Source organism: Peromyscus maniculatus, chromosome X, assembly GCF_049852395.1.
Source record: "Peromyscus maniculatus bairdii isolate BWxNUB_F1_BW_parent chromosome X, HU_Pman_BW_mat_3.1, whole genome shotgun sequence".
Classification (NCBI taxonomy): domain Eukaryota; kingdom Metazoa; phylum Chordata; class Mammalia; order Rodentia; family Cricetidae; genus Peromyscus; species Peromyscus maniculatus.
The window spans coordinates 111384202-111627994 of record NC_134875.1 but is presented as its reverse complement, the minus strand read 5'-3'; the positions used below and the strand labels follow the sequence as shown (position 1 = coordinate 111627994).

General features: G+C 39.0%; 2 protein-coding genes and 2 pseudogenes across 8 annotated transcripts; all 4 read right to left on the bottom strand.

The window, feature by feature from the left end:
- Positions 1–492: 492 nt before the first annotated feature.
- On the bottom strand, positions 493–15681 carry Eif1ax (eukaryotic translation initiation factor 1A X-linked). The gene is made up of 7 exons (XM_006973240.4): positions 15542–15681; positions 10714–10797; positions 9605–9708; positions 8786–8836; positions 5699–5780; positions 4486–4577; positions 493–792 (listed from the first exon to the last, which is right to left on the bottom strand). Exons 1-7 carry the CDS (start codon positions 15555–15557, stop codon positions 787–789), a joined length of 435 nt encoding a protein of 144 aa, XP_006973302.1. The 5' UTR covers positions 15558–15681; the 3' UTR covers positions 493–786.
- Positions 15682–21286: 5605 nt separating this feature from the next.
- Rps6ka3 (ribosomal protein S6 kinase A3) lies at positions 21287–128484 on the bottom strand. 7 transcript variants are annotated; one of them, XM_076561661.1, is made up of 25 exons: positions 128435–128480; positions 107648–107741; positions 106656–106692; positions 100773–100819; positions 99695–99751; positions 77184–77300; positions 71252–71333; positions 63694–63774; positions 63051–63130; positions 62405–62511; positions 56983–57020; positions 56233–56375; positions 55269–55339; positions 48796–48884; positions 48549–48613; positions 48146–48248; positions 47342–47466; positions 44901–45026; positions 42257–42346; positions 40746–40904; positions 37601–37762; positions 36014–36090; positions 34534–34651; positions 26835–26975; positions 21287–26276 (listed from the first exon to the last, which is right to left on the bottom strand). In XM_076561661.1, exons 4-25 carry the CDS (start codon positions 100773–100775, stop codon positions 26154–26156), a joined length of 2157 nt encoding a protein of 718 aa, XP_076417776.1. In that variant the 5' UTR covers positions 100776–100819; positions 106656–106692; positions 107648–107741; positions 128435–128480; the 3' UTR covers positions 21287–26153. The 7 variants fall into 7 exon arrangements, with proteins under 7 accessions (XP_076417776.1, XP_076417775.1, XP_006973303.1 ...); XM_076561660.1 differs by lacking the exon at positions 100773–100819 and having other exon boundaries at positions 128435–128484; XM_006973241.4 differs by lacking the exons at positions 100773–100819; positions 128435–128480 and adding an exon at positions 127979–128066.
- Positions 128485–151844: 23360 nt separating this feature from the next.
- LOC143270946 (non-histone chromosomal protein HMG-17 pseudogene) lies at positions 151845–152655 on the bottom strand (annotated as a pseudogene).
- A 23777-nt stretch (positions 152656–176432) lies between these two features.
- LOC102905114 (tubulin beta-4B chain pseudogene) lies at positions 176433–178183 on the bottom strand (annotated as a pseudogene).
- Positions 178184–243793: the final 65610 nt, after the last annotated feature.

Sequence of the window (243793 nt, the reverse complement as noted above, 5' to 3'; positions counted from 1 at the left end):
TTTCTGTAACTACTGACCTGAATTCAAAATTGGCATTAAAAACCAGTTTCTAAAAACATTTTGGAAGTGCCTTTCCTCCCCCAGTAAGTTGATGACTGCAAAATAAAATCATGAAAAGAACTTATATGTTATCAAAGCTAGTATAAAAATAGCCACAGACTTAAATATGAAAAGCAGACCTATCATTTTTGCCTTTAAATAGATTTCTGCCAGGTGTGGTGGTACATACATATAATCTCAGCACCCAGGAGGCTGAGAAAAGAGGATCATAGTGAGTTTGAGGTCCACTAGGACTATAGTGAACTCCAAGCTAGCTTCAGATACAAAGTTTGACTCTGTCTCAAAATATAACAAAACAAACCAAAAAACAGATTTCTGCCTCCATTTGTATCAAAATCTCTGGGCAACTGGAATATACACAAAGACTGTACAGTCAACAGCTATGCAACAGGAGGGCTTAATCATAGTTTATAATGAGTACAAGGCAAATGGTTTATTCAAAACATCCATTTACTTACTGGAAGGGGTCAAAGTAGGAAAGGCAGTAATGTATTTTTTTTTTCTTACATGATCTTCTTGAGTTTCATTACATCAAATGAACAAAGTGGGCTTAACCTAACAGTTAAGATATTATCAGTTTTGAAAGAAGCGACCTTAGTATTGAATCAAATCTGCCTCAACAAATTACAATCATAGTTGTGAAAACTTTTCCTTAACATCTAGGATCAATTCCAAACTTGCAGGGCAATCTTCAAAAGGACTGGAATGTCAAATGTTGAGTTCACTTTAGATCTGAAAGAAAAAAGAACATTAAGTCAAAGGAAAAAATAATTCTAAAAAATCCTTTCCATGTGTGCAAATTCACGTGTGCCACTGTGGGCGCTGTGTGTGTGTGTGTGTGTGTGTGTGTGTGTGTGTGTTGGGAGGACTGGAGGAAGAGGACCTCAGGTGTTGGTCCTCACTTTCAACCTTGTTTGTTCACCGTTGTAGATGTCAGACTAGCTGGCCTAAGAACTCCAGAGATTCCTGTCTCCACCTCTGACCTTGCCACAAAAGCACTAGGTTTAGAGAAGTTACTGTAGGCAGCTCTATGTGGAGTCTGTGGAGTTGAATGAAGATTCTCTGGCATGCCTGGCAAGCACTTTATCCTGAGCCAATTCAAAAGAAAAGAACTTACATCCTAGCACTCTGTGCATAAGGGAAATGTTGTCATAGGCTATATAGGAAATCAATCCAGTCTGAAGAGAAAATTCCCCAAGTAAGCTTCTCTCTATTGCAGCTCACTTTCAGAAATTCTGACTTCCAAAAAAGTTTATGTGATACATATTATTTTTCTAAAACACACACACACACACACACACACACACACACACACACACACACACACACACAATCTGTGTGTGCAGGTACCCACCAAGATGGCACTGGATTCTCTGGAGCTGGAGTTATAGGCAGTTGTGAGAACCAAACTGAGGTCCTCTGCAGCAGTAGTAAGTGTTCTCAACCACCCAGCCACCTCTGTAGTCTACTGGAATATCTTTGTTGGTGGTGTTTTTCTTCTTTTTAGTTTTGAGACATGGTCACACTCTATCTATATCCCTGGCTGACTTAGAAATCCACCTACCTCTGCCCCCTGAGCGCTAGTATTAAAGGCTTGTGCCACCATGCCTGGCACCTGAGAGCATTCCAAGGTTTCTTTGTGTAGCCCTGGCTATCCTCAAACTCACAAGAGATCCTCCTGGTGCTGGGATTAAAGGTGTGTACCACCATGCGGCACCTGAGAATATATTTAATGAGGTTTGCTGTCTCCTTCCTTTTGCACTACTTATCTGAGATTTTATTTTATATTTTACTTCTTAAACTAAATAAAAAAGACTAGTTTCCGCCCCCCCGCCCTCTCTTTTGGTTTCTTGAGACAGGGTTTCTCTGTGTAACAGCTCTGGCTGTCCTGGAACTTTTGCTCTGTAGACCAGGCTGGCCTTGAACTCACAGAGATCCGCCTGCCTCTGCTTCCCAAGTGCTGGGATTAAAGGCGTGCACCACCACCACCACCACCACCACCACCACCACCACCACCACCACCACCACCACCACCACCTGGCTCTAAGTTTTCTTTATTTGCATGTCTGTGCCTGTGTCTGCACTTATGTATGTGGGTCCAGTGGAGGCCAGAAGATGGTATCAGGTTCCAGGAAGCAGGAGTTGCAGGCAGTTGTGAGCTGCTTCCTTGTGTGGGTACTAGGAACCAAAACCAGGGTCCTCTGCATGAGCAATAAGCATTCTTAACCACCGAGCCATTTCTGCAGCCCTGATTTGAGATTTTCTATTTTAGGAGGAGTAATAGACATGAGGGAACATGACCTCTTTTGAGAACTACTTAAGTATGTCTTCAATCCTTTTCTTTCGATTTGGTTATGGGAGTACAGATAGAACACCTATTAACACTTAGAAAACAGCAGGAGAAATGTCCCCTAAGGGAAAAAGCAGAGTTCTCAGGAACTCACTCTGTAAACCAGGCTGGCCTCGAACTCACAGAGATCCGCCTGGCTCCACCTCCTGAGTGCTGGAATTAAAGGTGTGCACCACTGCTGCCTACCTACAAACTGTCCTCTCATTTAAAGCAAACAAACAAACCCCCCAAGAAATGGCCTGAGGCTCTCTGGAACCCACATGAACTGACCTCTACATGCATGCTCTAGGAGGAGTATGTTTGTCCTTCCATAGAAACACACAGAATGAAGCAATGTTTCAAAATAATGTTCACAACAATGTAAATTCTGGGGTGGAGATGGCTCACTGGTTAAAACTGTCACTGCTATTGTAGTTTTGTTACTGGCACCCACACTGGGTGTATAACAACTACCTTTAACTCCAGCTCCAGAGGATCTGATTCCCTCTTCTGGTCTCCATGCGCACCCAACCCACACATACTACACTTGAGTAAAAAAGCAAAATAAAGATATTTTTAAAGAAGAACAGAAATTCAGCATCACCCTCCCCTTCACAGACCTACTGCTTCCTATTTTTCTTTTCTTTCCCTCTCCTCCTCTCTTTTTGAATTACTCAGGGCCTTGTACATTCTATGGAAGTACTTTACTACTGAGCTACATCATAAAAAAAGGGGGGAAGGGGAGGGAGGAATGCTTTTGGCTAGGCTTAAGATCCCCAAAGAAAACTACATTAAAAATGTTTTATGGGCGGTGGTGGTACATGCCTTTAATCCCAGCACTTGGGAGACAGACCCAGGTGAATCTTTGTGAGTTCAAGTCCAGCCTGGTTTACAAAGTGAGATCCAGGACAGGCTCCAAAAGCTACACAGAGAAACCCTGTCTCAAAAAAACAAGCAAACAAACAAACAAACAAAAAACAAACAAATAAAAAAAAGGTTTTAAGAAAAAAATCACTTTCTATTATGGCGTATCCCTTAAAATGTTATTTATTTTTTGTGCATATCACACCTGTGCCTAGTGCCAGAAGGAGGCATGAAGTCCCCTGGCACTGGAGTTACAGATGGTTATGAGCTAACATGTGTTTTTAAAAATGTATTTAGTGAGGCTGGAGAGATGGCTCAGCGGTTAAGAACACTGGCTGCTCTTCCAGAGAACCAGGGTTTAATTCCCAGTACCCACATGGCAATTCACGGCTATCTGTAACTTCAGCTCCAGGGGACCTGATGCCATCACACAGACATACATGTATGTGGGTGAAACACCAATGTACATAAAATAAAAAGTTATATGTATTTTTTAAAAAGCCCATTTGTTAAATAAAATAAGAATCTTTTAAAAGTATTTAGTTTTACTTTTTCATAAATGTATGTTTGTCAACAGAGGCTAGAAAAGGGTTTCAGAGCCTTTGGAATTGGAGTTACAGGCAGTTATGAGCTGTCTGATGTGTGTTCTGGGAACTACAGTTGGGTCTCTACAAGAATAGTATGCACTCTTAACTGATAAAACATTTCCTCCAGCTCCTAAAACGTTTTTGTTATGGTAGTATTATATTGAAAGCTGGGTGTGGTGCAAGGTATTGCTATGTAGTTCTGGCTGGCCTGGTATTTGCTGGTATTGCAAAACCCAGGCTGACCTCAAACATGCAGCCATCAGCTGGCTTCAGCCTCCCAATTACCAGGATTACAGGTACGTGCTACCACACCTTGCTAACAGTTTGACCTCTAAATAATTCTTATGATTTAACCCACAGCCAAGTCTCAAAATACACTTTGATTTGTATATGTTAATTGGGCTTAGTAATGGTTTTCATTGTGACATTTCATACACGCAAACATTTTGCCTCTACCCAATATTCACCTACCACCCTTCTATCTCTTCACCTTCATCTTCTTCCTCCTCCTGTTCCTCCCACCCCCAAATACATACACTCAAATGTCTTCGATTCCCAGTATTATAGGAATTTAACGGCAAGGGCCAGTGTCTTTGTATGTAACTCATGAACAGAAACCAGAAAAAGCAGGATGTATCTACTTACATCATCAATGTCTTCATCATCATCCCCAATGTCATCAAACTGAATTTCATCATCATCTCCAGGACCAAATGTATCAGTTTCATTGATTTTAGCTTAAAAAAAAAACCATACAAAAGATACTGATAATATAATCAAAATACTGACTTCCAACTATCTACTAATCTTGATATATAGAGCAAAATATTAGAACATTTAGAGTATTTTAATTTTGTTTTTCTCTTTTGTTCACAAGAGTGATTTATCAAGGCAAGTTCTAACGATATTATCTCTGAAGCAATTATACCCTCCCAGCATGCTTTAGAAGTTTGTATACATACTAAAAACTTTATTTCCTATCTCAAAAAAAAGGAAGAAAAGAAAAGAAAAAGGAAAGAGTAGGTTACTTTAGGAGGGAGAAAGATTTGAGGAATCATTAATGGACTTGGGATTAGGGGCAGTTTCAAGTGTCCAGAAAACTTAACTCCTGGTCAAAATGGACCATGCAGAAGCCATCAATCAAACAAACAACAAACACTGAAGAAAAGATCAACTGATTCCTACTCATCATCAATCAGGAAGAAACATTTGGGCAAATCATGAATGAATGAAAAGGAACCAGGCATACTACTCAACCTCCAAATATCTTACTGTTTCCTAGATCAAAATGGCAAGTTTGTAATTCTCAGTAGGGTCTTACTGGTTAAAAAATGTCATGTTTTCATGAGAAAATACTTTTTAAAAAACTTAATTGCTATGTAAAAAATAAGACTTATAAAACAGTATATAAATTACAATTTCCCTCTAATAAGGTTATAGGAGGCTTGTATTTTGAGGAGGAAAACAACCCATACTACTTAATTACTGCCCCTTTACACATATAAGGGACAGACTCTAGAAGGATGTTTTTCAGTAGTGCTAGTCATCCAACCTAAGTCTTGTGCATGCTAAGGTAGCCACTACTCAAAGTGCATGGCCAACTTTTCTTGAAGGTGTTTTCAAATACCACAAGAAATAATTCCTTTGGCTGACACTGTAATTTCTCATTAAATACATTCTTATCAGTAAGAGAATTTTAGTAACTTCTTTCCTGTGGTATCTAGTATGAATTATAAGCAGGTATACTTAACTTTAATCATGTAAACTCACAAATAAATAGGAGCAACAAAATTTCATTATCTAAACACTAGCAGATAACGTAAAACCTATGACAAGTTACTAATAACCCAGTCATTACCATGCTCTGGAAGCTCGCCATACGCCTTGAGACTTCTAGCTTCATCTGCGTTGTATTTTAAAATGACATCGGCTTTGTTATCCTTAAAACAAAGACAAGCCATTTTTTTGATTATATCACTTTTACCTGTTATGCCATACACTACCTTCAAATTGAATTAAAAAAAACTAATCTCAATGTTTTGCTATAAGATCCTCCTCACCTTCCTTAGGTTGAAATCAGAAGCAAGTTTTAGGAACTTAACTGAGCAATGGTTAAAAATTCAGGAAAGATATAGCTCACTTCTGTAATAGCAGAACAGTATCTTTTATATTATTTATAATTATCCTTTAATCAGAAGCACAAATGCCCCCGTGGAACTACAATTTACAGACTGATCAAACACCGCAAGTCAAAGACTAAGACTTTGTATCACAGCCTAAGGAATTTAAAAAATGTGTGTGTACATACACACATGTATGTGTGGGTACCTGTGGAGGCTAGAAGGGGACATCAGATCCCCTGGAACTGGAGTTACAGGTGGATAGGAGCCACTTCATGTGGGTGCTGGGAACCAAACTCTGGTCCTTTGTAAGAGCAGCAAGCATTCTTAACTGCTGAGCCATCTTTCTAGCCCTGATCTAAGGAAATAAATATGCCTTTTCATATATATGTTAAGTACAACTATAATGATTATTAATCTTGTCAATTTGACAGGATTTAGAATCACAACAAAAACAAATCTTTAGGTCTGTCTGCAAGGGAATTTCTACATTAGGTTTATTAAGGTAGGAAGGTTCACCCTAAATGCAGTGCCATTCTATGGGCTGGGGTCCTGGAATGAATAAAAAACTGTAAGGCAAGAATACTAGCCTGGGAGGCAGTGGCGCGCGCCTTTAATCCCAGCACTTAGGAGGTGGAGGCAGAGACAGGCAGATCTCACTTTATAGCCCATGCTGGCCTTGAACTCAGAGATCCACCTGGCTCTGCCTCCTGAGTGCTGGGATTAAAGGCATGCGCCACTACTGCCACCCTGCAATGTATTTCTTAAAAGTATTAGTAGTGTGTGGGAGGGGTGGGGGGGGGGGTACTGGATGCATCTAGAGGTCAGAGGGCAACTTTGTGGAATCCATCCTTTCCTTCCATCCTTGGGTAGGTTCTGAGTTCTAAAATCAGGTCATCAGGCTTATGTAGCTGCCTCACTGGCACCCAATTTGTCTTTGTAATTTCTTTTTTTTTTTTTTTTTTTTGGTTTTTTTTTTTTGGTTTTTCGAGACAGGGTTTCTCTGTGTAGCTTTGCGCCTTTCCTGGGACTCACTTGGTAGCCCAGGCTGGCCTCGAACTCACAGAGATCCGCCTGCCTCTGCCTCCCGAGTGCTGGGATTAAAGGCGTGCGCCACCACCGCCCGGCTTTGTAATTTCTTTTTTAAATGTTATTTCTTCTGTGTATACAAGACACGATGCCTTGAAATGCTTACATTTCCTTATTTGAGAAGAATTTCACTCCTCCGAGGGTGAAAAATGGGTTGCTTCAATTTCAAGGGCACTGTAATCTAAACTAGTACTTTTAAAATTGTGAGAAGTGTACAGAAAGAGGGTGGTGGATAGTAAGAACTTGAACTTTCTTTTCTTAAATTTTCTTTTTCGATTTATTTTTGAGTATGAATGTTTTGCCTAGATATATGTATGTCCACCACATGTGTGCCTGGTGCCCACAGAGGTCAGGAAGCATCAGATCCCTTGGAACTGGAGCTACTGATGTGGTGTTAATACTGAAAATCAAACCCAGATAGATCCTCTGTAAGAGTAAGTGTTCTTCATGGCTAAGCCATCTCTCCAGTCCCAAGAACCTAAATTTCTTCCCAGCTCCCAGAAAACAGTAATGCTTCAATCTCTGGACCACTCTCAAAGTAGCAAAAGAAAGAGAAAAAGGAGGGCCGGGCCGGTGGTGGCGCACGCCTTTAATCCCAGCACTCGGGAGGCAGAGCCAGGCGGATCTCTGTGAGTTCGAGGCCAGCCTGGACTGCCAAGTGAGTTCCAGGAAAAGGCGCAAAGCTACACAGAGAAACCCTGTCTCGAAAAATCAAAAGAGAGAGAAAAGGATCATGGGAGATTAGAGTCAGTGTTAAAACTGTCTGAATTTTAGTGTCCTTTCTAACAATAAGCCTTCCTTCTTCTAGGGTTACTATTAAGATCTAAAAAGAACAAATGACTTATGGATTTGGAGCAGCTTTTCTCAACAAAAGCACTAATGCTAATTCTGAGCTAGATCATCTTTGTTATGGGATGCTGTGCATCAGAGGGTGTTCCATATAACTAGTACTCTACCTACCTACCATATGCTAAGACCCTCACTCAAGTTATGGTAACCAAAGTCTCCAAACATTGCCTCTGACCCTCTGAAGGGTCAAATCACTCACAGAGAACCCTATGGTTTGAAACAAAGATGTCAACACTTTAATCTGAAACACAAAAGTAAAAAGCCGTACAAACAGAAATGTAATAAAAGGGGGCCAGCAATAGTGGTGCATACTTTGTAATTCCAGGATTGGGAGAGAGGGAACACTCAAGGCAATATGCCACCTGTGGGATATAACTGGATTCATTCAGCTGTAAAACCCTACAATAATAGGTACTGGATTTTTAGAGATCTATAAAGTAAAATAAAAAATGGAGAACTAAAAAAAGAACAAAACTACCACATAGTAGTATGATCTATTATAATTTATTTTTATTTTATGTGCATTGGTGTTTTGCCTGCATGTATGTCTGTGTGAGGGAGTTAGATCCCCTGGAACTGGAGTTGCAGACAGTTGTGAGCTGCCATGTGGGTGCTGGGAATTGAACCTGGGTCCTCTGTAAGAGCAGTCAGTGCTCTTAACCACTGAGCCATCTTTCTAGCCCTGTATCATTTATTCTAAAGGGAAAACTTCTCTTTTCTTAGAGACCATTTTACTCTATAAAAACTGTTTAACTCCTTAGACTGGCATCTGGGAACCATACATAATGCCAGGGACACCAAGCATAATGCCTAAAATACAATGGACAGTTAGGAAATGGCTCATCAAGTTCAAGCAAATCAACAACAAATTTCAAAGTAATTTTTACCTGGTAATCTCGGAGGCCCACCAATATGATGTCTGAGGTATTTATCCAAACCTACAAAAGAAAAATCATTGCATAATATATTTTAAATAAAGCAGAATCAAGAAATTTCAGATGATTCACTTAGAAAGAGATGAGTTCCCAAATCACTTGGTTATCTATGAACACAGAAAAATGCTGTAGTTTTCTAAATCTCTTTTACCCACCCAGATGTATACAGCTTTCATGATCGTTTTCCTTGTGAAGGACTGATATCAACAAAATAAAACACACTCTCACCCTGAACCTCGCTCTCACTCAGAGCCGGGATTTCCCAGAACCAAAAGGGCCATTTACCAGCGGGCTTCTTTTAGTTCTCCTTAAAACTGGACTACTTCTCCAGCCCTTTCCCGTTCATAATCTCAAGGTTTTCTAAAGCCAGGGTTACTTGTTTTTCAGAATGTTCCTCAAATTAGATTTGTTGGCTATTTCCTAATGATTCAGACCAGGAATAGAACACAGGCGAGGCAAATGATTCTTCAAATGATGTAATTTGTAAAATGACCACTCTGGTCTTGTACTGGACTGACACAAATATCCTTAGGTCCATAAAATCAGTAGAGGTGGGAGGCTGACTTGTAGCTCAGTGGTAGAGTGTGGTTGTGCTTAATGTTAAGAGGCCCTGGGGTGGGTCCCCCGCAACACACACACACACACACACACACACACACACACACACACACACACACACACACACACACACACACACCCCTGTAGAGGCATTTCCTCTACCCTCAACACTTTCATATTAGAATAAAACAAACGTTCTATCTACACACTTACTTTTTTTCTCAACTTCCCTCTGATGTGGCATAGTCTCTTTACACCATCGAAACACATTGCTTCTAATCGTCCGTTTCCCAACATTTTGATTACCTGAGCATATTCTACATGGATGGGGCAGGGGAGAAAAAAGGTACGAAATATTGCTCACTTTTTTTGATGAAAGCAACTTTGCATGTCCATTGAAGTTTGAAAAGAGCATGTGGCTGCACTGGTTAGGGATAAATATACATAGGGCAAATATAAAATAAATAGAAGGGAGTCAAACACTCGGCTAGTTAATGGCTGAACCAGAAACAACACTTTGTAATATAACAAGCTGGGTCTGTTATTAGATGTTTTAATTATCTACTCGTTTTCAGTAAGGAGACAGACTGACTACTGGCTGCCCTTGTGACCACGCTTTACTTCTAGAGATCAAAGGTACCATGTCCCAGTATGTACACTATACTTCATAAAGCTCACATTCATATCTTGAATGTTTTGTATTCCTTATTTCTCTCTTTAAATCTTTAGAGCAGTCTCATGGAATCAGTATAAGTACTTTAAATGTTAGTGATATCCTTGCTGAATTAGTATAACAGTAATTATCCTCAGAAAGCCAGAATTATCTTTTACTTGGGTAAAATGCCAAATTATTCTCTTTGTTCTAAGAAGGGGTATCACCACATAGCCTTGGTTATCCTGGAACTCAAGAGATTCACATGTCTGTCTCTGCCTCCCGAGTGTTGGGATTAAAGGTGTACATTACCATGCCTGGCCTAAAATGCCAAATTCTTAACCATAATCTTTTAAAAAAGATAATACCCTCATTCTCAGCACTTGGGAGGCAGAGGCAGGCAAATCTCTGTGAGTTCGAGGCCAGCCTGGCTGCAGAGTGATTCCAGGACAGGTACCAAAGCTACACAGAAAAACCCTGTCTCAAAACAAAACAAAAAAAAAACCCAGAAAAAAAAGATAATACCCAATTGTCTGTACAAATAAACAAACACCAACAGAGGCAAGAAGCCAGGACTCTAGTCTTAGTCAGAAAATGTTCAATTCTCAACCCAGGCAAACAAACAAAGAAAAATCTAACAAGAGCCCAGTTTCTCCATCCTCTTTCTTACCTTGCCCATCCTCTTTGAAGACCAGCTCTCGCTTTTCAGATTCATTCTCATTCTTTCCTCTGCGTCTGTTTTTACCTCCTTTTCCTAGTGGGTTGTTAAAAGAAAGAAAAGATGTCAATTATCTGCAAAACATCAAGTGTTAAACCTATATTGTTTAACAGACCTAGAAAAGCATCTTTAGAAGTCAATTAATTTAAAAATTAATCTGGTCAATCATGTTACCATGTTATCCTCTCCACTCCTCATGGAATTTTCTTCGGGGATTTTGCATCTTAAATAACAACCTCATTTTTTTTTATTGAAAATGTTTTTCATATAATATATTCTGACACCCCCCCCCAATCTCCCAGTTCCTCCCCACCTCCTTCCCATCCAGATCCAACCACTTTCTGTCTCTCATGAGAAAATGAACAGGAATCTAAGAAATGAAAATAAAGTAAGACACAATAAATCAAAACCAAACAAATTGGAATATGACAAAACCAAACCAGAAAAAGAGCCAAAGAAAAGCACAAGAAGGGGTTGGGGATTTAGTGCAAGGCCCTGGGTTCGTCCCCAGCTCCGGGGGGGAGGGGGGGGACGGGACGGGACAAACAAACAAAAACAAAAGAAAAAAAGAAAAGCACAAGAAATGCAGACAGACAGACAGACACACACACAGGAATCCCATAAAAACCCACACCCAGAAGCCATACTATACAGCAAAGGAGCTATTAAGTAAGGTATTAAAAAAAAAAGTTCTGACAGATCATGTGATAAAGGAACCCCCAAAGATGGCATTGAGTTCCTTTTGTGTTGGCATCTACTGCTGGGCATGGCACTGGCTCTTAGGAGTGGCTAGATGACCAGTGGCCAATGCTCTTAACTCTGTGACAATGCCTTCCACTTACTTTGTCACAATCACCTTGAATATTAAGTTATTGATTCCCAGTTTATCAGTAAGTTCACTAAAGTTCAGAGATTAAATAACTCACTCAAAATTTTAATCAATGAGCTCGGGACCCCAAGTACAGCCCTAATCCTTCCTTGTCCTACTAGAGCTCTCATATTAGGGCTCCTTTCTGGAGAAAACTGTCACCATAATCTTAACCACATGGGCCTCCACTTGCTTGCTTGCTTTCTTTCTTTCCTTCTTTCTTCTCTCTCTCTCTCTCTTTTTTTTTGAGACAGGGTCTCACACTCTAGCCCAGGCTAGCTTTGAAATCTGGGCAGTCCTCCTGTCTCTGCCTCCTGAATGCTAGGGATTACAAGTGTCAGCCACCACAGTAAGTCCTGATAAATTTTACAAAAACACCTTGCCTTACTCATGCCTGACCCCCTGGTAAAAAGATAGGAGAGAGAAAAATGAAGTTGTTGCCACTGGAATGGAACATACTGATTTCACGATGGTAGAAGACTAGTAATAGTTAAAGATTCTGAACTGTATCCTTTAAAATGTACCATTCCCGAGACAGTTTAAGTTTAAAGGCAAGGTGTTAATTTGCCTCTAGAGCCTCCTTTAAAATTTGTTTAATGTTTATGGGTGTTTGGTGTTCGTGTATGTCTGTCCATCACGGGCATGTCCAGTTCTGAAACAGGCACTGGAAAAGGGCATTGGACACCCAACAAATGGAGTTACAGACAGTTGTAAGCTGCCATGTGGGTGCTGGGAGTTGAACTGAAGACCTCCGGAAGAGCAGCCAGTGCCCTTACTGATGAGCCATCTCTCCAGCCCTACATATTTTAAAGGGTTCACCACACCAAACCTCTCTTACTCTTTTTTTTTTTTGGTTTTTTGAGACAGGGTTTCTCTGTGTAACAGTCCTGACTGTCCTGGAACTCCTCGCTCTGTAGCCCAGGCTGGCCTTGAACTCACTGATGAGATCTGCCTGCCTCTGCCTCCCACATGCTGGGATTAAAGGATTAATGGCGTGCGCTACCACTGCCCGGTTAGCCCTATACACTTTAAGGGTAAGCATATAAATAATGGCACTATACAATGGGATATTATACAGTAATAAAAAAATGTAGTGGTGGCAAATGCCTTTAATCCCAGGCGGATCTCTGTGAGTTTGAAGCCAGGAGCCTGATCTACAGAGTGAGTTCCAGGACAGCTAGGGCTACACAGAGAAACCCTGTCTTGAACTCCCCCATCCCCCACTCCCCCCAAATGAAATGAGCAGATAGGTATAGTGGTGCTTGCCTGTAACCCCAAGCAATACATTCTTCCCCTCTCTATTTTATTGCCACGCAATCAAATCCTCTCCAAATTCTCTTTTGAAAGAATGGAGGCCAGATATGTTGGGGCACAACTTTAACCCTGGCACTTGGTAGGCAGGGGCAGGCCAATCTCTGTACATTTGAGGCCAGCCTGGTCTACATAGTGAGTTTCAGGACAGCCAGGGAGGGCTACACAGTGAGACCCTGTAACAAACAAACAAACAACAGCAATAAAAAAGTAAAGAATGAAATGAGACCAAGCCTGAGTGTATGACAAAACAGTAACAAATAGAATAACCAGTCTTTTCTTTTTAACCCACTTTCTTTTTAAAAGACTATCTAGTTCTTAAGCTCAATCACAATTCTCAAATTCATTCTTTACAGAGGTGTTTCAGAGAAATAGCCCAGGTAGGATCTTTCTTAAAATATACTAGGCTAGTGACTAGATAGGATTTATTGTAGAAGTTCTGTCTCAGTGGGACCAAAGAGGAACCTACTATTCACTTATAGGTGGAGTCACCAGAAGGGAGATGAGTAAGTCCAACAAGTATTTATTGAGCATCTTTTAGGCTAAGTGCTATCAAGCCAATGTGATTATGACTGACACCATTCTCATCCTTTTAGGGCTTACAATTAGTATGGGAACTGGAAATCTTGTCACTAGAATTAAGGTGAGAATAAGACACCTCACCTGTTGAAGTGATTCAGTTGCCATCTCAGAATAAGGAAGTCTACATATAGGAATTTTAAAACTTTGAACATATTATACCTATAATCACACTTTTCTCAGGATAATTAGTAAAAATCCTTGCTACACCAGGTGGTGGTGGCACACACCTTTAATCCCAGCACTCAGGAGGCAGAACCGGGTGAATCTCTGTGAGTTCAAGGCCAGCCTGGTCTACAGTGAGAACCAGGACAGGCACCAAAATTAAAGAGAAATTCTGTCTTGAAAAAAACCAAAAAAAAAAAAAAAAAAGAATAAGAAAAAAATAAAATAAAAAAAAAAACCCTTGCTACACACAAAAAAACTGGCAACCTTGATTTTTTTGCGGCCTTGAAGTGGGGTTGGGGGCGGGGGACAGTGAGTTCAAGGTCAGCCTGGGCCACACAGCAAGACTATCTCAAATCAACTTGTTCACAAAACTGTGACCAAGTACTCCGAGGGCTAATGTGAATAGTGACAGGTATAAAGAGTAATTAGGTAGACTCCCGGAAGCCAACTTTCAAGCATTAAAGAGAACACTAGGAGGCATGGCGCAAGGGAGGTGTCCCAAGGATGAATTATCAAAGACTTCATTTAAAAAATGTGTGTGCGGTGGAGTCCCCAGGTGGGTCAGAAGAGGGCACCGGATCCCCTAGAACTGAAGTTACAAGGCAGTCATGAGCTGCCCCATGTGAGTATGGGAACCTAATTTTTTCTCTTAACCAGGAAGATATCTCTCTGCACAAAGAAAACTTCATTTTTATCTTCTTTGTGTAGTCCAGGCTGTCCTGGAACTCCAGAGATCCTACTGGCCTCTGTCTCCCAAGTGCTGGGATTAAAGGCGTGAGCCACCACCGACTGGCCCAGGGCTGGGTAATGCGTTCCTCTCTTGTAGGAAATACGAGTTTTTCACTATCTTTACTTGCACAATTTTTGAGAAATTATACGGACAATGAGTACGGCAAGCCTGTAATTCCAGCTACCTGGGAAGTTTAAGCAGGAGAATCCCAAGTTCAATGTTAGTCTCGGCTATTGAGTAAGCTCCGGTTCAGCCTGGGGGCAAAGCAAAGCAGTAGGGTCCTGCTAAGGACAGATTTGTTCCTACAAAAAATCTACTATCACAAAATACTGTTAGTATATACAAATGAGAATGACCTTAGGAATGCTGTACTTTTACTTAGAGTAGGCTCTTCAAATTTTGGAGATCCCAAATTAAAGTACCCTCATGACTGATAATTTGAGAACATTTGTTCCCGGGATGGAGGGAACTTCAAAGGTTTTTTATTTTTCCATCAAAACAAATGCATGACCTGAAGCAAAAGTGGAAAACTTGGCTAAAAAGGGTCAAGTGCTCTGGGGTGGGTGGGGGTGAGTTAAGCCCTGTAAAGCCATGGAGTAAAGTGATTCTCTCGAGACAACTTTAAAAATGCTTCGAAGTACTGACCACCGGCTACTCCGGAACGGCATCAACAGTATCAAGTAAGTGTCCATAAAGAAGCCTAGGCAGGAGGTGCCAGATGGGCACGAAAGCCAGCGGGGCATTACCCTTTTTCAAAGTTCAGAGTCGCTCCCAGGGCTTAACTCCCCACGTGCCGGATGCCCAAGAAGCCCGAGGCAGGTGTTCCCACGGGTCCCCTTGGCGCCGCGGTCAGTGTGGCGCGAATCAGGGGCACAAGCCCACATTCTCACACAGGAGGCCCTACAAAAAAAATGGCGTCGGCTCCACCCCAATGTAGCCAAACTGGGAACCCGGAGTAACTTCCTTGCGCCTCTGCCGAGCTCCGAGTAGGACACAGAGAACGTAGCCAGAGGAGAGGCAAGGAAAGATGGCAGGAAGGTCACTGCGGCCTGGGATGACCTCGAGGCCGCGAGCTGGACCAGGGACGCCGGCGGGGAGCGAAGCCGTGGTCCCGGCGTCGTTACCTTTATTCTTGGGCATGGCGGCAAAACCGGGCAGGCGGCGTGTGCGACCGTGCTCCGGAAGGCGGCAGGAGCGGCGGTGACTCCGAGGGACGACGCTGAGAAACGCGCGGGAGGAAGACTATGCGGGAGGCCGAGAAGCGTGCTCGGAAGAGGTTGGTCGCCGGTGCTTCCGAGAGCCGCCTGTGCCCACGCTTGGCAGTGGCAAATGGCGTCGCGGCTGCAGACGGCGCTTCTCCCCGCCCTCCTCCTCCTCCCCCATCTGCGGGGCCGGCCTCCCGCCCTCCCTCAGCCCTACGGCGCAGGCGTGGCCCAGAGGATGCCTTCTGGTGGGAGCCAAGGGAGATGCCTTCTGGGGAGGGGCTCCCTGCCAAGGGAGGGCACGCAGTGGGTGGAGCGAGCGAGGCCCTGAAGTCCAGAAGGGGCTGCCCCGGGGCCCTGCGTCACAGTGGAGGAGTGGAGGGGAAATTGAGGCAGTGCAGGATGTTGGCTTGGCCACCATCTGCTGACTCCTAGCCAAGTGAGTCCCAGCTTGACAGGCTGCTGACTCATAAACCTCATAGTTAGCTGAGTTTTAATATGACTCTTTTACTGGCCCAGGCAGGCTGGAAAGTCTGAGGGGAAAGGGAGAAGGCCTTCTGCCCTCCCTTTCCAAACTTTAATTGAATATTTGGATGGTACAGAAAAAAAATCTGTCCTCCCTAACTTCCTGTAGCCAGGTCTGTTGTTTAGTACCAGCACTTAACAGAATGTCTGCACATGGTAGGTTGCTCAGTCGATATTAGGGACTGAACCTCCTACAATTCACGTTAAAGTTCTAACTCCAAATATCTATGCATATGATTGTATTTGGGGGTAAGATCTTTAAAGAAGTGATTATATTGAAATGAGATCCTTAGACTTGACACCAAGTTAGTATGACTTGGAAAATGACATTAAGCTGGGCATGGTGACACAGGCCTTTAATCCCAGGACTGAGGAGACAGAGGAGGGTAAATATATCAGTTAAAGGCCAGCCTTTACATAGTGAGTCCCTGTCTCAAAAACAAAACAAAACAAAGGCAGTTAGCACCTAGGCATAAAGGAGTACACTTCCCAGCCACTAATCACCTGTAAGCCATGGAGACCTCAGAAGAAATCAGACTTGTCTTTACCTTGATCTTAGAGCTGAAGCCTTCAAAACTGAGTAAAAGCAGTAACCAGGCCTGGTAGTTCACACCTATAATTCTAGCACATGTGAGGCTGAGGAAGGATTGTTGCAAGTTTGGGGAAAAGCTAAGCTACATAGTTCCAGACTGTGGGGGGCCCAAAACAGCTTGACCACACAGCTGCCATGACAGGTTTGCTGGCAGGCAACACCCTGATCCGGGAAAAGCCATAAGCTGACACCACCCAGGGATTCACCAGCATCTAAGGGGAAGAACCTGACATCCCAAACAGTGCAACCATTAAGGTTAGATAAGATTGAGAGATGTCCATGAGCCTAGCACAGACCTATTTCCTCTTTTTACCAAGATAACCCCTAGACAAATGTCAGCCAATCAGGGTCCTGAACCCTGGAAATCCCCTCACCCCAACCTCTGTTATGATTAAAAAAAACCCACCCTGCCCAGGTTTGGGACTCTCTGCTCTCACAGCTGAGTCAGACAGGCAGAGAGACCAAGCTCGAGGTTGAATAAAGGCTCTTTGCTTTTACATATGGGATTTGGTCTCTGTTGTGGTCTTTTGAGGGGGGGGGTCCATCGATCTGGGCATAACACAGACTAGCCTGGGCTATGTATGTAGTGAGACTCTGATTACAAAACAACACAACATTTAAACAAACCATTACCCATTCTCTGGTTCTTTGTTTTGGCATTCACTCTAAGGAATAACTGCATGGCTACTCAGAGCAAATAGCTTCACTTCAAAACAGGCTTATTTAGGCTGGCGAGATGACTCAGTAGGTAAAAGCACTTACCAGGAAAGCCTGGCAACCTGAGTTCAGTTCCTGAAACCCATGTGAGTGTGGAGAGAACCAATGCCACAAAATTGTCTTCTGACCACCATACATACCCCCCCATTCCAGTAATAATATGTAGAAATTTAAAAGTAGGCTTATTTTTTGTCTTTTTTTTTTTTCCGAGGCAGGGTTTCTCTGCAGTTTTGGTGCCTGTCCTGGATCTCGCTCTGTAGACCAGGCTGGCCTGGAACTCACAGAGATCTGCCTGGCTCTGCCTCCTGAGTGCCGGGATTAAAGGCGTGTACTGCCACTGCCGGGCCAAAGTAGGCTTATTTTAAATAATCTTTCTGGAAACATCAGTGTTTTAACATTGTCTCTATAGGGAGGGAGACTAAATGACAGAGAAAAAAGGTATAATCATCTAACAGTACTTCTCTACTGTGGACATTTGGCAGTCTCTGCAGACAGTTCTGGTTATCACAAGTGGAGGAAGGAATCAGTGATATTGATATCTGAATAGAGACTAGAAATGTTAAACATTCTACAGCTCCTGCCCTCAGTGAAGGATTATCCAATGAGAAAACAAGAATAGAACTGAGGCTGAGAAACTCATCAACAGATGTATTTCTCAGAGTGTAATTAAGTGACAGGGGTGCTAGGTAGTGGTGGTGCATGCTCTTTATCCCAGCACTCAGGAGGTAGAGGCAGGTGGATCTCTGTGAATGTGAGATCAGCCCGGTCTACAGAGTGAGTTCCAGAACAGCCACAGCTGTTACACAGAGAAACCCTTTCTAAAACAAACAAAACAGGGGAAGCTGGGCATGCCAGTGCACACCTTTAATCCCAGAACAAAGGGATTAAATTATATGTATATAATATGGCCTTGAACTCATAGATCTTCCAGCTCTGTCTCATGAGTGTTGGGATTAAAGGCATGTGCCATCCTGATCTACATATACCAACATATACAGTGAGACTCGGTCTCAAAAAATGAAAAATGACAGGTGAGTGAAAGTTCTGATTTTCTCTTTTCATTTGTAGTTTTTTGCAACTTACACTTATTTTGAGACAAGGTTGTGTAGCCCTTCCTCCATCTCTATGGTGCTAAGATTGCAGTAATGAACTACAATGTCTGGCTGAAAGTCCAAGTGATTATAAGATTGGGCTCTGGAGTTTATCGAGACAAGTTTAAATGTGATTCTACAAAACTTACTCAGTGATCTTAGATAGTTACATCATCTTTGTAAGCCTCAGTTTTCTCATCACAGAAATTAAGGCAATATGTTAGGAGTTTAGCAATTATGCCTATTACACGAGTAATCAGATCCCAAGTATATAGCTACATGTTTAAAAGTCAAGTACTTGATGTAAAACCGCATAGGAGAAAAACAGTGTTTTTTTTTTTTTTTTTTATTCCTTTAGCAAGGTTCCTACATCTGTTCATCAGAATCACTGAGGAAGAGGTGAAACGTGGACATCTGGCCTGAAATATATAGGCAGAGAAAACAGGAGAGGCAAGAGCCTCATTGCAGCACCTATGCTTGCAATGTTCAAGAAGGACCAAGGCCAGTGTGCTGCTTAGTTTTTGTCAACTTGGCACAAACTAGAGCTGGCTGGGAAAGGAGAATCTTAACTGAGGAATTACCGTCATCAGACTGGCCTGTGGGCATGTTTGTGGGGCATTTTGATTAACAATTGATGTAGGACGAGTCAGCTCACTGTGGGTTATGCCACCTGGGTAGGTGGTTTTGGACTTAGAAGAAAGCAGGCTGAACAAGCTATAGAGAGCAAGTCAGTAAGCAGCATTCTCCCGTGGTCTCAGTTTCAGCTACTGCCCTGACTCCCCACTATGATGACTATGATCAGGACATTTACGCTAAATAAACACTTCCCTCCCCAAGTTGCTTTTGGTCATGGCACTTATCCCAACAGATAACAAACTAGAACAGATGGTATGACAAAGCAAGCCAGGGAGCAGTTTGGGAGGGAGAAGACCAAGATCAGAGATGTAAGGAGACCAGATCATTTTGAACCCTTGGTAGGTTTTAAATACATCATTTTGGCTTGTGTGTTAAGAATGGCTGTATGAGCGAGGCGGTGGTGGTGCACAGATTTAATCCCAGCACTTGGGAAGCAGAGGAAGGTGGATCTCAGCGAGTTCAAGGCCAAGCTGGTTGACAAAGCGAGTTCCAGGACAGCAAGGGCTGTTACACAGAGAAACCCTGTCTCAAAAAACAAAACACAAAAACAAACAAAAAGAATGGCTGTATGAGACAAAGGAAGAAATAGAATCATGTGGACATCTGTGATTGTCCAAGCAAGACAGCTGTGGTGGGTTCAAGCAGGATAGCTTTTTTGGGCATGATGACATATTCTAAAACTAAGCTGTCATTATGGCCATGCAACTCTGTAAATATGCTGAAAACAGTGGATTGTAAATTTTAAATGTGTAAGTTTTATGGTACATGAATTGTATCTCAATAAAAACATTTTGAAAAGAAATGGCAGCTGAGTGTAGCGGTACATTCCTATAATCCCAGCACTTCAGAAGCAGAGGCAGGATGACTGCCGCAAGTTTGGGGACATAATAGTCTACATACTCAGTTGCAAAGTCACCGAGTGAAATCCTGTTTCTAAAATCCCAATCCAAACTAAACCAAAACACCTCTAACTCTCCCCAACAAACATTTTTATTTAAAAATAACGGGAGAATGGATTTCAATAAGAAAAACGATGGACAAATACTATAAGGATTTAAGTGCAATTAGAAAACAGAAACTTGCCGGGCGTGGTGGTGCACGCCTTTAATCCCAGCACTTGGGAGGCAGAGGCAGGTGGATCTCTGTGAGTTCGGGGCCAGCCTGGGCTACCAAGTGAGCTCCAGGAAAGGCGCAAAGCTACACAGAGAAACCCTGTCTCAAAAAAACAAAAAAAAAAACAAAAACAAAAAACAAAACAGAAACTTGGGCTGGAGAGATGGCTCAGAAGTTAAGAACACTGGCTGTTCTTCCAGAGGTCCTGAGTTCAATTCCCAGCACCCACATGGTGGCTCACAACCATCTGTAATGAGATCTGGTGCCTTCTTCTGGCCTGCAGAGATACATGCAAACAGAACACTGTATACATAATAAATAAATCTTTAAAAAAAAACCAGAAACTTGCAGTGCCATTTGCATAACTGAATGGTTTCATACAACATCCAGAAATGTATAGATAGAATTAACCAAACCTCAAATACTGGAGGTTTTTTTTTTTTTGGTTTTTCGAGACAGGGTTCCTCTGTGTAGCTTTGCACCTTTCCTGGAACTCACTTGGTAGCCCAGGCTGGCCTCGAACTCACAGAGATCTGCCTGGCTCTGCCTCCTGAGTGCTGGGATTAAAGGCGTGCGCCACCACCGCCCGGCCAAATACTGGAGTTTTGCTCAGTAGGTACAGAACAAAAGCAAGGATGTAAGAAAATTCAGGATGCCTCCGAAAAAGAAGTTTGAGTGATCACCTCTGAGGTTACAAGGTTCACTCTGGATAGCAAAGGAAATCCAAAGGAGAACTAAGGTAACAAAGGAGAAGGGCAGTTTTGGACTTCTCCATGAAGATTATTTCATTTGTGCCCGGCCTGATAGTTGGGAAGATGTTTGGCTCACATGAGTCTAAGATGATGCATAGAAAAATTATTTTGTACTTATTAAATTAGAAATAGTCCTGTTTTAAATTCTACCAATATAATTTCATAAATATAATTTGGAGAGAAATATTTATATTATAAAGGTCTAATTATATAACTAAAATAATCTGATAAAAAGAACATACATGGTTTACTTGAAACTTTATTATATAAATTTCCATTTCTTTTAAAGATTACAAAACCTGTTCTTTGACAGGAATACAAGCAATATTGTTCCAGGATTATTCATGGATACATTGGAAAGAGCTTAGATTACACATTAATAGTATGATTTGCAAACTTCCCAGATTGAACTCTTAAGTAAAACAACTTAAAATACTCAGTGAAATCTGATCCTTACAAGCAGTTCCTAACTATGGCAGCAGTGCCAAGCATCTATGCGATTTATCCACCAATAAACGGTACAACACATTAGAACCCTTGATATGGTACCTTGCTTGAGCTTCTGGCATGCCTTACTAGAGATAAACTAGTACAAAGTAAGATCATATATAACAGTAGAAAAATATTTGTGATTTTTTTTTCTTTTTTAAAAACTGCTTAAGTAGATACCCACCCCATTCCCACCCATGGCCAAGAATGCAAAATAATTACATCTTTTAGGTGTATACCTTCCCTTTTTATTTAGGGAAAAAGTTAAGATAAACTAATACATGTATATGATTTTGAGTTATACACTCATCACTCATAATCATTAAGTATGCTAATGAATGGCAATACTTTGAAACCTTTTTTAAATTAAAAAACAAAGCTTTATATGGTAAACTACACTTACAGAAACACAACCCAAGTCTTTATCCTCATGCCCTTGCTTTGTACTTAAAAGTTCTACTTTAAATACTTGTTTGAAAAACTCAGTATACAGTTCATCCAGTACGATAGTAATATAGGAATAAAGATGTTCACTTTCATTGGACATTGAACTAATCTACTTAGAGAGAACTATTATAGTGACTCTCTTCTCAAATACATTTCCATATACTGTACTTAAATGGTATGTGCTAGAAGACATTTTCTTGAGGTTCATATATCTGGACTTAAATCTCTAAGTTTTCCTTTCCACTAATATCTAGTCCAAACATCATAGGCCTTGCTAGTTGCTCTGGGCAAAGTCATGATATTTCAACAGTTTATCATGCAGTTCAAGGTATACGGCAAAACAATGAGGAAAGTGCCTTAGAGGTAGGAAAGTAGGCTCTCATCCCGACCCTTGCTATGCCCATTAAGAACAGGTAAAAGACTGACACAAAAGTGGCCAATCTGAGACCTATAATGACACCAGGTTCAAGAAAATTAAGTTGACTTAATGACTAGAATTTTTTGAGAACTGTCACTTTGGAACCAGTTACAAGTCACTTGGCAACACAGAATATAGCAGTGTCAAAAACACACAAAGCACACTGTAGACACAAATTCTTCTTGGCCATCCATATTTGGGCATTATCACTGTGTAGATTCTTCAGTGGAAAAAGTGGTTAAGTGTGGCTCTGTAGAATACCACAGTCTCAAGAAACTGAATTCATTCCTTCATTAATTGGTCTCCACCAATGGTCACTTGGGGGAGATCAGCAAAATGTAAGCAACCTGGGGTTGAAAAGAGGACTATTTTCATTAATTGAAATAAAAACACTGAATTAAGTCAACTTCTCTGTGAATTAAATAAGGCTCAAAGTATACATCCAGTTTAGTCACATGGAGTTGGATCTTGCAGAGGGACAGATACAGAGTTAGACTGGACCCTCCTGGTTTAAGCACCAAGATCAGCCATGGAATCCATTGTTTTTGTGAGTCACAGAAAATAGACCTTTTTTGATCCTTTATGTTCCAGAGCTGAGTACTTTCACAAGTCTCAAATTCTCATCACCACACTAAGAACTTATAAAATACAGAAAAACCTGAAATATTGTAGGTAATTCATAAAAGCCAGGGACTGGAGACTATCGAAGTCATGTTGAGATACGTGAATTACTGGCCTCCACAGTGAATAAGAACAGCTATTCCAAGGTCCCGAAGTCTAGAAAGCCTTTGGCTAACTATCATCCCAGGATGAGTCTACTCTGGTCCTTTTCCTATCAAATACATGCCTTCTCTTGAAGCCTCTGCACCTAATCTCTGTTCCAATCCTTCTTGGACTGAGGGTATGGGCACAGCTTTAAGGACACCCCCACTTCTCTTGATGTCTTCTGATCCCAACAGAAGCCATGTCTAAAGAACAGATGGAAAATGGTTGATCCTCCCAACCTGTTCTTTGGAGAGCAATGCATGTGAAATGTGGAAACTACCACACATACCCTACATCCTCTCTCTAGACACTCAGAACTTACTCTTCTGTATGCCAGCTTCACAGCATCTTGACTTTGGGTCTTGCCAAAATTATTTTTAGAGTTTTGGAGTTGCTTGTTAAAAACAGATTTACATTACATCTGTTAAATTCAAGGCATTGATGCACTTAGAAGATACCTTTTTAAACAGGAGCTGAAATGTTTCATAAAAAGCAAAACAAAACAAAAAAATAACAAAAAAACTTACCTTAATTTAATATCATCACTTGAAAGGGAAGATGCAAAACATCATATTTTAATTCATAGTTTCCAGTATATGCTTGGCTATGTTAAACACATTTCTATTGTTTGGGATGTTATTTTGCATCATAAACCAAGAGATGTCTGTAAAAAGAGTCCTGTCAGTTTAGTTCCTTTTTTCAGTGAAACATAAAAGCAGGGCTGACAACTCTGGGATAAGCCAAAACTGTCAGCAATGGGTGAAAGGCAGAAGACTTCAGGAGCCTTAATCCCATAAGTACGGTGGCCTATAGGAAATAGACTTTATGAAACAAATGGAAAGGCTAACCCAGCACAAGCACTACATTGTCGGCCATGTTTGCCCTAAGACAATGTGAACACTAGAGCCACAGATGAAGTAATTTATGCTCCTAACCTGTTTTGTCAGTAGGAAGCCTTCAGTTTTGCGAATCTATAACCTTCATTTCTCCAATAAAACTAGCAGTTTGACTAGATAAGGAAGGCAATTCTTAAAGGAAATAAATTTGGCATCATAATATAGTACAGAACTGCCCTAAAAATACATAATTTTGACTTTAGCTCCTTTTGGTGATAATGTGAAAAAAGGCAGCATGGTGCTATGTGGAAAAACTAAATGAGAGACAGGATAAATGGCAGAATCTGACACACTGAATAGAAGAGGGGGCAAAGGCTTTCCTGCCAGGCAATGGAAAGCAACTTTGAATAGTCAGCATCCATATACTCAAGCACTTCAGTAGCTGGTATGTAGAACTTCGGGCATCCTCCTAATGTGTACTTTTCATTTAGAAGATCAACTTACATGATTTCTATGCAATCATCATTTCATGTTGTTTGGGCAAAGGTGGCGTTGGAGATTTTCTCTTTCTCTTTAATAGCAGAGAAGATAAGGAATGACATGTGTCTTTTATGAACTGCAAAAAACACACTCTTGGGCTAGTACTCTTAAGTGAGAAGATTTCTGATGTACACGGCTCAGTAAGTGACTCACATCTACCGGGGCACATTTCTGATGAGGTAAGTTAAATCACTTTTTTCTTTGCTCATGTTTTTTACATCACATATGAATGTACACTGGGTAGTGGGACAAAGATATGGGTAATGATGAGTATAGAAGTTTCTTTTGCCAAATAAAACTGGAACCAGCAAGTTAGAAGTAGATCCTGAAGAACTTGAAGCAGAGCCGGGGCCATTAGGAAAACTGGTCACTACTGAAGTCAAAGGAAACATCATATGGCTACAAAGCATCAGCAGGGATTCAGAAAACAGTGCTGAGCAGTCATTGAGCCTGCCTCAGCTATGACTTCAGGTTAGAACAGATACTGTTTGCCCAAGAATAGTTTATTCTCTAGAATAATAAAGTTTAAATCCAATTTCATATGGAGGCCTGTGGCCTTTATTACATTCAAATTAGTGTTTAATATAGAATACCTATTTAAACATGAAATATCCATGTAAGGCTTTAATTACCAATTGCTAAATTTTCCTTTTCCAATTTCTTTAATATGATTCTTTTAAAGGCCTTTGATGTACGTTGGCAAGATTTCAAATGATACGCCAAATACTAAGTATGAGCACTATGTAAGGTTAAAAGTTCAAGGATTACTTCCTTAATTAAGGAAAGGAAACCCTAAGAAATCACAAAGTATATGGATTAACTTCATAGGTGTATTCTTGATTTCATGCCACACACACAACAACTTTCTCTACCATTAACAGCTCTTTAGGTTAGTCTGACAGAGCACCTGACTTGAAGAAACAAATGAACAAACCAGTGAAACAGATGGAGGAAGATATGTACAATTTGAAAGAATTACATTCAACAGCTGTTCAATCAGTCTGGCCATCTTTAAGGTTCCCCAACAATACTGTTAATCCAGGTGAACTATTTATCCAGATTTAATAGTCAATTGATTAATAGACTCCAAGTTAAACAAGGCATGTATACATTAAAGAAATCAGTACAGAAATGTACTGTATATGAACTGTTTACAAAAACATACAAAATGTTGGATGGCACAAGGGATACAGTGCTAATATAAACGGATTGTTTAAGCTAAGTGCTTAACATAAACTGTCCATCCCTATAACTAACAAAAGAATATTTAGGGGACATGAAATATTTCCTATAAAAATAATGCTATATGGTGTAGAGTACTTTTATTCAGTGTATTTTAGGTGGTATTCATGTGTTCATTATTTTTCGTGTTGATTCAGTGATTATATCTTCATCATGTTTCCATTTTCATTTCGAAGCTCCAGGAAAATCTAACTTGCTAAGAATCAATTAAAGCGAGAAGAGATGAAAGCAGGAACAGCAGGAGCAGCAGCATTATGGGTACCAGCTGGGACAGTGTGTGCTTGCAGGTGTCTCTCAGGTATGTGCTACCTGTCGCCAGAACTTGTGCTATCAGCTTACATCATGGTACCAAGTATCTCACTGAGGTCACTTCACAGGGCTGTTGAGGTGATTTTTTTAATACCCCTCCGCTGAGCAAGAGTAGAGCGGCCTACTGGTTCCAAAACTGGTGACTGATTGCGATTTAAAGCAGAGTATGTAGCTGCCATGGCACCCTGAGAAAAGCAAAGAAAGATTACAACAAAAATGACATGTATACAAATATGAAATAAACGTCCCCCTCCCCTGGGATTTTCATAATGTAAATGATATAGATCTTTATCAGCCTCGTAATGAGAATAACCTGTGGTCAATTTTTCAGACTATAACTAAAACTGAGGCTAATGTGAGAGGTTGAAATTTTGTATGAGAAAGGACAGGGAGGGGCTCAAATACAGCAGTCCTCATTTTTCTTAGGATCACTTGTCTTTATAACCCTGTAATATGAGAGGCTGTAAACCAGGATCTTTCATTTAGAAAAATTCATAGATTCTATCTCTACTGATAGTGAACACTTATGTACACAGAATGACAAAAATGCAAAAGTTTCCCTTAAACTAACTTAATTACTGACATTCTGATATGCCTTGTGTCACCATGCCCTCAAAGAACTTGTAAACGAGATGAAAGGGAAAGTTGCTTGGGGCATGGAGACAGGTTTCCTGGAGGCTCAGCTGGCTATGTCTATCCTGGAGGCCAGACAGAAAGCAATGACTGGATATAGGGCTGTTCACCTTTACAAGATGTGGTGCATCCTGTCTGTTTAGTTGGTATTGTGGCAATTGGTCCCAATGGACAATCCAAGGATGTCTGAGCACAAGAGCAGCAGTCAGTCTCTGATGAGGATCTACATGAAGCATCTTTGATACCAGGTCCTATCATCAGGTGAAGGAGAAGAATAAGACAAGGTTAATTCTTTGTTTCTCTCTTATTTCTATGATGCTTGACATTGTCAGCATTCTTGTTCAGCTTTTATTATGATGATGCTCGATTTCCTGGTTGCAGTCCTTTTGTCACAGAGCAAATTTTAGGATAAGTTTGTGAGAAAAACACGCCAATCTCTCCCCTCTCTTCCCCGAGTACCACAGTTTTGTTATGGTGCAAAGGATCAGTTTACTCTAGCTTTTCTTAGCTTTGTTCTAATTCTAGAGGGTTAGAATATTCAGAGTTCTGGCCTTACAAAGCTTTAGTTCAGTGAAGAAGAGTCAAAGAATCAGTTATAAAGCAAGGTAAAGTCTCTGATGGGATTAACAAGTACCAAGAGCAGCTAGAAGAACATAGATACCTGACCTGAACTGGGAGATGTCTTCAAAAATGTCACTTTTGACTGTTACTTTTCTTTGAGATAGAGTGTTTCCATGTACCCCCCAATTAGCCTGGTACTCTCTGGTAGCTCAGTCTAGTCTAGTCTCAAACTTGTGGCAATCCTCCTGTCTCGGTCTCCTGAGTGCTGGTAAAAAGTGACTCTTAAGAGCAGTAGTTCTCAACCTTTCTAATGCTCTGACTCTTTAATATAGTTCTTCATGTTGTGGTAACCTCAAACTGTAAAATTATTTTCATTGCTACTTCAATGAATTATTTTCATTGTTACTTTAAAATTTCATAATTTTGCTACTGTTATGAATCATAATGTAAATATCTGATATGCAACTCCAAAGGGGTCATGACCCACAGGTTGAGAACCAATGATTAAAAGGAAAGTAAGACCTCAAGGATAGGCAAGAGCTGGACTTGAAGAGGCATGGAGGCAGGCGGTGGTGGCACGCGCCTTTAATCCCAGCACTCGGGAGGTAGAGGCAGGTGGATCTCGGTGAGTTCGAGGCCAGCCTGGTCTACAGAGTAAGTTCCAGGACAGGCTCCAAAGCTACACAGAGAAACCATGTCTCAAAAAAATCACAAACAAACAGGCGAAAGGTATGGAAAAAGCAGAACATCTCAGGTAGACAAAAAGGAGTAGATCTGGAGGAAATCCCTAGGGTACAAGAGAACATGTCTTTGGTGGTTTGAATGAGAATGGTCCCCATAGGCTCCTATGTTTCAATACTTGGACCCCAGTTGGTGAAACTGCTTGCTAAGGATTAGGAGGTGTGCTCTTGTTGGAGGAAGTGTATCACTGCTTGTGGATTAAGATGTGAGCTGCTGTTCCTGCCATCATGCCTTTGCTCCATCATGGACTCTAACCCTCTGAAACTGCAAGCCTAATTAAACACTTTTGAAATTGCCTTGGTCATGGTCATGGTAATGGGGCTTTATCACAGCAATAGGAAGTAACTAATACAATGTCACAACTGAGGAACTGACAAGAATACAATGTGGCTACGGTAGAAATTTGCTGTCAAGAAGAACATGGCAGCCAGTAAAGTGGAAGAGATTGAGAATAGACAGATGAGGAAGGTCTTTGCAAGCCATATTAACAAATATGGACTTATTCTAGAACAATAAAGCACAAAAGCAAGATGATAAGGTAGTCAAGTTTGAAATTTAGATAGATGATACTCCTTAAGTCTGGGGGAAAATAGATTGGAGGGGCAAAAGCCTGGAGATTTAGGGTTTTTTTTTTTTGTTTGTTTAAAGACGTCTCACTTATCCCAGGCAGGCTTCAAACTCACTAAGTAACCACACCTTGAATACATAATCTTCCTGCCTTAGCTTCTCAAGTGCTAAGATTTTAGGAATGCACCATCACTCCTAAGTAGAAAAAAAATTTCTTGCTAGAACCTGGTGGCTGACTAGCTATTGGGAACTAGGCAGTTGCTATTCTAGCTACTCTTCTGCTTTAGACACTTGCAGTCTCTCTTGGTTATTATTAACAGCTAAGAACAGGACTAAGATACTGAACAGAATTGGAAATAAAGAGTGGGCCAGGAACAGTGGCACATGCCTGTAGTTCTAGCCTCTTGGGAGGTTGAAAGAGGATTCATTAAAGCCAGGGGTTTTGGGATAGCCTGGGCAACACTTTGTGACACTCTATAAAAAAAAAGTATAAATAAAAGATAGGTTAAAAAAATCAAACTAAAAAATGACCTTTCCTATCAAATTCCGAAAATGAGCCAAAGTGCTAAAAGTAAATGTTGTAAAACTTCCAGAGACAAAACAAAACTCAATTGTAATTTTAATAGCATCTCTGTGTTTGACTGGGCCAAGTCATTTCAAACTTATCTTTCTTTTACTGCTAACCCTTCAATGGCTACTCACTTTGCCTGCACTCCCTCCCTCCCTCGAAGTTCTGGGGAAGGCCTTACACATATTAGGCAAGAGCTCAACCACTGAGCTATATACTCCCCTGCCCCAGGCCTAGCTTTCTCTTTAAATGGTAGCATTTCGTTGAATCCCTTCCTTGGTTCTTCTATCAATATGCTCTAATAATCTCATTCTTAATCATTACTTTAGCTACTATAGATGGTCAACTCCTTCAAACTCCACCATAGACTTCTAAGACCTACAGCCATAGGGCCAGTTGCCTAATGGCCAAACATCTTATAATTATATAAGCATTTTAAATTCATTATGCCGAAATCTTCAACTACTGCCAATCTCAAAGCTTCTTACATATCCAAACACTTGGTGAAAGGCACTCTCTTACATTTGCCTGAGGTAGCATTGTGGACTGCATGCTTGATAGATGCTTCTTACTTATTTATGTTCAATAAACTATGAAGTCTGCTCTGCCTTCTAAATTTTCCTTTCATTTGTCTCAGATTGCAACTGCTATAATTTTGGTCTTCACCTTTCATGATTTGAAATGTATAAAACCTTACAAGTAATACCCCTAATCTTGGGTCAGTGAGCAGTGAGCAAAACAATGCAAGCCAGTTAACAGAGCCCTTTGCGAGTAAACACTCACTAAAGGACAGCTGTGGTCCTGTTCTCTTCCCATAGCCATTATGTAACCCAAACGACTGACAATGTTCAACACAGGCAACTTGTTCTTGAACGGATACATCTATACTGACATAATCCTCTTTTCCATTTTGTAGGTCATGATAGTATTACATGATGTTTACAATCAGGAGTCTTAACTATATACAGGAGCAAAAGTTACTGTAATTGCATGGAATTTATAAGACAGGCTGAGTTACAGATAATTTTTTGTTCTATATTTGTGTCTCTATCCTCATCTTTCACTAAAAGAGCATTCTGGAGTGCAAATGAATGCAAAGGACTAGAGATAACTTTAACTAGTTTTAACTGATGAGAAAAAGCACGTGATGTGTAGGTTCTGGTACTCTGGTTATGGGTAACATTTCTTCATGTGATCTTGACAGTTTGTGGCAGACTCCATGGATGAAAATGACTGTGCCATGCAGTGCAAAATGGAAAATCTGATCACTACACACAGCTTAGTAGTTTTCTTTTTGTTCTTCTGAGATGGTTTCTCTATGTAGCCCTGGCTGTCCTGGAATTCTCTCTGGAGACAAGGCTGGCCTCAAACTCAGAGATATGCCTGCCTCTCAAGTGCCGGGATTAAAAGTATGTGCACTACCACACTCAGCTAGCTTGGTAGTTTTCTTTTTTTAAACTCTCCACCCAGAGTAAGCCAATAATCCCAAGTATGAGGCACACAGCTATTTACAATTCAGTTCATCAAGCAGCTTTGCTTGTGCATGCTGTAGGAGTCATATCAAATGACCAGTCTGGAGGCACTTGCTGTTCTCATGCTCCCATCACCACCTAACTGGCACGCACTGAGCTCCCTCAGCATGAGATAGAATACAACTTTTTATAGCCTCCTCAGCTGCCTGGAAAGCTCTCCCACTGCTTTCTTGTCCAGTATCATCTGTAATCTTCTTTAGCACAAAAACTGCACTAATACAGTCAATCTTGTACTGCACATTTTGTGCTGTCTCTTTGCCAGACTGTGAGTTCTCTGAGATCAAGAATTCTATCTTTGTCATACCTTTTCTCTTCAGACTTTCCATTTATTAAGCATATCTAGGTGCTCAATAAGGAGAATTAGGAAGGAAACAGGTACCCCAAAAAATAAAGTATCAGCTTTGACAAATTTTACTGTTAGAAAAAGACAGGCTAAGATTGTTTTTTATTTTTGGTGCTGGGGCTCACCCAGGGCCCCATGGCTGCTGAGCACATGCTCCACTGCTGAGCTACACACTTAGTCTCACATGTTAATTTTAAACACAGTTAAAAAGCCACATATCTAAACATCAATTCAACTGGCTAATTGAACTTCCTGCTCTATATCTAAAGGAACCTATGAACTTTTTGGATGTACTCTATTTACAATCACTTCAACTCGAGCTTCCATTTCGAAGGAAAGTCAGTGAGCATTTTTACCAATGTTTCTTCAGTCTGCTGTGGATATCGCTCTATATAAATAAAACACTGATGGCCAGTGACCAGACAGGAAGTATAGGTGGGACAAGGAGAGAGGAGAATTGGGGAAACAGGAAGAAGGGGGGAGAGACACTGCAGCCACCGCCAGGACAAGCAACTTGTAAAGACGCCGGTAAGCCACCAGCCACGTGGCAAGGTATAGATTTATAGAAATGGGTTAATTTAAGATAAAAGAATAGTTAGCAAGAAGCCTGCCACGGCCATACAGTTTTTAAATAATATAAGCGTCTGAGTGATTATTTTATACGTGGATTGTGGGACTGCGGGGGCTTGATGGAGCCTGGAGAGAAGCCCTCCAGCAACATCAGTCTCTTTTGTATTTCTCTCATGTGACCTGGAAAAGTTTACTCCTTTAAAGAAAAAGAACTTTCTCTGATTGAAGTGAAAGCAGTGTTAGTCTAAGAATGGCATCTCTAGAGGCAAGGCTTTCTGAATGGTTTCCAGCAAGCAGGTTATTATGAATTGTGACAGCGATGAGACCCTGTTGTTAACAAATCAAAATGAGGGCACAGTACAGTTCTTTTAGGGAACAAGTACTCTGCAGTGAGAGTTGCAAGTGCTCACATGGACCTGGTGTGCAACTAGAGGCAAGTTTGTACTAAAACTCTAGTCCTTGCCTTTGTTCTGTGAAATGGGGCTATTACCATCTATTTTACAAGGTTCTTATGAGATCAAGTGCAGTGTGAGGCACACAGTAGATGGACAAGTTTTCAAGATTTCCATTATTATTATTCATCATGCTTGTAAAGACAAAGATTATAATGTAGACAGACAATAAGGCCAAACCAATATCCTTTAGGAAAGAAACATGATAAACAGTCCTTTTTGGAGTTTAAGATGTTTGGTAATATCACTTCAACATGCTACTTTATAAACAAAAACTTCTGTTAGTGTTTCTTCTCATCATGGATCATGACAAATATTTTTTTTTCAAAAGCTTGTAATAGAAGCTAGGGAAATAGTTCAGTCAGTACAGTGCTTGATACAAACTAGAGTCACCTGGGAAGAGGAAATTTTTTTCTTTTCTTTTGTTTTTTGGTTTTTTCAGACAGAGTTTGTCTGTGTAACAGTCCTGGCTGTCCTGGAACTTGCTCTGTAGACGGGGCTGGCCTCAAACAGAGATTGGCTTGCCTCTACCTCCTAAATGCTGGTTAAGATTAAAGGCATGCACCACCACCACCTGGCTGTAAGAGGGAACCTTAACTAAGGATTTGCCTCCATTAGATTGGCCTGTAGGCCTGTCTATGGAACAATATTTTTTTTAAGATTTACTTATTTTATGTGTATGAATGTTTTGCCTGCATGTATGTATGTATGTATACCACATGAATACCTTGGGCCTCTAGAGGTCAGGAGAATGCACTGTGTCTCTTGTAACTGGAATCATAGATGGTTGTGAGCCAGCATGTGGATGCTGGGAGCTGAACCCAGGTATTTTACAAGAGCAACAAAGTGCTCTCAAACACTGATCCATCTCTCCAGCCCCCACACTTCTTGATTAATGATTGGTGTGGGAGGGCCCAGCGTATTGTAGGTAGTGCCATCCCTGGACAGGTGGTCCTGGATTATATAAGAAAGCAGGTTGGGCGGTGGTGGTGCATGCCTTTAATCCCACCCAGCACTCGGGAGGCAGAGGCAGGTGAATCTCGGTGAGTTCGAGGCCAGCCTGGGCTACAAAGCAAGTTCCAGGAAAGGCACAAAGCTACACACAGAAACCCTGTCTCAAAAGAAAAAACAAAAAACTCCTCCCCCAAAAAACAAAAAAGTATAAGAAAGCAGGTTGAGCAAGCCAGTAAGTAGCATTCCTCCATGAATTCTGCCTCAGTTTTTTTTTTTTTTTCCGAGACAGGGTTTCTCTGTGTAGTTTTTGGTGCTTGTCCTGGATCTTGCTCTGTAGACTTGGCTGGCCTCAAACTTGCAGAGATCCACCTGGCTGTTTCCTGAGTGCTGGGATTAAAGGCATGTGCCACCACCACTCAGCCCCCTGCTTCAGTTTTTGACTCAACTTCCTTCCATGGTTTCCCTCAGTGATGGACTGTGGTCAGAAAATGTTAAGTCAAATACTCTTGCCTCTCCAAGTTGATTTGGTCATACTGTTTATCACAGCAATAGAAAATAAACTAGAACACTGTACAAGCATTAGGACCTGAGTTTGATTCCCCAGTACCCAAAGAAAAAGTTGAGCACTGCTGCACACATTGTAATCTCAGAGTTGGGGAGACCGAGGCAGGCAGATCTCTGAGGCTCAGTGTAGCCTAATTAGTGAGCCCTAGATCCCTAAGAGAACCCATCTCAAAGCAAGCAAGTAAGCAAGCAATCAAACAACACCCCTCAACTCAAGTTGCATGGCCACCCGAAATTTGCCTTTGTACTTCACATCCTTTTGCACATATCCATCTGCTCACTGAAAACATTTACACATATCAAACACCTTATTCCCCTGTCAAAAAGCCTATAATATGGCTGAGGGTAGAATGTGTACTTAGCATATATGATGTCCTGGGCTCAATTCCTAGTCCCAATAACAAAACAAAGTGAAATAGCCATGTAATTAGAAGTCTGATTTTTTTTTTGTCAGCTTAAGGGCTCATACCTGAATCTACTGATATTTTAACTATTGTCTGGGCTCTGTGGCCCCCCTGCTGCTCCCCTGGGGGCCTCCCCCATGTTGGGGGGAGGATTTCAGGTCTGCTGGCATTGGCTCAGCCTCAGCTGCCAAATGTACGATTTAAGTAAGTCTTTATCATTCTATTTACCAATACAAACTCGGGAGCCAGACGTTGCAGTAAAAACTTGCTAGATCAGAGAAACAGAAAAGCAACCAGCTGACCTTCCTTTTTGGCCAGAGATCCAGCAAGAGAAGCATCACTCCATTCGTCCCAAACCCAACAGACCAGGAATCTCTAAGTCCCTCCTTCCTCCTTCCTGTGCGTCTCTCTGTCTTCCGGGCTCCCCTGTCTTCTCTATGGCTAATTTCTGTCTAGTCTCTGGCTCTGCCCCCTGAGCCAAGGTTAATTTTATTTACATAGTCTTGGAGTTTCACAGTGTGATTAAATATCCCGCAATAAAAGTCACACATACCTTTGCTGTATCTGAAACGGAATTCCAGTAACCACCACTGAGTGAGAATTTTCCGCTACCTATCCGTGCCAATATTTCCTCTGGAGTATCATCAGGACCATTTGCAAATGGAGTGTAACTAGATTATAATAAAGTCAAAATGTCAATGCATAAAATTTCTCTTATAGTTAATAATGTTTACATTTATTTATAGTTTCTAAAAGTATTCTGAGTAGTTCAATTAATGTAATACTTTATTGGAGTCTATCAAAGTAAATAAAAGATAGTAAAATGAAGCTCCATGGGCCAAATAAGAGGTTATATTAATTACACTTTGTGGTAGTTTGAATGAAAATGGCTTCATAGGCTCATAGGGATTGGCACTATTGGGAGGTGTGGCATTGTTGGAGTAGGTGTGGCCTTATTGGAGGAGGTGAGTCACTGGGGGTGGGCTTTGAGGTCTCAGAAGCTCAAACCTGGCCTAGTGTGATTTCATTCTTTTTCTGTTGCCTATGGATCAAGATGTAGAACTCTCAGCTCCTTCTCCAGCACCATGTCTGCCTGCATGCCACCATGTTTCCCATCACGACAATAATGGACTGAACCTCTGAACTGTAAGCCAGCCCCAATTAAATGCTTTCCATTATAAAAGTTGCAGGGCTGGGGATTTAGCTCAGTGGTAGAATGCTTGCCTACCAAGTGCAAGGCCCTGGGTTCGGTCCTCAGCTCCGGGGGAAAAAAATAAAAGATGCTGTGGTCATGGTGTCTCTTCACAGCAATAGAAACTCTAAGTAAGTTAGACTTAATATATATTATATGTATTTTAAGTTATGACACAGTCTAAGATAATATATTAAAACAGCATGTTTATTACATAATCAGAATAAAAGTATGAAAAAATAATTTAACACCATAAGACATTAAAAACACAGCTAAAGCCAGGTATTGTGGTACCCCTTTAATCCCAGCACTAGAGAGGCAGAAGCAAGCATGTCTCTGAGTCTGACACCAGCCTAATATACATAACGAGTCCCAGGCTAGCCAGGACAACACAGTGGGACCAAGTCTCAAACCCCCCCCCAAACCAAAAACAAAACAAAAAAAAAGGAAAGCTAATTAAAAAAAGAATACAGTTGCCAGGTGTGTGTGTGTGTGTGTGTGTGTGTGTGTGTGTGTGTGTGTGTGTATGTATGTATGTATGTATGTATGTGTACACGCCTTTAATCTCAGCACTTGGGGGGCAGAGGCAGGCAGATCTCTGTGAGGTCAAGGCCAGCCTGCTCTACAGAGCGAGTTCCAGGACAGGCTCCAAAGTTACACAGAAAAACTCCGCCTCAAAAAACAAATGAACAAAAAAGGATACAGCTATAAATATGATATAATTATACTACTACATATATTAGTATGAGAAACATGGAAAGATGTTACAATATAGGGATTTAAAAAGCCTACATAATTTAGATAAAATATTGATGAATAAATGCTTATGGTACACACTTACCCAGTAAGCATTGTATAAAGGAGGACACCAAGACTCCATATATCACAGGCAGCATCATAACCTTGTCGTTTCAAAACCTAGAAAAAGTAAAAGATGATTATTAACACACTAATACATTTAAAAATTTATATATTTCTGCATATGCCAGCTTGTCTGTATGTGCACCACAAAGGCCAGGAGAGGAGTCTGATCCTATGGAACTGGAGTTACAAATGATTGTTAGCTGCTGATCCTTTGCAAGAGCAGCAAATGCTCTTAACTGAAGTCATCTTTCCAGCTTCTCCACACTAGTGTTTTTTAGATATATTTAGATATTGAATGGAATTGTATTTTCCAAATCAACACACCAAGCTTGTAGGCGCTCACAGACTCTGGACTGACAGCTGTGGAGCCTACACGGGACTAAACTAGGCCCTCTGCATGTGGGAGACAGTTGTGTAGCTTGGTCTGTTTGAGGAGCCCCTGGCAGTGGGACCAGGATCCATCCCTGGTGTATGAGCTGGCTTTTTGGAGCCCATTCTCTATGGAGAGATACCTTGCTCAGCCTTGATGTAGTGGGGAGGGGCTTGGTCCTGCCTCAATTGAATGTACCAGGCTTTGTTGACCCCCCATGGGAGGCCTTACCCTTTCTGAGGAGTGGATGTGGGGGTGGGTACAGGAGGAATGAGAGGCGGGAGAGAGGGGGGGATGACCGGGAGGAGGGGTGGGAGAGGGAACTGTGGTTGGTATGCAAAAATGAATAAAAATATTTTTAAAAAAGGAAACAACAAAAACCAAGTAAGACCATGCAGTAATCAAATTAGAACATTCTGCTTATATACATTTATGTATATTATGTTAAATTCATATATACATTTATGAATTTAACACTGGTATTTGACTATTTATTATGTACTGCTGTGGGTACAGAGAGGGATACAGGACAAATCAAAGGTAATTTCTTTTACATATTTCTTCTTGAGACATAACCTCACTATGTAGACCAGGCTGGCCTAGAACTCATAGAATTCCACCTGTGGAGCTGGGGATCAAATTCAGGGTTTCCTGTAGGTTAGGAAAGCACTCTATCACTGAGGTATAATTTGAGCTCCAATAACTCTTGATATAGGGAGAGAGTTAGCTAGTTTGTATTGGACCTTCAAGTATGATGGCTGTAGGCAAAGAGAAGAGGCAGAGGACAGTCAAAAATAGAAGCAAAAGACAAAGCTGTGTGTGGTGGCTCACATCTGCAATCTGAGAACTTGGGAGGCTGAGGTGGATCACTGCAAGTTCAAGGCCAGGCTGGTACAGAATTGAGACCCTGTCTCAGAACAAAACAAGAGGACAGAACAGTGCTAATGATAGGCAAAGGAGTAACAAGTAGCTAGAACTTCAGGAAGAGGATACTAGAGAAACAGAAGAATTCAGATTTTTCTCCTGTAGGCAACCTGATGTCATTGAAGCATTAAACGGAAATAAAGGGCTGGCATTTTATTTCAATGATCAGTTCAGTGATTCTTCAATTAAACAATAATTAACTATCTATATTACAGATATAAATGAGTTCTTAAATATACCTAAATACAGCAAGCACACTCTCACAATTACCTCTGGTGCAACAAAATTTGCAGTATAACAAGGAGTCATGAGAAGACCATTTTCCGCTCTCAGCTGTTTTGCAAAGCCAAAATCACAAATTCGAATAGATTCTGGATTACCAGATTCATCCACATAAAGAATGTTGCTAGGCTTCAAGTCTCTGTGAACCACCTAGTTGAAATAAAAATTAGAGATTTATGTTAACACAATACATTTCCCCACTGAAATTTCTTTATTCTCGTACTGCCAAACAATGCACCTAACAAGCTGATGAGTGCATAATGCTGTTAATGTAAGTGTAGTGGTCTAACAGTGACTAACCTGGGCATAAGGAGGAGGAAGAAACAATGTTAGTTACCTTTTCCCTCTCGTTCAATTGTGTAACTGGGTAAAGGAGAAATGCAAATAGCAACTATATCTATCTCCAGGTAATTCATTCACTTCATAATAGTTATCCAGTCTCTACCACGTGCCAGTGTATTATATAAAGAGCTGCAGATACTGTGTAAGTAAGTCCCATAAGATCCTGGCTGTTTCATGCTAGGCACTTGCTACATAGTGGAAAGGAATATAACAGACAGGTTCACATAAGGCATTTTAAAGTATGAGACAGTTTTGAGAGGAAATAAATTGTGACCTAAGACCTAAAGTAGACACTTAAAACAAGCCATGAAAACTGTGAGATAAAGCTATTCTAAAGTGAGTGAATGGTATATATCAAGATAGGAAAACAATAAATACACACACAGGCATGCTATTTAAGAGTAAAAACCAACTAATTTAAAAAACTCAAATCGAAACCCCCTAAATTCATTTATTTGATGTACAAATCAAGATGTCACATAAACAAAATCATTCTCTTTTTAAAAAGTTTAGATTTGATTCCTTTTTCAATCACCAAGTCCAAGTCTATATTTTAATCACCTTAGTTATAGTTCCTAACATCCAGGACATTAATTGTATTTTCCTAATTAACTGGTAAGACACAGGGAAAAGAACACAGAAGACTTAGATAACCGTAAAGCTATCAGTTCTTCAGCAAATATTGTCTTCTACCAATTTCAAGGTACAGTACTAGGCAAATCTTGACTACCCCACGACCGGAGAGCTCTAAATCTAACACATTCCACTTCTTAGCTTTTAAAGGCAAAACAAACAAACAAACAAAACCACCAAATGAACAAACAACCAAGATGAGACCACTGCACCGAAATGAACTCCTTAAGAAGTTATCTCTCTCTCTCTCTCTCTCTCTCTCTCTCTCTCTCTCTCTCTCTCTCTCTCTCTCTCACACACACACACACACACACACACACACACACACACACACACACACACACGAGCTAGAGATTGGCTTAGTTGGTAAAGTGCTTGCCTTGAAAGCTCAAGGACCTGAGCTCAATCCCCAGAAACTATATAAATGTGCCAGGCACGGTAGTAAGTGTTTGTAATCCCACGGCTAGGAAGGCAGACAGGATGGAGCTTATCGGCTGTCAGTTGAGCCTAATTGGTGAACTTCAGGCCAGTGAGAGACACCCTGATCCAAAAGAGATATATGGTGTTCCTGAGGATGACAGCAACGTTGTCCTCCATGATCCATACACATGTGCGCGCGCGCGCACGCGCACACACACACACACACACACCAAGAACACACACAAATACTTAAAAAACCTTTGACCTATACCATAAATGCATTTTTTTTTTTTTTTGGTTTTTCGAGACAGGGTCTCTCTGTGTAGCTTTGCGCCTTTCCTGGAACTCACTTGGTAGCCCAGGCTGGCCTCGAACTCACAGAGATCCACCTGGCTCTGCCTCCCGAGTGCTGGGATTAAAGGTGTGCGCCACCACCGCCCGGCCTATGCATTTTTATTAATTAAAAATGTTAATAAGAAAACTTTCTCCCTACGATATTTTTTCCTCCTCTATCTTCCTTCTCTTTATTTTTTCCTTTCTCCTTTCTTCCAAAGACTTCATTCTTTTAAAAATAATTAGTTTTTTTTCTTTCTTTTTTAAAAAATCATTTAGTAAAATCTGTATGCAGGAGAAAACAATGAGATCTTTCACTAGGTGACAAACTGGCTTTACTCGTGTATGTGGATAGAAACCACCATTCTTTTTTTCTGCTTATAATTTTTTTCCTGTTATTTTTTTTTATTTTACAATAGTATTCAGTTCTACATAACAGCCACAGATTCCCTTATTCTCCCCCTTCCTAACCCCCTCCCCACCCCCCATTCCCACCACCTCCAGATCAAGGCCACCCCGAGGACTGAGATTGACCTGATAGACTCAGTCCAGGCAGGTCCAGTCCCCTCCTCCCACCAGAAACCCCATCCAAGGACTGAGAAATCTGGATGCAGACATCTACGGCTAGGCCTCGGGTGGAGCGCTGGGAGTCTAATTAGTGAGAAAGAGGAGGGTTTATATGAGCGAGAATTGTTGAAACCAAGGTTGGATAAAGCACAGGGACAAATAACCAAATGAATGGAAACACATGAACTATGAACCAATGGCTGAGGGGCCCCCAACTGGATCAGGCCCTCTGAATAGGTGAGACAGTTGATTGGCTTTATCTGTTTGGGAGGCATCCAGGCAGTGGGACAGGGTCCTGGGTTCGCTGCATGAGATAGCTGTTTGAAACCTGGAACTTATACAGGGACGCTTGGCTCAATCTGCTTATAATTTTAAGTGGGCCTGGTTTTCAAGGATACAGAGTGCTAATGTTTTACAGATCCAAAGATCTTATCAACTTTTTCTTAGAAAGCATAACAACTCAATATAAGCATGCTAAGATTTCAAAGTACTTCAGGCTTAATTAAAAAGGTTTGTGTAAAGGAAAAGTGGTAGAATAATGAAGCGCATTACAGCTTTCTGCTACTTTTATATTTTTAATTTTAGCTTGAGTATTAAGAAAAAAGGATGTTGCCGGGCGGTGGTGGTGCATGCCTTTAATCCCAGCACTCGGGAGGCAGAGCCAGGTGGATCTCTGTGAGTTCGAGGCCAGCCTGGGCTACCAAGTGAGTTCCAGGAAAGGCGCAAAACTACACAGAGAAACCCTGTCTCGAAAAACCAAAAGAAAAAAAGAAAAAAAAAAGAAAAAAGGATGTGCATACAAGTATGTGTATGCATAAATTATGTTCAAAAGACTTACCCCTTGTGCATGAAGATACTCAACAGTTTTGGTTATAGTAAACAGGACAGCACTGGCCTCTCGCTCTGAGAAAAACTTCTGTCTAAGAATTTTATCCAGCAATTCGCCTCCTTTCATAAGTTCTGTTACTACATACACATATTTTCCATCATCATATACCTGTAAAATTTAAAATAACATAAAAATTATTTGAAGCTTTATGTCTCTAAATCACTACTCAAACATACTAAAGATAAGTGAATATATTAAAAGAAATAAAATTGCATATTCAAGAAAAATTTACTTGTGAAAAACCAATACAGGATTTTTGGAGATTGTGTAAATGAATCATTTACAGTGAACAGCTTCACATTTAATGTGACTTAGCCAACACTCTTTATCTAAGACAAATTATTCTGAGAAAACAAGAGTTTTGACAGTATCTAAAGAGATAGCCTTTGAGTCTATGTGAGCACCAACAGCAAGAGAAAGCTGACTACTTACTTGGGAAGTGGATATTTCATCAATACTCAGTTATAACAAAAGCCACAGAAGACAGAGGTATCAGGACATCCCAGGTAAAGAATACCTCACTTGTCCTGGGGTGGTAATGGTCAGAAAAGGCTTCCTGGGAGGAAGCAGCCTATAGCAAAGTCTTAGTTGTGGTAGTCAACCAGGTAAAGAAGGGAAATGATATTCCTACTTAAGGATTCACACATTCAAAAGCACTTGGGAGAAAATGAGGCACACGTGCTTTAAAAAGTCTACATCCCAAATAAAGCATGGCCAGAACACAGGGTGTGTAAAAAGTATGAAAACTGCTCCAGAGGAAGGCAGGTGGGAGCACAGTTTAGGGAGCCTTCAGAAAGACTAATCAATCTTGAATATTAGTAAGTTCAAATTCACATAATATAAGCAATAATGTTAAAATCGTTTTTTAAACAAAAGTAGAAAATGAATTATAGATTTTTTTTTTGCTTTTTGTCTTTTTTTTTTTTTTTTGGAGCTGAGGACTGAACCCAGGGCCTTGTGCTTGCTAGGCAAGCGTTCTACCACTGAGCTAAATCCCCAGCCCCAAATTATAGATTTTAAAGTTTTATTATTAATTTCTTAAAAATCAATCCTCTTCCTCCAATATATTCCCTTCTAATCCCCTGTCCCTGTCCTGCTGGTCCCCTCCTTCCTACTACTACAAGTCCCTTCTTAGGATTTCATGGCCACTTCCCAAACTTCCCTTAAGGTATCTTTATCTCCTTTCATGGTCACCTTTCTTGTTTCATAACCTACACCCCCACTTGTGTACACACACACATACAAAATCTAGGATCTTTATATAAGAAGAACTGTGCAGTTTCTGTCATTCAAAGTCTGGGATACTTTGCTTACGATAATTTCCCCTTTCATCCATTCAATGTTACTTTCTAAGCTGACTATTTGGAAGTAGTCTTTGTGTACCATGTAATATTTGAAAAATATCCCAAATATGAGTTTGACAATTGCTTCAAGTTATCTTTGCTAAAGAATCTACTTACATCCTTTAGAGTAATGATGTTTGGATGCTGTCCATAACGAAGAAGAATTTCAATCTCTTCTGTTGGATCTCTCTTGCTTTTATCAATAATCTAAAAGGCGAGATATTTGTCATAAAATTTTATGAACATGAACCTTAAATGTTTATAGTTACAGACCTTAGGTATCCTCACTATATACTAGGCAGTTGTAGTTATCTACTTAGCCAGATTGTTTCATTAGAAAGCTAGTCTCCATATAGATGGCTAGATAAGGCTAACCATGCCACACATTCCTACTAGGTCATGCCAAGGAAACTTGGTAGTAAAGTTGGGACTCACTAAAAACTCAAAAGCAGCAAGAAAAGTTACCACATCGTTTTTTTTTTTTTCACCATTGAATTTCTCAAAAATTTGAGAATTCAACTTCTAATCCCCTGTCAATACAGATAACTAAGAGATAGATATGTCTGCAATACCACCATTAGCACCTGCTTAATTGAATGAAATTTCCTTTTTTTTTCAAGACAGGGTTTCTCTGTGTAGCCTTGGCTGTTCTGGAACTACCTACCACTGTAGACCAGGCTGGCCTTGAACTCAAGAGATCCACCTGCCTCTGCCTCTAGAGTGCTGGGATTAAAGGCATGTGCTACCACCACCCAGCTGATTTACTTCTTTTAATTATTTTAATAGTCTATTACATTAGCTGTAAGCTACTTACAAAAATTAAGTAAACAACCTTATTCTTGAAACTAAGTAGAAAGCTCTGTATAAAACCACCCCATGAATATTACTTGACTACATTTGACTATAATAAAACTCTTTAAAATATTAACACAGACTTTTAACTCTTTTATGTTAGTTGCTTAAATTTTTTTCTGAATGTTTTAGTATGTTCAAGTACTATACACATCTATGGTGTTAGAATCTCCAGAATTGGAGTTACAGATGATTGTGTACTCCCACCTGGGTTCTAGGATTCAAACCTGGGTCTGCTGGAAGAGCAGTAAATGCTTTCTCTTTTAAATGACTTTATTTTATGTGTGTGTACCACATGTGTGTAGGAGTCCTCAGAGATCAGAAGTGGGTGTTGGATCCCCTGGAACTGGAGTTACATACTACTGTGAGCCACCATGTGGGTGCTGGGAAACAAACCAGTAAGAACAGTATGTGCTCTTAACCCCTAAGCCATCCCTCCATCTCTAAGTACTATATTTTGTAAAGACAATTTGTGCTTTGTTTTATGAGAAAGGGTCTCATGGACTCCACACTGGCCTCAAACTCACTATTTAGCTGAGGATGAAATCCCCCTGATTTCTCCTGCCTCCATTCCCAAATGCTGCAATGACAGGCATGCGCTACCACACTTGGCTCAATTCTGGCTTTTGAGTCATTCAAAGAGTAGTCTGAAACAAATTTTGTGGTCTTTATGTTCAATTTTATTTTTATCAGTTTTAGTTTTTAATTTTTTTTTAAGGCAGATTCTCATTTTGTAGCCCATATCGGTCTCAAAGTTACCATGTAGCTAGCTCAGGCTGGCCTCACAGTGGCAGTAATCTTTATAAAATGGGACCTTAGGATATGTTTGATGTGTTTATGCATGCAAGACACATTCCTAAATTGCCTATCAAGTATACCATTCCCCTTTTCTCCTTGCATGTTAGTAATCTGAAACTTCTATTCACTTTAGATTTCAATAAGAACAGTGTACAGCAGAACAGCATGTTAAATCCAATTCTTTGGTTCATCATTGTATCTGATAGAAAGCCTCATGAACACTCATGTCTCTTTAAAGCAATTATATCCAGTTTTACATAGTAATAATAATTTGCTACTCTTTCCCCAACTAAACGTGAACTATTTATACTTATAAACTACTACTATGAAGATTCAAGGTCAGTTGGAAGCTTTGGCATTACTTGAATTACTTGAAGTGGGAAAGGATCGATTACTTACATTATAGTGAAAAGGCAAAGAATTTGAATATAATGTTTGTTCATTAATAGCTTGAGGTTTAAAATTCAAACTTTATCACAAAACTATATACTTAGGTTTTGGCTTGGATACTTCTGTCTTAAGATATCATATTAAATTAAACTTACTAATGATAAGAAATGATCATGGTTCTTTAATTCTTTTAATGGTTCAAAGATTCATTTTAAATATAAAGAAATATAAATATAAACATTTTCACCAGATATAATGTAAACTTTGAACACAGTTTTGGGGAATTCCCTGATACTCTGATCATAAAGTAGGGACTATTTGGAGTACAGGGAATCCTATTAAAAATCATGCTGTATAAACTGGCACTTCTCTGGCTTAACTGGCTATATAGCCATTTTACTGTTCATTTCAGCAGAATGGGAATCCATGATTCCAGATTAAGATCTTTGAAGATCACTAACTCAGATACTTAAATTTACCTTCAATTTATTTTATAACAAAAGGCACTTTGCTAAAGAGAAGAACGTAGTTTTTTAGGGAGAGTCTTCCCATACTGGCTAGGTTAACTTCTAACTCATGATTCTCCTGCCTCAGCCTCCTGAGTGAATTGCAGAAGTGCTACTGCACATGCACCTGGGTTGAAGAGTATAATTTTTAACTCATACTGATATATATGACTAAGAACTGCTAAGAGTTGTATTTTAAATCTAAAAATATTTACCTTCACTGCAAACTCCATGTTTGTGGCTTTATGTATACATCTCTTACAAACGGAGTATGAGCCAACGCCAATATCCTCTTTTACTTCATATCCATCAGTAAATTGAATACTGTTCCTGTGTAATTGCTACAAACAAAATCATAGATTGATATAAGAGTTCTGTAATGTCTCTAACGCATTTTATAAACAAGGAATATTTTACTGAGCATGTATTGTTGATGTTATTCACTAATACAAATATTAATAATAAAAATGAGTAAAAATATTATTCATAGCATGTGAAATAGGCCCCTTGAATGTGCTTATATTTAACAAGAGAAATATGTAGCACATAAAAAACAGAAATAATTGGTAGTCCACCTATACCCTTATCTTTGATATATCCTCTTTTGTTTTCATTTTTTGGAGACTATCATACAATATATTCTGATCATATTCTTTTCTCCCCCCAAACTCCTACCAGACACACCACCCAACTTCATGTTCTTTCTCTCTCTTAAAAAATAAACCAAAACCAAAGAAAACAAAACAAATAATCAGGAACACACACACACACACACACACACCCTCCATGGAATCTGATTTGTGTTGGCCAACTACTCCTGAGCATAATGTCTGTCCTAGAGTGTAGTTGACATACTCAGTGTTACTCCATTGAAAAAAACAAACTTTCCTTTTTCAGCAGGTATGAGTTTCAAATAGGTTCTTGGCTAGGGGTGGAACTTTGTGTCTACTTCCTTTTTTACATGCTAGGATTTTGTTTGGCTTGAGCTTGTACTTCTAATATAAATACATATATTATATATATAGATATATGTGTATATATGTATGTAATTTATGCATATGTTATATGTATGTTATATTTGTGGGGTGCCCACAGAAGCCAGAAGAGAGGGTTGGGTCCCTTGGAGCTGCAGTTACAGATAGATGGTTGTGAATTGCCTAATGTGGACGATGGCACTTAAACTCAAGTCCTCTGGAAGAATGTACAGTTGTTTTAATATCTCTAGCCTCTTTCATTCCCCAAACACCTACAGGCTTTTAGAAGTACCTTTAAAAATGAATACAAGTTTGAGACCTCTGGCACTTAAGAAAACCTTTAGGAGGATTCAGAATCAGAAATCTGGATTGTTTCTCTCATTTTCATCTCTCAGTAGCTATGACGCCCTTTCTTCACCTTCAAGTCATAACATATATGTTTGGCTAAAGAAAGCTATTAATTTAATTTAATGAATTAAAAAATTTAAATGTATTTTTAGTTTTCTACACAGTAATTGCACACGTTTCTGATGTATATTATATTTCAATATATGTATACAATGATCACACAGGGTAAATTAAAATTATCTTCCCACAATGTTATGACAAAAAAGGGAATCTCAGAGTTTCACCTCCTTTAACAGTCTTTACCAGTTTAGTTTTCTGTTGTGAACACTGCTGTTCCCACATACATGTACTTAGAAACCAGCTTCTAAAGTCCTTGACCTACTTTTTCCCCCCAAATCTGATAATCAGGTCATATAAAGGGGTAAAGGTACAGTGCTAGATAATTTTTTTTGTTAACTTGACACCAACTGAGAAAATGCCTCCATTAGATTGGTTTGTGGGTATGTCTGTGGGACATTTTCCTGATTAATGGTTGATATGGGAGGGTACAGCCCATTGTGAGCAATGCCATCCTGAGTAGGTGGTCCTGGGTTGTGTAAAAAAGCAGAGTGAGCAAGCCAGCAAACTGTGTTCTTCCAGGCTTCTGCTTCAGTCCTGCCTATAGTTCCTGCCTCGAGTTTATTTACTGCTTGTTTTTTATAAATAAAGTTTTACTGGAACCCAACAATGTACTTTGTACATGAATTATCTATGTCTGTATTTTTGCTATTTTTATTATTTTTTACTTGATCTTGCTAAGCAGCCAAGGCTTGTCTTAGTCTAACTCTGAGCGCCCGCCCCCCCCAACACTGAAATCGATCCTTCTGCTGCAGCCTCCTGAACATTGTTGTACAAGTGGCACCACGGCTACTTTTTTGCAACAACAGCAGTGTTGAGTAACTGTGAGAATAGTTAACAAAGCCTCAGATGTTTGTTTTCTTCCTTTTTATAAAATCTGCTAAGTTATGAACTTGCAGACCTGAATCTATTACTGCTGACCTGACAGAGGCAAGTAAGCCTAATAAACATTTTGAGATATAGAAGAGGGGGTCAACAAAATAGTGAGTGATGTTTACCTCAATTCTCTTAGAATTATACTTTCAAATCACATATAGGATTTTGGTTCATGAAATCATTGCAATGCTATATGAAAGAAATTTCTCTGATGTAAATGATCTAAAATGTTAACGTATTTTATATGTTCACTTAAAGTCAGCACATAAAATTTAACCTTACTATTCACATACTAAAATACATCAACATTTCAAATTCTAAATTATTGAGACACTACTTACCTGAACAATTGAATGCACACCAACTGTCTGCATAGCTTGGCTTTCATCATCTGAGGTAATAGCAACAAAACTAAACCCCCGAAAAAGCTGATGTGCATTAGCACTAGGTGGAATGCCAGGTGAATCTAAAAAGAAAGAGGAATTACTAAAATGAGTCTTTGGAAAGTATTTAAGGGAAAACCAGTTGAAATTTTGAATTTTCTCTTATACTGCAACCATCAGCCTACTAATCTACTCTGTTTGTTTTTTGGTTTTTCAAGACAGGGTTTCTCTGTGTAGTTTTGGTGCTAGTCCTGGATCTCTACTGTAGACCAGGCTGGCCTTGAACTCAACAGAGATCCGCCTGGCTCTGCCTCTCAAGTGCTGGGATTAAAGGCATGCGCCACCACTGCCTAGCACTAATCTACTCTTAGAGCCTAGAAAATAGTTAATGTCTGAAGAACATAATAAATCAATGAATTATTGGCTTAATGGTATTTGAAATTAGTGTCATCCCATTCATTTTCTAAGAACAAGGGAAATTTTCTTGATCTGTGCTGTCCAATATAGTAAGCAACCACATATAGTTACTGAGTATTTAAAATGTGTCTAAACTGTAATTAAATTCAATCAGCCACATGTGATTATCATACTAGATATCATGGTCCTACATGATGATCTACTAATAATATGGCTCCTCATTTTTATTGGGGGGGGAATGCAAGGGTCATATAAAGCAAATTTAGGAGATTCAAGGAAAAGATTTTCTGATTGAACCAGAAAGAGATAGCCATTGTCTTATTAGTTTTCCTGTTTTCTCTTTACCTTTGGGAGTTTTTGCAGTAAACTCAGGATCAAAATAAAATGTATCTTCAGGCCTGCCAGTTGCAGGCTTAAAAGGTGGGTGAATTTCTCTTCTATAAAGTTTCTGTTGGAAACAAGAAAGACTTAGACATGGGTTAGGTTAATTTTTTTTTTCCAGACACGGTTTCACTGTGTAGTCCTGGCTGTTCTGGATCTTTCCCTGTAGGCCAGGCGTTTCTGAACTCACAGAGATCCACCTTCCTCTGTCTCCTCTGGGATTAAAGGTGTGTGCCAACACCGCCCACAGGTTAATTTTTAAAAACAGTTCAAACTTTTCTTTTTCTTTTTTTTAAAGTAGTTGAGTACCCAGAGCCTTGGAAATGCTCCCTTAATTCCCTCAAGTGTGTCTTTAGTCTGTACTTACATTCCAGTCTATTGTTGAGAAAAATGAATGTCTTTTAATTTCTTCAACTCCATCTGGTCCAGCACCTATTGGAAATTGATTGGTTAACAGTTTTATTTCGAGGACAAACATGTACAATCGTTCACAGATTTTGCTTTGAATATTTGTGTGAATATATAATAACCCCACTACAAAAAAATAAACATTAACCTTCCACTGGAAAAAAATACAAACTCATGAAGGAAACTAATTAATTTAAAGTCTTTACCTAATCTGTTTGCAGGATTCCGTTTGAAAAGCATTCGTAAAAGACTCTGGGCTTCAGGACTCAGAAACTGTGGCATCCCAAGCTTGGCTCTAAATATAAATCCATGTAACAACATTTAACTTTTGGAGGCATTTTTCATCTTCAAACATTAAACTTTTTATTTTGAAATATGTTTAGATTCATACTAAGTTATGAAAAATAATAGCGATCATTCCACAATTCTTACAATGGCAGTATCTTATAGAACTATAATGGAATATAAAACTGACTGAAATAATCTACTGATATCATTCAGATGGCTCCAGGTTTATTTGCACTTATGTGTTTGTATAGTTTTATGCAATGCCCTCATGTACATGAGTAATCTCCTATATGGATGTACTAGTTCATTTATTTATTGAATTCTGAATGATACCTGAATTGTGTTCAGTTTGGATAATTATGAATAAAGCTGCTACAAACATACATGTACAGGTTTTTGAGTAAGCATTATAAAAATCAGTACTATGAGAATAAGGCCTTCTGAGCCTTGGTTATGGCTATTACTCTTTTGCCCATTCGTGCATCTTTATAAGCAAAGGGATTGGAAACCCTTGGGTTTTCAAACTATAGCCCTAGAACCCTTTTCCAAATGGACTTTAAGAAATCTAATACTGAAAAGAGAATATGTGTGCTTTATATACCACTCTCCTGTGTTTCAATTCCTTTAACAGCCCTCTAATGAAGGGAAACTGATGGGAAAGGAGTTGATGGAACATTGGAGATCCTATGGCATACGAGCTGAAAACCACAAGGCTGGATGACCTTATGGTCTATTTCAGCTAGTGTATTAGTGCATTCTTTTCCCCAACCTAAAGAAACCAAAGATCCTGTAAGTATGACAATAACAATAGATCTAGAGAAAACAGCTAGCATAGAATTTCCTATTTCAGAAATAGATCTTCTATTTATTACTTATTGAGTTGTTAGTGAATTGGTATGTGCCAGATATTGCTTAGTGCTCTGGCTACAGGTAGTATCCCCCCTTCAGCCTATTAAAGATTAATATAGATAACCATAGTATATTAAGTGATGAATCCAATGCTGGGAATGGTGGTGCACATCTGTAATCAAAGCACTAGGGATACTAAGGCAGGAGGATCTCAAGTTTTAGGTCAGCCTAGATTATACAGTGAAATCCAGTCTCACAAAACCAAACACAAAACACAAAACCAACCGATTAACCAAGAGACAGACCTAGAAAGGCATTTGCAAAGAATGCTAAGGGAGCAGTAGTGGGTATCTAATTTATCACAGAACATGGTCAAGGACCTTCAAACAATGTTTTTTTTTAATTTTTAAAAATTTTATGTGTGAATATTTTGACTGCATGCATGTCTCCACCATGTGCATTTAGTGCCCAAGGACAGGCAGAAGAGGGTATTGGGTCCCTGGAACTAGAGTTACAAATGGTTGTACACTGCTATTTGGGTGTTAGGAATTAGATATGGGTCCTCTGCAAGAACAAGTGCTATTAGTCAGCTGAGTCATTTTTCTAGCCCTCCTTCAAATGAATTTAAAGGTTGAATTTAGATTGAAGTTACTCATTGGGTTAGTACTGCCCAAAATGTTACTAAATAACATTATCCCCCCCCCCTCAGATACTTGGGGACAACAATAAAGACTGTTCTATGATCCAGTGAGCTTGTGGACTGTGATTTATTGCAGCCTTCATGCTGAAGACATAAAATAAAGTATACTATATATAAAAGGCTAATAAATCTAGAGTAAATAATTTTTTAATATTTATTAAATTTTTAAATTTATTTTCTAAATATTTATCTCTAGCATCCCCCTTTGAGAAGATAACTATTTGTTATAGAATTAGGCCTCTTTTGAGAAAACTGGAAAAGCACTGTTGTAATTCAGTAATGGGGGTATAGCAGAAGTCTTGAAACAGTAGTCTAGCATGACCAGATTTATTTTCAAGATAACTCCAGAGAACAATCTAGAATGGAAAGAGATGGTAGGCACTATACTAGAAGTGTGGCTCAACAGTGTTGGAGAGATCATCCCATTGCTTGAACACTGTGAGCAATGCATTGCAGAGGAATGGCTAGAACAATTAAATAGTTCTAAAATAAAATCAGAATACTTGGATATGAAAGAAGGAGGAAGACATGTTTCTGACTTGGAAAATAGGATATATAGAAATGTTTATTGGGGGTATACAGATAAGAAAAGAACTGTGGTGGTATTGTGTTCCCCAAAATATTGTGCACTCTAATAAACTTATCAGAGACAGAACAGCCACTAGATACAAAGGCTAGAAAATGGTGGCACTCACACCTTTAATCCTAGCACTCCAGAGGTAGAAATCCCTCTGGATTTCTGTGAGTTCAAGGACACATTGGAAACAGCCAGACATGGTGACACACCCCTTTAATCTCAGAAAGCAAGCCTTTAATCCCAGGGAGTGATGGTAGAAGGCAGAAAGATATAAAAGGCATGAGGACCAGGAACTAGAAGCATTTGCCTGGTTAAGCATTTGGCCTGGTTAAGCCTTCAGGCTTTTGAGCAGCAATTCAGCTGAGACCCATTTTGGATGAGGACTCAGAAACCTCAGCTGGTCTTGTTTCCTCAGACTGGAGGCTTCTGTCCAGATACGTTTATTAGGCTACACAATATTTTGGGGAACACAATACCACCACAAAGAACAGCAAGTAGGAACTTATTTTAAAGATGTGAAGTCATGCTTACTATAAAATCACATGGGTAAGTTAGAGTATAGGTCTTTTGCCTAGTATACTGATGTAAGAAGACTCTGAAGGTTAAAAAAACTGTTGAGATTAGTTATAGGAAAGACTGAAGTAGGTTGGGTAACAGAATCCAGAGAGGGAAGAAAGGGAGAAAATACATCAGAGATGGAAAGAGAAGATCATTTGAGAGGTGGTTAAAAAAGAAGTATTTTGAACATTAAAGATAATAAAAATAGGCTGGGAGGACAGTTCAGTGGTAGGGCATGTGCTAACATATACCAGACCCTAGGTTCAATTCCAGCATCAGGAAACAAAACAAAACAAAACAACAACAACAAAAAACAAAGAAAAATATAAATGGTTGAATCACACTGATTATTTGATGAAGGAAAAGTTCATTGTTCCAGAAAATACCAGCTAAAAATTGAGGAAAGAAAGACAGCAATAGAAGAATCATCTCTTTGAATCTTTAATATATATATATATTATACACACACATACACACACACACACACACACACACACACACACACACACACACACACACACACACACATTGGATTTTTGAGACAGGGTTTCTCTGTGTAGCTTTGGAGCCTGTCCCGGATCTCGCTCTGTAGACCAGGCTGGACTCGAACTCACAAAGATTCGCCTGGCTCTGCCTTCCGAGTGCTGGGATTAAAGGTGTGCGCCACCACCATCCAGCTAAAATATTTTTTTAAGGTAATGATTATTAACAGATTAAACCCTTAGACAACATTTGACAGGAAATGTCATGGGCTCAGATGGAATGATAGTGAGACAATCATCTACTCTAAGCCATCTGACTCAATGAAATAGGGAGTATGCAGTATAAGCCATCAAATACTACTACCAAGAAGTTGAAACAATTGAGTATGGTAGCACACACCCTTAGTCCTATATATTTAGAGGCTGAGGTAGGAGGATTGAAAGTTTGAGGCTAATCTAGGATATGCACATTGTTTCAGATCAGTCTTGACTACACAGTAAGACTGTCACAAAATTACAAAACCAAATCAAATATCATCACAAAAACAAGAATTTAAGCAAAAAACAGGATAGCGGAATAAATTACTAGTGGAATAAATTATTAAGTTATTAGCACAGTTCTAGGAGTAGACTAATTGTTATGTAACTAAGGTACCAAAAAAATCACAGAACTGGTTTTAAATCCATTCAATTATCAATGACAATTTGCCTGGAAAACTTCCATGCCAACTGACCATTAAGTGTTATCTCTGAAAATTAGCAGATCAGGAACAGCCTCATTCAACTAAAGACACCAGAAGTGCCAACTTATTGACAGTAATTATACTCATATGTGATGCCAACCTACTTCTGGATGTGTAAAAACCTGTTATTACTTGAATCCTACCACTCCCTAAAACTCTATATAAGAACAGCTGGGTTCAGTGGCACACGCTTTTACACCCTGCACTCAGGAGGCCAAAGAAAGAGAATAAAACATGTGATCCAGTCTGAGCTACATAGTGAGATACTATCTTAAAATAACAGACACAGTCAGGTGGATCTCTGAGCTTAAGGCCAGACTGTTCTATAGAACTAGTTTCAGGACAGCAAGGGCTACACGGAGAAACCATCTTGAAAAACAAACAAGCAAACAACCCAACCCCCAAACACACCAAAACCAAAACAATACAAAACGAAATCATACCAAAAGAACATGGTTAGAGAGGTAAGACAAGTAGATGGAGAGTAGGAAATAACTAAGAAGACAGAGAGACACAGAGAGAGGGGTGTGTGTGTGTGTGTGTGTGTGTGTGTGTGTGTGTGTGTGTGTGTGTGTGTGTGTGTAGTAGCCAACAGTGTCAAACGCTCCTTGGAGAAATTTTCCTTATTTCTCTCTTGTAAAATAACTCCTGCTCTTTCTTTTATACTTAAGTATACACTAAGATATTATCCCACAACAGCTGAAATTATCGTATTTATTTAAGCATTAATGATATACTTCCCCCACTAGAACATAAGGACCGTGAGACACTGAAGGTCTTCTCAGTATTCTTCATATTGAATTCAAGGATTATAGCAAGAACTCTATTACTTGTTGAATGAATCATATGAATGAACAATAGGATTACCTTTCTGCCAACCTGTCATGATTTAGCAACTAGAAGGCCATTGACAAATGGAGAGCAGTTTTAGTGAACAAATAGGTTGTGGAGTAAAAGAAGTTGAAAAACAATAACAAAAAGCACAGACTACATTTAAAGAGACTTTGTGTTGCGAAAGGATGAAAGAAGATAATGCAGTAACTGTAAAGGAAAGCCAGGTCAAAGAAAGGGCTTGGCTTTTTTTTTTTAAATACTAGAAAGCATTAGCTGAAATTAGGGGATGGGCAATTAAGGTTTGATAGTGAGAGTTCAATGAACATTCATTCATGTAATATGTATTTTTTAACCTTTTTATTGTGCAGAATAACATGCCCCAAAGCCATCCAAACAAACAAATGCTCACCTAAAGTACACAGCTCAATATATAGATGTCTGGCCAAGATCGATAGCATTGCCAGAAACTTCCATCCAACATAATAATTTTTTCTTATTTTGTTATGGTGATATTTTATCTGTACTGAAATGTGATTTTATTTGTATGTTAATAAATAAGTTGCCCGGGGATCAGAGCTATTAGAGCCATAGCAGAAGCTGGGCAGTGGTGGTGCATGCCTTTAATCCCAGCACTTGGGAGGCAGAGCTAGGCAAATCTCTGTGTTCAAGGATAAAGCCAGCATTGGAGACACAATTAATTGGAGACACCTTTAATCTCAATACCAACCATAGAAGACCTGGAGGTCTGTATAGATGGGCAGTGATGAGGAGGTCATGTGGTTGTGTTTACAACCAATGAGAAGGCAGAATAGAAAGTCAATAAAAAGGTCAAACACACAGAAAGTAGGTCTCTTGCGGAGGACAGCAGTGGCAGTAAGGTTTTTAGCTCTTTGCTTTTGCTCTGACCTCTTTGGCTTTTTAACTTTGCTATTGGCTCTGTGTTTCTTATTTAACAAGACGGTTACATCTACATTTTGTCTCCACTTTTATCATCTGAATATAGACCTTAAAATATGCTTTAGTTTTACTAGTTTGTAAACTTTATCAATAGACTCACAGAATCAGTTCTTTTGGGTCTAAGCTTTATATATTTAACTTCCTTGTAAGACATATAAATTCTTGCATGGAATTGTGACATGCCCATTTTCTTTGATATACAGCATATTGTGTTCATATAAAGGCCTGGACCTGTTTTTGTATGGCTACTTAGTCAAAACTTGTTTTAGTCAGGCATGGTGGTAAATGCCTGTATCTTAGTACTGAGGAGGATAAGGCTGAAGAATCGTGAGTTCATGACCGGCCTGGGTTACACAGTGAGATTTTATCTCAAAATACAAACAAAAACAATTGTTTTATATTTGCATAGTATTGGATTAAGAAATACAATAAAGAGCAATGTAATGAAGACTCAACTGTATGAAAATACCATTATCATAAATGCACTCTATTGTTACTGATACAATTTTCACTATTATCAATAACATTTTGAACACCTTTGCACTTATTTCTCACGTACCCTGACATATAAACGATAAATGCATGCCTAGGAGTGGGATAAACAGAGAAAAGCATATATACATGATTTGTCTTTAGTTTGAAGCATTTATTTTGACATCTCACCAAAACGTGTTCATTTGGGAATACTTACTTAAGAATCATAGTCATTGTTTCTTTACGATCTTTTCCTTGGAAAGGTAGTGTACCAGTGAGCATTTCAAACTACAGAAAGGTAAAACAGAGGTATTAGCCAATAAATATAAAGTTCCAAGGCCAGAAGGTTAAAAGCAAAAATCATCATCTTAATTATGACTAAATCTTCTAAAATTACTACCTATAGAAAGTCATTTCCCCCTTTTCTCTTGTTTAAAACAGCATCAAATCATTCTATTATAGTGTTTCTTAATATGCAAGTTGTACTATAATACATTAGTTTTTAAAATAAACATTTTTGTTTCTGTTATATTTACTACTGAATCTCTTGATAATTCATAAGACATAAATAACCAAACTATACAATTCTGAAGAAATCAATCATATTTTAAATGGTATTTTTAAAGTGTAAATATGTGATTAGTCTAACAGACTGCCATTTTCCTACTAAGCTTTTTAAAGGGTTATTACCAAGAGAATTCTCTAAGAGGCTTTTGCAAAGAATAAACACTATTAATGCTTTTGGGCTTGTCTAGCCCAATGACACCATAATACAATGCTGTCATTTATAAATTCACACTTGAGAACTGCCAAATCAAATTAACAAGTGACACCCCCAAACTCTCACTCTCCTAATGTTTTAGATAAGTTTATGATTTTGGGTTGGGCTGTATTCACACATATTTTAGAGTATAAGCAGCTCATGGACTGCAAGTCAAACACATAACGTAGAAAAACAAAAGAAAATATATTTTGGCCTTTACAAATTAGGATGAGATAGAACCAACCAATAGGTTTTCTAGTCCTACCCTTCAGGCAATCATTTTATTTGGTTACTCAGTATTAATAATAGAAAATATTGAAAATCAAAGTACTAGCTTTTCTCTCATATGCCCTGCCAAGTCTCATTTGAGAAAAAAAAAAAGAACTTCCACATGTAAAAATCAGAAGTCAAGCCTTACCATCAACACACCGAAAGACCACCAGTCAGCACTCTGAGTATGACCTCTACGATTGACTACTTCTGGAGCCATATATTCCACAGTTCCACAAAAAGAATAAGCCTTCTTCTCATGGTCAATAGACTCCTTACTTAGGCCAAAATCTGACAAAATAAATATTGAATTAATAAATATCCAAAATATTTTACATAAATTTTAAACTCTGAATTCCAATACATATTTATAATAAGAAATATTAACCTAAAATATTAACAAGTACTCAATTTTTTTTATCATAATCAACCTTAAAAGAAATAAAGGAGTGTAGATGTAACCAATCGTATTATTAAAATAAGAAACACAGAGCCAAGGTAAAAGAGAAAAGCCGAGAGGTCAGAGTTCAGAGATAAAATCTTACCTCCTGCAGTGCTCCTAGCTTCCCCGAGAGAGGGAGGTACTTTCTGTGTCCCTGTTTAAATAATCTTTCTGTTCTGCCTTCTCATTGGTTGTAAACCCAACCACATGACTGCCTCATCACTGCCTGTAAGTACCGCCCTCCAGGTCTTAAAGGCGTATGTCTCCAATACTGGCTGTATCCCTGAACACACAGAAATCTACCTAGCTCTTCTAACCACCACGCTCTTACTATGGCTCTAATAGCTCTGACCCCAGGGCAACTTTATTTATTAACATAAAATTAAAATAACATTTCAGTACAAATAAAATATCACCACAAAGGAGAGAATATTTTAATACAATAAAGACTTTTACCAGTTAACTTGATGTGACCTTCTTCATCAAGAAGTATGCTGAAAGAAAAAAAACAGAAAAATGTCTTTAAACCATTCTACATGGAGATATACAGAAGCTAAAACTGCAATTACTCAGCCATCAGCTGACCACATTTACTCTAAAGGGTTACTTTAGGCCATGAGTAATGATGAAGAAAACAATTAAACAAGCTCTATTTTTCTGAAGTGCTCACCCTACTGCTCTTCTATTGAGAGGACCTGTGTAAATCTTGTCCATACATACTAGACAGATGAAGTACATATTCAATCTAAATTCTCTTTTTTTTTGAGACAGGATTACAGTTGAACTCAAGGCCTTCTTCCTGTTTCAGGCTTCCAAGTGCTCAGAATGTAGGTGTGTGCCACTCTACCTGGCTCCTCTGGGTAATTATAATCTCAAAAATAAAAGAAATATTAAAAATAAATCTAAAAAATATTTGTAGAATGAATAAAATCAGTTTACAGAGGGTTTAAAAGGCATTCCCAATAATCCTTGCTTCTTCTTGGGGAAAGGGATGTATAAAGGCACAGAGGAGAATATATGGGTATTTAGTGAGTTCTTTGAGTCATCATGCAGAACATCTGGAAAAGGACACTCAAGTATCTAGTCTGTACAAAGAATGTTTTTGGTCTTTCCTTCCTTTTCTCTTTCATATATTATATCTGACCACAGTTTCCCCTCCCTCCTCTCCTTCCATCCTTCCCCTCAACTCCACTCTTCCTTCTTTCCCTTCAGAAAAGGGCAGGCCTCCCAGGGATATCAACTGAACACAGAATAACAAGTTCCAGTAAGACTAGGTATATCCCCTCATATTAAGGCTGAATGGGGCAACCCAGGTGGAGGAAAAGGGTCCCAAAAGCAGATAAAAGGGTCAGAGATAGCCCCCACTCCCACTGTTAGGACTCCCCCCAAGAACATCAAACTACATAACCCTAACATATATGCAGAGGACATAGGTCAGACTCATACAGGCTCCCTGATTGTCGGTTCAGTCTCTGTGAGCCTCTAGGAGCCTAGGTTAGTTGATTCTGTGCACCGTTGTTTTGTGGTATCTTAACCCCTCTGACTCCTACAATCCTTACTTGCCCTCTTATGCTATGCCTAATGTTTGGCTGTGGGTCTCTGCATCTTTGAGCAGATAACTTTTGTGGGGGATAATGCCAAATTATGGAGTCACAGGAAGGATTAAATACTAAGCTATAAACTCATACTTGTATTTTGGGAAAGCCATGCTAGTATATTAACTTGAAAAATCAAATAAAATAAACTATCCTAAAATATAGGCATTTTCTTACGTTTAATATGAACTAAAAGCAAATCAAATTTATTATAATAAAATTTTACTTGAACAAAAAAATTAACGTTTTAATTATTTATTTTTGAGATTTTAATTATATCACTTCCTCCTTATCTTTGCTCCCTAACCCCAAATCTCCCATATACCCATAAACCCCTCTTTCAAATTCACAGCCTCTTTTTTCATTAATTGTTACTGCATGCATATATGTATATATGTATACATTCCTAATATGTCTTCAGTCTCTATGTTACTCATATACATATTTTCAGATCATTTGGCTTTGGATAACCAATTGGTGTGCTCTTCTCTGGAGAAGACTATCTCTCCTACTGTCCAGATTCCTTAGTTTCCTATAGTTCTTTGTGCAGGGTTGAGGTCTCTTGGGCTTTCTCCTGTCCAAGTTAGTAACCAACTTTCTTAATGGAGCATTCTAAACATAATTACACTGATGTTTAGCACACTGAGAATAATTTAGAAGGGACATATTTTTCAAGTCATTTTTATAACACACTACTTATTAGGAAAAATTCATTTAATTATACTTATTTATAAAGCAGTCCAGTATATTTAGGAAACATAAAAACACTAATAAAGACCAGTGAGGTAGCTCGGTGGGTAAAAGTGCTTTCCATACAAGCCTGATTGTCTTAAAGTTTCATGCCTGGAACCTACAGTGGAAGGAGAGAACTGAGTCCTAAATGCAGTTGTCTTCTGATCTCTATACAAGTGTAGAACATGCATGCGTATACACTTACTTACACACACACACACACACGGTGAGAGTGAGAGTGAGAGTGAGAGTGAGAGTGAGAGAGAGAGAGAGAGAGAGAGAGAGAGAGAGAGAGAGAGAGAGAGAGAGAGAGAGAGAGAGACACTACTAAAGACACTAATTGGATGGTGGAAATATGGCCCTTTCTATCTAATAAATAGAAGACAGTTCTGAAAACAAAACAAATCTCAATCCTCAAGTTATTTTTAGCAATTTAGAAAGTTAAGAAAAGAAAATCTGGATAAAAAAATGAATTGCTTATATTTTCCAGACCAAATGTATTTTTTGTTTGTTTGTTTTCAAGACAGGGTTTCTCTGTGTAGCTTTGGTACCTGTCTTGGATCTCATTCTGTAGACCAGGCTGGCCTCGAACTCAGAGATCCAACTGGCTCTGCCTTCCAAGTGCTGGGATTAAAGGCCTGTGTCACCACCGCCTGGCCCAAATGTATTTTTTTAAAAAGAATTTTTTGAGAATAATATTAGTATACAAAACAAATCAATGTCTAAAGATAACAATGCTCATATTTGCCTTTGAAAGGAATATTAATGTTTTCAGCTATTAATGAATATTATAAACATTGTATTGTAACACAATTTTAGTTTTTTTATAATCTAGAAAGCTGATAGTAGTGACATAAGTCTTTAATCCCAGCACTTGGGAGGCAGAGGCAAGCAGATCTCAATAATCTTCTGGGAAATAAAAAACAAACTATATGAAAAATATAGCCGGGTGGTGGTGGCACATGCCTTTAATCCCAGCACTAGGGAGGCAGAGCCAGGCAAATCTCTGTGAGTTCGAGGCCAGCCTGGTCTACAGAGTGAGATCCAGGACAATCACCAAAACTACACAGAGAAAACCTGTCTCACAAAAAACAAACAAACAAAAAAAAAACACCAAACAAATAAACAAACAAAAAACCCGAAAAACATACATAAAATGTAAAAAGCATGATAATTTCTAAATGATCCTTTATAGGTTTTCATAGGATCATGCCCTTTATTTTCTGTCACAATACATAATTATAACATCTTGAACTAAGTAATATTCAAAATAACTCAGTAAAATTCAGGTGTGGTGGCATACAGGTACAATAGAACACCTCGGAAGTAGAAGCAGGAGGATTAAGAGTTCAGGCCCAGGGGCTAGAGAGATGGCTCAGCAGTGAAGAGCATTGGCAACTCTTCCAGAAGTCCTAAGTTCAATTCCCAGCACCCACATGGTGGCTCAGCCATCTATAATGGGATCTGATACCCTCTTCTGGCATGCAAGTGTACATGCAGATAGAACACAATATACATAAAACAAATAAATCCTAAAAAAGAAAATAAAAAAAAAATTAATAAAAAAAGAGTTCAGGCCCAGTTTTGGCTACCTAGTTAGTTCAAGGCTAGCCTGAGCTATGTAAGACTTTAAAAAAAAACCCCAAAATCCCAAAGGCCAAGCAGTAACAAAAAATTGGTAATGGTGATTGCTTTATATACTGAGAAGCAATAAATTGTATGGTTTATTTTTTTTTCAAATTTTTTGATTTATTATTATTTTATGTATATGGATATTTTGCCTGCATGTATGTATGTGCACCATGTACATGCCATGCCTGGTGCCCATGGAGACTAGAAGAGGCCACTGGATCCCCTGGAACTGGAGTTACAGATGGTTGTGAGCCTCCATGTGGGTGTTGGGAATCAAACCCAGGTCCTCTAGAAGAGCAACAAGTGCTGTTAACCATTGAGCTAACTCTTAAGCCAAACATGCTTTATTTTTTTAGATGAGTCTTGGCTATGTTGTTCAGGCAGGTCAAGTGATATTCTCACTTTAGCTTTCTGTGTAGTAGGTCTATAGGCATGTACACCTACTATAGACATGTGGATCTCATCACAATAAAACTGTTTAAAAATATTCTTTATAGACCAAGGCTTCTGTTTATATCCTTGGAAAAAGAAAAAACAACTCCTGTGTGCATATTATATGAAATATCAGCTTCTTGATAAATGTCACTGTAAGAGCTGTGGAAAATCTGCCCATTATATTTAAAAATTGAAATTTTAAGAATAAATTTTCTTTATTTTTTTTTGAGACAGGGTCTATGTAGTCCTGCCTGTCCTAGAGCTTGCTATATAGACCAAGCTGGCCTTAGAGATCCACCTAGCTCTGTCTCCCAAGTGCTGGGAATAAAGGTGTGTGTCACCAAGGCTGGCTAAGAAGAAATTTTCAATAAACAGTATTTTGGAGAAAGGGTTAGCTCTACACCATTCTTAATAGAGCTAAGTAAAAGAAAAAAAACTACAATTAGAAGAAAAATATCATCATGACATTGGGAAAAACTCTTCTACCAATAAGTCTTTGAAGAAATTACAAAAGATTAGTTGGCCCAATGAGACAAAAAAATGTGTGTGATTTTTAAGGAAAAGATTTGTAATATATGTGAAATGATTAAAGTTCTCTTTTTCCCCCTTTTTGTGATAGGAGTCTCAATACATTGCCTCGATTGGCCTCAGATCTGTGCTCAAGTAATCCTCCTACCTAAGTTTGTCCAAGAGATATGACTACATACATGAATGCTCAACTGTTTCTGGATAAATAGCTAGAATACTTAGTTTGGGGCTGGCAACAGGGCTCAGTGGGTAAAGATACTTGTTGCCAACCTGAGTTCAATCCCCAGGACATGCATGGTAGAAGGGGAACACTGACTGCTATGGGTTGTCCTCTGATTTGCAATATACACCATGGTGTGTGTGCACACCCATACAAAAAAAAAGAATTGAAGATAATTTAAAATGTTTTAATTTGTAAAGTTCTCTTTTAAATCAATGGGAAAAATGATATTCCAAAAGAAAAATGAATCAAGGTCATGAATAGAACGCCCCCCCTCCCCCCCCCCCGCAATACAACTTCCCAACCAATAGATTTTAACCTTATTTAAAAAAAAAATCAAAGAATGTAAATGAAAAACAAGAAAGCCAGGGTAGTAGTGCACACCTTTAAACCCAGCACTCAGGATACAGAAGCAGGTGGATCTGTGAGTTTGAGGCCAGTCTGGTCTATAGAGTGAGTTCCAGGACAGACAGGGAAACATAGGGAGACCCTGTCTCAAAACAAACAAACAAACAAACAAACAAACTAACTAACTAACTAACTAACTAACTAAATGAAAACAGGTTAATAGTGTTGTTTAGCAAAGATTTTACAAGTGTAAAATCATTTAGTATTAGCAGACATGTGAAGCACAGTACTATAAGGAAGTGCTGTGGAGATTACTAAGTCAGTACATTTTATGACTTCATGTATAGCTGTATCACACTGAATTCAATGTAATAGCATGGCTCCTTACTTTTCTGGTTTTAAGTCTCTATAGATTATTCCCAGGCTATGCAGATGGTCTAAAGCAAGTGCAAGTTCAGCCAAGTAGAATTTGACATCCTCTTCTGTGAACATCACCTACAACAAAATAATATTCCCAACTTTATTTTCTTTTTATGTCTATGACTTTTATATGAAATTCCACCTAAGACTTTAAATATTCAATTTGTAAGTATGTTAATCAGATATAGATTTAGTTACAATTTACTCATGAAAGAAATGTGCAAAATGATCTAATCAGTCAAGTATAATCACTTGCTAAATGTTAACTACGCCCTGTCGCAGAAATGGTTTTTAGCATATTAACATTTTAGAAATGGAAAATGATTTTGAGAATAAATGCTGAATTGACAATATCAATTATTAAGGACATTTATTGATACATTATCAATTCCAAAAAAACTATGAAAGCAGTAGGGTTAAGCCAACTTCTCCAAATAAAGCGCTGCTTTCAGTATAAATTCGAAAGATAGAAAAATAATATTTTTTGACTCAGTTTCTTGAATGAAAGAATTCTGTGTTATAAGAAAGTATGATACATGCAACATTGAAATAACAAAGCTTTAATTAAAATAGGATGAGTAGAAATAAATTAAAAATAGACATTAATTATATACCTCTTTGGATAAGCGTGTAAACAAATCTCCTCCCCTGAGAAAATCCAAAATAAGATACAACTTCCCTTCAGTTTGAAAAGCTGAATGAAGAAACAAAATTTCTGTTTAGACCATTGTAGTTTATTTTTTAGGCTTATATTAAGTCAATTCATTTATAAATGTTATTTTTAGCAAATAAGTGATATCAGAAATCTAATCTCTTAGTTTCCATGAGGAAATGTCAAATACAGTGTGTATTATCAGGGAACAAAATTTTCTACAGACACGAGTTCCCTCAAGAATGCTATCATTCTAAATGTGACCAGTAAGAAAAACTCACACCAGAAAGATTTAACTATGAATTATGATACAAAGCTATGTCACAGGGGTGAATTTGTTAATTTAATAACATAGTACAAGGATTCTATGTTATTTACACACTGAGAAATAGCACTTGGCTTTCAGAGAAAAGGAAAGGTAGGTGACAGAAGTTTTAGGATGCTGATATTGGGCCTCTTTCTTGTATTCAGCTTGGACTAACACATAAGGACTATAAAATGGTATCACAGTGTTACGTAGCTCTATATATTTTAGTGTACCTGAATACACTTGGAGTGAGGGAATGGAGGTAAAGGGATAAGGTGAGAGGTGGTTTAAAACTTACCATAATGCAATTTGACAATGAAAGGATGATTGACTTCTACCAAGATATCACGCTCCATTTTTGTCCGAACACGGTCTCGAACTACAGAGGATTGAACACATGATACAATGCAAGTATTTTCAAAGGTAATATTAAAACAAATTATTTTTATATTGCATTTTAAATTAGATTTTGCTTATGTGCATAAAACATGAATTTTTATTGCTGTTGAATTTTTTTAAATCTATAAAAATAACTTTTAATACGTTACATAATCAAAGGCAACTATGTATTTATAAACTCTATGCTCTAAGTTAAAATATGTAAAATATATTAGGTATTGGGTTTAGGAGCATTTTAGTTGAAGTTGTGGAAAATGGCAAAAAGCATGTCAGTTTTTAAAAAACAAGGCATTTCATGAAACATTAAAACAATAACCTGAAATAGATTTCAGTACTTTTACTAACCCTGTCACGTCAATAAATGTTCACAAAGTATCTGTAAGATGTGGCAGACTTGGTAAAGGATAGATATATCTCAATTGGTCTATTTTGAGGGAAGGAGAAAAGAGGAGGGGTAGATTGGAAATGTTGTACAGCTGAAAGAGCCAAAGGTTTGTTTTGCTTTTTTTTTTAAGTTAAAAAGGTACTGATTCTAATTTGTATAATCATGAGTAAATTACTTACTTAAACTCTGTGGAACCTCCGTTACTTTTCAGGTATAAAATTGGGTAATCCTACTATACCTTTGAAGAATTTGTGATTACTTGGATAAAGCCTGTGTGTAAGAGTGTAAGAGGTATTCAAGTAATGGACTATTATTATATTGAAAAGCAGTAGTGTGCATATGCCTAATGGGCATTTTTTTTTTTTTTTTGGTTTTTCGAGACAGGGTTTCTCTGTGTAGCTTTGCACCTTTCCTGGAACTCACTTTGTAGACCAGGCTGGCCTCGAACTCACAGAGATCTGCCTGGCTCTGCCTCCTGAGTACTGGGATTAAAGGCGTGTGCCACCACCGCCCGGCACATGCCTAATGGGCATTTTATTACCAGTGGTAAGTATTACTGGAGTTCAGAGAAAGGCAAGATCAGTTTTACTTGTATGGGAAGACTAGAAGTCTAGAAGAAGAAGCAGGGTTAGGTTATGAGCTCTAAGACTCTTCCAGTGGGATTTTCCAGTAGGATGGAAAAGACATGTTCTAAAAGAGACCAAGTATGGAGTATCAACACCTGAACAGACATGGAAGCATAAATAATAACTTGGAAGGAGCCATATCAATGTGGAAACAGAGGTTCACTATAGGGGAGATGGCATATAGAGGATCCAGATTCATGACAAGTTGAAATGCTGGGAAGAATTTGGGTTTGTAGTAAAACTTTTTTTTCTAGAAAACATTTCCTGAGCAAAGCCTATAATGCTAGGCACTAGAGCTGGAAGTACATCCAAAGGCTTTGAATATAGAAGGGATGAGAACTAAGTAAATGATCAGAAAACATTCTGAAAGCCAGGTGTTGTGGCATGTGTCTGCAATCACAGCATTTTGGAGGTGGAAGCAGGAGCTTTCACTGTTCAAAGCTATTCTCAGCTATGTGGTGAGCTTGAGACCAGCCTGGGTTACACCAGACTCTGTCTCAAAAAGCCAAACTGAACCAAAACAACAAAAACATTTAATGTTTATGTTAGTGATTAGGTCAAAAAGAAAGATGGAGTATGTGTGTGAGAAACTTGAGTTGGTTTTATTTTCTTTTTTTTTTTTTTTTTTTTTTTTTTTGGTTTTTTTTGAGACAGGGTTTCTCTGCGTAGCTTTGCGCCTTTCCTGGAGCTCACTTGGTAGCCCAGGATGGCCTCGAACTCACAGAGATCCGCCTGGCTCTGCCTCCCGAGTGCTGGGATTAAAGGCGTGCGCCACCACCGCCCAGCTGGTTTTATTTTCAATTCAAGGGAACCACAGATATTTAAAACATAGAAATAAGACCTTTGGGAAACAAACTCCAGTGAGAGATGGCTCACTGGGCAAAAAGGTACTGCTAAGCCTGATGACCTGACTTTGATCACTGAGGCCCATGGTGGAGGAAGAGAACGAACGCTAGTAAGTCATCCTCTGAATATGAGTGAGGAAGAAGAAATGCTATTTGTGTTTCCAAGAATGTATATAGAAAATTGTTTTATGTATTGATGTATAAAGTCTTTTAGGCTGACAGACCACCCTAGTAGGACAAAAATTCTCCATTAAATTGATCTAATGTCGTTAACTTCTAGTTGACAGCACTCAGTGTATTACTAAGAACTTTGAAGTGGAAAGACTTTTGGGTAAACATAGGTGTTCTGTTAATTATTTCTAAAACCCCACTAAAATGCTATTAATAGAAAAATGATAGTAGGAAGCTTTTATCTGCAAGGGCTATCTATGGTTTTAGGACTCTTTATGGGCACCTAAAACCACTGAAATACTAACCCTGCAGACACGTTCCTATGAAAAATATAATGTCCACATTACACACAGTAAGAAATAAAATAAAAACATGAAAAAATAATGAAAGTTCTTTGGCCAGGTGGTGGTGGCACACGCCTTTAATCCCAGCATTTGGAAGGCAGAGACAGGCAGATCTCTGTGAGTTCGAGGCCAGCCTGGGCTACAGAGCGAGTTCCAGGACAGGTAGTTGTGTAGTTCCAAAGCTACACAGAGAAATCCTATCTCGAAAAAAAGACAGAAAGGATAAAAATAGTAAAACTTAGAGAATCATCCAGGGAAACCTATTTGTGACCTAGAACTGTAAACCTGATCAAGTCATAAATTCAGTAAGGGGGCAGATATACCTTCAGACACAAATTTTACCATGCAGTTCCCTTTCTACAGTAGTTACTAGGAGATACACACAAGCCAATCTAGAAGGTACACTGAGTAAAAGGTAGGAAAAAAATCCAGAAAAAGGAAATATAGCAAAGATATGAAGGACACCTGTTCCAATGTATTATTTCACTCAGTTGCGATCAATTTTTTAAAAGAAATTTATTTAATTTTATTGTATGTGAATTGGTGTGAAGGTGTTAGATCCCCTGCAACTGGAGTTACAGACAGTTGTGAGCTACCAGGTGGGTGCTGGGAACTGAACCAGGGTCCTCTGAAAGAGCAGTCAGTGCTCTTAGCCACTGAGCCATCTCTCTAGCTCCAATGATCAATTTTTATAAAGCAGAAATAATGAAAACATTGCTGGGCAGACGTAGACATGAAAACTATGTGGGTGGCAGCATAAAGCAACTAAATCCGAAAATCTTCCATGCTGGAAAATAAACAGATTATGGCTCCAAATGAAAACAACCAAAGGATTGCAAAGATGAGTGTGGAATGTGAAAGTGAATGTGAGAAGCAGCAAGTCAGTGACTCTGGAAGGCTCAAGAATTAGGACAGGCCTAGAGATGTGGTAAATGTACAGCTGCCTAGCTGGGCGGTTGTGGCACACACCTTTAATCCCAGCACTGGGAGGCAGAGGAAGGCGGATCTTTGTGAGTTCGAGGCCAGCCTGTTCTACAGAATGAGATCCAGGACAGGCACCAACGCTACAAAGAGAAAAACCCTGTCTCGAAAAACAAAAACACAAACAAACAAAAAAGTACAGCTGCCTTACATGACAAAACTTTGATAAAAATAAAATCCATATTTAAGAACACACCCAAAATTATCTAAAGTCTATAATTCTATAACTCTGTTTGCACACACATTTTAGAATTTCCTTCCATAGCTTGTATCTATATAATTTTATGTACTTGTAATAGCCCAATGTGTTATATTTTTCAGTTATGTTTTCATTAATTTCTATAATCATATTAAAAACATTAATTTTCATTTCATGTGTATGAGTAGTTTGCATGTGTGACTGTTACCATATTCATGCAGTTCCTGTGGAGGCCAGAAGAGGGCAATCGAATCCCTGAAACTACAGTTACAGACAGTAAAGCCTTGTGGATACTGGGATTGAACCTGGATCCTCTGAAAAGCAGCAAGTGCTCAACATTTTGTTTAATCTTATCTTATATTAAGTATGATACCATGATTTCCCAAACATTCCTTTTTAATATCTATGCAATTTTTATCATATTATTGTGTTTGTGAATATTTTCAAGTGTAGGAACTCATTCTGTAAGGCTATTTCCTCAGGTTAATTCAGCAGCATTAATGACAACTTTGTGCTTAATTCAAAACTGCTATGCTGTCATCATATGAAATAACATTATTATTTGGTGTACATTTCTTGTTTAAAATGTATATTATTTAATATAAATTTCTATTTTATGGAATTCATCATTTCTTCATTTTTTTCATTTTCACTGACCCCCATCCATTCACTCCTCGGAGAGTAAGGCCTCCCGTGGGGAGTCAACAAAGTCTGGCATACCAAGTTGAGGCAGAACCAAGCCCCTCCCCTCTGCATCAAGGCTGAGCAAGGTGTCCCTCCATAGGGAATGGGCTCCCGTTTTATTTTATTGTTTTGGATATGTATGGGCCTTTTGCCTGCATGTGTATCTGTGTATCACTTATGTGTGATTAGTGCCCACAAAGGCCAGAAGAGGGCAGTAGATTCTGGGACTGAAGTTGTGAGCCACCACTGTAGATACTGGGAATTGAACCTGGGCCCTCTGGAAGAGCAGCCAGTGCAATTAACCACTGAACCATCTCTCCAGTCCCCACTCAAAAGATTTATCTTCCTAAGTAAACTTTATTCAAAGTCCTTTACATAAGGTTGTAATAATATGCCTTATCAACTCCTACCTACACCATTATTTTTACATTTATTAATTGGAATTCTACTGCAAAGAAGAGATTTCCTTTCTTCTTCATTAATTTATGGATTACCTACAGATTCTTATTTAATACAAATTTAATAAATTTAATAAACTAATAATACTAATTATTGCAGTGGACAAACCACTCCAGAGACAACTCCGGATGTCTATTTCCTTTTCTGTGTGCAAGTGTGTATATACATGTGTGTGTGTGTTGTATGCGTGTGTGTGTGTGTGTGTGTGTGTGCGCATGCTTATGCATGTCTGTAGGCCAAAGGAGGATGTCAGGTATCCTGCTCTACCATTCCCTGCCTTATTACCTTGAGATAAGATCTCTCTTAACCTAGAGCTAGCTAACTCCAGATATCCTTGTCTTTGCCTCAAACAGTCCGAGGTTACAGGCATACACGTGGCTACACTGGGCTTTTGTGTGGGTGCTGGGTTCCCAACTTGGGTCCTTACACTTTCTAAGCAAGTGCTTAGAAAATTAACCCATCTCTTCAGTACCCCAACTTCTTACATTAATACAATATTTGAGGCATACATTTTTCTGTTCCCTATTTAAACTATTTTTACATTGTATGAAAGGTTAACTTTAAAAATATTTATGTGCACAGCAAAATTTTGCATGTATGTCTGGTATCATGTGTGCCTGATAGCTGAGGAGACCAGAAAAGGGCACTGGATTCCCTAGGAGTGGAGTTACAGATGCTTGTGAGTCACCATGTGGGTGGTGGGAATAGAACCCAGATCCTCTCAAGAGTAGCCACTGGTCTTAATCATTGAGTCCTCCCTGCCTCACCTCAAAGTTTTTATTGTCAATTTGCTTGTTGAAATTTGCAAATCTCCTTCTGAGGTTTTTTGACATTAAAAAAAATTATGAAATTCAGAAAGGATAGTTTGTTATGGTGTTAAGACTCAAGAGAAGACTAAACTAGTTGTTTTTCAAGTAGCTAAACTTGTGAAATCTTTATTTCATTTCCCATTGTTCTATTTATTGGTTTTAGCAGGAAGAACAGCAGGTACTCAATACTTGTGACAGATATAATGAAATTTAATATATATTTTAGTATTTTGTTATGCTGATTTATGTTTACATTGCTTTCTCCAAATTATCGCTGCTTTTTTTGGTTGTTGTTGTTTTAATAATTAATCTTTTGTTTAAAGGTTTGTTTATTATGTATACAGTGTTCTGTCTGCATGTGTGCCTGCCTGCCAGATGGTCTCGAGCCACCATGTGGTTGCTGGAAATTGAACTCAGGACCTCTGGAAGAACAGCCAGTGCCCTTAACCTCTGAGCCATCTCTCCAGCCCAATTATCACTGCTTTAAACAAGCTTTAATATTAGAGCTATTATTTTCTCATTTTTCTTTAAGGTATGTTTTTCAGGCAAAATTTTTTTCATTTTGGTAAGTTTTAAGAATTCAACTGGAGCCGGGCGGTGGTGGCGCATGCCTTTAATCCCAGCACTCGGGAGGCAGAGGCAGGTGGATCTCAGTGAGTTCGAGGCCAGCCTGGTCTACAGAGTGAGTTCCAGGACAGGCTCCAAAGCTACACAAAGAAACCCTGTCTCAAAAAACCAAAAAAAAAAAAGTATTCAACTGGAATCTGGATGTTCAGCTAATGAATCTGAAAGATAAAAGAGTGCAGGATCAACAGCTTTATCTCATAGGAATTGGATATTTATTTCCTTTTTTAGTATATTAAGTTTCCACTTTTGTAATTTCCCTAAGATCTTATATACAACATAAATCTTGTTAAATATAAGAGAATAAGAAACTTCTCTTGCTTTTGTGAACCAACTGTCAGAGTTCCATCTTTGTGATTTCCTAACATGGGATTCAGGAGTATAAAATTTAAAAAGACAGGTGCTGAAAAACTTTAGCTCACCAATTCTAGCAAGAATCAAGTAAGTGTTAATGCCACAGAAGTAAAGACTATATAGGATAGAAAATGTATTCAGGAAAAGGAGCAAGAAATTGAAAGCAAAGGAGGATGTTTTGTAGAACATGAAATCAAGTGTTAATGCCACAGAAGTAAAGACTATATAGGATAGAAAATGTATTCAGGAAAAGGAGCAAGAATTGAAAGCAAAGGAGGATATTTTGTAGAACATGGTGAAATTTCTTGGCATGATGATAATATCCACACTGAATGACTGGGAACACTGGAAATAATAAATGATAAATACAAATATTCTCTTAAATATTTAATGCTTTACAAATTACATGTAAATTTAAGAGAAACAAACCTGGGAATCAATACCTAAACTATCTAGAATCTAAAGATGTAGCAAAATAAGCAATATTATTAAATAAAAGGAAAGTTTAAGTATTTTAAAAACTATGTATAGATCCTCTAAATGTCTTTTTACCTATCAGACTCAAATTCTACATTATGTTTTTGTAAATCACAGACCCAGAAACGTGTTTGGAGACCAGAAGTCAAGATGACAAAATCCTAAAGAATTAAAGCTCTTTTGCATCTATATGATTAGTACATTTTCCAAAATATTCAAATAATTTGAAGATGAGTCAAACCCAGTTTTAATCTTCTCAACTTTTGCTTGCTTAAAGCCCAAGACAAATTGATAATCCTTCTTTTCTAACATGTTAAGTCCTCTTCTCAAGTCATATGACTCTTAGCCTAGTAGGAAAGTCACTGGAAGTCAGTCTAAATTTAAAGCTGTTAACAGGAGCAAATTCAGAATCTAAGTGGCCTCAGGGTCACGTAAGCTTCATGGCGACCTTTTGGTTTGTTTAGACTACATAAACATGGCAAATAGCAGCAGCACTCACCTTTCAGTGTGGCCTTCTTTAATACCTTCATGGCATAAAGCTGTCTAGCATCAGAGCCTGAGATTTTTTTAACTAAGAAAACCTATGTTGAAATGACAGAAAATAAATGTTACAAAGAATCACAAAAATATTCCTTTGTTACAACAATACCCATTATATTTACAAATATATTCTAATATATTATAAATGCATTTTCTCCAAAATATTATTGGTTGTTAATAGAAGTTATAAACAATAGTTATAGATTGACATTTCAATATAGGTGAAAGGTACTGTTTTTCATTTCATTGTTTGCCAGTTCCAAAGGAGCATATAGTATATAGAATAAGACAGAAGTCTTTCAACTATGAATATAGCAACTAGAGAATAGCCCCACGCATTCAACGTATACCACAGGAGATGGTGACTGTGTTTTATTGAAACAAAATTCTTCTGAGTCCCTCAATTGTTCTGGGTGTTGGGCGTGTAACCTGGGTTCTCATTCACACTAGGCAAACACTTTACTATTAAGCTATACAGGCCTAGTCCCATACCACAATTCCTTTTTTCCATTAGGTTTTTTTTTTAAATCAGATTTACCTTCTCCATTATTTTCTTGTCATCTTCCCCTTCCTAACTAGTCTTCCTTCTATTTTCATGTCTGTTTTTATGGTGACCAACGAGCTTAATTGTGTTGCTTATAGGAGCATGGACATCTAACTAGTGGCTATACCACTGAAGAAAATGTCCCTCCCTTCCTGAGCAACCATCAACTGTCTATGAATCCTCAGGGAGGGGGGTGGACCCTTCTGAGTCGCCCCCATCAAAATTCTTACACCGGGGCTTCTTGTGACAAACTTCTGTTGACACATTTACTTACAGATGAAGGGTCTTTTCTGTGTATGAAAAGTATACACAAATCTATCTCACTGTTAGGGAGAGTAATTTAAAAAAACTGCTAATGAAGAATCCTAGACATCAATATTTAATGACACTACCTCTTCACCTTTTACTAGCAAATCAGCATATATATCAAAGTATAAAGACTATTATTTAGCATCTTCAATTTTCATATATTTGGGGATTCTTTAAAGAGTGTGGGGTTTAGGTAAAATAAATTAAGATGTGCTTTAAATAACTCATAATTGTGCTATAATATGGCTGATACAAATACTTATCAATACATCATATTAATTTTGACTATTTCATTCTTGACCTTTGCCACCCAGACTTAAAGACACCTGCTAAATAGCCCTGAGAAGGGCGTTGGGTGTCCTGCGCTATCACTCTCCACTTCATTCCTCAGAGATATACCCCTCACTGAACTTGGAGCTACTCTGCTAGCCAACAAGCCCTAGCAACTTTCCTGTCTCTGCTCCTCACAGTGCTGAGGTCACAGGTGCCCACGGCCACATTTGGCTTTTTACATAGGTGCTTTGGATTTGAACTTAGGTGCTCTTACTTGGCAAGTCATCTCTCTAGCTTCTGGGCATGTATTTTTTTTTTTTTTTTTTTGGTTTTTCGAGACAGGGTTTCTCTGTGTAGCTTTGCGCCTTTTCCTGGAACTCACTTGGTAGTCCAGGCTGGCCTCGAACTCACAGAGATCCGCCTGCTTCTGCCTCCCGAGTGCTGGGATTAAAGGCGTGCGCCACCACCGCCCGGCCTGGGCATGTATTTTAACCTATTTCTTTTACCTATTCTTTTCAATCAAACAGTGTCCCCCACTTTTTTGTTTTGTTCTTGTTTTTTGAGACTGGGTCATACTCTGTATAGCCCAGGCTGCCCTGGAACTCAACTATAATTTGCATGCCTCAGCTCCTAACTGCTGGGAATTAGAGATGTAAGCCACCATTCCTTGGTGGAAATCAGTGTTCTTGAGCTGCTATGGGTGGGAAGAAGATTTAAGTTTAGGGTCAGCTTTCAATTATCTGACTTTTACATTGTGTGATTAGCACAAAAATCTCCAAATAATTCATCAACTGATTCTCAGGCAAGGCAGAATTTTATTGTTTTGAGAAGTGGTACAAAACTAAGGGGTAATGGAATCAAATGAAAAGCATCACATCTCACATTGACCCCCAGAGGCAGGATGTGCTCTCCCATAATTGTGTTCTCACTGCCAGCATTAAGCCCCACCCAGTAGCTCTTTTAGTCAATTATGGGGAGCTGACTTAGAAGGAGAAAAGCATTTTTAATAAGTGTGGTTCTAAGGTGGACTACTGTTAAATGTTAAAGGCAGTCAGATATTAGTAATAATTATAATGAACAGAAATAAATTCTAATTGGGTAGAGGTAATTAGAGATTGCCCCATCAATGTCTTTATTCTGTTGCAAAGGGGAAATTTGTAGGGCTTCTAAACTTGTTTCAGTTCTTTGAAAGCACCCTCTTAATGACTTTCAGCACTTCTTAACTTTTACAGTACCTTCAGAAACATTTGCAATGCAGCATCATGACAATGTGAAGAGACAAGTCTAAACAATGCCAGTTTTATAGCTGCGCAAATCAGGGCTTAGAGAAATCAAACAATTTGCCTGGCATCATAGTAGGACAAGATCCGGATCATATACTCAGTTCTGGGGCCCTACTCATGGCATTCTTTAACTGTTTGCTTAAGCTAGTGAGCTGCTAAGCTTAGTGACAGCAGCAGGAGTCCTCACTTGCTCACACAGCTATTCTAGGCTCTGACAGGTCATCCCTGTTTCTTTGGTTTACACTGGCCTTTAAGGATGAGTAAGAAAGAAGACACCCTATTTTAATGTTTGCTATTTATAGTGAGGCACTTAAAGTACTTTTAAAGAAATAAAGGGAGAAGCATTCAAATTCCTTGAAACTATTGTGTTCCTTGAGATCTAATGTATAAAAATAAACTCCTCTATTTGGGTTTGTTGAAGAGTAGGTAATACAGTTAATACCAGATGTGTTTGGCCTTGTATCATTTAATTTCACTGCTATCCTATGAGGTCAGCACTATGACTCTAATATTTTTCAAAATTGTATGCTAGGCACCATGCTACTCATGGAACCTCTAGTCTACTAAGCGAGATAGTCAGTAAGTAATTTTACAAATGAGTAACTGCAACGGTAGTGAGTGCCACAAAGTAAAGGTATATACTGTTCCTAGGCTGCATAACTAAGGAGTGTGACAAGTAGGGTGGCAGGAAAGTCTCTGAGATCACAGGCATAAGAAGAGTTAACCAGCTGAAGACAGCTTAGGACCAAAAAAAGGCCAATGGGGTCAGAACACAGTGGTGGATAACATTTAAGCTGATGTTTTAGAGGAGGCTGAAGAGTCAGACTCAGGGCTCCTCTGCAATTTTAAGAATTTGTCCTTATCATAAAACAAAGGGAGGCAGCTGAGGAGTTAATATAACACCAGTTCATACTGGTTCTCATGTACACAAGTGAGGTTAAGAAAAGAAATTGGGAAGATACTCTTATAAGACTCTTTCAACAGAGCAGGGAATGACAGTGGCAATGCAGGATAGGATTTCTATGATTTCAAAACTATTTACTAAATCAACAGGATTCGGTGATGGGTCACACTGGCTGGGGGTGCTATGTGACATGGTGGGGGTTAGAGTGTGGAAAAGAAGAGAGGAGCAAGCAGACATGAAAATGATTGTTTCTGGCTTGTTTAACTGGATACTATTCATAGTGACAGAGAAAAATGAAATAGTATAGATTTGGGGGTGCTAAATATTGTGTTTGGTCTGAGATACACCAAGCACAAAATAAAATGCCTTTGAGACAAATGGGGGTGAAGAGTAGCCACAGAAAGAGTTCAGAGGTCAGAGAAAAAACAGATTGGAAATATGAACTGTGATGTCAGCAGCATGTAAATTACAATTAATATAGGGACATAGAGAAAATCAATTAGTGAGGAGCACAAGATGGCAGTTTAGAATCAAACCTCAAGGAACTTCCATATTTAATGACATGCTAGAATAGGGAAACAGAGCTCTAAGAGATTAAATAACATAGTGATAAGTAGAAAAAAAATGAGTTCAGTCTGGCTGACCTTGGGTTGAAACTTATTTTATTTTGGGGGTTGGGGAGTTAAACTTAAAACCATCTTGCTCTGCTGGCTCTTGAGTCTATATTTGGATTAAAAGTATGCTCTATGTTTAAAAGTGGTTAAACAACCAAAACAGATTATCTGTATTAGCAACGAGTTGTTAAACAGCCCCACTAAAATGCACACGAGAGATCCACTGATGCCGTTTTGATGCTTACAGAGCGTGGCACCTTCCACTGTTTTCTTATGGGGGGTGATAAGGAATTACTACTGCACTGTCAAAGTTGCATGAAATCTCAGAATCTTGTTCTTGTTGAGAATCTATCTCGAAAAATCAAGTAGTAGCAGCTTGAGAAGTGGAAAGCAGAAGGACTGTTGGGAGTGTGAGGCTAGTGTGGGCTAGAGGGAGACCCTGTCTTAAAACAACAGTAACTACAACAATAAGAGAACAAAACGAAGAGAGTGTATGAAGGGGATAGCTTGTGATTTTTAATCATTTCAGAAGCACGAGAGCTGAGAATACAGCTTAGCAATAGTGTGCTCGTTCAACAAGCCCTGACACCCTAAGCCTAACCTCCCCATTGCAGACACAAAACAAAGTAAAACAAACTACCTATCCATACACCCACCCTAGGAGCATGACAAGAAATGACAGTCTTAAAGATAAAAAAAAAAATGAGTATGAACACTGTCAATTTACTAAGGTTTCTACTGCAGTTCTGAAATTCTATTCTTTTCATACATACTAATAGCAAAAATATAAAAAGAGAAAATATTGCTGGTAGAAAGACTGGTAGCATTTCATAAAATACCTCTTTTCCAATGTGATAAAACATCCATGAATTATTAAGAGTCAGCTCTTTTTGAGACAGGTTCTCATTCTAGTCTAGGTTGGCCTAGGCTGGCTTCAAACTTATGGCAATCACCCTGTTTTATCCTCTCAATTGCTGGGATTACAAGCCCAAGACATTAACTCCTTTTAAATCTGCAGATCTTTTAAATTTGTATTCAGTTCCCTTTAACGTTTCTCCTTTTTTTTTTTTTAAAGACAGTCTCTCTATGTAGTCCTGCCTATTCTGGAACTCACTCTGTAGACCAGGCTGGCCTTGAACTCATGAAGATCTCCCTGCCTCTGCATCCTGAGTGCTGGGACTAAAGGCATGTGGCACTATGCCAAGCCTCCTTGCAACTTTTTAATCTAAACCTTATGGTTTAGGATACATACATATATTTTATTATTTATAAAAATATTTATTTTTATTTTTTTTATTTACATGTATCTATGTCTGTCTATAGATGTGAATGTGCCCACAGAGGCAAGAAAAGTGTGCCAGAACTCTTGAAGCTAGTCGAGAGTTACAGCTGGTTGTGAGCTGCCCAATGTGGGTGCTGGGAACCAAACTCTTCTGAAAGAGCAACAGGCATTCTTAAAAAATGAATCATCTATCCAGCCTCATCTATGTATATTTTAATGGATATTACTATACATAGTTATGGGGTATAATACAACAATTTGATAAATATATGTAATGAATAATAACCGTATCTGAGGAATTAGTATTTATGTATCTTTAAACATGTATAGCCAGTTGTGGTGGTACATGCCTATAATCCTAGTTAGTACTCAGGAGACTGAGGCAGGAGGGTTGTGTAACCTGCCTCATAGTAAGATCCAATGCCCCAAAAGATGTTAACTTTCCTTGTGCTAAGAAGCTCCAAACTTCTCTGCTAGTTCTTGATAAAATATGTAATAAGTTGTTGTTAGCTATAGTCATGCTGCTGTGCCATAGAACATTAGATTCTATTCCTTCTATGTATCTAATTTTGGTATCCATTATCTAGCCTCCCTCTATTCCAAGCTTTGTGTGATTAGTATTCTATTTTCTATGTTTACCGAATTTCTATAAACTTTGCTTAGAGCATACAATATGACTTACCTTTCCAAATGATCCCTGCCCTAATACTTTCAAAAGCTCAAACTGGGAAGGATCTGCCTTTTCATGTCCTTCCTTCACATGATGTGTGATTGCAATTTCTTTGATACTGCCTTCTTCCTGTTGAAATAAATATAAAGAGACAAAACACATTGTTAGCCATAATCAAATAATCTTAACTTACTATAGCATATTAGAAATGCTCAAATTAATATACAAAACTACTCTTGACTGACTCATCAAGTAAATAGAAAACACACATCAAGTAAATATACTTTCTAGCTAAATGTTAGAGAATGTTAAGCCATATTAGCTTCTATATAACATCAGCACTAATTATTTCCAAATCTTTATTCTTTCTATCAGAAATAATCAGAATAGTTTTGAGGGGGGAAAGCATGTGAGAATATCTGAAAATAGCAGATTAGAGTACTATACTGTGTCTGGCATGTGACTATAGCAGGTGGAACAAACGCTATATATTAAAGCACTATTTGTTGGGGAGAGGGACTGAAAACTGTTCTAGGGTAAACACATGGTTCCATCCTTAACACAGCTGTCTAAGAAAGCATACTGAAGAGGAGCAGGAAAAAGCAGAGTGAAGTTTTATGTTTGAAATATGTAAGTTACTTCCCATTCTCAAAGGAGATAAAGGGCTATTAACGCTAAAAACCGAAGTCAGAAAAGATTTAATATTTGGATAGAGGGATTAAACATGGGAGGAAAAGGCTGTTTTACACAATAAATACAATGAAAAATCTTCGGGCCAAGAAAGGATGTTTTGAGATAGTGTCTTATTATGTAGATGAGGCTGGCCTCCAACTTTTCCCAAGTGCTGGGATTATAGGCATGCAACACCACATTCATCTTAAGGAAGGATCTTCAAAGCCTACAGTAGATACTAGAAAATATATAATGTGTACATAGGATTTCAATTACCTATTTGTATTGAGATGAGCAGATTAATCAAGACAATACTGTAGTTATAGACAAAAACAACAACAATAAAACAAAATTTAGTAAAACCAGAGGTACAAGCCTGTTAAATAAACACTGTCATTTCTACTTTGTTAACTATGAATGCTAGTTTTTCTAGATGCATAAGTACTGGTAGAAGAATCTAAAAATGTTATACAAATACTTTTGGTTTTGGAGCTAGGTTTCACTGTGTAATCCAGGCTGGCCATGATCCTCCATGATCCTCCTGATCCTCAGACTCCAGAGCACTAAGATTATAAGCATGTACCACCATACCTGGTTAGCATTTTCTCATATGCCCTTAAAGGCTGGGAATAAGCTCAGTGGTAGAATACTTGTTTAACATGTGGGAGGCCCCAGGTTGGTACTATAAAACTAACCAACCAACAAACTACCAAACAAGAATTATAGTGTACAGAGATTTCTCAAAAAAGATACAATATACCCTAAACTAGTTTCTGGAAATGGGCAGTAAAAAGAAAAAGAATCTCCAGGTAGAAGATATAAAGGAATATACCATTTTAGTTTCCAAAGCAGATGTGATATGTTGTTCACAGGCTAGCCTACTACTTCAGCAACTTACTCAGTTTGGAGTCTTTTAGAATTTTAACAACAATAACAAAAAATTTCCCCCAATATTGTCATGAATTTTATAATTTCACAAGCATTATTCCCTTAATTTGCTTGACAACCCTTTATGTGAAATATTAGAGTAGAACTAAGCATCAACTGAGTCTTGAACACATTTCTCTCTGAATGAGACTGAGCAGTTACAGTAAGAAAATCAGGAAGCAAACTACCAAATTGAACAATCTTTCTGAAGAATAATGCATATGGAAGAGTGATAAATAAGATTTAGATGAAAATCCAGCAAATACTTATTATCTATCTTGTATAAAACATGCATTAGGTGCTTTTTCACCTGATATCTTGTATTTACATTTGGTGACAAACCTTTGATTTTTTATTAATGTTTTTGAGGGCTGAGGATAATACAGAATAAATTCCCAGATCAGACACAAGCATTTCAGAATTCTAATGTGTTCCCCCAAATCCATTCACCATGAGAAATTGAACAGATCTTTTCAAGGCAAAATGCTTTGAACAATCTTCAGTCTAAAGTTTAAAGAGATTAAATGAGAGCTAAAGAGCATAGCCAGTATGGTCCAGACTCAGCATTCAATTCTAACATCCACACAAGTCCCATACAGTTAAAATACTCTAAAGCTGGTGGATGTTCTTGGTGGTTTCCCACACAAGAACAATGACAGGAACCTACAGATTTTATGCCCCTAGGCTTTTTGTGGTCTTTGTTTTTGACACAGGGTATCACTATTAGTTTAAGCTGGCCTTGAACTTCTAGTAAATCTCTTTGCCTCAGCCTCCTAATTTCTGCAATTACAGGTATGAGCCACTATGCTTGGCTGTAACTAGTCGTCTATCTCTTGCTTCAGTTACCTCAGTAGCACATACTTAGCAATAAAATTATCACAGAACCAATATTTGTATGCTTATTGGTTTATAAATTATATACACATAAAAGAAGTTCTCTTGCTTCTCCACACACAAAGCATCACCACATTGTATTTTAAAGACTAATGGACTGCAAACTTGACTCATGGAGCCAAGTTCACTGGCTGGATTCTAGCATGTACAATTTATGTTCTTAAATCATATGACCATATACTCTGCAATAGTCTACATTTTATCATTTCTTTTTCTTGGGTAAGTGGGATGCAATTCAGTTCAGCTACAATATTTCTGCATCTTGTAGTCTACAGCAAATACCTGCTGTGATGCCTTTCATAAGGATGCAACATAAGCAAGGAGGAACAGCTCCTGAATCAAGCATTCAGTAGATTGTAGCAAGCAAAGGGGATCAAGGTTTACTGTTACAAGTGCAGGCTACAATCAGGGAATGGGAATCAAAATAAATACCCGTTTCTATTCTTATGTTTGATGACTACCCTTTCTTTCCTCTCATGTCAATTAAGCCACTAAAAATGCAGGCTCTCTTTGATCTTTTCACTCAATAAATATATACTAAAACACCAGCTAGATATCAAACGCAGTGTTTAGAAGACCTTTCATCCTTTCTTCTTCCATTCCAATGGCATCATGCATATATAATCCTTTAATCTTTCATGTAGAAAACTGAAGTGGGTATGGTATGCATAATACCTCATCTTGTCTATGTCTAGTTCATCTTTCTTGATACATTTTCTGAAAAGTATTCAGCTCCAGTTATATGACCAGATTACTCAAACACCTCTCCAAGCTCTCCCAAATTCTTCATGTAGTGCTTCATGCTGGCATTTGAGGCCCTTTGCAATATGGCTTCAACCTACTTCTTTATTATATAATAGTCTTTTGCCAGCCTGAAATATTTTTCAATTTTTAAGAATTTAGTATGTATATGTGTGACTTTCTGCATGTGAATGAGCAAGTGTGTAGGTGTCCATGGAGTTTCCTAGAGCTAAAAGATTACATAGAAGAAAATGATTTTTTTTAACTTCCTAAGACAAGTATTGCTATTAGCACAGGCTGGTCTCAAATTTACAATTCTTCTACCTCAGCCTTCAGAGTGCTTACAAGTATATTGATATACCCTGCTGGAAGAAAATTTTCTGAACTGCATAAATCTGTAAATGTATTTATTTTGTCTTCATATTTGTAAAGTTTGGCTTGATATCAAATTTGGTGTCATTTGTCCATTGCCTTCTAGCAACTGTGTTGCTTACAAGATGGGTGACACTAACCTAGATAAATTTAGCAGATCACCTTTTAAAATCATTTTATTTTACATACAATATATTTTGGTCACATATGCCCCCCTCCAATTTCTTCCAGCTCTTCCCCACTTCCCATCTGCCAAAGTTCATGTTCTTTCTCTAGCTCAAAACAAAACAAAAATAACAACAACAAAAAAAAACAAACCACACCAAACCAACATAAAAAAAATGGAGTTTATTTTGTGTTGGCCAACTATTCCTGGGCATGAGGCCTGCCCTGGAGTATGGTTGATGTACCCAGTGACATTCCATTGGAGACAATTGATTTTCCCTTTCCCAGCAGGTGTCTACTATGAATAGCTTCTTGGTTAGGGATGGGAGTTGTGTCTACTTCCTCTTCTCTGTGCTGTTTGTTTTTAATTTATGTGTATAAGCATTTTCTTTGTATACATGTCTGTGCACCATGTGCATGCCTGGTGCCCATGGCGGCTAGAAGAGGGTGTGGGATCCCACAAAACTGGAGATACAGATGTCTGTGAGATGCCACGTGGGTACTAGGAATTGAACCTGAATCCTCTGGAAGCACAGCCAGTACTCATAACTACCGAGTCATCTCTCCATCCTTAGATGTTCTTTTAAAAATATATTTAACATATTTTTGCAGTGTGTGTGTGTGTGTGTGTGTGTGTGTGTGTGTGTGTGTGTGTGTGTGTGTGATGTGCGACAAAGTGCGGGGCAGAGGACAACTTTATAAAGTAAGTTATCTCCTTCTACTATGTGGCTCTTGTGACTGAACTCAGGTAGCCAGGATTGGCAGCAAATGCCCTTACCCACTGAGGCATCTTGCTGGCCTTTATTATTTACTACTTATAGTTTTTTGAGACAGGGTCTCACTATATAACCTTGGCTGACTTTATTTTCTTGAAACTCCATACTAATGAAGAGTCTGCTTTCTCTGAGAGTACTAAGTGCTTAGATAATTTTATAATCTATGAATTCTTTATCTCTATGGGGAACTCTAATATTTAGTAATTTCCTTCCAATCCTTTTTCAGGGCTTCTATTTTTGCAACTCCCCTTTGGGTTAGATTTGGAATTATATATATTTAATCTCTTATGTCTTTACTTTCTGAGAAATTTTCTTGACTATCTTCCCATTTTTATATTAATTTCTTTTGAGAAAGAGTCTCACTATGTAACTCTGGCTGTCCTAGAATTCACCCTGTAGACTGGGCTGTCCTCAAACTCACAGAGATCTGCCTGCCTCTGCTGGGATTAAAGGTATGCACCACCACTGCCTGGGTTAAATTTTTTTAAAGTCTCATTTTGTAGCCCAAGCAGACCTTGATCTTGAACCAATCCTCCTATATGAGCCTCCCAGTGCTGGGATTACAGCTGTGCACTATCACATCTAGCTTGATGTGGTAGGCCTATCCTAGTGTTCGTTGTTTTAAGTAATAAATGAGTACTTTTGTCACCACAAAATATTCTTATGTTGTGCACCTGAAACAGTTATAAATTCTCCAGTGTGTGTGTGTGTGTGTGTGTGTGTGTGTGTGTGTGTGTGTGTGTGTGTGTTTAACAAAGTCTGTTTATTTGTTAAGCAAATGTTTTATTTTTATGACAGGCAAAATGGGCTAGCAATGAAATCTACAACACAATTCTATGTCGTTCTTTTAAACTTCCCTGACATTTGTCATCTATAGCTTAAGGGTACTGAAGACCTCATACTAGTATTAAAAGTTACCAGGTTCATTCTTAGTCTTTAAAGCTCACTCTTAAAGTGGGAAGAAAGGTTAATTTAATATTTCCTTTCTAAGGCAGGCAGGGTGGTCAACGCCTTTAATCTCAGCAGTAGGAGGCAGAGACAGACAGATCTACAAAGCAAGTATACAAAGCCTGGTCTACAAAGCAAGTTCCAGGACAGGCAGGGCTATACAGGGAAGCCCTGTCTCAAAAAAATTCCTTTTCAAGCCATGAGAGGAAAATGTAACCTTGACCTAAAAATACTAAAGAAAAGGTACTTACATTAATGCTGTCTTTTTGAGTTATTAAAAACCTAATATTATTCCATGCTAACACTAAGAACACAAACTGGGTGATATTAACTGATTTTAAGGAATGATTCAATGTTTGGCATTATGCCCTACCTTGTATACATAATTTCCTTTTTCCTCCCCTCCCTTGAGTCAGGAAATCTGTTCTTGAGGCATTTATATTTTCCAAATTGTTTTGAACGCCAGAAAACATTTTTAAAACTCAAAGAAAAATATTGAAATGCTCCTTGATACAAGACCATAAAAAATATTTCTTAACTATGGACCTATTTCTTGGTGTAATATACAAAACACCTTACAAATGAAATATACATAGCTTATCCCTTAAAGGTACTGTAGACTAAAGTCACTGGGCAATCACTTCCTACAGACATTACTATAACACTATAATTATTTATTTGAAAAGGCTTCTTTAACTTTTGTTTTTAATATGATTTAGACTTCTATAAATTATTTGGTATGGCAAAAAATTAGGATGGTTATCCAAGCCATGGTAAGAAACAATATTTTAATTTATTTTAGAAGACAATTTGATTAGATTCAATTTATTTCACTTGCTAATGAAATAAATCAGTACAACATATTTACTTAACAAAATTATTTAAGAGAATATCATGAGACAACTTCTATGTTTAAAAGAAAGAGTATTGCTAGTTCTCCAGACCAACATTTTCTACACTTCACTCACCCCAACCCCCGCCCAGAATCCCAATTAGCAAATTTAACTCTCTTTAAAGAGAGCAATATAGAACAATTCTCATGGCAACACACCAAGTTAATTTTGGCAGGATTTTATATTAAATATAATGCAAATTATCATCTACTAAACCCACTGTGACAAAAATAATTCTCTGAAAACTGTGCCTGTACTGAGTCAGGTTAAATCACTTGCTTACAGTTACTTAAATGTAGAGCCGCTTGAAACTCTTGAGTTTTTACAGGAACCAGTTTCAACAAAACCCCGACTAAGTGTTTGACTACTTAAAATAATCTTCTCTTATATGCCAAAATATTACTTACATAACAATAAGCTCCTAATTTTAGTTAAGTTTGCAATTCTGTTCATAACTAGTTTAATTCTGAGAGTCAGTCATTTGTTTTATTATATAAAATTATAAATACAAGCATGATAAAATTACTCTAGCACAAATAATCGAATATAAAAATAAGTTAACAAAATGAAGAGTTGAAATGTCTAATTCAACCAAATAGCTTACGTTTAGTAAGTAAAAATGTTTCGTTCAAAACTTACTCTGAATTTTTTAAAGTTCCTTAAAAGAACCTATAAAATTAAATGGCGAGCATAATTATAGTTCATTCTGAATAAAACATCTTATTTTTAAAAGAAGTTGAACAAAGCTTACCTGTATAGAGCGAACACGAAAAGACAAAAATTTAAACATGGCTACGAACCCATGCTGCTGATAAAGAATTCCTGATGGTAAAACTTAAGTTAGAAAGAGGAGGCCAAGCCCTGCAAAGTCTGCTCCTACCAGCTGTTCCGGCAATTAGAAAATTTCCTGTCAGGCGGGTCCTGAAAATGCTAGAAAAAGAGGCTGGACAGTTTTCCTGTGGTAAAAGAAAGGAGAAACCTGCCTACAGAGGCTCTCTTGTAGCTGATAGGTAGGGAGGCCAGAACAGGAAACTGCAACAGATTTGCTGATAACCAAATCCTGTTGAAGTGTTTTTTTTCTCCTGATTCCCAGCAGTCCTAACAATTTTTACAACCAGTAAAACGAATGCCATTTTAGAATCCTGAGAAACGGCAGTATTTCTTAACTATGACTCTTAAAAGCAAGTGAAACTAGTCACTGCCTTTACAATAATAAAAGTTGCTGATGCACAAGTGGGAATTTAGCCTCTGTATTGTTTATACCCATATACAAGACATGGCCTCAAGATGACTTTCAAGATATATATAGCCATGCCATGGGTGTTCCCTGTCAGTAAGGAAGAGTTTCATAACTATGCTTAGAAAACAAAGGCTACATGCAAAACACAACAAAACAAAAACAACAACCTTTTAGACTAAAGGATAAATTCTTTCCATCACAAATGAATAGAAATGGAACTTACATGTTAAAGGCAAGGCTCTAGTAACTAAAATTCAATTCTCAGCTGATAAAATCTAAATTAAAAAGTCCAACCTCTGGGTTTATTAGTGAGCAAAAACATATTTCCAAGAAACTAAGCTGGAAAGGAAGGCAGAGCCTAGCTTCCATATCAGCCCTTCCTCATTTCACTTACTGGCATTTTCGCATTGGAAAATATTTTTAAATTATGCCAATACTCAGAATCATTGTAAGTGGCACTTAAAATAACCAAAGGATCAGCAGATACATGATGTGATCTAATGTAAATTTAATATATGTGGATCCAAGAAAAACCTCAAGTGCTAATCTACATAGCTTACAAAATTTAATAAAATCACTGAAAGTTCAAACCCAAAGAGACTCTGAAAACATCCAGAATATGGGCCTTAGGGTGTAGCTCAGTGATCATGTTGTGTAGCATGTATAGAGCCCGAGGCTTCAATCCTCAGGACATGGAAAGTGGGGAGGAGGAGGAGCAGTAAGAATAAGCTAACTTTCTGGATGAAGAGACTATGGCAGAGCTAGGCACATTTTTGGCGACAGAGTTCTCTAGAGTTGGGGCTCAGCTAAGCACTTATCGATTGAGCTATAATATAGTGCCCATTATGTGCTAAATAAAAAGCTAGGGTTCTTCTTGCTACATCAAATTTTCATGGCAAGGGCATCATGTAAATGGAGAATAATTTTTAAAAAATGCTACATCACCAAACACATTAGAATCAACTAAAATAAATGTCTACCATAGATCTTTGACTTATATACTCAGATGACTGCACACTTGTCTTAGTTAAAAACAGATGACTCTGTTTTTCAGTAAGGAAAGCACTTATAAGCTTTTCATAAAATTCTCCCTCTCTCATGAATCACTTGAGTCTTAAGAAGCTCCAACAGGGCAGCAAATTAGGACATCCACCTAACGTACTACTGTAGTCTGAACATGAGGTACTTCATCAGACTATACATTCACAGTTACATAGAACTAATTTTTTTTTTTTTTGGTTTTTCGAGACAGGGTTTCTCTGTGTAGTTTTGGTGCCTGTCCTGGATCTCGCTCTGTAGCTCAGGCTGGCCTCAAACTCACAGAGATCCGCATGGCTCTGCCTCCCGAGTGCTGGGATTAAAGGTGTATGCCACCACCGCCCAGCCTAGAACTAATTCTTTTAAGTAGTGGTATATTATCAGGAGTATTGTTTTCCTGTTTGCATTTTTTTTCCTTTGAAGTCCTTTGTCTTTACAGTAGGCAAAATAATCCTAAAGCACATATCATAGCCAGGTGAGGTGGCACAGGCTTATAATTCCAACACCAGGGAGGCAGAGGTTAGAGGATCTGGAGTTTGAGGCCAGCCTGACACACAAATAAAGGCTTTATTTATTCACAGCTTCATACTTTATCCTAGCTATGGGAAAAACAACCACCACAACCCAGAAACACAAACCCAAACATAAATTAAAATAGGTTATGACCCTACCCAAAACTCTTCACTGGCTTCCAATTATAAAACAAAATTAAATTCCTCCATCGATGGAGTTTAAAGTAAGCTATACCAAATGCTACTTTGATCTTGACTTTGTGGCTATAGCCACTAAAATACTTAGACATAAACATTTAGTTAACTTATCTAAATAGGTTTCTTAATATTGACCTATACTTGTATTTGGGGGGAAATTATCTTAATGTAATTTTGAACTTAATATATAGATGTTTTACTAGGATATTTGCACTTGTGTTCATGTTAAATTATCACGCTATTTTTTTCTGTACTACTTTTCATTTTCATGGCCATAATTTTGTAAAACAAAATAGATGCTAATAAATTTTTATGGTCTGCACTGTGAATGTGAGTGTGTGAGTGTGTGTGTGTGTGTATGTGTGTGTGTGTGTGTGTGTGTGTGTGTGTGCATATGGTATATGTACACATGCTTTATGCTCATTTACTAATGATTTAAATTATTTTTACTATTTATTTCTGAATAATATAGTTTAGATTTCTCTTTAAATATAGTTCAGAACAAATTAATATAGTATTATATTTAGTAGTATTTTTTAGCATACCCAGAAATGCAAAGAAAGACTAGTATAGTAATAAACCCTGTCACTGAACTTTAACAATATCCCTCTTTTTTGTTTTTTCTTTTTCTTTTTAAAGATTTATTTATTTATTTATTTATTGTACATGAGTGTTCTATCTGCATGTATACCTGCATGCCAGAAGAGGGCATCAGATTCCATTATTCAGATTCCATTATGGATGGTTGTGAGCCACCATGTGGCTGAGAACTGAACTTAGTTAGGCCCTCCAGTGCTCTTTACTGCTAAGCCATTTTTCCAATCCCTCTTGTTTTGTTTTTTAAACAGGAGTTTCATGTAGCCAGACTGGCCCTCAAGCTCAGGATGTGGCTGAGGATGACGTTGAACTTCTGCTCCTCTTTCCTTGACTTGCAGAGTGCTGGGATTACAGTTCTGCACCATCACACCTGGTTTTATGTGGTGTGATAGAACCTAGAGTTTCCTGTATGCTAGGCAAGTGTTCTATAAACTGAGCTACATCTTCAGGGCAGCTTTAAGAATTCTTGCATAATAATAATAATATATGTTTCATATATTCACTTCCCCTTTCATGTAATTATTTTTAAATAACCCCGAATCTCCTTCCTATCTGTGGTTATATAGTTTTGCTTTCCTAGTGTTGTACATTTGCATCCCCTCACTATCTATTTCATTGACTGAATTTATATTGAATTCCCTCCTCTTGGTTTTTATTGGTCTACTTTTTTTCTTTGTTAAGTGAATATAGAGCTGCTTTTATTTCAATTATCCCATTTGCTCATGCTCTCTTGCAGGTATAGCTGTAACAATAATATTTAAGATAGTACTATATCTTAGCCAATATCATTTACATGGAATTATCTCAGATAATTGTTACCACTTAACTCATTTTTAAGTTCAATTATCTGCACTACAGATTGCTGTGGGATGGTCTTTCTGTATGTTGTGAATATGTGGTGCTTTCATTGGTTGATAAATAAAGCCACTTTGGCCTATGGCAAGGTAGGATAGAGACAGGCAGGAAATCCAAGCAGAGATACAAGAGAAGGGCAGAGTCTGGGAGACGCCAGACAGCTGCCCAAGAACAACATGCCAGCAGACTGGTAATGCCATGGCCACGTGGCAATAGTTAGAGTAATAGAAATGGGTTAATTTAGATGTAAGAGCTAGCTAGTAATAGGCTTGAGCCATCTGCGAAACATAAGTAACATTAAACCTCTGAATGGTTATTTGGGAACTGGCAGGTGGGACAGGTGGGAGAGAATTCTGTTTACAACAGACAAAGGGGCTGAGGCTTAGAGGGAACATTCAATAACCTGCTGCTCAAGTCTATACAGTTTGAATATGGAACTGATGGGATGTTGGTGGCAGCATAATAAAGCAATTCAATGGAGAATGGAGAATATATGTGAACTAACTAGCACAGTGGTTCTCAACATTTAATATAGTTCCTCATGTTGTGGTGATCCCCAACCATAAAATTATTTCATTGTTACTTCATAACTGCAATTTTGCTACTGTTATGAATCATAATGTAAATATCCATTATACAGCATACCTGATATGCGACCCCTGTGAACGTGTTGTTCAAACCCCCAAAAGGGTCAAGACCAACAGGTTGAGAACCACCAAACCAGTAGCTCACTTAGGTAAAAACAAACAAAATCAGCAAGTTGCTAAACTTTCTGATAAGACTCTGAAGGAAGATAGCTCAATAGAAGGTCCAAGGCAGAACCATAAACACAGTTAAGCCCAATTATTAACCATCTTCATGATCCTGTAACTGGGGATGCAGCTCAGTTGGTGGAGTGTTTGCTTAGTATGCATGAAGCCCTGGGGTTGATCATTAGCCAGGCATAAACCAGGCATTGTAGTACACACCTGAAATCATAGTACTTTTGGAGGTGGAGGCAGAAGGGTAAGATGCTAAAAGTTATCTTCCACAATATAGGAAATTTGAGGCCAACCTGGAATATTTGCAGTTGTCTTAAAACACACACACACACACACACACACAACCCCCCACAAAAAACCCAACTAAATTTGTATGCTAACCACGTAAAATCATCATGTTCTTAACTGATTTGTTTAGAATATATTTTTGTATAGCAATACAAGTTTTTCAGATAGTTAAGGGTTTGGTATCTAATGTTTTCCTCAAAGTATAAGAGTTTTAGTGCACATTCATCCATAATTGCTACTATAAGATGATAAGGTTTTGAAATCAGAGACAGGATACAAGGTTTATAAAGATGATTGACTTGATCTAAATGGTAGTGGACTCCTGGTTCACTGTGAGGACTTACTTCTAAGGGCTGTCTAGATGGAAAGTAAGGACACTATGTTCTACTTGTCCTTCCCATGGGCCAGAAAAGAGAGGGGAAGCAGCATCAGTGTCCCGGCTAGGAACTTATCATCTCTCTCTTTGTCTACATAGTTTTTTCTGTTTACTCTCAAGGTCTTAGTCATGCTTGTATGAAATAGTTAACTTAAAATATTCATTTAGATAAAGGGGCCATAGCTTTTCATATGTCAGTATTTCAGTTTGACTCAGTCAACCATTCATGCTTGAATATCACTCAGTTAAGTTACTTGCTTTCCTTCCAAATATGGACAGCATCACTCAACCTGAAAGAATGGATACTGTTTTGTGATGAATACACCAGAGCAGAGAAGTAACTTTAAATCAGAGGAGGCATTGTACCATAGGCAAGCCATACCAGTGGTAAGCTGTGATAAAAGGAAAAGTAGTTTTGTTTAAATTCTGGTGAAGAGGCGTTTTAAGGTATAGAAAAAAGGGTCTCTAGAAGTAAAACAAAACAAAAACACCCTGAAAGAATGCCAAAAACCAGCAAAGAGAAGCCTTGTAAGTTTGGGTACACATATTCTATTTAATGCTACCACACTGTGCTAATTATAATCCTATTTATCTCAGAAGTATTTTTCCCTAAGTGGCATTTATTTAGATCAACTAGAGGATTTTATCCCAAGCTCTGAGTACTGAACTACACTTCTCAGTCAATGAGTTAGAATGACAGACAATAATTGATGAAATTAGTCAATAAGTGTTATTGTACCACACCATGCATTTTCCTGCCAATGAGTACTCAACTGTACTTTTCTGTTTTGAGTAGCACATTGCCTATTGTCTACTTCGTTTAAGATTCTTTCTGTAGCTCATTTTGTGCTTTAACCAGGGCTGCTAAGAGTGTGCTGAACTCATGGCTTTGAGTGTTATTTGGGATGCTCAAATTCAAGTTTTAAGACAGATTGAGGGAGCCTAAATGAGCAAGTGAAATACCCTGAAAGGAATTATGCACACCATTGCAGTCTCATGGTTACAGAATGAGCAGCAGTATCTAAAATAATGGTAGAAGTGGAAGATAGAAACTACTGCTAACTGCTAATGCCCCAATGTGACTTCTAGAAATCTAAAAAGAACAGGTTATTTGCTGCCTGTGTACTACTGCCTGTGTCCTTCATAAAGGAACCTGAAATATGCAAGGTCCCAGGGTTCAATCCTAAGCATGGCAAAAAAAAGAGCTTCAGAATATTTTCAAATGCCTAATAAATGGGGTATTTTGGGAACGGGACCCAAGTCTAAACATAGAAATCATGTAAGTTTCATATTCACTTTATATATACAGCCAGAAGCTAATTTTATCCAGTATTTTTCATGAGTCTGAATCTTTACTACAATCTGTCATATCTGTACAGGTATGGAATTTTTGACTTGTACCATTATGTCCATACTTTAAAAAGTTCTGGATTTTGGAGTACTTTGGATATATTAGTTTTAACCAGCTTATTTTGCTTAACAATTATATGCATAACTCTAAGAGCTATGGAGACTGGATTAATAAATGCTGTTTTGTAGCAATTCATGTATGTATGGTTATTGAAAATACATGACAGAAGGGAGGTTGGTGCAGTGGTGCACAACTCTGGTCCTAGCTACTCATTTGGGAGGCTGAGTCAGGAGAAAAGCTCGAGCCCAGGAGTTTGAAGCTGGTTGGCAGAGAGTATTATTCTGTGTCTTATTTTATTTATAAATGAGTGAATGAATGGCAGATGGGATGGAAGGGACAAAGGACTAAATTAAGGGAAAGTGAACTCATTTCATAATTTGCCCGAGGCCAGGCCTACTTTCAGCAAAACAAACAAACAAACAAACAAACAAACACTGGCTACAACTCTATTCCTTAGGAACATACTTCACCTCTGGCAAACAACATAAGAAAACAGGAGCAGCCTTTAGAAGGAGTAAGATGGGAAAATTAATACTTACTAGGCTCTTACTTTGTGCTAGGCATTACTTCTCTCCTTTGATTCTCAATCCTTAGAAGGACATTTGAATACTATTACAAGAACTATTAAGAGAATCAATTCCCTACTAAACAGAAAGCTGCTTTATATTATTCTTTAATGACCATCTTGGCAGTCAAGACTTGCCAATTCTTCAGCACAGATCATGAAGACCATGGAGTTCTATCTCTGTTATGAAGGCAGTTTCTCGTTTAAGTCCCACAGGAATGAAAGATAAAGTAACCCATTCTTACCACCAGAGGAGACAAAATAAAAGATACTGGCTGGAGTTAAGTTGTGAGATAAATGAATTATGCATAAATATGAATTTGATAAAGCAACATATCCGGAGGAGATGCTATCATTTGATCTTTTGGTGATGAGCAATTTATTTTAAATTGGGCAAATTTCTTAATATGTTATGAGATGAACAGAGGAAATAAAGAACTTTAGGTGAGTAAAGACAGTTAATGCTTTACTCTTTAGGAAGAATAATAGCATTAAAACTTAGAAGACAGAAGAGGATCTAAGACATGGCTGGGAAGCAGACTCCAGGAAAAACATCAAATAGAATAGAGGAATTAATGAGGAAATGGAATCTTTATCACAAATAGAATGATATGCTTAAGATACACACTGGGGCTACCTCTGTGTTAGATAGAAGGCCTGAGTGGAGATGTTTTGTATTCAGAAGAACCTAGGCTCTTCTTTAGGGGTATTGTCTTAGACAAATGGATTTAACCATCACACTTCTCACCTTCCCTCCCTTGTCTTTTGTTTACACCATTTTCCCCTGAAAAAATTCATCACCAAATTGACATTTACTTTCAAAATCCTGTATCTACTCTTCAACACTCATTTTTCATATTCTATAATTTACATTTTAAAATATTACATGATACAGCTACTTTAAAGTTGCTTAAAATTTTTATTAAAAGTTAAAGGGTCAAAAATTGCTGCCAGGCTTATAACAAAAAAGCAGCATTATTGGTACCCTTTCAGCTTTCTTCATCATTCCCTCTGATTTTTTTTGCCAGTCTTACTCAAGCTCAGGCTGGCCTGGTACTCCTTATGTAGACCATGCTTACCTTGAACTTGTCGCAACCTTCCTGCTTCAGTGTTGGGATGAAGGGGATAAGCCACTGTGTTTGGCTTTCCTGACATGTCATCTAATGCTATCAATTCCTGACATCATTAGACATCCTATTTTATAACTTAGCAATCATAACATTAATTTCAATAAAACTGTTATTTACTCTTTATAACTACTGTGATTTTGTAGAAACTTAATTTCCTAGTATGCTAGCTGCATTTTTTTTTGTTTTTGTTTTTTCCTTAAGATTGCATTATGGTGGCTTTGTTTTAAAACTTACTTTCCTTGTATCTATCTCAAATTCTTTCTGCTTTGCAACAGCTTCTCAAGTGAACTTTCAACACTCAGACCTATTGGAGAATTCATCCCTTTTATACCATTGACGGCTTCCCTATCCTCTCTGTGGGCAGCATTCCTGGAACTGTGTGTCTCAGTTTGGATTTAGTATTCTTTAAGCCTACTGAATAAAAGAGCTTTCTGAAGATTCATTTATTTACTATGATTAGAAGGTCCCTTCTTCAGCAGGATTGTAGTACTGGATACTTTGTGTCCTGAGTACCATGTCTCTTTTTCTTCATCAACAACTCTCTAGAAACTTCCTCCCACAGGTAATATCTGAAAATATATTGTCTGAAAATAATTTTCACTATGTATTTTAAAGACATTGTTCTTTCTCTTCTATCATATAAGAGGAATCTCACAACCAGCCTGTATATGATTTTTTAAAATCTCTTTAAAAAGTTCTTAAAAATGGGGCAGAGTGTTATATATCTATAATCCTAGTTATATGAGACGCTGGCCAAATCAAAACAAACAAAAGGGGGGGCTATCTTTATTCCTGTGGTTTTAGTATTTCATAAAAATGACTATTTTTGGTTGTGAGCCTAGCCTTTAACGGCTGAGCCATCTCTCCAGCGCCTTTAATCCCAGCACTCGGGAGGCAGAGGCAGGTGGATCTCTGTGAGTTCGAGGCCAGCCTGGGCTACCAAGTGAATTCCAGGAAAGGCACCAAAGCTACACAGAGAAACCCTGTCTCGAAAAACCAAAAAAAAAAAAAAATGACTATTTTTGAGATCAGGCCCTTTTGGTCTTTCTTCTACTAGTAGTCTTTTGGTAGGTAGGGCTTTTTAATCCAGAGATTCATCCTTACTTGGGGGGAAATGGTACTATCATAGTCTACCTAATATAAGAAAATGAGCATCATTATATGAGTATGAAAGAAAAATAAGGCAATTAAAATCATTCAATTGGTTATAGCTAACATTCTGATTTCAGAGATTAAAAGGTGAAAATATGTTTCTAATGGTGTTTCTTCTTCTATTTCTTTCATTTTTATTCATTTGACTAAGGGTGGAACCTTTTACACAAGGAGTTAGTTCCAGCTACTCAGGAGGCTGAGACAGGGGAATTGCATAAACACAGGAGTTCAAAGTCAGCCCTAGGTTACCCTATATCAAAAGGAGGCACTGAATAGCATGGGGCCTCGTCATTTGGGGCCTAGTCAGCTGGCGTGCTTTATTGCAGGTTGCCATGTTTTTAGCTCTATGCCACAACTCCACTTCCCACCGTACCTGGAGTTTCTCTTCTTTATTTATTTTGAGCTTCCAGGGCTGTAAACAAGGCTTGCTTCATGTTGGAGGATCCCTCTAAAATCACTTATATTCTGTAACTTCCTATTGTTAGGTTTCCATCTGCCTTTCAATAATATGTCTTGTGATTCAAATTATAGAAGTCTTCTGATTAAAAAAAAAACAACCCAAGTTTCTGTTTCTTACTTTCCTAATACTTTTGGGTGATAATTTCCCCTAGGAGAAGAGGACCAAGGCAGCTTTGTTATGCCTTTAAAATGAAGAGTCTCTCTTAGACTCTTTTATACCTCTAACAACACAGCAGAGTACTTAGCATCTAACAGACATGAAGAATTCAGCTCATCAATGAATCAAGTGGTTTAGATACAGACTAAGCGCTGTAAGTAGAAGGCCCCCAAATGCGAGGACTCACTCAAATAAGGGAAGTGCCTATTTCATTTATCAAAGAGCAGTTCACAGGTAAGAAGATAGTGCAGGGTGAAGAGCTGTCATTAGAACACCAGGTCATTAAGACACAGATAAAATTTAACCCATGCATATAGAGAATTAACAAACACTTACTGACACCAGTTGGGTACTATTAAACAGCGAATAGGCCATATTTGGCCACTACTTCAGGAAGTTTACACTTTAATAGAGAATATGGACAAGTAAATAAATAATGGGATTTGGTGTGGTATTTGCATTAAGATAAGCAGACTACTATGGCTGGACAAAGGAAAATGCTTAAGTAAAAATGGAAGTCAATGTGTTAGTTGTGTCAGGAAAATGCCTCAGCTAAAATGATACCTAATCCTGAACCTCAGAGATGATTAGATTAAAAGGAAGGGGGTGGGCAGTTAAGAACCATGGGAGAAGAAATACCTGTGGAAGTGAAGAAGCAAAAGAGAAGCTGACATATTAGAATGGGTGGACTCTGAGTAGAAGACAGAGTAGTGTGGCCAGAGAGGATGTGAAGACAAGTGGGGAAAGACCTTGTTTATTATTATATAGGATACTATAGGTCATATTGCAGAGTTTAGCTCTTATTTAAAGGAAGCACAAAACTATTGAGAGGCTTTAAGCAGAAGAGTAAAATAAACTCATTCCTCTGTAACTCATATAGTATAACTATTTGTTTGACTTCTGAAAAATTAACTTTTGCAACATGTTAAAAAAAAGCCAATAGAAACATGTAACTAGGCAGGCATGATGGTACATGTCTATAATTCCACAACTTGGGAGGTGAAGGCAAGAGGATGAGGAATTCAAGGAGATTCTTATCTACCCAGAGAGACTGAGGCCAGCCTGGGCTACATTTAACCCTGTCTCAAAGCCACTCCTCTATCAAAGAAGAGAAACACATATACACATATTAGCAATAACTCGATGGAAGACATAACAAAAATATCCCATTTACAATAATGCTGTGGGACGGTCTGTATGTCAAATTGCTCTGATTGGTCAATAAATAAAACACTGATTGGCCAGTGGCCAGGCAGGAAGTAGGTGGGACAAGGAGAGGAGAATTCTGGGAAGCGGAAGGCTGAGGCGGAGAGACACTGCAGCCACCGCCAGGAGAAGCAGCATGTAAAGACGCCGGGAAGCCACCAACCACGTGGCAAGGTATAGATTTATAGAAATGGGTTAATTTAAGATATAAGAACAGTTAACAAGAAGCCTGCCACGGCCATACAGTTTATAAGTGATATAAGCGTCTGAGTGATTATTTTATAAGTGGATTGTGGGACTGCGGGGCTTGGGGAACCTGGAGAGAAGCTCTCCAGCAACACAATAACAAAAATTGAAACAAGGTATGGTAGCCTTCTAATATTAGTACTTGAAGCTGAGGCAAGAGAATTACCAGTTTGAGACCATTCTAGGCTACATAGTAAGTTCCTGACTAGCTTCAGAGGGGAAAAAAACAATAAAAAGAATTACAAATACCCATAAATTGCTTGGTGGTGGTGGCACATACCTTTAATCCCAGCACTTGGGAAGCAGAGGTAGGCAGATCTCTGTGAATTCAAGGTTAGCATGGTCTACAAAGAGTTCTAGGACAGCCAGGGCTACAAAGAGAAACTCTGCCTTGAAAAACCAAAACCAACCAACCAACCAAACAACCACCAAAACAAACAAATAAAAAACAAAACCAAAAAAACCCCATAAATTATCTTACTTATACACTTAGTGTATAAAAACTGTATGCAAAAAGCCATAAAATTGTCGGGTAGTGGTGGCACACACCTTTAATCCCAGCACTCAGGAGGCAGAGGCAGGTGGATCTCTGTGAGTTTGAGGCCAACTTGGTTTACAGAGCTAGTTCCAGGATAGCCAAGACTACATTAAAAACCCCTTTCTCGAAAAACAAAACAAACAAAAAGAAGCCATAAAATTTGAGAAAAGATACACAAGAATATTGAAATAAGTGAATATGCTGAAATGTGAAGACTAAATTTTTTAAAATAACTTTTATCATGTTAGCCTATAAACTTGACACAATTCTAATTAAAAAGTCCCAATACATTCTTTAGGAGTAACTGACAAACTAAATGTAATATTACTGGAAAATTAAATGCATAAGACTTTGATTTTTAAAAAGAAAAGGTCTTGACTTGCACATACTTAAAAATATGGTAAAAAACACAATGGTTGGAAAAGTATGTACACCAAAATACTTGTAGTTAAATTGTATCCTTCAAATAGACATGTTCAAGTTCAAGCTTTGTTACCTATGAATATGGCCATATTTTAAAGTAGTATCTTTGTAAAAGCAATATAAATTAGGTTATATTGTATAAGACAGCCCCAAATCCTATGGCCAGCATTCTTATGAGGAAGGAATTTTGGACAGAGACACAGGCAGCAATAACACCATGTAATTGTGGTGATATTATGTTCCCCAAAATATTGTGCACCCTAATGAACAGAACAGCCACTAGATATAGAGGCCAGAAAATGGTGGCACACATGCCTTTAATCCTATCACTTGGGAGGCACAGATCCATCCGGATCTCTCTGAGTTTAAAGCCACACTGGAAACAGCCAGGCATGGTGATTCACACCTTCACACCTTTAATCCCAAGAAGTGAGCCTTTAATCCCAGGAATTGATGGCAGAAAGCAGAAGGGTATTTAAGGCGCAAGGATGAGGAACTAGAAGCTAGTTAAGCTTTCAGGCTTTTGAATAGCAGTTTAGCTGAGATTCATTTGGATGAGGACTCAGAGGCTTCCAGTCTGAGAAAAGAGGATCAGCTGAGAAGTTGGCAAGGTGAGGTTAGCTGTGGCCTGTTCTGCCTCTGTGATCTTCCAGCATTCACCCCAATACCTACCTCCAGGTTTGTTTTTATTAATAAGAACTTTTAAGATTCATGCTATAATAAGAACTTTTAAGATTCATGCTACATGTAATGGCTGAGATTGATATTGAAATATGTCTACATAACAATGTTTAGGCTACTGGCACTCCAGAAGCTGGAAGAGGCAAGGAAAGATCCTACTTTGGAGCTTCCAGGGATAGGTATTGCGGAAACTTTGACATCAGACTTTTGACTGCTCAAACTGAGGGGATAAATTTCAATTATTTTAAGCCTCGCAGTTTGTGTGCTATTTTGCTATGCCAACCCTCAGAAACTTATATAGTATGTAAAAGACAAATTAAATAAGATAAAAGAGATATCTTAAATGAATGCGTAAAGAATGGATTTTATTTATTGAATAAATAGGGATTAGGACAACAGGCTATCTATTTGGTAAGTAAAGTAAAATATAAACATCATACCACAAATTAAAATACCAAGTGGATGATAGATTTAAATGCAATAACAGAAAAATATAAAACAAACCAGCAATACAACAAAAATACAAAGATTACTAGGTCAAAATATAAGAGTTTGTTTTAATAACAGGGATAGGTATTCTCACCAAAACAAGGTGGGCTAATTTAAAAATAAAAACGTGTACATCTAATGCAAGGCATAAAAATCAATGTTTAAAAAACTGTATAAAATATTTGGAAGATTGATAATAGACATGGGATTAAAGTCCAGAATATATTCAGAGACATACAAATAAAAAAGGAAATGAATTACCCAAAAGAAGTTCATGCTAAACATAAAAAAATGAAGACTAATAATATGCAGATACTTAATCTAATAATCAAATGAGATGCAAACTAAAATGAGAAAGTATTAAATATTTAAAGTGGCTCCTAAAGACTGTTTTCTGATAACACTCCACTGTGGGACAGGAAATGGTCAAACAGGTACTCTCATATGCCGAAACTTTATCAGCAGTTTTGGAAGATTAATTGGTAATATCTATTGAAATTTAAATATTCATACCTTGTGGCTCAATGTAACCTTTTCTGTAGTCTATTGAAATATAAGTTTATAAAAATAGTGGAAAAATTACATTAAATAAAAGATAAACACAGAATAGAATAGCATGTAACCATTGTAAAAAGATGTAACCATTTAAAAAAGAGCTAATATCTGTGTATGTTATGAAAAGATGTTCAAGACATGCCAGTGAAGAGAGCGAGTTGCAAAATAACTGTCATATGTATAGAATAGCAAAATTATAGCTGAGCTGCTGACAATGGACAGCTGTCCCAGGGAGATGGGAACAGCTTACTAATTTATTTATACATATTTAATAAGTACTTCATGTGTGCCTTGTTCTAGGTGCTAGGGATTCAATATTGAGTAACAATTAAAAAAGGAGGAAATGGTAAATAATCCACTTTCTATGTTAAGTATTTCTTTAAAGAATGACCATAATAGGTATGTACATATAAATGAAGACACACACACACACACACAGAGAGAGAGAGAGAGAGAGAGAGAGAGAGAGAGAGAGAGAGAGAGAGAGAGAGAGAGAGAGAGAGAGAAACAAGAAACAGTCTTATTACTAACCTAGCTGGTATCAGACATGTGATTCTTTTGCCTCAATTTCCTGAGAGTTTATTACAGACCTGTGCCACCAGACCCAGTTTTGTCATTCTTTTAAAACAAATCGTTTTTTTCTTTTTCCAAGACAGGGTTTCTCTGTGTAGTTTTGGTGCCTGTCCTGGATCTTGCTCTGTAAACCAGGCTGCCCTTGGAACTCACAGAGATCCACCTGCCTCTGCCTCCTGAGTGCTGGGATTAAAGGCGTGCACCACCGCCCCGCACAAATCTTAAACAGTAGTTAGAAAGGTCATTGGCATATTGTTGTGTGATATTTTGTTTGCATTCTGACACTCCTGAGACTGATAATAAAGTTTGTTTTGAATCAGAGGGCGGAGCTAGCTACTAGATGACCAAAATTAACTATAGAGGTTTTGGAGAATTGAGAACAGATAGACACAGAAAGTAGTAAGGCAGAGCTGAGAGAGTCTTGGCCCTTTTGGATGGAGGAACAAAAGAGATAGAAAGTCACTGGTCGCTTCTCTGTCCCTTCTCTGATTCTTACCTCAATATCTGACTCCCAAAGTTTTATTGATAAAATAAATAAACGTATCAACATATTTTAGTTAAACTAATGTGAAAGCATCAACGAGTGCCTTATATTATAAAATGATTGCTTTGCTTAGTTTAAAATTAAGAATAATTTTACAACATCTGGTTTGTCTCTGTCCTTTGTGATACGTATTTTACTTACAGTTTGTGGATTAATCTCCTCCTCTCCCATAGGTTCATCCATAATTTGCTGTCCATTCTGTGAAAAGTACAGCAAGTAGAAAGTTATCAAAAAAGATTTCACATCAAAATTGTATGAAGACAGACAAAAAGAAAATAAACCAACAAAACTACCAACCCATCATCTAGAATATTTTCATCCCTAAAGAGTTTCTGTGAAACAGAACCACCATCTAAAAATGCAGTGACAACTTTTGCAACAAGTTGTGTTTCAGATGTTCATAGGTAATTTAATTATTTTAAACTAACTGAGCATTTTTCCATGGAACTAATAAACGATGACTACCTTTCCAGGTGAGCTCTCATGCTTCATAAGTAAATGCATTATAAATGGTCTTAGTCAAGCCTCACCTAACATCATTTATAATACTTTGTAAAGCAAAACATATTCTAAACTCCAATGCCATTAATAATTAATCAGGAAAACTGATTAATTATTGTGGAGAAAACTAAGCTCAATCTCCACATCAAAGTAAGTTCCATATGGACTGAACATTTAAATGCCAAAAATAAAACTAAGTAAGTATTAGAATATGGGTGAGTAATCGTTACAAGAATATAAATCATAAAGAGAAAAGTGACATTTCCATCCATAAAAGTTATTCTACCAGACACAAAGGATTACAAATGACAAACTGATTACAAAAAACTAAAGCAACATGACAAATAGTTGGTATCCTTGATACATAAAGATCTTTGTTTTACAAACCTGTAAGAAAAAACGATGAACCTCAACAGAAATGAGCAATAAGGGAAAAAAGAATTCAGCCTTAGTGCCAGTCATAAAAACGCATTTAACCCAAAGATAGCTTTTGCCTTCCAAATCAGTAATAGCTTCCAAAAACCTGAAACTAACACTCAATGGGCATGGGGAAAATTTTGGGTTACTGGTAGAGAAAGTGTAAATCAGCATTCTTTCAGGAGGACAATTTGAGTCTATTAAAAACAAACAAATACCACACATAAAATTTTAGTTTCCCATCCATTCTACTTCTTTTAAAATAGACAAGTGTACAAAGATGTATATACAAGATGCTCACCATAATTATTTTTTCCAAAAAGAACTCCAAATTGGAAACCTAAATTCCTAACAATAGAAAACTAGTTAAATATAGTATGATACATCCATATAACGGAATACTATGTGGTCATTAAAATGATAAAGATGTAAATTTATTGACATGGAAAGACAGTCACATATAATAAGTGAAAAAGCAGTTTACAAAACGATATGGATTATAACAAACCCATTTTAAACAAATATATACATGTGTTAATGTATATATTTGTATGGGAAAACACTCTGGAAGGATATACATCAAAATGTTAACAGTGGCTATCTCCAAATGGCAGAATTTCAGATGACTTAAACTTTTATTTTGCTTATTTGAATTTTATAATGTATCTATAGTATCTACAACATATAATAGGTTTTATTTGTGTAATTGAAAAATGAAACAGTAGGGAGTGGTGACCCATGTCTCTAGTCCCAGAACTTGGGATCTTGAGGCAGGTCTGTAAATTTGAGGCAAGCCCACATCTCAAAGAAACAAAAACAAAACTTAAAACAATGGAACTTAGGAATATTATTATTCATAATAATTCATCTGTTATTCCCTCAGTGGACAAAAGCCCTCTAAAGCTCCTTGCTGATTCAACAAAAGTACCAGGATCTAAATTAACCATTTTTAGAGCATTATAAATGGGGAAATAATAAAAGGCAGCCCACAATACCACATAAGGCAGATTCTCTGAATTTAAATCCCTGTCTCTCTGCTCTCCCCAGCTCTATTTATCATTCATTCATTCATTCTTCATTTGTTCATTTATTCATGCTATGTTCTAGGTGCTGACCTGGAGATAAAGGCAAACATGTCTTCCATCCTAAAATCTTTGTTTACTGACAAAGGGCACCTACACGCCTAGGTTAGAGGCTGTCTATACAATAACACAAAGGACAAAACTGGTGCCAAGATGCAGGAAAGTGGGGGTGGGGAGCATATGTAAAATAAAATCTTAATTTCCTGACACACTTTCAGAGGCTACAATACCCCCATTTCTGTGGTAACGGCATCCAAACTATCTTCAAGACATGCCTTTCTTCTAAAAGGTGTAACCTTTTATTTGACAGACTTCTGATTTTTTTTAATACAATCTAGGGACCCCAAGGAAACCTTAAATTAGTTCTTAAGAATACTGAGTTGGAGGCAAGTGTGTAGATTCAAAATCTCATTCTCACACTAGCAATGATGAAGCCTTGGGCAAGTTATTTAAACCAAATAAGATCTAGTTTCTGTTACACAGAAAGTAACAATTTAGAGAGTATTATTCAGAGGATTGCGAAGATGAAAGATAAATACATGAAAACCTAATCTGAGTATTTGGCATTTAGTAAATCATCAGATTAGTTATTTTTTATAATGTCCAGATGCAATCATCTCATCTATGGCTGGCCACCCTGCTATCTTTCCTGTAACTGCTCTCTTAGTGAATGCTACCATCTCATTATATTTACCTTTCTCTAGTATTTGGATTTTAGAACTCTTAGTCTAACTGGAGGTACATTTATATTTTCCTTGGGAACAGAATTTCAGAACCGCCAGTTCCTTGTAAGTTTCTTTTCTTTCTTTCTTTCTTTCTTTCTTTCTTTCTTTCTTTCTTTCTTTCTTTCTTTCTTTCTTTCTTTCTTTCTTTCTTTCTTTCTTTCTTTCTTTCTTTCTTTCTCTCTTTCTCTCTTTCTCTCTTTCTCTCTCTCTCTCTCTCTCTCCCTCTCTCCCTCCCCCTCTCTCTCCCCTCCCCCTCTCTCTCCCCTCCCCTCCCCTCCCCTCCCCCCCCCCCTCTCTCTCTCTCTCTTTGGTTTTTCGAGACAGGGTTTCTCTGTGTACCTTTGTGCCTTTCCTGGAACTCACTTGGAAGCCCAGGCTGGCCTCAAACTCACAGAGATCCGCCTGGCTCTGCCTCCCAGAGAGCTGGGATTAAAGGCGTGCACCACCACCACCCGGCTGGTTCCTTGTAAGTTTCAATGCATGCAAAACAGCCATCACACTTTTTCACTTTTAAAGCCAGCTGGTACAACAGGAATAGCACTGAACTTGGCATTGATAGACCAGCGGTACTGACATAGAGACCTGGCACTCAGAAGTCTTATGATTTGGGGAAATTGGACTTTCTCTGAACCTATAATTTTCTCTGTTCAAATAGGGATTATTTGCCCTGTCTACTCAAAAGATTATTATTCAGCTCAAAATTGAGAGGATTCATAAGAAAGCACTTTGTTAACTGTACCAATGTAAAGTACTATTAAGATGAAATAGCTTCATAAGGAAAAAATGAGACAACATAAAATCCTGTTGATAATCAGTAAGACATCTCAAAAATCTTCTGTTTCAACTGCATATTGCATATAATCTATTTAGATTCTTTCCACCCTGTTTTTACCTATGTTCAAATGCTATCAGGATAAGAATGTAGGCTTGCCGGTGGTGGTGGCACACGCCTTTAATCCCAGCACTGGGAGGCAGAGCCAGGTGGATCTCTGTGAGCTCGAGGCCAGCCTGGTCTACAGAGCCTGGTCTACAGAGCGAGATCCAGGATAGGCATGGGGCAGGGTGAATGTAGGCCCACTACTAGACTGCCTCTGAAAAAATACTGTCTGCTAAACACAATTACTCATTGTACAGTAATTTTCCTAACTCACAAATTCGACTTTAAGAAGATACTAATAAATGAAGACTAATTTGCCTTTAGATTACCTGCAAAGCCATAGGAAGTAAATCTACATCCATGCTTATAATGTGCCCAAGTCTTATCTTTTATAGATAACTCAAGTTTCTCCAAATATTTAAGACAGATGAGACTTATGATACTATTTGCTGAGCATATTCTTGATTCATTTTAAAGAGTAGTATATTAAAACACATGCAATCAACATTCCAACTCTGGTTTTAAAAATGCAGAAACGTGGGTGATATACCTCCCTTTCCTAGATAATACACTTTCATTGATGCTGTTCACATTTGCAAAATGTTGGATATGCCTCAACATACTAAGTTTTCTGTTGATTCAATCCCTGTCTTTTTTTTTTAAATAGTTATTATTATTATTTTTTTTTTTTTGGTGTTTTGAGACAGGGTTTCTCTGTGTAGCTTTGCGCCTTTCCTGGGACTCACTTGGTAGTCCAGGCTGGCCTCGAACTCACAGAGATCCACCTGGCTCTGCCTCCCGAGTGCTGGGATTAAAGGCGTGCGCCACCACCGCCCGGCAAATAGTTATTTTTATTAGTTATATGTATCTGTATCTCTGTGTGTGGGTATGAGTAGGTACATGCAGGTGCCAATGGAGGCCAGAGGTGTTGTATCCCCTGGAATTACAGACAGTTGTGAGCTACCTAACATGGGTACTGGGAACTGAACTTGGGTTCTCTGCAAGAAAAAGTCCTCTTAACTGATCTAGTTCTCTAGTCCCAACATTTATTTAGCTTGCTTTTGGTGGTGGTGGTTATATGTGCCATAGTGTGTGTATGAAGGTTAGAGGCAACCTGAGGAAATGGATTCACACCTTCTACTATGTGGATCCTAGGGATTGAACTAAGGTCATCAAGCTTCCAAGCTACCTTTATGTGAAGAACCATCTAGAGCCCATTCCCACTTTTTTACTTACAGTATAATTTATTGCACCAGCAATATGTTGGGGCATACCCAAGATAATGCATCTTTCATCTTGAACCTGTTGTTACTTATTCCCACAGAAAAAGCCTTACTTAAAAATTTTGATTCAACTTTTCCCACCTATAATCTTATTGGTACAGTTTCTATTTGTTGGAACAAAAAACCTGTAAACTACTTCACTATTTTCAGCTTCATGTCACTCACAAATTTTGACAATACATATCTTTTCTGAAATATTTAGCTAATAACCATTGAAAATAAACATTCTAAGAAACAACTGAAGTGAAACATGATCCCAAAGGTATCCCATTCTCTAGTGTAGGCAAATAATCCACATCTTGCTAAATTTAGGGAAGATTCAACTTTGAACTTCATTATTAAAGTAGGGAAATAGGAAAGCCAACGTTGTCCTATATACCAACTTTACAAACCTTTTTCTCTACTAAAAAAAATCTGTTTCAATGAACCTTTGGTATCATTCATCAAAATAAGGATCGAAGCATGATTAGAAATGAATGCACTGTTATGTTTGCAGTTAAGTTTATTTCCCCTTTGAAAACTGACCTTTGGCTATCACTACAGACTAGGATAAACAGATGACCAGTCTGACTCAATGCAGTACTTAATATAGTTTCTAAACCTAGAGGAACAGGGTCTACTAAACAAGAAAACAGATTTCTTTAATTTTAAGACAAATACAAAAGTGTGCACTGAAGTTGGTCAGTACCACTTTTAAATCCTGGCCATGTCCCATACTGGTACAGTTACCTGAACTTTGGGTAAGCTAATTGAAAATTAAGCTGCAGTTTATCCACTTGTAAGATGTATAATAGAATATACATAATATGTATAATATAATATAATACCAATCTTGCAGGATATTGAATTACAAGGGTCCATCACAGGACAGTGAATGTTATATGTTTTCTCTTTTGCCTCAAATGATCAGGAAAGGTTTGCATTTCTGCAGATAATTTCTAAAGATGTTATGCCGTAAAGAATAGGAGAGATGTCTTTCTCACCACTCACAGCAGTCAATTTCCTGCCAAGCAGGATAGAAGAAATCATTCATATGTGTGCTATTTTTCTGTACAATGTGGTTGAAGAATAAGTATGAAAAATAGTTTTAAAGTGAGGCAAATGTATTTTTCCTCTCTCATCCTACCAAAATGCCTGCCAGCCAAAAACAAAACAAAAAACAAACAAACAAACAAACAAAAAACCCACAGAGCTTGGCAGATTGTACATATGCAAATACGATGTGAAATATTGGAAAAGGTTAGGAAATGCTAATCATGCTTTACTTTGTTACTTTGAAATGTGTAAAAAGTCACAAATTTGATTAACCTACAATATGGGTCTGATCAGAACAAATCAGATAAAGGAGACTGTTTGCTTCAGTTTCAGCAGGAGTTGTTTTCAAAACAACTTTCAATGTTATATACAGGGATCAGTAAAGACTGTCTTTGAGGTGTGATGGGCAATTCAATCAGTAATTCTAAACTGAAGTTTCAATACCTCTAAAGTATTCCAAAGCATTTTAAGGGAAATGCTGGTATGTTACAAATAAGACTACTTTCTTAAGAATGTTTCACTCTCAGCAACCCTACTATGGAGATTATTGTGTTGCAATACCTGTTATACCATATATTCCCAGGGGTATTGCCTGGTCTTTGGAAAAAATATAAGGTAAGTTTTAAAAAATTCTTTGACTTTCTAACAGGAGATCATCTGGAAGAAGTGTATGAGGACTAAGAAGTGGTCTGTGATGGCTGAAATTTAACCTTTACCTTTGTGGGACATACCAACTACTTACACTCTCTTACCTAGAAGTGAAATGTACCTAAGAACACTGGGAGAAAAGGATTACTCATAGAGAATAACGTCTAAAGTAATAGGAAAGGAAGAAGAAAAGGGTCTGAAGCCACAGCATATTAATACAGAGACCCAAGTTGCAGGAAGGAGCAAGGACCACACTTAAGAAAACAACAGCCCAAAACAAAACACCCTCACATTTCCACAAGTATATCTGCCTTCCAAACTCCCTGATCCTAGCAGTGGTTTTCCTGTTGAAAGTGTATGTAGCAGAAGTTTCATCATAAAGGTGCTGTACATGAGGCAGCAGAAACCTCTTTCCAACTGTGGTCAAGATACCATTGTATTGTTCAGAATCCAAAGAAGCTTCTATGCAATCACATTGAAACAATAAGAAACAAGCATTTTATAGTCTTAATAAGGAATGTATATAATCCTTACCAATGTGACAGGATTAAGAATCAGCTCCTCATTTATCCTAAGGAAATATCAGAGATGTGCATAAAGACTTATGTACAGTGATATTCATTATACTTTAAAATAGAAAACAATCTAAATGACCAACAGGGGACTGATTAAATAAATCACAATACATCTATTCATATGTAGGAACACTATGCAATGGTTAAAATCAGGGCCTAATGAAAAATTAATGATGCAAAATATGCCTGCAATATATTACATTTAAGAGGATATAAAGCTGTAAGTATGATCCCAATTCTGTACCCTCCCTCCCAACATGGGAGCATGTAACTAGCAAAACATAAAATCTTATCAGCGGTTACCTGGGCCATAGGATTTTCTTCGTGGTACTGTCTTTTCAAAATTATATGCATTTATTATGTATTTTTAAAGAGAAAAGGCAATAAATGTAATTAGAAAAATTGGTTTATCTTCTTGTTACAGTGCTGTTATGCCTGCTTTATTGGCTCTCTTGCTACCAAAAATTTGCTAGTACCCAGGACTGCTCTATTTTCTAGACTAGGTAGGTATGACCTCTGGCTTGTATCTCTACTTTTAAGTTTATGAGGGTCCTTTCTTAAGTTTTTAATTTAGTTTTTTTTCCCTTGGTCCTGTAGTTGTGGCCTCAGAAAATAAGGTTTAGGCCTAGATCCACCTCATGTTTTTTGAAGTGTACCCTTAAGGGAAATTCTGTTTATGAAACAAGTTATGTTGGGAATAAAGAAATGAAAACACAGTAGCGAAAATTAAGTCTGTATTGTGAATAGCAAATATCAGAACACACACTGCAGAAAACAGAATCCATGCCACAAAGGACAAACTTGAGTAAATGAAAAAAAAAGAAAGAAAGGATTTAAAAACTATGGAAGACAGACAGAAATAATCTATGAATAACAAATGTTCCTAAGAAAAAACAGAGCAGATTAATCAATCAAAAGTATAAGAAAACTTTCCAGTTCTGAAAAAAATACCTGAGACTGCAGACTGAGAAGGTTCAACAGAGATCATCAACACCAAGACATGTCCTGGCAAATGTTTTTAAATTTCAAGGATAAAGATATAATCCTATAAGCATACAAGCAGAAAAAATAGGTTATTTCAAAGGCACTAAAATCAAATTGACCTCAGATTTTTCCTCACAACAAAATGCCAGAAGACGATGAAGTAATGACCTACAGAGAGTTAAAAGGAAACAGTTAAGATCTAAGGATTTCATACCTCACCCTAGTTTTTTAAGTTCAAAGGTCATAGAAAATTATTCTTACATCTGCAAAGTCTTATAAAATGTCACCATCTTGGTAAAATCTTTTAAAAATAAACTCTTCAAAGGCACACTCTAGAAAACCATCAGGAGAATAAAGAGCTCAAGAATATGAGAAGAAATAACGTCTATAGACACCAAGTTAATATCCAGGAATAATTGACTAATTTAACCCTACTAAAGGATAATGTAGAAAAATGAATAATTATTGCTATAAGTATATAAACAGTGTAAAAGAAAAATTATTTTATAGAGTTGAAATTTATAACCTTGGACTAAATTAATATAGACTCAAAAGAGGTAGGAGGAGAAGAAAAAATTAATTCTCCATCCTTCCTAAAAGTATATTTAACAACCATTATTTTTAGTTTGTATCTGTTAAGTTTCAGATACTTTGGAAAACCACACAATAATAAAAAATAGATATTACAGTCTGAACCACTAAAGAATGTGCTATGTGGCTGATACATCCGATTTGATAGTCCTTTATGCAGACATCATATTCAACCCTAAGAATATGAGGTAAATATTAATTACTTGTATTTCACAGCTGAGGAAACCAAAGTTTGGCAAATAAATTAGTGAACGGCAGAAACAGGACTCAAACCCAGGTCTTTTCAGCTCAGTAAGTCTTTCTTCTATCCTTCACAATTGTCTCAAAGAAAGCATTCCATATGGCAGAAGAAAAAATTCTCAAGGGAGTAACAAAATGGCAAGCAATCATTTTGCAGGTGGTATAAGAAGTGTCTAATTAAAACAAAGTGACTAGTATTTGATGCTCTTGTAGCCTTTTGTTTGAACTGCTAGAGGCAGTATCCAGGACCTCACACAAGCTAGACAAATATTCTACCACTAGGCTGTATCTGTAGTTCTCTTCTGTTTGGAGACAGGGTCACAATAAGTTGCCAGGCCTGGACTTGAACCCATTCTACAGCTTGGGCAAGCTTTGTACTTCAATCCTCCTTATTTACACTGGAGCTGACTCATCTAGGATTAGCTTCAGAATTATTCACTGGAGATGGGGCAAGGAAGTATGTGTAGGGTAGTGTGTGGGAGGGGAAGCAGTAGGGATAAAATAGCAGGTCATGAATTGGTAACTTTTGAGACTTTAATTTTAGAAAACCATATAGAAGAAAACATGCAACTAACTTTTTCAGTTCTGGGAATTGAACCCAGGCCTTCATTCATGTTAAGCAAATGTTTTAACACTTAACTATGTCATCTCCAAGCTCTTCATTGTATAATTAATGTATACTTTAAAAAAAAAAACTGGAAGCAAGTGTTTGTAATATTAATACTAAACATAAAATCTAACACAAAGAACCTTTAAGGTGGTCACAAAGGTCATCTGGACTAAAGATACCAGTACCGAATGCATAGTAATAATGGTTACTATCAATTACTGAGCTCTTGACCACTAGGCAAATACTGAGTGTTATTATCTCTGATGATTCTACCAATTTCAAGAGACATTGTCACCAATTTTACAAATAAAAAAATTAAGCCTAGATGGATTTGTCAATATTTTTTGGTATAGTCTCAGCAAAATGCCTGGCACATAGTACATGCTCAATAAATACTTGGTGAACACATGAAAAAGTACAATAACCTGTCCAAAGATAAAAGTAGGAACCACATTAGACTCAAATCTAAATATAATCCTGTTCTTTAATCACAAATAATATTTTACTAATGCTCCATTATAGCAAGAGTACAGATATATAATTCCTTTTGTGTATATTTATTTTCCAGGTTTTCTATAATTAGCATGTGCTATTTTTTTAGATACAAAATTAATCAAACAGTGTGTAAAAGTACTGAACATTTATCCATAGACTAAACAAACCACAACACAAAAGCACATGTATTAGGACTATAACATGAAATAAATGGAAACAAGGGAGATATGAAAACTTTAACACATGACTATTAACTAACATAAAAAGAGAATTGGGACAAATTGTTTTAATTTATACTAGGATAGGTAAATACTATATTTTAGAATAAAATAAAATATAAAAAGATTAAGGATTCAAGTACCTATTAAAAACTGTGTTCTAAGCCATAAAATAAATTTAAAAATATTTAATATTTTTTATTTTGTAATTATTTTCTATATAAGCTGGAGTTACAGGAGATTATGAGCACACTAACAATGTGTTCTGGGAACTGAACTGGGGTCCTCTGAGCTGTATCTAGCCTCTAAAATTCCTTTTTATTTTGTATGTGTGCATGCGTGCGTGTGTGCATGCATGTGCATGTGTATGTGTGTATGCACATGCCAAGCATATGCATGGAGGTCAAAGGACAACTGTGGGAACTCAATTTCTCCTTCCATATGTTACATATTCTATAATTTATTTGCAATTATTAATAAATCATGAGGTATGATGTTATGTATAGTAGAGATGAAGGGAGGTTGAAAGTACTTTGTTCAAGATCACAGCTACTAGGATTATCCTAGTAATAAAGTAAGTAAGTAAAATAAGTGAAGCAAAATCAAAATGCAAAGTACCCATTAAGTGCACTTAGAAATACTGCTATAACACTGTTAGAATTGACATCCAGGCATGCTTTATTTATTTTTTTGCATAATACAAAATTTTATATCAAAAGTGGGGAAAACCAGAGTTCTTTTATATAACATGTTCTGAAAATAATCACTTTGTAAACATTAAAAAATAATGTAAACATAATTCTAATAAGGGCATGGTTCATTTTTCTAACAGTTCATTGGCTGAATACATTTCAAATCATATTATCACCTAAGAAGAGTTTCTATAGTCTATTCTCAATAGGGCCATGAAAAAATGGAAAATAACATAAAACTAGATAAAGTAAGGAATCAAAAGTATACATGATTTGCTGTCCATTTCTAAAAACCAGCGTGATCTTGGAAAAGGTACTTAGCTACAATCCTCAGAGTTCTATGGAACTTTGGTCAGTTTAGATTTGAGAGTCTGCCACTGTGGGTAAGCCCCTAAGTCTGAGAGCTCCCTCAGCTTGAAAATGTTATAATCCTTTGATTTTAAAAATTAAGCTTTAGATTGATTATTTTTAAGATTTTTTGTTTTGTATCACACTTGAGGAAGTTACCAATTCTGTGCTTATAGCTATTTTATATTTTCTAAGAGTAATTCTTCAATCTGTATCCAGAATAGCTTAATCTGTATCTATCAGTAGTGCACTTGCTCCCTATTGTAAAGAAGGATAATGCCAAAGAGTGGATGGAACAGCTGCTGTCACCTAAAAGAAAAATAAAATATGGGTTTCCTTTACAGATTAAGGACTCTAATGCAATCTTATAATTTCCACAATCCAATCTTACAGTATTTTACTAGCAGAGAAACTGGTGTAGTGCCAACTTTTTAAATAACTCCTATGTAGATTCCTAATTCTATTTCTGTCTCCCAAGCCCTACTTCTTTTTAATAGACGGCATGTTTCCAATCCCTGCACAATGACCAGAATTAGTTAAATTTTATGTTAACTTACAGTAGTAAGTAGACTGCTTACCTAGTATTTGTGAGGCCCTGCATTCAGTTTATAGTAACACAAACACAATACAAAATAAAATAAAATATTTGGACTTCCTCCACACAGAAACAAAATCAGATTTTTCAGAAGCTCCATGGATTAGTTTTTTTTTTTTTAAATGGGCATCTTGGATGATTCCTGTGATTATACAACTCTGGGAAAACAGTGTAGTAAAAAAGATCACGAGTTGTGATTTTTGCCACATCAAGTTTCAAAACCTGGCTTGCCCTTTATTACAGGTGTCTTTGGACAAGTGATTTACCTCAGTTTTCCAATCCAGAGTTACTCAATCCACCAGAAGCTGTGATAAATTCAGTCTAGACAACCTTACGGGATATTCAGTAAATTTCAACTTCTCTTTTCCTGTGTTTACTTTTTAGGGCAAATATCATATGAGGAGCTTTAAAGGAGTTCCCTGTCCTAAGCATCCTCTCCCGTTTTCAGAGCTAAAAACCCAAAATTAAATAATCTATGTATTGTTTGGGTTGAGTTAATTCAGGTTTATTTAGTTGGTTTCCAGACACTCAAATGAGAAATACCATCATGTTGGCTTCAAAGGCCAGACATTTATTTTGGTGTGATTATGAAAAAAATTACCTGGACCTCTATTTTTACATTTACTATATGATCATTAGATTTTTAAAAAACATTTTCTTAAAAATCACTTTATTTTGTAGTCTTACCCCAAAAGTACCCCCACACACAACTGAATTAATCTAGAATTCATTTTTCAAACAAATTCATATTTTTTCAAAATTCATTTAAAAATGAATTTACATTGCTTTTAAAAAAAGGTGACATCTTTTTCTGCTTGATTTCAGTTGAGATGCTTAAGGCCAGAGCTCTTCCCCAGTATTTGATTTTTCCAGTATTTGCTTTTGAATTTTTTTGGAGACAGGGATTCTTTGTGTAGCCTTGGTTGTCCTGGAACTCACTCTATAGACCAGGGTGGCCTTGAACTCACAGAGATCTGCCTGCCTCTGCCTCTTGAGCGCTGGGATTAAAGGCATGTGCTACCACCACTACCCAGAAGACTTTTTTTGCTATATGCCAAGCATTTTGTTTGTTTGTTTGTTTGAGACAGGGTTTCTCTGTGTAGCTTTGCGCCTTTCCTGGAACTCACTCTGTAGCCCAGGCTGGCCTCGAACTCACAGAGATCCGCCTGGCTCTGCCAAGCATTTTAACCAATCCAATTTAATATACTCTGGCAGACAATCCCATGTTGAGGTACAGTGTGAGGGTAGCTCGATTTATTCTCTGGAGACTACCAAGACTACCCAAGCAATAGTGGAACAATGTCTCAAATGCTCTTGCAGATGTATTCAGCTATATGCTTGGTTCCAGAGAGTGAACTACCAACTTCTAAACACCTCCATGCCTAATGGTTAGGACTGTGAGTTCACCTTTCTTCTGGGCTCTTGGGAAGCAAGGTAAGAACCAAAAGCCTATCTTCTCAAAGAGTTCCTCAAGGAGAGTTAAGCAAAGGGAGGAACACAAGACGAAGTGGATGGCTAATCGGTCTCACCCTCTGCCAGATCCAGTGGAGGCTCAGCTGTCTGCTAAGGCCCACTGACATTAGCAGGGATGAGAAACAGTTGAGTACTCTTGCCTCCAGCTATCTTCTTCTGCCTGGTTGATTCTGGGGGAAGGTAGAAGCTTAGTGTAAACTATCCCAGCCTTTAACTACTTTAAGTCTTACTATCTGGGGTTTGTGGTGGAGGCTCAACTTACTGCTGACAGTACACTGAGAAGAATCAACTGCCTTTTACAAGGGTAGGAATGGGGAAAAACCAGCCTCCTGAACAGTCTGCAAGTCACCCAGCAGAGGGAACCAAAGCACTGTCCACTTTGTTTTTTACCGGAAGAGCAGAACACTGCCACTTGTTCCCTATTCCTGTCAGTATTAGGGTAGATTAGAATGAGAACTGGCAAGGTTTAGTCTTACTCAACTGCCCTTTCCCCAACTGTTTGGCTAAAGAGGATGGAGCTTTCTTTGAGCTTTTTGTGCCTTTAGCATCTTGTCTGTGATATATGGGGAAACAGTAAGAAAACCCAGAGACCACATTACTTGTGTTCCTTTTAGGATCCTCAGGCAATTTGCCTTCTTTTCCATTGCTCCACTGTTTTTGGTCCTATTTGTTGAGTTTCAGTTGGAAGGAAAAGTCCTGGGAGCTATAGGGTTCCTCCATATCTTGGCATAACCAGAAACTTCTCCCAAGTGATATTTATATTAAAAATGACATTTGTTTTCTAGTTTTCACATCATCATTAAACCTCTACTATGTAAAGCTGTTACATTGTAAGATTATAATTTTCCTCTAAATATCCAATTACATCTGTTTGTATTCCTGATCAATTTAGCTTGTTTTATGCTATTTTGGTTGTCTGTCCAGACAAATCGGGTATTTTTAGACTATATAAACCAAAGGAAAGAATTCTACTTACTTCATTATCACCTAGTACACACACTAAAGGGAGCCAAGAGGAAAAGAACATTTTAAAACTAATTTGCACATTCTTTTTATTGATCCAAGGCATATCTTATTTTTAACTTGCCTATACTATTTCTCTCTGTAAGCAATCTCCCCTTTTACCGATACCAACATCCACTGTTATAGTTATTCTCTTGAATTATACCAATTGCTAGCAGGAACTTGAAGGAAAGAAGGCAAGTAAAGACAGAGAGGTAACTGAGATGGATTCTTTTTGCTGTGGTTGTTTTTGTTTCCCAAGACAGGGTTTCTCTGTGTAACAGCTCTGGCTGTCCCAGAACTTGCTCTGTAGTCCAGGCTGACCTTGAACTCACAGAGATCCACCTGCCTCTGCCTCTGCCTCTCAAGTGCTGGGATTAAAGGCAGTGCCACAACTGCCTGTCTGAGAAGGATTCTTAAAAAGAATTCCTTTAATACACTTAACTTTGGAGATTTTTTTTAGACTATTTCTGATTATCAACGTATTTCTATATTTTTGCTTAAAAAATCTGAGTTTCCAAGACCTAGGGGGCTATTCCCTGCCTTCACCCTCAAGAGTACTTTCTGAAGTATCTGTAGCTTTCTATAACCAGTCTATAGCTCTATGTTGTGTTCTTCAAGGAATTCTGCTCCTGCTTAGATAAAATGTACTAGGTGATGAGGTAACCTAAAGCATGCTCATAGAACCTAGGCCTTTATGAATCCAATTGAAAACCCACTGTTCTAGGGAAAGTTTTGGAGAATATAGACATATAGGGCACTTTCTTTTTCTCTAGAGAAAAAAAAAACATTTAAATGTCTAAATCAGTAACAAGCACAGAAATTAGGACAAAAAGCAAATGGAACAATCCTTAATATCATTAGTTACTAGGAAATACAAATCAAAACAAGGAGATACTTTATACTGACTACAGACAGTTTCAGTAAAGAAATGTAACACATGTTGGGGAAAACGTAGAGAAATACTATTAAGGGCAATGGAACATGGTGAAAATGAGTTGTAAGAGAGTTTGGCAATTCCTCAAAAATGTTAACCATAGATCACGTAACTCCAACTTTACTTCTAATACATAAAATAATTGAAAATACATACTCGCACAAAAACTTGACTCAAACATTGATACCATTATTCCTAATAATCAAAAGGTAGAAGTTTGAAATAAGTCAAATTCCATCAGCTGATGAGTAAAAAAAATGTGGCATACTCATACAATGTGGGGGAAAGATGGAAGCACTGATACATTCTACACAACATGGATGATCCTTGAAAACATCATGATAAGACAACATATACAAAGGCCATTTATTGTAGGATCTAATAGGTAACTATAAAGACAGAAAATAGATCAGTGGTTGCCAGCAAGTGTGGGGAAATGTGACTGTTAATGAGTAGGGCATTTCTTCTTGGAGTAATGGTAATGTTCTAGAATCAGACAAGTAATGGATGCACAATTTTGTGACTATAGTAAGAGCGAGTCACTGTGTTGATTAGTTTTTTGTCAACTAGATACAAACCAGAGTTAACTGGGAAGAGGGGACCTCAATTGAGGAATTATTTCTATCAGATTGTCTGTGGGCATGTCTAAGAGGGTATTTTCTTGATTCATGACTGATGTGGGAGGGTCCAGCTCACTGTGGACTGGGCCACCCCTGGGTAGATGGTCCTGGGTTGTATAAGCAAACAAGCTGAGAAGCCATGGAGAGCAAGTCAGTAAGCAGTGTTCCTCTATCTGCTTCAGCTCTTGACTGAGTTTCTGCCTCAACTTCCCTCAATGATCCAGATTTCCCTCAATTATCAAGATGTGTAAGCCAAATAAACTGGTTCTTCCCCAAGTTGGTTTCAGTCAATGTTTTATTACACGTTGTTTATAAGGGTAAATCTTATAGTAAATCTATAATTTCTATCTCAAAAATTAAGGCCACTTGACTTATTTAAAAGTTTAATAAAAGAATTCACTGATTGTATAACTTTAAATTTTTCCTTTTCTTATGCTACAGCAACATAACTTTATTTTTTCAAGTGTTAAGGGTTTTTTTTTTTTGTTGTTGTTGTTGCTTTTTAGTTGAAGCAGATCCTACTTCCTGGTACTTTAAAAGAGTATCTTATTGGCCTTTTTTTTCCCTGAAAGGAGCAATCAAATATCAATAGGTAATGATTTATTAAAAACTGCAAGTAGCAAGCCACATTTACTCAAATTCCTACCGAGGGGCTTCTATAAGGACAGCTGGTAAATAATGTTTAGATAGCCTCCTTCTTCCTCACCTCAAATACAAGATACTTTGTTTCAATGGTAACATAGCTGTTTATAAATCTGAATGTATTTTCCCATATAATGTGAAATGTTTTTACTCAGGCTAGTTTAATTTTTTTTTTTTTTTTTTTCGAGACAGGGTTTCTCTGTGTAGCTTTGCGCCTCTCCTGGGACTCACTTGGTAGTCCAGGCTGGCCTCGAACTCACAGAGATCCACCTGGCTCTGCCTCCCGAGTGCTGGGATTAAAGGCGTGCGCCACCACCGCCTGGCTAGCAGTATTAATTTTTATTGACTTCCCTGACTACATAGACATTGTTTCTATTATGAACAGCATTCCTAATTTATGCCAGGATCATATCCTCCATCGACCTCATTGAGAGGACTTCACATACATGAGAAGGTGCCTATCTTTCTAAGTCATTAACCTCCTTACATTCTCACAAATACAGCCACTTATGCAAACCATTTGGATACTTTCTGCATTATAGATGATTTCATCTAGATGGCATTACTCATCTGGATGTTTTCAATTCAAGCATGCCAACTCAGTTGAAAGTCAATGCAATCTGCAATCTGTGAAACTTGGGTTTGAATCTTTGCTCCTGTTAACTAGCTATGCAATCTTATGAGCAGTTTCTTTCCCTCTGGGCTTCAACTTCCCCAGATAAGAATAACAATATCCCTCATTCCAGTTCAAACACACCAAGTACCCAATCCAAAGGGCACTTGGTAGATGTGAGTGTCCATTCATTTAGGAGAAAGAGAGTAGTGACCTTGACACACTATTTGATTGCAGGTAGCGCTGTTACCAAGTTGTTTCTTTACCCTCAGGACTGGCTGAATTTTCCAAATTTACAAAATAAAGTTGAGGAAAATTGATTTTAGTATTCTGACAAAGCAAACAAAGTAAAAATTAACAAATAGAAGAGAAAAATGTTTGAATTTTTACATAGTGGCTCTTTAAATTATTCTATTTAAGACAGTTTTAAAATAATTACCTTTAAATTATGAATGTAGTGGATAGAAAAATGAATTTTAGTGAAATGGGATGTTCTGAATGGGTCTCAGTTCTGTGTGTTTGTGTGCGAGTGTCTGTGTGAGAGACAGAGTCTCTGTACATAGTCCTGACTGTCCTGGAACTCACTATGTCCATCAAGCTGGCCTCAAACTCACAGCAATCTGACTGCCTCTACCTTCCAAGGGCTGGGATTAAAGGTGTGCCACAACATCTGGCTAGGTCTCAGTTTTCTTACATAGAATAGGGCTAAATTGTTCTTAGTTCCAAAATTCTATACTAAATTAAAATAAAAGTTTCAAGTTCTAAGACACTTAAGCCCACTTTTAGTTTTAAGTAGCACAGTAGAATGTAGAGAATATAAATTACCATGCAGCATTTTTTCATTCAATAATATAGAATATAATGGTTATTTTCTGCCCTATTTTATTTAATACTTCTGTCCACAGCTTAGTCCACAAGAGGAAGCTTATAATTTTTACATTTTGATAGCTAAATATTCTCACTGCTTCAACAGGAAATGACATCAGCAAAACTACTAAAGAGAATGGTGAATTGGGAACATACATCACTTAAGGAGGCTTATAAAAAATCATCAGGATAGGGAAGAAATAATTGAATAATTGTGAAAAACGTGTATCAAATATATTTTTATTTAGAAAAATGCCTTAGTCTCTGTTCATTTCAAAACACAAATAAGAAGGAGAACAGGAAACTGAACACTGAACTAGAAGGAAAAGGGGAGTTCTATTCATACAAATCCTTATAACCTATGACTGCATTGGTCTATATAGTAGACAATAAACACAGGTGACTATTTAAACTAAACTGAAAATTCAGGGCTTGGAGGTAGCTTAGTGACAGGGCAATTCCCTAGCATATGTGAAGCCCCGTGTTCCATCCCTAGAATTGTTCTTCAGCTACACCAACTGTATTTCAAGTGCTTAATAATCCACCATTAATACTATATTGAATGGTACTGAGCTACAAGTTTTAATTTTATAAAATGATTTGTTTTTTTATTTATATGAGCATGGGAGGTTGCAAGTGCATATAGATGCCCACATAAGCCAGAAGAGGGCGACAGATCCCCTGAAGTTGGAGTTACAGGTGGTTAAGTCCAATGAAGGACATGGGTGCTAGACACTAAAGTCCAGTCCCCTGGAAGAACAGTAGCAGGCATTCTTAACTGCTCAGCCATCTCCCCAGACCCCTCTCAGTTTTAAAAAATTAATTTATGCTCGTGTGTGTGTACAATGTGTATGTATGCATGTGCATGTGAGAAGAGTGTGGGTATGTATAAGCCAAAGTGCACATGTGGAGATCAGAGGACAATCTCTAAAGGTCCTCCCCCCCTTCTACCTTATTTGAGGCTAGGTCTCTGTTGTTTCTCCTCTGCACAAGCCAGGCCATCTGGCCCTTGAGTTTCAGGGGATTGTTTCTCTCTCTGCCTTCTACCTCCCAGTAGCAGTGGTGGAAATACATACAAATGCTCACGCTACAAATCTGGCTTTTGCATGAATGAGTTCTGCAAATTCAAACTCAGGTCTTCATGTTTATATGGTAACTGTTTTTATCCACCAAACCATATCCCCGGATCCATTTTTTTCTCCAGTTGAGATGAAGTCTCACATAGCTTAGACTGGTCTTAAACTTGATACATGTAGTCCAGGATGACCTTAAACCTCGTCCTCAAGTCTTCATTTCCCATGAACTAGTATTACATGTATGTATCACTATATCCAGCTAGCAGTTCTTTTAAAAGTAAATCTTCATTATTTTATACTGTTTTCAGAATAAAAAATAAAAACAGCCACCTCTGTTCCCAAATGTGAAGAAATAAATAACATTCTAATGTTGAGGATTTTACTGTGGGTTTTAATAAGAAGATCTTTAGAACAAAGATTTTTTTCCCTGGAGCTGAGGACTGAACCCAGGGCCTTAGAAAGCACTCTACCACTGAGCTAAATCCCCAAGCCTAGAACAAAGATTTCTGTCCCAACCATTGCATGTAAGATGCAGTTCAATTTATTAGTGACAAAATGGTCTTTTGCTTCAGGCTATCATTTGATACTTGCTTCTAACACATATTATATGACTGAACTAAGTTTCCTACAACAAGCTTTGTGAACCAAAGGATTAGAGTTAAGCACACAGAAAACTAGATGACCAGATCAGATTTAAAGATCATCCTATGTAAGATGATGATATAAAAATTAATTTATATAGTCAACAAAACAGTCAACACCTAAGTGTGTATGAGACTGTATTAGCTAAGATGAAGAAATTTTCTCTAACTTACTTTGCCTGTAACACTACTTCTATTATTGGAGAAGAACGAAGAAATATAAAAGTGTTTTTGGATTGATACCTAAGTGTAGAATATCTAATATTTGGGAAACCAGCAAAATCTCCCAAGAACAAAACTGGACCCATTGTATGAAAACCTGATTACATGTAGGGAGATAGGCTAGGTTTCTACTTTGTAGCTGACATCTTTAAGAGAAGGCAACGAGCCATTTGTTATGGTATGCCAAAACATAAAATTACCATTTACTATTAGGTAGTATGTCCAGTAAATACCTGATCCTCTAGATATGTCTACACTTGTACATTCCATAGATAACTATGTGCTATCTATAAATGATGTCAAGTTGCAGTATCAAAAGTTGGACACCCCTGCTCTACATAATGGACAGAGTCTAACAGAAGGTTGAAGATGTCCTTTTCCATTTGTAGTGGGTAGCCATTTCAGCTTTGACCTGGAAGTACTACCCCCATTGAGGCTTCGGTAACTGTCACGCCTACAAGGCGGGGTCCTCTCGAGATCCGGATACACCCTCTTGGTTCCTGGACACTGGAGGTTGACCGAGTCGAGTTCTCCAGAGAACACGGCCGGACTGCACTACACCTTTCCCAGACCCTGTAACCTATCCCTTCACTTGGAAGTTACCCCACAAAATAAACCTCCCTTTTAACTACGTGGAGTTGCCTTAATAATTTCACCAATATACATTATTTGGTGAATTTAAAAAATGAAATCAAAATATTCCCATGTAAAAATGGCTCCATCATATTAACTCTAGTTTTCTACCCTCTACTAACTGTAAGTTAGAAGCAGTTAATTAAAAAAAAAAGAGAGAGAATGTGAGGTGGCAGAAAGATTAACAGAAGAATAAAGTGGCACATAGTAAAAAACAAACAAAAAAACCCACCTATTTGTTTTTTAAAGTTGAACATGGTAGTGCACAAATATAATCCCAGCACTTGGAAAACTGAGGCTAGAGGATCAGCAGTTTTAGGCTACTCTGAGCAACACAGCAAATTTGAGGCCAGCCTGGACTACACTGAGATCTTATCTGAAAATAAAAAGAAAAAAAATTAAAAACCGTGAATACCTGACAAAAGTTAGAGGAAGTTAACATAGGGGTAATTTAGTAAAGTCTTGATATTAAAGAACTATATAACTAAGGATTATCAAAAATCAAATCAAAACCTTTAATTTTAAAAAGGTTTATTAAAAATTTGTGTTTATAACATTTATTTGCTGTGAGTGGGGCACAATCAAGTTATAGTGCTCATGTGCCATGGCATACCCATGTGTGGAGATCAGAGGACAATTTATGTGAGTTGGAGATATATGTGTGTGTGTGTGTGTATGTGTATATATATATATCCTTCTGCTATGTAGGCCCCAGGATTAAATTCAGGTCATTAGGCTTGGTGAGTAAGCATCTTTACCCACTGAGACATCTTATATTTAAATTTTAGTTCACTACTGAGTTGGAAATTTATTGTACAACTTAGAAAGATTTTAATTACAAGTGAAATGAAATTTTTCTTGACAAAGTCAAAAGCTTCAGTATAGTCAATTAAAAATAGGAGCTCTTCTACAGGCAATAATGAAGGTACTGAACTTTCTGAAACTGTTCTGTAAAACACTTGTGTTGTTTAAGATTCCAATAGGTGGGTCATGAAAACAGGACCCTGACATCAAGTCTCAAATACAATTTTTGTTGTTTTGCTTATTTGTTTTATAAACATAGGATCTCACTATATACCCCTGGCTCAAATACTGTTTTGCAGTTTCACTGTGTACAACATCTTAAACATTCTCAGAAATTATGCAGTAAAGATACTGGTTAATCTCATTTAACTCCACATTTTTTAAACTTACTGATGTCATGTGCTCTTATTTTTTAGAGGGGGAAGTTGATTGCTGGGTCACATATATCCTTTAATAACAATTCCAGAGTCTCTGGAGACTTTAAGAGTGTCTCTAGAGTTTTCTCTGTAAAATACTCTATAGTACTTAAAGTTTTTAAAATACCAACACCTCACAACAGACAAAATCCAAAGGCTTACATTTCTAGACAGGAAATCCTATTTATCCATGGTCTGTTCAATAACCAAATAAATATACTTACAATAATGGGAAGGGAGACATACTATATTAATTTCCCTAATAAAATAAACAAGAACTGATTAAGCCTAAATCATGAAAATGTATATACCTTGTTTTGATATATTTTAAAAAATCAAAATTCTATCTATTGATGCTATATATTGACTAATCATTTCTTCACAAATACATTATCTTCAAGAGATCAATGTACAGGCCATCCTGTATTTCACTGATAATAAGACAGCATCATGCATAAGGTCTACTATCATTTTATTTATCTCTAAGAAAAAAAAACTGGCATGCCAGTTTATAACACACCTTCTGGTTTCAACAGTTTTAAAAAGGGAATACTCTTTTCTGTCCTCCTTTTCCTTACATGTCCTTCATGATGCTCTTTATTGGTTTGTATTTAAAGATAATATTTGCAAAGAACAACACAAAAAGGACAAGACTGAAGAGATTTCTGTTTATCTTACCTTTATAGGTATATTCAGATATTACAATGATTCTGTTTAAAATGATCAATCAAATAAACAATTTGACCTGCTTTACTTAATTCTGGAAGAAAATATCCAAGAAGACAGTTCTTTGAGCAAGTCATTTATAAGTATTATTTAATAAACACAAATCAGAGTATACAATTATTTTACACACATTATCATTTTATTTAATTCTCATCACAACTCTGAAGTCAATATTTTTATACTTATTTTTGAAGATTCAAGAATAGACACAGCAAAAAACCTTGATATGGTTAGAAAGTTATTCAGAGGCAAGGCCAAGACTCAAAACACAGGATTTTATAGCTCCAATTTTAAAAAAAAAAAAAAAAAAAAAAAACACTTTGGCAGGAAGCAAATGATCTCACAAAGTTCCTTCTAAATTTCAAGGTGATAAAGCTGAAACTCTTAACTATAAATAATAACTAATTAATTCACTTAGAGTAGATCAAATGTACTAAATGATCATCATATGCTCATGAGCATATTTTCTTCTATACTTGTTTTATAATATGTACAGTGTATCTGTGGAATGTACTTATTTAGCTGAATCTAGACACATTTTACTTAGCAAGATTTACTGTTTTTATTTTTCTTTGTGTTTATGATTTTTGCTATTAAACTGATATATCAGACTATCTGAGTAGCTGATGTTTGTTCCAAATTCATAATACACTGTATTAAATCTAAACAACACACTGGTGGGTATGAGGATGTGTTAATACTATGTATTAAAACTTAATCACTTAATTTTTGTATGATATTAATTCAGAGAATACAATGTAAATACACATACACAGGTACACACACACACACACTTGTGCTGGTGTATTTCAAGGCTTAAAATGCATTTTTCACCAAAATACCTTAAAAATTGAACACTATTATACTTATGCATCATTAGAGAGACAAGCAAATGTTATTATCCTTCATTACAATCTCAGCCACTGGGCCTAAAGTATCCAATGTGTAATGAGTGAATTAGGCCACTCTGACTTTACCCATCATTTATAGCCTGGCACACTATACATGTTCTCGAGCATGGAAGGATAGAATAAATCTTGTTAACTGTGACAATGATAAGAATTTTTTAGTGGATGATAATAAAGGAAAACTTTAAGAATAATTCTTCAATTCAGACTTCTAGATAAATAATTTACTACACTTCTATTTATTTTACAACTTACCAAGTCAAATCCTTGTTTTAGGAGTGCACATCTAAATTATGTCATTTTCTTATGTAAAATTAGCATATATTTATTGTGATTTCCAAAATTGTAGTAAAGAAAAGGCCAAGTGTGCCTATACTTGCTTCTTTGAATAAACACTTTTCTCTCTTTATCTTAAAGTTCAAAGGAACATGGGAAGTTTCACATTTTGGATACACTCTAACACAGGATACGGCTGCCAAAATAAAGCAGGTTTCTAGAGTTTAAAAAAAAACACATTGTCCTGTATCAGAATCACTGAAAACAATGAAATATTCAGTAATGTGTCACAGTTACTTGACAGCTGACAAAAGTAGTATGTGTCCTCACCTCAGATCTTCACTTGGGGGAAATAAAAAAAAAAACCTGAAAAGTGGTAAAAATGAAACAGGAAATAGAAAAGAACTTAATAAAACATTTGTTCAAAGTCAATCATAGATGAATAAAACACTTTCTGAACAGATTAAATTTAAGAAATCTATATAATACATATTAGAAGCACTGTAGACACCCTATGCTGTTTTTTTGTTTGTTTGTTTGTTTTTGTTTGTTTGAGACAGGGTTTCTCTGTGTAGCTTTAGCGCCTTTCCTGGAACTTACTCTGTAGACCAGGCTGGCCTCAAACTCACAGAGATCCGCCTGGCTCTGCCTCCCAAGTGCTAGGATTAAAGGTGTGCGCCACCACCACCTGCTACCTATGCTTTATTATAATAAGGGTTACTGTATAATTTTTGAGGTTAAAAATGGCTGCATGTTCACTAAATCTACAATACAAAGTTCTTATTTTTTGTTATCAAATATAGTATTTTTCAATGCCTGTTAGGTACTTGTTACTTAAAGAAAGTCAAGGTGGCTATTTTTATGCAACACATTGTATAAAAACATTGTTCATATTATATACAATACATTGCATTGTGAGTATTTTTTAAAGAGCAAAAATAACCTTCATTTTATTACTTTTACATTGTTTTCTATTTAGATTAGCATTTATCCCAATTCTAGTGCAACTAAGGAAGATCATATACTTTAAGTTAGGCTGGTCATCTAGTGATATTTGCCTCTGACAGCAGTGGCAATGGATTTGTAGAAGAACCACAATTCCTTGATATCTACTCCCTAAACAGTCAAATATCAAATAAAAAAGTACTTGCAACTTAAAGTAATCCTTTAAGAACTTCTGAATATCTACTACGGAAGTGATTTTGATTTTTTTATCTTCTAATAATCTGACTTTGCTTACATAGTACTTCATTATCCTAAATTTGCCTTAAACATTTGGCCTACTTCTAGCCTATCATGCTATGACCCATGTTTGAGTTCAACCACAAGGGGTTTTTGTTTTGCACACCACGAAACTTGTGTGAGGTCTTAAAGCAGGAAGGCTGGTGTGAAGGAATGAAGAAACTGTTTTTAGAGGCATACAGGTCTTCTAAAATTGTTCATAGTTCAATGAGGAATTAAAATAAGAACATAGATTAAGAATCATAAGCACCCTATTCCTGACTTTCATAATTCACTTAGCAGACATTTATTGAGTTCATAATATGTATGTGCCAGGCATTGTGTTAATTGCTGAGAATTCAGTAAAATAAAAAAGAGTTTGTTTTCAAGAGCTCAGTCTATCTAGTGATGACACCATAAATGTAATCCTATACAGACCAACCTTAAAATCTTTTAGCATGGAGAGGAAATTTCTGATGCATTTGCTCAAGCAAATATTTCTTTAGAAACCCTAATATTTCTCTGGTAAAATACAATTATTCCAGGATGTGAGTCTACTGGGGAGGAGATGGCATAATAATGGGTATCAATATTAGCTCTTTATGAAAACTCTCAACTCTTCTCTCACTGGTTTCAGTATTTTAAAATCATATCAGAACTATTTTACTTGCAATAGCTTAACAACCAAAGGAAATAGAGTATCTAAAGGCAGTGTGTTGAAGTCTACTTTTAATAAATCTAGGCAACTTGGACATATTTTATGCTAGAATAGTAAAAAAAAAATTTAGAAATTACAATTTGTGGAATCTTATCCACCAGGCTTTGGAAAACATGACACTAATACATGCATGTGTGCACACGCAAGCACACCCATACACCCACATATATAAACATTATGTATATTAATTAATATATATTACATATATTGATGCTTTTACAAATCAGATCTTATATTTGCTTATGAAGAATACATGATCTGTAACTATTAGCCTTGACTCTTTATGCCTTGACTCTTTCTATAAATGATTTGAAGCATCTATTCTAAAATAAAGCAAAGCACACAAATTGTATCTACCTGGCTTCAAATTATGGCTCTGCCATTCACTATTTATAATCTTTGTGCTCTTAACTACTGAATTTAGTTTCTTAATCTGTAACAATGGATACCACAATCCTCTCTGCTGGGTTACAGGAAGGATAAAATGAAACAGCAAATATACCACAATATCTTTGCATATAGTAGACGCTAAATAAGTAAGCTTGTATTTTCTTTATCTAATGCATACTATACAGAAAAAAGATAAAGTAGAATTTTAAATGATTTCTACCTGCATATTGACACATGCCAAGGAAAAAAATGTGGATTACAATTTAACAACCAAAGGAAACAAACTACCTAAAGGCAGTTTGTTGAGGTATATCTTTAACAGATCATTTTTAATGCATCAGTGGATTCATTTTGAAACGTAATTGTTATTGTGTGTATTTAAAAAGCAGGCTCATATCTGGGCATGGAGGCATATGCCTTAACCACAGAGCTTGGGAGGCAGAGGCAAGCAGATCTCTGTAAGACCAAGGCCAGCCTGGTCTACATAGTGAGTTTCAGGCCAGCCTGGGCTGTCTCCAAAATACTAAGAAAAAAAACCCCACTAAATTAAAAAGCAGAGTCTAAGCATATATAATGTCTTCGACAGGTGTAGTACTTTGGGAACATTTTAACCACCTTGATAGCTGTATTTTTAAATGCAATTTTTTTTCTGAACAAAAAAAATGAAGAGGCTCCCTTGCCATACGGTTTTTCACAGTATCCATTCAAATGGCGATTAAATATTCTAAATTTAACTGTTATTAAAGATTTACGGAATCATATTGGCTCTCAAATTTAAATGAAATTCCTGTAATTCTGCCAGTCTTAAAAACACCATTTCTTTTTCCCCCCACTGGCCTTTCCTTTAAAAAATATGGCAATATTTTTTAAATAGATATTTAAATATCTATGTCTTTTATATTTTCGAGAAGCATTTAGATATTAAAGGCATTATCTAGTAGCAAAATATATTAAGTACGGACTCATATGCTTTATTACAACTCTTTCTGCATTTAGGAAGATCAAGTAAATATTTTTATATGGCAATGGAGTGACTAGGGAGAAAAACCTGAAAAACGATTTGAAAGGATTCCTGTCCTCCTCCCCTTCCCCCTCCCGGAGAATATAAGTGTCCCGCATCTCACACCAAACTGAGCCTGAGTTTTACTGACGTAACCAGTAACCCTATCCACCTCTCATACTGCGGAGGCCGGCAGGGGCAGCGGCTGCCGCCAAGTACACCACTCATCAGAGCCTGCCCGATTCCACCCCCGCGTTTCAGTCATGCTTTCCAGAAATGGGGTCACTCGCTCAGTAACTATTACACACACCCAGCCTATCATCCTGTAATCCCCTAAAGTCCGCTGTGAGGACAGAAGGCAGCGAAAAGTCAAGAAAGAAGAATCACAGACGCGCCACCATCAGGAACTGATTTTCCACTCTGGAGAGGAGCGCTGATACCCTGGAATGGATCTTGTCTGTATTATTTTCTCAGATCTCGAGTTGATTCTGGGACAGAGGCGGCTGCGAAATGCTCAGTGCTGGGATGTGTCCGCAGAAATTCTGTTTTGCCTTGTTTGGGTATATTGTTTGGGCTTTTTGACACTGGGGTGGGTATCTCAGGGATGGTCACCAGATTCCGGGCGAGGAAAACCAGATAGCCCTTTACAACAACCGCTGATCATGAATTTCACCCTCTCACCTCCACCGACAGGAAACAAAGTTATACTCGGGGTCTTACAACTCAGTGACCTCAAAAACCGAGGAGTAGGGGATCGGAGGCGTCCCGTTTTTCTTTCGCAGCAGCAGAAAGCGCTGCGGCAGATAGGGAGTACCCCTCAGTCCTGTACCCCTTACTCAAAATCCTCATGGCTCACCACCCTGCCCTGCGTGCGCCCGTCTCTCTGCAGTAACCCCCTCCCTCGGCCAGACTCAAGACTTGGATCCAGGGTGAACCGAACCCATTACCCCAAAGTCGCTAAGAATCCGGAGAAGCCCCCGGAGCCCGCAGGGCCAAACTTCCCAACTCCCCGCCGGCTCCCGCTCTGCCTCCTGCTTCCCCCACGCAAAGTTGATTAAAACCGGCTTCTTGCAAAGGCTCAGCGCCCACTCCAAACCCCACGCGCCGCCACACCGGCAGCCCCCTCCCAAAAAAAAATGCTAAGGAGAGGTGAGGGAGGGAGGAATAGACAGATGGGCAAACCCCAACGACCCAAAGCAGAATCCCGCACCCGGGACAAGATGTGAGCCGGAGAAGATGGTCGAAGGGCAGCCCCAGGGAAGAGAGCTAATCGGCGGGGGCGTGGGGAAGGGGCGCGCCTGCCCCGCCGTCCGGCTGCACTCACCTCAGCGCTGTCGGAAGGGCTCTCCACAGCCATCTTCTGCCACGGGTCCGCCAGCTGCGCCAGCGGCATCTTCCCCCCCTCCCCGGCCCGCCGCCTTCACCACCTCCTCCCTCCCCACCCGCCCCACCGCCGGCCCGGCTCCTTCGCCGCTCGAGCGCAAGGCAGAGTCGGGAAGCAGCAGCAGAGCAGCGGCGGCTCCCGAGAGCAAGCTCGACGCCGACACTGACCGCCCGACCGCCCAGCGCCTGGCCACAGCTGCCCGCACTCGGAGTGAGAGCCTCGCGCCGCCGCCAGGCACCAGGGCTCGCCCCTTTCTTCCTCTCCTCCTTCCGCCGCCCGGACTACGGCTCCGCCCCCCACCTCCCCTCCCCGCCGGTTCCCGCGCCCGCTCCCAGTAGAACAGCGACCGCCGCGCGCTCCCCCACTTCCGCTCACAACATGGCGTCTAAGCGATACCTGTCTCTCAGAGCGAGGCTGGGCGGCCACCACCACCACCGCGCGCACCCAGGGGCGTGGCTAGTGCAGGACACGCCCTTGGGCCCCGCTACGCTCGGCTCCTCCCCTTTCCCACCCCCTCCCCTCCTCCTCCTCCTCCTCCTCCTCCTCCTTCTCCCCAGCCTCAGCTTCGGGGCCTCGCCTACTTTCAGGAAGGGCGAGCCCAAGAGATTTGGGGGCGTTGGCGGGAGTTGGGGGGTGGGGTGGGGGAGAAATGGGCAATGCAGGAAGGACGAGAGGCTGGGTGACTTTAACTGCCACGAGTCCAAGCAGGTTGGAGGCTCGTTGAGACTGGGGGAGCAGAGTGGTTGCGCTCAGCTGGAGAAGCTAGGCAGGGCGCTGGGGGCGCAGTCCCGTGCTAGCAGCCCGGGGCGGAGGCGGGAGATGTCTTTTCGGCCTTTCTCCTCCAGGGGTGCGCGTGGGCGCGCCTAGGCTATGGGCACGTCCCCTCCTGGCCCAAGACTCCCTCTTCGGGGTCACATGCTGAGTATTCACCTGACCCCTTTCCTCCGGCTTGTACAGGGACTAGAGAGGCTTCGTGCCAGGGAGTCAGCTGCATGTAGGTTCAACTCCCAGTTTGATTCAAAGCTTTTAAAGTTGATTCTTGTGTTAAATTGTTAGTATTTGGGATTTTTTTTTGTCCGATCCTACTTCCTCCCCAATAACCCTTCCCAAGTGCGTAGAGCCCTCGAATTTCAGCCCAGACTGTCACACCCCTCCCTTGCTACCTAAATCTTCAAAGAAGAGAAAACAGAGGTTCCTTAAGGTTGCCCTCCTTGGCAGAGATTAAGGAGTTAGTAAAAATATCTTGTAGGCAGGAGCCCGGGGCTCCTGCTCCTCCGTTGACTTTAAATAAAAGATTAGGTTTTTTTTTTTTTTTTAAATCAAGCTGGTCGTAGGCGGAGGAGAAAGGGAGGGGAAGGTTGTGACTCCTCCTCCTGCCCAAGAAGAGGAAGCCCTGGGTTAAGGGAACCCAATCCCCAGTAGGCATCGGAGCCGCAGAATTCTAAGAGTTTGAGAATTAAGGCCTGGACGCTCAGAGTGGGTTCCAGGAAGGTTCAATACTGGGTTTGTCGCGCCTGCTGCTTAGGCGCGCTGTGTGCCTGGGTAGAAAAGTGTGAAAGTCGCTGGGCTGAGTGGAAAGCTACTGCAGCCTCTGGCTAATCGCCCTGCATCGGGAAGGGGGAAAAAAAAAGCCCAGGGAAATCTCAGGCCAGCTTGATTTCTTCAATCCCTGAGGCCTGGAGGGAGGCATCTCTAACCTCCCACGCTTGGCTACCACAGCGCGTCCCCCCGCTGCGCTCTCCCTGCTCGCCTTTTAACAGTTTCCTTTAATCATCCTGGGGATCCAGACACCTGGAGAGTTCTCGCCTCCCTCCCTTGGGCAGGTGTGAGAATGACCTTAGAGATCCACGCCCAGCTGGCCAGGTCTGTGATGTGTGAGCGAGGATTCTTGCCTGGCCCGCCAGAGACAGGTGTTGGGCTCTTTTGGCTGCCATCTGCAGTGTGCCCCTCCAGGCCTGGGAACCTCATCTGATGAAAGCTCCAACTGTTTAGGGAAGGCAGCCGGAAATTCTTGCTGAGAGCTCTCTCCCTCAGCCTTGGACTCTGGGACAGCTCACGTTGATCAACAACTAGGCAGGCTCTGAGTAATCTGGAGGAGAGGGAGACACATGGAGACGCTTGTCACCATATTTGATTCGGGTGCTGCAAATCCAACCAGGACCCCAACTCAGGTTAGTTGGCAGCACCTTCTTGATGTAAAAACATGCTCACAGAAGTTTGAAGATAGGGAATTATGTATTATTTTGCACTTATACGCAGAATGCCTAAATTATGTGCCCAAACACTGTCTGGCATTAATTACTCCCATAAAAACCATATTTTAAAAAAGCATTTTGAGCCAACAAGAGGCTTTAGTGTGTAAAGACACTTGGTGGCTAAGCCTGATGACCTGAGTTTGACCCCCAAGACAAAAATGGTGGAAGGAAAGAACTGCCTCCTGTGATCTCCCAAACTGGTGTGCACATGTGCACACACCTGCATAATAAGTCAAAGCAACAAAAAATAAAAACAAAGCATGTTGTTTGCGATTTTCAAGACCAACTTTTACTGATTTCTGTTTATCTTGAAAACCAACCAGGGTAACTTATTTCAATCTTATGTTTTGCAGCCCTCTGGATTGACCTTGGGGCCTCCTACAGGGTAGGAAAACACTGCCACTGAATTATATCCCCAAGCCTTGTTTGTTTGTTTGTTTGTTTGTTTGTTTGTTTGCTTTGTTTTGAGTCAAGGTCTCAGTCTCTCCATGAAGTTTAAATCTTGTTATTCTCCTGTCTCAGACTACCAAATAGCCAGGATTATAGGCCAGTGCCATCGGGCCCTGCCTGTAATAACTTTTAAACTGGAGTAATGTAAGCGGTGGTTAATTGCGGGAATTGAACGTTAAATTGACTGCTACTACTGGGTTTAAACACTACTACCACAGATGTCTTCTTGCACATAGGATCAACTTAAACTGTGGACTGATGTAGAAAAATGAAATTCTACCTGTTTTTTTTTTTTTTTTGCCTCCAAGGAAAAGAAAATGATGGGGGAGTGTTTTCCCCTTTTATTTATTTTATTAGATCCAAGAGTAGTGCAACCATCCTCTTTGCTTGGGTAACTTGGGGAAAATCAGCTAAGAGTACAGGATTCGCGCCACCCCCATACACTTTTATTTATTTGCTTTTCATTAGGGTAAATCCTGAAGGGCTACACCATTACACATACTCTGTGTCCAATGGCCTTAGCAGGAGGGTTGCTTTGGAATGTGGAATTTGGCATGAATCATGCCACTGTTTCCATGGGCTGGGGTTATGTTTCTCCAGATTACTCTGACTTTATTCAGTTTGCCTCCAGGAGTCACTTTTTTTTTTTAATACACTGAATAGAATTCAGTTTCATCTGGGGCACAAACACCTTCAATTTTAAGAAGAGCCATGTGTTCTCTTTGTTTCTGGAGACCTCGCTTACAGCCAGCAAAAATGGCCTTGCATCACAGCCTTTGAGACATATTTATATTTCAGAAGTCCTGTTTCCAGCAGGCACCAAGATAGAGGGAACAGCGAGAGGACAGGATTTTGAAAAAAATAGTTGATGCTGCCCTGAACGATTACTTTTGTTTTCCTAACGAAGAACTCTAAGTCCTGCTATTCAAAGAGGTGCCTCCTACCTCCAAACCTGCAAAGATGGCAAGCTATTGAGCCTTAAGAAAGGTATGCTGGTCCAAATTGAAATGCATAGTATCAGCTGGGTGTGGTGTCTAATGTCTTCAACACCAGCACTTCGGAGGCAGAAGCAGGCAGATCTCTGAGTTCCAGAGTTCCACACCAGCCTGGTCTACAAAGTGAGTTCCAAGGCAGCCAGAACTAGACAGAGAAACCCTGTCTTTAAAAAAAAAAGATGCTCTGGTGTGCTGTATCTTAAGAAAAGACTATAAAGTATCTCATCAATATTTTGGTATTGACTGTATGTATATTGAAATGATACTATGACTCTCTTGTGTTAAATACAATTTCATTATATTAAGTTCACTTTTGATTTGCCTTGTGACAGAATCTCACTACCTCTCCCGGGCTGGCCTCAAACTTGTGATCCTCCTGCTTTTGTTTCCTGAGTACTGGGATTATAGGTGTGCACCACTCCAACACCTGGCGTTTGATTTTACCTTTTGAAACCTGTAAACTAGTTCATTTCTTGTTAAGCTTCACACTATGGTTCTATAGGGCAGCACTGCTCTAGAATTATCTTTTAACATTGAGCCTTTTGTGAATGCCTACAGGTCCTAACCTTAAAGTCATAGCTCCAGGCTCTGCACCCCCACCCACCCACCCCCCACCCCCACCCCCCTGTACAAAATCAGCAGAAAGGGTTGATTCATTTATTTCCTAATCTCCCTACCCTATGTCTCCAGAACCAAAACACTGGGAAGTTATTACTTGAAACAGCAGCCGAGGAAATGGCAAACCTCAGTAGAAAATCTGAACTAGGGTTTCAAGAAATGATTCCTAATGTATGACAGGACAGCTAGCTTCAACCTCCTCTGCCCCCAACCATTTCCTGCTATAATTATAACCTTTGTGTACAAGTTTAAATGGGCACTCATTTGACAAAATAACATTTGTCAAAATATGGAGTTCCCTCAGTCTGGAAAAGTTGCGACATGACTAACTGTGGCTCATGGTGGGCTCTCCGTCTCACCCACTTTCAAAAGTCACAGTTCTATACATATAGACATGACACTAACATAGAAAACTCACAAAGCAAATCACTGTCACCTCCAGGAAAAGGCTTTCCCTTTTATAGTATATGAAGTAAATCTGTTTTCACAAAAAGAAATGGCAAGCAAACAGTAGACATGTTCTTCTTTACAGAAGGAATGATATGATTTAGGCTCATATCTTATATCACACAACACAAGAGTAACAAAATGCATGGTAGTGTATTTTTCATGTATATGATTTTCCTTGAGACTTCTGAGATTAAAAAAAAAAATTACCAAGTCCGGGTATGGTGGCGCACACCTTTAGTCCAAGCACTCCAGAAGCAGAGGCAGGTGAATCTCTCTGATTTTGAGGCCAGCCTGGTCTACATAGGGAGCTTAGGCCAGCCAGGGTTACATAGTGAGACTCTGTGTCAAATGAAAAAATACCATGATACAAGCCTTTAAGAAAGAACAATAAAGAGCTATTTGAATGTTTTATTTGAGAAAATTCAAATATTTGGAAATATAAACATTTTCTTTAGGTTCCTCTCCAGATAGAAAGCTCAATGACATGATGAAAGAAGACATTAATAAAATCTATAAGGAACAAGGGTAAAGGCATTCTACAATACAGCTACATGAAATGCTTCCTTTTGAAAACTGTCTTTATTTGTGTATGTTCACACAGGCATACATGTGTGGATGTCAGAGGACAGCCTCAGGGGTTTGTGGGTCCTCACCTTTCACCTTGTTTGAGGAAGAGTCTCTTCTTTGTTCTTCACAATTTGTGTGTGCCAGTCTAGCTGGTCTGTGGGCTTCCCTAAGTTCTTGGAATTCAAACACAGGTCCTCACACTTGTACAGTGAGTGTGTACCCATGGAGCCATCTTTCCGGCCCATGGAACATTTGCTTCAGCATTATTTCCACAAGGGGAGGATGGGGTCACGATAAGAGTATATCCAAGTTTCATATTTGTTTATCTCTCTGCGCTTCAATTTTGTTTAGAACAGGAATTGGCATATAAGAGTTGCTCAGTGGGTATTTGCAAAATAAGCTTTGATTTCCTTGTCTGAAATAAGAATAACAGTACTCATCTCATTGGATGGTTGGGGAGATTAAATGGGAATCATGTCTAGAAAGCATTAAGTACATCGTCATTAGAAAGCCTTCAATAAATGGAGCTTTTGTTAAACATTTCAGAAAGGGAGTATTCTCGAGTACATAATGTGACTCTTGAAAGTTATTGGTTTCCATTTGTTGAGAGAGCACTTTATTGTAGTACTATCTATTTCTTTAGGACATTCATAACACACACACACACACACACACACACACACACACACACACACACAAAGGTACTGTGAGTAACTTCCTGTGGAATTCAAATAAAAGAGAATGTAGGGTAACTGGCTGTTTTGTGTTTCAAGCTACATGTGTTGAAATGCAAATGATTACAGGTCAGTTGCCTCATGGGCTATGATCAAACCCTGTTTATAGAATGCTCAAAAGAAATTAACAAATGTCTGATTCAAAGTTAACAGTACCTGACTCATACTTATGGAGGGAACACAGGAGGAAGAGGGAAATATGGAGTCTGTGTCAGGCATGCTTTAATGTTTTCTTTTATTGGTTTCCAAAATGTTTAATCCTTGGAGGTGTCATTCTGTTTTAGAGTCGTTTGAAGGGAAAGAATTATGAGGCTTTGAGACTTGACAAGGAACTGAGAAGCCATTCTTGGAGCATTAATAAGCTACTGTTCTTTTTCAGTTTTTTGACTAGAGCAGAAAAGACCCTCGAAATGTTCTTGTCTATAAACATTAATTCATAAGAGGGAGATAATACATTCAAATTTCATTTTCAAACCAATATTAAAAATGGCTGTGTTAACATTAAGCAAAAATCATAGCATAATGCATTCCTTCAGAGGCCAGCCTTTCTGCTTTATAACTATCAATTTAGTGTGCTTGGTTAGAACAGTGGTTCTCATTTTTTTTTTTCAGTTCACAAACCATTTTGAAGCAAAACCCCTAGGACCACCGGTTCCTATTCATCATCATGAAAAGAAAAAAAAAGGAAATTTTAAAAAATGAAAAGAAAAAGAAACGCCTAAACATTATGAAACTATTGTTTTAGAATGTGGCTGCTATTGTGGTTATTTTAAAGTTTGTGTTTGTTCTCTGGAATGTAGATTTAAGTTTGAAATTAGGAAGATAACTTTAAGAAAAACTCTGGGATTTTTTTTTTTATTTGGATTTAAACTCATCCCATAACCGGCGCTCAACTGGAAGTGACACCATGGAATTAAATGGAACTCTATTCTGTGGCTACTTACCAAATTCTAAATCTCTGTGCTTGGGAAATATGCAACTTGAATCACAAACTTGTGTAAGTGAGGCAGTGTTAAATGAAGTCTGTTGCTGGAAAAACTGGTGATTTATTTAATTATGCCATTTACGAAGGAAGTATATTTTCATCATGTAACACATTGATTATGATTTCAGTAACTTATTTATTATATGGATAGGGGTAAGAAAAAATACATTGAGGGTATAGATTCCCCAAAAATATTCTTTAAAGACCTGAATATAACAAAATGGCTTATTAAGTAAGGGGTGAAACTATAGGTTAAATAGCTTTATTTGAAAATGTAATTAATACCACTTAATAAAACTGTGTACATTTAAATTGTTTATGTTTGTGCAAGAATTATTGTGAAATGATATTTAGAGAAACTGAAAATATTTTACTATTTCCAAAGAGCAATATATAATATTTTTTGATGGCTGGTGATATATATCAGTGGGAGAGAGAGAGAGAGAGAGAGAGAGAGAGAGAGAGAGAGAGAGAGAGAGAGAGAGAGAGAGATAACAAACGAACCCAGGTATTTTGAAAGCGTAATAATGAAAAACTTTTCTGTAGGTCTTTAGACACTGTTAAGGGTTGAATTGTGCTACCCGACAGAAAGATACTCAGTTCCTAACCTCGACTACTTTAAAATATGACCTTATTTGGTAACACTGTCTTTCCAGGTGTAATGAATCAAAACGAGGTCATACTTTAATAGGGTAGGCCCCTAATCCAATATAACTGGTGTTCTTTTAAGAAGGTTGCTCTGTGAACAAAGATACGGGGTGGGGGAATGCTTTGGAACAAAGGAAGGTTGAAATGGTGCACCTGCCAGTCAAGGGATGTCAAGGGTGGTTAACAAAGCAGCAGAAGCTAAGGAGGGGCTAAAAAGGGTTTTCTACAGGTTTCAGAGGGAGTTAGGTTCTGTGGGCTACCCTAATCGCACACTTCTAGTTTCTACAACTGTAAGATAATCCCTCCTCCCCTCCCCCTCTTCCCTCCTCTCTGTCTCTGTCTCTGTCTCTCTTTTTTCCTTTTCATTTGTGCTTAGCCAAGGCTAGGCTAGGCCAGCCTTCACTGGCCTTAGGCTCATCATCCTTCAGCCTCAGTCTCCTGAATGGAGGGTGGGCAGGGGATGGAATTCTTTTTTCTTTTCTTTTTGAGGTTATAATATAATGGCATCATTTCCTCCTCTTTCTTCCCTTCAAACCCTCTCATGTATCCCTCCTTGCTCTCTTTCAAATTCATGGCTTCATTTTTTTCATTAACTGTTGTTATATACACATATATATTATTAAATATAACATTCTAGTCTGTATAATGTTACTTTTATGTATGTTTTCAGGGTTGACTATTAAAGCTAGCCAGGTGGTGGTACTTTATTATTTATTATTATTTATTAATCAGCCCTACCTGATTAATACAATCATGAAGATAATTTTTGCTTATATACTTGCAAAATATCTTTACTTCCGAGCGTATTACATCTATAACTTAAGATTTCTCAAATAGCATGTTTATCTCTGCAAGCAACAGGGAAAAATAACAATAGAGAGGAATTTGCAATACATTTTAAAATGGATTAAGAATATAGCCTCAATTCTATTTTTTCAGGTTAAAGACTTAATAACAACACAATCCTGACTCTTCTTTATAGGTCTCTGGAATCTGGAAAATGTTACAAGAAAAACTTCTCCCTCATATGGTATAGCACTATTATTAGAGCAATTTAAAATTCAATCTTTCCTTCTATAGGAAGGGTTAAGTTTTTGGATGGGTTAAGTTTTTCATTTAAATATTTTTCTTTTCTTCCTCAATTTCTAGAGTTTTGTTGTATCAGCATTGACTTAGTTTAACAAGTTAGAAATGGAGAGGTCAGGATGAGTATGTGTGTTTCGGCTGTGTAAGGAAAGAAAGGAAGCGAGGGAGGTGTGTGGGAGGTAGTCTTCATCATACCATCCAACCCTTGTCCTTCTCTCATTCATCTTCCATTCAGGCAGCATCACACAACTAGACTGTAGTTCTACCTTCGAACCTTCTAATCTACTTGTTCTCTTCTCTCTCTCTCTCTCTCTCTCTCTCTCTCTCTCTCTCTCTCTCTCTCTCTCTCTCCCTCTTCCTCCCTCCCTCCCTCCCCTCCCTTCCTCCCCTTTTCCCTCTCTCTCTCTCTGTCACTGTTTCTGAAGGTTAGGCCTTCACTATCACTGGTCTGCTTTTCAAAACATTTTTCACTAGCTCTGACCTATAGCCAAAGGATGCATTCTTAGTGAAAACCTCATCTAATTCCTTAAAATCCACAATGCTTTTCCATAAATCAAGATCTTAAAATATCTAGTATTTTCGCATAGACAGATTTTAGAGAAAGGAGAAAAGAATGTGCGTCTGGCTTTGGAGTTTCCACCAGATATTATAAATCTGGAAAATAGGATAGATGGTGTGAACCCTAGCCTGAAGAGATGAAGGCCAGATGAGCTGGCCTCCATTTAACTCCTGTAAGCAAAAGATAAATTTTGGAGCCCTTTATCTCACAGTGATGGCTTCCATTAGTTTCAGACATAGCAAAAATGTTTGTTTCCTTTGATTTTTCATTTCTTTTCCTTTCCCCCAAATATAGGTCATGTATAAAGTCTGTCTTTTTAATATTTTATTTTTGTAACAAAAATATGTCATACAAAATTTACCACCTTATTCATTTTAGTGCACAGTTCAGTAGTCTTAAGTCATTCACATTGCTGCACAAATAATCTCTAGAACATTTTTTCTAATCTTGCAAAGCTTGAAACTCTATACCCAGTAGACAACAGTCCCCATTTTCCCCTTACTTTGGGCCCTGTTTGCTATCATGTAACTTTCTGTCTCTGGAAATTTGTCTACTTTAGATACCTTATGTAACAAATACATTATTTGCCTTTTCTTTTGAGATTGGTTTATTTCACTTAGCAATCTTTCAAGATTGGTTTATTTCACTTAGCACTGTGCCCTCGAGGTTCATTCACGTTGCGGCATGTGACAGAATTTCCTTCTTTTAAGGTTGAATAGTATTCCATTTCATGTTATAACATCACACACACACACACACACACACACAGAGTTTCTGTCCTTAATTCGTTACACAGAGTTCCTAAAACTCTTGTAATTTTGTCAGTGGTAATAAGGTGACTTTGGGTGGGCTCTGAATATGATTAGAAGCTTGGAGCTTTCATCCCTGTCATGCTCCAGGGAGAAGAAAGGGATGGGAGATTGAGTTAATAACTAATCATGCCTATATGATGAAGCAGACATTAAAATTTCCTAAGCTGTGGGGTTTGGAGAGTTTCCAGGTTGATGAACACATCTCCATGCCAGGAGGCTAGTGCATCCAAATTTCACAGGGATAGAAGCTCCTGCAGTCAAGGCCCCTCTGAATCTTTTCCTAAGGACTTTTTAATTTGGATATTTATCTACATCCTTGTAATATTCTTTTGAGATATACTATCTTATTAACTTTTGATATTTCATTCATGCATGCAATGCACTTTAATAATATTTACCCCTACTACTTCCCCTGACTCCTCCAATATCTAACCCCCATCCCCTCCTGACTGTGTGTGTGTGTGTGTGTGTGTGTGTGTGTGTGTGTGTGTGTGTTTTACAGCCTACTGATTCCAATTTGTGCTGCTCATAGACTCATGGGTCTGGGACCATCCACTGGAACATGGTTGACTATCAGGGGCCACACCCTTAAAGACAACAAACTCTCCTTCCCTCAGAAGCTATCAACTTGTCCACTTAGGAGGAAGAGATGTAATAGAAATGTCCCATTTGTACTTGAGCATTCTACAGATGCTCATTCTCTGCACTTTGACCAGTTGTAATTTGTAATATTGTTTATGATAGACTGTTTATTTTATTTATTCATCCATCAATGAGAAAATGGGTTGCTTCTTTTGGTTATCATGAGTAATGTTCTATGAACATGAATATGCAAATCCATGATTATATGGTAGATTGCAATTCACAAACTAAGCTTGAATCCATGTGTTGTGTAACTGTCTCCCCAGATATTAAAACATTCCATTCTGCAGGGGAGCTCCTTAAGCAGAGAGGTAAACAACTAAAAAATAGTTTCAAGAACTCCCTGAAACTGACCAGATTCACTAGTCCCCTCCCTGCCAGAATGAACAATAAAAAGCTGAGCTTCAAAGAAGACTCTCAGAGGAGAAAAGTTGCAAAGAAGATTCTGAGACCAGAGCAGCTGCCTGGAAGAAGTAGAGACCAGCTGAGCTGCCTGGAAGAGGTTTAGACCAACTGAGGCACCTGCTAAGGACACTCTCTATCGTGTTAGCCGCCTGCAGGCTGTGCAGTGTGCTCCAGGTTCCCAGCTTTGTGAGCTATCGCCCATGCTGAGGTGGACTCTGGTGATGCAGCTGTCTTTGAGTTATTTCTGATCCTGTAAATGACCCCTCACCTATATTCTTGTAAGTCACCCCAATAAAACTCATTGTTCCACCAACTTGGACTTTGGTAGTATCAGTCCTTGTTCAGTTGTTCATTCGCTAACTGGGGTGAGTAGACATGTGTGTTGCATATCCCTAGGAAAAGTTTGGTCACACGACACCATGCCACTTCACAGCATGACTTTTCAGTTTGTTCCATCAAGGTGGAGATGATTTTCTGCTATGTGAGCCTGGGGCAACCTGATGACTACTTTTAGCCAATAGAATGTGATGTATGCAATGTGGTACTGGTTTCAAGTCTGAGCCCCATTAATACTGCACCTTTCTTTGCTTCCTTTTTCAGAGTCAGAAATAGTCAGGGAAGAAAGAGCACATGAAGTAGAGACAAGACGTGTTAGATGTTGCTCAAAAATAGTGAGAGCGTGCAGCCAAGGTCTAGATAGCTAACTGCAGAGGCATGATGGATCTACAAGGGAGCTAAATGAATATCCAGCTGAATTTAGCCCAAATTCCCATTTTATGAAATTTTAGACCAAATAAATGGCTGTTTTTTTTTAAAGATAGGATCTCACTATGTAGTCCAAGTTAGCCTCAAACTCACAATCTTCCAGTCTCTGCTAGGATTATAGGCATGCACTGCCTCTTCTGGCTGGTTGTTGCTTTAAGCACATGGTAATTGTATTCCTTTCTTTTCCTGAATACTCTGACAAAAGCACCTTAAGGGAGAAATGGTTTATCCTTGCTCATAATTCAAGGGTATGGTCCATCAAGACAGGTAAGCAAGGTGGCAGGAGCTTGAAAAACCTGGTGACATTGTATCCATAAGCAGAAACAGAGAGCAATAAGCACACACCACTGCTTGGTTCCTTTTCTCCATTTATACAACACAGGGTTCCCTGCCCAGGGAATGGTCTCCCAGGCAGTTAAGATGGGTCTTTCCACATTAAGTAACATAATCAAGATAATCCCCAGAGGCATGCCTAGACATTCTAGATCTTGTCAAGTTGACAACACAAAGCATCATAGTACTTGACAACTAATGCACATAACTTAGCATTTAAATACCCATATTCTACTTTGCAAACCTAACTTCCAAAGGACTTCAGTAATCTCTTCTATATTGACAGACTCCAAATTATTTTCCTCAGGCTTCACTTCTGACCTTTTGCACAACTCCATCTTGTATTTGGGACTCACGTTGGATACTCCAGCTGAATATCATGTTAACATTTGAAATCAAATATTTCCCAACATGAATTTCTCATCCTATATCCAAGTTATGTCTTCCACAAAGTATCTTTTTGCTAATTAATAGCTTCTTTACTGTTCTCCTATCTCTGGCCTTTGTTTACTTAAATTCATCTCATCTACTGACTTAAATGATTCATTCTCCTAAAGTGTGCAATGATGAGTTGACTACTCAGCTCTATACACTATAAGTGCGTTTCCTTTTGGATGTTTATTGCAACATTTTCTCCATTGGTTATTATTTCTCTTGAGCATGAGTCATGTTTTACTATCCATGTATCTAATGATTATGAATTATGTCCTACATGTTGTAAATGACATGCCTAGGGAGTATGAATTAAGTTTTCATCTTTTTTGTTTGTTTTTATAGGCAAGGGACTGAGCTGAACTCAGATTCCAAATGGGGAAGCAGCTGGAAGTTTTAGCCCAAATCTGTAAGTCTGAGCTGGTTTTCTTGTAATCTGCCATGTACATGTGTTTTCAGTATCAACCAGAGATTTAGGCAAAGTTAAACACAGAATTTAAAACACCTGGAATCTGGATATTTTCTTTAAGAGAGTTCTACTTTTCTCTCTAAACTGCTTTCTGGTTCTTCAGTAAATAATGTTAGTTATATCTACCTTGTTTGGTGAAGGCCAGAACTTCTCTCTAAGCAAAAAGCTAATGAACATGGGAAACTCAAAGAGAGCTGTATTCTCCTTCAAGCATTTACCCATTCAGCACTTGGCAGTTTTTATTTGTTCTCCAGTGCCTTTAGTAAGATTAAAAATTGGTTTCAGACTCAGTTCTTCATAAGGGGCAGGCCACTGAGAGTTTGAGTATGCTCCAGTGAATGTATGAACAAATTGTACTTGTTTTTTTTTCTTAATTTTTTAGGTGGGGAGTACAAGGGAGGGGGCAGACATAGAAGTACTGGGAAATGAGTGTGATCAGGGTACATGATGTGAAATTCCCAAACAATAAAAATGTTATGTTGGAAAAATTGATTTATATTTATAGTTATTATAAAGAGAGTGGTGGTCATATGTGTGTACTAGTCATATATCATCAGAAGTAGAAACCCTCTGCAAATTAAAAACCTTCCATTATCTCCTCATGCTTATGCTCTCCTACTTATGCTAAGCTCGTCTTTAACTTAGCCTTTGTTCACTATGTTCTTCTTTACAGTTAGATGCTGTTCATATCTCTGTCTATCAAAATATTATCCATCTTTCAAACATCCAAGCTCTCTTGTCCCACTGTAGCAATGTTTTCTCCCTATTGGTCTTATACAAGTCCATGGATTTAAATATTATTTATTATATGACAGTGATTCACAAATTGGCATCCTCAAAACTGTTTTACAGATTCAGAGAAATCCCATTCAGAATTCTTCACAGACCCAGAAAACACAACCTTGATATTTGTATGGAAGCACAAACAATCCTGAGCAGCCATAACAATTGTAGGCACAAGGAACAACGCTGGAAGTATCACAACACTTGATCTCAAATTATATTGTAGAGCTATAGTAACAAAGCCAGCAGGCAACTGGTGCAAGAACAAACACATAGATCAGTGAAATATAATAAAAAGCAGAAATAAATCCACATTGTCACAGTCACCAATGTTTTGACAAAGGTGTTGTCATGCAGTGATTTCCTAGAAGTTGAAACATTCCACTTGAACAGGCTCTACAAGACTCAGAAAATTCTAAAAGGAGACTCATTAAGATTCAAGAAATAAACAACTCAAAAGTTTCAAGAATTTCCTAAAACTCAGCAGAAGGACGTGAAACCTCTCTCCCCAAGTTTAAATAATGTGGAGACCCCCAGGGTTCCAGTTTTCACCCCATGCTGGGGTGAGCTTTTGGTGATGTAGTTGCATTTGAGTTGTCGACACTCCTGTAAGTAATCCCTTGCCTATATACCTTTTTATTGTTGGAAAATTTCATACATGCATATAATGCGTTTGGATTAAATCCACCCCACATCCATACCTCTCCAATTCTCCCTCTATTTCTTCTACCACTATTCATTCCCAATTTCAGGTGTTTTTTTTTCCAGTCCACTTAGTTCACTTAGAGCTGCCAGCATGTGCATGAGTGCAGGGGCCATCTACTAGAGCATTGATAGTCTCTCAGGGGCAGCATTCCTGGAGAAAATTGACCCCCCCTTTCCTAGCAACCATCAGTTGCTATTAGCTCCTTAAGTAGGGATGGGAATTTGTGGTCCCCTTCCCAATCTATGCTGGATTTTGTCTACTTCGATCTTGCATAGGTCTTATATATGCAGTCATAGCTGCTGTGAGTGCATGTGTGCAATAGCTCTGTCATGTCTGTAAAACATTGGTTCACTGCAGTCACCTACTACTTCTGGCTCTTGCAATCATTCTGCCCTCTCTCTCATGACAATTCCTGAACCTTTGGAGGAAGAAGTGTGATATAGATGTCCCATCTAGTTCTAGCACTCCATAATCTCTTATTCTCTGCAAATTGACCACTTACGGGTCTCTTTGTTAATCGCCATCTACTGCAAAAAAAAAAGTTTCTCTGATGAGGATTAAGAGATGCACTAATCTATGGGTATAAATGTAGGTACTTAGGACACAGTTTAATACTGCATCCACATAGCAGAGTAATAATAGTACGTTCTCACCTAGGACCTATGACTTACCCATCCAAGGGTTCTTTGACACTATAATGGTGCCAGGCATGGCATGAATTCTGTCTTGTGAAATAGGTCTTAATTTTATGCGGAAAGTGGTTGGTTCCTCCCATAACATTTGTGGCACTATTGTACATGGGCATATCTTGCCAGGCTACTTGTTATTGTAGTTTGCAGGGTTCACAGCTATGTAAGACTACTGGTTACTTTACTCCCCCAGTAGCATGCAAAATGCCTTCCAGCACCATGAAAGCTAGCCAATAGGGATGAAGTTATAACTTAAGCATGTGGTATTTTCAAGAATAGAGTCTTATCCTCAAATTATGTAGCATAATGAAGAACAATAGCAATAGTCTACAATGTTGGGGGTGTCTATGAGGCCCCACTTTCTAAAAACTCTGAAAGAGGTAACCTCCTGGTACTAGGCTTTTTTAATTTTTATTCTTTTCTTTTTTAAATGTTTGGTGTCTAGTAGTGGCATTGTTGCCCCATTGTTGGGTAAACACATGTAAATTCTTTTATGTATGTGCATATTTTAGGAAGATTTTATAGTAGTAAGTTTCCACATGACATTTTCAAAGGTCTTTCATATAGTTATTTCCTTCACATATTCCCTTTTCAACCTTGCCCTCCCATCTCTCATCCCACTTAACCCTTCCTAGTTCATTATTTCTTCTCCTCACTCCATACTAACTCTGCTCTGTCTCTTTTCCCTTAAAATACACCCCATAGCTCCTTACTAGTTTCCTGATTTTTATGGGTACCCCAATTTAAGCACACATATCCAAAGGTTCATAGCTAGCATCTGCATATGAGAGAGAACATATGGCATTTGTTTTTCTGACCACTTCATATATACACATTTAAATAATCCAGAAAACCTCATTGGTTCAATAAGTTGGATTTGGGTGTTGTTACTTAGGTCTGTTGTTTGATTCTAGGGTAATTATATGTTTGTTCACATCTTGTAGTTTGTTTTTGCTCTTTACTCTTTTTGGGGGCCTGCCATCCAGCTCCCAAATAAATCACACATGGAGGCTTATTTTTACTTATAAATGCCTGGCCTTAGCTTGGCTTCTTTCTTGCCAGCTTTCCTTAACTTAAATTATCCCGTCTATCTTTTGCCTCTGGACTTTTCCTGTTCTCTTACTTCTGTAAATCTTACTCTTGCTCTGTGGCTTGCTGTGTTGCTGGGTGGCTGGCCCCTGATGTCCTTCTCCTTCTCTGGCTTCTTCTAGACCTCTTCTCCTTCCAGATTTCTTCTTCTATATATTCTTTCTGCCTGCCAGCCCTGCCTATCTTTTCTCTTTCCTGCCTTGCTATTGGCCATTCAGCTCTTTGTTAGTCCATTAGTTGTTTCAGACAGGAACAGTAACACAGCTTCACAGAGTTAAACAAATGCAACATAAACAAAAGTAACACACCTTAAAATTATATTCAACAACAACATCTCTCTAGGAATAGTGTCACACAACAGGTGTCAAAAACATACACTAGAGAAAAATCAGCATCTTCAACAAACAGTGCTAAGAAAACTGGGTATCCATGTATATATGAATGATTCTAGATCCTTATCTCTTCCCTTGCACAAAATAGTTTCAAAATGGATCAGAGAACTAAATAGTAAGACCTGAAACTGTAAAACTGTTGGGGAAAAACATTTAACAACATAGGCAATATAAGAAATATTAGCAAGAATTGACACATGGGATTGCATGCAATTTTAAAATCTTCATAGTAACAGAAACATTAGAGTGAAGAGATTACAGAGTGAGGGAAAATCTTAGACAGCTATATATCTGATAGGGAATTAATATCTATAATATAGAGAGAGATAAAAATTAAACACCAAAAACTGAATCATACATTCAGTAAATGGCTAAATATGTTGAACTGACAGTTCTCAAAAGAAGGAACAAATATGGTATATATGAAAAATGTCCACCATCCTTAACTATAAGAGAAATGCAAATTAAAATTGCCTTGAGACTCAATCTCACTATTCAGAATGGCCATCATCAAAAAACAAATGACAACAAATGTTGGTGAGGATGTAGGAAAAGAGAAACACTGTATGGAGGTTACTCAAAGAAATAAAAATTTTACTTCCATATGACCCAGGTGTACAACTCCTGGAATATACATAAAGGACTCTAACTCAACAGCACATACCTGCACATCTATGCTTATTGTTGCACTATTCACAATAGTCAATATAGCCATCCTTGGTGTACATCAATGGATGAATAGATACAGAAAATGTGGGGGATACATATACAATGGTACTTTATTCATATGTAAAGAAAAACGGAATTACATCATTTTCAAGAAAATGGATGGATCCTATTAAAAGAAATAATCCAGCCTCACAAAACAAAAATATTACCTATTTTTCTCACATGCAGAATATAGATTTCAATGTACACACATACTTTATTAGTTACTTTTTGTTGCTGTGATTAAATATCATAACCAAAAGCAACTTATGAAAGAAAGTGTTTATTTTGACTTATAATTCTAAGGGAAGAGTCTATAATAGTGGAAGGAGGCACCGCAGCAGGAGATCAGGAAACTGAGAGATCACAATACCGAGCAGAGTGAACTGGAAGTGAGACAAAGCTCTAAACTCCCAAAGCTCCTCTCAGTAAGCATTCCTTGCTAGAAAAAAAAAACCCACATCAAACACCAGTATTCACTTTCCACCAAGCCTTTATTGTAGCTCACTCCTATAAATACAATCTTACATTTATTTATTTATTTATTTATTTATTTATTTATTTATTTATTTATTTATTTATTTATTCAGACAGGGTTTCTCTGTGTAATTTTGGTGCCTGTCCTGGATCTCACTCTGTAGACTAGGCTGGCCTCGAACTCACAGAGAACCACCTGCCTCTGCCTTCCGAGTGCTGAGATTAAAGGCGTGTGCCACCACTGCCAGGCAATCTTACTCTTTTTAAGCTGTATGTCCATGTTTGTCATGGTTTAAATATAAAATGTCTCCTGTAGCCTCATGTCAATTGGGAGCTTGGTTGACTGGATATTGACTTTGGGGAAAGTGATTGGGTCCTGACAGCTCTGACCTAATCAATGGATTAATCCAACAATGGTTTCATAATGCAGTGGCATTATTGGGAGATTGTGAAAAAAATAGGAGGTTGGCCTCATGTGTAGTCACTTTTACTTTACTTTCTGGTTGTTGTGACATCAATTGCTCTTCTCTACCATGCTCTCCTGTCATCATGGTGGACTGAACTCTCTGAAACTGAACTAAACAAAGATTTCCTCTCTTCAAGTTGTTTATGTCATGTATGTGGTCACAGCTATATGAAAGTAACTTCTACGGTGTCTCTTGTATCATTTACCACTCTGACTTCATGTTATAAGCTTGTGTGTATATTTTATTTTCTCAAACTAACTATGGAATCAGAAGGCATAGAGTAGCTGCCTAATTCACTTGAATATTCTCTACATGACCTACTACACGGCTTCACTCAAAACCATGCTGATAGATATTGAGTGAATGAATAAGTAACCAAGTCAATATTTATTTCCATTTAAGAGAATTAATACTAACATTAAGACAGTGCCAACAATGAATGGTCTTAGTTAGGTCATTGCTAAATTCCTTTGGAAGTAATGCAACATAATTCATTCACTTAAGCCTATATTATAAAATGTTCTTTAAGTGGTTATTAAAGTTTTAGTGCTTAATTAGAAATGTTGGAAACTACTGAAGTATTCCAACTGAGGTGAATTTCAATAACACTGCTTAAAATGTTCATGCAACTCATAGATATAGTATCATAAAAAAACATGCCAATGAATTCTCACTAATTCAAAAGCAGAGTTCCTTGGGTATCTTCTAGATAATGGACAGGTAGCAATTTGGGGGACATATTTATAAATTTTGAATGCTGATTTATATAAAAATCTATGTAAACATAATGGAAAGTTTTCATTTTAATTACACAAAACTTAGATCTCATAATCTCATCTTTTTCCTTGGCTTCATTTTATTTCTTCTTCCTATTTTTCCAGCCCTTGCTACTGAACTATGCTCTTTCCTGGTACTTTTTAAAGCTTGTTCCAACTCAGAATCTAAACTTACTGCCCAGATCCATTAAAGTCACAACAGCTTTACCTTAGAGAGAAATACGCTTTAAAGATTTTTTTTCACGTAATAGAACTTTTCTACATTTTAATGCTATGCTTTGCTCGTCATTTTTGGTTCTTTGAACTTTATGAACTCTGTATAGCTAGCTTTAGTAATTTAGAGTGAGGCTTATTTATGTGGGGTGATTGCTTATTAGATATTCTCTGCTTTTGTATTTTGTATATATCTTGTGGTGGTTTGAATTCAATTAATTGAAAAGCACATTACCAAGGCAAAATATATGATGAAAAAAATCCTATGTTATCAAGGTAAATTAAGTGCAAAGAAAAGTTTCTTATTATCTTGACCTGAAAAAGACATTACTCATAAGTGACATTGTGGAAGAAAGTATTAAATAATTCAAGACCATTGATGTCATCGTTATCTGCCCAAATACACTTGACTGAAGAGGAATAACCTTTTCTCTCTCTCTGTTATTTTGTAGAAAAGATTTTCTCCATTTCATACAAAACCTCAACTCTATTCATCATTTTATCTTAGAGGTTAAGCTTTTAGAGAAGTGCACAAAAGCTAATGTAAAATCAAGCAAAAGTATCACTCTTTTGTATTATACTAGGTAAGATTTCTCCACTGTTCTTTTTTTTGAACTGCAAGAGAGCTGAATACCCATCTAGAAGTAGCTAAAGAATGAAGGGCATTCATGTTTTTAATACAACAAGAGCACAAGGGAATAGGGAGTTCGAAAGATTAATTCGTTGATGACATTGTCATTGAGATCCTCCTTTACATCTGTTTATTTATTTGCATGTGTTTGTTTGCGGTGCAGATGCACCCACACATGCACACGCACATGGAGGTCAGAGGACATCCTGTGGGAGTCAGCATGGCCCTTCCACCACATGGGCTCAAGGGAGGACTCGGATCCCATAGTTTTGACCCACAATTCTCAGAGAATTGGTTGGGACTTCTGGCTTATCTGTTATGGTCGTGAGATGTTCACAGAATTTCAGCTTTCATATGTAGACAAAATAGTGGCTTGAGTGGGAATATGGACCTTTCTCCTCACAGATCTATTCTTTGTTTTCAGGGTCTTTGCATACACTATTTACAGTTTGTGCTTGGCAGTTTGTCCTTCAGATGTGATAGACTTCATTTCCTACAGGCGAGCAAAGGTCACTTTACTAAGAATAACAACTATCACCTCCATTGTATTTTGTCACTTTGCTTTCTTTTTTGATACAGGAACTCATTATATATTCTAGGCTGGCCTTGAACTTATGACCCTCCTGTCTCACCCCCCCAACCCAGAGTGCTGGGATTATAGGCATTTACTACCATACCTGACATCATCCATTATTCTTTATTCTCCCCCTTGCTTTAATTTTTATGGCACTTAACATCAGTGTGTATGTGTGTGTATGTGTGTGTGTGTGTGTGTGTGTGTGTGTGTGTGTGTGTACATGTGCCACTATAGACTTGAAGACAACTTGCAGCAGTTGGTTCTCTCTTTTCCATCATGTGGGTTCTGTCTTGTTTGAATCTTAGATGGTCTTTTAATAATAATAATAATAATAATAATAATAATAATAATAATAATATTAATAAACAGAGCCAGCTGAAAGATCAGAGAAGCAGAACAGTCAGCTGCTAGTTCTTACCTCTAGGAAATTCTCAGCCTAAAGAGAGTGAGCTCCTGTTTCCTCACACTTTATATACCGTTCTCTGCCCAGACATCACATCCGGGATTAAAGGCATGTGTGCTTCCCAGTATTGGGATCAAAGGTGTGTGCCAACACTGCCTGGCTCTGTTTCCAGTGTGGCCTTGAACTCATAGAGATCCAAACGGATCTCTGTCTCCCAAGTGCTGGGATTAAAGGTGTATGCCACCACTGCCTGGTCTCTATGTCTAATCTAGTGGTTAACTCTGTCCTCTAATCCCCAGGCAAGTTTATTAGAGTACACAATATATCACTACAGTTCTGGGAATTAAACTCAATTTGTTAGAGTTGGCAGCAAAAGCCTTTACCCACTGAGCCCTTTCACTGGCCTCCCTGTACACTGCAGTTGGAAAAATGTCCATCCCAAATTAAGATTACACTTTCTATTTTCATTTGAAACTATGTGGTCAACAGGATATTGACAGAAATCATGGCTATCAGTTTTCAGGACTTTGCTATAAGACACTTAGTGTGTGAATTTTACTTCTTATGTTATTTGGTTTTTGCATTTCTTGTCTAAAGCATGGAAGTGATGAGTGGCTCTCTAACCACTATTTTAGACTATGAAGATAAAGGTTACATTGCTTACTTCCATTTTTTTAAATAATTTTTTTAATGTACAGTGGTGTTTTGCTTGCATGTATGTCTGTGTGAGGGGGTCAGATCTTGGAGTTACAGACTGTTGTGAGTTGCCATGTGGGTGCTGGGAACTGAACTGGGGTCCTCTGGAGAGCAGATGATGCTCTTAACTGCTGAGTCATCTCTCCAGCCCCACTTCTCATTTTGTTTTTGTTTTTTTTCTAGACAGGGTTTCTCTGTGTAGCTTTAGTGCCTGTCCTGAATCTCACTCTGTAGACCAGGCTGGCCTCGAACTCACAGAGATCCACCTGCCTCTGCCTCCCAAGTGCTGGGATTAAAGGCGTGTGCCACTGCTGCCCAGCGCTCATTTTTTTTTATGTGAAAAAAAGAAATAAATTTTTATCTTGTTAAGCTACAAGTATTTGGGTCCATTTTATTTGCTACCAAATAAATCTAATTCTAACTGATAAACAGAAATAAGATTTTAGAATGTTACAGTTGGAGGGTGGCTCAGGTCATGTGCATAGGTCATAAACCAAGGGCACAAAAAGAGAATGTGGGTAAAGTCAGATCCAAAATACAGTTTGCTTATATCTCTTTTTCCTACTCTATACTCTATGTGTGTATGTATGAATTATGTATGTATATACGTGTGTGTGTGTGTGTGTGTGTGTGTGTGTGTGTGTGTGTGTGTGTATTTCAAAACAGTTTGGAACCTGATTCCTGTTTTCACATTGACTTTGTTCACAATATTATAGGAGTTACAAGTAGATAATCTTTTAGTGAGTAGACTCAAATATTTGTTGAAAGTTTTTGTTTATTAATATCTCTTGATTCTTTAAATGCATACTTAAATCTGCTCCTCCATTTTTGTGATGTAATTAGAACATTAAATTGAATCAATACATCTGGATTGTAAGATAATTCTTCATCAATTGATATAGGCATATACAGTATGATCTAATATAACTTGAAAATTCTTTAGGCATAGATATAGGTTGATAAGAACAAAAGTAGCTATTTCTTATGTACCACATTTATTAATCACTCATGTGATCTGAATAATACTGGATAGATAGGGTGGCCATAACTGCAGTTTTTGCAAGTTATTACCTCATAAAGAAGCTCAGGAGAGGATATTAAGAAAAACATCAACTATTAAATATATTAATAGTAATCATTAGGCAAGGGAAGGAGCTTCTCTTATGAGCTTTCTTAGTCTCCAATGAAGTGTTATTCTAATTATTCTTTATCAATAAAAATTCAGGAGTCAGTATCTGGGTAAGAACCTGAAGGATCAGAGAAACAGAGAAGCCACTAGTCTTCTCCTACCTGCTCTGTTCCTTCCTCCAAAAGGGCCAAGATCCCTCTCCACCCACCTTATTACTTCCTGTCCTATCTGTCTACAGTCCTCCAAATCCTCTGTGGTTAACAGACTAGCTCTGCCCTCTGACTCCAAGCAAGCTTTATTTATCAGAACACAATCAAAATATTACACAACATTACACATCCAATAGTTTATGTTTCATTTCTTTCATTATTTTAAAATGTATTTTATTTTGAGATAGGCCATTGTTATGTAGCCTAGGTTGCCTCAAACTTGCTACATTGTGTTTCATTTCTTTTTTCATGCTGAACCTATCCAGCTTTATTAATGATACATTTTATAAACCATCAGGGTGTTTAAGGAAGGACATGGGGTAATGATCATTAACGGTATGCAAGAGTTTCCAAATTCCCTTCTTATAAAGGCTACCAAGGTCTGAAAGCCATTATGAAATCCAATTTTGGAGTGAGAGTTGACCTTTCACCTAAGGATGTTGTTTAACAACATTCCACAAAGCCAACCCTGGCTTTTAGGAAATGAAATTAAAATGGTAGACTTTTCAGCCTGAAGAGCCAAAGTCTTCCTGGAACTAGTTCTGTAGACCAGGCTGGCCTCGAACTCACAGAGGTCTGCCTGCTTCTGCCTCCCAAGTGCAGCACATACCAACACCGCCTAGTGAGCAAAAGCCTTTCAGAAAAGGATCCACTGCTCTTTTGAGGAACACCAACTCGATGATGTCACTGCAAGGCACAGTTCACTCAACATACTGGTCAAACCAATTTTAGGGGATTAGATCCCAGCGGGACTCTGGTTTTAAGAGAGTTAAGTCTATGTTGATGATGGAGAGGGAGTAAAATGAACTTAAAGTTTTCTCATGTCTCTAGGTATTTTTGTGCCAAGGGGCCCAGGTGTGTGAATACCAGGAAATCCCTCCTGAAGCCAAGATCAGCCATTCAAGATTAGCAGGGAAGATATTTTCTCATTAATTCAGCTTGGGAGACATTTTGTTAGTGACACATACCCCTGTACCCCCAAACAGTGAAATGTTCTGTGTGCTAACAACATAACTGTTTTAAAAAGCAAAACAAAATCCTGCATTTTCTAAAACTTGATAAAAAAAATAGTGTTTTAAATTGTACAGTCAATAGAAGTACACAGTTATTAAAAAATTGTGTGCACTTGGCAGCTCTCTGTGCCTGGTCAGTTTGGGCATCTCTACTTTCTTCAGGATTGCTCCCCTCCTTGCTAACATCAGCTTCTGTCTTTTGCTCTCTGGGCATCTCCTCTCCCTTGTTTGCAGGGGCATTGTTCGGCTTAGGCTCCGGCTTTGAGGATCCGGTTCAGCTGACCCCCTTGCAGATCTTCTCTGTGGCTTGTCCTTTGCTTTGGCCTTGCCTCCTTTAGCATACCCTTCATCCTTTCTTTGGGGCATGGTGGTAGCAGGGCAAGAGTGGTAGGCCCCAAATGCAGAGACACAGCAGTGCACAGTTTTGGTAGGTTGAGGGGTCTTTCTGGCTTCTTCTTCATGCTGCTCAAACTATCAAGGTCAGACATTAATTAACGATCACGCAGGTAATGTGCTAGCTAGTTTTATGACAACTTGACACAAGCTAAAGTCATCTGAAAGGAGGGAGCCTCAATTAAGAAAATGCTTCCTGTAGGGCATTTTCTTAATTAGTGATTGATGAGGGAGGGCCTAGCCCCTTGTGAGTGGTGCCACCCCTGGGCTGGTGGTCCTGGGGTCTATAAGAAAGCAGACTGGGCAAGCCACGAAGAACAAGTCAGTAAGCAGCACCCCTCCATGACCTCTGCATCAGCTCCTGAGTTCAGAAGCATCATACAGATAATGATGATGCTTTTCTAAGCAAAGGCATGAATTGATGCCTCTCATTATAGTAAACAGAATGGTAATATAAAACTAGGAAAATATTTATACCCTATAGGGAGATTAACTATGAGATCTCTGGTATGACAAAGCTGCTGGTTTGGACTCAATTATCTTATAACTAGTGGGAATCTTATTTGTGTTTATCTCATAAAGTCTTTAGGAAAAGTTAGATATGAGACGAAGTGAGGCATAGTGACTCATGCTTGTAATCCCAGCACTTGAGAGGCTGAAATAGGATTGTCCATTTAAAGCTAGTTTGTGCTCCATAGTGATATCCTGATGCAAAAAAAAAAATCAGGAAACACTGAAGAGAGTATATATGTTCTCTTATGTGGGTTCTCGGGAGAGTGTTTAAGAACATAAGCTTCAGTAAGGCAGAAGTTTATAAACATGAGAAATTTTACAGATTTCTGAAAATTCCCATGAGCATTTGATGGAATGTATTGACGTCCTAAGAAACTAACTCTACAAAAGACAGCACAAAGACTGGGCTGTCTGCTTACTTTTTTCTATCTGATAACTGCCTTTTCAGCCACTTGGTGATCATGAGGATGACAATGTTTGTCCAGCCATTCCTGCTGCGTCAAGTCAGGTAGCAGGTACATGGTCACTTGGCCCAAGTCAAGCCATTCAGAGTCTGGACCTAAGATATCTTAGAGATGGAAAGAAAAGCTAGGGCCATTTTCTCCCCAGAGGCTTGAAAAGTGGAACATAAAAGCCAGAAGCAGCTGTGAGGGCAGAGAAAGAAAGCTCTCCTTTCCTTGCCTATTGCTGGGTTCATGGCTGAACACCCTGTGACAAAGGACAGAGGGACTAGAGAAAAGCATACACGTTGATTTAATGTAAGTTTCATGTGATCCGGGAACCTCCGTAAGGACGTGACACCCAAAGAAATGGCTAAACCTGTGTATTCTCATGCTAGGTTTAATGGACAAGTGGGTTTTCATGAAGGAGATGATTGGATGAAAAATTATGATCTAATAATAATCTTGAAGGAGAAGCTTAACAAGACCTGTTTTCCAAGAGTCTTGTCCTTGTGCTTTTTTGGGGGTGGGGTGGGGCCAGGGTCTTTCTATGTAATCCAGGCTGGCATGGAACTCACAGTATAGCCCAGGGTGGCCTCTATCCTCTTGCCTCTGCCTCCTGAGTATGGGATTACATGCTTCCTGCCTCTGTGCTTGTCTTTTAGGGATAAGAGCTCCTTATAGGTAAGTGGAGGGTACCTCTTCTTGTTTTTCAAAACAGGGTTTTTCTGTGTAACAGTCTTGGCTATCTTGTAACTCACTCTGTAGACCAGGCTGGCCTTGAATTCACAGAGATATGCCTGCCTCTGCCTCCCAAGTACCAGATTAAAGGCATTTGCTACCACACCTGGCTGAGGGCACCTCTTTAATGAGGGTTTATGGCTTACTTCAGAGGAAGGTAACTGAGTACTTCCGAGATTTTATGACCTGCTTAAGAAGAGAGAGGCGTAGTAAGGTCAGAAAGTGTCCTTCCTGCTTCTGTGGTTTTCTTGAATGCCAAGGTGCCTTTTTTGGGAGCAGTTGTGTCTTGAACCCTATCATTATTTATATTTTCTGTCACATGGAGGAAGCCAGTTGCAGTAGAAAGAAAAAAGCCAAAGAGGAGAGAGTGTCAACCTCCTATTCTATCTCCTATTCTAGTAGCTTGTTTCTTTTTTGAGGTAAGGTATATTTATGTAACCCAGGCTGGTCTTGAACTTATGATATCAAGTGAGTCTCATGCTTCAACCTTCTGAGTAGATGGGAATGCAGTCATGCATGTCAGCTTGCTGCTGTAGTAGTTTGTTTGTTTTTTTGGTTTTTTGAAACAGGGTTTCTCTGTATAGCTTTGTGCCTTTCCTGGAACTCACTCTGTAGTCCAGGATGGCCTTGAACTCACAGAGTTCTGCCTGCCTCTGCCTCCCAGGTGCTGGGATTAAAGGCGTGCGCCACCATTGCCCGGCTGCTGTAGTAGTTTTAAGACTAAGCCAGTCATATATATGACGATTTTGTTGTTACTGTCATTGTTGAAATCCTTATTTTGGAATCCCGATAAAGTTAGATCTCAGTTTTTCTTGAAAGAAATAGAAAGAATACTGTTGACATAACAGGACATATGTGAGATGCCCTTGCACTATAAGTTGGTTTACCAGGGACTAAGAACTTCTCTTTGTATTAGTGTAGTGACTCATGGTCAGGACAGGATGTAGTTCAATGATAGGAGTGTATGTCTATTATTTGAGAAGCACTGGGTTCAGTCCCCAGCACTAAAATAAAAAAGTTCTCTTGATCAAATGGGTTTAACTGATTCAGTATATATTGTCTTCTAACTGAAGCTAGTTCAACTTGTCTCCTGTTTGTGAAAAGTCTGCTATCAGGTTGGATTTATCTATATGTATTAAACAAACTGTTTTATTACAAGTGTTCTACAATTCAGACTTCCCTGTAATATTTGTCAAGATATTTAAAAAGTTTTAAGTGCTTTTAACATTAGTGTATTGATTTTCCTTTTGAATATGCCATGAGAGAGAAAAGAAACAACAGCAAATTAGTTTATTTCCTCCTGCTCTGGGAAGCAATCAAGTCTCAGAAAACCATAAAACAAAATTTATAGGTGTCCTGCTTGTGAAGCAGAATGAAACTTTTATTTATTTATAGAGGGGTATAGACTTTTCTAGTGACTTGAACCGGAAAGTCTTCTCTCCAAGGCACTCCCTTCCCGGTATACCTAGAAACTCTTTTGTTTATTAGGAGATCATGCTGATGAGGATGGAATTACCCAGAACAGAAATTGGCTTTTGTTAAGCAATACAGTATTGAGCTTTGAAAGAACCCAATCTACTACTCATCCAGAAGAAAAAATTGTCAGTTGGAAAATTCTAGATATTCTTCTCACTGGATTGACATCTGTTTCCAGGCTGCCTTTTCTGCTTCCAGGGTTTGGAAGTCTTGGATTTTATTAACCTTTACTTTAAATAAAAACTACCACTGTGGCAGGAATTAGCAGGCAATAGGAACAGTGGTAGAAAGCAGTGTGATCTTCTGAGAAACAAAATAACATATGTAGCCAGAGAAGCAGCATGGATAAGATTATATATAGTTCCATATTCATTAGTTATCTCTTGCTGCGTAACAAATTACCTCAAAATTAGCACTTTGTAGTAACAAAAAATGCCTATTATCTTTGTCTGTGGATCAGGAGTTTTCAGTCCTTTAGGAAGATCTGCTTCTTGATCTGAGGTTGGTGTCAAGATGTCAGCTAGAGTAGTGGCCATCTGAGGACTTGGCCTAAAGGACCCACTTCTAGGATGGTTTGCTCTTAAGAACACTGCCATGGATACTTGTGAGTTCACAAGTCTGATGCTGGTGTCCACTTAATGTTTGCAGGAAAACCTTGAAGTATGTTCAGAAGCCACTTTGACTATATTTCCTGCAATTTTATCTTAATTTTGAAAGACAGGTTTTGAATATGAGCCTATATAAATGTCAGACCTTGGCTACAAATATCACAGCCCATGAACATTTCTGCAATGTTGTCTTTGGGGACTCACCTAGTTATAAAAGAGGAGGAAACACAACAGTATTTATATGACTTGGAGGACAGTAAGAAAGGAAGCGGGTAGGTTTCAAAAATGAGATCTGACCAAACAGAAAGACACTGTAAATCTTGGGGAAGGGGACAATTTTTGAAATGTGATTCTTTCTAAATTAATATATTAATATATTCATTCAATTAATCCTATTTGTAATGCCAATAGTCAACATATCTTTTTTAAGAAACTGAATGAAAGTTCTACTTTTCCTTGAGTGGTAGAATGTTCAAGAAAAGTCAAAATAAAAAAAAAACAGAAATAGAAGGGATGATGTCTGTGTTATTAATTTATTTTTTTTTAAGGCAAGAACTCCCCACGTAACCCAGACTGGCCTTGACTCGTGACAATTCTTCAACCCTAGTCTTCTAAGTGCTGGGATTATAGGCCTGTTCTGCCACACCCAAATCAGAAGGACAATGTGTTTTCTCATATTAATGAACAAATTTTAAAGCCCAATCATACCGTGATTAAATAAAACTAGGCTGATAGTTCAACAGAACAGAACAGAGTCTGGAAGAAGACTAAAATGTGTTTAAGAATTTAATACATGACAAAGAATCCTGGGAGGGACATGAATCTTTGAGAACAATATAAGAAAATAAAAGAAAAGAGAGATGTGTGGAAGAAAGACAGACTATTAAATATACGGGGCAGACCTCAGTGTCCTGTGCATTTGAAGTTAGATAAGAATCACCTGCATATCAAAGGAAGCAATCAACTGAGTAAGACATATGACAGAGGGTTAATGTCCAGAAACTACAAAGAACCAAGGGAATTTAGCAAAATAAAGAAAGCAAGTAATCCAATTAAAAATGTCAAATGACCTGAATAGACATTCTTTAAAAGCAGAAATACAACTGCCCAATAAAAATTTGAAAAAGTGCTCAATAATGTTAGCTATTAGGGAAATGCAAATCCAAACTGTAAGGAGATGCTATCTCACCCAAGTTAGAGTAGCTATTACCCCACAGCAAAAACAAAAGCCTGTGAGCATGTGGTGAAATTGCATATTGTTTGTGGGCATACAAACTAGTACACTATCTATGGAAAACAGTATGGCGAGTGCTCACAAATGTAAAAGTACACCTAACACATAATCTAGCTATACAACCAGTGTGTGTTTCTCTTAGTGTGTATGTACATATTTGCCTGTGTATGTGTGTGTCTAAAGGACATAAAGTTAGCATTAAAAAAAGATCCCTGAAGATTCCTGTTTGTTTCAGTGCTATTCACAATAGCCAAGATCAGTCTAGGTGTTTGCCAGAAGAATAGATAAAGAAAATAAATGTGTTTTATAGTCATAATGGAACATTACTCAGCCATAAAGTAGAATGAAATCATGTCATTTACAGGAAAATGGGTGGAAATGGACATCATGTTAAGAAAAATAAATCAGATAGAAAGTTGTATCACTTGGTTCTCAAATGTGGAAACAAGAAAAACAGTTGATTTGGAAAGTATAATAGTGATTACCAGGCACTGGAAAGTGTACAGGGGGTGGATGAGTGTAGAACAAAGGTGGCTGGATATGATCAGTGTCCTCAGTATGCATTATGTGGAAATATTGCATGGAATCCCATTAATATAGACATTTAACATGTAAAAATCCATTTCACACTTGGATCTTAGCTTCAAATCTTTAATGTTAAGTGTTTAACATGCAGCCCCTAGAGGAGCCAGGAAACTACAAAGGGATCAGTGGGAGAATGCTTCAAGGGAAGGGAACTAGTAGAACATACGTGTTCTGAAGATAGAGATGGAGAATACAGAGGTGATATGAAGTTAGAGAGGAACAATAATGGGATGGAAAGGTGCAACTGGGATGAGGAGGTGAGGGGGTAGGGAGGGGATATTAACCAAAGTGAAGGACCTTTGGAAACACCATATGAAAAACTATATACGCTAAAAACAGTTGGGAGATATATCATGTAGCTGGAAAAATGCTGTTCCTAGAAGCCATTGTTTATAAAATAAAAATCCTAGTGCCTGGAGTAGGCTATCTTGTTAATAGTTGTTGGTAAGGGATCCTCAGAGGCCCCCAATATAATAGAGGCTATTGTTATTCCTCTCAGTTGCCCACCAGAACTAGATGGTAAGACCATGTTGCCAAAGACAACATACATCTTGATTACAAGATATAGAGGAAGCAAGCTGGAATTCAGTTGGAAGCTTTCTTCTTAAGTGGGTAGCTTTCATGATGTTAATAGTGCTGTGCAGATTACTTGGGGGAGATAAGGCACCAGTGGTGTTTCCCAGCTATGAATCCTGTGAACTGTAGTTTGAAATTTCCAGGCGAGACATGCCTGTTGGTGCAGTAGTGGCACAACTGTTACAGGGATTACTAACTGCTCTCTGACTGGATCTGAGGACTCCATAGGAGGAATACATGCTTGGAATTGTAAACTCAGTCAAAAACCCATGGCTGGGAAAGAGCACAAGGCCATAGGAGGAACTCAACATTGTTTTTTAGCTAAACTGACTCAGCGACAAACTGCACTTTGAATACTAATGTTTCTACCCATTAAGGATGCAACTCTCATCCTTGATCAGAGACGTTTCCCTTTGCAGTGAATGGCAGTGAATGTAGAAATTCATGGCTACTCAAGAAGGTAAGAATGAACGTCCTGAAAACAGGACATTTACATAATATCCTCTAAGGCTCAGGGAACACTGTGGAAGAGGGAATGGAAAGAATGTAAGAGCCAGAAGACAGGGAGAGGGCTGGGAAATGCTATATTCAGGACATGACACAACCATTGCAAACATGATCTCACAGCAACTGCAGTTGCTTGCATTAGGCCTGCACAAGACTGGACCTGTCAACAGCCAATCATGTATCTGGAGGGGCTCGTGGCACACTTTCCCTCCTTGGTGAACCATTGGCAGGCAGGCAGTTTGAGGGAGGGACAGTCATTTGTATACTAAACTGTGAGTTTATCAAAAGACTTTAGTGGATAGTTCTAAACTCATGGCCACACAGACAGTCCTGGTTAAAACCCATGGGTCACAAAACAAAACAAAACAAAACAAAATAAAACAAAACAAAACAAAACAAAACAAAACAAAACAAAACAAAACAAAACAAAACAAAACAAAACAAAACAAAACAAAACAAAACAGCATGAAGGTGGAAAGGGGATGTGTGGGGAAGACCGGTCAATGACAAGTGTAGAAGGGAGATGAAAGAGTGTATTGGGGGGGGGGGAGTAAAACAGAATGCACTAAATCCGTTAGTGAAATTGTTAAAGAATAATCAATTAAATGCAAAATGTTTCTAAAATCTCCAAAGCTCCCACCTCAAGGAAAATAAAAAAGTTACGATCATGCCTTGTTTATTGTAGATAAAAATAACTTTAAGATGGATTAAATGCTTAAATATAATAAACACAACAAAACATCTTGCTAGAAGCCTGGGTAGATTAGATCTTCTTAACCAAAACTGGGCTGAGATAACTTGATTTATAAAAACATAAAAGTCTATAAAGTCAATGGACAAACAGTATATTTGGAAAACATTAGCAACAGTAGATAAATAAAATGTCTTGAAAAGCCTCTATAACTCAATCTAAAAATGGGCAAAAGATTTAGAGTCAATTATTTCAAAACTCACTCTTGAAAAAAGTTTACTAACCTAAAATTTGAAGAGACAAATGCTTTTACTGGACAGATGGAAAATATTTTAAAATCTAGATCAGCTTATACTTTGTGTGTTTCAATGGTGCTCTTTGTAGAATAGGTAGTTGGAAAATAAATATAAAAAACAGTGCAATCACATGTCTTAAGCTTTCTATATTTCTATTTTATACATGTAATTTCTCTGAAAACAGAAAAATGGGACAAATACAAAATCCAGATGTTCAACAACACAGGAAAAGATACTCTTAGCAAAGGGAAATAGAAAATAGAATAAGATATTGTCCACAAAATAGGTTTAAAATTTAAAAGGCCCTATTACAGTTATTGCTGATCAGATACAGAGAAAAGGGCACTCTCATTCATTGCTGTAGGAAATTTGATCTACCATAGCCCTTGCAAGACAATTTGGCAGCATCTATTAAAACTAAAAATATCCATGCCACTTGACCCAGTCATCTCTTTTAATTAACAAATGTGAATGCGTATGTGGAAACACACACACACACACACACACACACACACACACACACACACACACAGAGAGAGAGAGAGAGAGAGAGAGAGAGAGAGAGAGAGAGAGAAGAGAGAGAGAGAGAGAGAGAGAAGCACTTGTATTGGTAGAACATGGTTACCAAAGGAAATACCCATTAATAGGGGATGGTTGAATAAATTATGACACATACCCCCAATTAGAATATTGGTTAGTCAGCTAAAAAAATGATTGATAGGTATACTAGTGTACTTGAAACTTCCAGATGGTGTTTTGGAATAAGAAAGGCAAGGTGCAGAAAGAATGTTTAATATAATCTTATCTTTCCTAAACAATGACCAAAATAACTCCTTTTATGTGTATATGTAGAGATGTATGCGTGTGTGTGTGTGTGTGTGTGTGTGTGTGTGTGTGTGTGTGTGTGTGTAAAATTATATTAACTTGGAGCAAATAAGCATGGGTAGAAACTGAATTGCTATCATGATTTATTGGCAAGAGGGGAGATATAGGGGAGGGGATGCAAAGGAATGGGGAGTAAAGCCAAGCTGAGCAGGAAAAAAAGACTGCACCAAAAATCCGAATGTATAAGGACACAATCACACTTATCAAAATGTATTTGAGGGTAGAAATGTATTAAAGAAAATAATAGATGAGAATATCAGATTTTTTTTTTTTTTAGAAAAAGAGTCTGTCTTTTTAAGCTCAGGGCATAATTTGAAAGTATTCTTTTTAAGGCAAATTCCTACTATGAAATTCTTTTCATTTTTTCTTGCCCTTTTCTCTTTTACTATAATCCAAAGACCAGAAAAAGTGGTAATGCAGAAGTTCTGACGAAGTTATGGTGATCATAAATCTTCCCTAAGGAAAGAGAATTACATTTTCCAGTGTGCTCTGCAATTTTCCACAGAGATGCCCTTTAGCAGAGAACAACAGATTCATATTTCCATTGTACTTTTTACCATACCCATCTTTGTGATAAAATAAATATTTAAATTAATTAGTCAAATTATTTAATGTCCTATTTACTCTCTGTCAGTTATGGTCTTGCCTGGAAACAGACGTTGAACTCAAACTGTGTAGCTGGGAGGGTTTGACAGAGGGACTGCCTACAAAAGCATCAGCAGGGAGAAAGGAAACTGGCAAGGCACAGTGCACTGCCCTGGATAGTAATAGAAGGGTTGCCTCATCCCTAGGTCTGGAGGAACAAAGGGAGAGTGTATTACAGGGACACAACAGCTTAGAGTACTGTATGGCAGCAGCCGTGGCCTTTACCAGAGGGATGCTGCAAGTTTGAAGTAATCCTGTGGAGACAGAGCCAAAGGAATCATTACCCCAGCCTCCTGTTCCTACTGCTCTCTTTATCTGCTGATGCCTCTCTTGTTCTTGGAACCTACCCAGAAGCCAGAGATCAAGGGAGGCCGTTCATGCCATCCATACAGGTCAGCAGGAGCCCAGAACTGGGGATAGAGGTGAAGAGTGGATCTGAAGAGGCAAAGATGCCCACCACTCTTTAATAACCAATTTCTTCAGAAAATTTTATAGTTGATGAGGATGGATCATAACATTTAATCTATGGCTTAAATTAACCACAGAACTTGACCTTATGCTTGGGAAAATTCACCCAAAATTGGAAAAAGTTTAGTGTGAAGCTATATAATACCCACTATCATGTAACTTAATGAAATTAGATAGATGCTACCCAACACATAGGAGAGAACGTCTCAAATTTGCGACATACACCAAATAAACTCTAGTAGGAATTGAGAAGGAAAGTAAGGAAAGAAAATCTTTTGTTTTTCCAAGGGGAAAAAAACAGCTAAGGGAGGAGAAGATGATGTTCACAATATAAATCCACTGTAAAAGGTTTGTCTAAAGTTTGTATGTTCAAATGTATTGACTGCACATGCAGGTCAAGATCACTTGTGCAGGACTTATAATTACCTTGGTCCTGGTTCTCCACTACTAGTTTTATGTCTGGTAAGTCATTTCCCTCTGGACTTGTTTCATCTTGTGCATAACCAAAAGATAAATCTAAAGCATTCCAACCTTTCCATCAGTTCTACATTGTTTGAGGCTATTATTTTGCCCAATCAGAAAACTATTTGAATGCTTGGTTTTGCAGTGTTGCCCAGGCTGGCTTTGAATTTGTAAGGTCCAAACATTCCTCCCCTTAAACTACCTGACATTAGAATTTAGCAGGCTAGTTCCAATCAAGGTGGTATATACCTATAATCCCAGCAGTAGAGAAACTGAGGCAAGAGAATCTTGAGTTTGATTGAGGCCAGCCTTGGCTACATAGCAAGACTGTTTCAAAGAAACAATTTCAGAAGGCAACTAAGGGACAATAAACCCTATGTTCAGTGAATACCAAGTTGAAAGTATATCTATAATATTGTTAGGGGACAATATCAGTGGATAACAACAATGTAGGGTTTTAGGAAGAAGCAGTAAAAAATGATACTTAATATGCTGTCAGCATCTCATGTTGTAGCTGAAATCATTTAAAGATTCATCTGCATCCTTTTTCTTGTAGTGTCAGATGGAAGCCCAAAAGAACAAAACTTAGTGAAAATCCCCCCCCCCCCTGCCGCCCTTACTCTTTCTCACTCTCATGACTAGGGGAAAATACAAATATTTTGGTGACAGTTATTGCTATCTAGAATGTTATCTTAATTTAAGAGAAACATTGATTTGGACCTATTTGGTTAACTCACATCAACAATTAGAAGATATGACAGGGACTTTAAATAAATAAAGGAGAAATGGAAGAAATTTAAAATTAGTGAAGATATACATATCATTATTTAGATATGTAAAATCCCTGGATACAGAAGCATCTCTAAAAATTACAGGAAGCCAGTATTCTGTGATGGCCAATACTATATGAAGGAAAATATTCTGTGGTGTAATATGGCATAGGCCATTACTCAGGTTTTTGTTCTTCCTTTACATGTCTGTCATCTGTGAGGTTCTCTACAGTCTTCAACAATTCAGGTGAATTCTATAAAGGCATTTTCATTTCCCACCCCAACCCAGAAGCCTAAAGGATCAAGATATCCAAGCACTGCTCTTCCAGAACTAGCTAGCCCCATTCTCTCAAGGGTGATTTACCTTTTATTTGAATTTATTTGTTTGTGTGTGTATATGTGTGTGTGTGTGTACACGTACATATGCATACATCAGTGGAGTCTCACACTGTTAGACAATATTTCTGGTCATGCTTTGGCTTTTATTTAAAAACATAAATTAGAAAAGAATCTCCCAGGACTCTGTCTTTATCACTGCCCAACACAATTCATTTTACTAGTGTAGAAGTGCCCTGACTTGAACTTAAGCAACACAGAGTGAGCAGTAAGTGTGAATGATCACATTATCTTTCACCCTGATTGTGCTTTATTACTCAATAATCCATCCTTACATAAAGGGTAGGCAAGCCATCCAAGGAATGATTAGCGTATCAGACTAGAAAGGGGGCATTTTCACCTTCTTCTCTGTATATCTGCACATAATTTTTATTTCAATCCCCTTTTGTTATTTTTGTAAACAAATTTGGGTAGCAAATAAAGGAATGCACACATAAGTGAAATTATAAACAACTTTATCTTTGAGGAAAATGCATGATAATGGAAACATTACTGTTGATAATTCAGCTATTTGTGTTTATAACTCGACGACATCCAGTACTAGAAAGCTCCCTGACATTTAACTGTATTAGTTCAGGCCTCTTTGCTCTCCCCCCAAAATTCCTTAAGATAAAGAGACACATAGGTTTGAGAAAAATTTAGATAACAGTAGCAGAGGTGGGGGCAGGAGGAAGAGTAGCTCAAGGGTAGTGTGCATGCTCAGTAAGGCCCTGGTTTCAACCCCCATCACCAGTACAAAACAAGGTGAAGTTTAAATAACAGTAGTAGACTTCACAACAAAGGTATAACCAAAGCTTATCTACTGGAATGCTGGGTTGTTCTTAATTTAATTTTGTTTGTTTATATTTTGCTGATATTTCTATACAAGAATATAGGATAATAATTAAGGCATCGCTGAGGAAATGAACATAATTATTGATTTGCAGTTTTATTTATAGAGAAGCCATTAGTAAGATGCATTTATGTCTAGAGTTTATTTTTGTCTTTATTAGGAAGTAACTGCATGAAATTAATACTGTCACAAATGGATTATTTACCTAACTTGTTTACAGAAACTCTAAGTTCATTATGGACCTGGACCTAAAGGGTAGTATTTTTCCTAAGTGTAGCAGTTTAAGGCCAGTTTTAAAAAGATCTTATCTTCCTGCAAGAACTGAGCCTCTGGGCTCCACGCTTCCATTTTTTACCCCTGTAAAAGCAATATGTTTATATTACAAAGTAATTTTAGTAATCCATTTATTATTTATAATTTTTAAAATATTGTATTTTCATGAGAGTTTATAGTGATTTTTCTCTTGTAACTTTATCCAGACTCTTAAGATTCATGCAAAATAGCTTGACTTCTCTGTAGCCTGAGAATTTTTTTAAAGGGCTGGTAAGACATTTGTAATAAGTAGAGTGCATCTACTGTGACCACTTTGACTTATTGAGGACATTTATTAAAGGTCAGGGAGATGCTGCTTCTAGACGTCATTGGAATGAATGCTAATTTGAAATTCAAAAGGATAACACATCCTCTCTGCATCTTTTCCACCTCCTTTAACCTGTCCTCACTTTTGACTGTAAAAACAATACTGTAGTATCTACATGTTTAGTTTAGAAAGGAAATCAAATTCCTAATACTGCTACTATCATTTCTGCTTATTAACACCTCTTTGCCCACACACATTTATATTTCTAAATGTATTAGAAATCATAATATATAAAAATACTGTATTCATTTTTATTTAATTTTAATTGCCATGTGAAACATGGAAAATGTTTGTATCTATAGGGTACTATATGATATTCTGACATAGGGATATGTTGCATGATGTTTAAATAAAGGTGAACATGTTTATCATCTCAAACATTTGTTATTTCTTTTCAGTGAAAACATTTAAAATCCTTTCTTCTAGGTTTTAGAAATGTACAATGTGCTATAATTATCTATAGTTAATCCTACTGTGAAATAGCACAACATTTTATCTTGGTTATGATTCTATCTAACTATAACTTCCTAGCCATTGGGGTGCATTTTTAATGTTTGGTTTTATTTTTAAAATACAAATAAAGGGTTGGAGAGATGGATCAGTGGTTAAGAACACTTACTGTTTTTGCAGGCGACCTGGGTTTGGTTCCCAGCATCCAACCCACATGGTGGCTCACAGCTGCCTGTAACTCTTCTCTGATCTCTGTGGACACTGCACATGTGAAGTGTGCATACACACATACAGGGAAAATATTCATATGCATAAAATACAAATAAAAATTTCCTGTATTTTTCATGTACAGCATGGTTTTGACACATATATATTGATGAATGGATAAATTGAGCTTCTTGCCATTTGTAGTACCACATAGATTTATCATTTTTGTGGTGCTAATACACAAATCTATTCTCTCAGCATTTTTCAAGAATGCAATATATTGCTGACTATATTCACCATTCTCTACAATCCGTCTTTTGAACCTACATGTCTTACCTAAGTGAAATTTGTATTTTGCTTTCTATTGTCAACTCTATGCTGAGAAGTAATCTGAAATTTCTATAAGGAAAGTGCAAAATAGACAACTGTGTCCCCCTAGCTGGAGAAAGAAGGGGGGAAGGGAGAGGATTGTGTGAATTTTAGGCATTTCAAAAGTGGTGTAACATTTACCTTGCATTTTCCTTTTTTTTTTAAGGCGTCTTTTTATATTTATTTATTTATTTATTTATTTATTTATTTATTTATTTATTTATTTATTTATTTATTTATTTATATGCCTCCCCCCTCTGTGTGTCTGTATACCTGTGGAAGCCAGCAAACAACCTGAAGGAATCTGTTTTGTCCTTTCCTATGTGGGTCCCAGGGAACAAACCCAGGTAACTGGGTTAGTTGGCAAGCAGCTTTATCCAATGAGCCATATTACCAGCCCTTACATTGCATTTTCTTAACCAGAGATTTGAACCCAACCATGTTGGCTTGGAAAAGGATATGAAATGTAATTAAACTCAAATTTGTGAATGGAAGTAGAGCAGCACTTTATTTCTGCCAGATTGCTAGTTAAATGCCATGGAAGACTTTCATATTTAATTTTAGCCATGTAAAGAATGTGCAATAGTTGGTAGGCAAGAGTTTTAGCCAGGAAAAAAAAGGGTGTATTTTTAGCTCATTTTTGCTACCTCTCTCAATTATCCTGTGATGTAGCTCAAGTGCAGCTATGGAGCCATTCCTTGATTTGCTCCCGAGCCGAGACGGTGCCAGGAGAAAGGAGATGGAACTTGAAGGTGGTGACAGAAGAATGGTGGACGTGGCGTGCCGCGTGGTTCTCAGCAGAAGAGGGAAGGAGATGGAAGCAGATGAATGCTGACTGACATAGATGAAGTTGGGGATGTCAAGGGGTTGGAGCTCCATGGCATAAGAACAGACGTCATAGTGGAAAGTAGAGCAAGAGAGCTGAAAGAATGGAGGCTGTGTTCATCAGTTTTATTGAAAGTGAAAATCTAAAATGCAAGTCACTTGGCCTATTTAAAAAGCTTTATTTTCGGAAATAAATTTTGGTTTTGAGAAAGTTTTTTTTTTTTTGGATAGGGTTTCATGCTTTCCAGGCTGGCCTCGAACTTTGTAAGTGACTGAAGATGACCTTGATTTTCTGAACTTTTTGTTTCTCTTTTCCATTATGGGTGTACACCACTATACCCAGTTTATTCAGCACAGGGGATCAAACTCAGGGCTTCATGCATGCTAGGTGAGCACTCTGCCAACTAAGCTATAGCCTCAGTCCAGGTATTAATATTTTTTTCAGTTTTCATGCTGTGAGGTACTAATTCAAATAAAATACTGTTCATCAAATCACTCATGCATTAGTTCAGTAAATATCTTACTTTGCCCCTCCTATGTGCCAGACACTGTTCTGGAGGTTGTAAAGGCAGCAGTTATATAAGCAGAAAATTTTCTAATGGGGGAGTCAGGCACTTAATAAATTAAGCAACAAGTTGTAATAAGATAGAAGTGGACCAGGCTTGGTGGCACAGGTCTTTAGTACCAGTACTCAGGATGCAGAGGCAGGTGAATCTCTATGAGGCTGAGGTTAGCCTGGTCTACATAAAGAGTTCTAGACCAGCAAAGGCCTACATAGAGAATAGTAATAATAAAAACCTAAAAAAAAAATGACAGCGAAGTCCTAGAGGCATGAGGGCTATGGTTAGAGAACTGAAGTGAGGAGAGGACATTGTAAACAATAGAATAGCTGGTCCAAAATCCCTGAGAGGGAAACAGCCTGACCTGAGCAACCCTAACATTTGGGAGGTACCGTGCAAGAGTACAGGTAGACACCCATATTGTCTACATTTACATGTTTGAACTTATAACAATTAGGTAGCTTACTTTGACTAAAGTACTTCCATTTTTGGAAAACTACATCTGATTTATAATTCTTGGCCTCCTTAGGGTCATGACTGCATCACAACTTGGACTCCTAGATCCTAGTCCTATTTCAAGGTCAGTTTTCTTTTTTTTCCACTCTGAAGTTGTCACAGCACCAAGAGGGGTCTTACACAATGATGCTGAACACCTGATCTGAATGCCCAAGTTCTGTCCACGTAGACCCAAACATTTTTTTTCCTGATGGCTTCTTGGTGTTGGGATGTACACCTTCCAAGAGACAGTCTGCTCTTGGAAAGATGGAGCAGACAAAGGTGCCCAGGTTGGCCCTGGAAGGAAGCCATTGGTCATTTGGACAGCATATTCTGGGGTCCTGGATAGGCACAGCCAATGAGGTACCAGTTTCTGTAGGGCTGGGGGGGGGGGCAACAGAACAAGTCCCTTGAAATCACGTAACTCAGAACAGCAGCCCATTAGCCAGAATGTAAGTGGTCCACTTTTGTTGTCATGTTTGAGAAGAACAGGGAAGCTATTCTGATACCCTCAGGATTTGAACTGTGACCTCAGGATTTGAACTGTGATGATGGAGGAGATATAGTGTTTCCAATCCATGGAGGGTCTAAAAAAGGAAAGGAAGGAAGAAAAGGAAACCAGAATGTATGGAGCATCTGTGCTAAGCCTGGCTGTGTGAAATCCACTCTTGCTTGTGTGAGCTAATTTAATCTTCCAAATAACCCTAGGAAGTGGGCTTTTGCACTTTCCTGTGTAAGGTTAAGAAAATAAACTCCAGGGGGTCACTTCCTTGCCCAGAGTCACATAGCCAGTGATCTAGGAAACAGAAGCTCAAATCCAGAATTTAGGCTATTTCTAAAACCCATATTCTCCCTATTATAGCACAGTGCTTTTAAAAGAGTCTCAAAGAAAGACTTCATTTTTAATGAGCATGAAGAACACTACAGAAAGTAAGCCCTTACACTATTCAAGAGAGGAAAGTAATTACAGGAGTCCTTAGTGCAGAGATTCAGGAGGATTCCCCAAGCTCTTGTGAGCCCATGAAGATACTTCATGAGTTTATGGGTGTTAGGAAGCTTTAAGAATTGAAATAAGCTGGGCATGCTGGCACATGCCTTTAATCCAACACTCAGGAGGCAGAGGTAGGCAGATTTCTGTGAGTCTAAGGCTAGCCTGGTCTACATAGTGAGTTCCAGGACAAACAGGGCTGCATAGTGAGACCCTGCATCAACAAACAACAACAAAAATTATAGAGATAACGTTTATATATTATGAAATGGACAGTTTGAAGAGTTTTGTTTTGTAAATGCAAACACCTGTTTAACCACCCCACCAATCAAGATATTTTTTCAATCAAGATAGGCTCCTCACTCCAGAAATTTCTCTGTACCTCATTCTCAGGCAATCTCTTTCCATAACAGGCAACCTCTTTCCGTAACAGGCAACCACTGTTCTGGTTTGTATCACTCTGGGTTTGTTTTGCATGGTTTAGAATTTAATGTAAATAGAACTGCCCTTTTGTATCTGGATTCTTTGGCTCAGCATGTTTTTTTTTTTTAATTTATCCATATTGTTATATAAAAGAATACATCTCTCTTTTATTTTATTGCTAAATAGTACTCCATTATATAAATAATTTACAATGTGTTTATTCCTTCACCAATTGATGGGCATTTGGGCTCTTTCTTATTTGTGATTATTATGAATAAAGCTGGTATAAAAATTTCTTCTTTGTACTGAGGATCGAACCTAATGCCTGTGCTTGCTAGGCAAGTACTCTATCAGTTAATAACATCCCTACCAAAACATTCTTGCATATGTCTTATTTGTAAATGTATGTATTCGTTTTGATTAGGTCTATACCTCAGAAGGTGTGGTTGCTGTTGGTTTAACTTTTTAATAAGCTACCAAAATTTCTCAAAGTGTTTTATATCAGTTTATACTCCCACAAGTAACCTATGAGTTTCAGTTGCTATGCTTATTTTAAATTAATTTAATTAGTAAAATTATTTAAAATTTGAAATACTTTAAAATTATAAAGAAAAACTGGTGTTAATAACTGATAGTCATATATCACCTACTCACATTTTACATGTTAACAGTTTCCTGTGTTTGTGTCAGATCTTAAGTAAAATATTACATATACACTTCACATATACTTGGAGATTGGCTCCCCCATCTCCTTCCTTTTCTTCTTCCCTGGAAGTCAGCATCATCCTGAAGTTGGTCTGTATTCTTCCCACATCTGTCTATTTTTAAATCTACAGCACAGCATATAAACCTCCTTCAATATTTTACTCCGTCTTACAAAGATGACATAGTTTCCTTTGAAAGTCTGGGTACATCTTGGTAAATAAATTAACTTAATCCTTCACACATTTTCCTACTTAATAATTATTCCCGATTATTTTTAATGTATATTAATTAGATTGTTTAGATATGCAATTAATAGAAAATGGGGAATTTGATTTTTTATTTTAAAAGGCAGTTTATGTAGCAAATGAAAACCTGCCCAACAGGGTTGGCAAAATGGCTCAGTGGGTAGTGGTGATTGCCATCAAGCCTGACAACCCAATTCTATTGGCTCCACATGGAGAGAGAATCAACTCCACAAAATTGTCCTCTTACCTCCACAGGTGTGCTATGGCATGTACACACACACACACACACACACACACACACACACACACAAAACACACACACACACACACACACAAAACACACACACACACACACACACACACACACACACACACACACACACACAGAGGTTAATGAAAGAAACAAAACCCCTTCCTTCAAAGATTGGACTCTTTAAGGGAACGTCATGAGAAAGTTCTTGGAATTGTGCTGGCGGAAACTACAATGTTAACACAAACCTCTCATATTGTGGGGAAAGAAACTGAGCTAGTTGTGACTTGCTGGGTTTTTACAGCTGATGAATTTCAGGCCAGTACCAAAATCAGATCTTCTAGAATTCTCTTGATCACACCATGCAGCTTCCATGCCACTGAGGGTGATCAAAGATGGAGAAGAAAGAAAGGAGAGAGGAAAATGTGATGTGGAGGCAGGAGGAAGGAAAAACTTCATCAAAACAAGACAGAAATGTGTTATTTTAAGGAAGAGGTTTGCCCTTCATATGAATGATTCTTGGATTTTGGTGTATATTTTTGGTAGCAGTATGCGGTGAGTCACTAACAAAGAGCTTAAGACAGATGAGTTAACATAAATGGACCAAAATAAGCTGTGGTCTCTAGGCTGAGCAGCTGTTGGACAAACCTGCCAATATTTTTTATTTCCCAGAGACACTTGCAGTGGATTAAAATGAGCAAGTGGCAAGAGCTTCATTAGAAATTCTATACCTTTCAGTACCCTGTGCCTAAGACATGGCTATCCAGGGCAAGGGGAAGAAGTCCCAGCTATTTGCTGGAGTTCTGCTTTGGGGAAGAGGGTAGGCAGCAGGGTGTGCTGCTGGAGGAACAATGGAAAGAAGCACAGGAGAGAGACAGTGCTTAGGTTTGCAGCCTGACTGTGCTATTAGCTGTGGTAACCACGGGGACTTTGTCAGGCTTCTCGTGGCTCTGTGTTCCATCTTCTCAAGTGGGGGCGGTGGAGGGCTGGCTTGAATGACTTCCAAGAACACTTCCAGTTTAAAAAAAATAAGTCCCCGTCTGCATTTATTGACTGCTTAATTTCATCACGTTAAAACAAGAAACCAAAAAAACCCAAACATTTTGGATTGTTTCTGCACTAGCCCTATTTTTCAGATCATAAAACCTGAGGCCTAAGGGAAGAGAAGAGATCTGCCTGAGTCATAGCCTCAGACTCAAGCTTGAGGCTGTCTGGGTTACCTGGATTCTTAACTACCTTTTGCACTGCCCAGTCTCCCTTAGCAAGAAATTACAAATACCTTTCCTTCCCAGCCCTTTCACTACAGCTTTCTATCTGTTTGAAATCGCTATGCTTCAAAGCACTGCAGTGGATTTTCAGTTCCTAATTGAAGTCCCTCGCTGCGTCCATACACCACACTGTCAGTGAATGGCGTTAAAGCTAGTAAATCAAATTCAGGACACATACCTCACGCAAGACAGAAATAGTGTTGAGCAGAGCGCAGCGGGGCCGCTTGATTCATAGGATCTTCATCAGCTTGAATATTTTGTACATTCTCTCCACTGGACACTCTGTACCCAATGTTCCTGCTGATGTCAGTGGCAGAGATGTCTTATGAGGAGACACCCTGTTTGAAGAGCCATTTCAGTAACCTCTTCTATCCTGATTTAATATGATATGGCCATGGCAACAGTGGTGATAGTGGTGGCTCCTTTGTTCCCTTTCATAAATGATGCACCGCCACTCTTCCAGTGAAGACATCAGATAGAGGGAGAACATTCTCCTCTACAAGATGAACTAAGGGGTTGAGTGATCTCCATCTAACTCGTGTTTGAGATGCCTTGTCAGATGTGTGACTGATAACCTGTTTCTAAAGTCTGAAGGGGTTATTTAGGAGGGAAAGCATACTTGGCATAATCTTTCTTTTTCATCTCTTCTCTTTTCTTTACAGTACTGGGAACTGAACCCAGGACACTGTGCATGCTATGTGTTCTCCAGCTTTCCACAGTCCTTTCTTTTGTGTCTACACTGAAATGAGGACAAAAGAACCTTTGATATCTGCATAGACATGAGAACCAAAACAATATCTAATAATGTAAAGCAAAATCAATGTCGCTTATATTACATACTTACGTATTTTGATGTTTTATAGTACAGAAACTTAGAGATGAAAAGGGAAGAGACAATATACTAAAGCTTAAAACTACTCTTTTGAGGTATGATTGATGTACAAAAATATATTCAGCATCATCTCAAAAGGCAAATGTTAAAGTACGGTAGATTTCACTAATGATTTTAGTCTTTCATCTTTTCCTGTAGTTACATCCTATGTCATGTGACCCTGACATTTCATTCACTAAACTGGAAGAGTCTGTTTCCTTTAATGTAGGCTGGTGTTATGATTTATTTTTGGTAATAGAATGGAGGTAGAAATGTTGGTTGGGCCAGTTTTGATCTTAGGCTTCATAAGTCCTTGCATTCCCTTGTTATTTTTCTGTCTTTGCCTGAGAACCTACTAGACGATGCAACAAGATCAGGGTTGATTTCCTTAGATGCAGCTGAGCTGCAGCTGACTATAAGGTGTATGAATTCAGCTGGAATCAGAAGCATGGCCCATTTTAGTTCAGGATAAATTTCCATCCCACAGACTTTTAAATAAATGCTTATTGTTTAAAGACATTGAATTTTAGGATGTTTTCTTACATTGAGTTATGTGACAACTGGTAACTGGTGTGGAAAGTAAGAGTTTAGTTGTCAAAAAAAAAATCCAAAAATGGAGCCATGGCTAGCTCAGTTGATAGCTTGCTTAGCAAGCATGAAGTCCTGGGTTTGATCCCTAGTACTTCAAAGGCCAGGTATGTTTACACACACCTGTAATCTTAGTACTGGGGTGGTGAAGGTAGGGGGATCAGAAGTATAAGGTCATCCCTGGCTACATAGCAAGTTTGAAGTAAGCCTGGAATACATGGGGCTTAGTCTTAAACTCAATGAACAACATTCAGGAAATGAAAGGAATTGAGAGGATTGTAGGAAGTAGCAAGAATCAAATGGTGGTTTAAATGCATTTTGAAGTCTTTCCAAATCAGCACAGTTATACTAGTAGTTATTCTGTAGGTATGAATGGAGTGAATCTTAGTGATAAAACACTATGCTAGGTTAAATGCCCAGTGAGATGGAGCTTAAGAAAAACCAGAGCCAACGATGGACCTGGTCCTGAAAGACTGGTCATGGGAATGAAGGTGAGTGGAGATGGGTGAGTTCAACAAGATAGTTGTAGAGCTCAGCATCCAAAAGATGACCAGTGAAAATAGAATAAAGTGGAAGTCTGTGAGAAGAGGAAGACACTGAATCTCAGTCATGAGACTATATTAGATGCATCAATTCTGGAAAATTAAGACCTCCATCTTCAATCTGCCAGGAGAAATCCTCAACCAATGACATTGAGACTTGTTACATAAATACCTGATCTTTCTTGGCTCTTGGGTAGGAAAATTCTGAGGTGTGTATTTTATACCTTTCCCATTATTTCCCTACAGAGTTAGGTTGCAGGCACCTGTTGTGGCAGCTGGTTCTGTAACACTCCTTCTATTTGCTATCTGCACTTTTTCATATACTCCAGGGTCTTTAGAATCTTCCTTTCTGTGTCTTAAATGAGCTGTTACTTCTTATCCAGGAGTCTTTATGATTTTATCCATTACCTGAAATGATCTTCCCTTCACACAAGCAAGGCCAGATTCTTCTTGTCATTTAATTCTTAAATTTCACTTATTATTTTAAATTTTGTTGTTTTTGAGAGGCTCCCACAATGTAGCTCAGGCTTGCTTCAGTTTCTATGTACCCTAGGCTTGCCTGAACTTGTAATAATCTTAGAATTCAAGAGGACAAGACAGAAAACTTCACCTTGTATGGTTTTCCTGATCACTACATCTAAAGTAGCCTTATTATTTTACCTTATTTCTCCAAATCTCATTTTCGCTATCAGATATTTGTCACATTTGCTTATTTTCATACTTTGCTGGTGAGAATGTGTTGGCATTGCCCCTCCAGGAAAGTTGTTGGACAGTGCCTGGTAAAGCCACTTATGACTCAGCAATTCCATACCAAGGTATATATTCAAGAGGTATGAGTGCTGTGTACATTAAGAACAATCTGCAAGAATGTTTACTGCAGCTGTATTTGTAATAGCTAAAACCTGGAACCAAACCAAATATCTATCAGTAAGAGAATAGATTAATAAATGGTGAAATAGTCAATAGACTATCCCATAATGTAACTCCATACGCAGTAAAAAGAACAAACTATAAACAAAATACAACTATATGGGTGCATATCATAGAAATGATGAATAAAAGAAACCAGGCACAAAAGAATATAACATATCATATAATTCCATTTTGGCAAAATTCAAACAGGTAAAACTCATCTATGGTGATAGAAGTTGGAATAGTGGTTGCTTCTGGGCAAAAGGATATTTACTGGGTAGGGGTCTGTAGTGCTGGAAATCCTTTGTCTTGATGTGGGTAGTGATGACATGAATAGATACATATGTAGAAAGTCATTAGGGTATACATTTAAGATTTATGCACACTCTATATCTGTGTTACATGAATTAAAAAAATAAAATGTATAGTAGGCTGGGTATGTGTCTTAGTTGGTACAGTGCTTTACCTGTAGTAGAATATTTTAAGGTGTGTTACTTTTGTTTATGTTGCATTTGTTTAACTCTGTGAAGCAGTGTTACTGTGCCTGTCTGAAACACATGATGGTCTAATAAAGAACTGGCCAATAGCAAGGCAGGAGAAAGGGTAGGTGGAGCTGCCAGGCAGAAAGTATATAGAGGAGAAAACTAGGAGCCAGAGCAGGAGGAGGATATCAGGGGCCAGCCACCCAGCTACACAGCAAGCCACAGAGTAAGAGTTAGACTGATAGAAGTAAGAGAACAGGAAAAGCCCAGAGGCAAAGGACAGCCAGGATGAATTAAGAAAAGCTGGCTAGAAACTAAGTCAAGCTAAGGCTGGACATTCACAAGTAAGAATAAGCTTCTGTATGTGATTTATTTGGGAGCTGGGTGGCAGCCCCGCCCCAAAGAGTAAAAAACCAACAATTCCCTCCCTGCATAATACACTGGATTCAATACCCAGCATGGCAGACACTGGGTCTTGTGGGGCATGCCTACAATCTGAGCACCTGGGAAATGAAACCAGTAGTATCAGAAGACCAAGGTCATCCTAATATGAGTTTAAGGCTAGACTAGGATACACAAAATCCTGTCTCAAATAACAGTAATAATTACTTAGACATGGTGGCATATGCTTTAGTCCCAGCAAAGGCAGGTAGATCTTTTTGAGTTCAAGGTCAGCCTGGTCTACAAAGCAAGTTCCAGACCAGCCAGGACTATATAGTAAGGGCCTGTCTCAAAAACAAGAAACAAACTAATGATAATTTTGAAGAAGATATGGTTTTGTGAGAGCCAAGGAAAATTTCTGGTTTAGAGTATATCATCACCAGTACTTATTGACTGAACCAATGCATACATGTGTATTTGTATTTTCTTCAAAAATTTAAACCAAAACTAAATTTTTTTTCACTATGATTTGCTTTAATCGTGGTATCTGTACAAGTGATGTCAGGACAGAACAGCAAATGCACAGTGGACATGGCTAGCAGATAAGCTGTGAATGAAGAATGTTCACACTGCTCCCATGCTTTAGCTGCGTAAGACAGCTCTAGGCCACCTCCTCCTCAGCCTCCTCCTCAAACTCGCCCTCCTCCTCAGCTGTAGCATCCTGGTACTGCTGGTACTCGGACACCAGGTCATCCATGTTGCTCTCAGCCTCGGTGAACTCCATCTCATCCATGCCCTGACCCGTGTACCAGTGCAGGAAGGCCTTGCGTCGGAACATGGCTGTGAACTGCTCTGATATGTGTTTGAACTGCTCCTGAATGGCGGTGCTGTTGCCGATGAAGGTGGCGGACATTTTTAGGCCCCGAGGTGGAATGCCACAGATAGCTGTTTTCACATTATTAGGGATCCACTCAACAAAGGAGCTGCTGTTCTTGTTTTGGACGTTAAGCATCTGTTCATTCACCTCCTTCATAGACATGTGGCCCCAGAACATGGCAACCACTGTCAAGTAGAGCCCATGGCGGGGATCACAGGCAGCCATCATGTTCTTGGCATCAAACATCTGCTGGGTGAGCTCAGGAACTGTCAGGGCATGGTACTGCTACCTACCTCGGCTGGTCAAGGGGGCAAAGCCAGGCATGAAGAAGTGCAGGCGAGGGAAGGGCACCATTTTTACAGTCAGCTTCCGCAGGTCAGTATTTAGCTGGCCAGGGAATAGCAGGCAAGTGGTTACCTCACTCATGGTGGCGGCCACTAGATGGTTCAGGTCGCCATAAGTGGGTGTGGTCGGCTTTAGGGTTCTGAAACAGATGTCATAGAGTGCTTCATTATCAACGTAATAGGTCTCATCTGCGTTTTCAACAAGCTGGTGTACTGAAAGGGTGGCATTGTAGGGCTCAACCACTGTGTCCGACGACCTTAGGAGAAGGTACCACACTGAAGGTGTTCATGATTCTGTCCAGATACTCCTCCAGGATCTTGCTGATAAGAAGGGTACCCGTCCCAGACCCAGTCCCCCCACGCAGGGAGTGGGTCAGCTGGAAGCCCTGCAGGCAGTCTCAGCTTTCTTCCTTACAACGTCCAACACCGAGTCAAACAGCTCTGCGCCTTCTGTGTAGTGCCCCTTGGCCAAATTGTTCCCAGCCCCACTCAAACCGAAGACGAAGTTATCAGGTCTGAAGAGCTGCCCGAAGGGCCCTGAGTGCACCGAGTCCATGGTGCCTGGCTCCAAGTCTAGGAGCATGGCACAGGGAACATACTTGCCACTGGTGGCCTCGTTGTAGTACACGTTGATAAGCTCCAGCTGGAGGTCGCTATCTCCGTGGTACGTGCTGGTAGGATCAATGCCATGCTCATCACCTCCCAGAACTTGGCGCCAATCTGGTTGACGCACTATCCAGCCTGCAGGTGCACGATCTTCCTACTGTCCAGCCTGCAGGTGCACGATCTCCCTCAGGGCGGTGGCGACTGTGGAGCAGCTGCAGAGGAGGAACAAGCTGGGAGGAGCAGGCGCACAGAGTGCTTAAAACTAAAAAAAAAAATTTGGCTATCTATTCCACGTGCTGTGTACTTTAGAAGAATGGAAGGCAAATCTGCCTATCAAGACATACACAGCAGATTATATAAAACATGGTATTAATATTATAAAGACAGATGCTGAGCAAAGTGCTAGCAGAGCTAAAAAGAGAGATGACTGCACTTTGAGGAAGTGAGATTTGATCTGGCCCAGGAAATATTTCTGCAGGTATGGCTGGGTAGGAGAAACACAAAGAACAAGATGAGCATGAATGTCAGGGAACAAAGCCTCAGAAACAGGAAGTCCAGGGTACATCGAAGCCATGGAGAAATGGGAGGTGGCTGAAGTCAGTGGGGGAGGATAATGGAAGAGAGAGAGATCTGCCAAAACAAGTTAAGACCTACTCAGACAGGGTCTGGACAACTTAGCAAGAAATTTGGTCTTTAGAGATGAAGTATAAAAGAAGTGTACTTTTATTCATATCTATCTATCTATCTATCTATCTATCTATCTATCTATCTATCTATCTATCTATCTATCTATCTATCTATCTGACCCAGGATTGAATTTAGAGCTTTGCATATGCTAGGAAGTATTCTACAGCTGGATTACCTCTCAAACCTCTTAATACTTTTTATTTTGAGTCAGGGTCTCACTAAGTTCCTTGGGCTGGCCTCTAACTCATTCTATAGCCAGGGAAGCCTCAGACATGAGTTCTTCCTGCCTCATTGCCCCAAGGAGCTGGGATTATAGGCACGCACTATCATGCCTGGCTAAGAAGAATAATTTAAAGAAGCAATTTTTTATCATTCCTTAATCAGAATAAAAATGTTAACTTGTAGAAATATGTGAAAGTTAGTGTCTACAAAGGGTACAGAGCTAATAAAATCAGCACTATTGATTTTATATGTGAACTCTGAGATACTAATCCACATACATCAAATTAACCATTTCGTACTTTACAACTCAGTAATCTCATGAGTTTGTACAATTACCACCAACAATTCTAATACATTTTTATCACCCCCTAAAGGAACAAAGTGCCTATTATCAGTCATTCTCCATTATTTGTCCCTCAAACCACCAGTGTATTTTATGTCTCTTTGGGTTTTCCTAGAGCTATCTTACCGTACAAACATACAGGCATACATAATACATATGTATATGGAAAAGAGAGAGACAGAGAGACTGAGTGAGTGGGGGAGAACTTAGTAATTGATTAGAAATACGGAGTGAAAAAAATAGCTGAGGTAAAAAGAAGGAACAAAACATGTACAATTTATATGTGTGTTATATAATTTACAGATAATATATGTCAATATATCTTCAGGCACTTACTCAGTGTCTACTTTGTGCCAGAAAACATTCTAGCAGCTGAGATGAATCGAGCATGCATGATGAATTATATCTGCCTATATGCATGCATGTGTGTGTGTGCCTCTGAGCATGAGGCCAGAGGAGAATATAGGGTGTTCTGTTCTATTGTTCTCTAGCTTATTCCCTCAAGATAGGATCTCTCACTGAACCTGGAGCTAGGGTGGCAGTCATCAAGCCCCAGTGATCTTCCAGTCTTTGTCCCCCATAGCTCTAGGGTTATAAACATTTGTGACGATACCTGTCATTTTACACGGCTTCTGAGGACTTGAATTCAAGACCTCCTGCTTGCATAGCAAACACTCTTACCCACTGAACCATTTCCCTAGCTCAGCTCTTACTCTTGTATTTGAAGAGCAGACAGAGAGGAAACCACTTAGAGAGTTTGCTGAGCACTCCAGCAAATAAGGGGGACAAGGTAAGACAACAGTAAGGAACTGAATATACTGGTAAGATGCCAAGCTTGTGTAGCTTGAAAGATATAGGTGAAAGAGACTTAATTAGAAAGAGTTGAAAAGTCTGTTTAGAACAGATGAGGGAAATCTTGAATAGAAATGTGTATTTGGGTGGTATTTATGTAGAAATAATAGTTGTCACCTTACAAATGGATGAGATTGTCAAGGGAGATACAAACTGTACGAGATCTTCAGCAGAGTTGATGAATGTAAGCTTAGCCCTCACTATACCAACACCCATGCTTGCCACAGCTAATTGACCATGTAGTCTTAGAATTCTTGTCAATTCGTGACTTTAGGCAATTATTACCAATAACTCCACTTACCATTTCTGGATTCTTTTCAAAGACTAGGTGTGGTGATCAGGAGCAATTGTGGACTTCCAATGGAGTAAGCTGCTTGGTGATCAGGTGCAGGATGAACACACAACAAGGTAGGGAAAGGACTCAGAGAGGGAGAAGAGTATTTTGCAAAGACGGAAATACTAACATCTGGCTAATGACTAAGGCGAGGACACAGAGAGCCAATAAAATTTGAACGGGGAGACTATTGATTATCTTCTGAGAAAAGGTTTCACTGGAATGATCTTAAGTGAGATGACGAAGGTTTGAGAAGGGGAGGTGTTCCCAATGCCCTGTTACAGGCTGCCTTGAGCTCTTCTGGGCACCTCTTTTATTTCGAGGACACAACCCAATGTTATTCCTTTAGGCTGTAATCTGGTGTTCTAAGGAGAATTTTTATCAGTGTCATCTTTGGTGGAGGAGAGAGGCCTGAAGTTACTGGTAGATATTCACTGTAGCAGAACCGACTGTGGTCCCTTTTACCTTTTACAGACCTTCAACATTCACTATTTAGTATACAACACTTGCTTTACCTCATTCTGGGGCCACTGGAGCATGCTCAACCTGCTTGCTAGAGGTGCTAGAGAGTGAATTTCCCAGGGGTCAGCCCTCAAACCATGAAGGACAGGAGTTGGAGGACAAATAGCTCAGTGTCTCCATTTCTCAGGCAAACAACAGATGGCTTGTTTTACATACTGACTCGATTTCTTTTCCTGTTGATGTAACAGAATGTCCTGACAAACACAACTGAAGGGAGCAAGGGTTTATTTCAGCTTACAGTTCCAGGAGCATGTGGTTTATAATGGCAGGGAAGCTGTGGTAGGGAGAGAGAGAGCAAAGTGGCAGAAGTCAGAGGCTGGCTTGTTACATTGTATCCACCCTCCGGAAGCAGCGAGTGGGGAAGGGATGTATGCTGCTCACTTCTCATTTTCCTTTTATATTGTCCAGGATACCAGTTAGGGAATGGTGCCCCCCACAGTAGGCACATCTTCTTACCTCAATTAATTAGGATCAAGTCAATCCTCCACAGGCTGACAACATAACTGAAAACAGCCATGTGTTAAAGGCAAGGCTTATGATAACTAATTCAAATTCATTAAACTTAGCTGGTGAGATGGCTCAGCAGGTAAAGGTACTTGCCACTAATCCTGGCAACAACCTGAGTTCTGTCCCCGAGACCCACATGATAGAAAGAGGGAACCAACTCCTCCAAATTGTATCTACAAGCTACCCACGCACACCCTGCTGTGGTACAGGCTCACCTACACATACATACACGTATATACACACATACACGTGCACAAACACACAAAGTGAAATAAAATAATCAAATGTACAAACTTGTGAGCAATATGATAGTTCTGTTTTCAAATGTAGCACGAGGGAGAGGTGTCCAAATACCGGAGTGTTCTTGCACAATCATTAGCAACCAGCCTTTTATCTGTGTTGTCTAGAAACAGAAGAAAAAGGGCTCAGAACTTCTGAGAGATTGCTGACCTCTGGCCTTTCCAAAGTCCAAACTCCTTAATCTGGCATTTCCAGGTGTCTTCAATTGACCCCGAGCAACATTCTTCCCCTGATCTTTGACACCACTCCCTTGCGAAACCTTTGGAATGATGCTGCTTGTGACAGGATGTGTTTTCCCTCCTTGCCACTCAGCTTTTTCTGTCCACTTTGCTGTTGGTGACTTTTCTTTTTCTGTGCCTTTCTAGATGAAAGGGCTCTCTCATATTCGGCCTCCCCTGTAACTCTCAGAAATAACATTTTGCCCCTTTCCTTTTGTGGCTACTACCCTCTTGATGATCAGGACTTTATGTGTTTAAGTCTTCTCTTCTGAACTAGAAAGAAGCCATTTAGACAAAAATTAGGCCTATTTGTCCCTTTAGCTCTTGTACCTTTTAGTATAGCACAAAGAACATGGTTACTAAAGATATATACATATATGTGTGTGTGTGTGTGTGGGTAAATATATATACATATATATACATGTATATGATAAGTAGGCAATTGGGTATTGAACTCAAATATCACAAACGTAATGTCTTGCTCAGGTATAATAAAAAACAAACCTTTCATTTGGACTTACCATCAGACTTGTAGAAGAGCTGCAAGAATTAAAAAAAAGTAACACTGGCCGGGTGTTGGTGGCGCACGCCTTTAATCCCAGCACTCGGAAGGCAGAGGCAGGCAGATCTCTATGAGTTCGAGGCCAGCTTGGTCTACAAAGCAAGTTCCAGGAAAGGCGCAAAGCTACACAAAGAAACGCTGTCTCGAAAAAACAAAAACAACAACAACAACAAAAAAAAGTAACACCTGTAATTTCAACAGTTGGGAAGCTGAGGCAGGAGAATTGTAGGCTTGAGATTAGTCTGGGTTTCCTAGTGAGTTCCAGGCCAGCCTAGGATATGGGGCCTCTGTTTCAGAAAGCAGGAAAAATAGTAGAAAGGGCATCTGCATAGTTTACTAGGTTTTAGCTACACTCAATGACTGTAAATATTTTATCTAATTTTATTTCTAAATAATCCATCCATCCATTCATCCATCAATTTACCTACCTATTTATCTACCATTTCTCTCCCAGTATCTTCCCAAATTATATAAGAGTAAGTTACTAATACTATGATTCTTTACTCTTAAATATTTTAGCATGAGTTTTACAAATGTAGGGATTTTAAAACCCAACAATAGTAGAATTATCAACCCCTATCAGCTAAATATTGATATAAACACATTTATATGGTCCTTATATCACTTTTGTCAGTTGATCTGATAATGTCCTTTATGACAGCATTTTCCTCCAACATAGAATTGAGTAGTAGGTCAGTTATCACACTTAATTATGTCTTTTCAGTCTCCTTAAATCTAAATAAAACACTTCAAACACCTTTCATTGTCTTTTATAACATTGTTCTGTTTCATATTAACTTCCAAGTTCTCTCTCTTTTAAATTTGCTTACTTTTATTTTATGTGCATTAGTGTTTTGCCTGCATGTGTGTCTATGTGAGAGTGTCAGATCTTGGAGTTACAGTTTTTTGTTTTTTTTTTTTGTTTTTTTTTTTTTAGTTACCATTTTTTAGCTGCCATATGGGTGCTGAGATTTGAACCAGGGTCCTTTGGGAGAGCAGTCAGTGCCCTTAACTGCTGAGCCATCTTTCCAGCCCCCAAGCTCTCTCTTTTTAAAAAAGAGATTAGAACTTTAAAAAAACTCTCCTGGGTGTGGTAGGCTGTTTTATGTGAGGTATTTACTTACATACGGATGGATATGGAGTTTCTGAGTAATGTCATAATCATTTCCAGTGCAAGACTCTAAACTTGAACCCCCTTTTACTCTTGTTCTGAAGGCTTAGTCATTAATGACAGTATTTTAATGCTGTGGCACAGGAACCTCTGTTTTATTTTATTCCCAATATCTTTCTCCTTAGTTAAGTGGAGCTAGAGTGGAAGAGGAAATCACAAATCTCTTTCTCCTCTCGCTTCTGCTGGCTTGCAGGCTGCAGGGGAAGAAAAGTCAATAGAGGAAGTGAGAGAGTAAACTGAGAAGTTGAAATCAAAGTGGTGGGCTGCTGAGTCTCGGCTGTGGTATGGCTCTGAAGTCAAAGCATTTTTACAGACAGCATTCGACCATAGTTAAATAAAATCCCCATGCTATAGGGAAGGAAGGCATTAGTAATTTCCGTTGACTATGAGTGGAAACAGAGACACTGACAGGCTCAATGACTCTCATACTTTGAATCTGAGACACAATGAGGAATAATAGAAGTTGAATTGATAAAGGAGTGGCTCCACTCAGGATATTTGAGTCTTTGTGTTACTCTTGTTGCCAAATTATTCTGCAATTAAGCAAGTCATGTCACCCTCAAGCCTTGGTATCAGGGTTTGGAGTGGACTCATTTTACTCTGTGTCCTTCAGTGGGTCTACAATTCACTGGTAACATATTCCAGTATAACTTAGATGTGTATTTATGAGCACTGGGCTAGCTGCTGCAGATGCAATGATGAGTAGAGCCTAGTCTTTGTTCTCAGGGATCTTCCAGCATATTGGTGGGGAGCAGGCATTTGACCAAAGAATTTCAATTCAAGGTGATAAGAATCAAGTTCAAGTACAAAGGCAAAAGAGATCGTAAACAACTATGTATGTGCGTGCTTGTGGGGGGGGGGAGGATGTGCCATTGCACATTCATAGAGGAAGTGACAGTGGTTGTTGAACTGAGGCTTGAAGTGGGTACAGGGCAGTCAGACAAGTGCTGCATGGATGTTTGCAAAAGCAATGTACTTTTAATCTGCTGAATACAATGTACCAGAGATAAAGTCCCAGTTATGAGACTAGAAAGAGGATGATTTTGCCAAGCAGAGAAGAATTTGAGGCTGAGAATGAAGGATGGAATGAGACTTACGGAGATCAATGTAGATAAAAGGTAGGACTGTAGTTAAAAGACTGAGAGGATGGGGAGAGAAAGCAGCAGAGAGACTGGAGACTTATTTAGGATGAAGCCCTGAGAAAGCTTACTAGTTGATTGTGGCAGCATGTAGAAAAAGGGCACAAGAATTCCACACTTCTGATTTGCTAGTTGACTGTACTGTGGTGCTATTTATTGCAAATGGAAGTCCCTAAGGAGGGGCTGGATTGGAGGAGGCATAATGAGTTCATTCCAGTCTATGTTGGCCTTGAAGTATATGTAGGACATTGTACAAATTGACTTGAAACTCAAGAAAGAAACATAGGATGGAGACATATTTAGTGGTTAAAGGTTTCAGCAGTGGCACCCGGGGAGAGTGAAACTTTAGAAAGGATTGTGGCCAAGAAGGAAGAACACGACTTTACTTGCTATTAGATCCTGATTCTTATTTGATGAGCTCTTGCTAGCTGTATGGTATTAGCCAAATAACTTCTAATCTGCCCCCCCGACACCATGTTAACTTCAACTTGTGGACTTGTGAATTTGAAATGTAAACAAAATCCAACTGATGGAAGCTCTAAGACAAACAAGAAAAGCACCCTGGGAAATACCAGGGAGAGCCATTTGCTAAGTTCCCACCACCTTTCTTGCCATATTAGTTAGTTATGAGTTGCTAGTTATTATTGATATGAATGGAATAAAAGGCTTGCACAATTCATCAGCATTTTCTGGGCTGTCACCACTCTGAAGTATCTGTCAGTATGAATGCTAAAGAGTGTTTTAATTAGTTGGAGACAGGACTGAAATAAAATGGAGGGTCTCAGACTCTGAACCATACTTATGTTAATCACTGAGGCTCCTATTGGCCTGATATTTACCTTCCAACAGACCAGAGACCTGGCCATTGGTAAAAGTGGGTGGAGAAGAGGAAACAGAACTGTGTGTTGAAGAGTTTGTGAAACCACGAGGGCCTTGGTCTTTTGATCACTGCTTATCTTCTCTGCTAACCTTGCAATAGGGAAGTCTGAAAGTAACTCTGCCATTGGTGGTGTGATCTCAACTCCCAGAATTCATGTCTGTATCTCCCAAGGTTACCGTCCTTGAGAGGGCCCTCACTGCTCATTTCTTCACTGGGTAGGTCAGACATTCAGAATGGAAGAAGACAGCAGAATTTATCAGATAAGACAATGGCTGGCTCAAGCTAGTTCTTACTGAGTGAGGGACCAGGAAAGATTCTAGTCTGAAGACAAGTATGAGCAAGATGACAAGTCAGCTTTTACTTCTATTTTCTCTCAAATTAGCTAATAAGTCATGCAAACCATATAAATAAGGCTACAGAGATCTAGACAGACACAGGTCCCATGACTTCTCCAACTTTTCTTAGTGGTATTGGCAGTCTGAAAACAACAGGATGTCTCCTAAGACAAATGAGCCTAGAATAGTGGGTCTATTTTAAATTTCATAACCAATCAAATAAGGCAGTGATCTGGTACATAACATCTTGTCACTCAGGGTTAAAGCACAGATTTGATCTTAAATTCTTACCAGGGACACTGTGGGGCAATTGCCTGTTATCTGTACCTATACTGTGTGTTGCAAGAATTTCCTATTTATGGGGCCGGTGAGATGGCTCAGTGTTTACCCTTATTGAACAAGCCTGGTGATCTGAATTTGATCCCCAGAATCTACTGTGGAAGGAGACATACACTCCCAAAAGCTCTCTTTTACCTCCCCATGTATCCCCTCTTTCTCACACCATATATACACATGCACGATGATAAATACAACAATAGTGGAATTTTCCATTTGTGTTTATGCTGAAGGCTTGACCTTTACCTACAGCACAGTTAATGTTACATTTTCTTTCTTCCCTCCATTACTGACCTTCTCCACTCCCAGATTTCTTTGGTTTTTCCAATGTTACTTTTCTGTTTAATGATCCTCTCCAGGACACCATGGTTACATTTGGTTGTCATGTCTCTTTAGGCTTAGCTATGACAGTCTCTTATATTTTTCTTAGTTTTGGTAACCAGGTCATTGAAAGTGTGCCTGTCTGGTATTTTTGTAGGATACCCTTTTATTGGAATTTGTCTGATGCTTTTCATATGATTGGACTGAAGTTATGTTTTGGAGTGGAAGACCACAGAAGCAAAATGTTTTTCTATCACATCATGTCAAGTGTACATGTACCATTTCCAAATTCTCATTCCCTCCTTTGGTCTCTGTTTATTCCTTGCACTTTTCTAAGCCAGGCAGTATTCTAGGAAGAGGATAGTGTCTAACTAGACATTAGGTCAACTCTGTTTTGGTATTTAGTGGACTAAGATGCCTTCCAACTCTAGGAAAGGATGATGACAGCCATTTATTGACCATTTGCAGCTCCTGTTAGGTACAGTGTGAGGGATGGCTATGAAAAATAGGAGGGAATGTGAGTGAGAACTGAAGTAGCAGGTCATATCAAAGCTAAGGGTCCCAGGAAAGTGCACTCTTAGCCCCCAGCGTCACATTTCCAAGCCCAGCTCATGGCCAACTTTTGGCTAATCGACATCTGAGCAGTAACTATTTTTAGATCACTCACTATATGTTCTGCTGCTCAGTGTTATGTGATCATGTAATGAAATCCATGCCCTAGTGCATTAACTAATCTTTTGAAGAAAAAAAAAACCAAACCTTTCAATAGCATCTCCTTGGCTTTCCCCTTCACAAAGAGCTGACAAAAAGCTCCTAGACTTGAGTGCTAAATGTTGAACCATTAAGAATGCTGGTGAAAGCTATGAAGTCATCAAGTATTGACCTGACAGAACATTTAGCACCATCTGATTTCTCCATCTTGACATAAACATGAAACGGACCTTACATGCCAATGAATCACTTTTCCTATTTAAGTTCACAGGGTTTTTCTAAAATAGCTCCCTTGGTACAAAATAGAAATTCAGCTCAGAGATTATAATGGTGAATAGTAGGTTCAAGTCTTATATTTTTATTATAAGAAAAAAGAGGGCTTATTAAAACTAGAATCTTTTTGGTGTGGGTTGGGATAATAAGATAGAGGTGACTTTCTTAGTCATAGAGCCTTTAGGAAGTCAGAAATTCAACAAAATTATATTACATTTTCTTTGTGCTCTATGTCCAACTTGCTCATAATATAGATGGCAGCCCTGTTCAGATATTTTGGTTTATTTGGTGGAGCAGATGATGTCAGGGTACCACTGGTGTTTCTTCAGCCCTCACCATTTCAAACAACTCAGTCTATCTCTAATGTATATATGTGTTTTTGCCAGACAGCTTTGATTTTGCAGATCAGAAGGATCAAGGAATTAATGTCATCCAAGTGTGGCTTCACCGAGTAACTGGGAACTGGTATTCAAACACACCACTCTCTTTCCTATTCAGTGGCATAGTTCTGACATATGTGTACTCTATCTTTCCTAAAGTTCCTGGTGGGATTGAGCTCCAGCTGCCAACAGCAGTATCTGACTTGCACATACACCCTTTTTGTCTGTCTTCTCTTCTGTCTCTCATTTCCTTAGTGTTTTCTGGGATTCTCTCAAAAGACTTTCTGTAATCAAATCCTTGTTTGCTTAGACAACTGCTCTGGGGTGAACTCCATACTCTGCACTTTTAACAAACATCCTAGGACAATTAATGTAAATGGCATAATACTATGACATTGTTTAGAACATTTGCTCTTAAATTTTTATGATTATTAAATATAATGCTATTAGTAATTTTATTTATTGGACCAACATTTTCCAGGGTCTTTGTATTTCCCTCAAATCTTCTGGCTAATTCTTCCAGGGTTCAAGCTGAAGTGGGGTAGAAAGGCAGATTGGGTTTCCAAGTTAGATCTCTCTGGGAAATCAGAGTGTGCCAAGGGAACTAGGAGACAAAGAAAAGGAAACTAACCCTAACCTTGACTGATCTGTTCCAAGTGAGTTTCATGTGTTGGGAGAGAAAAGGATAGGAATGAAATAGGACTGTCATGTGTTCTGTTAGCAGAGTGGCTGGAAGTCTTGAGCTGAAATAAAGTTGGAGAGGATTTTGTATAGTAATTATTTGGTATAATGAGGTCTGTCCAGGCTCATCTGTCAGTACTTGATGGTCTTTTGTGGGCTAGGGGTATATACCACCCCTTAAAACAGACTAAATGAGATTGTGGGTCCCATACATTGCTGTGTTTGTGCTCCAAATTGAAGGTGTTGGCTATTATGAGACCACTTTGAGAAAGTCATAGGGAACAAAGAACAATGTTGAACAAACTTTTACCTTTTGGAGGGAGTTGATTATTCTATTTTTATTGCATACCAATTGCCTTTCTAGATTCAATCTTTAATGATCTTGAAATGACCCTTAAACACACCCTCAAAATGCCCAGGAGGCAGCAGAAATTGATCTACTTACCTGTCATTTGTCTTGAATCTAATCTGAAGTGTCATCTTGATTTGGAAACTGATTTTTCTTTTATAAATATTTAAAAAAATTTTTGAGATTATAATATAATTACATTATTTCTCCCTTCCCTTTCCTCTCTGCAAACCCTCAATTGCCCCCCTTTGCTCTGTATTCAAATTCATGGTCTCATATTCTTTAATTGTTGTTGCACAGACACATATATTCCTAAATATATGAATACAAAATGCTCAGTCTGTATAATATTACTTATATGCGTATGTTTTCAGGGTTGACCATTTGGAATTGGAGCACCAATTGGCGTGCTCTTCCTTAAAGAAGACTATTTCTCTTGCTCTCAGCATTCTTTAGTTGCCTGTAGTTCTTTGTGTAGGGCTGAGGCCTCCTGGGCTTTCCCATGTCCAGTGTTAACACATTTATTGGTGTCATCCTTGCTTAGGTCATTTTAGGCAGCCATGTTGGTGAGACTTTAGGAGTTTATCTTCTGACATTTCTATGAGACATGATTTCATAGCCAACTTCCTGTTCCCCTGGCTTTAACAATCTTTTTACCTCCCCTTATGCAATGATCCTTGAGTCTTGGGTATGGGAATTGTATTATATTTGTATCTGTTGGGACAGGGCTCCACAAGTCTGTACTGTGATTGGTTGTAGTTTTATGTAATGGTATTCATCTGTTGCAAAGAAAAGGTTTCTTGGTGTGAGTGAGAGCTATACCTTTCTGCAGATATAAGGATGAGTATTTAGTATTTAGTATTTATTGGTTAAAATATTAAGGCAACCCACATAGTTAAAAGGGAGGTTTATTTTATGGGGTAACTTACAAGTGAAGGGATAGGTAACAGGGTCTGGGAAAGGTGTAGCGCAGTCCGGCGGTGTTCTCTGGAGAACTCTGGTTGGTCAACCTCCATCGTCCAGGGTCCAGGAACCAAGAGACCTGGCCCATCAGGATCTCGGGGCTTCAGTGTTCTTTCTCGGCCCCACCCTGTAGGTGTGACAGTTACCAAAGCCTCAATGGGGGTTGGAACTTCCAGATCAAAGCTGGAATGGCTACCCACTACAAGTATTAGTTAGGGATTATGCTGGTTCAGTCAAGTATTGGTGGTTGTAGTTTCTCCTCCAAGGTCCATGACTTTACTAGCCCCAGGTAATTGGCTAAATTTCCAGTTCCAGGCATGATTTTCTGTTTAGTGGGAAAGGCCAATTAAAGAGTTGTTGGTTATCACCAAAGTACACATGCCACTACTGTACCTTTACAGTTATTGTGCCATGCTGGTCATTGGTGTGGTTCATAGGTATCATAGCTGGGTAGTACTGTTAGTTGCTTCCCTTTCTTGGAAGCTTGCAAGGCACCTTCAGGTACCATCAAATCTAGTCATCCAGGATGAGGCTTTTAGGTCAGATCCAGCTCGAGTCCTCTGGGCTCTGTCTGAAGTGCATGATGTCTTCTTCAGCAACAGGGACTTACCTTATATCTCTGGGAGGCAACCAAGGGCAATAAAAGAGCTTATTTAATGAGGTAGCTCAGACCCAGAAAGACATGCTCTCTCTTATTTGAGGTTCATAGCTCCAAATCTTCAGATAGGAGTATATAACTGTGGAAACCAGGAAGATAAAAAGGGACTGTTTTGCAGTGGGGATGGGTGGGTGGGATGATAGAGAGGGGACTAGCAGGGTACAAATGAAGGGGGAAATGGAAAAAAAATAAGGGGCTCTAATTAGGGAAGGGGATGAAGATAAGTATAGAAGTTGGGTAAAACAACAGTAAGGATAGCTGAAAGATCCATAAAGAATTATACTATTAACTAACTACCTGAAATACCTACAATACACGCACATCTGCATTGCCTATATAGTTTAAATGAAAATTTCTTATCTGGGCTGACAATGCTCCCCCCTCCCCACCGTAAGAACCATTGATTATTCTAACTAAAATAGCACTAGGCATGAGAGGCTCTCTTTTGAGTTGTTGGTCTGGATTGTCCAAGAGGCTCCAAAAACATTATTTTTTAAAAATCTTAATAGTTTTGCATGTGGTGGTGTGTGTGTGTGCGTGTGCCTGTGCCTGTGCCTGAAGCTGATGTCAAGTATCTTCCTAGATCACTCTATTAATTGAGATAGTCTCTCCCTGAACTCTGGGTTTGCCAATTCTGGATAGTCTAGCTAGCTAGTTTGCCCTGGAACTCCCTGACTCTGCTTCCTGAGTGCCAAGATTACAGCTGTCTACTATGCCTGCCTGGCTTTGCTAGTTTTTCCATGGATTTTGTGCATCCGAATTTCCATCTTAATACTTGTGCAACAAAAGTTTATCCACTGCACCATCTTCCTAACCCAAGATGCTGCCATTTTTATTTGTCTTTCCCTGAGCTTTCTGCTCTGGGACTTCTGCCTAATAGATTATCAGGTAACTTTCACCATTGGAACCAGCTGGACAGGACCTGGGACATTAGGTTATAGATCAATAGTTATATGCTTTAGGATTAATCTATGGACCACTCATAGTATTTAGCTGAGCCACACTGAACCCTACCATGTTGCTCCAAGATTTTAGAGTACTTTGCAGTTAAGCATGTGTGATTGAGAAAAAAAAAAGCTTTAACAAGTAACATTCACAAATGTAAGCTCCACCAAAGGATCTCTGTATATTTTTCCATTATTTTTCCCCCAAACCCCTTTAAGAGTGCCAGGCACAGTAGGCATTCAATCAAACTTTGTTGAATAGAAAAATTATATGATGTTGACAAGGAAGAAAAGAAATATGGCATGTCTCATACAGAGCTTTTCAATTAGTTGAGATATGTATGCATTATGAATGGAAAGGGTACTAGACATAACTGTTTAATGAAAAGTCTCAGCTCAGTGGGAGAGAAACACGCACATCTTTTATTTAGCTTCGATCCCTGCTCCCAGCTGTGCTCTGTCTTATTGCCATTCGTGTTTTCTTAATAACATTTTTGAGCAGATTCCATAACTTTCTGGTCATTTTTGATTATTAGGAGTCCAGTTCAGTTAAAAAGTTTTCAGTCTTAACTTTGATCTCACTCTCATTTTCTCTCATGCCCAAACCCAAGGCTTAGTTGAATCAGAGTGGCCTGGTCTAGTTCTGAAGTACTTCCAGTGCCTTTTTCAGGCCATAGCTCATCAGGCTCACCAACAGATTCATCCATTTTTCATTGGTGTTTCCCAAACCCTTTGAAGAGTGTCTGGTACAGTAGGCGTTCAATCAGACTTTGTTGTGGAGTGATGAGGGAAGAAAAGGGACAGAGGTCTCTATATTTAATGGGCTGCTGTCACTTTCTTACTCAATTGTTGCAGCTTTGGTACACACTGCCAGGCCTCTGTGCTCTCTGGTGGCAGCCCCTCCAAATGTTAGCTTTCTTGTGAGGCATGTGATAAATCCCTTAGGGCTTGTGATAAGTTCCTTTCATTGTTCTGCAAGATAGAAACTGTCTTCAGGTTAATACTAAGATGTCATTTACCTTTTCCAGTATGCTGGTATTTTCAGTGATAGTGCAAAAGTAGTGATGGGTCAAACCGCCAGAACCTCCGAAGTGGCCCCAAATAGTACTCCTTGTCCTGGTAGTCTCGTTGCAACAAATCAAACGGGAGTAGACTCCAATTCTGATGAAGAATGCCCTTAGTGAAACAGCAGAAATGACTAAATGTACTAAATATTGACCTTTGACAATATGCCTTTGACTGTTTTGTGTAGAACAAAATGAGATGAATACATGAGGCACCTTCTTTGTATATTGGAATATAATTGTTGTCTCCAAAAGATCTATTTGGGTGTTTGATTTGCAAGCTGAAATGCTATTTATTTTCATGAAATATCACTTTCATTTAAAAAACATCCCTGACTAATCAACTCTGGTTATTTAGACTTGGCAGCTACTTTCTTGCAAATGAGCGGAATAAGGCTTACCACTTCAAGGAAAACAATGGACAGCATTTGTTGTCAGTGATAAAATTTGAGCTTTCAAGAAAAAATTAAAAATTCACAAGACTCATCTCCACTACTATGCATTTAAAAGTGTTCCAGGACTGACAAACTTTCCCAGGGAGCTGAGTGGTAAGATTAACAGTGGCATTAACAAATGCCACATTTTAAAATTGTATAATGAAATCTGTCAACATGTGGAACATCTGCACAGAATCCATTTTTTTAAAGTTACTAATGTTACAAAATCATGTGAAAAGTGCATTCATGGTGCACGATTGGCCAGTTGATTTTTCATATCACGGGGTGTGGAAAGTGCACCACTATGGTTTCAGATTCCACATTGCAACAAACTTTTAACAAACGGGGTTCTCGGTGTAACAGAATATTTATATCACCAAAAGGTTGTTAAAAACAGCCCTCTGAGCCGGGCGGTGGTGGCGCACGCCTTTAATCCCAGCACTCGGGAGGCAGAGCCAGGCGGATCTCTGTGAGTTCGAGGCCAGCCTGGGCTACCAAGTGAGCTCCAGGAAAGGCGCAAAGCTACGCAGAGAAACCCTGTCTCGAAAAACCAAAAAAAAAAAAAAAAAAAAAAAAACAGCCCTCTGTGTGTGCATGGTGTGTGTGTGTGTGTGTGTGTGTGTGTGTGTGTGCGCGCGCGCGTGTGTGTGTGTGTGTGTGTGTGCGCGCGCGCGCGCGCATTCACATGTGGAGGCCAGTGGAAGATATGGGGATGTCTCCCTCTGTTACTATCACTTTCTCCATTTTTCTTTGAGACAGTATCTCTCACTCAACCTGAAACTCTCCATTTCAGCTAGTGCTAGCCAGTGAGGCCCTGAGAACCACCTGTCTCTGCCCTTCATCAGTGTGGCTACAGACACCCACAATGCCTGACTTTTAAATGGTTGCTGGGGATCTGAACCTAGCCACTTCACTTTACCCTCTGAATGATTTATCCAGCCCATACTCCTTTTTGTAATTATATACCTGCAAGAGGTTAAATCTTCAATAAAACCATTATATTGGAAAGGATTGAATGCAGAAGCAGAAGTAAGAATCTCACTATCTTCTAAGTTAGAAATTTGCAAAAACTATTACAAGGCCACTCACTGATTTTTTTTTTTTTTTGGTTTGGAAAACAATTATTTTTCATAAAATGTTACTTACATAACATATATGGTTTCATTGTTATTTTAAATGAATTCATCAGTACATAAACATCAAATTTTATTTAATTTCAAAAATAGTAAATAGCAACAGCTGTAATCCACATAAGCAAAAGGTGTTTGTTATCATCTGTACAAATGTAAGGATACAAAATGTTGTTGAGAAAACAGTGCTTTATAATTAATGACTCAGAGATTTGCTGTTTTGTGGTGTTTTACACCAGTAAAACCTGAATCATCTGGGATCTTATTAGAAATGTAGAAGCTCCTCTAGTCCCACGATTTCAGACATGCACTTTAATAAGGTCCTCAGGCAATTCAGAGGAAGAATAAAGGTTGGGAAACACTGTTATCCCCCTGTCCACCCTATAGGTCCTGATGGGGGAGATCAGGCTTGGATTGCCTTTTCTTCCCTCTCCCTCAGTTACCATTATTCTATGTGTGCGTGAAGCCTCTGCTTTGTTCTAGTGGTCATAATTGTTCAAGCCCAAGGACCTTCTTTCTTATTAATGCCTCTTTGGCCTGAGGACGTCTTCACTCTTACCTTACCAAACTGGTAAGCAGGCCTGGCCACTGCTACCTCCCTTTCCTGTCATGTGAAGTTGGGCTGTTTCAGCGTCTGTCTTGCTCTCCCCTGTTATATACCCCTGTTATATAAGCAGACGCTATCTTTTATGGTCACAGAATACTCCAAATCCTGCAGCGCTCACTAATCATTCTCTGATATTTTCATGAAGGAGCATGTGAGGATTCTGTCTCTCAGTGTGAGCAGCTAGCTGGAAAGGGGGGGCCTGCATCTTCTTTCTCTTATTTTCTTTCCTTTCTCCTCACCCTACTTTGTTTATTCTTGTTTTGCAACAGCCTTATTGAGATGTTATTCTCATACCAGGAGCTTTCCCACTTCAAGTATGCAATTCAGTAGCTTTTACTACAGTCATGAAGTTGTGCAAATTTCTCAAGAAGAAACCATGACAAAGAAGAAACCATGACAAGGTGTCGAGGAGCACTCCAGTAACCCCAGCACATGGAAGACAGAGGCAGGAGAATTGTGAGTTTGAGGCCAGCTTGTACTACATATTGAGACTCTGTCTTAAACCCTCCCAAATCAAACCACAACACAACAAAGATAACAATAAGAAAGAACCCTGTGCTGCTTAGCTATCATCCACCCCCTTCTCTTGCAACCAATCCTAGGTCTCCTAGCTTCAGCTGTCCAATGGGCCCAGTCCAGAGTATCTGTGGGAGTTTCAACTGAGGGACTGTCTAGGTCACATTGGTCCGTGAGTGTATATTCTTGATTGCTAATTGATGTAGGTGGTCCAGCTACAGTGGGCAGTGCTACCCCTGGACAAAAGGTCCTGGGTTATAGAAGAATGCTGGCTGATCAGGAGCCAGAGCAAGCCAGTCAGTAGCATTCCTTCATGGTTCCTGCCTCTACTCCTGCTTGAGTCCCTGTCCTGACTACCCTTAGTGATGTATTGTGACTTGGAAGCATAAGTCAAATAAACCTTCTTCTCCCTAAATTGATTTTGGTCATGGTGGTTATCAACTAGGACATGTAGATACTAAAACAGCACACCCTGAGACACAGTACAGTGCTTTCAAAGTTCATCCATGATGTAGCATGTATCGAGTTTTCACTCTTATTCCACTGTGCAGTAGAATGTATTTTATTCATTCATTTGTTGGTGGACATTTGAGTTGTTTCTACTTTTGTTGTGGTGCTAGGGACAGAATCTAAGGCCTTACTCATTCCGGTGAAGTGTTCTGTGACTGAACTACATCCTCAGCCCTTGGCTTCTACATTTTTGCTGTTATGAATAAAAAGCTGCTGTGAATATTCACACACATGTTTTGATGTGAACATATGGTTTCAGTTATCTTGGGTATATACCCAGGGATGAAATTGCTGCATCCTATAGTAAGTCTTTGACCTTTTCAGGAACCGTTAGACTGTTTTCTGAAGCAGCTGCTCCATTTGAGGCTCTACCATTTGCGATTGCTTGTTTTTCTGATTGTAGCAATACTTTGTGGAGTGATAGCTCATGGTGGTTTTGCAGTCCACCCTTATGGCAGACCTTGCTCAAGGGTGTAGAAAGGGAGGCACTCCAAATTCTTTTTCATGAGTTGGGGGATGTAACATGAATCTTAAAAGATCTTATTAATAAAAAACCCAGAGCCAGATATTGGGGTGAAAGCTGAAAGATCAGAGAAGCAGAGCAGCCAGCCACAAGTTCTTACCTCTATGAAATCCCCAGTCTCAAGAGAGAGACTTCCTGTTTACTCATGCCTTATATACCTTTCTGTGCTCTGCCATCTTCCTTCCTTCCTAGTGGTGGAATTAAAGGCACGTGCTACCACACTTGGCTCTATTCCCAGTGTGGCCTTGAACTCACAGAGATCCAAATGGATCTCTGCCTCCTAAATGATAGGATTAATAGTGTGTGCTACCACTGCCTTGTTTAATATAGTGGTTGGCTTTGTCCTCTGATCCCCAGGCTAGCTTCATTGGGGTACACAATATATCACCACACACACCCTTCCAAGGAGATAAATAAACATATAATAAAAAATTAAACAAAAACCATTAATGAAGACAAAACAAAACTTTCCTTAAAGTGCTTACCTTGTACTCTCCTTCCTTTTGTGTTGTGGGCATCAGTGACCATGGGCTTCCACATGCCCTGCTCAAGGTCAAGGAGTCTGCCATTTTCCCACCTTCCACTCAAAGGCAAACTTCTCAGGGCTCTTCCTACTAGGATGCAGGGAGGACCTCATAGCTTCATGACTTGAGGGTGTTCTCTGCAAGCCAGTTGTCTCTGTCATTTCCAGAATTTTGGAAGTTGCTTACAAAGCACTTCCTGTTTACCTAAGTAATATTATATCCTTCTGGGGTCTTTGATATAGTTGAAGACTAAATAATTATAATTATACCTTTCTGTGGTTATGATAAAGGATAAATTAGATATGAAACCTTTGACTCACAAATATAGGATAGAGAGAATATTTTCTTTAATTTTGCCAAATACAAATAGACTAGGTATTATAACTGTAATTCCTGCTTGATAACTGTTCTATTATGTGTAATTTTACTATGTTAAAGTTAAAAACTTCCTTTTTGATTAGACAGAAAAGGGGAAGTGCTGTGGGATGTCTTTTGGTATGTTGTGAATATGTGTTGCTCTGATTGGTTGATAAATAAAGCTATTTTGGCCTTTGGCAAGGCAGCTTAGAGGCAGATGGAAAATCCAAGGAGAGAGACAGGAAAGAGAAAGACAGAGTCTGGGTAGAGACATACCAGCAGACCAGTAAAGCAATGGAACACATAGCAAAACATAGATTAATAGAAATGGGTTAATTTAAGATACAAGAGCTAGCTAGGAAGAGGCCTGCCGTAGGCCATACAGTTTGTAAATAATATTAAGCTTCTGAGTGATTATTTTATAAGCAGCTGTGGGACTGTGGGGCCAGGCGGGAGCAGAGAAAACTTTTGACAACAGGGGGATGGAGTTTCCTGCTTAAGCCAATATGCCATGTATGAAGATGGATTACTTTACAGTTCCTACACCTCCTACTCCAGAATTCAGTTTAGAGATTGGTGGGAATTATGCCTCCTTAGCCCTGGGTATGACAAATGAAAGGGGTGGAACTGTTTGTGAGATGTCTGATTTCAGTTGTTCACATCTCTTTCTTGTGTGTGTGTGTGTGTGTGTGTGTGTGTGTGTGTGTGTGTGTGTGTGTGTGTGTGTACATGCTTATGTTTGCATGCTGGTGTATGTAGAGGCCAGAGGTTGGTGTTAGATGACTCCCTAACAAGTCTCTACCATGTTTTTTGAGACAGGGCCACTCAATAAAGCTGAAATTCAGCAATTTGGCTAAGCTGGTTGGCCAGCAATCCCCAAAGATCCTCTTGTTTCTTTCTTCCCGGTCCTAAGTACACACTGAGCCATCTCCCCAGTGCCCTCAAGGCTCTCTACAGTGCAGAGCTACATGTGGCTTCTCTATACTCTGTTTTAGGCCCAAAGTCTCACTCTACATTTTCTAATTATTAAAGAACAAATAGAAACCTGTAAAACTGTAATCAGAATGACTTTAACCACAAAAGAATCAAGGTTTGATGAACAAAAAGCTAAGTTTTTCAATTTATTTTTGCTCCCTATCAACAAGGATGAGATTAGCCTGACTGTTTGGTCCTAATAGTGTCCTGCCAGTGGCAGTTGAAGCAGTACAGAAAGGTCAGAATGCATTTGGCTAAGAGGACTTGAAGCTAGAGATAAGTGGGGTGATCATAAGAGAGCCACAAACTGCTATAAATGGATTTATGTCTTTTGACACCGAAAAATGACAAACGGAGAGAATTTAGACAAAGACTGGAAAATGTCCTCATTTCCCCAAAGCTGTAACCTCAAGCTGGAAATTGAATTCTCTCAAAATTTTAGAATGAATTATTAAATGGAGGGAGCTTATAGGCCTTTGGAAACGGAAGAGGGTTTGATGGCTCAGTGTGGAGTCACTACATCATTTCTACATGAACACAGTGCCATCCTGGCATGCTAGAGACCTTTTCTGGCACCAAGACTCTACAACTTTTTAGTCATGCTTATCACAATCTACTTCCTGGGGCCCTAAAATGGGACTTTATACACTTCTTTTTCTTGTAAACAAAGAGGAAGGGGGAAGAATCGGCTTCTTGAAAAGATGGAGAATTATTGACTGATGATAAACAATGGAGGATGTGTGTATGGCTGGACAATCCTATTCAGAGAGTGCTAATTTAGGGTTAAACCAGAAGATATGTAGCGATAATGGTAATGATGATAATTATAGAGATGGTCATAACACCAGTGGGTGCTTTTGAGTTCTTCCTATGTGCCAGATATTGCTAGAAATCCATTACACCCACACACATACCCACAACCCCCCCCATGCTGATCTATTTAATCCATACAGTTCCTCTACAAAGGTGGAAAATATTGTTATGGCCAGTCTCCATATGTAGAAAGTGAGCAATTGTATTGTTGATCTAAGGCCATACAGCAAATAAAAAAGCTGGCACTTGAACTCAGAACTTCCTCTCTTTACACGTCTATACAGTCATTCATATGCTAGAGAAGAGCTTTGAGATCTGACTGGAGAAACACGAGCTTGAGGAAACTGTCTTTTCTTTTTTCTCAGGGGGTCACCTCTTGGTTTTGTGCTTCTATAAGGACTGGGGTGTGAGGGGGCTGATGGGGGATGCAGCTCTTGAGGCTCAGCTTTGCAATTTGTTCCTCTTTCCCCAGCCTAGGAAATTCTTGTGTTCCATGGGAAGATAACACTGAGGTGCTGGGAAAACTGGAATTGTGGGATCAGAACAAGTAGGCACATATGGATTTTGGCTCTCAAAGAGTTCTTTTTGCCCCCTTTGTATTAAGAGATTTTCTATTCGTTTTACATATCAACCACAGATTCCCTTGTCCTTCCTCCTCCCACCCCCCCAGCCTTCTCCCCCAACCCACCCCCCATTCCCACCTCCTCCAAGGCAAGGTCTCCCCTGGGCAGACAACCCAGCCTGGTAGATTCAGTTGAGGCAGGTCCAGTCCCCTCCTCCCTGCACCAAGGCTGAGCAAAGTGTCTCAGCATAGGCACTAGGTTCCAAAAAGCCAGCTCATGCACTAAGGACAGTTCCTGGTCTCACTGCCTGGGGGCCCCCTAAACAGTTCAAGCTCATCAACTGTCTCACTTATCCAGAGGGCCTGGTCCAGTACCATGGGGTCTCCTCAGCTATTGGTTCACAGTTCATGTGTCTCCACTAGTTTGGCTAGTTGTCTCTGTACTTTTTCCAATCATGGTCTTGATATCTCTTGCCTCATATGATCCCTCCTCTCTCTCATTGATTGGGCTCCTGGAGCTTCGCCTGGGGCTTAACCATGGATCTCTGCATCTGCTTCCATCAGTCACTGGATGAGGGTTCTATCATGACAGTTAGGGTATTCGGCCATCAGATTACCACAGTAGTCAGCTCAGGCACCCTCTCGACCATTGCCAGTAGTCAATAGTGGAGTCATCTTTGTGGACTCCTGGGGACCTCTTTAGCATGCTACTTCTTCTTATTCCCATGGTGTCTTCATTTATTGTGGTATCTCTTGTTCTCCCTCTCTGTTCCTGATCCAGCTGGGACCTCCTGCTCCCCTAAGCTCTCTTTCCCCCGACCCTTGCCCTCCATTACTCCCCTCACTCCCAGTTTGCTCATGTAGATCTCATCCATTTCTCTGTTGCTGTGCCATCCCTGTGTCTTTCCTAGGGTCCTCTTTACTAGGTAGCCTCCCTGGAGCTGTGAGTTGCAGTCTGGTTATCCTCTGTTTTACATCTAGTATCCACTTATGAGGGAGTACATACCATGCTCTTTTCTTAAAATGTATCTCAACTTGTAGAGTGAAATGTTGTGAGTCCTGTTTGAAGGATATGAAGTATTGGCCTGCAGTTGGGAATATTTTAGGGTCTTTGAGTTCCTGAATTCCACCTAGAAAGGCCCCATTGCACTAGTGCCTGGGTAGGCTGTGTGGGGACTACTTTTTCTCTGCTGCCTCCTTACTTTCCCCCCTTTGTATGTGTGTGCATGTGTGTATTCATGTTCATGGTGTGTGTGTGTGTGTGTGTGTGTGTGTGTGTGTGTGTGTGTGTGTGTGTATTGTACAGGCTGGTTACCATATCCACTGAGCTTTGATGTGGGCTCTGGACAGTTAATTTCCAGCCCAAATGCTTGCACAGTAAATGTTTTACCTGCTGAACCATCTTTTCAGCATTCCTTCTTTTAAAATCAGAACGTTTCAGATTTTAATATTCATTGAACATCCCAGGATCTTGTTAAAATGCAGATTCTGATCTCGTAGGTCTGAGAAGGAGCCAGAGAGTTCACATTTTTAACAAGCTCTCAGTGGATGCTGATAGCTGTGGTCCATGGATCCACTTCAAGTCGGCATGCCATTCTGTATCACCCTTCAGAGCTGCTGAGGCCACTGTTAACTCACAAATGCTTAGCAGCACCTAATTTGATCTTGGAATGTTTCCTCTTTTTAGAATAGATGTGCCTTATAAGTATAGATATAGAAAGCATTATAAAGTACAAGGCATGCTCAGGTGGGCTTGGGAGAAAGGGCATTTTATTTGTAACTCAAAGAAAGATTTGATTGACTTTCTGAGTTTAGTTGTCTGACAGTTCAAAGAAAACAGGAAATAGTTGAAGAATCAAAATATTGCTATTGCATAGATGGTCAATACAGAACTTCATTTTTATGATAAAGATGGAAAAACCATCATGCAGAAATCACCACTTACATGATGACTCACTGTTGAGGAAAACCTACACAGATGATGTCATCAACTATTGTCAAGGTGTATTTATGACAAGCTCCTTTATCACCAATACCGTTGTCTTCATGTGCGGCTTGGGAAGGGGTTTTGCTGTTGTTTTGTTTTGTTTAGCTTTAATCAACATAGTCTATTCCTTTGGCTTCTCTGTTATTCTTTGTTTTTACCTATAAATATTTATGACATAGGATCTAAGTTTGGTTTTTCATAATTTTTTTTCATCAGAAAAGTTGTAAATGTTTTTCCAAATTTTGCAGAACTATCATTTTTTTTTCTCATCTAAAATGGGCCAGAGGACTTCATTACTTCCCAAGAAAAAGGAAAATTGAGTAGGACTTTTAAGCATTTTAAATCCAGCAGAAATGCAGCTGAAATGAAGTCCCATGAAGATTGATGGAGGAGGAAAGGACACAGCATCAAGATAAAGCACAAGTCTATTTATCCTCCATTTCTAGATTGCTTTTTAACCAAACCCATTTCACCTATTCTGTTATCATTATTTCTCTGCAGTAGTGGAGATCAAGCTCATAGCCTTGCATATGCTAGGCAAGCATTCTACCATTGAACTAAGTACCTTTAGCCTAGTGGTTCTCAACCTTCCTAATGTTGAGACCCTTTAAAACAGTTCCTTACATTGTAGTGACCCACCTCCCCTGCCGCAACCATAAAATTATTTCATCACTACTTCATAACAGTAATTTGGCTACTGCTATGAATTGTAATATAAATGTCTGATATGCAGGATGTCTTATATGTGACCCCCATGGAGGTCGTGATCCACTGGTTGAGAACTACTGTAAGTCCATTTTAGGGTGAGGGTAGGAGGTGAATTTGGAGTATAGAGCCATAGTGTTTGAAACACTCTCTTCTTGAGTTTGATTTTATTTATTTTTAAATTCATAATTAGTGTGCAAGGGTATCGACATATGTCTGAGGTTTCATTAATCTAGTTGATTTGGGTTTCCTATAATTGTCCTAATGAGTTCACACCTGGATATCAATTATAGATGCAGGAAATTAGCAACATATAAAAACAGCAAAATCCAAGACCCAGATGCAATAGTTACCCCGACAAGCTCTGTTATTTTTTAATATCCCCTTTGCCTTATGAAACTGATTTCTGCTCTGGTGTAGAGATTTCTGTAAAAGGTCAGTTCTGATACTGGAAGGGAACATTTAATAAAAAATCGTATGTAAAAAGATAATGCAGAGATTACATCAAGTAATAACCTTTACTCTCTGACATAACCAGCCATTACCCAGAATATTGAAATGCGAGGCTATTGTGTGTTGAGTCATATTTAGAGAATTAATGTGAGCTGTAATATGGAATATTACAATGCAAAAACAATGTGTTCTATTTAGAGAATTAGTATCATCCATGGAAGAACTTTCTATATTATTTATGTTTGCAAAAGCCCCTATTTCATTCAAGGCAATGCATTTTTTTTTTTTTTTTACCAATTGTTCATACTGTTGGTTAAACTATTGAATTTTAAAATATATCTCATTTATGTTCAGCTGTGTCATCTTTTATTTTAGAAGAAAAGATAAATGGGGCAATACAAGTTTGGTTTGTAATGTTAATTGTTTGTGTATGTCTACTTTGTAATAAGTTATTATGAAACAGGATTAATAATCTAGAATGCAATTAACATTCAAGGGACAATGATAACTATAGGAAGAAGTAATAGGCATCAATGTTATGTGTCATCTTAAGAATTTTGGTATTTTGTGGGATGACAGGTGATAGTACATACTTAATTGTGTTGTTATCATTATGTAAAAGGTAGTTTATGACAATGCATGACCCCAGGCCTCCTCCTTAGGTCTGATTGCTCCAAGATTTTTCTTGCTTCAGTTTTTCCAGTCATTCATTCTTCCTTCATAGAGTCATGTCTGGCCCTTCCCCATGGAGATCCAGAGCCTTGCCTGAATCTCAAATTAGTTATAGTAGTTACCAGAATGTGCTTTGGCAGCAGATGCTGCTGGGTTTGACTTCAGCTCAGCTACTTCCTAGGTATGTGCTTTATACCTGGCATAATAGTACTTCATTATCAGGGTGGGTGTGCAAATCAAATACGTGTTTGTAGGTGTGCAGTAGACTTACATTCAACCCTACCTCCGTTTCTTCCTACTCAGCACAGTCAAGTATACTCTTCCCATCTTTTACCCAGAGTTTCCATCAGTGGGTGAAGCATAATCAGAACCTTGAAATGACTGTCACAAAAACCCTGTAATTAGGCCTTTGGTGGACACTGTGAGTAGTGCCAGAAGCTGCAAATTTCAGAAACTAGATAGTGAGTTCTGCCAAGGAAGGCACTGTGCACAGTTCATCCCAAACATGATCCCAGTATCTGACACATAGCAGGAATTGAGTAAATGTTGATGGAATAAATGCACTGTTACCTTCTGCCACCAGGGTTCCTGGATTGAGCTAGAGGAGGGATAAGTGAAGAAATTTCAATAGTGTAAATACAGACTTTTGGGGTAATTTATCTCATGTCTTAGGGTTTTTATTGCTTTAAAGAGACACCATGACCACAGCAACACTTTTTAATCTATCTTACTATCTGTCTATCTATCTATCTATCTATCTATCTATCTATCTATCTATCTATCTATCTATCTATTATTCACAGTATGGTTTATTTCAGTGAAAATGAAGATAATCTAAATATCCAATAAACAGGAACCAAGTAAATAAATTATGGCTATTAGTATAGTTAAATATTCAGTAATTAAAAATAAGGTAAGAGCATGATCAATGTATATAATATAAAAGTGTTTAAAACATATATTTCAAACATGTACAAACAGCATGCTTAAATTAGCATGTGACCCAAATGTCTGCACTCTTAATGGTTCATAAAATACCCTAAGATCATGTTTTTTAAGTTTAAGTAAGAGTCCATCTCACATTATATGGATAATCCAATTTTCTACTCAATACCTCAAGGATTATCAAGAGACTGACATTTTTCTCTTCCTATAAGCTTTTCAGTTTTGGGTCTTATGTTCTGAAACAGCTTATTTTTATTGTCTATGTGCAATGTTTCTATCTTCATTGCCTAGTACAGACCCATGCAGACTCTGTGATTGTAGCTTCAGTCTGTGAGTCCCTGTGGACCATTCTTAGTTGATTCTATGAGCCATGTTCTCCTGGTGTTCTTGACCCCTCTGGCTTCTTCAATTCTTCCTCCCCTGCTGTGGGACATCTTTCTGTATGCTGTGAATATATGTGAATATGTGTTTCTCTGATTGGTTGATAGATGAAGCTGCATTGGCCTATGGCAGGGCAGGATGGAGCCAGGTGGGAAAATCCAAGAGGGAAAGTGAAAGAAGAAAGGAGAATAAGGAGAGACACCAAACTACCATCCAAGGAGCAACATGTAATGGAGCAACATGTGATGGAACACAGGTAAAGCCATGGATCACATGGTGATACATAGATTAATAGTTATGGGTTGGGTTAAGTTGTAAGAGCTAGCTAGCAGGAAGCCCGAGCCATAGGCCATGTAATGTGAAATTAATATTAAGGCTCTGAGTGATTATTTTATAGGCAGCTGTGGGACCAGAGAAACTTCCAGCTACACTCCCCCCTCTTCCTTGGGGGTTCCCTGAGCTACACCTAATATTTGACTGTGGGTCTGCATCTACTCTAAACCACAGCAACTCTTATAAAGGAAATATTTAATTGGGGATGGCTTACAGTCCAGAGGTTTAGACCATTATCATCATGACAGGAAGCATGGAGGTACTCAGGCAGACACGGTGTTAGAGAAGGAGCCAAGAGTTCTACATCTGGATAGACAGGCAAGAGAGAGTATGCCAGTGGGCCTGGTTTGAGTACTTGGAAACCTCAAAGCCCACCCCCAGTGACACACTTCCTCCAATAAGGCCACACTTACTCTAACAAGGCCTAGGGGTTGCATTTTTATTCAAACCACCACATCGCCAGGATTCAAAGTATTTCATTTGTGAATTATCTTCACAGTTTAAATGTGCTTTTGCATTTACTGTTAAATTTCAGAAAAGATTTTGCTCCAATTTTTCCTCAGCAGAGCCTTGTAGTAATTTTCTTAATATGAATATAAGCTTGGCTCTATCTTTTAGGTCTGACCAACTAACTTCAGAATGAAATGTTCCCAGTGCTCCTTTGATCCTTTCTTCTTTGTCATCATCTTCTGTCTCTTTTTAGGTATAGAGCTATGCAGACATTCAGACATGCATTTCTGTTTTCTGTTTATTTTAAATATAAAATTTAAGTGTATTTTTAGAGTTTCATTCATGTATACAATATATGTTGAGTGCATCCATTTCTCCACCCCCTCCAACTCCTCCAGAAACATCTCCCATGTTATCCTTCCAATTTCTTGTCCTCTTTGTGTGTGAGTGTTTTGCCTACATGTATGTCTGTACCCTGTGAATGCCTGGCACCCATGAAGGCTAGAAGAGGGTGTTGGATTCCCTGGACCTGCAGTTATAGATGGTTGGAAGCCACCATGTGGGTGCTGGGAATTGAACCCAGGACCTCTATAAGAGTAACCTGTTCTCTTAACTGCTAAATCATGCCTCCACCCCCACTCCCCACTTTGTAACTCACAGAGTCCAGTTAGTACTACCTGTATGTGCATGGGTATAAACACATCCATTGGAGCATGAGGAAGCTACCAGAGTCTACAGACCTGAAGAAAAATGACTTCCTTTTCCCCAGCAATTATCCATTTTCAAGAGCTCTTCAGCTAGGGCTGGGGCTTTGTGAACCAATCCCCTATCCATACTGGAATATTGATTGTCTTGATCTTGTGCAGGTAACCATAGCTTCTGAGTTTGTCAGAGCAATGGCCCTGTCATGTCCAGAAGACACAGTTTCACAACATTCTCCCCCAAATCCCTGGCCCTTAAAATTTTTCTGCCACCTCCTCTGCAATGTTCCTGAGTCTTAGGAGGGAGTACGTGATATAGATGTCTCACTTAAGACTGAGCACTCCATACTCACTTATTTTTTTCACATTGAGTAGTTGCAACTCTCTACAAACAGTTGTCCACTGTAAAAAGAAGTGCTTTTGGGTGAAATTTTATGTTTATTTAGGACAATAATGTTTACTTAACAAAATAATGGTGGTAGGTTCTCCCCTAGGACTAAGAGGTTCACCGCTGTGGATTCTTGTCTGCTCTCTGTTAATGCTGCGATCTCTACCTCAAATATGCCTTCATTTACCTACTTTAAGATTGCCATTCACCCTCAGGCATTAGCTCAAAGTTATTCTTGCTCATGAAAGCATTTGTTGCCCTTGCAGGCTAGAGTCCTTCAGAAACTAGCTCACTGTGGGTGGACTGCTACCAGAGTTAGAGGACAACTTTCAAGAATTGGTTTTCTCCTTCCACCATGTGGGTCCAGGGGATGGAACTCAGGTCCTCGTGGTTAGTGGCAGGTGACTTTACCCACTGAGCAATCTTGCCAGCCCCTTATAATAATTTAAATGGCTGTTGTTTTGAGCTTCTATGTGTGAAATGATTTGTTACTCAGTAGTACATAATCATAATATTTTGATGTAAATATTTGAATATAAGTAGTTTTTTAGGGAAGGGGTCTCAGAAAGTATTAGTTGAGGTATGAGAAAATGAGACAATAGAGGGTATATTGATAAGCAAGCTGTCACTTTGGACAACTTGGATTAAGGTGTGCTGGGACCTTTCAGCACTATGTACAACTAACCTTAGAGGTGTCTGGCCCACCATGAGATGGAGAAGATGGGTTATATACCTACTGATCTTCTCTCATCTTTGTACTGGATTGTTGCTGTGACTTTTCTGGGTTTTCTGGTTTATATGCAAGCTGAGATAGAGACTCAGAGGTACTCACAGTAGGAAGCTGCCATTGCACGAGAGAGTTGAGATGTAAGGTATATGGGAGAATGATGAATTCTGACAGGACAGTGTACACTGGTTGCAGTGTACATCCAGTTGAAGCTCCTGTTGTGGGATATTCTGTATGGCAAATGTGTTGCTCTTATTGGTTAATAAATAAAACACTGATTGGCCAGTAGCCAGACAGGAAGTGTAGGCAGGACTAACAGAGAGGAGAATTGAGAGAACAGGAGGCAGAGGGAGAGACTGCAGCTACCGCCAGGACAAGGAAGATGTAAGGTACCAGTAAGCCATGAGCCACGTGGCAAAATATAGATTAATAGAAATGGGCTGAATATAAGAGTAAGAGCTAGACAATGATAGGCCTGAACGAATGGCCAAGCAGTTTAAATAATATAAGCATCTGTATGTTTATTTTATAAGTGGGCTAAGGGACTGCCGAGAATTGGTGGGACCCAGAGAGAAAACTCTCAAGCTACAAGCTCCCTTCTTTTGGTTCCTCCCTTGTTTACTAATATAACATCCCATGCAGATTTATATTATAGTATTTGTTACCATCTGTATTTAGTAATTTTTCCTACTATATAATCTAGACCATGGTATTCTCTGTAGCAGGGGCTATATTTTACTAATCTCTTATCCACCAGAGCTCATCCTAATATATGGCATAGAGTATAAGACAGCAAATACTACTGGGGTGCATCCTTTTGTTTCCTTATAGCAACCTCAAGATATAGGTAGGTCAAAGCAGCTACAGGCCTCTGATGTTTTATCCATAATTCTAAAACTGAAAAATATTCTGAAAAACATTATTTCATGAAGTTTGTGTCAAAAATCATTTAGTGGCAGAACCTATTCTGGATTATTCTGGTGTCCTTTTTCTAAGCTTACATTGTGGCTCATGTTTGTGATAGAAACAACAATGTCTTATTGGCCATGGAAATATGAAGATCTAAGTTTTAATCCTTGGAACCCATATAATGCTAGATGCTGTAGTTCATGACTAATCCTAGCACTCTTGAGAGGAGATGAGAGGTGGAGACAGGAGAATCTCCAGAAGCCTGTAGGCCAGCTAGTCTGGCTTGCATGGTAGATGAGAGAGACCTTGTCTCAAACGAGGTGGAAGATAAGAAGCAACACCCAAGGTTATTCTCTGACCCCCACAGACATGCTGTGGTACACAGATGCCTTATGAACATACATAGACATGCATACATACACAGGTACATAAGCATACAAATAAACACAAGATTTTAAAAGAAGACAACATTAGTATTCTTGATTATTGGGTACCTCACAGACACTCCCAAAAGTGTGTAGAGAAGACAGTATGCATCCTATTTTGAGAACTCATGTTTTTCTAACTGCTGGCACAGTGCTTATTTCATTTGACTTTCTTGGAAGTAGTGAGAAAACTGACAGAATAAGGTCCACCCCACCCGCATTGGCCATGTGATCAATAGCAAAGGCTTGACTGTTCAGAGTGATTCTCCAACATTGTGGCCAGAAGCAGCTCAGGCAAGAGCTTTATCTGAGAGTCACCCATCATCTTCAACCTCAATGCTTGCTGATGGGTGTGCCTAGCTTTCCTGTTTGTGCTATGGGACTAGCTTCTGGGCCACAGGACCAGGGACTGGCCAATCTGATTGCCTCTTGGGAAATCTGAATCAGGACACAGAGACCCCAGCTTGGCCAGTGTTGGTCATGTAAAGCTGTATCTAGAAGGCTTTTTCTCATAAGGCAGAGACAGCTAGTCTCAAAAGTAGGATTGGTCATGACATTTACATACAAATAATTGGAGTAAGAGCCCTTGTGACCTCTGAGAACAACCTACAGGTTGTTTAATTTCTTGTGCTTGTTGCCATTGAGTTCTGAGAGATCTCCATTTCCTTGAGCTAATTTGGGTCTATTTCTATTCCTTTCATCAATTTCTGTTTATTGAGATGAATGCTAGAGCACTCTAGGTAGGCCAAAGGGGGTTGTCGGTAGTACTTCTTTTCTACTAGATGTTGAGTCCTCTGCTCTGTTCTAGTGGATTGTAGGCTAGTCGACACTATTCTTCTTTAATTTGGTTGATCCTATGATGTTCCAGTTTACTCTATTCTACTGTAGTCCACTGTATTCCAGTCTGCCCTACTCTAGTCCACTCTATTTTCTGCTCAATATTGTGGAGCTCTGTGTGGATTGCATCTGGGCTCAGGGTGGAAAAAAAAACATTTGAATTTTGCTCTTATATTAGTCAGAGTTCTCTAAAGGAAAAGAACTGATAGAATGAAATATATATATAAGATTTATTAGAGTGGCTTACAGGCTGTGGTCTGAGTAGTCCAACATGGCTGTGTCTTGCAGAAAAAGGCCAAGAATCTGGTAGTCATTCAGCCCACGAGACTGGATGCATGAGACTGGATGTCTCAGTAGTCCCAGTTTAGTGCTGAAGTCCCAGGAAGGTCCCAGAGAGCTGCCAGTGTTCAGTTTTGAGTCCATGCTGGAATTCTGAAGAAGTAAGTCCTAACAGCAGCAAAGGAATGACTCAGGATAGATGAAAATGCCAGTGAGAGCAAGCAGGCAGAAAGCACAAGCTTCCTTCTGCCATGTCCTTTTATGTGGGCTACCACCAGAAGGAATGACCCAGATTAGGGTGGACCTTCTGACCTGAAATGACCCAGATTTAGGGTGGGTCTTCCACTTCCAATAATCCAACAAAGAAAATCCCTCACAGGTGTGCCCAGCTGCTTGGGTTTTAGCTAATTCCACATATGGTCAAGTTAGCCATCATACATGTGTTCCAGAAAGAGGCGATTCATGCAGTTAAAGCTCCATGTGCTCCCCTCTAATTGTCCTTAGGGACTATAGAGAAATTTATTTTCCTAAAAAAGTATCTAGACCCATGGTTCTCAACCTTCCTAATGCCATGACTCTTTAATACAGTTCCTCATGTTGTGGTGACCGCCAACCATATAATTATTCCATGGCTACTTCATAACTGTAATTTTGCTACTATTATGAATCATAAGGTAAATATCTTTGGAAATAGACATTTGCCAACAGAGGTCATGACCCATAGGTTGAGAACCACTGGTCTAGATTGTAATTGATAGGCTACTAGAAAAAGATGATGGGGAAGAGGGCTATGAAATAAGCATGCCATGGCCAGTGCATTCATCAAATCACTGCAGCTGTGGTTGTCTGCACAGGGCCTGCACATGACATTCAGTCATGGCTGGAGGAGGCATTCCCGGAGTCTGGCACCTCCCTGGAGCACTATCAGCAGAGCATGGCTGCTGGGGAAAGGGGAGTTAATGTCTATAGTAATATAGGCACGGCTCCAGTGCATAGTTGCACTCAAATGCCTGTGCAGTTGGCACTGATTAAATGCACTGGGTTTCAAAATCAAAACCAGACAAAAGAAAAAGCTATACTAGTGGGAGGGGGACTTGGTGGTAGGTGTGGGGAAGGGTGATGGGAGGATAGGGTGGTGTGACCAAAATGTATTGTATACATGTATGAAATTGTCCATGATAAATTAATTTAAAAACAGTAAGAGGTTTGTTTTAGGAGCAGTCTTAAAATCTAGGACCATTTGCTGATATTGTTCTAATCATGCTAATAAAAATGGGTCACACTTGCAAATGATGTAACATGAAGGAAGATGCTTCTTTGAGATGCGGTTATTGCTAGAAAATTGGCAGCCTAAATTATTAAATTTCTCCAAAGTGAAGTTAGAAAGTTTACAAAGTCTGAAGTTTTGTAGAAAGCTACCAAACATATATTTTGCTATTTTTAACTAAAATGATCCTGGGTTCTGATGCAGATATAGGCGTTCATTCATAACTGTTGTGAATGATAGACAATAAAATAATTAGAAACATTTTGTCAACAAAATTCATTTAACAGATAAATTCCAATTAGTTATGGGATCATAATACCAAATGGAAATGTGAAGCTCTGTAAGCAAAAAGGTACAGGGAAAAAGAGATATGTGAATCATCTGTCTACAGAGTAGGAAGAAGGCTTAGGAGCAGTTAATTTTAGGATTGATCTAGAAGTTAGTAGTTAAGGTGGTAAAAATGGAAGCACTTGTTTGAAGCCAGGAAAATGTTTTTTTTTTTTGAGTAGAACATAATACATGCTGCGAATCTTTACCTTGAAGTCAAGTTGGAAGGAGGGTACAACACACATGATGCCTTAGTTTCGGTTTCTGTAGAAGCAGACTCAGACATAGACCTGCGTGCAAACATTGTATGTGGGAGGTGATCAGGAAGCGTGGATGTGGAAGTAGGAGGCAAGAATGAGAAGGAAAGAAAGCCTTTCAAAAGGGAATTCAAGAATAAGATACTGCCATGACCAAATGAGGCTCAAATCATCTGCAGAAGAATAGAAGATAGTATAGAATATGCTTTATATTCTACCACTAAGTCCAAGGACCTGAGGAGTTATCCCTTAATTTGTTCCTGTTATTGGTCAAGGACTGTTTCTGGGTCTAGAAATAACCACAAATCTAAAGACTAAGAGGGCTCCAGGTGTCAGAGAAAGTCCCAGGTAGACATGTAGCAGTGCTTGTAGTTGAAAATAACTGGGCTACTAGAGGAATAGTAAATTCCAAGAGGATATAAGCAAGGTTCAGATAGCATCCTCTGCATGTATACATGATGGTACAGAGATGGTACAGGTAGAACCAAGCAGATATAAATTTCAATGATAGAAGACCCAGTAAATTCAGACAAATGATTAAGAACCACAGAATATAGTTTCTGTGTAGAAGACAACAGATGAGCAACCAGAGAGGTAATTGTCAGAGTACTGGGTTAGGTGGCAATAATTTTGAATAGGAGTTACTAGACCTCTTCCTATATGTTTCCTCACGCATTAAAAAAGAGATGGCATCTGTCCATAGAGCAAGAAATAACCATAGAAAGCTCCCACAACCTTTGGGAAACTGAAGAACTGTTAGAAGGAATGAGATGGTGAGGGACAAATTAGTGTAGCAGGAATCTTATCAGTTCTTATTAATAAAATCAAACCCGGAGCCAGGTATTGGGGTCAATGCTGGTAGATCAGAGAGACATAACAAGCCACAGCTACTTCACCTCGCTGTATCCTCAGCTGGTCTTGTTTTCTCAGACTGGAAGCCTCTGAGTCCTCATCCAGAATGGGTCTCAGCTGAATTGCTGCTCAAAAGCCTGAATGCTTAACCAGCCAAATGCTTAACCAGCTAAATGCTGCTAGTTTCTGGTCCTCACGCCTTATATACCTTTCTGCTTTCTACCACCACTCCCTGGGATTAAAGGCTCACTGTCTGGGATTAAAGGCGTGATGAGTCACCATGCCTGGCTGTATCCTTGAACACAAGGATTTCTGCCTCTGGAATGCTAGGATTAAAGGCGTGTGCTACCACTGCCTATCCTTTATGTTTAATATTGTGGCGGCTCTGTCTCTGACCCCAGATAAGTTTATTAGCACGCACAATATTTGGGGGAATACAATACAACAAATTAGGATGAATTTTTAATTCTAAATATTTTTTTTATGTGTTCAGCTAAGGAGCTTCAGATGGCATCTACAAATGTGAATACCAGTGTCAGGTGAGCAACTGAATTTGAACACTGAGTTACAAACATCTGGCTGGTATAATGAACTTGTGTGCAGAATCCAGAAGCTGTTTATGGCAGCAAGGTTCTAATTATTACTATTGTTACTGAGACCAGCAAAACCACTGTGTATGGCACTGTTTGATAGGTAACACTAGTCACCTAGGAGAATAGTGCTAAGGTAAAATGGGAGATGAAGTATTCAGATTCTAAAATCAAGCCAACAAAGAACAAAACAGGATTTGAGCCTTAAAATGAGTGAATGCAATTCATCTATGAGTAACTTTCATGTAAATTATCCAAATTCATCACCTAATTACACTTTTTTCTTTTTCACATGTATGCATGTGTGTATGTATGCATGTGTGCATGTGTATGTGTTCATGTATGTGAACATGTGTCCATGTCAAGGCCAGATGTCAACCAAAAGTATACCCATCTGGCTAGGCTTGCTGACTAGCAAGCCCCAGGGATTCTCCTGACTCTACCTCCTAGTGCTGGGTTATAGTCTTGTACCAGCTTTTAAATTATTATTATTTTACTGTGGGTGCTGGGGATCTGGATTCAGGTCCTCATGCTCATGATATAAACACTTTACTGACTGAAAATTCTCCCCAGCCTACCAATTTCATTTTTTTTAAACAAGGCAACTACTAAGCATGAGCTCTTCCATTAAGTATAGGTCAGGCTTTGGGTCCCCACAGGAGATATACAGGTTGAGCTAATCAGTCACACTTCCCTAGAAAATAATCTTTGAAGTGGCTCTTGCCAAATGTAACTGCTCCTGGTGTGGGAGTAAACTGTCACAAAGGGAAAATAATAGTGTTGCCTTGACATCTTGGGGATGGCTGCCACTTTTGCCAGGACTTCTAATGTCCTTCGCCTCAAGAGGTTTTTAAGAATGGTATAATTTCCAGTGAATACTGTTTAATGGAAGGCCTTTTGTGAGAGTTTCGAAAAACATAAAGGCTTGACTTGCTGGTTCAGCCCATACACTGGGATTTTCCAAATGTGGTGCAATAGTACTATTAAGAAAGCCAGTGAATGAACTAATAAGGGAGGATGTTGCCTGAGATAACAGAGGGAAGGCAGTAACAGTTTTATTAGAGTCAAATAAGATAAAAATATCATAGTGGACCCATCTTGGAAGCCCACAGTTCTTGGAACAGGAAGGGCAGAGCTTGTATTTTCTAAATAACCTCTTTAAATAGAATTTTCCTCCACTTTGGCAGACCCTTTCCTTGCCTTATGCAAAAGTGTTTTACACTTTCCTCTCTATTTGCCTGTGTTGTTTTCCCACAATTTACTAGTTTTCTCCTAGTTGTTAAAGTCCCATTGACACTCTGCTTGTTTTTGAACAGATAAGAAGAAGACAGTAACATTTGCCAAGTGATGATACCACCATCCATTGTAATCAAAAACCGGAACTCTGGGCATCTACGCTGAGCTTATGAGAAACAAGGGCTTCCAACAACACAATTTTATTTGGCTCAAAACCAGCTTTGTGTTCTTTAGCATCGCCTATATGCCTCCTAGAGCATAGAAACAGAAGTGTTGATTTCCTCAGGTTTCCTACAACCAATTCTAGCTTATTTTACGGTTTTTCCTCCTCTGCTCTCCCAGCTGTATACCTCTAAGAATGCCTGATCGAAGCAAGCCCACTTAGAGTCTTCATGTCTGGTCCTTCTATAAGTATGAGAATGGACCCCCATGGCATACTTTCGTATCTGTTAGTTTAGTCATTGCCTCACATCATTGGAGACGTTTCCTCTGAGGTCACCTTTTCGTCACGCTGAAGAACTTATCATTTCCCCAAAGATCTTTGCTATCTGTTCCTTCTTTTATTTCTGAGTGTTCTCTCTGCACATGTGTGAAATTCTTTGAGACCCCTCTCTTTCGTTTATTTGGCTAAGCAATATGATCTGAAGTTTGGGAGAAAACAGTTACTGTGGCTACAGTGAGACTATTATGTGCTGGCTGCACTCTCTGGAGATTTGATGTTGGAATTTTCAGTTATTAAAACTGTGTGAGGCTTTATCCTTCATCTGACCTCTACTTCCCTACCCAGTCTCGTCTAGTGCCTCAGTCCCCTTAGCTCTCTATTCTCCAGCTTCCTGAATTGTCTCCAGAGTCCTGAGTTTGCCTCTGTTTCTCAGTTCTGTTGTAAACAGTAGAACTCACTTAGGGTAGGTTAGCCACTGTTAGACATCAACTCCAATGTCGGCATAGCTTTCACAGAAACTCACACATCACACCCACGAAGCCTGTCCAAGTCTGTGTGTGTTGCTATAACAGAAAAACCCGAGACTATGCAATTTCTTAATTGTTGAAACTAGGTAATTAGTTAAAAAAAAAACAAAAAACAAAAACCCAAAATTTATTTTCTCACAGTTCTGGGAGTTGGCAAGCCCAAGATCAACAAGCAAGCATCAGGTGAGAACCCGCTTGCTGTATTGTTCTGTGTCCGAAGGTAGACGGGAAACAAAACAATGTTTTCACATGACAAAAGAATGAAAGTCAGCAATCCACTTGTACAAGGCTCTGTCACAGCCATGTGGAAGGTCACCTGTGAATATGGAAGACACCCATTTCAAGGCTGTGGTATAGTCTGAATGTGCCCCCCCAAGTTCATATGTTGACAAGCCAATTTTCCATTGCACTATAGTTGTTCAGGTTGCAGATAGGTTTCCTCTTGAGGCTTTGTATATGCATTCAGCTGGCAGATGTGACAGAGGTGATGGGATGATGCTTGGGAAGCTTTTATGCGCTGGACTTGGGAATGGGGCATTGTTTCCACTGTTCTGCATTGTCCAAACTTAGATATGTGTAATGGCCAACTATAAGGAGACTTCTTCTCTGGGAAGAAGTTGGGAGGTTAACTAGCTTGCCACAGCTGGTAGTCAGATCCGTGGTAATTTATTATAGAATGTTTGGCGGCAGGGGCTGTAGAAATGGCTCAGTGGCTTAGAGTGCTGTCTGCTCTTTCAGAGGGCCCAAGTTCAATTCCAAGCACTTACATGGTGGCACACAGCCATCTGTAAGCCCAGCCCCAGATACCAGGCATGTGCATAGTGTACAGACACATATGTAGTCAAAATATACATGAACATAAAACCAATCAATAAATAAAAACTTCAAAGAATGTTTGGTGGCTTGGAAAACATTCATAGGCTAGAGGAGCTGTTTTGGAGGTTCTATGTTAAGAAAAATACCCAAGTGACATCACTGGACTCCTCCAATGGAGGCTTTCATCTTCCTGCTTCCTGGGTAACATACCATAGCCTCATACTGTGTTAAAGCTGTGCTCAATGTCGTGATACAGCTGGCACCGTTTGATAATAACTTTTTGGTATGCTCTACCACCCTCAGCAGCACAATGATTCTTCGTAAGGCATGCTTTCTCACCCTGATCTGTTCCGAGTCCAAGTCTCCTGTGGGTGGCTACATCTGGTGGCCAAGCACTGGACAAACCCTTGTGCTCATACTGTGAGAGGGAATAATGTGAGTGTCCCTCTCTGGGACATGGAAAACTAATGTGGGAATCCTCCAAATTTATGAAACTTAACCAAGAATTACTGGGCAGAAAAAAGTGCCCCAATTTGAGTGCTCTTGAAAACAGCCTCCAAAATAGGAAGCTGGTAGTTTAATTGGAAGACAGTCCCAAGAAACAGCATGAGGAAACCATGGGGAAACAACTGAATGTGTTTTATGGAACAAAATCACTTGGGTCTCAGTGCCTCAGGTACCCTTTGAGGGACTACCCAGAATGTACCTCAGGAATGTCTCCCCAGTTTGGGAGACATAAGGGTATTTAACTCTCATTATTGCTGAAAATTTTCTCTAAGATGGTAACTATAACCCTGTGCCCCCAAGCCCTAGTCTTTTTTTAATTGTAGACTGTTCTACATAAGCAACAATCTTAGGAGCCTTGGAAGTAGTCCTGAGGCAAAAAGCAAAACAAAGCATTAAAAAAAAGCAAGGATGTGGAAGGTCATAAGATAGAGCACAAGTTGCTTTTAGTCTGCATGGTATTTGTCAGCACATCTGTGATGTAACTAGAGGGGGCTTCCTCCTTCTTTGTGTTAATTCTATACTGCATTAGCTAATAAAAGTGCAGCCACAGTCATACTACCCATCCATATGACATTCAAAGTCCTCAAGGCCTGGCTCCACAAACCTTTTTAGGGTTCCTTCCCTACAGTGTTTAGGATATTAAAGCACAGCTTGGTTCTCCTAGAATTTGATCACCTTTCCAAAGCAAGCTAGAAGGGCAGCACTACTGCTGAAATTTGATCACTATGTGGGTGTCAGGGAGAAAAATCTGACATGCAGATATCAATCTGACATTGAATCTCCAAGAGACCACTCAGAAGGCCATTTCCCCGACTCCCTTTCTCTGAAAGAATGGCTGAATGCTGGATAACCTAAGTGGGGAAAGGCTTAATGAAAAGCTTTTGGTAGCTCACAATGTGTCTCTGGGAAAGCAGGAACTTGCTAAAAATTATTGTCCGTTGTGACCTTCCTGCTTCCAGTGAACACTGAAAGCCACATCTTGTCTCACCACATTAATGGAATTGGACAGTGGATGCTGCCACTTCAGTCATAGTTTCCCAGTGGCTGCCACTGCTGTTGCTGCTACTGGGATCACCAAGATGGATCCTCCATTCTCTGTGCTTCTTTGTTTTGTTATTTCCTAATTCTAGTCTAGGAAGAATGCATGCATCTGTTGGAGTAATCTCAGACTGGCAAGGAATGTGAAATAGTAAGTACAATAAGACATTATCCACCTTGGGGCATCTTTTCCCCATTGCCAAACTTCTCACTCTCAAAAAATAAATTACCTAACTTTGTCTACATAATACCGGATGATCTCTAAGGCCCCTCTTTCCTTCAGAGAGTCTGTGATTTGGTAATTTTCTATAGATAACTACTTTTTCAGTGGGGGATTTATTCTCTGGGGCAAGGCTATTACAAAAAAAGGACATCTTTTTTGGCTCATTTACTTCTCAATTTTATGCTACCAATTTTTATCTCAGACTAGAATGGAAGGGCAGAATCCACATTTCTTCAGAGCAGCAGACTGCGTTAACTTAGTGCCTGAGTATTTCAAGACAGCCAAAGGGCTATGTCAAAGATATTTAGTTGTTTTTGCTTCCATAATTATACTGGTTTTAGCAAGGTGGGTGTGATCTCTCAGGCATTCTATTACAGTTGGGAATATGAAACTGCCTTTCAAAATTGCTAAAAACGCCTCAGTGAATCTGAAGTATGGTAATACTAATCCTAGCTTGACATAAATGCCAGCTTTGTGGCTGCACACTCCATAAAAAGTGTATTTTAGCCTGAAGAAAATGCCAGTGTTTAGATAGCTTTGACTTTATTTTGTCTCTCTTTTTCTGAAATAATCACAATTAATTTTGACACACTTAGTTAGATTATTTTGAAACCCTAAATGCTTTGTTAGAGTGGATGAACTTGGAACTGAAGTAAAATTTTAATAATCAGTTGAAGAATTCTTTAAAATCTAGGGATCCATAATATATGCTAATATTTTAAAGACATCTAGAAATCTCGAAGTAAAGAAACATGCTTACGTTTATATCATGATTCTTAAATTTGACCATGAAACTTGCCTTTTATCATTAGTTTTTATAAATACTTGTTGACATAGGACATAGAGAGATGAGGTTTCTGTGTGGTTTGGAAAACATATTTATCATAAACTCTTACCTATTAAAAATATCCTTTGCCAGTCACAAGGTTGCCCAGCCTTTGTTTGATGGTTACTTTGACAAATTCAAAGGTGGCAGGAAAAATATGAAAGCAGGGCTGGAGAGATGGCACAATTGGTAAAAGTGTTCATGGTGCAAGTGTGAAGACCTTAGTTCAAATCCCCAGAATGCATGTAAAATTTGGACATGTGCAGTGTGAGCTTCTAGGATCTCAGTGCTCATCTGGGGAGATGAGAGGCAGAGAGTGACAAAACAACAGATCCTGATTCAACAAAGTGGAAGATAAAGACCTACGTCAGAGGCTCTCCTCAGTGGCATGGCATGCACGCACCTGGATTCATTCATGCACATATACACAGTGTATATATATACACACACACACACACATAGTACACACACAGAACAAAAGTGAAAACAAGAAATGCCAGGAAAGCAAGGGGAGGATTAATTGAGAAGGAGAAAGAAGTCATCAGGAATGGAAAGGGTAGGAGAAAGGATGCTGGGCTGTATGAAAATACATGGTACACATGTATGAAACTGTCCAAAAGAAACAAAAGATAAAAGATAAAATTGAAAATCTGAGGGAAAAAAATCCCAGAGCGAGTAACACAGTGATCACAATTATGCCATTAGGACCTTCAAAGATTAATTTAACTTAAACTATTAAGTCACAAAGATATAATTGGTGAGTTAAAACACAAAGGTGGTGTTTTAAAAGTGTGGCATTCTTTAAACTCTTACAGTCAAACATTATTCGTGGATTTTGGAGGAAATTCTGAATTATTGAAAACTGTTCTCAAAGTGTCATCACATATTCTTTGGCTTTAATTTGCCTTTGGTATTCCTATTGTGCTGCCTTTCATTGTGGTTGTTACATAGCCATCATGTGCTATTTTATGTTTCTGTGCCTAAATGGAAACTTGCCATTTGAATAGAGAGAGACTTTTCACAGCTTTGTACTCATAGAATGACATTCAAATCACTCATCACATTTGGAAATGGAAGGTGTGAGGCTAGTTTCATGCCTTTGCCTTGGCACTGACCCCTCTTGTGATGCTTAGTTTTGATTGTCAACTTGACTGCATCTGAAACTAACTAAAACCCAAATGGCTGGGCATACCTGTGAGGGAGGGTTTTTTCTTCTTTCTTCTTTTAACTTTCTTTTTATTTATTCTTTGTGTCTTCCAAGTCATGTCTCCCGGTTCCACACATTTCCCGTGCCCCCCCTCCCCAAGAATAAAAAAAAAAATTAAGAGAAAAAAGGAAAAAAAAGGGAGAAAGGGAAAATCTCACCATGGAAGCTGCAGTGTGACCCAGTGAGTCACGCGGTAAACCCTTTTATCCACACATTTTTACATGTAGGCATTCATCACAAAGAATCACTGGTCTGGTTCAAGGCCCCTGGTCCTTGCTACACTATTAACACTGGGCCCTCACTGGGACTCTCCCTGGACATCCTGTTGCTGCCCTGTGTCATGGAGATCCTGCAGCCCTGGGTCCACAGGACTGAACCCCCCATTACCCCAAGCTCCAGCAGATCACAGATGGGATGGATGTTGGGGTGGGCCAATACATAACCCTGGTTCTGGGCCTGGGTAGTTGCAGGGTTGGTCAGCCCGCCAGCTCTCCCCCTGTCTTCACCACCAAGATGAGCTCTGCTGCATTGCCCCAGCTAGTTCACCCCTAGTTCACCTCATTGCATCAATGAGCAAGGGGTGGGGGTCAGTTCTCCAGCTTTTATGTTCTCAGGGTCAGTTCTCCCACACTTACACCTTCAGGGCCAGCTCTACTGTGTTGCCCGGGTGAGGTATAAGGGTCAATCTCCCAAGTGCTGCAGCTGATGAGGGGCAAGAACAGCTCTCCTGTTCTTAGGACCTCAGGGTCAGCTCTCCCCCCTGCCTCAGGAGTTGATGGGCAGGGGTGGGGGAGGGGGCATCTCTCCATCCCCTAGGCTGCCACATGACAGATGAGTAATGGGGACAGCTCTCCCATGCTCACAACTTCGGGGCTGGCTTGCCCACACCTCTGCCAACAGGGTCGGCTCTACTGTGCTGCCCAGGCGAGGTGCAGGGCCCACTTTTCTGAGTGCTGCAGCTGGTTAGGAAGAGGGTCAGCTCCCTCGTCTGTCACAGATGGCAGGGCCAAGTGGGGAGAGGACATTTCCCCCTTGCCCTCACCACCACGTGGCAGACAAGGGGTGTGTGGCTAGCTGTCCCACTCTCACACACTCAGGGATATCGCACCTGTACCTCTGTCGACAGGCTCATCTCTACTGTGCTGCCCAGGGGAGGAACAGGGCCTGCCTTCCTGAGTGCTGTAGATGGTAAGAGGAAGGGTCAGCTCCCTCCTCTGTCGCAGGCGGTGAAGGGAGAGGGGTGGAGGGCAGGGTTTTTTTCTTAATTAAATTATTTGAAGCGTGAAGAACCACGTCTAATCCAGATCTTTGAGGTGGGAAGATCCATCTTCAATTTGGGCCACACCTTCTGCTGGCAGGCAATATAAAGGACAAGGGAGAAGGAAGCTTGCTCTCTTTGCCTGCTTGTTCTCACTTTCACTGGCATTAGAGCCTACTTCTTTGGGATTCTGGCATATACTGAAGACCAGCTGAGACATCCAGCCTCGTGGACTGAACAACTACTGGATTCTTGGACTTTCCATTCATAAGTGGCCATTGTTGGACTAGCTGGACCACACAGTCTGTAAACTATTCTAATAAATCCCTCCCTCTCTATCTCTATATATGTATGTGCGTGGTCATACACACATACATATATCTATACATGTATATATGTACATTATTTAAGTTCTATTCCTCTAAAGAACACTGACTGAACTTGTCATTGCTTCTGGGATATGGCTTGGTCTTGAGTAGTCAATACAACCTTTCTCTCTTGATCACAATGATAAAGGGGGTATCATGTGACATAGATAAACCAGTGAAAGTGGATTCTAGAATTATGTGTTAGGATACATTTCCCCATGGTTCTGAATTATCTCTGTATGCCTTATGAGTGAAGAACTGAGTGCTTTTGCTCTGGATTATCTTTTCAAGGGGATTTATGTACTACAACCTTGTAACCTCTGTATCCCTTCAGAGCAGAAACAGACATGCTTACTGCCCAGTGTAATAAAGATAGTCTTCCTCTGGACCAATAGGCAGGCATGCTCTGTACCCATTGAAAAAGATTCAGGTCACATTCCATTCCAGAATATAATCTACCATGGGTACAGGTATCGCTTGGCCCTCTTTCCTGCACTGGAACTGAGTTTGGTGCGCACTAGCAAAATCCTGATCAGCAGACTCTCTAGCTACTGATACTGTTACAGTTATCCTTCATCTCTGACCTTCTACCAGCAACCATGAAACCGTGACATGTAAAATCCCAAATCCTTCACAATCCTGGACACTTGGGCTGAAACTCTGCTAAAGTTTCTGAGGTGACATGGTAAAAACTTGAGCCTATTTTTTAGCCATCTTGTCACCATAAGAAGAGCTCGTCAGCCGTGGAATCAAAGTAACATGGAGAAAAATGAAGCACAGAATAGTTTCATTAACTCTTTGTTTGTCACTGTGGCAAACTATCCGAGACAAGGCAAGGGGAGATGGATTGAGTTTGGATCATGGTCTCACAAGTTTTAGTCCACAGCTAGCTGGGTCCATTGAAGTTACTATGTTTTACACAAGTATTTATTTTAGTTTAAATTATGTATATGTGCGTGTGTCTTGTGGGGGTATGTCCGCAGGAGTGAAGGTGCCTCCAGGGATTAGAAGAAGGTGTCTGGTCCCCGCAGCTGGTGTTGCAGGTGGTTGTGAGCTGCTCAACTCAGGGCCTCAGCAAGCTGAGCCATCTCTACAGGTTAAAACATCGTGGTTGGAAAGGTGAAATAGGGCAGAGCTGGTTACCTTATGGCAACTGAGAATTGGAGAGACAAAATAAAATAAAGTAAGATCAGATAAATACAGCTTTAATCCCAGCACTCAGGAGGCAGAGGCAGGTGGACCTCTGAGTTCAAGGCCAGCCTGGTCTACAGAGCAAGTTCCAGGACAGCTAGGGCTACACAGAGAAACCCTGTCGAGAGAGAGAGAGAGAGAGAGAGAGAGAGAGAGAGAGAGAGAGAGAGAGAGAGAGAGAGAGAGAGAGAGAGAGAGAGAGAAGAGACAGGAAAATCTGGGGAGCAAGATAAGAATATACCCTTCACAGGCATTCCATTAGTGACCTCCTTCCTCCAACTAATCCATTCTTCCTAATAGTCCATTCAAGTATGAACTCAATCCCTTGATGAGGGTAGCACTCTCTAAATAGTGTCACCAACTAAGGACCAAACCTTCAATATGTAATTCTTTTGGGGGACGTTTATATCTATGCTGAGCGAGAGAGAACAGGGGTAGGACAATTATTGTTATAGCTGCCTCTTCTGTGCCAGGTACCTTCAGGCACTGTTTGTACTTCTGTATTCCACTCCTTCCACAGTGTAGATCTTTTCATTCCCATTAAACAGAAAATAGCAACTGAGTACTACCAGGTAGACTTCTTTTAAAAACAAACAAATCAAAACATGTGGGCATAGAGAGAAAGACACATATCCCTTATTTTCCTTTTATTTCGGTCTTTTCTACTGAAATATTTAATTGCATAAACATGAAACAAACTTTCCAACAATTATTTTAAAAAAAAACACAGCCGGGCGGTGGTGGCGCACGCCTTTAATCCCAGCACTCGGGAGGCAGAGCCAGGCGGATCTCTGTGAGTTCGAGGCCAGCCTAGTCTACAGAGTGAGCTCCAGGAAAGGCACAAAGCTACACAGAGAAACCCTGTCTCGAAAAACCAAAAAAAAAAAAAAAACCAAAAAAAAAAAAAAAAAAACACTAGATGACAATTTTAGAGAAAAATAGTATAGGAGCAAATGCTTATTTTCTGATAGCAAATTGTGAATTCTCTCTACCCTCCCTTCATTATGCTTCTCCCCAATCCTTACAACCACTAGCCTCAAAACCACAAAGGCTGTGAACAGTTATCTCACCTTTGTGTGTCTCAGTTGCTTCCCTGATAAAATGACGAGTATCCACCTGTCAGTCAGGCTTGAGGTGATGAGATGACTCACCATGTCAAAAGTACTTGGAGTAGCTGTTTTGATTAGAGAGGATAAGCCTGGGTGAAGTGAGGGAAAGGAGGAAGCAGAACTCTAGTAAGACTTCAATAAATCTTTTGTGGGAGAGGCTGTAAACCCAGCTACTTGAGAGACTGAGGCAGGAGGGTTGCTTGAGACCAGGAGTTTCAAGGCCGGCCTGGGCAACATACAAAGAACCTGTCTCAAACAATAAGGATTATAAATCTACCCAATCTTTTGATAATCTCCTTCAGATCAGCATCCTAGTCCCAGGTTTCTCTTTATTGATATTCATAAGTTTGTTATACTTTTGAACTTTAGACTCTGTTCCAATAACAATTAGTTGTTTTGTTTTTTTAAAGGAAGCCTCACCTTATCTCCACTCCCGATTTCCCAAGCTCACAGGAACTGAACAGTTTCAGACGTGTTTACACAAGTCCCTTTCCTGTGCAACACTGACTCTTTAGTAAAACAGTAAACCCAGGAAATGTAAGCAACTAAGAGCAAACACTTCTTCAGACCTGTTATTCTGGGGAGATAAGAGCCGAGTCCCTGCACGCAGGAGAATATACCTCCTAACTCCTTCATTTGTTTCATGATGGATTCCTTTAATATCGATCATATTAGCAGTCACTGGTGTGCACATCCTTCTTGCTCACCCCAGTTTTCCCTTGACATCACACTCCCTGGCTTTCCCTTTTGTTCCGTTCAGACATGGACTTAGATACAGAGGGCAAGGCTTTGTTGGGGGACCGGGGAAGGACATTGGTGCTGGGCATTCACTCTCATTGCCTGCTGCCCTATTTCATTTTGCTCCTTTATACTGGGACAACAGAGATCTTATTTGTACTCTTCTTCATGACAGGGCTGCTCTACAAGGACTTCAGATGACTGCCTCCTTAATGCTGCAGCAGACAAGCTTGGGACAATGCAGGGGATGGGCTGGGACTGGGCACTCTTAGCTAGTGATATGTTCATGTCAAGAACAAGAACAAAAACAAAGTTAACTAATGGCATCATTGACATTAATAGCATAACTCAGAATTTCCGAAAACGTTTTCTCTCCCCACCCCTCCACATTCTTAAACAAATTAAGGGGCCCAGAAAGCTATTGTTTTGTGGCTTATATAACTACAAGAGGAGTTTTCATCTTACAGATACCATGAAGGAGTCTTAGGGGACCTTCAGTCATCTCTAGGCTCTGCTTTGAGAACCACAGATACAGATGATTTTTAGGTTATTTAAAAAGTGAGCTTGGACATCTAAGAGTCATAGAGGAAGTACATGATGATAAAGACAAAAATAGATTCTAAATTATTATAAGAAGGAAATCTTTTTTGTGTTTTCATGATAGAGTCTCACTCAGCTCAGGCTGGCCTTTAACTCACCATGTAGCCAAATTGACCTTGAATTTCTGATCCTTCTGCCTTCACATCCTAAGTGTTGGGATTACAGACATTCACCACCACACCTAGTTTATGTGGTGCCAGGATCTATTCCACAGCTTTGTGTATGCTAGGTAAGCACTCTACAAATTGAGTTACATCCACAAATCCACTTTATTTTTTTTTCCAGGAGCTTCTGAGAAACAAGAATTTGAATAAATCAAGTGTAGGGAGAGCTTTTAGATGGGTCCTGCCCAAGAGAACTTTCTGTACCAATAGAAATGTCTCTAGCTGTGTGCTAGTTTTTCAGGTAGCTATGGAGACTTTGAAATGTGGGAGCAAGAATAGAGATTTTACATTTATTGTTTAGCTAATTTAAATTTAATCTGAAAGAGACACATAGGATGAATGGCTAGTAAAGTGGTCTAGACCACCATTCTCAACCTGTGGGTTGTGACCCCCCCCAGGAAAACCTCTATCTCCAAAAATATCTACATTATGATTCATAACAGCAGCAAAATTACAGTTATGAAGTAGCAATAAAATAATTTTATGGTATGTGTGTGGGGGGGTCACCACAACATGAAGAACTATATTAAAGGATTAAAGCATTAGGAAGGTTGAGATACTGGTCTAGATACTAGGGTGTCCTGAAGGAAGCCATCCTATCAAAAGAGCAAAAAGTCTTGTGGAAAAAAGCTACCACTGTCAGAGAAAGGATTGAAGAGATGAAAATGAAGACAGATGGCATTTGTTGGTGGTAGCACCAGTCTCTATTTGACAAAGGAGTTGGGGCCTGTTAGAACCAAGAGTAATTTTTCATTGACTGTTATTACACAACTTGTTGTTTGTCAAGGCACACACATCTCACATAATTGCACACAGAATGCCATATTTTTTTATTTTATTTTACAATACAATTCAGTTCTACATATCAGCCATGGATTGCCTTGTTCTCCCCCCTCCTGCCCCCCTACCCTTCTCCCCAGCCCACCCTCCATTCCCACCTCCTCCAGGGCAAAGCCTCTCCCAAGGACTGAGATCAACCTGGTAGACTCAGTCCAGGCAGGTCCAGTCTCCTCCTCCCAGGCCGAGCCTAGTGACCCTGCATAAGCCCCAGGTTTCAAACAGCTAACTCATGCAATGAGCCCAGGACCTGGTACCACTGCTTAGATGCCTCCCAAACAGATCAAGTCAATTGACTGTCTCACCTATTCAGAGGGCCTGATCCAGTTGGGGGCCAGTCAGCCTTTCGTTCATAGTTCATGTGTTTCCATTCATTTGGCTATTTGTCCCTGTGCTTTATCCAACCTTGGTTTCAACAATTCTCGCTCATATAAACCCTCCTCTATCTCACTAATTAGACTCCCAGAGCTCCACCCAGGGCCTAGCTGTGGATCTCTGTATCCAGATCCCTTAGTCCTTGGATGGGGTTTCTAGCATGACAATTAGGGTGTTTGGCCATCCCATCACCAGAGTAGGTCAGTTCGGGCTGTCTCTCGACCATTGCCAGCAGTCTATTGTGGGGGCATCTTTGTGGATTTCTGTGGGCCTCGCTAGCACTTTGTTTCTTCCTATTCTCATGTGGTCTTCATTTACCATGGTCTCCTATTCCTTATTCTCCCTCTCTGTTCTTGATCCAGCTGGGATCTCCCGCTCCCCCAAGCTCACTTTCCCTCGACCCTCGCCCTTCATTACCCCCACTCATGTCCAGGCTGTTCATGTAGATCTCATCCATTTCTCCATCATTGGGCGATCCCCGTGTCTTTCTTGCGGTCCTGTTTTCCAGGTAGCCTTCCTGGTGATGTGAGTAGCAGTCCAGTCATCCTTGTTCTACATCTAGTATCCTCCTATGAGTGAGTACATACCATATTTGTCTTTCTGAGTCTGGGTTACCTCACTCAGGATGACTTTTTCTAGATCCATCCATTTGCCTGCAAACCTCATGATGTCATTGTTTTTCTCTGTTGAGTAGTATTCCATTGTGTATATGTACCACATTTTATTTATCCATTCTTCAGTTGAAGGGCATCTAGGTTGTTTCCAGGTTTTGGCTATTACAAACAATGCTGATATGAACATAGCTGAGCAAGTGCTCTTGTGGTATGATTGAGCACAGAATGCCATATTTGATAGCTTGACTGTGAGAGACACCAGGATCAAGGAATCCCAAGAAGGTGGTTATTCCCAATTGTAAGGTGGTGGTCTTGGTCTGGACTGGGATGAGGAATTTTCATTTCTTCACTATAGGACCAACATTAGTCTTGATGAAATATTTAAGAGAGATTAAGATGTAGTATGTATGTTACTCTTGGTACATTGATTTGAATGCATTTGGAGTTTACTAAGTGGTATCTTCATTGTTTCCTGAGGATGAAGAGAGGTTGCACTGAGGTGATGGTAAACTGACTGCCATTATGTTCTTGGGCTATGAAAGGCCCAAATTAGAGGTTCTCCTTCTGGATCTCAGACCAGGATATTCCCAGGATAATGAAGGTATGTATGATTTTGTGGCATACTTCTGTGAATGAGGTACTCAGTTTCCTTATGGAGAAAATGAAAAGCTTAGCAATCAGTGGCCGTTCCCAGCCCGTCACAAGAGCTCTACCTTTGTACTCAAACTACATCATAAGAACACTGAACTAGGGCGATGGCCCAGCGAAGCAGCTTAAGACTCTCCTCATGTAGCTCTGTTTTTTTTTTTTTTTTTTTTTGGTTTTTTTATTATTATTATTATTATTATTATTATTTTACAACACCATTCAGTTCAACATAATAGCCACAGAATCCCCTGTTCTCCCCCTCTCGCCCACCCCTCCCCCCAGCCCACCCCCCATTCCCACCTCCTCCAGATCAAGGTCTCCCCCGAGGACCGGGGTTGACCTGGTAGACTCAGTCCAGGCAGGTCCATTCCCCCCTCCCAGACCGAGCCAAGTGTCCCTGCATAAGTCCCAGGATTCAAACAGCCAACTCATGCAACGAGCCCAGGACCTGGCACCAATGCACAGCTGCCTCCCAAACAGATCAAGCCAACTGACTGTCTCACCCGTTCAGGTGGCCTGATCCAGTTGGGGGCCCCTCAGCCTTTGGTTCATAGATCCTGTGCTTCCATTCATTTGGTTATTTATCCCGGTGCTTTATCCAACCTTGGCTTCAACAATTCTCGCTCATATAAATCCTCTTCATACTCACTAATTAGACTCCCAGTGCTCCACCAGGGGCCCAGCCGTGGATGTCTGCCTTCAGATTCCTCAGTCCTTGGATGGGGTTTATGGCATCACTATTTGGGTGTCTGGCCATTCCATCACCAGAGTAGGTCAGTTCCTGCCGTCTCGCGACCATTGCCAGCAGTCTTTTGAGGGGGTATCTTTGTGGATCTCCGTGGGCCTCCCTAGTTCTCTGCTTCCTCCCCTTCTCACCTTCCCATGTGGTCTTCATTTACCATGGTCTCCTATTCCTTGTTCTCCCTCTCTTTTCTTGATCCAGCTAGGATCTCCCACTCTTTCCCTCGACTGTCGCCCTTCATTGTTCCCACTCATGACCAGGCTATTCATGTAGATCTTGTCCATTTCTCCGTGTCTTTTTTGGGGTCCCGTTTTCCAGGTAGCCTCACTGGTGATGTGAGTAGCAGTCTAGTCATCCTTGTTCCACATCTAGCATCTTCCTATGAGTGAGTACATACCATATTTGTCTTTCTGAGTCTGGGTTACCTCACTCAGGATGATTTTTTCTAGATCCATCCATTTGCCTGCAAACCGTGTGATGTCGTTGTTTAATATATAAGGAACTCAAGAAATTAGACATCAAAAGGACCAACAGTCCAATTGAGAAATGGGCTTTAGAACTAAACAGAGAATTCTCAACAGAGGAATCCCAAATGGCTGAAAGACATTTAAGGAATTGCTCAACTTCCCTAATCATCAGGGAAATGCAAATCAAGACAACTCTGAGATACCACCTTACGCCTGTCAGAGTGGCTAAGATCAAAAACACTGAAGACACTTTATGCTGGAGAGGATGTGGAACTAGGGGAACTCTCCTCCACTGCTGGTGGGAATGCAAGCTTGTACAACCACTTTGGAAATCAATATGGCGCTTTCTTAGAAAATTGGGAATCAATCTCCCCCAAGATCCAGCTATACCACTCCTGGGCATATACCCAAGAAATGCTCAATCATACCACAAGAGCACTTGCTCAGCTATGTTCATATCAGCATTGTTTGTAATAGCCAAAACCTGGAAACAACCTAGATGCCCTTCAACTGAAGAATGGATAAATAAATTGTGGCACATATACACAATGTAGCTCTGTTTTATTCTCAAGGTTGAGAATCCCTGGTGCAGAAGATGACGTTGGAGTTCTACCTGTGGCTCTTCTTCTTGCCAGGTTGTGCATCCATTCCCCAGCTGCTGTGGGTACCGGCTGTTGAATTAGTTATGGTTCTTCAGAGAAAGTTGTGTGTGTGTGTGTGTGTGTGTGTGTGTGTGTGTGTGTGTGTGATATTTATATATGTAAATTGAGGCTTATTATAAGGAATTGGCTCATGCAATTGTGGAGGCTGAGGGCTGAGAATTCTGATTATCTACTGTCTGCATGCTAGAGATGCAGGAAAACCAGTATAGTTCAAGAGCCTGAAATTCTAATCTAGGTCAAAAGGCTTGAGGACCAGGAATTCCAACAGTAGGAGGTTGATGTCTCTTTCTCCCAGTGAGCCATTTTGTTGGTCCTAACCTAGAGTTTTTGAAGTTTATATATACTCAAAGAGTAATATGCTTCATATGCTTCAAAAATCAAAATATATAAAAGTATATGTGGTAAAAAAAAATCTCTGTGTTAATCCAGCCCTCTGTTCATTTCCCTTCATAGGTCAGTAAGGTTTTTAATTACTTAGGGATTTCAAAACTACATGTGCAAGTACATAACAAGTTTATATTTCTTCCCATCTCATTGCACAAACAATTCTCTCTCTCTCTCTCTCTCTCTCTCTCTCTCTCTCTCTCTCTCTCTCTTTCTCTTCTCTTCTCTTCTCTTCTCTTCTCTTCTCTTCTCTTCTCTTCTCTTCTCTTCTCTTCTCTTCTCTTCTCTTCTCTTCTCTTCTCTTTCTTGGCCAGAGGTTGATGTCTGGTATCTCCCTCAACTGGTCTCCACCTTAATTTTTTGAGACAGGGTTTTTCACTGAACCTGGAGCTCATTGATTTGGCTAGACTAGCTGGAAAGCTAGCCCTAGGCATTCTCCTGTCTCTACTTCCCCGGTATTGTGATTATAGGTGTGTATAGCCACGCCTGTTATTTTATTTTTTAATTTTTTACATGAGTACCAGGGATCAAACTTAGGTCCTTCTGCTTGTGTGGCAAGCATTTACCAATGGATCCGTCTTCTCCTCCAGATGCAAATAGATGATGGATTTCTGTACTCTATTTTATGGACCTTGCTTTCCCCAACACTACTGTATCTTAGAGTGCTGTCTAATGTATATTTCTGACATTTTATATATGTATAGAGAGAAAACTTCCTCCTCCTCCTCCTCCTCCTCTTCTTCTTCTTCACAGTTCTCATTACAGGGAAAGATTATAGATTTTTACAGTGAGTCCCCCACTCATGACCATTTGGGTTATTATCGAGTGTTTTTTCTTTCTTTCTTCTTCTTTTTTTTTTTTTTGGTTTTTCAAGACAGGGTTTCTCTGTGTAGTTTTGGTGCCTGTCCTGGAACTCACTTGGTAGACCAGGCTGGCCTCGAACTCACAGAGATCCGCCTGGCTCTGCCTCCCGAGTGCTGGGATTAAAGGTGTGCGCCACCACCGCCCGGCTTCGAGTGTTTTGTTTGAATCTGACTTTTGATAATTAACTGGACAACATATACTTGCCTTTATCAGTGTGGTCCTTCACAATGTGGATGTCTTCCATTATTTGTAGTCAGGTGTTCAAGGAGGAACATGGCTTTTTTCACCGGGGATGGGGAAGGGAGGGCTGTTAAAGGCCTGGGATTTTATTACAGGAACATCTATTGGAAAAATCCTGGTGTCTGAAATGGCAAGTAATCCAAAGCACAGAAATCAAGAGGGAGCAATTTAGTTTTAAAAAGGCATCATTTAGGGCTGGAGAGATGGCTCAGGGGTTAAGAGCTCTTGTTGTTCTTGCAGAGGACTAGGATTGATTCCCAGCACTCACATGGTAACTTACAATTGTCTGTAATTCCAGTCCCAGGGGATCCAAAGCCTTTTACTGACCTTTGCAGGCACCAGGTATACATACACGTATGCAGGCAAAACATTCATACCCATAAATAGTAAAAGAAACAGATCTTTATAAAAGTATCATTTAGTAGGTTTGCCAAAGTGTTCTGCTGGTCTAGGAGGTTTTCAATTTAATCTTACAAAAATCTAAATTACCCTCACCTTTGGAAGAGCATATCTTCTGTGCTAGAGCAGGCTGCTCCTATTTAGTTTTGTATTTACCACATACCATGTTTGAACTTTGCAGTAATATCATTGTGCTGAAATTTTTCTACAGCAAGGATGCATTGGTTGGAGTTTGGCATTCCTATTGTTGAGTAAACATTTTAGTTGAAAAGGTACTTGTTTTATGAAATTGAATCTGGAAAGATGTTTGGGGTCTTCAAAGATATAATTCACTTCTTAGACATACCCACCTTTGGAAAATATTTTGGCTTGGTGTTATAGACATTTTGTTTTTAATCTGAAAAATATTTTCAACTGTCTTCTTAACCTTTCTCTTTAATTTTTCAGGTTCATTTGAGTAAGAGACAGGTTAATATTCTCTTCCAGAAGGAGGTATTCCAAATATTTACAACAATTTCCTAAAAGTGGAGATTTGTGTTTTTCCTATTTCTAAAGATTAAATTAGAGCTACTTTATGGCACCATGAGCAGTTTCCTGTCTTTCTTTCTCTGCTGTGTCAGACCTAGGCTGCATATATTATAATTTCAGGTTCAAAATTTGTTGTTTTAGCTCACTTAAAGTCACACTTTGCTGCTAATTGCCACTGATGTTCCACCTAAACAGATTGTACATTCAGAGAAGTGTTACCAATACTGTTTCCACAGAGCAAGGAAGTTGTAAAATGTTAATTGAAGGGAAGGATTTTTGTCTCTACAGATTAGTGGGTCTTCAACTACCTCAGGAAATTGGGATGTAAAAATCCCTCAGCCCCACACATCATCACCTGCAAATGCTAAATAAAAACAGCAGTTGGGGCCACGTCATATAAACATTAGTTCAGGTTGGAAAGGCATGTGCTTCTCAAAGGGGAGGGAGCAATGCCTGCCCTTATACAGGGAGGGATTTGATCCCAAAGGGCACTCTCCCGATTTCCAGATGAGCCCAGAGCTATGACAGACATTGAAGAGTCGCAGACTTCGTTGAAGAGAATTTTGTGGGAAAACATGGAAAACAGAGAAAGCATGTCATGTTTTATCCATGTGCTCGATTGTGCCAATATTGGCTGACTGTCGCACAACAGCACAGTAGCTGCCCTTACTACAGCTGTCGTTTAAGGAATGTGGCAGATTTGCTCGACTTGAAAATTGTTCCAGCAAAAATTCCGTTTTTTTTTTTTTTTTTTTTTTTTTTTTTTTTTTTTTTTTGCCGTAGGAATTCTCCTGAGGAATTGGGGACATAGTTCAGAACCATGCCGAGCTGGCTGCCTAGGGCTCCCGACTTGTCTCATCACCCTTCTCTGATATTTGAATAGGGGCAGGCACGACTAGGGTGGGTCTCGAGGGCCTGACAAGACTGGGGGAGGGGGAAAAGCTGCCGAAGCTGCTGGACAAATAACCCCGGCACAGATCGCTCCTGGCACCCCACCCCCAGGCAAGGTGAAGACTAGAAAAGGAGGATTTCAAAAGGCACCAGAGGGAAAAGGAGCCTTCAGCAATTCCAGAGCCCAAGCGCCTTTCCGGGCAGCTTCTTCGCAGACTCTGGGGACACTTGTGCATCCAAGTCTCCTTTCTCTCCCGTCCTTTCCAGTTTCCTTTCACCAGCTGACCTGCTGTGGAACTCTGGGTATCTAAGAGCTCACCCATCTGGAATGTTAAGAGGCAGCATTTAGATAAGACGGGTTTGGATTACACAGAGAAACACGGCTGGTTTTTTTTCTCCTGTTTTTTTTTTTTTCCTTCTACTGACTTTTTCTTTCTTTTCAAGTCATAAAATATACATGACACAAGATTTCTACATTCAGTGGCATTAAATATATCCATATCAGTGTGTTGCCATTACCACTTTACATCTCCAGAACTTTTCATTTTCTAAGCAGAAAATGTGTACTCATTATACACTAACTTCCCATGTCTGCCCCCTGCCAATCATCCTTGGATTTTCTGTCCTTATGGTATTTTTATGGCGAAGTTTGAACCTAGGGCCTGGTACCACCGAGCTGCATCCTAACTCTTGTCATTATGAGTTTGACTACATGCCCCATCATGGTGTTTTGAGAATAAATGTTCTCCATAGCCCTACTTGGTATCTATTTCCTGGCTAAGGACATGTATGTGGATGTACACAGCACTGATGGGGCCAGATACTTGGCTCTCCACCCACGAGCATGCTGCCAGGGAACCAGTGGAGAGGAAGCTGCTATATTAGACTTGAGTTTGGGTTAGAGTGTCTCTGCATTTCACTTCCTCACTGATAGACAGAGGAGGCTGAATTCTAAAAGCTGTTTAATGAGGGAAAGGGAGGGCTGTGCAAACGTGATTAGTCACAGAGCTCCAGGCCCAGGTTATTCATTCTCCGGAGAAACCCTGGGCTTGTGAGTGGGACGATTGCAGATTGCAAAGCTGAGTAAATTTGACCAAGAGGCCTAAACGGAGGTGGGAGCGGGTCTCTTGATGAGATCTGTTGACACTGACTAGAAATATGGGCTTAATTCCAATTTGTTTCCTAGCAAAATAAATACATAATGTCAAGAGAACTTCCTTGTTTGCAGAAAGAGGAAAGAGTTTTAAGTTATTGAAGGTGGAAGAAGGCAAATGGAAAGGAGATGAGTGGTTTTGAGGATACGATAAAAATATCTTGGTAGGCAGTTACACGTAAGTGTAAAAGGATACTCTGGAATCTTTCCTGGCTACAAGGGTGAAGGAGTGAATTACAGTACTCGGTAAGGCTGTGGGTGTGCATGGGCATGCTGGGCTTGGAAGCTAGACCAAGTGACAACTTAAGCCTTAGAAATAGTGCATTTGTTTTTGCCAACATCACGGCAAACTCATCTTTCTTAAAATGCCAATGTTATGTAAAATCTAGTTCCAGTCACACTCATAAATATTCACCAAGTAGATTAGGAAACACTATACACAACTATAGAGTGTTGACTCTGTGCATTTCATTAGGATCTAAATGGTCATGGGTAACACATTTTACTATTCAAGCATGGAATAGTCAGTCTATAGTCAGTGTTTAGCTACCCATCGCTGCATGTAACAGAATACATGGTTAAAAGTGAACTAAGAGTTCAAAAAGCTCCTTTCATATTTCTTGTTGCCTATAGAGTGTTGTCATTTGTTATTTATTTAACATTTTCATGTCATGATAATACATGCTTACTGTGGAAAATTTATGAAATACAGACAACTAGAAAAACCAAGCACTGGTAATCCACAACCCAGAAGTCATTAGCTATGTTTTACACACACACACACACACACACACACACACACACACACACACACACACACACGGTTAATGGTATATGAACGAGATGTAATATTTTGAATTTTCTTTTTTAATTTAATACTTCTTCATGCACATGTAAGACTTTCAGACATGTTCATGTGATGTTTATATTGTTTCATCATGTGGCCATACCATACTGTTATTTAATTCCTTTTGTGATGTTAGATACTGAGATTTTTTTGAAGGTTTTGTTATCAGAAATGACTCTTTATTGAGCATTCTTTTGCAATAATTTTGATTTTTTTCTTTAGATTGGAATTCCCAAGATCAAGTGGGAACAGTTCTCAAAAAATTTTGCTATATTCCTTCCCTAAAATTTGTGTCAATTAAACTTGAATAGCATCAAATATCTTGCTGGTATATCTTCATAAAAGTGAAGTAAGCACAGTGTTTAGGAAAAAAATAGAAATAATGAGAAAAAAGTGTTTATTCTTCGGCAGATGTAAATGACTGTGTTTCCTTAGTTGCTAATTTGACTAAATCTTGACTATGTTAATCAGTTGTTTGGATTTTTCCTGAAAATTCCTGTTAATGTCTTTTGCCCACTTTTGTCTATTTGTTTGCCCAATTTTATGGCTGATAAAGGGGCTTTGTTTTTGTTTGTTGGATACAAAAACATCATCCTTTTTACTATTAGTAATTATTATAAAGCTCATCAAGAAATATTTTATAATAGCAATGTAAACTGATGTTCCTGGAAGGAGTATCTGGAGACTGACTTTAACTTTACTGAGGAACCTGATAACAGGAAGCTTGCTCCATTTACTTACTCTTGGAAGAACTTAAGACAATAGATGTAATTATCCCTTGGTTACCTTATAAATTAAATGTAGTAAAAACCAAAAACATATGCAGGAATGTTTTAGGACAACTCAACAGTAAACTGATCCTAAAATTAACATGAAACAACAATATGCCCCTCTTTTAAATTCAGAAAATAAAAACAAAGGTCGGTGGGAGGGGAGAGACCCAGTCCAGCTGAAATCAAGACATATTACAAAATTATTGCAATTTGCAAAGAATGGTATTGACATGGACAGACAAACAAATGTGTGACACAGAGACACAGAGCAGAGAATGTCCCTTTTTACAAAAGATATATGATTTAGCTGGTATCACAAACTGATAAGGGAAAGATTTAGACTCAAAAAGTGATGCTATGACAGTTGGCTCTCTGGTATGACAAAAAGGTTAAAAATTAGATCCTCATATCATATTACCAAATAAATTCTGCTAGAGTCCTAAAAGCTAAAACAGCAACAGTACCAATGACAGCTGCAAACCAGGCAATTGTGTAAAAGAGAAGGAAGCACAGAATGATGACCTACTACATGAGGTTATTATTATTATTATTTTTTTGCCTGGAGAGTTTCCAATGAACTTTGTTGTTTTCCTACACACCCTGCAGAACACAGCGGGCCTTCTAAAGTGTAAGACAATAATAATATTCTTTTCTGCTCTTCTTTGCCTACAGATGTCCCCTGTCTCTTTCCTTTTGCTTTCTACCACTTGCCCCAGCTCACAGACTTCCACCTTGATGCTTATTCCTTAAACACTTCGGGTATGTTGGCCAGCTCAGAGTCCCTTTCCCCAGTTTTCCTTTTAGCTACAATGCTCTTGCTTCTGATAGGCTCATGGATCATTCCCTCGTTTTCTCCCTGTCTCTTAGAACTTCTGCTTTTTTTCTTATTTATTTATTTAGTGGGGATGTGTGTGCCAGTTGTTGCACATGTGGAGGCCAGAAGACAAGTTTCTGGAAACAGATTTGTGCCTTTCCCATGTGGGTTCTGAGGATTGAACTCAATTTGTCAGGCTTGGCATCGAGTGCCTTTACCCACTGAGCCGTCTTACTGGCCCTGGAAATTGTATAACTTTAATCTCTGTTTAGGTCTATGATCCATTTTGAGTCAAGTTGAATGTGCGATGTGAGATAAGATTAGTGATTAATATTTTCCCAAATGATTGGGCATTTGTTCCAACACCATTATTGAAAAGATCCCCACGAGATTAGATTATCAAAGATCAATTGTTCAACTTGCTGTTGTGGTGCTAGCCTCATAGAGCCCTTTCCCCAAGGTAATCCCAGCCTTTGAAAGGAGAAGGCAGGAGGACCACAAGTTTATGGCTAGCATGTGCTACATAGTAAGACTCAGTCTCAAACAACAACAACAAATCACTTGTTAAAGTTTGTGTGGGTTTATTTATGGACACTTTATTCTGCTCTGTTGCCCTATATATTAATTCTTTTTGCCAATACCATTCAATCGGTTTTGAATTTTTTTGTGACTGTCTTAGGGTTTCTATTGCTGTGATGAACCTTGATGACCAAAGCAAGTTGGGAAGGAAAGGGTTTGTTGGGCATACTTTTCCACAGCACTGTTCATCAACAAAGGAAGCCAGAACAGGAACTCAAACAGGGCAGGATCCTGGAAGCAAGTGCAGACACAGAGGCTATGGAGGGGTGCTGCTTACTGGCTTGCTCCACATGGTTTGCTCAGCCTGCTTTCTTATAGACCCTAGGACCACCAGCCCAGGGATGGCACCACTCACAATGGGCTGGCCCACCCTCAATCACTAATTAAGAAAATCTCCCCATAGGTTTGCCCACTGCCCAATCATATGGAGGTGTTTTCTCAATTGAGGCTCCCTCCTCTCTGATAACTTGAGCTTGGGTCAAGTTGACATAAAACGAGTCAGGACAGTGGCTTTCATAGGAACTCTAGAAATCATAGTGTAATTATTCTGACTTTGTTTTCTTACTAAGTCCTTTCAATTTCCATATAAGTTTTGGAATCAGCTCACCAATTTCTAAAATAAAGGTTGCTTGGATTTTGATTGTTAATATCACACACACACACACACACACACACACACACACACACACACACACATCAACGTGGGGGAAGAATTCATGTTAACAATATTGAGTTTTCTGATCCATGTGTGTGGTATGTTTTTCCATCCATTTCTGTCATTGTTAATTTTGTTCATCAACGTGTAGTTCTCAGTGTATATCCACTGCACAAGTTTGTCAAATTTATCTCTAAGTGTTTCATATTTTATAATAAGTATAAATTTATTTTTATGTATATGGGTATTTTGTTGGAATATATGTCTGTGCATCATGTATGTGCCTGGTGCACAGAGGCCAGAATTAGAGATGAGTATGAGCCCCATCATTGGGACCCACACTGTTAAGTAGGCACTAGAGACTTGAAAGCAGAAAAGAGACACTAAAGCCTTGTATGGTAGCACACACTGTAATTCCAGCACTTGGGAGGTGGATACAAGATGACCAGGAATTTGAGGTCAGTGTGGACTGTACATAGCAAAACCCTGCCTCAAAAAATCCAAAATTACAGGACTAGAGAGATGGGTCTGCAGTTAACAGCGCTTACTGATTTTGCAGAGGACCCAGGTTTAGTTCCCAGCACCAATTTGGCTTATAACCATCCTTAACTCCAGTTTGGGGGACCAAGTGCCTTCTCCTGGCCTCAAGGGCACTAGGCCACCACATGGTGCACAGATAGACATGCAGGCAAAACACCCACGGTTGGGCGTGTAACTTGGTGGTAGAGCACTTGCCTAACGTAAGCAATGTCCTGGTTTTCACCCCAAACACTCAAAAGGACACCACCCATAGCAACGGAAAATCAAAGGGAAGAGTCTGGAATTTTTAAAACATAAAGGCTTGAGGGGAAAGGCCCCAATGAGTCATGCACTTGAATCTCTGAGGAGGGTGAGGACTGATTGGCTGGCACTAGTGTCTTGGAGCTGAAAGGAGGCACGACAAGCTCGTTCTGCGAGTGTTGGGAAGATCAAAATCTTGAATCTGCTGCTACTACTGGCATGAATCACCACCGCTGGGGTGAAGTATTGCCAAACTAATTCTGCCAGCCAGAGGAAGTAAATACAAAGAAGAGTTGACCTTGATTTCTTTTCCAGACTTCTAGACTTCCAGTTTGCTTCTAGAGTTTTCCATTGGCAGAGTCAATATAGGAAGAAGGTAGTGGAAGAGAAGTCTGGTTTATAGGGGCTCACCTGCAGCATCACAAAGTGTGAAAACAAGACTGAGTTTGATGTTATGGGAAAGTAGCTTCATAACTGATATTCATATGTTTTATGATTTAGGGGGAGATAATGCCTTATTTATGCAAGAGATACCTACAGTGTGACTTGGGCCATTAGAATGGATTTTGAATCTCGAGAAAATATCGAAATTCAGGAAGAGTTGAGTAAATATTTGTGACTAAATAGCCATGCTTGAGAGGCCAGAGTCAGAAGTACCCAATGTGCAGGGAAGTATGGGCCAGTAGTGACACCTTAACTCTGTTTCCCTTTCATTACTTGGCCATGCTTCCTATCGACTGGCTTCTCTTGCACTTGTCTAGCTTATAAGCCCGTCTTCAGACTTCTCTCTTAAATATTAATGATTCAATAACTCACAAACACTTCTGGTTACTTGAATTCAAGCACTGAAGCTTAAAATATCATGCTTGTGAGGTTTTAAAGTATACTATCTTTATTTAGTATTTGAGAATTTCATAGGTGTATGCAATGATCTTTAATCATATCTAACTCCCTGCCTCCGGTTCCTCTTAGATGTTTTCCATGTTCCCTTTCTAACCCCATGCCCTTTTTTTGATAACTCACTAAGTCTACTTGTGTTGCCCAGCTATGTATGAGTGGACATCCACGGGAGCAAGTGCCACCTCTCTGTGACCATCCCCCAAAGAAAAGTGGTTTTCCTTCCCTTAGTAGCCATTAACTGCCAATAGCTCCTCAGCTTTGTGAACCCCTCCTGCACCTCATTCATGTGAATTTTAACAAATGGCTGACAGAGGATATTATTAAACATTTGTTTTGTTTTTTCTTTTTGTGTGTATGGTATGTGTGGTTGCATGTGTGTGCACATACACGCAGATGCAGATGTAAAGGTCAACCTCAGGTGTCATTCTTCAGGGATGGGCCACTTGTGAAAGGTTCATTTTGCAAATAATAAAATTGCTAATTCTGGGTGATGAGGTAGATGCTTTTGTATTTTTTATATTTTCATAATTTATTTTTATTTTTTCTCAAAAATATGAAAAGTTTTCATTTAAAGCTCAGATGAAATTACTTTTAAGACCTCATTAGGTAGAAATTAAGTAACTATCCATACTTCCTTATTCTTATACTATAAAAAGATACATGTAACTCAAATTTTTTATAAAATTATCAGTAGATATAGGAACTAAAACTTACATCCACTTCTTTTGTTCCAAATAACCACTTTTCTCAGCATCTAATTTCCTAGTCCCACTTACCAGTAGTATTAGTTTTTAAAAGTTCACTTTTGAAAGTTGTTCTGAATTTCTGGTGCCTTATACATATTTTAATAATAACAGGTTTAGATGAGATATAAAACTTCCATCCAGAACTACAAATAATTTTAAACCTCAAATTCCAACTGTTTCTTTACTCCAGTGTCTTTGTATGGCAGGCGGGCTTATCCCAGGAAGCAGGTTCTGAAAGTTGATGGTGGTGGTGGTGGTGGTGGTGGTGGTGGTGGTGGTGGTGGTGGTGGTGGTTATGCGTGCCTTTGGGGCCAGCCCCTGTGGAAAGGAGGAGACAACAGCAGAAATGGCCAGAGGTGGGAGAAGTGGGGGACAGTGACAACTTAGACTACAGGGAGCTGTGTGACTAAGGTGACTCGTCAAATCTGTCAACTGTTGAACCTAAATGGTCATGATTTTATGCATCTGCGTTTTCATTTTGTGGGCTACCCAGAGAGGGATGTGCTATAGAATACAGGAGTCTCTCCAGAGCTGAGAGTGTCCTTGAGGAGCCCACAGCTGGAGGCTGCCTAGCACCAGACTCTTGGTAGTGATGATAGTGACCCTGATATTGAGCTCTATGTCCATTTCATGCCCTGGTATCCAGAAACATGTTCTATGCATTAGACCTGTGCTGGACTTGTTCCCATCGCTTTTCCACACAGTTCTCACAGCACTTGGAGGGATATATTGTGTTTTGCTCTTTACACATGAGGAAACTTGGCTTGTGTTTGCTTTTCCTGATAAAAACCCAGCATGGGGCAATATTTCACACGTGGCCAACTACTTGGAGTAGGAAGAAAGCCAGCTCTGTATCGGGGAGTGTCAAACATTTGGACCGGATATTCTGCTTTTAATTTCCCTGTGTGCCTTAAGGTAATCATGCTTACATGTCCTTTTTTATTTTTATGTAGTGTGTGTGTATATGCATGTGCAGGTCAGAGGTCAATATCTATTTTCCAGTGATTTGGTTAGCCTCACTGACTAGCAAAGTTCAGAGATGTGCCTTCCCAGTGCTGAGATTAGCTACACTTGGCTTTTATGTGGTTGCTAAGAATCTGAACTCAGTTCCTTAAGCTCGTGTGGCAAGCACTTCACCTACTTAGTTATCTTGCTAGCCCTCATGTGTAATTAAAAAAAAATAAACGTGTAACTGATGCATCAGCAAGATGGTTCAGCAGATAAAGAAACTTACTGCCAAGCCCGATGACCTGAGTTTGACACCCAGGCCCCACAGGTTGGAAGGAGAGAACTGACACATTTAGGTTGTCCTCTGACCTCCAGACATGTGCCATGGCATGCATGTACCATGCACATACACACAAATAAACAAATTTGTAAAAAAAAAATATGTGTATTTGAAGAGCAGTCAGAGACATGGAGAATTCTCATGGGTTGTTTATACTGATGTGATAGGTATAGGCAGGATTGTATGAAAAGAATCAGTGTCTGCTCCTCTGACTTGTGCTATAATTGCTTCCCTTCTTCCATAGAATGTCCCATTAGTCAGCAACTGAATGTCCCAGCCACATGGAACACAGAAGTGACTCAATTTGTTATCTGATGATCTGGAAAAATCAACACTAGCAGAGTGGTATTTAAGTATCATTAGGAGAAGCAAATAGGAGCCCATTAGAACTTTGGAAGATGGTTCTGCTAGGGAACTGGTAGTCACAGTTTTCTCACTGAGCAGTTAGAAAGTCTGAGGAAAATCTGGAATGAGGAAAAAGCAAGTTGAAATGACAATATTCCAAGGCAGCATGCCCAGTGGGATAAAGAGGATTGCAGTGAAAAATTTAGGGTTAGCTCTCACATCCATTTACAAAGCTGAGATGAGCTTTCTGGGCCTCAGTTTCTCTCTCTGTAAAGGTTCCTCAATGCTTCATCTTTTATGATCATATAGAATGAAAGACATAACCAAAACTTGAAATATATATGTATATATATTTATTTAACATATATATATTTAAAAACCATAAAAGGGTGATTCTATTGTCTAGGTTTTTGGTTCTTTTTAATCAAATAAGACAGAGATATACATTTGGTTCATGTTGAGATTTGATAGAACCAGGTTTGGTGATAAATGTGTGTGTGTGTGTGTGTGTGTGTGTGTGTGTGTATATATATATATATATATATATATATATATATATATATATATATATATTTCCAGCTCTCAGGAATTGAGGCAGGAGAATTGAGAGTTTGAGGCTACCCTGAGCTTCACAGAAAATTCAAGACCAAACTGGTTGAGCTACATAGGAATATCCAATCTCAAGAAACCAAGGATTGGCAGTAGAGTGAGATGGCTCATACTATCCCAGCAATTGAGAGGCTGAGGAAGGAGAATTGCAGAGGGTTTGATGGCATTCTTGGTTACAGAGTGAAATCCTGTCTCAAAAACTAACAAGCAAACCACACAAGGGTTAAGGATGGAGCTCAGTGGTATAGTGTATCATGTACCATTCCCTAGGTTTGGTCTCTAGTACTTCAAAATCTGATAGTACTTTCAACTGATCAGGGCAGGCTGAGAAACTCCTTATTAATTTTCTTCTGTTAAGTCTTAGAAAATGGAAAGTTTTAGGCTGGAGAGATGGCTCAGCTGTTAAGAGCACTGGCTGCTCTTCCAGAGGACCTGGGTTCAATTACCAGCACCCACATGGAAGCTCACAACTGTCTATAACTCCAGTTCCAGTAGATCCGACACCCTCACACAGACATATACACAGGCAAGACACTAATGCACACAGAATAAATAAATCTTTAAAAAAAAGAAAGTTAAAAGTTTTCATGCGGCTGCCTTTGTTCTTGGAAGAGGTAAAGATGACATTTTCACAATGAAAGGAAGATGCTGGAAAACTTGGAACATTATAGAGTGATTTTAAATTGCTGGACATAACAGTTTACTAAAAGTATCATGTTTACTAAAAAGATTGTTTTTGGTTCAAGTAAACTGATGAAAGAATGACAATTCAGTTAAGTAGGGGTATAAGAGATAGAAGTAATTTTAAACACATACACAGGGATAAAGACTAGAGTATTCTCCTATAGTAATTGAAAGGAAATTGAAGCCTTTAATTTTTTTTTTTGGTTTTTTTTTTGAGGCAGGGTTTCCAAGCTGGCCTCAAACTCACAAAGATCCGCCTGCCTCTGCCTCCCGAGTGCTGGGATTAAAGGCGTGCGCCACCACCGCCTGGCAATTTTTATTGAGTACAAATAATGTCAACAAGTTAAATACAGCATATTAGTGTGGAGCCCCTGCTTCAGAGCTGCTAGCTCACAATTGCCCAGCGTTGTCTGTAGAAAACCACCCGTAGCCCCTTGAGCATTATTAGTCTTTACAGTTTTAAAATGGAGAAAGTATTAGTATACCTATCCTTTTGGGGGGATAAAAGTGCCTGCACAGTGCCTGCTGCAAAAGGGAAGTTCAAAAAGTAGAAGACAAACACATCTAAAATAGATGCCTTCTCTTTCATAAATCTTTCGGAAAACGATAGCAATTACCTGGCACAAAGAGATGCAAAATAAGGATACTTGGTTTTTATTGCTGTGAAGAGACACCATGACTAAGGCAACTCTTATGAAGGAACATTTAATTGAATTGGCTCACAGTTTCAGAGGTTTAGTCCATTATCATCATGGTGGGAAGCATGGTGGTGTGCAGGAAG

Excerpts from the sequence above, each read along its gene's own strand:
- Rps6ka3 (XM_006973244.4), bottom strand. The coding sequence starts at position 128,047 with ATGCCGCTGGCGCAGCTGGCGGACCCGTGGCAGAAGATGGCTGTGGAG. Across the intron at positions 63,775-71,251 it reads AAAGAAGGCCACACTGAAAG|TTCGAGACCGTGTTCGGACA; the intron begins GTGAGTGCTGCT and ends AATCCTCTGTAG. Across the intron at positions 36,091-37,600 it reads CAAATTTTGTTGCACCAGAG|GTTTTGAAACGACAAGGTTA; the intron begins GTAATTGTGAGA and ends TACTTTTTCTAG.
- Eif1ax (XM_006973240.4), bottom strand. Across the intron at positions 9,709-10,713 it reads CTTCAAAGAGGATGGGCAAG|AATATGCTCAGGTAATCAAA; the intron begins GTAAGAAAGAGG and ends CCATCCATGTAG. Across the intron at positions 5,781-8,785 it reads TGGGCCTCCGAGATTACCAG|GATAACAAAGCCGATGTCAT; the intron begins GTAAAAATTACT and ends CTTTGTTTTAAG.